Below are 288,358 nucleotides of genomic sequence, written 5' to 3'. Positions count from 1 at the left end.
AGTTCACCCTACCCCGAGTTTAAATTAAATTCTGAGTCATTTTTCAAACATTTTTCCGAATATGAATTTCCAAGATCATCTCAAAAAGAAAAACACGACTTAATCGATTCCACAGACAGAAAACATACTACTCAAAGAAAACCTTCACTGAAAATACTAAAATGTAGACAACGTTTTAAAAAGAGGAAACTTGTGCGTAAAATTTTAGAATCAACTATCATTCATGGTCCAGATTATAGACCATTTGCTAAAATCAAAGTTTTTCATAAAGAATTATTAGGTTTGCTGGATTCAGGGGCAAATGTTTCCGTTTTGGGGAAAAACTGTCTACCCTTCTTAGAAACGAATAAAATTTATTATAGACCATTAAAATCTTTTTTAAAAACAGCAAATGGATCACGACAAGAAGTAATTGGTTCTTGCTTGTTGCCAGTTCTATTCAAAAATGTTACACGCAATATTGAATTCTACTTAGTTCCATCATTAAATCAGGAAGTATATCTAGGCATAAATTTCTGGCGAGAGTTCGCTCTGGCACCCGATATTTTCCCAACAGTTTCTGCCATTGATGCAGAATTGACTGAATCACCTGATTCTAATGCCGACGCTAAATTTCATAAGCTTTCCTCCGAACAACAACTTATTTTAGAAAAGACAATTTTACAATTTCCCTCTTTTGAAAAGCTAGGACTTGGGTGCACGGACTTACTAGAACATAACATCGACACAGGGGATGCAGGCCCCATTAAGTCAAGGCATTACCCACTATCACCTCCACGGCAAGAGGAAGCTTTCAAAGAAATAGAAAGACTTCTTAATATGGGTGTAATAGAAGAATCGAACTCTCCATGGTGTTCACCAGCTGTTTTGGTGCGAAAACCTGGAAAAGTTCGATTATGTATAGATTCGAGAAAACTTAATGCAGTCACAAAAAAGACTCGTATCCATTGCCCCATATAAATGGGCTATTAAGTAGACTCAAGGATACGTATTTTATTAGCGGCATTGACCTTAAGGATGCATTCCTTCAAATAAGGCTAACCGAAACGTCAAAGGAAAAAACAGCCTTTGTAATACCAGGTAAGCCTCTGTATCAATACAAATTTATGCCATTCGGACTATGTAATGGACCACAAACAATGAGCCGACTTATGGACAAAGTGGTACCATCAAAGTTAAGGGAAAATGTGTTCATCTACTTAGATGATTTGTTGGTATGTAGCTCAGACTTTGATTCACACATAAAACTTTTGGCTGAAGTGGCTTCGTGTTTAAAAACAGCAAATCTAACAATAAACGTTAGCAAAAGTAAGTTTTGTCAAACAGAAATTCGATACTTGGGCTACATTGTAGGAAATGGCTGCCTCAAAGTAGATCCCGACAAAGTTAGTTCAATAGTTAAGTTCCCTCTGCCGAAAAGTCCTAAACAAGTCCGTAGATTCATCGGAATGGCGAACTGGTACAGGTCATTTGTAAGTAATTTTTCTGATCTTTCTGCTCCTTTAACTGACTGCCTCAGGAATTCAAAAAAATCTTTTACCTTATCCGAAGAGGCGAAAATATCTTTTGAAAATCTGAAAAAGTCACTTTCCACAGCTCCCGTTTTGGCCCAGCCAGATTTCAAAAGGGAATTTATAATTCAGTGCGACGCCTCAAGAGTTGGCGTTGGTGGAGTACTTTTTCAGTGTGATGATGCTGGTAAGGAACACCCTATTTCATTTGTGTCTCAGAAATTAAACAAGGCTCAAAAGAATTACACAGTCACAGAGCTAGAGTGCATGGCAGCAGTTGTATGTGTAAATAAATTCAGACCCTATATAGAAGGCTTACCCTTTCGTATTCTGACAGATCACTCTTCACTTAAGTGGCTTATGTCTCAGAAAGACTTAAGTGGAAGGCTGGCTCGCTGGAGTCTAAAACTGCAAAGGTATGACTTCACTATAGAGCATAGAAAGGGGTCATTAAACGTTGTTCCTGATTGCTTATCAAGATTTGATACGGACGAGCTATCGCTAACAGATATACCACTCGAAGTAGACCTGAATTCTTCGGAATTTGATAATGAAGAATATCAGAGTCTTAGGAAAACTATTGAGGAAAATAGGAAATCATTGCCTGACATATGTATAAATGATAAATTTGTTTATAAAAGGTTAAAATTTAGATCAGGTTCTATTGAGGAAGAAGAAAACCTATGGCGCCTCTGGGTTCCGAAAATGTTATGCAAAAATATAATAGAATCTGCTCATAGTTCAATAACTGCATGCCATGGCGGATTTCTAAAAACTTTAGCAAGAGTAAGACAAAAATATTTTTGGCCAACTATGGCGAAAGATATTAGACATTTTATTCAGAATTGCGATACATGTAAGATCATCAAGTCTAATAATATGATCTCTAAACCTCCTATGGGTAATCAATATCCTACACAAAGGCGCTTTGAGAGGTTTTATTGTGATTTTTTGGGACCTTACCCTTTTACAAAAGCAAAAAATTCGGTTATTTTCATATGCCTAGACCATTTAACAAAGTTTCTTTTTCTAAAACCCCTTAAATTTGCAACATCTGCAAACGTAATATTATATTTTCAGCAAGAGATTTTCCCAACATTCGGAGTCCCAAGATATATCCATAGTGATAACGCGAAACAATTTGTATCCCATGAAATGAAGGACTTTATGAATGAGTATGGTATTCAACATATCACTACTGGATTTTACGCCCCGCAGGCGAATGCTTCAGAGCGCGCAAATCGCGAGATAATTTCCAAAATTAGATGTTTTCTAGCCGATCATAAAGACCACAGTAATTGGGATAAATATATCCCACAGGTTCTATCTATTTTAAGAAGTGATTATCATTCCTCAATAAAGTGTTCTCCATATTTCGCAACTTTTGGTCAAAATATGATACAGCATGGTAGTTCTTACAATATTTTAGATAAACTTGGTTGTATGCAGGAAGAAGATGTTTGTGTATTAGAAAACTGTGATAAATTGAATAGAATAAGAGAAAAGGTTAGAAGTAATTTGAATGAAGCACATGAGAAATCTAGCAGAAAATATAATTTTAGAACAAGACCAATAAATTTCCATAAGGGACAGATTGTGTACAGAAAAAACCATGCCCTCAGTGATCAATCCAAAAGAATAAACAGAAAATTCATGCCGAAATATGTGAAATGTAAAATACGGGATAAAATAGGTAACACATTATACGATCTAGAAGATTTAAATGGTAAATATATAGGAAAATATCACGCGTCAGATATTAAGTCATAATTTTGCCCGGCTTTCGTGGGTCGTGCCACACTTTTTTTTGCAATGTATAATAATAAAAAAATTGCTTTTTCAGAATATATATAAGCTTATATATATTTCCTTAAAATACATTTTCATAATTTTAATATTCGTCAAATGATTTGAACTTTTAGTAAAATAAATATTTCCTGTTCATTTTTTTTTTTTGTATAAAAATCAGAAGAAAAATGAAGCAGTTTTGTAATGATTTATTTTACTTAATTAAATTTTTATTTATTAAAGTATCAATTATTATTAGTATACATTCCCAAACATATAGCATGCGATATATTTTGTTTAGATAACCTTATCCATATACACTGTGTATTAGTATGTTTGATTGTACATACAATAACCTTTCATGCTCTCAGCTTTTGATATCATTGTCAATCTCGTGTTTATTAATATCTTTTGTCTCCCTTTTGCAAATAGACAAACAATTTATCTTGTAATTATGTGAAAGAATAATTAGTCTATTTCTTTTACATTCATTAATTTTTGCTACATAATTATAACAAGCTTTTCTGAATAACCTAACGCTTTCTATTTGATAATCTTAAAACGATCACTTGCAATTAGGCAGTTGTGAAGTAAAGATAATCGTCAATATTTTAATATTAAATATTAATTGTGGTTAATAGTGGAAAAAACCCAAAATTATTTCATTTAAAATTAAATTAAATTCAAATAAAAGTTGCTTCTTTAATTTTGCAAATCTTTAAACAACAAAAAAAAGACATCAATATTCATTTATACAAGCAAAGGCTTGTTTGTCTCTGACCTGGATTTGAGACTATAAATTTTTGGTTTCGCTGGTTAGAAGAGTCTAACGCTTACATCAAATAAGTGGAATTATTGGCAAAATCACATAATCTAGTGGTCTTCAGATAACTCAGTAATATCGGAGCACGTTTTGGGCCTAACCTCAAATTTTACACCATTCGTGGTAAAATCACGTAATCTAGTCGTCTTCAGATAACATTGTAATATCGGAGCACGTTTTGAGTCTAACCTCAAAATTTACAACACTCGAGTTATAATTCATACTATATAAGACTAAGTATATTACACAGCTATTAAGTCAGATTTTGCTTAAAATTATATTTCTTTTAACAGTTAACATATAATTTCTGTCAAGTGATTAATTAATAAATTTGAATTTTATGATAAATTGTTTTTTTTTTTGAAAATAATTATATTAATTTCTTGTTATTTGAAATTATATCCTTATTATGTATATTTCTTTACAATGTAATACAAATATTTTAATTAAAATTGAATTATATTATCTGAATTTTACTACAAAATCAATTTTTTTTTTTTTTTTTACATAATTTTGATAATAATGCTAATATTCATTTTTTTTTTGAAGAAAAAGTAATTTAAATTTGTAAAATACTTAAACTTTTTTTTAAAAAAAATTGCAAGAAATATTCAAATACACTCAAAGTTGTTCGTATTTACTATTTTCTTATATATTATTACTTAAATTTATATATATCATTCCTATTACCTTTAATTCATTTGTTACTATTCAATTATCTATTATATTTAAAATAAAAAAATGATGTAAAATATTATACTGAACAAAGGTTAGTTATAAATACGTATATATTGTTACATTTTAACTAAATTATTTTTATGAGTTTAATTAGTATCTAGTCTACACTACAATATGAATTATTTACAAAATTTCTAAAACTTCAACAACACAGTCATCACGTCACATATATTCCAGCATTGATGGGCCCACCAATCGGAACAATATAAAACGAAACATCAGTATACAAAAACATAAAATTTTGTAAGTAATATCATTCATAATTTAATTTATATACATATGTAGGTATTCTAATTCAGTCCAGTCCTGTCCGATTCTATTTTGTCCCCTTTCCATTTTCTCATTTGCCTATACAAAATATTTTAATTACTAGTTGTTTAATTTTGTTCATTATCTATTTTAGTAAGCTTTCGGCACTCTATACTTAAATATGTAAACATTTTTGAATTAAATGCATTTTTTTTTCTCCTTATTTTTATTTTCTCTTATTACTTTATTTGTTTTGATCAATAAATTTCTCATTGAGTTTAATTTGTAAATATGAAATCTCACTAGTTTAATTTTTGGGAAATAACAACTACAATGAGTTATTTTGCGTAATGTATTAGGTCATGTATTTTTAGGGACAACTTCAGCAAACTCAGGGTATTTTAGTTGTCAAGGTGTAAGACAAGGGAGGGAACACGTATACCCTACATGGTGCAGATCTTGCCATGACTTATTTATTTGATACCTTGCATCATATTTTATTTTTTTGCCTTCTCTTTGGTAGTTTTTACTTATTGGCATGGGGAGAAGGTTATATGCTTACGCGCAGAATGAAATGGGTTGAGAACCACCACTACTATGTTTAGAGTTAGCCGGACACAGACTTTCATGCCACTGAACCTTTCTTCTTTCATAACTTTTCAATTTTTTTATTATTATAAATGAAACCAGCGCGTAACAATATTTATCTAACCACAGCACCCTGAGGGTAAAGTATTGCAAAAAATCATAAACGATGACTTCAAAAAATATAATTGTTTATCAAGAGTATAGAAAATGTGGTTAGTAAACTAACCACCAAACCGCAAAGAGTTAAGATGGTGAAAGGTTTACACAATCGAACTAAAATTTTCATAAAATAATGATGACAGACTACAATTATCTTATGTTGAAAAAAATGTTAGTTATGTGTGTGTAAGGGTTTTTAGACCACACAGTTAGAGGTGGCATTCCGGAACTAACAATCTCACCTACTTTCGGGCTACCACTAGCCACAGAATTAGTTAGGTGACTTGTTATTTTAACAGAGGATTGTTAAATAACTAGATTCTGAAGTACAATACAAAAAACAAGTTTCAAATGTCCCCATCTCTAGATTATTTAGGAGCAGTAAAGTGACGACTCTCTGCCTTTAAATAAGTGGGAATGTTTAAGTAACGACTGTCCCCACTCTGCATTGCAACGAGTGCATTCGACAATAGTGAAAATTACTGTATTTTATGGGTCGAACTGATGGGGAGTGCTAAAACTTTTCTGTCCTTTGGGTACGTACTAGGTTATTCAATCGATTAACCGTTAATCGGTTAACCGATTAATTTTTTTCGGTTAACTGTTCGAATAATTTAAAATTGACGATTTTCAAATAACATATAAACCGATTAATTTGTGTCGATTAACCGATTAACCGAAATTTCGTTTTTTCTTTGCACATTATATAAAAATTTAGCTCTAAACACACAAATTTTATTTCTTAACTCATGAACATTCCCTTCTAGCAATAGTTTTTTGAAGTATAGAACGAAAATTGAAACTAAGAAATTTGGAAATGACATTTTTTCTAGAATGTTTCTATGATGAACTTCGTCCTAATGAGGTCATGATAACAGACGAAACTCATTACTGAAACGAGCCTTTTATCAGAACTTAATGAAACTATTTAAGTATTCAAAATATAAAAAAATCAAAAAGGACTCCAATGGTATAATGGAGGATTTTATATGCTTATAAAAAAATAGAAAAAAGAACTACAATCAGGGAGAGAGTTTTGTCAAGTCAATTTTTATTAAAACTAAAAAAATCGTTTAAAAGGAAAGCATTTAAGTTATATTCTTTTTTTAAAATATTATTTCAGGAGATTCCTTATTTTTTGTTAATTGTTTTGTTGAATTGTTATGTTTAGTTTGCTTTTTTATGTTTTTGTTCTTTTTATTAACAAAATGCTGTACACAAAATTCGTATTTTTCCTTTCAATATAAAATAAAAATACAAATTAATCGGTTAATCAAATAATTTAAAATTAACCGACTATTAACCGATTAAATCTAAACCCCGATTAACTATTTGCTCGATTAACCGATTAAACCACAAACCCGATTAATTGAATACCCTAGTACGTACGTTTATTTCTTAACAATCCAAGACAAAATTTTCCATTCCTCCATACCATTTCATGTTCAAAAATATATGATAGATATGCGGTTACTACTTTTCACCATCTGAACATCAAAACATCGGAAAAAATTCATTCAGGGATTCCTTTTTCTAAGAAGCTGATTAAAAAACATACATTTCAGAACACATACGGACTCTGGGGTCAGGCATTAATGGGTTAAACCTTGTCAGCAAAAATCCAAAAAGTTCAAAATAAGGTCCAGCCTAATGTAATATATAAATATGTAAGTGTGTATCCGTTTATCTTGTTTCTTTGTAAATTGCACTTGCAGACACACACAACACTTACACATATGCTCGTTTGTATAAATTTCGCATATATTTTTTGTAGCAAAGCAAAAAGGATTCTATTTGTTCCTTTTGTTTTATATTAGTGTCTCTTTTTTTTCTGCATTTTGTTCAACATATAAAGTCAACGCATTTCAAAAAATTTATTACATTTGATTTTCATGTTTTTTAAGTGTATTTCTTTAGTAAAACGCAAAAATAAAATAACACAATGAAAAAGTGAATGAACTAAGAAAAAAAGGCAAATGGAAAAATATAAAATAAAACGCAACATGAATTCTATAGTAAAATTTAAGTTCTGCAGTTTATGGCAAGTAGAGAGTAATGCAAAAGGAACTAAAACAAAACAGTAACAACCATATATTTTATTGCTTGTTTTAGTTTTTATTCTTTTTCTGTTTATGCTTCTCGTTGCTATTAAAAATAGAAACATGTATTATTTCAAATTTAAAAAAAAAAAACTGCTACAGTAACAAAAGCCTGATTACAACAAAATAAAATAATAAACTATTGCTGAAAAACTGTAGCAAAACAGAGGAAAAAACCTTGAAACTAAAGACAAAACAGAAAAGCTGTTTAATAATCCTTTATCCTTATTATAAATAACGACACAAAAGAACAGTTCTTTAAATACCATATAGTTGAGGAAGCGTTGAAGGACAAAATTTAGTTCACAAAAAATGTAAAACAAAAACATCTTGAAAAAAGTCATTGAGTTTATTAAAAAGTTAAATAAAGTAGTTTGCTGTTTCAACTTATAAATCCATACATATTATTGCTTTTCCATTTTACATTTTCTAATACTTTTTTTCATCATTTCATTTATTCCTTAATGCTGGTTACTTTAAATCTGTTGGAATATTTACAATAAGTTTTTGTCTTGAAAATATTTCAAGATTTTATTTAAAGATTACAAAAACTATAAGTACCATTTCATACTTAAATGAACCCAGTTACACACAGATACAGAAAAACCTATACATACACGTACCAAAAACACACTTCCATACACACTTCGAGTTGCTAGAAGTTACTACAAAAAAATAAATAAATTGATGACGATGACCAACAGTTTTGTCTAGACAAATATTAGTTAGTTGGATTAAGATGAGGTCAATAAGTATGATTTTGTCATAGTTCTCTTTTTCCAAAAATTTTCAACATGTCAACAACTTTAAAAGAAACTATTATTTAAAATTAATTTCTGGTAAAACTAAGAGATATCTATAGGAATATTTTTTTATCTATTTTGCAAGAATTTATTGGGTCTATGACTTAAAAATACGGGATTGTACATATCTGTAATTTATTTTCACTTAATTATTGAATATTATAATGTAAACAACAAAGTTTTTTTTGCTTCGAAAATGTCGAATTTCTTGCAAACAACAGTGTTGCTTCCAAATTAAAGAAGTAATTTGGAAAAAGTGATAAACCAATTGCTCACCAAAGCTTATGGTGAATTCGTTCCATCGGTTTCAATGTGCGAGAGATGGTTCGTTAGGTTCAGAAGTGGTGATTTTGACACAGAAGATTGCCCAGGCCAGCCAAAAAAGTTTGAAGACCAAGAATTGAAGGCATTCCTCCATGAAGATTATTGTAAAACCCAACTTGCAAAATCATTGGGTGCTACTGAAGCAGCAATTTCAAAATTTTTGCAAAAGCAGGATTTATCCAAAAGCAGAGAAATTGGGTCCCATACGAATTGCAGCCGAGAAAACTTGAAAGACGATTTGGCATGTCCGAAATAAAGTTTGAACGCTATAAAAGAAAATAAGTTTTGCACCGAATCATTACTAGCGATGAAAAATGGATCCCTTACGATAACTCGAAGTGTAATAGATCATACGTGAAGCCAGGCCAACCACACTCTAATAAATTTTCATGTAAATTTACTCCATTTATAGTAGGTAACTTTTCTCTTACTATAATTAGGGTAAAAATACATGACGACAAAATTTAGACATAATGTATGTAAAAAAATACATGAACAGTGTGTAAATTTACATATTTATATGTTTAAAAAATGTTTAGCAACATATCAAATTTATGTGTGAAAATATATATAATATGTAAAGTTACAGTTAAACTGCTTAAATCTACATACATAATATGAATATTCACGTTTTATTCAAAAGCTGTAAAATCAAGTAATTTATTTTCGAAGGATGTTTTATTAAATGAGAGGAAAAGGACTCAAATACTGTAAACATAAAAAATATGTAAATACATGAAAACAACCAAATGGTCGCGAAAAACATAACTCAATCCAGATATCAGTAAAATTATAATTATATAATAAACTAGCTGATCCGGCAAACGTTGTTCTGCCATACAAATTATTTCTAGTGAATATTTTGGTTGTTAAATAAAAAATAACGAATGTATTCTAAGTGAATTTGGCATTATAGGTATTTTTGATGCCAAATGAAGAGAAATAATACAAACAAAATTTGTTTGCGAAAAATATTTTAAAAATGGGTGGTTAGGGATATCCTAATGTCCTAGCGGTATGAAATATAATATTCTCGTACCTACCAAAAATATGTACAAAATTTCATAAAAATAGGTAAATATTGACAATTGGGTATTGCTCTTAAATATCGGCTAAGAAACGGGTGGATGAGGGTCGGTAGAAGAAAACTTGAGGTTATAGGTATTTTTTAATGTCAAATAAATAAAATGCGAAAAAAAACTTTTGGTCAAAAAATTGTAAAAATAAATTTTGGATAGGGTCACCCTAATGACCTAGCGGTATGAAATATACTTTACGACCTATTCTCATACCTACCAAACATACATACAAAATTTCATAAAAATCGGTCGAGCCGTTTCGGAGGAGTTCAAACACTAACATTGTGACACGAGATTTTTATATATTAGATAGAATATAAACATCATTCTCTCCTCGTTTTTCATTAACATTTTTTTAATTTATTTGATATCCATCATCTGGAAATTAATTCAGAACTTGATTTCCTTTCATCACAGTGGTTTTTTGTTTTATTGCATGCTTGTAATTGTGCAGGAAACATTTAGTGTTAAACATTTTATTGCAATCTGCAAAAGGTCAGAAGAATTGGAAAATATCCTGCAGATATGGTGAATATAATTATTACTCACACTGTGAGAAACGTTATAATATGTACCCTACATGTTGCAGCATTGGATATTCTTTTATTATAGTATCTGTGTATTTTGTGGACCTTTAAAGCAGTTTTGTACATTTTTTAAAATATTTTATTCCTTTTGTAACAATTTTTGTATAAATTTTTCTTTTAAATAATAAAATAAGTAAATATATTTTGACAATGTCAATTGGACGATTACACATTTTGTGTTTAAAACATACATTTTACGATCAATATATGTAATTATAAAGTTCAAATGTTTATTGTATTATAAACATGTTTACCAACACTCAAATTACTATATTTTGAATTTATTTTAGCACACAAAAGTATGTAATTAATTTTCATAAACATATTGTGCATATATTTACACACTTTCTGTAATTTTACATGAAAACTTACTTAATTTATAGTAGTAATTTTACGTGCATTTTTTTAGAGTGCAGACGAATCGATACCAAAGTAAAATATCCATAGCGGTAAGGCAATACCTATTATGAGCTGCTGGAATCTAACGAGACCTTCTGATTCGTTTGAAGCGAGCATTAACCGAAATATTCCATTATGACAACGCTCGGCCACATGTTGCAATACCTGTTAAAAAGTACTTATAATGAAATGGTTTGGAAGTTTTGCATTTCAACTACTATTTGTTTCGATCTATGAAGAACGCTGTCTCTGGGACACACTTCGCTTTGGAATAGAGTATCCAATATTGGCTTGATTCGTTCTTGGCATCAAAAGATGAACAATTCATACGTTACACTCTAATAAATTTTCCTGTAAATTTACTCCATTTATAGTAGGTAACTTTTCTCCTACTATATTTAGGGTAAAACTAAAAAAATATAAACAAAACATGTATATTTACTTATTTTTGTGTTTAAAAAAAGTTTAGCAACATAAAAATTGCATGTAAATTTAGATTTTTTATATATAAAAATACATTGATAATATGTAAAGTTACAGCTAAGCTGCTTAAAACTGCACACAAAATAAGTGCTATATGCACATTTTAAATGTTTCATATTAAACAAACTATACGAGATTTTATTTTTAAAAGATATGTATTTACTTTATTATATTTAGACAAAAAATCGTATGGTATTAACTCTAATTAGAATAATCATAATTTTTTAAAGATTGACAATGCTTTTAATAATTTGTCCAGAGTACTAGGTCTAGGTAATAGAATCCGTGTTTGCCTTACTGTTGACAAAAAAAGAGAATTTGAAAAATTATACTTTTTTGGAGTTATTTTGAGATACGGAGCAAAATGATGGTCTGAACGAGTAATCTGACAATGATTGTGCATTTAGCGAGCCAAAATCAATATAAAGTATTCCTTTTGCCTGATGAATTATTTCTTGTCTCTTATGAAAAAGTCTGTAACGAAAATTACAAATATACATTCATATATTTAGATTCAGTGGTATATATGTACATATTTGGACTATCATAATACATATTTGTACCTTCTTGTATTGCATCTGCCAAATTTGGAAATGTCATAAAGGTTTCTTCTATATGGCGGTTACTGCTCTAAACTTTTTGTTATTTTTATTATTTTTAAGTGAAATACAATCGCTTTCATCTGTTGCTGCTATAAGTATACATATGAATGTAAATCGTAATTTTATTGAAAATGTTTCTTTTAATTGTATTTTTCGTTTTGCAAATATTCTTAAACATGTATCTGAAAATTAAAATAAAATGTCAAATGTTTTATTGTGAAAATTAAATACAAATGTTATTTGTAAAGCTTTTTTACTTACTTTTATTGATTAGAATTTGCTAACACTTTTCGTCGATGACGCGAAAATTGAAAGAGAATAAGTTATTTTTAAAAAAATGCTTTTTAACAAGAATTTTTAATTATTAATTTTTAATAACAACATAATATTTTTTGAAACTTTTATTATTTTTGACTCAACATTTTGACAATATCTACATGACATGTTTTAAGAAAGTACGATTATACTCTTTGTGTGTAAAACTTACATTTACTCTCATTATATGTAATTATAAAGTTAAAATGCTTATTATATTATAAACATGTTTAGAAATATTCATAGTACTATATTTTGTATGTATTTTTGCAGATAAAAATCAGTAAATCATGTTGATAAACATATTGTGCTTAAATTTACGCATTTTCTGTAATTTTACATGAAAACTTACTTAATTTAAAGTAGTAAATTTACATGCATTTTTTAGAATGTACCAAAAAATGAGAAAAGTTCATAGCTAATAATGGCCAATAATTTGAATAAATTTATATTGTACAAATGTTACAAAAAGCTAAACATTTGAAAAATCCCTCATTTTTAAGTCATATACCAAATATTTATTTATTACTGAACATTGTTTTGAGAAATAAAACAAAATAAAGCATAAGCTTATGCAAATTATGTATAACAGAATTCTGTTAAATTAAGTTGTAAAAGAAGATGATATTTTGTATGGCTTCTAATTCAACAACAAATATTTTTTTTTTTTTTTTTTTTTAAAGTTTATTTGACAAAAAAATTTTTATAATGTAGCACCATAAATAAACAAATAGTAGTTAATATAACATAGTATACCCTGTCCCGTGTTCGAGCACTCTAGTATATTTACAATCAAAAAAAAATTTAAGTTCTTTTTAGGAATATTGATAATTTAACTTACAAGTATTAATAATACATATGTACATCGAATTTGCAAGATTTAATGTAGGAAAAACAATTGAAAAAGACCACTTTAGTATTTAGAGTAAATAAAATGAGAATAAGTTAAGGGGTAAAAGAAAAATTTTAGCTACCATATCGGTCTAGCCACCAGTATTTTTTAATATTTAAGTTTGGCAACATGTTTTTATTCCTCAAGTAGAGGGTTGTGTCGTATCTTTTATTATCATCTGTAATTTGTTTGCAGTTTATTGCCTTGACATTGGCTCGTCTATAAATGTGGTATAATACCGGAATACCCAAATTATTTTGAATATATGCTTGTTTATCTAGGTATAAAAATGCTTCCGGTGGCACATACCCGTTTTTTAGAGTTACCTCGATGTATTCATCACTGACATAGTAGGGAGCCATAACAAGGTTATTTAACTTGCATTCGGCGGTTTTTAAAATATGGTTTCTTATTAGATGAATTATGAAATTATCTATTCTACATATTTTTGAAACATCATAAAGCCTCCTGTTAGAGATGTATTTTTTAAAATCACTATCAGGTGACTTGAAAAGTGAAGTGCATGCTCTAAGGCATTTCCGTTCGAAAACTCTCATTTTTTCCATATATGATGGTCCGATATTGTACCAAATTTGGCAGCCATATGTTAGTATTGGTCTAATTAAGGATTTGTATAATATTATTTTAACCGAAGGGTTTATATATTTAGAATAAAATATTTTTCTGTACATAAAAAATGCTTTTCTTGCTTTTGTTATTTGTAAATCTATGTGTTTGTTGTAATATAGAAATTTATCAAGATAAATACCTAAATATTTTACCATTTGTTTATTTACAATGTTAATATTAGAGCCTGTTTTAACCTCAAATTCTTTCCAGTGTTTTCTTATATTATGATTGCACTTTCCAACAGGTGGGCGGAATAAAATAGTCTCGCATTTGTCAATATTTATTTTCATTTTCCAGTTATTGGCATAATTTTCTACTATTCGAAACAAGTCTTGTAACTTTCCATTGATTTTTAAAATTGTATCGTCAGAATGAAAGATTATAATATCATCGGAAAATGCAACAATGTTACTGTTAACTTGTTTCAGAAGATCCAGAATATATAAATTGAAAAGAATTGGAGCGTTTACTGTTCCTTGTTGTAGTCCATTTACAATATTGAATTTTCTTCTATTTATTTGGTTATTATTTGATATATGAAAATTTTTGTTACTAAGCATATTGTGTATTAAAATAACCTGATGAAAAGGCATTCTATATTTCGTAAGTTTATATATTAATCCTGGAATCCATATATTGTCAAAAGCTTTTTCAAAATCTATGAGGCAAGCACCTGTACATAGGGATTTATTCCAATTCCAATGAATATTTGATACTAGATAGTGCGCCGCATGTACAGTGGAATGCTGAAATTTGAACCCGAACTGCCGATCATCAATTAGATTATTATTTTCGCAGAATTTTACTAAATTATTGTATACACACATTTCGAATACTTTACTAATGTTTGGAAGCAGACTTATTGGTCGAAGATTTTTAGGGTTACTAGTATCTTTATTTTTCTTTGGCAAAATTACTGTTAGGGCTGTTTTCCATGCATGAGGAAAGTGTGAGTTGTTTAATATGTTGTTAAATAGTGTACAGTATTCAAATATTATTTCGTTTGGAATGTTCTTAAGTATAAAATTAGGAATATTATCTATACCATAAGACAATTTTTTCCGTAAATTGTTAAATATATACAGGATTGACTTTTTGGATATAAAGTACTGTTCATCTAAATCGTTTGCCTTTCTGGTTGAACTAAATGTAGTAATCGTTGTGTTATTTCTTTCATACACATTTTTATACCCTCCACCACCATAAGTGGTGAATGAGGGTATATATAAGTTTGTCATTCCGTGTGTAACATTGAGAAATATTCATCTGCGACCCAACAAAGTATATATATTATTGATCCTTATGAAATTTTAAGTCGATTTAGCCATGTCCGTCTGTCTGTCCGTCTGTCTGTCTGTCTGTGTAAAACACGCTCACGTCCAAAATAGGCAAACAAAATGGTTAAACTTGCAAGAAAAATGTTTATTATTCTCCTAAGCAGTTTGGTATTGAAAATCAGCAAAATCGGTACAGTGGAACCAAAGTTATGAATGAAAATGTGGGACAACCTCAAAAAAAAATTGATAATTTTCATATATTTTTGGACATTTTTTGTAAATATATTGCAGCTAATATCATAAAATTTTGCACTCGTTACTTTTATGATAAAAGGAGTAACTCTGGTTAAAATTATAAGAATCGGTCCAAGATTTCTCCTAGCCCCCATACAAATTTCTTCCCGAAATATGGTTATATGGTCTATAAATGCCTACAGAATATGAATATCCACATGAAATTCAGCGAAAATAAGTTTCGTGGTAAAAGAAATTATATTACAAAATTTTTCGTGGATCGGCCCATATTTGACCATAGCCCCCATATAAAGTACACTTCCGAAAATCTCTTAAATAAGCATAAATGTCTTATAAATATCGCTATCAAGTTGAAATTCGACACGAATAATCCCCATATATACCAAAATCGCTGTACCTAATTCTATGAAAATCGGCCGATAATTGGTTATAGCTCCCATATAAGGACCACTTCCGAAAAACACAATAACCTACATAAATATCTAAAAAATATCAATATCAAAACAAAATTTCACACACATCCATAGTTTATATTTAGAAATCATACTACTGGATTTTGTGAATATCGGTCCATATTTGACCATAGCTCCCATATAAGGTCCACTTCCAAAAATCAGTTAAGTACTCATAAATCTCTTATAAATTTATCATGCTAAAATTCGACAAAATTTATACTCATATATATAGATATCACTGTACCAAATTTTATGCAGATTGGCCGATAATTGGTCATAGCTCCCCTATAAGGCCCATTTCCGAAAAAAGATATTAACCTTAAAAAGTATTAAAAACATATCGATATCAAAATGAAATTACGCACAGATCCAGTAATTTGAATCCAGTAATCATACTTCTGGATTTTGTGAATATCGGTTCATATTTAACCATAGCTCCCATATAAGGTCCACTCCCGAAAATCACTAATATCCTCATAAATTTCTTACAAATATAGTTATCAGGTTGAAATTCAAAACAAATTTATTCAATATATACAAAAATCGATGTATAAAATTTTATGATGATAGGCCCATAATTGGTCATAACCTCCATATAAGAACTACTTCAGGAAAACACATTACCCTGCACAAATATCCATAAAAATCTACACTCAACCAAAATTTTACACCGATGAGTAATTTGTATCCAATAATCGTACTACAAGATTTTTTAAATATTGGTGCATAATTCGGCATAGCTTCCACATAAGATCCATTCTTGTTAATAGCGTTGTTTATATGAAATTCTACAAAAATAGCCCTTAAATACTTAGGACCATAATAGGTCATAGCATCCATATATTAAATAAAAATAGTATACAGATCAGTAATTTGTATTCAAAAATCATAATACTGAATTTTGTGAATATTGGCCCATAATTGGCACCAGCTCTCATATAAATACATAAAAATCACGTTAAAATATTTTATAACAATCAAACGATAATAGGTCATAGCTAACACATAAGTCCCACAACCAAATATTTTGAAATTTGTCTAAATATATTTGTATACCCTTTTTTATACTCTGTTTCTTCACTTGAGGTTAAAAGGGAAAAATGTTGAGGTCCAGACTTAAACTCGACAACACTTCCCCTTTGCGCATGTGAAATTTCATTAAAATCGGATTAAGGGTTTAGAAGTTACAGATGTATTTCCCTCTTTTTTTCTCATACCACTGTGCGCCACTTTGACACTCAGATATTGTAGATCGTTTAACCCAGTTCCAACAAACTGTTTACGGTTACATATGTAAGAAAATAATAATTTACACGAAGATTTAGAACAATTAAATTTAGACGACAATTTCTCAATTAAAAGACAATAATTAACTGTGTCAAACGTTCTAATAGGAATTTCAGTTATAAATTGCTGAATTAGATACAATTTTTTGTACATTTGAAATAAAATATCTTCTGCGTAAACTGCGTATACCATCATATTTAGGTGGAGGGTATTTAAGATTCGGCACGGCCGAATATAGTACTCTTACTTGTTTTCTTCTAAAAATGTGCGAAAAAATCTATCAACGTCTATGTGAGTAGTATTATCATCTTCAATCTCTTTATGAGAATGAACTGATTCAAAGTAAGTTCCAATTGAGTTAAGTATTTCATCCTGATCCCTAATTATGAGCTTGTTACTATCTATTTCCTTTTCTAATGAACCTATATCTATTCCAGTATATCTAAACCAAGCCTGGTCGTCTTGACTTATTTTCAAGGTATCTATACATAACGATTGTGACACTCTGAATTGTTTTTTAACTTCGTTGAATGTGTTTGAAGGATTGCGGGTGTCCATGTTGGCCAGCCGCACCCGGAAATTGTCAACAACAAATATTTATATAGGGGGATGATTTCATGTCAAGTGAACCAACTTTTGAAATCGATGTCTTCCGATCGGGATGAAATTTGCACCAAAGTTTAACCTATTGGTAAACAAAATTTTTAAAAATTTTAAATCATTGTTCTGAAACTGCCGTTAAAAAAATTAAATTTTTTTGGTCACACTTGCGAATAGGTTAACGGTATCCTACGAAGACAAAAATTCATATACAAGTAAATATGGATATATTTTAAGTAACATTGAGTTTTTATTTAAATATTTCTCGAAATATGTTAATTTTGTTCCTATAGGAATGTAGCGGGTGCAGTGAAATAAGGCCATAGGCAATAAGACCATATGGCTCTATTGCTCAACTAGTTGGGAAATAAGACCATATGGCCTTATTTCCCATGGTAGAAGTGAAATAAAGCCATTATGGCATTATTGCATCTTAGAAAATTTTTTGTTTGCTTAAATGATTTATTTAATTTGACAAAAAAAGAAAGTTCAATAAAAAATTAAAGAAGATCACTCCAAAAAAAAGTATTTTTTAATAATTTATTTACAAGAAAGGCTTTATTTAGCGAAGCCGCCTGCCGCGTTCCATGGAGGAGAAAGTCCCTAAGATCGGCCGAAGGCCGCTATGCAGAAAAGCGTTATTTGCGAAGACAAGTTTTTTGCACTCAGTAGTATGGCTTGCAACTATTCGGTTTCGCAGGAAAGGGTTTTTATATGGGCGGCCTGCGGCCGCTCTTTGGGGCTTTCTCCTACATGGAACGCGGCAGGCGGCTTCGCTAAATGAAGCCTGTCACTATAATAACTATACATATGTATGTATGGAATTATAACAAGCTATGTTGCACACATAGAATTTTTCAGTTCTAACAACAGAAAGTCAGTTGATAAAGAAGAATTTCAGTTGAGGCAACCAAACTTTAGTTGCCCCTTCCAAAATATTGTAGCCACAACTGTAAAATTCGGTCACTAAGACAGAATCATTCGATTGGCAACAAATTCGGTTGTTATCACTTTTTTCAATGGTTTGTTTATGGGCTTTTTCCGTTTTTTCCCAAATTTCTCTAAAACTTGAACTTAAAAGACTTTTTTACTTTCATGGATGTAAACCTAACACTTGTAGTAGAACACCAGCTGAGAACTGTTCCAATCGAATTAAGATTTTAAAAATTGTAGTCAAATAAAAAAGAGGTACCCGAACTTACTCTACACAGAGAAAACAGATTCGTGATAGCAACCGAATTTGTTGCCAATCGAATGATACTATCTTAGTGACCGAATTTTACAGTTGTGGCTACCATATTTTGGAAGGGGTAACTAAAGTTTGGTTGCCTCAACTGAAATTCTTCTTTATCAACTGACTTTTTGTTGTTAGAACTGAAAAATTCTATGTGTGCAACCGAATCATTCGATTGGAAACAAATTCGGTTGCTATCACGAATCTGTTTTCTCTGTGTATGTATACATTTCATGTTCTAGTGACCTGAGACACGTTAGTGTCCTGGGGAATTTTTAATAACTTTAACATTTTTTAACAAATTTCTGTCATTTATGTCTCATTAGAATGATAATTACGTACACATTTCTATTCTTTTAAATTAAATTGAAAAAGTAAATTTTTAATGGTAAAATTTTTACAAAAACGGAAAAAAAAATATTTTTCTCTTGTAAATGCATCTCAAAACTTCAGAGGGCTTGCACTTATTAACCCCAACCGATTTACCTAGAATTTTTTTAGGATGATTTTTTTTACCAAACTTTGGTTTATTAAGGGCCAACCTATTGACCCTTTTAACAATATTTACTGCAATTATGTATATGATTGCTGTAACCATAATATGATTAAGTTACCATTCACATCATTGTAGCAACCATATATGTATATCATTGTAAATATATGTCAATATTGCTAATATTTATAAGTTATTTATGAAGTTTAATGTATTGTTAGACTGTGGTCCTTATATTAGACCTATGACCAATTATGGGCCGATATTCACAAAATTCTTATGGAATTACACCTATCCCTCGATTTACACGATACTGTTTTAAACGATTTCACTTTTACACGATTTTTTTTTGGTTTTCGTGTACATCGAGGGATGTGGAAATGCATCTATCGAGTAAATCGAGGGATTGGTGTATTTACGTAAAAAGTTTAGCTGATAACTTTTTAGATAAAATAATAAAGCTAATGAATCGAAGTTTTTAATTTTTTCTAGAAATTAGTTTCTCATTTAAACAGGCTATAGCTCAGAAAATCGTTCTTGAACAAAGGATATCTCGAAAAAGGTATCCAATTTCCAAAAATCTTAGTTAAATATGAGCCATTGAATTATTAGAAACATATATATAATTCAGAACGGGACCATGAAGTATTCTCAAGATAATTGAATTTCGTTGGTGTAAATTTCTTATAAAATATATATTTTTATATACCCTACAGCACTATAATGAGTAGGGTATATTGGGTTAGTGCTGATGTTTATAACGTGCAAAAATATTAGTCTAAAATCCACCTTAGAGAATACTGATCTCAGAATCACTTTCTGACTCGAATAAGCGATGTCTGACCGTCCGTACGTCCATGGAAATTATTATACTAAACTTCGACTGCACTTTTATTTAATACAAGTTTTCTTTACTTAAATTGTTTGTATACATATTTCTTTTTTATTTTTATAATTTTAAACCACAGCCCTTAAGTTGCGAAAATTTCTTTGAAAGTAATTAACTTTTGCTCATTACTGCAAGAACAATTTTTTTTATTCGTTTTATGTTTAAAAGTCTAATGAAAAAGAGGTGAAAAGTAAAAAAAGAACAACACAAATTCCAATATTTTTTTCTTCATCTTTTAGCTTTACTACATAATTAATACACGAGACAACAAATTGAAAGTTTTTTTTTAAATTTCAAGCCGATAGATCCTTCTTTGATAAAAAGTATGCCATTGATTTTTTCAACTGTTGTTGTATCTGTGATTTTTCACACTGGCATAAAATGAATTTTGTATTGAACTTAAATTATAATTATTCTTAGTTAAAATTTAAAAGCAGAAGTAAATGCTGTTTAAACACTTTTAGAGTCAATTTGCTTATAAAAACTCTCCATAAATAAGAAAAACTGCAAAGAAATTTTTAGACAAATGTATAATTTATTATTTTCATCTATATTATTGGCAATGCATTTACTTTCTACAAAAGTCTTTCACTTGTTTTATAATTTATATATCCGTCATTTAATGCCAGCACTAAAGTGGAAAAGATATTGTTTGAACATTATACAGCATTTTAGCTTGTAGTTATATTGATTGGCAATTCAAAAAGTAAAACGTCATTCAAATTTCATCTTGCATTATCTCCTTATCTATTATCTTTTTCACCCCCTCCCCGGAAAAAATAAACTCTAAACTTGTCAATTTAATCCCTGGGATAATGTTAACTACTATTTAGATTGCTATTTTTAAAAGTATGTCACATTTACATTGGCTGCCTTGAAATATTCTTGAAAACATATTCATACTACTCCTTCAAATATTTAAGTATATGTACTAAAAATGGTACGTATGCACTCTCTGCTTAAAAATATTCATTGACATCGAATAATTTGTCATAGTTAAATCTCTGACGATATAAAATGTAAGCAAAAACTTTCAACTTATTTGCCACAATTACACTGTAGTTAAACTTTATTGAAAGTATCAAGTATAGCGAAAGAGGACATTAATTTAATAGCTGCTCATTTTCTTACAATCTATAATTTATGACAAACACATCGCTAGTACAACTGGTCACATACAGTATATTATAGTTAAACACACGAAATAACTTAATTAGTGTAAGAGATCGTAAAAAAAGAAACTTAAAACAAATTAAAGAATGGCTGTAAAATTTTATGTTGTACCCTATATTTAACTATATGTCAGATAGTCTGTTTTTACTGTATTCAAGCACAAAACACAAAGGGTTTTTAAGCAAGGGCTGTTTTATTGAAATTATACGGTCAGGGATCAAACACAAGATTTTAAGAAAAATGTGAAATTAAATGTGATTTGAATTGGTTAAAAAAGTTATGTAAAATTTATATTATTTAATACATATTCAATTTCTATAGTTTATTTCAAAGTTGGGTACCTTAATATAACCATTCAGCTTAACTACCATCACCTCTAATCTACCGTTACCGAAAAAACTGCAACTATCGTTAAACAGCATTACCTAAGTATATTCTAGAAATAAATGAAAAAAAAAATAAAAAATATTTCTATTTAAATACAAATAAATAATTTAAACAAAATAATAATTTAGAGAAGCAGAATTACAAAATTTTCAAAATAACTCATAAAAGACCCACTTATAACAAACAAGATTCATATATAAGCAAATCGTATGTCTAAATTTAATGACAAATTTTCTACTTTTTATCTATATATATAAAAGAGTAACTGACTGACTGACTGATTCATCATCGCACAGCCCAAACGGCTGAAGCTAGAATCACGAAATTTTAACTGTGGGTTCCTCCCTCCCCAAAACGATCCGATAAGAAGGGATTTTTGGAAATTCGAACGTTTAGGGGGTAAAAAAGGGTAAAAACGGGTAAATTCGGTAACCTTATATCTTCAAAACTAATAAAGATACAAAAAAACTTAAAGTTGCATGTTACTCCATTTGAAAAATAAGCTGACACGTGTTTCGTACTTTTTCGAAATTCGAAACATTTAGGGGAGAAAACGGGTAAAAACTGTATTTTGGTACTTTTTTTGCACCCTATGTATCTTTTAAACCAATAAACATAGAAACAAATTTTAAATCGTATTCTTTAACTAACAAAAAATAAAAAATATAAGTTTGGTACTTTTTGGAAATTCGAACCCTTAAGGGATAAAAATTGTGTTTATTTTTGGTACTTTTTCATAAAATATGTTTTTCTATAATTTGACATAGGCATACGAATATTTTATTATGAGCTCCCACCACGATACAGAAATTTATTTGAATTAAATTTTACCAAAGCAATGGGGATAAAAAAGGTACCAAAAAGGGGATAAAATCGGAAAAATATATTTTATTGAAATTATTAAGCCAATTTTGATAATTTTTTTAACACTGGTTCCTGGATTCATACAAAAATTAACTAACAGGGTGTTATTTGGAACTCGAGTGCCAAGGTGTATATTGGGCCAAATCCGGGTAAACAGTTTGGTACTTTTTTAAAACATATTTTTTCTTGGGCACATTAACACAGATTTTAATATTTTGAGACATGTCTGTAGCATAAACAATTTTGGCAAAATGGAATATTTTTAAAGGTCGAACTTGAGGGGTGTTCGAGGAAGAAAAGGGAAATTGGTACTTTTCTCCTAATGGTACTTTTTTAAAATTTTAAATTATTTCAGTTATCGACATTAAAGTTAGCTGATTTGTATCTGAGTGAAGTTTGTGTTAGGCATAGGGTATAATATTTAGGTACCAAAATGTGTGAACAGAACTATAGGTACTTGTTTGTTCTTCTAATGGTACTTTTTTGAAATTTCTATAACAATGGACTTAGAAACATGAAATTAAATATATATGGTCGTAAGTGAGTGAGAATTCTAGGGGGAGACTTTTTGGTACTTTTTCTTTATTGGAATGGTACTTTTTGTAATTTCTTCACCAATGAACCTAGAAACATAAAATAAAGCATATATAAACCGAGTGAGTAGGAAACCACAAGTGTGTGTTTTTTGGTACTTTTTCTATATTCTAATGGTACTTTTTTGAATTTTCTATAACTATGGACTTAGAAATATGAAATTAAGCATATATGGTCCTAAGTAAGTGAGAATTCTAGGGGGAGACTTTTTGGTACTTTTTCTTTATTCGATTGGTACTTTTTGTAATTTTTTCACCAATGAACCTAGAAACATGAAATAAAGCTTATATGGAACCGAGTGAGTGGGAAACCACAATTGTGGGGTTTTTGGTACTTTTTCTATATTCTAATGGTACTTTTTTGAATTTTCTATAACAATGGACTTAGAGACATGAAATTAAGCATATATGGCCCTAAGTGAGTGCGAATTCTACGGGGAGACTTTTTGTTACTTTTTCTTTATTCGAATGGTACCTTTTGTAATTTCTTCGCCAATGAATCTAAAAACATGAAATTAAGCTTATACGGACCGGAGTGAGTGGGAATCTACAAGTGACTGCTTTTTGGTACTTTTTCTATATTCTAATGGTACTTTTTGAATTTTCTACAATAAAGGACCTAGAAACATGAAATTAAGCGTATATGGTCCTATGTGAGTGAAAATTCAAGCGGATACTTCATGGTACTTTTTTTTATTATAATGGTACTTTTTTTTAATTTTCTATAACAATGGACTTAGAAACATGAATTTTCTATAACAATGATCTTCCACAAAAATTATCCTCATAAAATTCCACCGTATAACTCTGACAATAAAAATTCTCTCAGACATTAACTTACAACATTTTTTTCATTTAGTATCATGCTCCCTTCGACCAAAAAATGAAAACTTTGACCCACTGTAAAAAATTTAGACCAGCGGGACTATAAGTTTATTCTACAAAAAAGATCTACCCAATTCGTCCTTTCAGAATTATAGGGTCGCTATTCTGTTCCAATCAAAAAGTCTCAATTTGTTGGACAGTGTTATTATTTAAATGTTTAAATATTAAACATTTCTGGCCATTAGCAGCAAATTCGTATTAAAAATAAAATTAAAATTATTCTCTTCAGTGTATTTCAAAAATTATAAAATACTAGCTGACCCGGTGCGCTTCGCCACCCCAATTAGAAGAAATAAATAGTACTATCAAGTCTCACTTTGTGAATCTAATTGTAAATGTCTAATTTCATATTTCCATTATTATAGAAAATGCAAAATGTGTTCCTAATTTTAAATTTTTATGTTTATTATTATAAAATATTCAAAAAGTACCATTGCAATAAGGAAATAGTACCATTGATTATCACTTTTAAATTGGCATTCACTAAACCATAACCCGTCAAGCTTGAATTTTAGATTTGTATATCATTTCCTATATTATCAACTAATTTTGTTTCTATAATACTTAAGATTTAATAAATTATCACAAAACCGAAACCGATCGGTTTTTAATTTTTTAAAACCGAAACCGCGGTTTTGAAATTCTTCGATTTTTTGGAAAGTCTAGGTCCATTATTATAGGAAATTCAAAAAAGTACAATTAGAATATATAAAAAGTACCAAAAATCCCCCACTTGTGGTTTCCCACTCACTCGGGTCCATATAAGCTTAAATTCATGGCTTTAGGTTCATTGGTGTAGAAATTACAAAAAGTACCATTCGAATAAAGAAAAAGTACCAAAAAGTCTCCCCTAGAATTCTAACTCACTTAGGACCATGTATGCTTAATTTCATGTTTTTAAGTCCATTGCTATAGAAAATTAAAAAAAAAAGTACCATTAGAATAAACAAAAGGTACCATGAGGTATCCGCTTGAATTTTCAATCACTTAGGACCATATACGCTTAATTTCATATTTCTAGGTCCATTATGTCATAGAAAATTCAAAAAGTACCATTAAAATATAGAAAAAGTACCAAAAAGCACCCACTTGTAGTTGCTCACCCACTCGGGTCCGTATAACCTTTATTTAATGTTTCTAGGTTCATTGGTGAAGAAATTACAAAAAGTACCATTTTAATAAAGAATAAGTACCAAAAATTCTCCCCCTAGACTTCTCACTCACTTAGGACCATATATGTTTAATTTCGCGTTTCTAAGTCCATTGTTATAGAAAATTCAAAAAAGTACCATTATAATATAGAAAAAGTACTAAAAAGTATACACTTGTGGTTTTCCAGTCACTCGGGTTCATATAAGCTTTATTTCATGATTCTAGGTTCATTGGTGAAGAAATTACAAAAAGTACCATTCGAATAAAGAAAAAGTACCAAAAAGTCTCCCCTTAGAATTCTCACTCACTTAGGACCATATATGTTTAATTTCATGTTTCTAAGTCCATTGTTATAGAAAATTCAAAAAAGTACCATTAGAATATAGAAAAAGTACCAAAAAGCAGCCACTTGCGGATTCCCACTCACTCTGGTCCAGATAACCTTTATTTTATATTTCAAGGTTCATTGGTGAAGAAATTAGAAAAAGTACCATTCGAATAAAGAAAAAGTACCAAAAAGTCTCCCCTAGAATTCTAACTCACTTAGGACCATGTATGCTTAATTTCATGTTTTTAAGTCCATTGCTATAGAAAATTAAAAAAAAAGTACCATTAGAATAAACAAAAGGTACCATGAGGTATCCGCTTGAATTTTCAATCACTTAGGACCATATACGCTTAGTTTCATATTTAGGTCCATTATATTATAGAAAATTCAAAAAGTACCATTAGAATATAGAAAAAGTACCAAAAAGCACACACTTGTAGTTTCCCACTCACTCGGTTCCATATAAGCTTTATTTCATGTTTCTAGGTTCATTGGTGAAGAAATTACAAAAAGTACCAATCGAATAAAGAAAAAGTACCACAAAGTCTCCCCATAGAATTCTCACTTACTTAGGACCATATATGCTTAATTTCATGTTTCTAAGTTCATTGTTATAGAAAATTCAAAAAAGTACTATTAGAATAAACAAAAAGTACCAAAAAGTCTCCCCCTAGAATTCTCACTCACTTAGGACCACATATGCTTAAATTCATATTTCTATGTCCATTATTACAGAAAATTCAAAAAGTACCATTCGAATATAGAAAAAGTACCAAAAAGTAGATTCCCACTCACTCCGGTCTTTATTTCATGTTTTTAGGTTCATTGGTGAAGAAATTACAAAAAGTACCATTCGAATAAAGAAAAAGTACCAAAAAGTCTCCCCTAGAATTCTCACTCACTTAGGACCATATATGCTTAATTTCATGTCTCTAATTCCATTGTTATAGAAAATTCAAAAAAGTACCATTAGAATATAGAAAAAGTACCTAAAAACCCACACTTGTGGTTTTCCACTCACTCGGTTTATATATAAGCTTTATTTCATGTTTCTAGGTTCATTGGTGAAGAAATTACAAAAAGTACCATTCCAATAAAGAAAAAGTACCAAAAAGTCTCCCGCTAGAATTCTCACTCACTTAGGACCATATATGTTTAATTTCATGTTTCTAAGTCCATTATTATAGAAATTTCAAAAAAGTACCATTAGATGAACAAAAAAGTACCTATAGTACAGTTCACACATTATGGTACCTAAATATTATCCCCTATTCCTAACACTAACTTCACTCAAATAAATATCAGCTAACTTTAATGTCGATAACTGAAATAATTTAAAATTTTAAAAAAGTACCATTAGGAGAAAAGTACCAATTTCCCTTTTCTTACTTGAACACCCCTCAAGTTTGAAATTTAAAAATATTCCATTTTGCCAAAATTGTTTATGCTATAGGCATGTATCAAAATATTAAAATCTGTGTTAATGTGCCCAAGAATAAATATGTTTTAAAAAAAGTACCAAACTGTTTACCCGGATTTGGCCCAATATACACCTTGGTACTCGAGTTCCAAATAACACGCTGTTAGTTAATTTTTGTATGAATCCAGGAACCAACGTTAAAAAAAATTATCAAAATTGGCTTAATAATTTCAAATATAATGTATTTTCCCGATTTTATCCCCTTTTTGGTACCTTTTTTATCCCCATTGCTTTGGTAAAATTTAATTCAAATAAATTTCTGTATCGTGGTGGGAGCTCATAATAAAATATTCGTATGCCTATGTCAAATTATAGAAAAACATATTTTATGAAAAAGTACCAAAAATAAACACAATTTTTATCCCTTAAGGGTTCGAATTTCCAAAAAGTACCAAACTTATATTTTTTGTTAGTTAAAGAATACGATTTAAAATTTGTTTCTATGTTTATTGGTTTAAAAGATACATAGGGTGCAAAAAAAGTACCAAAATACAGTTTTTACCCGTTTTCTCCCCTAAATGTTTCGAATTTCGAAAAAGTACGAAACACGTGTCAGCTTATTTTTTAAATGGAGTAACATGCAACTTTAAGTTTTTTTGTATCTTTATTAGTTTTGAAGATATAAGGTTACCGAATTTACCCGTTTTTACCCTTTTTTACCCCCTAAACGTTCGAATTTCCAAAAATCCCTTCTTATCGGATCGTTTTGGGGAGGGAGGAACCCACAGTTAAAATTTCGTGATTCTAGCTTCAGCCGTTTGGGCTGTGCGATGATGAATCAGTCAGTCATTCAGTCAGTCAGTCAGTCAGTCAGTAACGTTACTCTTTTATATATATAGATTAAATATAAATTGCTAGAGATTTCTATGAATTGCTCTCATTTTTATTTTAATTATTCAAAAGCTATATTGTAAAGAATTTTTTTTTAACTTTTTAATTACAAACCTAAAAAGTCGATTCGGGGAAATACCCTGGTATACCAAAGAAGCATGTGATTTTTAAATTTAAATTTTAACAGTTTCAATTTTTTTTTAATTAAATGGCCTTCATAAAATATTCCCTAAAAAATACAAAAATATTTATAAATATTTATAATATTTTGTTTTTAAATTCGCTATGAAATAGAGAAATAATCAAATAAATGACCTTGATTCTATTTGTAAAAAATTTCATATTTTTATTTAAATGCAAATAATGATTTAAATGAAATAACGAAATACAAGACCCACTTCAGATTATCAACTTTAACACCAATAAGATTCATATATGTATATGCAAATCTTAAGACTATATTTAATGATGATTGTTGTCTTTTGTAACTTTTTCTACAAATTTCAGTATATTTTAATAATTTAGGAAGATGTTATTTAGTGCATACTTATCATAGAAAGTTAAATTTTTAATACTGGAGTTACGTACAATTTTAATATTTCATTTGACGTCCCTCATATGAATACTATTTATAAATACTGGTACGTATACTTAATATTTAATTCTTCAAAAATCAGATATTATTCATACATACTAAAATCCGGAAATTATGCATATTGTATAGAAATTCAGTTAAAAAAAATATTAAATAGACCAGGGCCCTATTCCACAAAACAGCTTTTCATATTTAGAACATATTCAAGTTTACTTTTCATTTTTCAGTTATTAAATTAGATAATCAGGCTGCCTGCGAGGAAGTTTTAAGACTGGTGTCGGCCCAAAAAACGTGACCCATATCAGGGCAAATGCAAACATAGTAGCAGTTTATTTTCTGCCAACAACAAATTATTGCGCTGTATATTGTGCTCTAATTTTATTAAAAATTTAATCAACTTTGTTTTCTACAATTTCTTATCTTCACTATCGTAGAAGAAAAACATTTTGAAAGCCTCACTAGTTATAACACTATGAATTTGTAAAACGATCGTTTATATTGCACATTTTTTAAAAACTTGTCAAAAAAGAAATTTACAGTTTTTTTTTGGAACGGAACATATTTATTTTTAAAGACTTTGCAAATTACAATTTTCAATATTAACTTTGCACAAGAGAACGTACGTGGAACAGAAAATGCTAAATTTCTATGCATTAGTTCGACGTGAGTTTTTGTTCGACGATATTGAAGACGCGGTTATAACAAGAAATTATAGAGACCAAATCAATTTGTCAGGAGCGCAAAACTTTAATTTTAAAGTTAAATCCAAGTTGATTTAATTTTTCATAAAATTGTCGACAGAAAATCAACTGCTACTGTGCTTGTATTGCACATAGGTCTGGCGAGACACTTTTTTTGGCCAAAACTATAATATTCAATTATATACATAAATTCATAAAAAAGATGCAATTAATAATAAAAAACATAAGTTTTTAATAAATTATTTGTTTTCTTGTTTTTTGCTTCAACTCTGCCAAACTCTGAGTAAATCACAATTTTTGAAGCAAAAGTTTCCTGAAACAAAAGTTGGTTTCTTAAAAATAAGCAAAAACTAACTAAAGTTCAGCAAAGTTTTGTAAAATGTTACGGAGAATATTTTTGTAGAATATGTTAACCCTCTAAATAATCAAGGCATGGGTCTTTTTTGTCCTTCTGTGCAAAAAATACATTACAACAGGGATTTAATGGGTTAAAATGTTCCGCAAAATTATTATCAGTAAAATTTTACTATGAGTCCCATAGTAAGTCAGAAATAAGACACAACAAAATAGAGCTTAGGGTTAAAAATATATTGGTTGATGATAGAATGTCAATAATAGTGAACAATAAGTGACAATAGTTTTTTTTCGATCATGTAATTTGAAGTGCGAAAAAAATTTATATTAATCCTCATAACTCCCCCTGGGGCACATTTTCCAGATACAAGGAATCCATTTGATCTCTTTTACTTATTGACTATTAATAACCTTACAATTATAATTTGGTGAAGATTTTGAAAAAACTTTTGCTTCACATTATATAATAATTATTTAAACCTAACAATACTTATAAGTAAAATATTATACAAAACTATTTAAAAAATATTGTAAATATGTAAATATTAAACGCATTTGAGTGCCCGATTTTGGGACTATATTTGCAAAAAATGTATTTTATTAACTGTTTGTTTATTTGCAGTTTAAGTTAATATTTTTTTTTGATAAATAAACGAAAAAAGAAGGAATACATTTGATATAGAGCAAAATTTTGATAAAATATAGAAAAATTCAGTCACAATTCGTTTAATTTTTTTTTTTGTTAAGTTGTGTGAAATAAACAATAAATATCTAGTTGTATTGTGGATTAAGATATACGTTTATATTTTTAGAGTTTTTGTTTAATTTTATAAATCACAAAGCTGCCCCATCCCTTTGCCGTATTTACCACACGGGCGGGGTGGTTTCGGGGGTTTCAATTCATAATAAATTAAGCCCCCAATTTTTGGGTTTTAATTCATTTGCAGTTTGAGGTCTTTGTTCATTTGGGACTTTGTTCGTACAGTACAAGCTCTAAATGATTAAAATATGTCCGTTCACAACTTTTGATTTTATAAACAAAAGATAAAACAAATAAAATTGCTTCCCATATTTTTGCAAAAAGTCTTCCATAATTTTTTTAATTCTTAAAAATTGTATACATACATTATTGATTTTTTTTTATTTTTTATTTTTCTCAAAAGCTGGGATATATTCCATAGAGATTTACTTGGTCGCTTAATGGGATGCGAGTGGGATATTTATCAAAATAAATATTTCTTTACTCAAGACACTTTTGACTTTTTGTTTGCAAAATCCAAAATTTTTTGATTTTTTTTTTTGCTCAAAGAAAGCCTAGTTCCATTCCTTTAAGACATTTTTTGGTCGCCTACTGGGATGCGATTACGATATAAATCAAAATGAATGTTTTGTTACTTCTTAATTTTTTTTTTTTTTTTTTTGAAAGATTGAAGAAAGAGCTATCTCAACTATTTGGGTCACATTTTGCTAAGAACAGTAGGTAATAAGTTACATCAATGAGAAAAAAAACACATGTCTGGCCAAAATATTAAATTTTGACTACCTCTAACTCAGAGACTTCTTGACCGATCTTTTTGAAAAATTGTCTCTTAATTACTATCTAACCTTGGTGCAAATTTCATCCTGATCAGATAACATTGATTTCAAAAGTTGGTTCACTTGACATTAAATCCTCCATATATATTATGTGTTTGTGAAAGAGTCTGTTAGAATTGCAATTTTATTGCAATTTTCAATAAAAAGTTTCGAAGATAAGTATCTCTCACAAGTGTGTTGAATTCACATAGTACTTGTATGTGAGAAGAGATAAGTTGTTGTTGTAGAAAAAATGAGAACATTCCCTTATTGTTATTCATTGGTCTACTTCTGCTTAAAAATATTGTCTATCAAACAGGAATTATTCTCAGACTTAACTGTCATTTCACTCAAACAACTTTTTAACTTATACCTGGAAGCAATTTCTCTGTGTTTATCTCATTGTTGAAATAGTATAATCCAACTTTTACATTCTGGTTAATTACAATTGGGATGAAACATCCCAAAGCGGACAATAAATTTTATATTATCATAGAAATCAAATTTAGAAGTAGTAATATACGAAAATGTTCGTTTCCTCCCTATAATATAAAATGTTTCATACACATCTTCAATGTCACATCCTGTTCACAGTAAACTATGTAGGTGCATGTGCACTTTCAGGGTGATTGTGTAGAAAACTCTTAAGCTTTTAATGATGAGCTTGTGTTCTGCGTCATACTGTAGAAGTATGCGTGTCTAGTACAAAGATACTTATTTGTGTGTATGAATACAAGTTCAATCGCACGCCAGTACATGTATGTACATATGTCTATGGCTATGTGAGTATTTTTCTTATGCAGCAGTTTAATTTGTTTTAAATTGTGATGGATTTCATTGAGAATTTGTATTCCGACATGCTACAATTGACACCAATGCATACACGCATGCATGGATATTGCAACCGAATACGTTGTTGCACGTATGTGTGAATGGCTGATTATGATTATAGTTGATAAACGTTGATTGGTTGTACGTAAGACTACATGTGCATGTGCAGTTGCATGTGTCATGTATTGAATATTTTAAATTTGTAAATGCCACTTTATTGTCCGTTGCTGCATTGTGTTGAATTTGTTTATGCAAACGTGCATGGATCTGTATACATGCTGTTCCTGTGAGATATTCTGTCCTGAGGTTTCAACATCAGGTAGCAATGACATGGTCGCTATTGTTCTTGCTGTGTTTATCATACTTTTTGATCGGTATTTAACATTTCCACAATGAAATTTATGTTGACATGTGAATCATAATTACATGCGGTTTTGGCTTGCAAAAATTTGATTGTTAAACTAAATATCGTTTGTGCATTCGATATTTATTTATTCATTTGGTCATTCATTCATTCGGTCAGTCAGTTATTCATACGCGAAACCATGAATGCAAATGTTAGCGTATTTGTCTGCATACTATTATCTACATACATATCTGACCTAATATTTTTTATTGTCAATAAAATATTTGAAAAGAACCATACGCACAAACATCATTGAATGAAAATTGATAGTTAAATTCTAATTGCTTATCAATTTACATTCAATAGGGACACCATTCATTAATGGTGGTGACTGGTTGGTGTTATATATTTTACAATTTACTGGAAAATATTTTTATCAAGAACTCAAATGCATATTTTAAGGGGGAGGAAGCAAACATATTCGAAAAGGTATCGGAACTTATCTCTTCAAAATTTATTATATATCTATGGTCATACAAAATTTTAAAGTCTAACTGCTTTGTCTTTTATCGTAGTTAAAATTTAATATCTAGTCCAATTTTTACAATAAAGAGTGAGTCAGAAAAAACGTATACACACTATTCCAGGTTAAACTTATCCTTGGTCCAACAATTTATTATTTTTTAATGACGTTAGCTTTTAAAAATATATCAGATATTATCTTTTCTAAATCATTTATTTTCAACTCTTATTTCGGTGAAAATGTTAACAAATATTTAACACTTTAAGCAAGTAAGAGAGCTATATTCGGCTGAGCGGCATTTTATATACCCTTCACCAAATTATACTTTAAAAACCCAACTTTAAATATTTTTGTAAACAAAATTAAATTTTTTTCCAAATGTTTTTTTGATTTTTTTTTTAAATTTTTGTAAAAAAAAAAACGTATAATGATTTTTTCATTCCGTTTGTAACATATAGAAATATTTGTAGTAAAACCAAAAAAGCGAATACATTCTGGGTCCTCATAAGATTCTAAGACTACCTATCTCCGTCCGTCTGTTGGAAATACGATAGGGCCCAAACGAAAACATGCACGTGGCTGAAATTATCAACAAATACTCTCTGTTGATAAGCATTGTTTGGTATTGAAAATGGAAAATATCGGTACATGTTTTCACCTAGCCCACACACAAATGACCCACCCAACAATCTTGATAAAAGTTTGCACAAATTATTTCTAAGTACTGCAAAGTATGATGAAAATTGGGCAACATTGGGCCCAAGTCCACGTACAAGAATGGTTAGTCCCCTCAAGAAATGACTAGAACATTCACAATTGCGTTATAAAAAATAATTTCGGGGTGAAATTGGACATAAACAAGATTTATATGAACCTAACTTTTGTGAGAATCGGTCATTAATATAACCACTATGTCAGAAAAATATTGTATTGTCAAAAAGTAATCTATGCACAAATATAATAATAATAACATAACTTTCAAGATCTCATTTAAAGTTTTACAAAATTAATATCTCTATCAAATTCTGTTTAATGTCAGTTAGGTTCATTTATTGTTAATCTGATTAGAATGAGTGACGTATTAAAATTATTAAATATTTTCAACAAAACTCAACTTGGTCCTACAAAAAGTTGTCCAAAGAATCAAAGGTCTGCCGTCAAACTAATTCCAATGTTATGAAAGAAAACCTGGTTCAGGTAGAAATAATTGTCCACATAATGCTTCTAAAGCCAATATTTGGAACGAAAAGTTAAAGCCAGTGCAGGTTTAAAAACATACAAGGCTCAAAAAGTTCCAGACATGAACTCTGCCAAAGAGAGAGCACGGAAAATGAAGTCAAATTTTCTAAAAAAAAAAATTTACCTGCAGCATAATGGATGATTGTATATATAAAACTTATTCGGAGCTCAATTTGTCGAGATAAATTTATAAATTAAACATTTATGACCGATAAAGTCCAATTTCGGAAGGACATTTGTATGGAGGCTAGGTGAAATAATGGACCGATTTCAGCCAGTTTCAACAGGCTTGGTCCTTGGGCCGAAAAAGGAAAAAGTACTATGTACCAAATTTTATCGCAACATCTTCAAAATTGCGACCTGTACTCTGCGCACAAGGTTTACATGGACAGCCAGCCAACCAGACGGACGGACATCGTTTAATCGACTCGATAAAATTTGGTACATATAATTTTTTCGACCCAGGGACCAAGCCTATTGAAACTGGCTGAAATCGGTCTATTATTTCACCTAGCCCCATACAAATCTTCCCTCGAAATTGGAATTTATGGGTCATTAATGTTTAATTTATTTATGTAACTACACAAATTTTGCTCCAAATAAGTTTTATATATACAAAATTCATGTCACCAAATTTTGTTACGATCGGTCCATAATTAGTCATAGACCCGCTTCCGAAAATCACTTTAACATGCATAAATCTCTTAAAAATGTTGGTATATACACAAAATTCAACATAAATAACTTTCATATAGACATAAATCACTCGACCTAATTGGTGAGCGGTCCATAATTGGTCATAGCTCCCATATAAGGCCCACTTCCGAAAATCTCTCACGAATATAAATTATTGATATTTTAAAAGAAAAATGTTTTTGCTCATTTACTTGGTGTAGGGTATTATCCGACATGGCATGACCGACCATACTTTCTTACTTGTTATATATATAGATTTAATATTTTTTCGATCTCACACCTTTGAATTGAAAAAAAATTATTTAATTATTGGACATTTTTTTAAAGAAAGACATTTTTATAATTTAAATTATTCATGCAATTTTAATACAGATGTCAGAAAATTTTTATATTCATCAGGATATCGAAGTACAAATTGCACATAAAAGGATTCATGAATAAATATCGCTAAGTTTTCAGACGTATGGACCTGTAAAATATTCTCCTATGGTTGGAAGGTAAATTTTCATAATATGAAAACATCTTATAACTTCCTGTTTTTTTAACGAGTTATAAATTATAATTTAAACGACGAAGTTTATAAGTTTTGATTGTTTATAGTCCATTGCTGTCTACCTAATTGACCGTGATTGAAGATTTTTCTCAACAATTTTTTTAGGTTTCTATACGAAATCATTTAACACACGTGTTTGTCCTTGACTGTGGTGCTTCTCGTAGTAAACGTTTTCATAATGCAATAAATATATTTTCTTGTTACGAAATATTTAGAACAATTTACAAGCAACACATAAACTTTTATTTCGATGGGGCAAAGTAAATGTTCTTTAAATGTATTGAAATATTTATATCTTTCTAAAGGTAATTTTATTGAGAAAAAGTTTTATAGCACAAAAATTGTGTGAAATTTTATTCAATAATTCTTCGTATTTAGACAGCATTGTTTAAAGGTCTAGCTAGCATGTAGACAGAATGATAAACGCACAGACAGCGTTAGCAATATAGAGACAGGGCATGACTGGTATTAAATGAATGTAAGTGTGGTTTAATGGAGTACTTACATGACATCTTGATATTGATTACAGACGCGACGTAACCTACCACAAATTCTATGTCTGCTGTCCAAAATTAAACTTATGAGATAGCGAAATATATTTTATAAATTGATTTTCTAACATACAGACAGGTATGTGCAAATAGTTTTTAGGGAAAAAAGAATCTTAGTTATGATAAAAACATACAATATAAAAAGAAATACAACAGATGATACACTTTAAAAAAATGTTTCTAAACCACTGTGTAACAATTAAAAAAAATTTTTTTTTTTTATAAAATTTCTATCTTTTAAAACAGAAGATTATGAAATTTATATGAATGGTAACTTAAACATATTATGATTACCGCAATCATATACATAAGTACAGTAACCATAATATTGTTAACAAAATTGTAGAAATTTTTAAATGGTTATTGTAAAAATCTACAACTATATTTTTTCTTTGAAAGTTAAAGAAGTTCGTGTTTCAAATTAAAATATTTTTAAAATGTTGATATATATAAAATCATTACCACAATTATTTCCAGGCTATAAAAATGTCGAACGTCTAACGGCTCTAATTAATGTTGCATGGAATCTGTCAGTCGAAAACCTAAAATTTCCAATGCTCTACCGACAAACGAGTATTTCAATGGTTGTTTGCATTTCGAAACACAAAAGAAATACAAGACATTTGAATTCATTTTCAGCCATTCTTCATAATTTTGGATTTTTCTCATATTATTCAATTATCTTCGCCAACATTTGAATGGATGAGAATTTTTGTAAGATTTTTTTTGTGTTGAGTAGGTGGGACTTTAAGCTTTAATATGTATTTTTAATAATAAAAATCGAATTATTAAAAAAAAGTTATGAACTTTTTAAAATACATTTTTGATTTTACCTCTTACTCACAAATTTTTAGACCGATTTCACAATTTTAAACAATTATGGAGAGACATCGAATTAATCATTCATAAATGTCTGAAGATTTCATGAAATTATATAGGTTTTTATAAAAAGTTTATCATTTTTTTATTTTCTTTTGTAAATTTTCAAATTCTACAATAGTTATTTTAATTTTTTTCTATGAAAACCTATTTTCTTTTGCACAATGTTTTAAAGACAAAAATGAGACAATACTTGTTAAAACTGGTTTATATTTGCAAAATTTATTAAACTTTTTCGAAAAATTTACCTCGTAAATTAAAAATTGTACACAATTTTTTTATACTTAGTTTTTTGTTTTTTTATACATACACAGTACAACACATGATTTTGGGACTCAATTCTGACAATTGCACGTGAAAGTAGCCCCAAAAATAAGAACTTCTGCGGCAGCCAACTGGCTGCCGTAATAATTTAATGGCCATACGAATTTTTTTTCCTCAAGGTGGATTTTTATCACTTTTTCTATATTTTAGCACGGTTATATCTCGTATACCGTACGGAATATCTCTTTTGTGGCTGAAGCAAAGTGTAGATGTTGAATAGTAGAAAAAAAGCACGGAACATACCTACCCGAAAAAGGTACATCCAGTACCTTAAAAATCGCAAAAATTACCATTTTTAAATTTTTTTTTTACCAATTTTTCACCTTTTTTGCTCAATAACTGGATTACAAATCCAATTATGGACCGATCACCATGAAATTAGGTCGTATGATTTGCGTCTATATGAAAGTTATTTATCATGAATTTTGTATGTATACCATAATTTTTAACAGATTTATTCACTTTAAAGTGATTTTCGGAAGCGTGTCTTATATGGGAGCTATGACTAATTATTGACCGATCGTATGGTATACGAGATATAACCGTGCTAAAATATAGAAAAAGTGATAAAAATCCACCTTGAGGAAAAAAAATTCGTATGGCCATTAAATTATTACGGCAGCCAACTTAACAAAACTAATGATGCAGACGTTCTTATTTTTGGGGCTACTTTCACGTGCAATTGTCAGAATTGAGTCCCAAAGCAATGAACTGAAAAATGTTGTACTGTGATATGCGCTGAGGGAGAAAATACTATAAAAGGTGTTAGTGAAAAGTTGAATAACTTTTACAATTTTCATCCGGTTAAAAAAATTAAAACACTGTTTTGTTAAAAACTAAATTTGCTTTATACATAATTTGTATAATCTATCATAGCAAAATAAGCTATGAAAAGCAACTAAAGTGAAAAGCAAAAAAGTTGATAATTTTTTTTTCTTAAATTTCTGAGTTGCTCAACATTTTTGCCTGCCATTTGTTTGTAGGCAGCAAAAGACAGCTAATTTTGATATATATTTTAGATAACAAGAAATGCTTTAATTCTATGTTAAAACTTAATCGGCAGCAAACGGCGCAAATAGTTAAAATCCTAGTCAAAAAACATTATATATATTAAATAAATAAACTTCAAATCTGCTAATAACATATACTAAACTCTTTACAAATATAGAATCCGGATAAGATACCCTTTCCAACAAGGTATAACAATTCTGAAAAAAATAATTATAAATATTGAAAATACGCCCTTGAATAAGGTATAAATTTAACTCCCCAAATATTTAAAGTGGAAAGTAGTATATTCTGTCGCCATTTTCAAATACTTCTGTTGGCATAATAACTATATTTTCTGCAAGTAACTATTTCTTGACATCTTAACTTTGCGACACAAGTTGTTTTATGGTTAATTTCAATAATTTGCAAAAATCATTAATGAGATGCATACACATTATATAATCCAATGTGAAGTGGGCCTATATTTGAGCTATAACTAATTGCACTATCCAACAAATGAAGACTTTTGGAAAAACACAAGATCATGACAGTATAGGTTCGACTCTACTACCAAAGGATAGTAAAACCCTATACTCAGTTTGTCCATTTTGGTGACCGATTTTTTTTATGGGCCCCAAAGTTTCTGAAAATCAGTGGGGCTACTAAAGGTGTCATCAGTTTTTGGTTAACAGCTAATTCAGACTTTGTGATACGGCTTAACTTTATATGGCAATAATATAGCTAAGAGTCCACCAAATAAATTTTGTTAAAATTTGTTTCCAAAAAATTGCCTTTTCCTGCACTTTTGTTGAAAAAATATAGGAAGAAACAAGTTTTTTTTTACTTTTTTTAGAATAACTTCCAGGGACTCCTAATTTTTCAATAACAATATTTTGCAGAGTTGTAGCTACGGTAAATCTGAATAACTCTTGTAACCATATCAATGCAATCCGAACATATCTAGGCATTCTAAATAGCTATCAAAAATCACTTTGTAGCTTAAAAATTTTAGTTTTTTACTATTTTTTGACCCTAAAACAAAAATTTTTTGTTAAAAATGTATGTTCTAGTGTATACTTCTCTATTGTGCTAGAATAACGAATAATGGGCAAATCATTATCGGTATGATCCGGGCGGATCACTTTATCCAATCTTGATCACGCAAGACCGGCTTGATGCAAGATATGAAAAAACATCAACATTTTTGAAAGTGGACAAGGTTTGTGGAGCTTCTGAAGAGTAAATATAAGCTTTTTATATAAGTTTTTGATATCGGTGGAAACCTTATGACTTGGAGATTGACATTTTAGTGAAATGAATAAATTTTGTGTTTTTTCGGACGTATTTTACCTTAAAAACTAACCATATTATAAAATGGTGATTTTCCATTTGAACAGTTACAGACATCACAATAAAATTTGGAAGTAATATACATCTAAATGTTCTTAAGTCAATGGCATCACCAATGTTGACATTCTTTGTTTTCAAACATCGAAATTCCTAAAACGGGGAAAATGTGTTCCAAAAACTGAGTTTTTTTTAGAAAATAGCCCACTTTGACGTTATTTACAGCATGATAGTAAAAGCGTTTTTATATATATAAACAATATATAGGGCTATACAAATATGACGAGCTTCTGAGGATCGGTGCTTTGAGTTTTTAGATTTTTTTACTCAAACCTAAAATTTTGTTTCAAAATTAGCAAAGTTTGGATAGGGCTGGGGGGTACAATATCCGCTTAAGTAGGTCAAGTTTTACTTTGTACGTTTTTGCATTAAGTTCTCTTTCAGGTCATAAAAAATGTATATAGCCAAGAAGAAAATTTATTTTTTATAAAGGAAAAAATATGGGGACCTTTTTGGGAAAAAACTTAAAAAACACTCGCATACAAAGTTGAAATATATAAAAAGATGCTTCAACTTTGTATGCGTGTAACTATTTATAGGGACGAAATAATTCTTATCAGGTTTATTTTATTTTCTTTAGAATTTTATCACAAATATACGTCGTATATAAAAATCAAATTTCGACCTTTCGTAGGCCCATCATATATAAAATACAAAAAAAAGATCGAGCAAAATTTAAAAAAAATTAAACTTAAATATCTCTTGAACTAAAAGAGATACCTACAGATAAAAGCACATTTTTGTAGACCTTCTCAAGGACTATCTACATTTTAAATTTCAGCTCATTCGGATCATAAATGGCTTTTTGACGATTTTTTTTTAAATGTGTGACATTGAGGGTCCACTCACTGATCCCCATTCCGAACACCTCAGCCGAGTAAATAATACAGCACAACATAGAAGTGTGGACTTGATCGTACTATTTTAACAAAAAATCTTCGTTTTAGCGTCAAAAAATAGTAAAAACGAAAATTTTTAAGGTACAAAGTGATCTTTATGTGCTATTTAGAGTGACTAGACACGTACAGAATGCATTGATATGTTCTCAAGAGTTGTTCAGCTTTACCGTAGCTACAACTTTGCTAAATATTGTTAGTGAAAAATTAGGAGACCCTGGAAGTTATTCTAAAAAAAGTAAAAAAAAAATTTCTTCCTATATTTTTTCAACAAAAGTGCACGAAAAAGCTATTTTTTGGAAAAAAAATAGTAATAACATTTATTTGGCGGAATCTTAGCTATATTATTGTCATATAATGTTAAGCCGTATCACAAAGTCTGAATTAGCTGTTAACCAAAAATTGATGACACCTTTTTTAGAGGCCCAACTGATTTTCAGAAACTTTGGGGGCCCATAAAAAAAATCGGTCACGAAAATGGACACACTGAGTATAGGGTTTTACTACCCTTTGGTAGTAGAGTCGAACCTATATAGTCAAGATTGTGTATTTTTTTTCACTGTTGCAGTGTGTTATGAACTGATCCTCATAAAATTTGGTGACTTCCGTGACTTCGGTAGGTCTTATTAATATGCATGTATTAAATTTTGTTGAAATATCTTCAAAATTTCGACCTGTTGTTTGCTCACAATGTTTACATGGACAAACACTGAGACAGCCACACAGATGGACATCCTTAAATGGACTCAGAACGTGAGTCGATCAGTATATCTTAAGGTGGATGCTGGATTAATAGTTTTGTCCTTTACAAACAACCCCACTATCATGGCGCATACAACCCCACTCGTGAATGTTGTTATAATAATTTTAAAATCATTAAATAAAATACACAAGGAATATTTATTACAAGTACACACATACATATATTTTAATGCCTTAATCTTCACTCAATTTCGTGATGCATTAAGGTTGCAGTTAATCGGCTAAAGTTGAGATATTTTGCTACGAATAATTACGAAAATATCGATTACATTAACTACTTAAAGGCTTATAAATTCATTAACTGTAAAGAAACAATCATTCAACATGTAAATGCTAATTATTCTGTAATTGTCGGAAATAAATTACACATTATTTTAAAGGTTTAATATTAATTTTGAGAAATACCTTAAGAAAACACGTTTTTATGTATATATTAAATGTCATGAAATGTTTAATATTTACGAATTATAACAACAAAATGATTGAAAGTAATTCTTGGTGATTATTTGAAATTATTATTTGATTAAATAACACTATACAACAAAATCAATTTTTTTCCAAAATTACAAGGTCGAACCAATAAATTCTGATAGAGGAAACAAAAAAAAAAGACACGTGTATCGGCGTTTTGAAAGTTTACATCTGAATTTCATTTGAAGGGCGGTTAAAGTTTCCGAACTCTGGCACATTCTTATTGTTAATCGGCATAAGAAACCATGTGGTCCTTACATTTTAGGTATAAAATGTGTTCAGCAAATTTATGTAAAATCTTACGGAGAACATTTTTGCAGAATATGTTAACCCTCTAAATCCTCAAGGCATGGGTATTTTTTGACCTTATTTTAAAAAATAGCAAAAAACACTAATAAAACAGGGATTTAAGGGGTTAAAATGTTAAGCAAAAGTATTGTCCGTGAAATTTTACTATAAGTCCATGAATTCACAAAAACGGAAAATCAACCGGTAAGTCGGAAATAAAACATAACAAAAGAGAGCCTAGGGTTAATTTCACATTTATTAAGAATTTTATTTTAAAGTATGCTGGACGTTGTATGAGAATGAGGTGGAATTGCCTAGAGCTAAAAAAATGTAATTAATGAATACCTCCTATCCAAATTTGCTATCGAAGGTAAAATAATAGAGATATTAGTGATTTTTAGTTAAATTTTAACTATTTTTTGTTCATGCTAAATTCTTGGGGTACTTTAAAATAAAATTCTTAATAAATGCGCAATTTACCCTAGGCTCTCTTTTGTTGTGTCTTATTTCCGACCTTATGGTTGAATTTTCCGTTTTGGTGTATTTAAGGACTTATAGTAAAATTTCATGGATAATATTTTTGCGGAACATTTTAACCCCTTAAGTGCCTGTTTTAATTGTGTTTTTTGCTCTTGTTTAAAAGAAGGACAACTTTACACAACCCACATATGAAATTCAGATGTAAACTTTAAAAAAGCCGATATACGTGTTATTTTTTATGTCTCCTCTATCAAAATTTATTTTTGGTGTTGTACAGTGTAATTGTTTATTTATGTTTAGAAATTGGGTCATTAAATTTATTTAAATACCTGTGAAATCTCACATGAAATAATTAAGCTTATTGAGAACAATTTATTTATACATTATGAGTTTATGTTTGTGTTTTATCTTTCTATTTAGAATATTTATTATTCTATCAAACTTAAATATCTGTGGGGAACAAATGCAACAGTTTTAATTTGCGCCCAATGATTTGTCAACGTACATGTAGTTAAATAAAATTAACAAATAAATGTGCAATAATGTCTATAAATATAATATAATTTAACTGAAACCTCCATAAATTTCATCAAATGTTTGTTTTTTGTTCTAAAACAAATCAATTTAAAAGCGATATGTGTTAATAAATAATTCCAGTTGCTGTAAAATACTTTTTTAAGGCATTCGTTTAAAATTTAACTTTTATAAATATTTTATCTTTTAAATAAGATTATAAAAAAAGTCTTGTCTTTTATATTTCACTTGTTAACTAATGTATCACATTGCTCTTCCTGTTTACGGAAATAGCATTCAAACGTTTAAAATAGTATAAAAATATAATTAAATAACAAAAAACCAAATGAAAAGGAACAATTATTTTTTTTCACATGCAAGATTCTATATATAGCAGTACGTATACTTAATATCCATTTCTGCACCAAATAACGTATACGTCATTTGATACACCACACAGTGGGGATGATCGCAAGAAAGTGGTAATAATTCTGAATCTTCTAAACTACTGCTGTGATTTGAAAACGATGTATAAACGAATCGTAGAGAAGAACACAAACTCTAAGCAAACGGAATCCTTGACTATGCTGTTGGAATACAAGGAAAATATTGTACAGCTGATTCTTGGACATATTTCAATGAATGAATCTTTGTTATAAGGAAAGTAGGATAGTATACAATCTCCAGTTTATTTCAATAAGTTTCTTATGCAATTTAATATATACTTGAGCTTAAATTTTTGAAATTCTCGTTTTTTACCTTGACTTTATTTTATTTTTGGTACTGGTTTCTATAAATAGCTTTTATTTCTAGGAAATTCCCAAATAATATTGAGTGTATGACGGCTTAACTTTTGAATGCTGATTTTGTTTTTAATAACTTATATGTAATGTTGAAGGGTACATACATATTTGTCTTTTATTCTCACTTAGTTATTAAACAACTGTTTTTTTTTTTTGCTTCGCAAATGTCGAATTATGTACCAACCACATGTGGGAAGTTTTGCTCTACTTCTTTAATTTGCAAAAAAAAGTGGCGCTGAAGCACACCGATTGCTCACCAAAGTTTATGGTAAATGTGTTACAACGGTATCAAGGTGCAAGATATTGTTTGTGTGCTTTAGATGTGGTGATTCAAAACGTTTGCGAGCATCTGGGTAATTACAAATTGAATCCGAGAGACCTTGAAAGACAATTTTGTATGCCTCAAATGCTGCGTGAACACTATAAAAGAAAATCATTTTTGCAAGGAATTATTACTTGTGATGAAAAATGGATCCATTACGATAATCCGAAGCATAAGAGATGGTATGTGAAGCCCGGTTAACCAGCTGAATCGACACCAAAGCCAAATATACATGGCGCACAGTGCTTTGTTTTCATATAGGCAATGGACAAAAATAGAAGGAGTTATTGCAGACGAATAAAAATTAGTGGAATATTACCTTTTTGTAAGATTAAGAAAAAATATAATTCTTGAAAAAATCCGTGAAAGGACACGGGTACCTCCCATATATCCTGAACATATAATTTTGAATAAAATTCACAGTTATACTCCTAACATTTTAAAATGTGGTTATAGTCATTTTAATAAAGTTATTGTTGTTTGTGAAAATTTTTATTACAATCACAGCACGGATTCGGGTGGCTGCCATACATCCTTTTCCTTAAAAAGCCTATAAACCTGTATAAAATTATTAATTTTCAGAAATTATTGTTCTCTTATAATATTAGATGCAAAGTTATGAAAATTGTATCGGAAGGATATTCATAATTCCAAGACATCAAGATTTCAATATCCTGTATAACATCTAATTTTTTTTTTAAAAAATTCGTAAAAATCGTTTCTTATTTTGGAACCAATTTGGTTATAATCATTTTAATAAAGTTATTGTTGTTTGTGAACATTTTTATTACAATCGCAGCAAGGATTCAAGTGGCTGCCCTTTCCTTAAAAACCTTATGAACCTGAATAAAATTATTCATTTTCAGAAATTATTGTTTATTGTTCTCTTATAATATCAGATTAATTTGGTTATTAACATTTCAATTCTAGCAAGGATTTACATAACTGACATATATCCTTTTTTAAAAAAATACTGAAATAATTTATATATTTTCTAAATTCGGAAGGACGGATGGACGGACATTTTCAAATATTGATAGCCTTATGGTTCAGCTGTAATATTAGAAACTGGATGTTAGATTATATTTTAAGTGTTCCTAATATCAGCAGAAGCTTATATTAATATCTCAATCTAAGGATATGTAGGTTATATTCAATTATTGAGTTACTTACATTTATGGTAAAAATGTATTATTTATAGGTGCCATCAAAAACTAATTTTTTTTAAAGTTCTAGTCAAAACGGACAAATATTGATTTCACATTATAATAAATAAGAGATAGGCATTAGATAAAATTAAAGAAAAATTAAAATTGATTAACATGTTTTTTTTTCAAAATTAAATCAAACTTTGGATTTTTTTTTTTTTTGATTTCAGCAAAAAAAACATACAACCTCAAGAACCAAATAAAGACCTATTAATACACTTTATGCCATTAAACTACTTTTCTTAAATAACGCAATATTTCTTAGTTATTTAAAAGAAAAAACGGTATTATTTTATAAAAAACCAAAAATCTGGAGCTATTTCCCCAAACCATCAAATTGAAAATTTACGAAATGGTAATTAATACATTTAAACAAAAACAAAATTTTAATAGTTTTCATACGAAAGGAGAACTAATGATTACATTTTCTTATAGATAATACTTATGGCTATTCTATAGTAAAACATAATCAAAATAGATTAACACGTATTTTACTAATTCCAACAAAGTTTTAGAATTTCAGGCTTACAATAAAAAAAATTTTAATTATTAAAAATTGCGCAGATTAAACTTTTAAACATTTTTTGATAAAAAACAGTAATTTTCCATAATTCCACATTCATATTCTTTCATTTGCAGCCAATCGCGAGTTTATGTCTCTTAAAACGAACTTTTAACAATGATTATAGTTAACCATAAAAAAAATATATTTTTCTCCATAAAATTTATGTTAAAAATGTACTAAGTTTAGCGACCTCTAGTGACGACAAAAAGAGATATTTATAAAAAAGTCTTAACATCAAAGACATGATCTTGTTTTTGATTTTTGTCCATTGAACAAAGCACTGTGTGGCGCTTAGTTAATGCTCTATATTTCCTGGGACCAAAAGGATCCTATATATTATGAGCTGCTGAAATCTTATCAGACCATGACAGACAACTTGATTTGGTTGAAGTGAGTATTGCACAGTGGGTGAGGATCAATATTTTTTGGAAATAAATCTGGCATTTCTAAACGGCTGGACCGATCGGGATAAAAAATACGCCATTTAAAAAATTGCACTATTTCATAATTTAGTATAAAATGTTGTTGAATAAAATATTAAGAAAATTTATAAAAATGTTTGATTATGTTGATTTAGTAAGTGGACGGAGCCTTATTTTTGAATCTAATTGATATATTGACTTGAAATATTTTTGCAAGACCAAAAATTAACTTATCTAACCATAAAAAATTAGTTCGGTATAAATTTGGATTATATTGTTCCCAATATTTGCAATCCTATTAAAATTTTGATTTTAGAAACTTATTTATTAACAAAACTCAATGAAATTTCCAACGTTTATTAAATTCATCATTCTAAATAAGAAAGTGTAAAAAACTTGTCAAAAGATCAAAGGGAATCCCGCAATTCTGAAAAATTTGAACGAAAATCCCAAAAAGAATTTTTAACAATTTTGTCCATAGGGTCCACTAGGGTGGTTTTATAAAATCGAAAGCAGAAAGTAAAAATCTGGGAATCTCAATTTTGGTTTTGACTTGTTGCTTGTAAACGTACTTACAGAGAAATATTAATTTAAAGTTAGTTGTTGCAATATTGGTAAGCAAAGGAGGTGATGAACAACTACTGGGAATCTCCTCTTTAGAGAACAGCACAGGTATCAGTCAGGCAGAAGCTGTTAGCGATAGCCTTTTTGAAGATTTCAGGGCTCTTTCGGCACGGGAAGGCAAAGTCCGATTGAGCTAAAACTTTCACAATCGTATTTTTACACTAAAAGTAACAATTCCAGATGTGAGCACTTAAACATTTTAGGAAAAAAAATTTGCCCTTTCACAAAAACTACTCTAGGGTCCGCATTTCCTTCGGGACTGGGAAAATACATTGGGTATAAATGGGGAACACATCAAGGTTTCCGATGCTGCTTTCGATTTTCTGATCCCAGCTTTGGGATTTTAAAACATGTGACCCAAATATGAATGGCGTAAATTCGAATATTCGAAAAATAGGACATGTTTTTTTATACCAAAATGTTAGCCGTAAAGATACATTATAGAGAAACATAAAATTGTTATATGTTCTTAAAGACAGTTTTTTTTAATAAAAAAAGTTAAGTTACATTTCGCCCAATTAAATAGCAAAAGTCTACTATTTTTGGAATTTTTAAATTAAAACTCGTTTATTTTTGGATTCATATTGCCTTGCAATCTTTTGTGTATTATTGGTAATTTAGTTGCCTAACTAACAAAAAAAATCGAGTCCATTCGGTCAAAAAGTACGCCCTATATTAAAAAAATGGCTATAACTCGAAAATTATAAGACATAAATAGCACATGCAAGCATGAGCTTTCCAAAAATGTAAAAATCCTTGAAGTGTATAAAAATTTTACATGTCGAAGATATCCTAAACATGCCGAAGCTATCATTTACGTAATACGAAGGTATTAAACTCGAATACTCCTTGGCTAAGCCCGTATCGAATGTTATTCCGATCGCACCAGCCTTTTAGAAATGCCAGATTTATTTTCAAAATATTTCGATACTGCCCCACTGTGCAGCGGTATATCACATTTTTCAGTACCTATTAACAACTAATTAGAAAGAAGTAGTAAGAACAGAGTATCCAAAATTGGCTTGATAAGTTCTTGGTCTCAAAATATGACCATTTTTGTTTGTGGCTCAGAATATATATGTAGCCAGAAAGGTGGGAAAATGTCTTAGCTAATAATGATAAATTTCTATTGTACAAATGTTTCAAAATAAATGCTAAAATGCCACATCTTTTTGCTATAAACCACATTGAAAACTTGTAAAAATGTTTAAATATTTACAGTAAACTATATAGTTACAGTACAACTATATGTTTTATTTCCACTTCCTTTCGATAGGTTCCACTGTGCAGTACCATATCTTTGCCATTAATACTACCAGCAAGCACTCTTTTTAATTAAACAAAAGCAACACCCAACAAAACAAAATTATATTTTCGCACTACAAATGCCAACTTTTAATTAATGTTGCTTTCAAACGTCTGCTGCCAACAAGAAGTTGTGAAAAAAGGCAAAAGACAAAATCTATAAAATTTTATTGTTATGACCTTTAGTAATTAAAGTAATTTTTTAATTAAGTTATAATTAACCCAACACACAACATCCTACCAAAACCACTACTATCAAATACAATTCATCATCAGACATACACAGACACAAACTCAAATACACAATCATATACGAGTGTGTATGAACTTAACGTGTAAATTTGTACTGACTGTGTGTTTTGTTTTAAGGATGTGCTCTCTTTTTAACATATTTTATTTTCTCTTTCAGTATTTACATTGTTTTTTTACAATTATCTTAGCTCTTTTAATGTTATTCACATAGTAGTGTTGCCATTTTAAAATGTTTTCTCTTATATTTACTTAGCAAATTTAAAGCATAAATTAATTTAATAAATTATGCTAAATAAGTTTCTGTTGTTTACAAATTGAGGTCAGAACTATTCTATTGTATTATTTCAACAAAATGCATGTTAGAATATAAACTAAATAAAATTTAATCAATATACTTATATCCTTAAATATTTACAATACTTTTGAATCATATCCAAATAAGTGTCTTATAAAAACTCATTCCACGTCGGCCATCTCTTTATTTTATTTTCATTTTTTTAATTCAGAGACCCTTAGTCAGTAAAAAAAGGCACTAATCAATTTTGTTCAGCAAGATTTGAATTTGGAATCATACTTGGTGTCATATATTTCCGTTTCTTTAGAAGCTAATTATATATTTATTAGAGAATCTGGTTGGTTTAGCAAGATAATCATACGTACCAATTGCTAACCTAGTATACAGGTGAACTGCTAAATCGACCCTAACAATTAACCCATATATCTGATTGTTACAATGCATTGCAATGATGTGAATGGTAACTTAAGCATATATTGTTTACGCAATCATACACAATAATTATAGTGACCATAATATTGTTAAAAAAAACTTATAAAAATACTGAAATAGTTATGGTAAACATGTAAAATTATATGCTTTATCTGGGTGTAGTCATAGCCTATCCGCAATCTCTACCAAAGTTGACATTTCAATGCCGATTTTCATGGCCTTAAAGCGGAAGGTATCTGGGTTTTCAAGATTTTGTAGTCGGAAAGTGATATATTAGACATGGCTCATATAGTCTCAGTGAGCTTCTTGTCGCTATTTCCACTGATAATTCTATTTTTGCCTGTAGATCTCCTACAGCTTATAAGACTCTCCTTAAATTTCTCCTGCTTATTTTTCATCCAGGATAGTTGAAAAAATTACTCTACTAGTGTTAGTTCTACTCCACTACTAGTTACTAGCAGTAACTTAGCTGGATATCTCCATCCTTTGCTCGTACAGGTAGAGATTACTATTTGTTTAATAAAATATTAATTGTTTTTATGGTTTGAATCCCAGAAAATTTTCACATCAATAAATTTAATAAAAATTCATAAATTTTAACAAATTTGATTACTAAGTTTTAAAAAGGATTAAAACTAATTGCGTTAACAACTTATGATCACTCAAATTTAAAAAAAACAGGTTGAGACTAACTTAAATCTTGACAATATTTACAGTAATGTGCCTTTCAATATTTTGTTACAGTGTCTTTTAAAATTTTATTTAGTTTACAATAAATTGATATGTCGTGAATATGATTATAAGACAATTTTAAATTTACCATAGTATAATTAAAAAGTATATATATATATAATCATAACTGATGTAAATACGCGTCGTTTGCGCTAGGTATCGATAATGTGCCCGAAGTGCAAACGAAGTAAGACCACCTCCAAAAATTTATAGAAATAACGTGATAGTTTTAAAAATACAAATCTTTGGCGCGTTAGCAATTTAGAACATCGCGTGATAGTAATATTTTTACACAATAAAATTGTTGGCACATGTTACCGAAAAATCTCCAAATCTTAATTTTTGATTTTTTTTAATATTTCGCGACTTAAAGAATGATAAGTAAAAAATGGTCATCTATAAATATTTTTAGTGACTCCAGCTATTACTCAATCTTTATGTGGTAGGTTCATCCAAAGCGCTGAACGAAAATCTATAATAGACAGTGAAGGTACGTCAAACAAAAATATAAATTTTAAAGAACAGTGGTCAGGAATTATTAGAGATATCGTTACGAAATTTCACTTGGTTGGAGATGAGGTGTTTTGTATCTCATGATATGGTGATGCGAGTGGGATAGTGGGATATCTATCAACATCACTTCCCACAAAGCAACAAAAGAGTTCTTAAAGGAAAAGACCTAAGCTTTATTTTGAGCAAAAAATTAAAAAAGGGACCATATTGGAAAAAAAATCCTTTTTGCAAAAAAAAAATAAAAATTATATGTCTTAAGTTACAAAATATTTATTTTCATGGATATCCCACTATCACCCAACTAAGCGACCAAAAATATCTTAAACGATTGGACCTAGGCTTTCTTTTGAGCAAAAATAAAAAAGGTCCCATTTTGAAAAAAGTTAAATTTTGCAAAAAAGTTTGTCAAAAATTGTAAGTATTGAGTTCAAAGTATTTATTTTGTTAGACAGCCCACTTGCGTCCCACTAAGCGGCCAAAAACGTCTTCAAGGAAAATACCTAAGCTTTAGTTTGAGCTAAAAAAAAAATTAAGTTTGCAAAAAAAAGTCAAAAATTTTATTGTTTTGAGTTACAAAATATTTATTTTGATAGATATCCTACTCGCAGCCCACTAAGCGACCAAATAGGTCTTCAAGGAAAATAAGCTAAGCTTTATTTTAAGAAAAAAAGGTCAAAAATGTTTTTGATTTCGGAAAAAAAAATATTTTTTTATCGAAAGATTGAAGAAAGAACTATCTTAACTCTTTGGGACACATTTTTGCTAAGAATAATAGGTAATAAGTTACATGGATACGAAAAAATACATGCATGGCCAAAATGTCAAATTTTGACCCCCTCTAAATCAGGGAGTTCGCGACCGATCTTGTTGAAAAAACCTGGGTGCAAATTTCATCCCGATCGGAGACATCGATTTCAAAAGCTGGTTCACTTTATATGAAATGCCCCATGTATTTCAATTTTTTAAGTTCAAATGTCCTTGTCATTCATTTAGATAGACGTCTTACTTGTCGTCGGTACATAGAAGCCAAGCGGCTCCAAATGAAACTAAAGGCTTCTAATTTACCATCCACCACCAATCGAAATTAAGCCTTAACTGCAAAGTCATCCTGTATAAGACAGTCTTAAAACCAATTTGGACATACGGAATCCAATTATGGGGAACAGCAAGCAATACCAGTATAGATCTTATATAGAGGGCACAATCCAAAATTCTTAGAACCATGATGAGAGCTTCATGGTACATAAGAAATGAAAACATCCACAAAGACTTAGATGTACCCTTGGTTAAGGATGAATTCAGAAAAACTCGTGAAGCTTATTTGTCAAAATTACATCATCATCCGAACCCGCTCGCAAGGCTACTTACAGTAACTCAAGACAGCTCAAGGCTGCGTAGAGCTGATTTACCACTCATCTAATTTTCCAAATATGATATTGTTTAGTTTTAAGATTTAATTACATATTGTAAGGCCTAGAAATTAAAGGCAAAAAAATTTTCAAATGTCCTTCAAAAATTATATCCTTTAATATCCTTGAACTGTTCCCATAATTATTCTAAACTTTTAAGACATTATTATAGATTATAGGTAGCAATAATTACACAGAAAAAACTATTTCTTAAACCGTTTCAATTCAAATATTTGTCACACATTGCACTGGTTTCAATTATTTCATAATTAAACCAAGTATTCATTTGCTCCAAAACAAAATTTCTTGATATATTCTATTGAATTTTGAGTTTTGAATTTGATTATTTTGACAATTTAATATACAATTTTCGTTATTGGTTGAATTTGAAATACAAAAATTATTGAATAGATAATTTTCGTAATTGAAAACACATTTTTGTTATTTTTTGTGTTTCAATTACGAAAATTATCTATTCAATAATTTTTGTATTTGAAATTCAACCAATAATATTCAATTGTCAAAATAATCAAATTCAAAACTCAAAATTCAATAGAAAATATCAAGAAATTTTGTTTTTGAGCAAATGAATACTTGATTTAATTATGAAATAATTGAAACCGGTTCAATATGGGATAAATGTTTGAATTGAAATATAATTTTTCCTGTGTACATTTACATAAACACCAACAAAACAACAAAGGAAATGCCTGTCCAAAAAACTAACAAATTTCCACCACTTTTTGTTGTTTTGACACATTTCGATTTCAAAGGTTTGGCAACATTGGAATATTTGTTTAATTGTGTGATTTACTTACTCTCTTACCTAAAGAGAACTTCTCTTAGAGTTTTAAGAGTATTGTGCAGTTATGTTTGTTTTGCTTCCGCAAAGGAAGTGTGTGTATTTGTGTGTATTTTTGTGGGAAGTAATGATGAGTATTGTAATTTTTAAGAGCTGTTTTACAAATACTACAAAGGCAACAATTGAATCCCGGTGCGTAAGGAATCACAGCAACAACAATATTATGCAGAGTGTGTGTATGTGTGCTTTTAAAGATTATAGTTGTTTTGGAGTTACTCCAGCTCAATGGCAGCCACCAGTAGTAGTACAACTTTTAATGTTACACTTGACGGTTGTGTGAACTTGTACGGTACTCGTTTGCCATTTTGCTTTGGTGTGTAACATTTTTGCTGAATTAAAGTTTTTCGATGGTACAAAAAAAAAAAAAAAACATAATAACATTTACATAAACATCAATAACAAAAAAAAAGTAGACAATCCTTTGTATTTGTCTTATTTGTGGTATTAAAGTGAAACGTTTTAATGCAAGTGGAGCAAAAAGTTTTACTTTTGGCTTAAAGTGTATAAAAAAAATATAAAATTCTGAATATTTTTTTAGAATATTTAAAATTGTGTTTAATGTTTACTAAAGGGTCTTTAGCAACAAAAATGTGCAGCATAGAAAATCTATTGTTATGCCATATATAAGTATATAGAAGTAAATGAGTGAGTTAAAGTGACCTATATTCAAGAAAAATTTAAAAAAAGGGGAATAAGAAAAAAATTTGTAAAGAAATCAAAATACAAATGAAAATTGCAAAAAAAAAATAATATAAAAAATAATGTAGATTTCTATAGATGAGCAGTTAAGTGTAAATTAAAATTTCCATAAAAAAAAATTATTCAGTGTAATAAAATTGAAAGAAAAAAAAAAAATTTAATGCCGCACATCAAATGTCAGACCTCAGCACACTTTTTTCTACTCTCAGCATAGAAAACGATAACAAGCAAAAAAAGCAAATACTTATTACTAATAATAACAACAACTGAATAAAAATAAAAAATATATAAAGGATAAGGCAACAGCATCTGGTTGACTTACTAACGGGGAAAATATAATATATAGTGGTATTACAGTGGTACGAGTATCTGTGTGTCTATAGCTATGTGTATTAGTGGTAGTTGTGTATCCATATTAAGTGTTGCTCGAGTAAAAAGTAACAGCATTAGCAACAACATCAGTTAGTTTATTGTATGGTGTATTATTGGTGCAGCCGTTTGTTGCCATTGTAGTTATGGTTGTTGCTATTATTATTGCTGGGAATACAATATAAACGATAACAACACATAAACATCAGTTTAAAAGCAATGACTGCAACAGCACACAATTTAAAATCCAACACACGTTTCATTTAAAAGTGGCACCTCCAAGCGTTACAGCAACTTCAAAAGGATTTAAATGCAAACAAACAAAAAAAGTTTACAAGGAGTAAACAATTTATAATGGTTAGTATAGAATGATGGTTTGGAATGCCCTATATATTTTATACAACTAGAATAATTTATATAGAAATAAATATTGAAGGCATTATTCATAATCAAGGCAAGTTTTTCAAGCTTCTTGCTTGAAAAATAAACCTGCATATTTTACTTTCAAAGTTTTTTTCTTTCTTTAAAGAATATATTATAATTTCTTTAAAGAATATATTAATTTTAAGTTTTTTTATCCATCAACACGACACATGGAATATTGGTAGTAAAGCCCAAAATTTATCTACAAATTTAGTCTTTGTGAAACTTAAAGACCATGTATGTCCGTCGGGTTTTCTGTCTGTTAATGGCTTTGTTTATTCAAATAATTTTTTTTATAAAATTATTAATTTTATTTTACGAAAATATAAATAAAGTTTATTTCATTTTTAAAACTCGAAAAACTCTTCATTGTACTTTGTAAACTATGTTTTTATTAAAATAAAATAAATTTAACGTTTTACTTTATATATTCACATGTTTTTTTCTGCATTGTTGTGTACATATTTGTTGTTTGAACTTTTCTGATGGCTTATTTTTAATCTTTTGGGTCATATTTAAACCTGTTCATTAAAAAAATTAAATTTATGGAAAGTTTATAATTTGTATGAAAATCATGTTTTATAAACCTTTGAAACTAATTATGTATATGAGTAATTTACAAAAAAAAAAAATATTTTTTTTTATTCATGCACTTTTTTGCGGCAAAATTTCAAATGTTCAACTTTTGCTTTTTTGAAAAAAAAAAAATAGGGTTCATTCCTAACACTTCGACGATATAAATACCAGTTTATATATAAACAGTTGTGAAAGTGTTTTAAATAAAGTTTTCAAGCTGAAGAAAGTAAAAAAAAATTACATTAGCGAAAAAGTGATTTAAAAAAAAAAAAAAATAGTTATAACTAAGATTTTACCAAAGTGGATTACAATACCGGAGGTGTGTACTTAAAAAAAAAACTTAAAATATTTTACTAAATGTTCATATTATGTATAAAATTTCGTGTTTTTATTAGTAATGTTTTTTGTGAAGTTACGAAAAAGTTGTTTGTCTTCTGTAGTAGATATAGAACTTATGTTGCAAAAACATTTGGCCAAGGAATGATACAAATGTGGTTATTTGTGAGAAGGTCAAGCTTCATTCCATACTCAAATTTTTTGCAACTTTCACCCATGCAAATAATTATATTTTTTCTAGAAATATACTAAAAATTTTTGTAACTACTTTTACAATTGCTTATTCAAAATTTACTTATAGCTGAGCCCCAAGATAACGCCAAACAAACGAAGAAATTATATTTGTAGATAGTGCTATAAGAATATAAATTGAATTTTTTTGGAAAATTGTTGGTGAGTTAAGGTACGTTTCCGCACACACCGTAATCGGCACCGAAAACGAAATTCCATACAGAAATCGGCAACGAAAATTGGGAATGAAGCGGCACCGATCAGTAACGAAAAACCTGTCATTTGGGGCCAGAACGAAAACAACTTCAAGTAGGTTGTTTTCGGTGCTGTAGGAACGAAATTATTTTAATTATTTTTTTATTTCAATTTTAAAGAAAATCAAAATGAATAAAAAAATAAATTTTCTTTATTGGAAGAGGAAAAAATAATAGATTTTGTCAAAAATAATGAAATTCTATTTAATGTGCGACATCCAAAATTAAACAAATAATTTCGTTTCTGTTTTATGCCGCAACGCACCCAACTGAAAGGAAAACAATTCATTCGGTAACGAACACCAACTTTTTTCAGATTCAGTTTTCGTTATCGGCGCCGATTACGGTGTATGCGGAAACCCAGCTTTAGTGGGGGTTTTATAAGAAAAGTGATGGGGGTTAAAGGGGGGTTTTAAAATGGTATTTATAGAAAGTGTTATGAGAATATAGATTGAGATCTTTTTGGAAATGTTTGGTGAGTTGGGGGGGGGGGTTTACAGAAAAGGAAGGGGTATTGCCAATTCTTTTGAAAATGCTTATTTTAGCAACATAAGTTTTTTCAAAAAGTTTTATGCTGTTAGATGCCTTGGATATAATTTTTACCGCAATTTTGGCTTTTGGACACATAGTGCATTGAATAAAACATATGTTTTTATTAATTATTTTTTTTTTTGTTTCTCAAATACTCTAGAGGCATTTGGACATTTTCATTTTATTTTATGGAGCGATATGCACAACATCCAGTAGTATGATTACTTGATACAAATTACTGCTCAAATTATTTTGATATCGATATGTTTTAGATATTTATTAAGGTTAATATGTTTTTCGGAAATGGTCCATATATGGGAGCCATGACCAATTATGGTTCAATCTTCATAAAATTCGGTATGGTGATTTCTATATATATGAGTATTATTTGTAATAACATTATAAGGATATTTTTGAGTAGTTAAATGATTTTCAGAAGTGGACCCTATATGGGAGCTATCGACAAATATGGACCGATTGTCACAAAATCCTGAACTTTATATGGGGGCTGTGGTCAAATATGGACCGATCCACAAACAAATTAGTGTTGTGATTTCTTTTAGCACGAAACTTATTTTTACTGAATTTTGTATGGATACTGCAATTCTGTAGGCATTTATAGACTATAGGGAAGAAATATGTATGGGGACTAGGAGAAATCATGGACCCATTCTTACCATTTCAACAGAGTTAGTTCTTTTATCATAAAAATAACGATTGTAAAATTTATGGTATTGTCTGCAATATATTTACACAAATAACAAAAAAAATATGTGAAAATTATTAATTTTTTTTTTGGTTGTCTCACATTTTGGCGGTACAGATTTTGCTGATTTTCAATACCAAACTGCATAGGACAAAAATAAACATATTTTTTGCAAGTTCACCAATTTGGTTGAGCGTGTTTTACACAGACACACACAGACGGATGGACAGACAGACGGACACGGCTCAGTCGGCTTTGAATTTCATAAGGATCAAGAAAATATATACTATGTTTGGTTTCAGATGAATATTGCTCAATATTGCTCACGAAATTACACAACTAAATATACCCTAGTTCACAACTTGTGGTGGTGGAGGTGAACAAAAAGTAAACATATGATGGATTTGGAAGGATCTATTAACCTTATTGCATTATATAAGAAAACAGAAATTTTGTGTTTATTGAAAACAATTAATATTTTTAAGAGGACTCATCGTGCGGATTTGTAAAAACTAATTCAACAAACGTTAAATATATCCAAAAATCGAAAAGCCAGTATTTTTCTTTGTTTGCATTGTGATGAAAGTAGATTATTTCAAATAAAAACAATGATTGAAGGACCGTTTTAGATTATAATATATACCGTTAGAATAAGCTTATCAAAGATTAATAAAAGGATTTTTAATGGAAATTTTGGACTTGTATATGAAAAATACAACTTTGCATGTATTGTGTATTATAAATCAAAATAATTCACAATTTTTGTATCCCTCTTCTAAAAGTTTATCTGAAAATTGTATTTGTATAATGAATGCATATTTTTTTTTTTTTGAAAAAAATATTTTTTTTAATCGTGCTGTCATTCTATATTGAAAATATTTGTGTTGAATTTTTTCTGGTTAGCAACATCTTTAAGAGTTTTATGATCGTAAAAATAATTTTCGGAAGTGAGATTTAAATGGGAGCTATAACCAATTATGGATTTATCCGCACAAAATTCGTAGGTGTGATTAATTTATATATAAAACTTATTTGTGGTAAAATTTGTGTGGATACGTGCATTTATGACCAATAAAGTCCTATTTCGGGAGGATATTTGTATGGGCGTTAGGTGAAATAAGAGACTCAGAAACTGATTCTGAGTCGATAGGTATAGTTTAATGTGGATATTTTTGGACATTACAAACATTAGCACTAACGCCTGATACCCTCCCCACTATGGTGATGGAGGGTACTGTAAATAGTGTTTTTTTAAAAAATTTAAATAAATAAAAATTAAAATGTTCAAAGAACTCCAAAAGGTATATGTTAGCCGAATATGTTAAAAATCAGAAGAACCAAGGACAAAAACTTAGTTCTTTTCCGTCCTCTTTTATATAGTTCATGATATTTTAAACCAAATTATATACAAGACTCTTTGACAACAGTACCTGACTCTTAACATGTGTTAGTGAATAAGTAACAAAAATGTAAATGTGTTGATGTATTTTATATTTTAATTTTATTTTAATTGATTTTCTGTACCACAAATTTAAACTCTGTGCAATAATAAAATTTTAACACAAATAAAATTAAGTGCTAAAAATTAATTAAAAATATTTTAGGTATAAAAATTTGCTGAAAAGTGTTCAAAAATATTGAGTGAAAGTATAACGCGTGGTTCGTCCTTTATTTAGTCGGAAAATCGAAGTTACAATTGCAGGTATTTTGATATGTATAATTCTCTCACAAGGAAGTTGAATTCACATGGTACACGTATATGTGAGTGAGTAGTTTTCAAAAATATAGAGTCGGAATACCTCTTGTACACAGAATAAAGTCCAAACATAAATAGTATGATTTGATTTCATTTATTCCAATTCATAATATTTATAAATAATTTATTAAAAAAGTATCAGCCTAACCACAAAAGTCTTAAAGATAATTTTAAGTCCATAAAGTTAATTTTTGTTAAAGTCTACTTTATTTTAAAATAGAACTTTTGTTTTTATTTGAAAAAAGCTTCAAAACTTTTTCCAACATATACATTCAAATAATTGAAAATATTTTTCAATGAATGTAAACAAAAAGAAGAAATTTCAAAAAATTATGAAAACAAATTGTACATAAAAGTTCAAAACAAAAAGCTTTTTTTTTAAATAATAAAACAACATTTTAAATTATATTTGAAATTTATTTTATGGTACGAAATTTAAAATAATAGTCAACTTTATGGTCTTAAAATCGATGTTAAGGCTTTCGTAGTTAGGCTGTATTATTTTATATATCGTATTATAAGACAAATTTCAAATATAATTTAAAATGTTGTTTTATTATGTTAAAATAAGCTTTTTTTGAAGTGTCATGCACATTTATTTTTTTGAAACTTATTTTGTATAATTTTGTCATTCCGTTTGTAATTGCTACATTTTTCTTTTGCAACCACACAAATTATATACATTCTTGATCGTTATAGATATCGAATGTCCGTTTGTTTGTCCGTCTGTATATATGTTGAAACGGCTCATCCGATCGGGATAAAATTTGACATGGGCGTAGCCAAGGTGCATTTGAATTTAAGTTATTAAAATGGGCTCTAAAAAAATGGGGGCTCAAAGTAGGGTACCTTCGCCATTTAAAATTTTTAAACACGTGCAATGTTTTTGTTTCCCATCCGATTTCAAGCTCTTGGAAAAACATGCTTGTGTGTGATATTTATCTCTTATAATTTTCGAGTTCAAAAATGGTATTTATTACAATTATGCCCATGGGGTCCACATTTCCCTCTGGCCTGAGAAAATACTTTAGAGATAAATAGAGAACACATCAAGGTTTCTAAAACTCCTTCCCGTTTTTTGATTTCGGCTTTGGGATTTTAGAACATGTTGCCCAAAGTTGAATTTTTGATAACAAATATCTCACGTTCCGAAGGGCGTAGGGGCGAGATACTAGAAAAATAGGACATGTTTTTAATACCAAAATGTTCTTCGTAAATAGTTAAGTCACCTTTTCGCCCCAAAAACTGCAAAAATTAACAATTTATTGAATATTTAAATTGGATCCATAATTGATATTGCTCAGAAATCTTTTGTATGCTCGAGTCCATTCGGTCTAAAAGTACGACATATATGCTTAAAATAGCGGACCAAGGTATGTCAAAATTTTAAAATTTCAATTTTGTAATGCTTATAAGTCGCAAATTATAAGATATAAATAGCACACACAAGCATGTTTTTTCAAGACTAGCCGAGCGCTTTCCAAAAATATAAAAATCTTTAAAAAATTTTACATGTCGAAGGCACCCTACTTTGATTTTTAGAGCCCATTTTAATAACTTCAATTCGAATACTCCTTGGCTACGCTCATGTCAAATTTTAGCCAGATTTATTTCCAAAAAATTTTGATTCTGTCCACTGTGCATTGCAACGATGTATATAAGGCTTTTTATTAAATTTTTTGTCATAATTTTTTTTTTTTCAATAAACTTAAAATAAAAAAGTTTTTTAAAATAAAAAACATTTTCGAAAATAAAAAAATAAATTAAAAAACTTTTTTAAAATAAATTAAAAAACAATTTTGAAAAAAAATAACATTTAACTTTTGTATATCTAAAAATATTAAAAAATTTTATTTTAAAGTATAATTTGGTGAAGGGTATATAAGAATCGGTACAGCCGAATATATAAGTATCTAATATAAAGCGAAATGACTAATGTGTCTGCGAGAATTACAGTATTGTATTTTGAACATACTTAATTGATATAAGTAAGCTATTAATTATAGATGAGACTTCAGTAATCACGGTTCCTTTTCCCCTAATGTGTAATTATTTCTAGTAAACAAGAAAGGTTTATAAATTCTGTTTGTGCACATTTATTGTGCTGCTCTATGCACCACTAAACTTTCATGTCTTACAAGAAAACAGCAAATTGAAGCCATTTTGTACTTTTGTATATAGAAAAACCAATAAGGCGAAGCCATTTTACTGCATGTCACGTGTGATGTTAAAGATCATGATGATAATACAATAAACACATCATATTATAATATTAAAAAATTGTTTTATCTTTGAAAAAAAATGTAATGGTTTAAAAGCTCGTAAAATATTTTTGTTAAATAAAAACAAATTAAATTAAAACCATAACTCATATTTGAGATTTTGGTAAGACTTTTAAAGCGTAAATACATATTCCTTAAAGTTGCAGTAAACTAAAAAACTCAACTGTATCTTACCTCAACTTAAAATGCTGAAGGCAATCGTTGCTTATATTCCGATAAACCTCAAAGTGCTTTCATGCTTTTGTAAGTGTATGGATTTTGGCAGTTTAATACGTTACCTTGTTTTAACATCACTAGCAATTTTAATGGAAATGTAGGAAAAAGCAGGAAATAGTGTTTGGGAATAACTAATTGGTATTTTTCTGCACGTATGCAACAGGAAATTCTTCTACGATTGGATTATTCTTTAAACGAATAGCACAATAGGAAACCAAACTTCCGTGTAATATGCGATGTGTGCGTTGAATTGACCGAAGGCTGGCTTTTAGAGCTGGATTTGTTGTCCTGTTTAGTTTACTGCAACAATAGAAATGGTTTAGACATACTGCATGAATGTAACGATTCTATGGGAGAAGTAAGCATTGTAATAAATTTACAAAATGTTGCTGCATTGTAAGAAAATGTTAATGAGAACGAATAAGCAAATCTGTAGATGTGTACATTGAAAAACTTGTAAATTCGACTTAAGTTAAAGTTTGAGTGTTTTTCTATCTAATCTAAAATGGGGACTAGGTGAAATAATGGACCAAGTTCAACCACGTTTGATTGGCTTCATCCTTGTGTGGAAAAAACGTATATATAGTAAATATAAAATTTTTAAAATAGCTGCCTTTACTTTAAAAAAATGTTTGCATAGACAACCAGCCAGTCGTGCGAATAGACTAAATAATCGACTCAAAAGTCGAAGATTCTAAGTCGATCGGTGTACTTTAAACTGGATTTTCAACTAATATTTTTTCTGACGTTACAAACATCAGCACAAGCTTATGTTTTACATGTTGCACAGACTAAAAAGATTTTTTTGCATAGGATTCATTACATGAATATTTATTGAAATACCAAAGATTTTTACAAAAAAAATATTCCTCTATATGAGGAAGAATGCTTCACGATACAATGGAGCATCCTTTTCTTTTCAACACAGTATACTGAACCAAATAATTATCCTTTAACAAAGGATATCTCAAAACAGACATCTTCGATATTTTTTAAAAATTTTTCTGGCTTATAACATTGTATGGTTAAAATTACATAAAAAACAAGTAAGAGAACTACATTCGGATGTGCTGAATCTTATATACCCTTCACCAAATTATTCGGACTATAATTTTTTTCTCGCGATTTTGACCCATTGTAGGTCCGACTTACTATGGCTTCATACACTGACGGACAATATTGTTAAGAAATTGTACTTGAATTCAAATATAACGATTTTACTGATTTAAAAGTTACATAATGCTTTCAAATAGCAGTACCTCTCAAACTGTAGCATATCAGTATGGCAACGCTGTTTGCTGTGACTCGTATATTCGAATTCGAATATTTCGTAAAAGAACATTATAGAAAGTACACCACATATGGCGTATGTATTAGAAAGCTCTACATTGACAGTTAAAAAGCAATCTAGAGTGCAGATGGCAGTGTTATAAATAGTGGCAGAGGTTGCAGTCGTTAGTGAGTTTATCAGAGACGCTATTTGAAGAAATATCAACTGAGTGCCTTAAAGTGTGCTGTATTTAAAAATTAATTCGTTTAAAAATGAATGAAAAGTTTGTCAGTATTTCTGCGAATTTATAAACGTGTATAAAAAAACATTGAGTGACTATTTAATTCTGTGGTTGTTGTACATTTTTAAGTAAATAAAGAGTTGTTAGAATTTTTAAACTATTTTTAAACTATTTAAAGGAAATAAACCAACTATTTGAAAAGGTTAAAACGTAACAATATAAAGAATCACTACATATAAATTCTATTAAAACGGTAAAACTACAAAATCTGATTTCAAAATTTAAAATTTTTAAAAGTCATGCCCTTTTTTAATGGGCTCACAAAGATTTGGGGCCTCGCACAGTGCGGCCAAAGCCACCTTTGTCCGGCCAAAAGTCGAAAAATGTGATGAGAGTGATCTGATGAGAGTTTGTATGTGGAAGTTTTTGGGGTCGCTGATTACGAATCCGTTATCAGAACTAGCAAATTCAAAAAGGACGACCTAATATGGCGTCATTACAAAAAAAAATTAAATGAATTTGCTAATTGTTTAAAAATTTTTGTTTTGATATTATTAGGGTATATAATTGAAAATTTATTAAAAATTAACAAATTTACAATGGTGAAATGCAATATGGTGATGTTAGAGTGCATTTAACAAATACATGCATAAGTATTTGTGAAGCTCTTCCTTAGTTCACGTTTTCGAGAGTTTACTGTATATTTCTATATATAAATGTGGTGTTTATTTTATGTTATTTCATGTAAATTAAAGCTTACCAAATTACAAGCAAAAAAAATGCGCAGTAAACCTTCTAGTAAGTATTTTTGCAAGGTAGTTATCAAAAAAATTAAATTTTTTTTTTGCCTAGACCATTTCTTTAACCAACCCAATGACAAAAAACCCCCAACTAAAAACTTGTTTTTTTGACTTTTGGCCGGGCAAAGGTGCCTTTGGCCGCACTATGCCTCGGTGTAGCCCTTGTCATAAAGAACAAAATTGTTAACATATAAAATCAATCGCAAAAACCTTTAAAAAATTCGAAATAAATTTAAAAATAATTTAAACAAAAAGCTGTCTAAAAGTATGCTTTAGTTTATAATAATTTAATAGTTTATGGCCCAAAATACTTAATTCCTTTTATTTTTTCTTACTAACTTATATTGGTCTATCTAAACGGTGTTAAGAATCATTCCTAGGAAGCTTATATGTTCTAGAAAGTTGTTTATTAAGATCCTAAATACATTTTTGTAGTTGATTGTTTCCTTGAATTCTGAACGGTTTGCTACATATGGAACGAAACAGGTAAAAAATCGAACTTTTTAAAGTTTTTCTGAGATTTTGATCTTGAAGATTAAGTTTTTTGTTCTTTATGAATATGAATATCACTTTTTTGCAAAAATTACACCGAAGTCCAACTCTTTGGGGGCCCATAAAAACAATGCCGGACTTTGGGCAAAACTGGGAGACACAGGTCTTTTATCACATAGTGGTGTCCGTATATGGTTATGTTTTTGCGTGTTCACTGTGATATTAATGCCCATTATGTAAACAAAAAATAATTAAATACTAAATTAAAAAAATAACACATTATTTTGTTAAAACTATGTTTCTATTAAGATGTGAATGCATTAAACATTGGTCAAAAAAATAATTTTATGTTCAAACAGAATTCAGCAAGCAACAGTAAGCTGATTTCATTAAATTTCTCAAATTATAACGATTAGGAATAAAGAATAATTCAAAAAAACTGTGCCCGAAAAATAATTGTGCTTATGTAAATATTGAATATTCTAACTACAATTAACGAAATTGAAGATTGCTCTAAACATTTTGTTTTCTAAAAATATTTTAAAATTTTAATTATTTTCATCATACCCTAAACCACCATAGTGGGAAGGGTATATTGGGTTTATGCAGATGTTTGTAACGAGCAAAAATATTGTCCCAACACCCACCTTAAAGTATACCGATCGACTCAGCGTCACTTTCTGAGTCCATGTAAAACTTGTGCGCAAAGTACAGGTCGCAATTTTGAAGATATTTTTATAAAATTTGCTACATATAATTTTTTTAGCCTGAGGACGAAACTTTCTGAAATCCTTCTTTATTTCACCCAGTCCCCATACAAACGTCCTCCAGAAATTGGACTTTATCGGTCATAAATATTTAATTTATATAGGTATCAACACAAATTTTGCTCCAAATAAGTTTTATATATACGGAATTCATATCACTCAATTTTATTATGATCGGTCCATAATTAGTAGGGCTTTTATCCCGGGAATTCCCGGTACAATTTTCCTGGGAATTTTGCCAATTTTTCACTACCCGATTCCCGGGATTTTTAGTCGGGAATCCCGGGAATTAAAAACTGACGAAAATACATAGCAAACAAGTCAGAACTCTGTGGAAAGTTTTTACAGTTTATTGCTTATATCTTGGCAATAATAGACCGCTTATTATTATTATTTATTTGGGGTTTTTATTTATAGAATTTATATCTTATTGAATCATTAGAATTTCTTTAAATTTCTTCTTCAAATCCATAACAAAATAGCTTCATAAATTTATTAAATTTTTCTTCAATTCAAATCTAGTACAAAAAGGCTTAAGACAATTTTTTCAATTAATTTTGTAAATGATTTGATTTAACAAAAATTTAATCATTCAAAGTTTGAATAAACTCTGTTAACTTCAAAATTAATTCAGTTTAAACAAAGGCTTTGGAATGAATCTAAAAAATTAAATATTAGGAATGGATTTAAGGAATAAAAGGCTGACAGTCTTTAATTACGGATTAAGATTTTAGTGAATTAAGCTCAAATTATATCAATTAATTCGAAGCTCTGATATTTAATAAATTATAACACTAAGTTTTTATATGAAATTTGGCTATAATATTCCTAATATACAGTATCATTATATATTTCGGGAATAGCCGGGTACACGGGAATGTAGAAAAAAATGTCCCGATTCCCGGGAATCAAAAAAGGTCTGGAAATTAAAAACCCTAATAATTAGTCATAGCTCCCATATAAGGCCTGTTTCCGATAATCACTTTAACGAGTATAGATCTCTTAAAAATATTGGTATACACATAAAATTCAATAAAAATAGCTTTAATATAGACTTAAATCACACGACCTAATTTTATGGCAATCGGTCCATAATTAGTCATAGCTCCCATATTTTAAAAAGTTTTGCTCATTTAGTTAGTGTAGGGTATCAAGTGGTCGGGCTTAACATAGACTTAAAAATATCTCTATAGTTATTAAGACGTAATTAGAGCTCTAAAATAAAATATTATTTTGACGAGATTAAGAAAAACTAAATTTTCAAGTTTTATATGTCACATTAAATAAATAACAAACAATTTACTCCATAATGAATAAAAATATGACTAAAATTATAACTACAAATTGTTTAAGAGCATTAATTTCAGCCATTATGTTAAGGTATAAAATTAACAAACACAACCCACATTAAAAATCAACAACAAAATCTTTTTCTCCCTTAAACAGCAACTTTTTTCCAATTTAAAAGTTTTTTGGCATGTTTTAGAATAGATTAAAAAGGTAAGACGAAATGTGTCAACTAAATGACCTTGACCTGACTTAAAGTATTTATGTAAACAAATATACAAACACAACATAATAGAGGTAGGGGTGTTCATCCCTTAAACAATCCAGGTGATTATAAAATTCCAAAATCAAAATAAACAATATTGCTTTGGATTTTTTGTATGTATACACTTCAAAATGGTTTTCCGGTAGTGCCACTTATTTCTGGCATTACCTGTTAAGTCTCATGTTTCCTTTTGCTGCCAAATTTGTTGGCCCCATATCTAATATCATTGACCCATACACCATGCCACAATAGTGTGTAGGGTATAAATATGAAAACCAAACATTTTGAAAAAGATTTTGTTTACTACAACTAGCAAAAAGTGTTACCAACGACACATATATGTATGTATGCTTGAACTCATACATGCTCTCTCATTTCCGCATAAACAAAACTCACATACCCACATACTCACTCCCACAATGTGACAAATAATCTGTACTACCCCAGCAGTTCTAGAACACGGTGCCGAACTAGTGATTTCTCCTATCACCTATTTTAGCACGTCCTAAGCCTTGACCATTTTTGGATTACAATGAGACTCTCTGATAGCTGGTCCAAAGTAGTCAACGCACTGGATTCACATAACAGTTACATAGAGTCAGTTACCTTACTAGATACAAAACTACTTACTAGATTAGGTACAAAACCAATTTACCAAAACCAAAACGTAGGGGTGCTAATTGACCTCAAATTGACAGTCTAATGACTGATTGTTTAGAAATAAACCTTCATTCCGCAACTCTACAATAGATTACTTCTAATGGGTAAAATAACTAGTTTCTAAAGTTCAGTAAAAAAAAACCTTAAAGTTCAGGTTACATAGAGACACTAAAAGACAATTGACTTAACGCTACGCTACATGGTATGTCAAAATACTTAAGCAAATAGAACAGAAACTGCTGGAGAATAATATCACAATTTATAAAAAACGAATTACTCATACAAAATGCAGTATAAAATAACTACATTATAGATTACTTAGTGGCACTAAAGAGACAATTGACTTCACGCTTGGTTAAATGGGATGTATAAAATAACCAATTGACTTCTATCTGCTCTACAAAGAGCACAAACATGTCAAAATATATAAATTGGAATCAGTCAAGTGATCAGACATTAGCGACAATTACTGTCTATAAGGGATACAATGACTACTTGCTAAACTGTTGGGCAGGGTCCGTAGATATAAAAATGTGTCTAAGTATGTGTGTGTGAGTATGTTTATTTTATATACACTGGTAGCCTATTGTTGCATGATTGTATGTTTTGTAAACTTAGTAGTAAAAATTATCAACAGCACAGTAGGCTGTAAGCTTTTCAAATCGTGTATGAGGAAAATTAAAAATCACGAGCAACCGTATTATTTATAAAATAATTTTTTTCTAAAATACTGTGCAATACTGACTTAATTGCGTTTACTTTATATAAGATTCGAAAGAATACATTGTTCATACGCATTGTATGCTTGTTAAAAAAAATGTACAAGAATATTGCATACTTTTTGGTGTAAAATATGTATAATGGTGCAGGAATGCGTATACTTAATACGAAATTAATTATTTTTGGTACTCATTAAAAAATCACATCCTTCACATAATTCTCTATGAATTATCAGCTGGGTTTAAAGTATTTAGTAGGGTATTCATTCGACTAATGATCGTTCGATTAATCGAATAATTTCTTACGAATAATTATTCGAACAATTTAAAAATGGCCATTTTCGAATAACGAATAATTCGAACAATTTTATGTAGAATAATCGAATAAAACGAATAAATGTTCATATATATTTAAATTTATTAAATTGCTTAAATTTTTTCATAATTTCAAATTTAAATGAGTAATAATGACTCACAAAAATTGTATTGTTTCTGAAATTCGAAAAAAACTAAAGACAAAGAGACTTTCGATCACTGTAGATGAATATTACGATAGCTCCTTCTATAAATATATAAATATTACTGCAAGAAGTTACAATTCTAAAAACAAATCTTTCAAAATTTTTAACTTAGGACTTGAACCAATGAAAATAAAAGGTACGGAATAAAATATTTGTTATTTAGCTGGCGAAATATTAGAAGAATCGCAATTAATAATCAAAATATTAACTTATATTAAAGTGGAGTTTAATGTGATGGAGAATGTGATTTTGAAACGGTCGTCGAAAGTGATATTAAGGATGACATTTATAATGATTAGATTGAAATAGATGAAGGCCATTATCTTAAAATATATGTATGTATATAAGTGATGTTATTAACCGCGTACGTAAGTGTTGCAAAATATTTAATAAATCGAATGATAAACACAAATATTGCTAACTAACGTTTTGATGCAAGAGTTCGTCATATACATGATTTTGAACATCTTTGACTGACTTCAAATTAGCCACGTTCACTGACAATGATATCAAACTTTGGATAGATTCCCTTTATTGTGTAATTCCCAAAGACCACTTTATTAAGCAAACGTTTATAGAGTTTGATGTATAATACAATTTGTTATAAATAATTTAGATGAATTGAATAATTAATTTACTAAAGAATTAGTTACTCAATTTAAAACCCGAATTAATGAACGACATAAAAAAGTTCTTAATACATTTATATTGTATTTGAATTCAGGATCATGTCCAACTAGCTCACATTTTTTAAAGCATAGTTACAAAACGGAAACAAACGATTTTGCTATTCAATTGTTTTGTAGATTGTTCGCGAGTTAATCTGATCAGAATATTTTTGTTAAAAATTTAACAATGGACTTTGTTTTCGAATGTTTTTTTAACATTATCAATAATTGAATTGTTAACTTTGACGTTATTTTTTGTTTTTCTTTAACAATAAATTATTAAAAAACCAACATCAAAACTTCATTCTTTACTTTTTTTTAAAAAATTTAAATTATTCGAATAATTCGATTAATTTTAAAAGTGTGATCGAATTATTCGAACAAGTTAAAATCTCTTATTCGAATTATTCGTTTTATTCGAACAAGAGAAAAATGGAATAATTCGAATACCCTAGTATTTAGTCCATATTTCATAATTCTTAAAATAAACTTAAAAGACAAAATTGTAACTTAATTTTGAATGTTTAAAAATGTTTGCATTTCTGAAAAAATTAAGTAAATATAAATATTGGTTAAAAAGTTACATAATTATTTTCCTTCATAATACACAATTAAAAAGCACTCGATTTAAGTTTTTCAAAAGTTAATATCTGATGACGTTTTGTGGGCTTTCCCAAGTTACCGAATTCGACATTTAATTTATTTATTATATTTAATACTCAATGAACTAACAATAAGTATTTGAAATCTTATATATAATAACTATTGTATTATTAATTTATTAAAATAGCATGCCTCCTTCTAATCTTTGAATTAGGTCACTATGTTTCCCCTTCTTAATCGAATGTTGACACTGTGGATTTTTTGTATCCTATAACACCATATTGGTTTTATGTTCGAGTTATAAAGTAGTAGTTTACAATCTTAACGAAGCGTAGAGTATCTGCCAATGAGCCAATTAATTTGAATTGATTTCAATTTCACTTGAGTCAACATTACATCTATATGACTTTTCCATATAAGCCTACGATCGAGATGATTTAACATTCGATTGTTTAATTACACTGTGCAACAAATGAAGACTTTTGGAAAAACTCACGGTCATTTCAGTATTGGCTCGACACTACTACCAAAGTGTAGAAAAACCATATACTCAGTTTGATGATTTTAGTGACAATTTTTTTTATATCCCTCTAAAGATTAAAAAATCAGTGGGCCTTCAAAAAAAATTGTCATCAGTTTTTGGCCAACATTAAAGTTGCAGGTACAGTAAAGCTGAACAACTCTAGAAAACATATCAATCCAATCTGATTATGTCTAGGCACTCTAAATACTCTAACGACATTTACATCTATATTAGTTCAAAATTTTGTTATGATATCTTTAATTCATAAAAGTTTACATTAATTCAGTCACCATATTATAATTTTTTTAGTCTTAAGGTAAATGATTTTTTTAGTCTTTAAGGTAAAATAATAATTTTCAAGTCCTAAAGTTTTCATCAATACCAAATTCTTATATAAAAAGCCAATATTTATTCGCCACAAGTTCTATAAACCTTACCCCATTTCTAAAATGTTAACGTTTTTTTCATATATTGTATCAAGCCGATCTTCCGTGAACAAGATTCGGTAACATAATGAGCCCCTATCATATAGGCAATGATTTGCCCATTCATCGCTATTGCAGCACAATAGAGAAGTGTGCACTTGATCATACATTTTTTAACAAAAAATCTTTGTTTTAGTGTCAAAACTATTTAGAGTGCCTAGACTTTTTGAACTATTTAGAGTGCCTAGACACATTCAGATTGCATTGATATGTTCAAAAGAGTTGTTCAGCTTTACCGTAGTTACAACTTTGCTAAATATAGTTTGTGAAAAATTATGAGTCCCTGAAAGTTATTCTAAAAAAGTGAAAAAAAATTGTCTTCCAAAATTAGTTTGGCCAAATATAGTTAAGCGGTATCACCAAGACTGAATTAGCAGTTGGCCAAAAACTGATAACGAATTTGTTTGGTGGACTCTTAGCTATATTATTGTCATATATAGTAAAGAGGTATCACCAATTATGACTTAGCTGTTGGCCAAAAACTGACGACACCTTTTTTTAAGGGCCCAATGATTTTAGGAATCTTTGAAGGCCTATAAAAATTTGCTCACCAAAATCTCTAAACTTAATATAGGGTCCAACGATATGTGTCACTGATTTTTTTATTTTCAAACATGAATGAATTACAAGCAATTGAGTTTCAATTATTTTCCAAAATTTTAGATTTTCTTCATATAGAATTATTTTTGGTTCTGTTTCTTGGTTCCAATTTAAGATTATGTTTCTAGCCCACTGTGCTCTGTTACAAGTCTATGGTATATTTTTTCTGCTTATATGTCATTGTTTGTATGTATATTAAGGTGGCCCCATATGAAGGAAATACATGGTGTCGGTGTTCACAACTAAAATCAAAATTTAGTTTTTTTTTGAGGAGAAAATTTCAAAAAAATTTTGTCCTGGTGTCAATGTTTGGTGAGATGTATCTAAGAATAAAACATTTGATTTTTTAAGTTTTTAACGGTTACTTTCATCTTAAAATCCTTAAAATAGGCGACCAGCTCGCCATATACATTTTGAGAAACGGTAACTTAAAATGAATTAAACTTTTACTTAAGTTGGGAACATTCACAGCATACTTTTGGGGACCAACCTAATGTATATATATATACATATGTATGTATGCAAGTGTATTTATTTATGTGTGATATGTATATGCTTCTGTATTACTATTATTATTATGATTATGATGTTGCAATATAAACGTTTTTATTTGATGGAGCAAATCACAAAAACAACAATAGCAAGACGTGTACATAACTAAATAGTTGTTGTGTAAGTTTAATATGCCATATACATATTTACCATGTTCATCTGACACATTTGAAAACACAAGTAATCGCACTTACAGTATTACAGCTTTAGTGCAATGAAAATTTCTGTGTAAACATATCATGTCATATTGAATTTATTGAATATTTTTATGTTATCAAAGCACATAAACATTGTGTTTGTGTGGAAGAAAAAACAGAAACTAAAATAAAGCCTTTTTAATTTATTGTAGTTCACATTTTCTCATAAAAAAATCCATTATGACTCTTAACCATATGAAATAAGTATAAATTCTTGAAATAAAAATCTTCAAAGACATTTCAGCCAGGGTATTCCTGACTCTGTAAATGCATGTATCCAATATAAATTTCGTGTTCGTTATTATTACTGTTGAGTTAGGAAAGTATTGAGTATTTCAGTACTTTGCATTTTTCCTAGAACCCAATACCAAAAAACTTTTAATCAATTCTATCAGAGTTGTATTTTTCGGAAAACAAATTGAAATGTATTTTAGAGAAAAAGTACTATTATAGCTATGTTCAAATACATTCCTAGCAAAAGCAGTGCAACAAGAGAAAACTTAAAATTCTTCTAAAGAATAAAAAAAGTTAACAAACGAAATCAAAGCTAATATTGTTTTGTTTACATTATATGGAAAAATAAAAAAATCTTATTCATTTTTTTCCACAATATTATTTTACTATTTCTTTACTAGGAAAATTTGTTCAAGTAGAAAATAGTAAACGATTATTACCAAATGTTACTATTTTTTGTGTAAGCAGAGTTTAAACAAAACGGCAAGTTTAAATATGCACAAAAAATTAAAAATGTGCCGGCAAAAAAATTGAAAATGTTTATCTTTCAAATGCATCTCAAATTAATAAATTCCAACCTCGGCTTCATAAAATACAATTATTTAAAATTACAGCCCATGTAAATTTTTATGATTTAAAAAAAAATTTAATAGCAAATTTTTATACCAACCACCAAAATCAGTGGGGTTTATTGATATTGTCATTCCATTTGTAACATATCGTTAAACTAAAAAGTATATATTCTATATATATTGTGGGTCTGCATAAGATTAAAATTCCATCTAGCTATGTACGTCCGTCTGTCTGTCTGTCTGTCTGTCTGTCTGTCTTTTGAATGAAAGGGGATAGCTGGCAGACAATATCGGTCCATGATTACAATATTGTTTGAGCACTCATAAATATGTTGATTATGCGGAAATTCTGATACAATTTTGCACAAATTCTCTCTTAAATTATACTGTAAATTATGTAGGGTATAAACATGAATGTACGTCTGTAGCATAATTTTTAACTGCAATTTAAAACTGCACTAAATTTTTACTGTAGGTTGCTATATATCTGGCCGGAACAATAAGCTACTTTTTATTTTGAAATTTTTAGAGGGTGTCACTCCCTCCCATACAAAGTAAATAGCTAAAATGGAATATCTGGTGAACTATAATTGGCAAGCTGCAAAACTTCGCTTGGCTGGAAATGGACATGATTGAATAGATGGGCTTTCGAAGTAAATTGTTATTTTAGATCAGGGTGACCACAAGTTCCTTATGGAAGAGTAAACACCAATACATTTAAAGAAAAGCCACTTTTTATTCAATATTTGTTGTTGCTAAAACCAATTCATACAAAGAAAAAAGAAAAAAAAAACTCACTTTCAACACACACATTTTAAAAATATCATACGATAAACAAAAACAAAATCTACATGGATGATCGCAGTCGTCAATGTTTACCAGCAAAGCACACGAAAGTGTTGTTGCTTTCAGCATGCGTGTATTCAGTGAAGAACGACAAAAAAATAATAAGACAAAGTTGTTTGTGTATTTTGTATTGCTAGTGCTGAGTGCTCTAGTGAGTATACAACAGTGATGTTCAAAAATAAAAATGAAGATATCTGCTGAGAGAGCTACCCAGCAAACATAATGTCAAACACTTAAAATAACAACAAAATGAAGAAAGTTTAAATTTAGAATTTTTGTCAAATAAAACCAATTTATTAAATGAATATAATTTAAATTTTAAGGAAATGAAAGAATATACATTATACGGCCGAAATAATCTCAAATTTTTTATTTATTTTTAACTTTGTTTTTTTTGTGTTGAATTGTAATTGAAACGCGTGTGTTTGCTATGCTTCATCCAAAAACCAACCAACAACAATGCTTATTGAATTTCTGAAAAAATGAGACATTTATTACGCTCTTTAAAAGAGCGTAACAAATGTGTTTAAATTTTTTAAACAATTGTTGTATGGGATGAACATCACTGGTATACAAAACACACAGCCTATAGCTAAGAGCAATTACAAAAACAAAAGAGTATCAAGAGTATAGGGCTTGGTCATGACCGTTTTAGAATATCTGCAGAACTGTAATTGTGTCAGTCTTAAAAGTTTATACTAAACAAAAATATGTCGAATCGCAAAAGGGGTGTGGAACGTCCAACTCAAAGTAAATAGTTATTTTCGAATATCTAAAGATCTGTAATCGTAAAAGTATTTAAACTTTGTATTAATCAATTTCTTATCACTGTACGGAGTTTGGCTGAAAATGGGCGGGATTGTGTTAGTGGACATGATTCCTATCATACAAAGTAAATAGTTATTTTTGAGTAATATACATAGTTGTGAATGTCGTCAAACGTTACATGAATTAATTTCATATCACCGCATGAAGTTTAACCAAAAATAGGAAGGATCGGAACGGGGAATGAGTCACCTCCCATACAAAGTAAATAATTATTTCCAAATATCTTGTGAACTAAATTTACATAGTCATTTAATCATACCATACACCACCACAGTGGGGAGGGTATTATGCGTTTGTGCAGATGTGTGTAACGCTCAAAAATTCTGAGTCGATTAAACGATGTCCGTTCGTCTGGCTGGCTGTCCATGTAAACCTTGTGCGCAGAGTACAGGTCGCAATTTTGAAGTTATTTCGATCAAATTTGGTACATATTACTTTTTCGGCCCAAGGACGAAGCCTATTGAAACTGGCTGAAATCTGTCCATTATTTCACCTAGCCCCCATACAAATTTCCTCTCGAAATTGGACTTTATCGGTCATAATTGTTTAATTTATACATGTATCTACACAAATTTCGCTCCCAATAAGTTTTATATATACAAAATTCATGTCACCTAATTTTGTTACGATCCGTCCATAATTAGTCATAGCTCCCATATAGACCCGCTTCCGAAAATCACTTTAACGTGCTTAAATCACTTAAAAATGTTGGTATATACACAAAATTCAACACAAACAACTTTCATATAGACATAAATGACACGACCTAATTTTATGGTGATCGGTCCATAATTGGTCATAGCTCCCATATAAGGCCCACTTCCGAAAATCACTCACGAATATAAATTATTGAAATTTTAAAAGAGAATGAGAATGCTTCACAAGAGTTGGTAGACATACTTAGGTTCATATAAAACTAGTTTACGTCCAATTTCATCACGATATTTATTATAATGAGACAATTATGAATGTCCAAATAATTTTCTTAGGTTGACCTTAGGAAAATATGCAGAAATGTTGACCGATATGCGCCATACTTTACAATATAATTACAAAGTACTTAGAACTAATTTGAAAATTTTATCAATATTGACCCATAATCATATTTATGACTAAGCTGAATCAAATCACTGGAGAAAACATAAGTTCTTGAACGAGATGGTCAATGCTAAACTAGAATTAGCTCTGGCTATACACAGAAAAAAGTTTCAACATAAATATTATGATCTGATTTCATTGATTTCAGTTCATAACATTTATAAATAATTTCCTAAATATTAAGATTTTTTTCATATTTTATGTTTTCAAATTAAATCTAGAAGGCTTGAAAAATATTAAGGGTCCTCATGTAAACGCTTAAAAGCCTCGCAAACTGTGCAATCTGTGCATTTTTACACTCTCGCAAATGAAATGTCAAAAAATGTATGGAAATTCGTTTGCACAACTCCGATAAGTTTGCGCGACAATTTAGACTCGCAAACTTGAATTTATTGTGCATTTGATGAATCAGCTGCTTTTTACTTTTATTTATAAGAAATAAAAATCAAATAAAATATAAAAATTTTGTGCATGTGAAAATTGTGTAACTTTGGAACAGAATGATTGTATTAAATGACATTGTGTATGAAAACATTAACCAACAGCTAGAACATAAACAAAGTCCTCCAAACTATGTATACCACCGTTTGTTCCAAAGATTTAACTTTCATTCAACATTTTAAAATTAAAATTTATACAATTTGAAAAAAAATTATTAAAGCTTTTGTTGAATTTATGTATGTATTTTTATTTGACAAATATAAATTTTCTGTATAAACTTGCACAAAATTGAAAAGGTGGGTTCATGAAACATGTCGCGCAAATTTGCCCATTTGCACAAATGGGAAACTTAAGCGTTTAAATGAGTACCCTTATTATTTCAATTTTCATTTATAATTTTATGTTGTTGAAAAATGTTTGAAATTTTCAGCTACAAAATGAGAAAATATGCGCGAAATTTATTAAATTTGTTTAAGAGGATGATATGCTTAATGTTTATGGATATTTTATTATATTTAATGATATTTCTTAAGTTACAGATATTGTTGATTCGTCTTAAACTATTGGCAAATATATGGCTATTATGCAAATAGTTATGAATTAATTCATTAGATAATGCAATTATAATCCAATTTATTATAAAACATTATTAAATCTATGTAAAAAAAGCTAAAATTTCCGTCATGAACAATTTTATAATATTTATGAACATGTTCTTATTCTGAATGAAAAAGTTTGTGAAAAAAAAGTCATGTTCGATTAATAATATTTATTACAAAATTCATTCCAATTATGAATTTCTTTTTTCTGTGTAAAATGTATTCTAAAATTGTGAAACTGAGTTGTGAAACAATTATATATTTTTCAATAAATATTAACAATTCCTGGCGTTTTAGCTGTTTTGAGAATCAATAATTAAATATTAGTTTAAAAAATTAACATGCAAATTAATAAGAGAATAATATTTTGCAGAAAAATTTGAATTATTATAACAAAATGTGATGTCTGCCAATTTCATGTTTCAGTGTCCTTTATACTGAAAACTTCAAGAATTAAGTAGATATTAATTTATTCCTGCCATACTTATATTTTCTCCCGCTGATCTGATTGTCGCTAAAAAACAATTACATCAATTCCACTAAAATTCTCTTAAAATCCACGTTTCACGAAACAATCACTCATTTTACAGAAAATTCTTACAAAGAAACCAAATGCACAATTACCCTTCTCAATAAAATAATTTTAATTCCAAAAACAGAAATCTTCCATGAACAATATTATAGTTTCCAGTAAATGAAGCATTCTCAACAAAAAAATGCTTTCGACTTTTGACCACATTTGATTGTGTAATTAAAAAAAATAATATTTTGTTAATATACATACATATGCATATTAGGGTGGCCCTTATTGCACTATCTAGATTCTCGAATGCCACAAGATCGAAAATTGTTTTCCGTCATCTAAAAACCAAATGCTGAAAATTTCAACATCGCAACATGTTTAGAGGTTACACGCTTCATTTGAAGTATAAACAAAACAATAAATTCTTACGTTTTACCTTTTAAAAACGGTGGTTTATTTCTTCTAAATAAACCGCATTCTCTTTATTGCAAATAAAAGCGATCAGTAGTATACAAGTTTTAACAACTCTTTATTTAATTAATTTAACACAGCAATTTTAAATAGTCACTCTCTTTTAATACACACACTTAAAACCAGACTTTATGATGTTTACTTAACAGATCCTACGATATACCGACTCACCCACAACTCGCTGATAGTATTTATATACACAGCATCATCTTCTAGAAGTCTCATAAGTAATCTAACGGAAATACTAGAATGATTTTAAAGATTATTTATAGTTAATAAATAATGTTAATAACAGCGTGTTATCAATACTGTTGATAAGTAGATGAACGTTGCAAGCAGCCATTGCAGATATTGCAATTTCGTAACGATATATATAGAGGATTTCATGTCAAATGAACCAACTTTTGAAAGGTTTTGGATAATAATTCAAAAACACTTTGTCAACAAAATAGGTCAAGAATTCTTTGATTTAGATGGCGTCCAGGTAATTTTAAATATAGTCTGAAAGTTTTCCTAAAATCGAAAACGTTAACCCTTAAATCGTGAAGGTCAAATATTTGGAATTTCTAATGGTAAGATAGCGAAATGTTATATATTTTCGGGGTGATTTTGATGAAACTTATGAAAAATATAGCATGAAGTCTAGTATTTACAATAACAGTACAAAAATGGAAATTAACCCTTAAGAGCACTTGGGGTCAAAATGACTGTGCTATTAAGGGTTAATTTCCATTTTTGTACTGTTATTGTAAATAGTAGACTTCATGTTATATTTTTCTTAAGTTTTATCAAAATCGGCCAAAAAATAAATAACATTCGCTATATTTCCATTAGAAATTCGAAATATTGAAAATTTTGACATTTGACCTTCACGATTTAAGGGTTAACGTTTGCCGATTTTAGGAAAACTTTCAGACTATATTTCAAATTACCTGGACTATAATATTCTGAATAGCTTTTACTTAAAAATCATAACAACAAGGAAATTCGGCTCATTCGCCAAAATATGACCAGTTTTTCTCGAAAATCGTAAAATTTAAGTCGCAGATATGGAAAAACTATAGGGGGTATTGACATACTTTTTCCACATTTTTATTCCCTATTTTGTTGTAAATAAATCCCTATGTGAAGTTCAAAAAATTCTTAAAATTCAAAATTCTTAAAAATTTGAAATTTGAAAAAAAATATTTTTTTTTTAGTTATACTTGCGAATAGGTTAACTGTATCCTATGAAGGTAAAAACTCATATGCAAGTAAATATGGATATATTTTAAGTAAGAATAAACTTTTGTTTTAATATTACTCAAAATATGTTAATTTTGTTCCTACATTTCTTGTTCTAGTGGCCTGAGTTAATGGCCTGGCGATTTTTTAATAACTTTAACACTTTTCAACCAATTTTTGTCTTTTATATCTCATTAGAATGACAACTACGTGCACATTCGATTCTTTTAAATTAAATTGCAAAAGTAATTATATAATAGAAAAATTTTTACAAAAACTGAAAAATTTCATTTTTCCCCTTGTAAATGAATCTCAAAACTAAATCGAAAGTCGGCCCTTCTTAGAACAAGCTAAACAATTTTTTGGTGGTATTTGTGATCATTACGAAAGTTTTCAGCGGGTGCAGTGTCAACATTAAAAAAAAATCAATTCTAAGGGACACTCTAATACATATATTTATTTAAAACTAGTTGACTGGCCCCGGCTTCGCCCGGTAGCATTTATTAATGTTAGTTCTTCAAGTTTCTCTAACCCACATACACCTGCCTGTTCTTTTTTATTTGCAAATACAATATCTAAATTTGTACTGCATACTTTAGGTAGCTTTTTCATTACAGTTGACTGGACTCAAAAAAAATCCACGTTTTACCCGAAATTTTTGATTTTTTTTTCTTTACAAACCATCTCCTGAAAATTTCGAATCGAATAAAAAAAATCAGCCAAATCGCTCCAGCTGTTCTGACGTTCCCGGCAAACGATGTTCTGCCACACAAAGTATGAAGACCCCTACTATAATAGTACTCCAGATATACAATAATAAATTGTAACTTTGTATAGGAGGTGCCATGCCCATTGTTCCTATATAGGTCAATTGTGAATCTAAACCATCCAGGGACCCACTCAAGCACACACAACAAATTTCATCGAAATCGGCCCAGCCGTTAAGGAGGAGTTCAGTTACTAACACACGTACCGAAGAATTATATATATAAAGATGTTTATTAATGAAATGTATTCTTCTTAAATTTTTTTTAAATAAGTGTCAAAAGCTAAGGATCTCTTAACTAATATTTCCATTAAAATATAGTTAATTGTGAATCCCTTCCCCTTAACCTCTACTCCTATTGTTGCAATATTTTAACTTTAATAAATACACAAAATTAATAAAAGGCATGCCATTTACCGTCATATCAATTTATTTGATTACTATCACGTTGCACGAGCACAAACCCACAAATATCCAGGCATATGTCTATTTTAATAAATATGAAAATAAATGTAAAATGTATGTATGAATGTATGTATATAGCTTTAAATTACAATTTATAATCAAATACTTTTCACTTTAAATTGAAACTGGCAAACCAAAAAATGTCATTAGTTGCGTGAAATTCACGGAAATGGCACAAGTTGTTTCCAGCCATATTGTTCATTTTAAACATGAATTTTGGAATATGCTTCAATGAACACAATAATACTGTTTCCTTTTAATATACATTCAGACACCACCCCATATACGTTCACTCAAACCCTGAGAAATACTTAGGTTTGTATGTCAGTTGAGAAGCAGCAGAAAAAGATTCTTTTGACAACCTATCTACTCAAGAATGTCCAAAGAAAATTCTAGTCTCTTTTTGTATGGCCTTGTGAAACTTGGCATAAAATGCCTAGAGCTTTAATAACTTCCCTAAGAAAATGTTGGAAATTAAGCACCATTAAGACAGTTGTATAATTTGAATTGTCTTTTAGTAGTCAAAGCTACAAATTATCAAGAGTAAATAAAATTTAAATAAAGAAAGAAAAATTAGTTGAATTTAAAATAAAGTCACTGAAAGTAAATAAAATTCCAAAACGTAGAAAGCTATGTAGAGCTCGTAACTTGTTTCATTCAATTAGCAGAATCAAATATATCTTTGTAAATTTGTGTCATTAACTTCCATAGCTACTTGCTAAATACACCACTTTATTTCTAATTAAATAATGTCTAACCAGCAATGAATGCAATTTCTAGACAATAATTTCCTGTAAATCTCTAATCTTCATGGTTTAAATGCCACCAATTTCAATGATCTGTATCACATCGAATGACTGCATCGCCACCACCCACATACTTTACACTCTGTCAAACACCTTGAGGTGAACTTTACTTTGTTTACAGCAGCGAGTAGTATTTGAGCAGAATACATATTAAAACAAATCTAAATATCATTGTGGTTAAATGTATCGTATAATGTTATACAATCCACAAATATGTGGCAAAATGGCTTCAAACATTCGTTAGATTGTTCCATATACAATGCACGAGCAGTTTTTTTGTTTAAAATATATAAAAGAAATGAAAATATACATATGTATGTAGAAATGTATATATTTTGTGTGGTAAAGAATTTGAAAATAAAGAACAAATAACTGCATGAGATTATGGTTAAAATTAAAAATCTTTAACAAAAAGGAAACCAAGAAAATGTATGTTTGCAGTTAACTTTTTCTATTGCAGCAATTTGTGTTTTCAAAGAGCAGTGTGTGGTTTTAGATGATTTTTATAGGTTGCAGAGAATTTAAATTTATAAAAGAAAATATGCAAAATTCTTAGACAAAGTTGCAGTTCTTGTGGAACTATTTTAAAGAATATATAGTAGTTATTACATAAACTTTATCTGTGTCATTGATATCATTAGTTTTTCTAAAGTATTTTTTTTTAATTTGTTGTTTATTAAATGTTATACATATTTTGTTGGGATTATATTTAAAGTTATCGTAAATAGTTAAAGTTAAATCTACAGAAAATTAAGTATATCAAAAATAGGTTTTTCTTGTTGCACAATAATCCATGATTTACGTTATTTAATATCATATATAATATAGATAGCTAAAATTTAATGTGAATTAAAGATCGAACAAAAAAATCAGTTTGTTACATCACGTCTCACATAAACTCATGCTACTTGAATACAATAAGACCACCTAATTTTACCTGAAATGAAAATGAAAAATCATCCAAATTATTAAGAAAAATATAAGAGAATGAAACGAACGTGTAAATAGATAAATAATAATGAATTTTATCATTAAATAATGAAAATTATAAAATTTTGTGTCAAATAATGATAGATATGTTGTAATTGATAAATTCATGAATACATTCTAAAAAACGAATGGACCAAAGTAGGTCGTTTCTTAAACTCCAGCTGTTTATTGTGACGACTTCTGCAAAAATGATTGTAGGATAGTCAAAGAATTCTAGGATGTATCATATGTATTTCCAAATCATAGCGTTTATGCCGTTTGCAGTAAGAGAGTGGTGGACCACAGAAGTAGTAAACCTCGTATTTATAATAATGTATGTATTCGTGCACAATATCTCAGTATCCACTCACCCATTTAAGTGATATTGTTAAATAATATGCCATAATCGTCATTATCAAAAGTGCTAGGTAAGACATCAATAGACCTACGAACTCCATGCATAACTATGGGTTTAACAAAAATCTCAAATATCTTATTGCCTTCCTTATTAACTACATTTAATCCCAACATGACTTTTTGTTTCAAGCCAACTGTTTGCCCAGATGGTATTTAGCAAAGTTAAGGATATTTATATTTATAATATCCTGGGAATAGCAGATTAACATTTTGCGGTTTAGTGGTCACTTTACCAACCAACTTTTCTATAGTCTTTAAAACATAATTTAATGGCATCTCTTGGCATTTTTATAAACAATTATATTTTTTGAAGTCGTCGTTTATGTTTTTTTGCAAAACTTTGCCATCAGGGTGATCTGGTTAGATAAATACATTAATTTTAAAATATTGTTAACTGCAGTTTTTTAAGAGACTATCACGCATTCAATAAAAAAATCACAGAGTATTTGTTTGGTCAGCAAATGTTGTAAAATTTATACGAAACGAAAATATTTATCATAAGTATTTTTAATGCCAACATGGGTAGTATTTATACACTACACCACCATAGTGGGGAGGGTATTATGCGTTTGTGCAGATGTTTGTAACGCCCAAAAATATTAGTCTAACACCCACCTTAAAGTATACCGATCGACTTAGAATGACTTTCTGAGTCGATTAAACGATGTCTGTCTGTCCGTCCGTCTGGTCGGCTGGCTGGCTGTCCATGTAAACCTTGTGCGCAGAGTACAGGTCGCAATTTTGAAGATATTTCGATGAAATTTGATACATATTATTTTTTCGGCTAAAGGACCAAGTCTGTTGAAACTGGCTGAAATCGGTTCATTATGTCACCTAGCCCCCATACAAATGTCCACCCGAAATTGGACTTTATCGGTCATAAATGTTTAATTTATATATGTATCTCCACAAATTCCGCTCTAAAAAAGTTTTATATACACAAAATTCATGTCACCAAATTTTGTTACGATCGGTTCATAATTAGTCATAGCTCCCATATAGACCCACTTCCGAAAATCGCTTTAACGTGCATAAATCGCTTAAAAATGTTGGTATACACACAAAATTCAACATAGTAAACTTTAATATAGACATAAATCACACAACCTAATTTCATGGTGATCGGTCCATAATTGGTCATAGCCCCCATATAAGGCCCACTTCCGAAAATCACTCAAAAATATAAATTATTAAAATTTTAAAAGAAAAATGTTTTTGCTCTTTTACTTAGTGTAGGGTATTATATGGTCGGGCTTGACCGACCATACTTCCTTACTTGTTTTATGTTTTGATTTATTTTTTCTTACTCCTACTTATAATAAACTAACCATCATTAAAGTAATGCATCAGAGCTACAGTCACATCGCGTACCAAATCGTTTTGTGGTCTAAGGAATCCCATTTCTTTCTTCCAGATTCCGCTGAAATGCTGTTTATTACTCGACATTGTGAAGTACATATAAAAGACCTCATATGCTAGCTAGTAGGGTATTCAATTAATCGAGCAAATACATTAATTTTATAATGTAGATTTAATCAGTTAATAATAGGTTAATTTTAAATTATTCAATTAACCGAATAATATATATTTTATTTTGAAAAGAAAGAAACACGAATTTTGTGGACTTATATAAGCATTTTGTTAATCAAAAGAACAAAAACATAAAAAACAATAAATAAATATAAACTCATATGAGGTTTTTAGAGTTTTAGGGAGATCTTCTACAATAATCTTTAAAAACAAGTATATAATTTAGATGCTTTGCTTTTAAACGGTTGTTTTTTAGTTTTAATAAAACTTGACTTGAAAAAACTCTCTCAATGATTGTAGGAGTTGGAAAATCATCAATTTTAAATTATTCGAACAGTTAACCGACCAAAATTAATCGTTTAACCGATTATCGGTTAATCATTCCATTTGTTAATCGGTTAATCATTCCATTTGTAACATATAGAAATATTGAACGTAGAACCAAAAAGTATAATATTCTGGGTCCTCAAAAAATTCTGAGAAGAGCTAGTTCCGTCTGTCTGTCTATTGAAAACACGATAGGGCCTAAAAAAAGCTCGTTTTCTGTGACATTTTCCATAAAATCTCCGTTTCCATGGATAGTAGTTCAGACACAATGTTTCAACAAAATCGGTTATGAAATCTCTGAGTTAGTTTTTTCTTATCCATGTAATTCATTATTTATTGTTCTTACCAAAATGCGTTTCAAATACAAAGCGGCGAAATTTTTGAGGCCTTCAGCTATAAGGCCTTCTGTAAGACCTTCATAGAACATTTTTTAGATCCAGTACTCATGCTCGCTTGCCTTCTCAGGAAGACCTTATGGAAGGCCTACCTGCTCCCTTCTTTTTGTTGCTACAAACGTAGTACAAGCAGAAAATACCGTTAAAAACTCACATTCCAAAGACAAAACTACAAATACAAAAAAATACAAAAGTGAAGAGAAAAAAAGAAGTAAACTTAAAATAGTTTTGCTTAAATTCTTGGACAAGGCGGTTGTTCGCATTTGTTACTTGTCATTATTGGTTTTTATTATAAAAAAATTAAAATAAATAATTAGGCCGGGTAAGTTATTAAATTTTAGTCATAGTTTAGGCTTAATCAAAGATACAATTTATTTAAAAAAGGCCTCAAAACAAGCCTGTTGAAGAAGTCCTACTATCAGGCCTGTTAAAGAAGGTAAAGCAGAAGGCCTTGGCTGGCTAGGACATCGTGTGCAAAAAATGTATGAGTATGGAATGGGGCAATAAGTCCTTGTGTCTGCTAAATAAGGCCTTCCATAAGGCCAGCTTACTACTTCTTTTCGCCGCTGGGTAGTTAAGATAGATATTTTTTCAATATTTCGAAAAAAAATGTTTGTCAATGTGGCATACAGTAACCGACTTAGAAATTGCCATCTATGCAAAACAAAACTTATTTATAAGTTTAAAATGTCTTACTGCACTGTGTGCCACAAAAAAAACTACAAATGTTCTTCTGCATAATTCTAGAATCATATGCGTGATTCTCAAAATTCAAACAAATATTTTTATATCAAATTTCTAAAAGCAAAAGAAATGATATGAAATTTCTACAAAGTAAAAATTTTATTATTAAATTTAGCTTTCTGTATTCCGATTATCTGCATTCAGTGAAAAATATACATATAAACTTACACAAACTCATGCAACAATGGTCATCACATCATAATGGGATTTCAATCGATAGGTGCATGAATCTCTAACAGAAATTATCAAAAAAAAATATAAAGTTACACAGAAAACAAAACGAAACTAGTTCTATTTCACAGTTTCTGACTACAAAACACACTTGCACTAAACTTGTCTTAAACGTGCCACAGTAATATTTAGTACACAGCGTAACAAACAATAACACAGATACGAATATTCAACAAAAAAAAAACATTCGTATGTATCTGTTACTTCTATACATTTGTATGTAGATACAAACAAATAAATAAACAAACGAAAAACTATGTTTTTATTGCATAAATACCCAAAGTATGGGTATTAAAACACCAGTTTATGTACTACGAAAGAGTATGAGCACCATTATTAATAATATATGGGGAATTATGTATGAATATTATGGTTGCTAAACTGTTTGTAGACCAATTTTTGCAAAATCTCGCGAATTATTTTAGTACAAATATTAACAAGTAAGAGTGCTATATTCGGCTGTGTCGAATCTTATATCACCTAATTTAATAGATATCAAACTCACATCCCACTAAGCGACCAGAAAGGTCTTCAAGGAAAATATCTAGACTTTCGTTTGAGAAAAAAGGGCTCATTTTGAAAAAAATTCAAAAAAGTTTTTGATTTCGGAAAAAAATTATATTTTTTTTAATTTTTTTTTTTCCAAATATTGAAGAAATAGCTTTTTAAAGTATTTGAGACATATTTTGCTAAGAACAATAGCTTACATGGATGTGAAAAACACCTGCATGGCCAAAATGTCAAATTCTGACACCTCTAACTCAGAGAGTTCACCACTTATCATGTTGAAAAATTGTGTCTGAAATACTATCCAATAGAACTAACCTTAGTGCAAAATTCATCCCAATCGGAAGACATCGATTTCAAAAGTTGGTTCACTTGGCATGAAATCACCCATATACTTATATTTAGGCAAATAAATTTACGCTAAACAAATACAAATTCATGGGTTAAGGAAACAGTGCGTATGAGTACTATTTTAACAATTATACGTAAAGTTGTACATAATGATATGAATTTTGTTTGTAATGAACACTAAATAAAGAGAATCAAATGGTTTCGCGAGAGCAATCAAAAATGATATTGTATATGTAAACCTGAATCAAATTTTGAGATACGGCTTGTTAGAAAACTCTTACTCCTATTTTTGGCAGCCCTAATTCATATACATACCTACGAAATTGTATGTTAAATTGTATACTACATTTAAACACAATTACAAACAACCACTCGACATGGATGATTGTACTACACTCTCTATGAAAATGCAATCATACACATACTTATTGTACGAAATGAATACAGTGATGGATAAAATTTGGTTTCTAAAAATACATTTTTTAGCTATTTCCTTCTTAATGTTTGGAATAAAAGTTAAACTAAAATAAACATATTTATATAGAATTAAATATAATAAAATGAAAGCTTCTTCGCCAAAAATTTTTAAGTTATATTTTAGAATTTTTTTTGCTGATTTATGGTAAGACTCTTTAAAATTTCAAATGCAGAAAAACTAGAAGGCAGTTACAAATTAGTGTTAAATTTTGATCTTTACAGTTTACATTCACATTTTTTGTATGATTGTGTGTTTGCTTCATGTGTTTAAATTTCTATCTATTCATGCATTCAATGCTCCAACATTCAGATTTACGAACAAACATTGCTCATATACACATATATATTAGGGTGGCCTTTATTTTCGGTATATAAAAACTAAGTGCAGAAAATTTAATCAAAAATTAATGTTATTTGAAAACGTTCACCACAAATTGGTTTTCTTATAGCTTTTATTCAAATTACTGACCAGACAGACGTTGTCCCGTCCAAATTAAAAAATAATTCAATTTTGATTTGTGAATTTAAATGTGGAAAAATAGTTTGAATGATAATTTTTATCCATACAGTTTTGGATTAAAATATACATGGAAGCGTTACTGAGAGACAAAAATCGTATTTAAGTCTGTTGTCAAAAACCCAAGTCTTGCATCAACAAAATATATGTTAATCAATGTATTTTGTTGTTGTGTCAGCCATAAAATTTGGGAGAGAGTAATTATTTGAACTCTCAGCTAACTTTCAGTTGCGCCTCTAGTTCTACCCTATGCTTATGGTGTTTGATTGAAATATCGAACCAATTGAAATAAAGAAATACTTTTTTCGATTACCTTGCTGTGATATCTTCATTTTGTTCACTGGAATGCTCTATGATACATCACATTTTCCGTCTTATTGTCTGGCGCGTAAACAAATAATGCTGATGGTATTCCGACACGGGTTCCGACACGAGAACAGGCGACATACAATTTACCATACGAGATGCAGCCGATCGAAATATCAACTGGGATTTTGCCAATGTCCAGCAATTCTTTGGAAAATACTTCTCCAATGATGTTTGCCAAAAATCAACTGCCAACAGCAACGTTTTGTCAAATGCCTACAAAGACATTTTATGCGCGATCAGTTTGCTTTGCTGAAATCTTTGGCCATCGCACTGTACTTGGAAATTGAGCATGTTGGATTTCAATTGATTTGCATATTCAATGGTAACTTGTGAGTGCGACCGCCTACCAACAATGTTGACGCCATATAATTTTTCTACATCTCTAACAAGAGTGATTTATTCATTTTGTAATGACTTATAAATGTCAGAAAATGTATTTATCTTATGTTTTAATATGAATTAAATATTTTTTAAACTCGAAAATTCAGATAAAATGTGCAACATATAAACATTATCCTATTTTGCTCAAATTTTTGTTTTTATTTTTTTTATATGACAGACATTAAATAGATCTTGGAGACATTCAAAATCCAAAAATTGCAAAGTAAGGGCCACCGTAATATACAGACATACATAGATGTATAAACGTTTTTATGTAGATGTAAACATGTACTCAAACAAATGTATAAACTTATAAACATACACATATATATTACGGTGGGCACTATTGTATGGAAGGAAAATAAGGTGTCGATGTTCCCAACTAAAATGAAAGTTTAGTTTGCTTGCTATTGTGTTCCTCTCGTCTGCATTGGGTGACTGGATCAATGAATAAAAAGGTCCAGCAAATCGGAATAAAAATAGATTTACAAAAATTCAAATGAAGTTCGAACTAGATTCAATTTCCATAAAAACGGAAAAACTCTTTTAGGTGATATTGTATGGGGAATAGAACTTATTAATTTAAACTAATTATTTTAAATTATTATATGTATATGTAATTAAAAAAATTTTAATTTTTTTATTAAAAAAAAACGAAAAGTAACTGGAAAAACTTTTTGGAAATGGTATCGAAAAATTATTATTTTATTTTGGAAATATTCACAACTTTTTTTGGGGCCACCCTAATATATTTGTATGCAATTTGTTTAAATGTGAGTGTGGAACATATGTATGTATTTCAGATTACAGTGTGCATTTGAATGTACATTTGTTTTAAAACAAAACGTGTTATTTTCAAGCATACTTATCTAACCGTAAACTAACACGTACAATTCCGTCCATCCGAACACACTGTTACAAAAGATTTGATTTCGTTTTGTACTCTTTATTTGCACATTTTGTTTTTCATGTTCGCATTTTTTTCTCATTTTAGCAGTTCGTTTCAGAATTAATGTTTTCAAAAGAGTAGCAGCTAGCAGAACAGTCTATCTTTGTGTTCAAAAACGTTTTCCACTTTTTGTGTTTTTTTTTCTCGTTTTTGGTTTCGAATTCTATGACCCTTGCAAATCTCAAATTGAGATAACAATATTCTTTATTACACTTTCAGAAAACAACATGTTTTATTCTTTTTATATCAAAATTAACTTCGCCCAGCATTAGAGTAACAAAAGTTTTTTACTTATTCCTTTTTTGGAAAAAGTTTTCTCTTAACGCTCTTAAGATTTCCTAAGAATAATAAAAAATATATAAACTATCTAAGATTTTAGCAAAAAGTTTTTGCTCACACACTAAACTAAGAAAAAGTTGAGTGATTTGTTATTCTACACTAGAATTCGGACTGTGTGCAGTGTTTGCAAATAACAGATTTATGTTTAATACTTGTATTTACCTTTGTCAATCGATTGCTGGACATGTATTGTAGATGTAACAGAAATAAATCTGTGTAAATCACCTTGCCCTAAATAATGTCACGGAATTGTTGTAAATATACGAAATTAACAAAAAAAAATATAGAAATTGTTTAATTAATTTATTACATTTTTGTTATTATGACAATATCGCTGAAATATGATAATATTATTGTCCTTCAGTGTTGCAATAACTCTCTAAACAAATACAAATCCGTGATCAAAAAGTAACATTGCGTATGAGTAATATTTTATAAATTATACGTAAACAAATTTGAAGTAGAGATGAGATTTATTTACATACCTGTGATTTAATCACAGTTAAGTCGTTCTTTAATATTTTCCAATATACTGTTAAGCTCGTTATTTTATATTTTTTAACATTCGCTCGTATCGTTTTTAAAAAATCACTGGATCAACTGGAGTAAGTAACAAGTACTTTAATGTCGTTCTTTCAAAATTTCCAACATACTGCTATATGTTGTTCTTTTCTATTTTTCAACGTTCACTAGGGACGAACAAGACACGTGTTGAAATCAGCAAACCACGTTCACTGAAAACAACAAAACAAAATTTTTTAATTTACTTACTAGCTGAACACAAGCCGCGTTGCTGGTCCTTATATATTAGCTTGGTTTATATGTTTAAGGCATCGCAATACGCAATAGATTTCTTTAATTTGAACTTAATTTCTAAAATCCTCATCTATGATATAAATACTTCGCTTCGAGTATATAGACTTCGAGTATATAGACCAAACTATAGACGAGAGTATAGAAAATAATATAGACGAGACTATAGACAAGATTATAGAAGAGTCTTTAGACAAGGCTTTGACGAGACTATTAGCAAGACGATAGGCACGATTATAAACGAGACTATAGACGAGACGATATTTCAGACTATAGATGATAGTATAGACCAAACTATAGACGAGAGTATAGAAAATAATATAGACGAGACTATAGACGAGATTATAGAAGAGTCTTTAGACAAGGCTATTGACGAGACTACAGACGAGACTGTAGACAACAGAGGAGGCTATAGAGGAGACGATAGAGGAGACGATAGACTACACAATAGACTACACGATAGACCAGACCATAGAAGATATTATAGCCGAGACTATAGATGTTACTATAGACGCTGACGTAGACGAAGTTATAGATGCGACTATGGACGAGAAGAATGGCAAGATAATAGGCAAACCTGTAGACGAGACTATAGATAAACCTATAGACTAGTACACGATAGGTGAGACTTCAGACATGAATATAGCCGAGACAATATATATAAGAATATAGACGTGAATATATTAATTTATAGACGGTATTATAGACGACTATTTAGACGAGACTATGGAAGAGATTATAGACGAGACTATAGACACGAGATGATAGATGATACTGTAGATAATACTATAGCCTAGTCTATAGCAGAAATTATTTACAGAACAGAGAACTTATTTGTGATGATTGTGCACAATATAAACATGGATATAGATGACGCAATAGATAAGACAATAGACGAGACTATCGACGAGACTCTAGACTATACTATAGAGAGCACTATAGACGAGACTACATACGGTACCATGATAAAAATATAGAAGGTAGTTTCAATCAAATTTTGTTTTTTAAAATAAGGTTTTTTGAAGTTTCCTTATTTTGTGAGAATTATAAAAAGCGTTGCCACATTCCTAAAAATGATTCTGATTATCGAGACATTTATTACAGAAAATGTGTAATTTATAATTTAGTATTTAAATAAAAATGTATTATGTTGTGTTGGAAGTTATTGATTCAATTTCTAACGTGCGCTTACTTATAATTGAAACACGTTGACTATTTTTATAGGTCTTTTTCGTATGCATTTTTCCATTTATGGTATTATTATGCAAATATTTTATATTTTAATTATAGGAGACAGCACACGCATGAATATATTTTCAAGATCTATCCGAGCACTTTCAGAAAATATAAAAAGTCTTTGAAATCTGATGGAAAACAAAAAATTACACGCGTTTAAAAAATTTGCATGTCGAAGGTGCCCTACTTTGAGTTTTAGATATAGCCAGCCGCTGTTGTCGTATGTTGGGTAATGTAGAGACTTTAAAAAAATCATGTTTGAATGTTTGCAAAAATATTTGGTATTTTTGCAGTTGGGGAAAATAAACTCATTTTTATGTTTTTTAATATTTTTCAAATTAATGTAATTTAAATATACCCAAAGAATGAAAGGGAAAATTTAAAATTAATATGGCATTACTATTTTTATGAAAACGTCACAATCCTTAAGCATGTCAGATATAGAATTTGAAAAAATAAAGAGAGAATAAAACTACCTTCTATTTTTCTACTATGTACGGTACTATAGGCAAGTTTATAGTTAGAACTATAGACGAGTTTATAGACAAAACTATACGAGACTATAGACAAAACTATAGACGAGACTATAGACAAAACTATAGACGAGACTATAAATCGGACTATAAATGAGACTATAGAACACTATAGATGATACTATAGATGAGACTACAGACGAGAGCTTAATACTATGTTCACATTTGCAGAGTTAATCATCTCAAACGTGATTAAGCTCTAATCACTTCAAAATCAAGATACATTTAAATGATTTGTTAATCACTTCAAATTGACATGATTAAATCTTAATCATTTCATTAATCACGTAGAATCAACTGAACATACCTCAAACTGATGATGATGTAGCATCGGCCACAAGGAATATACCTATCAGATGTACTACCGATAAATAAATTTTTCATAAACAACTATATATAATCCATCAATTCTCACAATTCTTTCATTAATAAGTAAAAATAATCTGCTGATAACTCTATTAAAGTATTTCTTTCCATTTTGAATGCTTTAAAGAAATATAAATTTGTTTGTTGTTTTTTTATTTGTCAACTTAATCACTTTACTGTCAACTTAATCATCTCAAATGTAATGTGAACGGCTTTGATTAACTTAATCAACCTTTATTCTTAAACGCGCTTAAACCCCCAAGTGTGAACATAGCATAAGACAACACTACATACAAGAATTCAGACGAGAAATGTATGCCAATTCTTTAAAAGTTTGTGTTATTAGATTTTACCTACTTGAGCCCCGACAACAAAGAGATATACTTAAGAGTGTAGCAAAAAACAACAACATTGTTCTTCAAGTTCTACTTTTCTACAGACCTGTCTAGTATCTTTGGAATATGTTTGTTAGCAGTCGAAGCTTCTAACGAGATAAACGATTCGTCTCTTGGTCGGCTAACGACTAATTATTTTTAAATATAGTTATGGATGCATAAATTCTTTAGCTCTCATCTGCTGACTGCAACTTATTGGGTAATTCTGGCTAATGAGTACAATAAGACGAGATAAATGCTTCGGCTCTCGTTTGGATAACGACTAATTATTGGTAAATGCAATGTAATCAGAGGAGATCAGTTATTTAGCTCTCATCGGCTAACTACAACTTTTTGGCTATGACTAGCTAATAAGTACAATCCAACGAGATAAATAATTCAGCTCCCGGTTGGCTAACTGCGGTATTAGTACGAAGTAAGAACTATGGCCTCTTCTACTTATACATTGTTACTCAAGTTCATGTTTTTCTTAGATGTCTTATATTAAAATTCACATAAACTATTTGAGAATTATTGTTTTTGTATTTGAGTATATTGTTGTTAATGGATTGACTTTTATAACTGCACGTTACAAGTTTAAGAGTTGCAACCCAAAGTTTGGTCCTAAAATTATAACTGCTGATTTGCCACAATGAGTTTTTCAACTTTTCTTAAAAATGTTTAACTTTCCTCATATAAGGTTTTAATTATTTCTAGTCTATTGCCATTCGTAACTCTAACACATTTTTTGCTTAAGTGTAGAAAGATGCACTTAAACACAACATTATAATAAAAAGTAATAAAAACAATGACACAAAAATAACAGCATCATCAAAAAATAAAATTAAACCTTATAACATATGAGTTTGAAATATTGTCTAATGACCAATATTTATTGCTGTTGATGGGCCATTAAAGAGATTTTTAAATATTCTATTCTAAACCGAATAAAATTGGGTAGGTAAATGACCTTTTTTGTAGGTTTTATATGTAAACTTTAATTGAGGCACAGTACATTTAAAAACAAATTTATCTATCTGTTGCGCTGCAAATACACATGTGGTATAAAACTTAAATTATTTTGGGATATACAATGTATATATAGAGATAGAGGCAACGTATGGCTAGAGATCAAATGTGTTTTGTTTTTTAATTTTAGTTCAAATATAAATATTATTTTGTTTAAAGCTATCTTAGGCAATTTTAATTTCCGTTTGCTTAATACATATACAGATTTTGATATCATTTTTAATTTAAACTGCTTTTTTGTGCACTTTTAATTAAACTTAATATTTACGACGAAAAGCAGGAAAAACATTTCCGATTTTTTTTTTGGCGTTAATATTATTGTATTTATTAACTTTTGAAAAGTAATCATAACAAATAACACTATAATTTGCTTTTTTTACCCTATACCGCAAAAATAGGTGGATACAGATTTATCGTTCTGACTGTAAAACAATTGCCTCGTGAAAAGCATTTGGCATGCTAATTTAAAATATCTAGTCGGTTTATAGCTGTAGCATATACAAAATTCAACACTATCATACACAATCTAACTTACTTTGTTTTATATTTTCGCTACCAGCTTATAGAACAAATTAAATATTTCATTTATGTTTATACTACTTAAAATAAAAACTATACGAAATTATAAAAAACAAAATAAAATAAATATTTGGCCACAAAAAAACTCTACATTCATTAACAAAAGTGGGATGGAAATAATAACGTAAAGTTTTTATAGTTTTCAATTTATTTTAACAATAATTTTAAGCTTAAAACAATGACAGTATTAAATTTACAAAAAAACGGGTTGATGTTAATAAATGCATTGAATATATTTAAATATATTAAAATATATTTTTTAATTCTGAATGTAAGAGCTAATTATAGTCCGATCATTACAAAAAATATAATTAACATAACACTAGGTAGTGCATATAAAACTGGTTTAATTAAATTTTCGTTAGTATTTCTTATATAGTACCTACGGACATTTACGGAATGATCATCTGAGAATTTTATAGAAATAAAGTATAATTTACAGAACTTATATGTTCTGATTTCTTTCAAAGCCACCACACTTCATATTTAAGCCATCAAGCCCGATTGTATCCTGTTCAATAGCATTTACATTTGGTAAAATGTTCTTCAAAATGACATCTCTATATCAAAACATTATCAAGAAATCAACACCTTGGCGCATCCTAAATTTGGAATCCAATTTAATATAAACCATCCTAATTCTATTTTAGATTGGTAGATTAATCCAGGAGCATGTATTCCTGTGATCCTCGGTAGACGAGTTTATAGGCGAGACTATAGAAACGGATATAGGCAAGGTTATAGATGCAGCTACGAATGAGATGGTAGGCGAAACGATAATATAATTTATAGAAAATACTATAGACGAGACGATAGATGGGACTATAGACGGAACAATAGACGAGACTATAGACCATAATATAGACAAGACTATAGACGAGACTATAGACGGAACTATAGACGAGACTATAGACGAGACTATAGATGGGACAATAGACGAGACTATAGATGAGACTATAGACGAGATTATAGACGAGACTATAGAAGAGACTATAGAAGAGACTATAGAAGAGACTATAGAAGAGACTATAGAAGAGACTATAGAAGAGACTATAGAAGAAACTATAGACGGAACTATATTTAGACGATACCATAGCCGATAATATAGACGAGACTATAGACGATACCATAGGCGAGAATATAAACGGGTCTATAGGCGAGACTATAGGCGAGAATATAGACGAGACTATAGGCGAGAATATAGGCGAGAATATAGACGAGACTATAGGCGAGAATATAGACGAGACTATAGGCGAGAATATAGACGAGACTATAGGCGAGAATATTGACGAGACTATAGGCGAGAATATTGACGAGACTATAGGCGAGAATATAGACGAGACTATAGGCGAGAATATAGACGAGACTATAGGCGAGAATATAGACGAGACTATAGGCGAGAATATAGACGAGACTATAGGCGAGAATATAGACGAGACTATAGGCGAGAATATAGAATATATCGTATACGCAGAGAAAAAATATAGTTGGGCATGGTTACTGTAACCATTTCAATATTGTTACAAGTTGTGGTAACCATAATATGGTTAATTTACGATTCACATGATTATATCAACCATATATATGGTTACAGTAAACAAATATATGTTTGTGACAACCATTCATATGATGAAGGACTTATCATATTATGGTGCTCTCGGCTTAAGGCTTATCATAATCTGAGAACAACATATTATGATAAAATTATTCATCATAAATATGGTTGCCACAAACATATATTTGTTTACTGTAACCATATATATGGTTGATACAAACATGTGAATCGTAAATTAATCCTATTATGGTTACCACAATCATGTAAATGGTTACTGTGACTATAATATTGTTAAAAATCTTGTAACACTATTTAAATGGTTACAGTAACCATGTCCAATTATATTTATTCTCTGCGTGTATATAGAGACTATAAACGAGACTATAGGCAAGACTATAGACCAGACTATAGACGAAACTATAGACGAAACTATAGACGAGACTATATACGAGACTATAGAAGAGACTTAAATTTTTGGACAAATAGAAATTTTCGATTTTATCAACAGAAAGTTAGTTGACAAAGAAGAATTTCTGTTAAAGCAACTAGACATTTGATACCCTTTTTAAAATGTTGTAGCCACAACTGTAAAAATCGGTCACTAAGATAGGATCATTCTTTTGGCAAAAAATTCGGTTGCTATCGCGAATATGTTTTCTCTGTGTAGTGATTGGTGTAAATAAACTCAGCACAAGAAGTTGGAAAAATATGAATATGATTAATGATAAAGTTGAACAGGTATTGCTCAAACTGTTGAAACCAAAAATCAGTCTTCTGTGCTTCAGAATTTAGTTCCTTGAAACCTAAAATAAATCTGTAAAATGAGTCTGGAGCAAAAATTATGTGAATTTTGGCAATGACAATAAGTTACTACATTAATTACTTTGTAAAGAATGGACTATAACCAGCACATTATATTATTTACTTAATAGAGTATTTACTTAATTTTATACAGGTTGGTAATGAATACAGCTTTCAAGTGTATCTCAGCAGCTGAAACCAATAATTTGTATACCCATCATCAAAAAAGATGGGGGTATATTGATTTGGTCATTTCGTTTGTAATACATCGAAATGGTCATCGCAAACCCACAAAAGTATATATATATTCTGGGACCTTTTTAAATTCTAAGACGATCTTGATATGTCCGTCCGTATGTCTGTGTGTTGAAAATACGAAAATTGACCCTGCGCCCCATATAAACCCTATATCATAAAAATATGTTATTGCTGCATAGTGAGGGTGGGTATATAAGATTAGTCGATTATATCAATCTTACTTGTTTTCAAATCCATATTTTATAGCCAACGGTAAGTACATTTGTAAGCGAGACCAATGAATTTATAATATTACTTGTTGGCTTACTAGCTAAGTAAAAGTTTTGCTGGTTTATAGTACTGTCCTTCAGCATTTCATGGAAAAAATTTAAATTTTATTAATAACATTTTGTTTATAAATAAAAATCCCACCAAAAGAAAATATATTTTTAAATAACACTAAAATTTCTTAGAATATATTAAATTCTCTAGGGATACAGTTTACTATGTATTTCCTTGAATTCGTTTAAACTTTAAATTTGAAAAATGTCAACATTAAGGTCATCAGACAATCACCTACAGAAGCATGAATCGTTCATAGTAATAAAACATCAAATATCCTTTCAATATTTAAAATTCTTACATCTATTCAGTAAATGTCAGAATAAAACACAGCAATCAATATCATTTAAATGTGACTTTAAAGATTCAATCATTCTTTAATATTATTCTCTTCGCATTGTTATTGCTTTGACATTAGGCAAATGAAAACGAAATTTCAAGGAAAAAACCTACACTGGCATAGAATAATAATAGAAATAAAAAAGTAAATTCAAGTAAAGTAATGGTAAAAAAATATCTACGTACTATTTTGTAAATATTTAGGGGATTACTTTGTTGTTTATTTGTTTGTTTTGCTAAGTCGAGATATTTCTGTTGAATTGTATAAAAGAAATATTTAATGGCGCCAAACTCATCATTCAAATGGAATTCTATGGGTATTTGTTAAAGTCTTAAAAAACTAAACGGAAATGTTTGGTAACTAAAATGAGCTTAATGATGAAAACAAAAAATCTTGAATAATTAATAATTAAGTGGGCAAATTAAACTATGGAAGTCGTACAAATATGTAATTAAATTTAAAAGTTTTTGTTTAAGTAATTAATAGTTAAAGCTATCCACAACATATAATATGCTGTCATCGATAGCGATAATGAGGGTTAAAACTATCAATCATATTCTAATGTATTTAATATATGTTAATTATATCTCTGCATATATCAATCAATTAATTCATTGTATTATTTCTGATTTACTAATTTAGTATTTACGGCTAGTTTTGCCCACACTCCAGCCTGCTTTAATTGTATGTAATCAACAAATTGTATGGTAGATGTTATCGTTAAATTTAAGCTGCAATTTAACAAATGCGATTTAACACTTGAATTTCCCCAAAAAACAAATAAAATAAATAAAAAATACATTAAATTTTTAATGTTGGTTTTCCATTTCCGGTTAATTTTTTTTTCCTTTTATCTGAAAAAGGACATCAAAAACAATCGCCACATGCAATCGCGCACAAAATTAAATTTACTGTATTTCAGCCATTATCCTTTGCCAATGTAAACAGTTTTAAAGTACTTGTCAAACATTTGCTGCGTAATGTTTTCAGTTTTATTTTCGCGCTTAATGCATTAATTCCTTTTAATTTATTTTTAATGAATGACGAAAGAGAAATCTAGATAAATGTGTTGGTGGTTTGTGTTGCTGAAATAAAATAAGTTGATTTTATGGTTTAAATTAAAAGTCTGCTTTACTTACACTTTAAAGTGAGGAGTTGGCAAGTAGATTATAAAGTTTGGTTTAATTTTTAAATGAATATCTAGATAACTATAATTGTGAAAGTCCTCAAATTTCATATAATTAAATTTTTATCAGTGCATTAATTTTAACCTAAAATGGGATAAATTGTTATTTATATCTATCTTGACAACTTTAGTTATGGTATTATTAAAACTCTGAACAGTTCTTTAATAATTTCACATAGTTTAGCTGTATTGTATTTGTGGGCGTCTTAATTTCGAATATCTGAAGAACTATAATGGTAAATCTATTTAAATGCTTCTATTTGAGCGCTGATTAGGGTTTGGGGTTTCCCGGATAATTTAATTTCCCAGAAAACGGGAATGAAAAATCCCGGGAATGGTTTTTTAACTAGGAAATAAGTAAAGAAGAAAATTATTTTATAAAATTGTGTCATATTACTAAAAAAAAAAGAAAAACAATATATTACAATTCAATTGTACCCACATAAAACCAAAATATGTTTGTTAAAATATTTGGAGATCACTTGTTACTATAAAATTAAATATTAGCGGTATTCATGATATAGTAGAGTAAAAGAGCAATTAAGTGTCACAAAATCTTATAAATTGGGAACGTATCTTTTTAATTCGAGTACTCTACATTATGAATACCGATATTATATCATAAAAATAATGTTATATGTCCGTCATAGAACTATTATTTTAAAAAATTGATTTGTCAAAATTACTAATGCAAATAAGTCATTCGACAAGAAAACTCTTTCGCTTTAAACATGTGTTGGCTTTATCGTTATTAAAGCATATAAAGACAATCAAAATGTATTCTCCGATTGTTACTTGCTTCAAATAAATCTAATTCCCGCTTAAAACTTTCAGCATTTGATTTTAAATGTTTAGGGCTTTCCTTTTCAATATTGATTGAATATTCTAATTGGTTTTTAAAATTTGTATTTCGGAAACCTCATCATCAACGCTTTGAACAGATGAGGAAACGTTGTGGTCAAATAGACGTTCATACATTTGCTGTTCATAAAATTTTAACATTGTGTTTTTATGTTATAATTTATCTTATAATGTTGAAGTTTTTAGGTTTAATTTAATTGAATGAACCGTTGTTTGAGAAATCGTAGAATTTTTAGAAAACTGCTGTTCATAAAGTGTGTTCATTATAGCATCACCTATCAGAAAAATGGTTTCATTTCGGCTTAATGCTTCTACTGTATCCTTAATGGTGTCTAAAACCTCCACTAATATTTGGAACAAGCCATTCATCAAGCAGAGATGTCATATTTAAATATATTAAAGTATTTTTAATTAATTTTAAATTTCCCGTTTTTCCCGGGAAAAATTTAAATTTCCCGGGAATTCCCGACAATAATTTTACGGGAAAACCCTGGATTTCCAGGACCCCAAACACTAGCGCTGATAGAAGGCCTACTTAAGAATGCATATTAGAAGATCTTCGGTTGAAGGCCTGTAAGGAGATCTGTCGCTTAAAAGGCCTGAAAATCAATGTCTAATTAAAGTTCTACTAAAGCAATAACAATTTTCTTAAGACATTGATAAGGAAAAATAATTTTGGCATATGATTTGATGTCTGCGAATAAAAATATATTAATAAAGCTGAAATAAAGGAAACATCCACTGCTGACAGATTTTCAGCATTAGAGTACTTTGAAATTCAAAGAAAAACTTACAGTTAGTCCAGTTTTTATTCAAAATGTATTTATTCAATATTTTTGTAAGTAGATGAATAAAAAAGCCAACCAAAATATTATTCAAATTAATGTTTTCTTCAAAATTTATAAAGTATACTGAATGAAGAGTTTGGCATCAAACATCCAGTTTGTAAAACCTGCAGATAGAGCTTCTGAATATAAGGACTCGATATGTTTTATTTAAACAGTGTGAAAATAGTAATTGTTTTTAAAAACAAGTGAAAAAACTTAATATTTTGTAACACAAATAGAAAGTGCCCCAAGTGGCTCAACAGCTATATTATATTTTTAAAGCTTTATATACAATTATTTTAACAAATTTATTCTTCCTTGCTAACTAGGTTTTCAGGAAAACACAGCAGTTAGTCTGTATTTTTTCATACCTCTTCCAATGAAACAAAATTCAATAGAAAGGCTCATGCAACAAATTAAACATTGTTACATTTTTTCTGTATCATGCTAATATACAAAACTGCATTTTTCTGTTGTAAAAAAATCTGCAAAATAACAGGAAATTTGTTTTAAATATGAAACTGGTTTTGTTGCAGCAAAAATATATAAACAAGCAAAAGGTTTAAAAAATTAGTAGTAATACTTTAATATTTTATAGGCTTCAACTATATTAATATTAACTTTAACATGTTTAAATTTTACATACATGTGTATCCACTTTAGAAATCACAATAAATTTTTCTCCTTATTCATAGTTAGTTATATCTATTTCCCATTTTAAAAACCAAAAAAACTTAACTCCTCTTGTTTGGGCCCTATCGTGCTTTCGACAGACAGACATTTTCAATACCAAAAAAAACTTATCAACACAGAGTAATTTCAGCCAGCTACCTCCATTTATTTGAATCTTATGGGTTTTCAACAGACGGACTGTCATTGCTAAATCGTCTTAGAATTTCATGGGAACCCACAATAAATATACTTTTTGGGTCTGCGATGAATATTTCGATCTTTTTTGATAGGGGGTAAAAAAAAACGAAAAAAACTGATTACATATTAAAACAAATCTACATATAACACTTAGCTGCAAATTGTCATAATCTGCATTAAAATAAAATATGTATTGCTATTGCAATAACAAACTCGGAAATTAAATGATAATTGTTTAGTAGGAAAACCAAATTCAAATAATTTTTATTATGAATTTTTAAAGTAATAACGATTTGGTAAACTTTACCCTTAATTCTATGAAGTAAATAAAATCTTTTTATTTTAATTAACACATGTAATAACATGTTCATGTGTAATCCACACAGTTTGCATAAACGATATTAAGTATACGCCTACTGTACACTTTACACAAAAACGTATGATAAACAAAATGTAGCATATTTTTAGGATTTTAAAATGTCACTAGCAGATTTGTATGCATGTAATTTACTACATATCACCGTTTGAATGAGCAGCCATATCATGTAAATGTGAATCTTTTTATCAAGTTTTAACAGGAAAAAAATTATTTTTCAATACTCAGTATTAATAAAAAAAATTTCAATTTGTGAAAACTTTATAAAACATATTTTCCATGGAAAAATAATTTTGTAAAGCTTTAATAAATTCGTATTTTATAAATAAGGACTATTCAAACTGTTCGCGGTTTTCATAATGAATATATTGTTTGGAATTATTTTCGAGAAAGAACTCTAGTAAACATGATAATTTTGTTTTATTTAGTATAAACAATTTCAAAATATCACAAAGAAAAATTTTTGCATGTTGTTTCATTTCATACATTTTGGGACATGCAATATTATGCTTCTTTATTTTAGAAAATTGGCAATGACCTGGTGCATTGTTTTCAGAAATTTTTTCTAATGAGCTGAAAAAATCTGTTGTTGATTTTTCATTCTACTTGATTTTTATGACTTCATTCTAAAATATAGTACAAAATAAAAATTTTAAGGGACTTCAAATTAGATTACTTAGAAACATGTAGCATGTAACTGAAATGTGTTTTTACACTGGTGTTGGATGTTGTTCTACGTCTACTAAAGTAGCTAGCACGCAACTAGTTTCCGGCTTCTATCTCGTCGGCAATCGGGAGGATTCGTTGCTACTTTAAGTAGAGTAAGCGTTGACATGCACAAAATTATTTTTGTGCGTGCTAAATTTCTTTAGAAAAGGAACAGTAACAGATAACAAAGAGAGACAAATATAAAAGAAAACGGAAACGAACATTAAACATATTGAACTGCACTGTGTGTTGATGGTAACACAGTATTATTCCCCTCCCAACCATGATCATACAAGGAAAAGCGTCAAAAATTTAGTATGATCCCAAAGATATTTACCCTAACCAGATCAGTTCACCAGGAACCAATTAAAAACAGCTTAGAACTGCATTTTTAAATTCATGATATTTATTAACAAAAATGTATCCTTAAACATATTGTTAAAATAAGCAAATAAAATCAACTAATATTGAACATATTAAAAATTAAAGAAAAAAATTATCGCGTGTTTTAAATATTATTGCAAAAATCAATATAAATTTATAAAAAAAATGTTTTTCATGCAAAAAAAAAATAAAAAAAAATAGCAAAAAAAATTCTGTTTCTACCGGGATTTGAACTCGGGTTTAAAAAAATAAATAAAAAAAAATATTTGGCTTCACCGGGATTTGAACCTGGGCTTAATGAGTGGTAGATTATGACTCATACCAATAGGCTATGGTGAGTTTTCAAAAATTACCGGTTAATTATTTAATTAAATATTCATGTAATATTGGACAAAATAAAATGTTAAAACTCAATATTACATGTTATTACATGAAATTTTGTTTATGGATTTCTTTTTTTTTCCAGTTAGTTATTTTCAACATAATAAAATAATTAAATTGTTTTATTTAAATAATTTCATTATTTTATTAATAAATATAATTAAATTACCCCTTATTTTGAAGGATTTTAAATTTAAAATTCGAATATTTAATTGAATTTGAACAAAACATAAAACATTACATACACTGATGTCTGCTCATTTTAGCAGTTTTACTCATGTTAACAATATTTAACAGACATATTTTGCTGTAAGAATCAGTGAGTGTTATATGTTTATGTTAATATTTTTGTTTGTATAAAAAAATTAAAATAAGATAAAAATAAATAAAGGTTTTGACTTACATTAACAGGATCCCACGTCGAAAGATCTTTCGGCTGCTTCCTGTAGCTGTATATATGGAATTTTTAGAAATTGCTGAGTTTATGTTTCTGTAACATTTTATGTTATTAACATTTTTACTCAAATAATTATTCTGTGTTGACTTTTAATAATGTTTACAAATATTTTTGGTTCTTTTTGACACTTGTTTTAAAAGATTTTTACATTTTTATTGTTAACTTTTCACCAAAAAAAGGAATAAAAAGTGAATTTAAGCAAAAAAAAATTAATTTTTAAATTTTTAAAAGAAATTATAAATTGTATATATATATTAATAAAAGAAAATTTTAAATAAATTTATTTTTGATTAAATCATTGTTTCTTTTGTCTAATTTTTTTTTCCACTTGTTCTTGTTGTTTGGTTTTTTTTTTTTCCTTTTAGGTTTTGTGATTTTTTTTACTTTTTTCTAGAAATTAAATGTTTTTGATTTTATATTTTTTTTGAAAATTAAAACATTTTTTAAATTTTCGCACAGATTTTAATATTTTAGTTCAATAAATCGATAATTGTTTTAAAATTTCAATTGGGATTTTAAAAACCTGACATTTTCCCCGCACTTTTCACACTTTTCCTCACTTTTTCCTCGATTTTTACACTTTTCACGGAGGAGACGAGGCTTTCCGTGAAAGTGACGAAGGCACGAATTTGGACGAAGCCTTCCCAGGCAACGTTTTTGTGCCTGGTGATTTTTCTTTTCTCTTGGAAGCTTATGTAGAAAGAAAATGATGTAGGTGTGTGTGAGCTGTAAAGATATTTTGATTTTTGGTTACGTTAGTTTGTGTGTGTGTGTTTGGTTTCTTTTTTATTTTGTATTTATTACCTTTTTGATATGAAACAAACGATTTTTGATCACTTTTTGCTGCTGCCGGGAGTGTAACAAAAACGTAATCTGCCTAATTTTTATTAGAAATTGTTCAAATTTACGTTACTGTATATAAAAAAAGAAATATCAAGAAAAGAAATATTGAAATTTCTGATTTGATTTTTTTTATTAGTTTTATTTTAGAAAACAAAACTTACATTTCTTTATTAGATTGTTGTAGGTAAATGGTGGATATTAAATCCAAAAAACGCTCTTTTTCAAATTGAATTACAGCAAAATTTCTTTAATAAAAACAAAATTTAAAAAAAACAAACGTTAATAATAAAAACAAAGATATTTTAAATCAATTTAACACTGATTTTTTTTTTGAATTTTGTTCAAAGTTTTAAAAAAAAATTACTTACAATTTCAGTTTAAAAAAACTTATTTTTTTTTCGGCAGAGTAACGACGTATTTTAAGAAAAACTTGTAGGCAGGGGTATGCAAAAAGGAACGATTTTAGCCAATGGCCGCCTTTTTATACCCAATATTCGAGAGAAAATTTTGGAAAATTTTGGAAAACTAATGTTTTTTCAGCATAAACTAACACACACAAAATAAGAAAAACCAAAAATCGAAAATGTCTTCCGTTTATCTTTTGACAAAAGCACTGCATTATCATTAAATACAGGCTGTCAAAAAAAATTTAAATGTCAAAAAAAAAAGTCTCCAAAAACCGTTAAATTTAAACAAAACTCTTCTGAAACAAAAAGTTGTTTAAAAATAAATAAAATTTTGAGTAAATAAGAAGAAATAATAAAAATCATAGATTTTGACTACAAGCGCCCCTACAAACACTAAAGTGAAAACTGAATTCACGACAAATTTTCTGGGATGTATAAAGTAAGCAATTGACTTCCTATTGTACTGCGAATTGGATATCTTAATTGGCAAGCAGTTGTTTCCCTTTTGAGATGATAACCTCTTCACAAACTTTAATATGATTTAGATATGTTTTTTCGTTTCGGTTTTAAACTAAAAAACTTCATGCCCAAAAAATTTCCTTTTTTAGGTATTTATTATGGATCAATGATCAATATTTTAGTTAAATGTTTATTTGATATTTAGCTAATGTAACTCGTTTCTTTTTTTTTCTTTTCAGGTATGTAACACTGCTTCATAACCAAACGAAATTAAATCTGTAAGAAATGAAAACAAATATTCAAAAACTAAATGGTTTTAAGGTAAAATTTAAGTCGATTCGAAAAAGTAAAAAAATTGTTAATTTTATTTAAGAGAGTTATTATAAATACGAAATGGTATGCACATTTAAATTTGTTTCCCATTTTAATGAAAATATATCAAAAATGACCCACAAAAGAATCGATATATTTGGCCCTTAGCGCCAATTTATCGTAAGCGACATTTTCTAAATTTTTTTTATTGCAAAAATTAAAATTTTATGGACCGACAGATGTTTTAGCGTTCTCAGAATATCAAAATTGTTAATAACTTCAAAATTATAGGGGGTAAGATTTTATCGTAAGTCAATGTTTACATTTTACAATAAACGAATTTTATCGTATGCGACACATAGTGGTATAGAAAAAAAGAGAGAAATAAATCTGTAACTTCTAAACAGGGACGTAACAATTATAAGCTAAACGACAAAAAAATCATTTTTAACCATTTATATTGATGAATTTATAAAATGGTTATAACTAACCATTTTTATAAGATATATTTTATTTTGGTTATCGTAACCAATTAAATTAAGAAATATTTTTTTTTTGGTATAAGTAACCATTATATCAACCAAAAAGATTTTTTACTTTCAAATAACCATTATAACAAACAAAAAGTTTTTTTGGTTAGAAATAACCATTACAACAAATTTATTATTTGTTTTTGGTTATCATGTATGAAATCGATATATATAAAAATGGATGTTTGTATGTATGTGGGTATGTTCCGAATGAACTCAACAACGACTGCACCGATTTTGATGAAATTTTCAGGGTATCTTCAGAAAATCCCAGCGGTTAACACTATAAGGTCAGATTTTTGGTATTCGGTCTGTGGGCGGAGGGGTGTGTAAAAATCAAATTTTTACATTATACCGTTAATATATATAAAAATTGATGTTTGTATGTATGTATGTTAGAGTGTCGCAAAAAAATTTTTTTTTGAAATTTCGGAACGCATACCCTCTAATTTTTTTATATATATAAAACTATAGTTAAATATGATATTTTGTCTTTCTATCATGATTGCAACCCGTGCCGACTTGCGATTTAGTATTGTGGTGCATTTACAAGGGGAAAAAATGCAATTTTTTCAGTTTTTGTAAAAATGTTGCCATTAAATAATTACTTTTGCAATTTAATTTAAAAGAATCGATATGTGTACGTAATTGTCGTTCTAATAAGACATAAAGCACATAAATTGGTTAAAAAATGTTAAAGTTATTCAAAAATCGCCAGGCCATTAACGTGTCTCAGGCCACTAGAACAAGAAACGTAGGAACAAAATAAACATATTTTGAGAAATATTAAAATAAGAGCTTATTTTTACTTAAAATATATCCATATTTACTTGTATATGAGTTTTTGTCTTCGTAGGATACCGTTAACCTATTCGCAGTTATGACCAAAAAAAATATTTTTTTTAATGGCAGTTTCAAAACTCCAATTTCAATTTCAGAATTTGTTGATCATCACTTGGGGATTTATTGTCAACATAATAGGGAATAAAAGTGTGAAAAAAATTATGTTAATATCTCCTATAGTTTTTCCGTACCTGCGATTTTCGAGAAAAACTATTTTTTTGGCCATATTTTGGCGAATGAGTCGAATTTCCTTACTGTTATGATTTTTAAGTAAAAGCTATTCAGAATATTATAGTCCATGTAATTTTAAATATAGTGTGAAAGTTTTAATAAAATCGGAAAACGTCAACCATTAAATCGAGAAGGTCAAAGGTAAAATTTTTCAATATTTGGAATTTCTCATGGAAAAATTGCGAAATGTTATATATTTTTGAGCCGATTTTGATGGAACTTAAGAAAAATATAACATGAAGTCTATTATTTATAATAACAGCGCAAAAATTAAAATTAACCCTTAATAGCACTTGGGGTTAAAATTACGCCAAACTTCTAAAACCATTAAAAAATAATCAATTTCAATAGTGCTGATGAAAACTTGATTTTTATAGGAATCAAACTTTAAAATATTGTGTTGTGTATTAGAAAATAGTATTATGAAGCCATTTTGAAAAATGTTCACAATTTTGTTAAAATTTTGACAACATATTTTTCAAACGGCAAAATATTGTATTTATACCTGGCGATTTTTTAATAACTTTAACATTTTTTAACCAATTTTTGTGTTTTATATCTTATTAGAACGACAATTACGTACACATATCGATTCTTTTAAATTAAATTGCAAAAGTAATTATTTAATGGCAAAATTTTTACAAAAACTGAAAAAATGGCATTTTTTCCCCTTGTAAATGCACCACAAAACTAAATCGCAAGTCGGCACGGTTTGCATCATGATAGAAAGACAAAATTTCATATTTAACTATAGTTTTATATATATAAAAAAATTAGAGGGTATGCGTTCCGAAATTCCAAAACACTCTAGTATGTATGTTCCGAGTGAACTCAAAAACGGCTGGACGAAGTACAGCTAGTTGATAATAAAAAATTAATTCATAAATGTTAAATAGGGATTTCTAAATCCATTAAAAACTTTATTAAAACTGCAATTGACTGTATGTAACCTTTATTAGGTCTATTATATGGCCTGAGGAAGCTTATTGAAACTGGCTGAAATTGGTTCATTATTTCACCTAGCTTTAAATTTCTCAACAACTGCTGAACCGATTTGTATTACGTTAAAACTGAAAATTCAAGAATATCTCCACAAATGTATAATAATAAATAAAACAATCGAAAATATATTAAAAACCATTATTTGACTCATAATACAATAATTAAGCAGTGGTGTAGTCAGCACAACAGTTGACTAGCAGCCGGAAGGTTGTTAGTTCAAACCGCAGCCACGAACTTCCATTTTTTGTAAATATGTACATAATTCTAAACAAATAACTCTTTAAAAGAATATATGTAGATGATTACTTTTGGGACATCTCGAACAAAAATAAGTACTTTATTTAATTGTGAAATTCCCCTTATTTTTCGGCTTATTTAATATTTATGAATTAATTTTTTATTATTATAACCAAAAAAAAAATAATTTTTTTTTGTAATGGTTATTTCTAACCAAAAAATTTTTTTGGTTGATATAATGGTTACTTATAACCAAAAAAAATATTTCTTACTTTAATTGGTTACGATAACCAAAAAAAAATATTTCTTTCTTTAATTGGTTACGATAACCAAAATAATATGTATGCAATGATAATGGTTAAAAATTCACAATATTAAATAAAACGAATTTCCACGTAACCTTTTTATCTGAAATAAAAAAATAACAGTTATATTCCGTCCCTGCTTCTAAATGGTTAGATTGATTTGAATGAAGTTTCACATGCAAAAAGAAAAAGTGTTCTCGAGTTTAAGTACTGAACGTGAACCTCATGGGAATACCAAGGGCGTGACCAAGGGTCCTCAAAGTAGGACAACTCGGGTATGTTACATCTTTAAAACGATCATATTTCTACGTTTGTGTTCCGATTTCAAAAAAATTACACATGTAAAATCTTTTCATGAAGTCGTGGCTATCAATTATATCTTATAGCTTAGGAAATATTCGCATTTGAAAATTAAATTTTCAACATTTTTACCTAACCTACTTTTTTTTGATAACAGAGTATCCAAATATTTTCCGATTTTCTCCAGTTTTCCATCATTGGACTAATTACACATGTATTTGTCAAATGTAAAAAGAACTGTAATGGCTAAGTCCAAAGTTATATGCATTTGAATTTAAAAAGACGATTTTTTGCTAATTTTTTTGGAAAAAAGAACTTTTTTCTTTTTAAGTTATCGGAAAAAAATTCTAAGAAAATGTATAAAGAATTTATACTTTCTGAAAGCTAAGTTTTCATAAAACGTTTTAAATGAAAACAGAAATTAAAACAGTTTGTTACCGAGGGGACCGGTCCATACAAAAAACAACTATTTTTTATGAAAAATTAAACTTTTGTTCAAAAATTCTCAAATCGCATATTCGATATAAAAATACAGTAACCGATTTTAGATGGCCCAATATGCTTTTAATTATCTTGTAAAAGGTTCCGATGTCTCTGCCCCTGGTATGGATATTATATCCAAAAAACTAAAAATTTCCATTTTTGGGATTTTTCAACACTTTTTTGGGAATTGCGGGATTGCCGATAATAAATTGCAAAATTCGTTTTTATTTTTCCATTTTAAATACAAAATTTTACATAAGTGTGAAATTTCATTAAAAACTATTCATAAATAAATATTTTATTTCAATTCGGAAAATTTCTATCTATGCAAAAATTCATTAAAAATAATTTTTTGTCATATTTTTCAATAAAGTATTCCATGAAAATTGCCAAAGTTATAAATATTTTTGAAAAATAGTCAAATAGCTTGAACGAAATTATATTATATCGCATCATAACATTTTTAATTCTATGTATAAATTTTAAAATAATCGAAAAAACCTTCTCCTGTAAAATTTGTGTTTTGTCGCTTACGATAATTTGGCGCTAAGGGCTCGATATATTCTGAGTGAGCCGTTATAAAGTTCTAAAGCGATCTGGCTATATCCGCCTGCCTGTGTGTTAAAAACACACTTGGGACCAACACAAATACATTCTGTTGATAATGTTTTTTGGTCGGTCAATACAGCTACATGATTTCACTTAGCCTCCATACAAATGTCCCCTAAACATTTCTTCCAACTTTTGTGAGGATCGCATCATAATTGACCCTAGCCCACAAATAACTCCTATATCAGAAAAATATTGTATTGTAAAAATTCGGCACAGCCAAAGATACTTAAGTATGCTTTATCACTTAAATAATAAAAAAAAAACAAGAAAGAAAGTATAGTCGGCCAAGCCCGACCACTAAGTAAATGTGAAAAACATTTTACTTCTAAAATTTCAATAATTAATAATCGTGAGTGATTTTCGGAAGTGGGCCTTATGTACATGGGAGCTATTACCAATCATAAGCCGATCATCATGAAATTAGTAATTGGAACTTTTTTTCTGTTAAATTTGCATGCCAACATTTGTAAGAGACTTATGCTACCACTACTTTAACAAATTTTCCTTTTAACTACTACCACTTCTTATCCATTTCAATAATATGATCCACATTCCCTAACAAATATTTGGGCAGCCATTTGTCAATTTTATTGTAGGGATAAATTGGCCAACGCAAAAAACATTGTTATTCAATATTAAATGCATTTAACATTTCATTTAAGTTTTTATGTATGTGTAAATGAATTTTTACAGTTTTTTTGTCCTCCATTGAATAATTTTCCCATTCGATTTGGGCATTAAAACCAGCAACACATGCAACCGCACATGAAATTAAATTCACTGCACTCCGTCAACATTCATGGTTAAAAACAAATAAATAAATTTATTGAAAATGGTTCTACATTTTACACACAAAATAAATGCATTAATTTTTGTGTATTTTATGGCGTCGAAATTTTTTGCTCCAAATGAATATATATAAATAATACTTAATGCTGGCTTCTTTTCAGTTGCTATCGTTTGCTGAGTGCGAGAGTAGAGATTTTTGGCCTTAACACTTAATGTTTTAAAGAATAGCAAATACAAAATATTTTAATTTATTTATATAGATAAAGTAAACAGGATTTATGTTGAGATTACAAAGATGTTACATTAATTATGTAAATTAAATACAATATTCATTTGTTTTATTATCCTTGTTAAATATTCCTAAGAACTTTATATAAGTTAATAGGAAGGATGAAATTGCAATCAGTTTATTTATCTGGTTATAAATACACTTAGCAAACAGACTTCAAAAACGTACATCAGAATTCATTCATTGTTTCTCCAATGCAGGTTATTGTTACAAATTACTCTTTAGTAGATACATACAATTTGCTGTCAAATCTCTAAAATATTTCTAGAACACTTAAGCACTTATCATCATTTTCAGCTTTTGTATTGGTCAGTTGATAGTTGGTTAAATAACTTAATTATTGCAACATACATAAATATGTTTTATCTACTTGTCTATTGTCTTCCTATTAATATTTTAATCAGCCATTGTTACCGAGAAAACGATAAGTATGTGTGGATATTTTGTAAAATGTTGAATCATTTTCCATTAGTCTAGCTGTGATGCTGTCAAACAGCATTTTTGGAATAGAATAGCGACTCACTGAAAAAAATTTTGTAAATTAATGTCTGAGAGAATTAATATTGTCAGAGTTATATTGTGGAATTTCACGGGGATCATTTTTGTAGAAGATCTTAACCCTCTATCTTCACTCCTTAGGGGTCGATTTGACCCTTTTTTCGAGAAAATCAAAACAAATCCTATCAAAAAGGACATTTTAGGACTAAAATATTCCACGAAAATATTTGTCAGAAAATTAAGCGTAAAGAGCTTGTAAATAAAGCTCTTTACGCTTAATTATCAAAATTATACGCCACCTCTGGTCTCAGAGTTTAAAAAAAATAATCGCCAAAAACAAAAATATGTTTCGATGACCTAAAATTTAAAATATAAACAGTCCTTAAGGAGATCTACAAAAAACATGCACACATATGTAAGATATCTATTTTAGTTCAAGAGATATTTAGGTTTATTTATTTATTTATTTGTTTTTTTAATTCTGCTTGTTCTTTTTTGGGTTTTTTAGATATGTCGGGCCTACGGAGGTTCGAAATTTTTTTTTGAAAATATCATCTATATTTATGCCATAAAATTTCCATACAATAAAAACAACTTGCTAACAGTTATTTCTTCCCTATAAAATGTTACACGCAATCCAAAGTTGGAACATGTAAAACTGGCTGTATTTTTAAAGTTTTTTCTGAAACACATTTTTCATGAAATATATAAAAAGTAGTTAAATTTTGTAAAATGGGAGCTAGGTTTGTGGAGTTCCTGATGAATAAATATAAGCATTATGTATAAGTAGTTGATATTAATGAAAATCTTAAGACTTGAAGATTAATAGTTTAGTAAAATGAAATACTGTTTTGAATTTTCCGACTTTGAATTAATTTACAGTTTTAACGGTTAATGATATTATAACAAAATTTGAAAATAATGTAGATCCAAATATCCTTAAATCAATGGCTTTATAATTTTTGAAATTTTTTATTTCCAAATACCAAAATTTCTAAAAAAAATTTCAAAATGTTCCAAAATATGAGTTTTTTTATAAAAGTGCATACTGTGACGTTATTTACCGTTCGATAGTTTTTCGAATTTTATACTCAAACCGAAATTTTTTTTAAATTGGCCAAGTTTTTGTAGGTCTAGGGTGGTGGTATATCCGCTTAAGTGAGACAAATCTTTCTTTACACGCTTTTGCATTAAGTCATCCTTCTGGATCATATACAAATTCCATATAGTCCAGAAGAAAATTTTTTTCTACAAATTTGGATGCGTATAACTTTTTATAGGGAAGAGATAACAGATAGTCAAATCCAAAGTTTGAAAAAATTTGGAGCAAGGATTCGTGTCCTTCCCATATATCCTGAAAATTGAAATACTAACAAATTAAAAAAAAATAAATCAAAATTTTGCACAATATTTTTCTGGAACATTTTTAACGTTATGAACAAATTTGGATGAATTCGGAGCAAGGACACTACAGGATCCAAAACGTCTTTTTTCAAAAATTAAAAAAGAATTACAAAAACTTAAATTTTCATAACGTAGTTTTGTAATGTTTCTTATAACATCCCAATATGTCAATAAAATATTGTTGCCGAATGGGAGGAAGGATATACCCATACTTATTATTAACATAAATGGATTAACATCCTTATAAAATAAGGTTTTTTACGGTAATAGCCTACGGAATAATTTTTTTTAGCTTCTAAAATTAAGTAATAAGACGGGAATAAATATATCTCCATACTTTTCACATCATATTATATTGCCTAACAGAGAGATCCATGTCTATATATAGAGCTAATGCTTGTTCCACCGATAACTTGTTAACTGTTTGTGCATCTGATATTTTTTTTGCTACTTTAGCTATAGCATCGACTGAAGTTGATGCAATAAGTTCATCGACTCGCCTTCTTTTCGTGCGCTTTGATGCTTCTTCATAACTTAATTTGGGTCGACCTTTGCAATTGTTTGTATTTGGAACCTATACCAAACGCTTACTCAAACTGAATTTGTGTAAGTTAAATTAAAATAACTCACAGCACAAAATTCTTCACTAAATAAATCAGCATCTAGCCAATCACTCGACTCAGCTTCAAATCTGCTTCTTCTACGCTAGTGTTTCTTCCCATATTTGTTGAATTTTAAAAGTGTAAAAATTATTTTCTGCTCCTCAGAATACAATATATAATTCCCTTTGGAAACGATTTGCTATATATTGTTTAATTCATTAATCACAGTACTTGTTTTATTTTGTTTTAGCTCTACACAGAGATTGAAAATATCAGTAATTTTTTTAGCGACCGTCAGAAAAAAATAAAATTTTACTATCATAACCAAATTTAGAAATTCCATGCTATTCTTTAAAATCACTATTTTGAATACAAACTATAACTTTGAGCCGCTATAATTTCAAAACTACTAAACAGTTTTCATTAAAATTTTGAATATAATCTACTAGAAGTCGTTTCTGTTTAAATATTAAAAAAAATAATTAAATTCCTACTTAACCATTCCTACATTAACCATTTTTGGCCAAGCTCAAAATATATAAAAACCCATAAAATGATCGAGCAAAATTAAAAAAAAAATAAATCAATTAACCTAAACTAAACTAATAGAAATAATCTATACTTGTATGCGCATTTTTGTAAACCTTCTCAAGGACTTTTTATATTTAAAATTTCAGTTCATTCGGATCATAAATGGATTTTTGGCGATTGTTTTTTAAAAAAATTGATATCCGAGGTGACCAAATTTGAGGTGCTATGCACTGGCCCCCATTAGCACTAGGAAGCTGAGCAAACGTAAATTAACTCGAAAACACCTCAGCTCAAACCATATAAAATGTAATAACAATATCTATAATAGTTCTCAAGATATTTCCAAAAAAAAACACCTCAGCTCAAACCATATGAAATGTCATAACAATATCTATAATAGTTCTCAAGATATTTCCAAAAAAAAGTTTCTAAACCACTGTGCGGAGATAGATGGACTACCTGTTCGCACAAAGTGACAGAAAGCCTTAATTTACCTTAATTTAAGGGTTTCCGTTAAAGGTTTATAAATTCGTCACTATTGATTAGAACTATAAAAATAATATTCTTTTTAAATTGTAATAATAATTTCAATCAAATAAAAAAAATCCAAAAAAAAGATTTTTTCGATTTCAGTCCTTATGTGTGTATTGTGTATGTTTCTTTTAAAAATACTTTTGAAAAGTTACTTCAATAATTTATTTAATAATGATTACTTTATTGCTAGATCATTATGCAAACAAAAAAACATATTTTTATATACATAATATAGAATAGAACATTTCGTAAATGCCAAATTCCCTTTTAAATACTGCTATTATTATAGAAATTATACAAACATTTTCAACAAAAGAGAAAGTTGTTTATTTATTTATTTCTCATTAAAATTCCAATGAAAAAGAAAATAAACAAATAAAGCTCGCAATGCACCAATAGCAGGGGCTGTGTTCTTTTAGAAAAGTAAAAGTTTTCGTTAAAGAATATAATTTTAAAACATACATAAATACTTCTCTTTATTTCTTGGCAAAATACGATATAATAATATTAAAAAATTGTTAACAAAAATAGCAAAGTTTTTTAATAAGTAACTTTTTTGTTGTTGTTTTCTTCATGACCTTCTCGAACAAATCATGCAGAAAAATAAACGGATTAAATGCAAGATTTTAGTCTTGTTACAAAAATTCAAAATTTGTAATAATAAAAAGCTGAAAATCTAGATAGATATAAATAAATACACAGCAAATATCAAAAAACAATTTGATACCAATTCATTCATTCATTTATTCATAGATTTAACCAACCAACCAGCCAACTATTCATCCATCCTTCCATCCATTTATCCAACGAACCAATCAAACTTTCATTTTCAACCAATTACATTTGATTAGCTGTTTGTTGTGTGTGTATCTATGTTGATCTCATGAACATGTGTGTATGTATATGTTCTTTCGTAATCAATGTGAAAATTCTTTTTTAAAACCATCATCAGACAGTTGAGATAAGTGGCGATTTTACCAAGTAGAATGCTCAATTTGTCAGAGCATATGTAGTAAACAGTGAGACATATCAAAAAAATGTTCATGAATGAACTAGTTCTTTTCTCTTCATAAATGTTTCATCTCTGATTGGAGTACAGTACTGAAACAGAAACTTTGAGCTCGATTATTGTACTTCATCCATAGTTCATTTTAATAATTACACAGTGCAACACGAAAAAATATAACCATATACGGGCACCACTATGTGACAAAAGACCCGCGTCTCCCAGTATTGCCCAAAGTCATGCGCTTTTTTTATGTGCCCCCAAAGATTTGGGGCCGCGGTGTAATTTTTGCAAAAAAGTAATAATTTTCTCAGGTTCATGTCTTGCAAACCGTTCGGAATTTTGATTTACCCTCTGAGGCAAAGTTGTAGCTCTTGTCATAAAGTTGTAGCTCTTGTCAATATCAAAATCCTGGAGAGCAATCTCCATCTTAGTGATCGAAACTAAAAATAACTCCACTAACCATCTACCTTATAAATACCTTAATTCAAACAAAAAAAACTACCCCAGCAAAATACTGCAATCACCTTTGTCATATTTGTCTTCATTACACATTTCATTGTATGTCATTCCTCTATTTTTCTCGTTAAATTTCAAAAGTGAACAATTGATTTCATTATTGCTGTTTGCTGAACTTTCAGCTGCTGATGGCCTGTGAATGTGCACGGTGACTGGGTCATTGTGCATACATCATTCCTGGTCATCACAAAGATTATAATTTTTATTTTTATTGTTGTTGACATTGATGTAAGCATACGAGCATACTAATGGCACAACATCACTCAAAGTTACAAGGGCCAAAAAAAAATTACCAAAGTTACTTCCCATAAAACCACTTTTCAAGTTATTAAATTAACTTTCCCAATATTCAACAAAATCCATTTAAATCTCTGTTAAGCTCTTTTTTGTTCACACAGAGCCAGAGAGACACAAGGACTACAGTAACTTAACATAGGTTTAAATACTGCTGTGAGTGAAGAGTGTTTGGCCATGGCCAAGTAGGTTTTAATTAAAGTCAACCATATGGTGACCTAAGTTATTTTTACAGAATATATACTTGAAAAAAAATGTTGTCCGTTGAAACAAACTGTTGTAATAAACTTTTTGATATATAAATTTTTTGCTAATCAAACATAATGTGGAATTATCACCAAAATGAGAACACGTGAATTTGATTCTGACTGTTTTTTTTTTTGCTATTATCACCTTGTTTATAGAAACCGAATATATATTTTTTAATTTTTGAACACATATGTATGTATATATGTTTACAGAATATATATTGTTTTACTCTAAGAGAAACATCTGTCGCGTACGTTATGTCACATACGATATTAAATTTTATTTCTTATAAAATCATCCAAAGATAATTTTCATTTAATTATGATGGATTGTAGAGAAAAATATGTGGTTTAGTTTAAGAAATTAAAAGAAAAAATAACTCTTTTCACGATTTTTAAATTTTAGCATATTTTTACATGTACTCTTATTTCGCTCGATATTTTGGGCAAAAATGATTTGAAAGTACTTATTATTTTTTTTAAATGTAGAACCCTCTGAATAGAACATAAATCCCAAATTATTTTTCAGATACTCTTATTTTTGCAAAATCTATTCCACTCTATAGGCGTACAAATGTCACGTACGATGACATGGAATTGCATTTTGAAGGTTACATATCTGTTATTTATTCTCACTTAGTTGTTAAACCACAAAGTATTTTTTTGCTTCGAAAATGTCGAACTTTGTGCCAACAAAACGTCATATGCAGGAAGTTTTGCTTTACTTGTTTAATTTGAAAAAAAAAAAATGTGCCGCTGAAGCACTCCGATTTCATAACAAAGCTTATGGTGAATGTATGCGAGATATTTTTATGCGGTTCAGACATGGCAGACAAATATCGACATGGCCAAAAAAGATTGAAGACCGAGGAGGCATTTCTCCATGAATATTGTTATCAAACTCAACAAGAGCATGCAAAATCATTAGGATCTACTCAAGCAGCAATTTTAAAACGTTTGCAGCAGGGTTCATCCAAAACGAGTGAAATTGGGTACCAAGAGTCCTTCAAAGATGATTTTGAAATGATGCTTGAACGCTATAAAGTAAAATCATTTTTGCATTACTTACGATGAAAAATGGATCCATTACGATAAGCATATGAGATCTAATGAAACCAAAGACACATATTCATGGCGCTAATGTAATGTTCTATATTTTTGGGACAAAAGGGTCCGATTTATTATAAAATCTGGGATACGCTTCACTTTAGAACAGAGTACACGATATTTACTTGATTCGTTTTCGGCCTCAAAAGTTGAGCAGTTATTTTGGCTTGGAATCCATATATTTCCAGAAAGATGCGAAAACCTCATAGCTAAGAATTTCCAATAATTTTAATAAATTTATGAATATAATGTTTCAAAATAAAATTTAAAAAACTTGTCAAAATATCAAACGGAATTCCGCAATAACTAAAAATTGGAGCAAAAATCCCAAAAATTATATTTTTTAGAATTCTCCCCGTAGCACAGTGTGGTAGATCGCAAATCTAACTGGACAAAATTAATAAATCACGTTGGGTTCACTTCTCACTTATGAATCATATAAAAAATGAGTTCAAATATATAAACGATTATAAAAAACCAACTTTTTTTTCGCAATGTATTTTGGGAGTTTTTACCCATTCTTCAAAAATTTTCTTTCGTGAAAAAGTAGAAGTCATACAGGAAAAGTGAAAAAATTTATGGCGGTCGCAAGAATGCGCAAGATGTTTTTGATTTACCTTGAAGTGAACACTTGAAAGATTAACTCAAATATAGTTTTACACCGAAACAATCCGAAATAAACAGCTTTAACTCTACTTGAAAAAAGGAAATATTTTATTTTTTCTTTGTGTAGTTCATACTGGAAAAGTGAAAAAAAATGTATGGCGGTCGCAAAAATGCACAACATGTTTTGGATTTACCTTAAAGTGAACACTTGACAGATTAACCCAAATATAGTTTTACAGCGGAACTATGCGGAATAAACAGCTTTAACTCTACTTGAAAAAAGGAAATATTTTATTTTTTCCAATTTCTGATCTTCTCACAAAAAATAGTTTTTTTTAATAGTTGCAATGAAAGTAATTAAATGAAAATTATTGCATATTTCCTTGAAATAGAGCTTAATAAAAATATAAAAAATGGAATTAGTGACTGTAAAGTAAAAACTGACCCCTTATCTAATGAAACCTTTAATTAACCACATATTCTTTACCGCCATAAAGTAAGTTGGAATTGACCTTTTAGAGGTAACATGTATACATGCTTTTGATGGCATATTACCAACTAACATACTTACATATAATTTTTATTTCCCTTAATTTTTCCGTGTTTTCTTTTCTCTTCTGTTCTGGTGGGTTTATTGCGAAACCGTTATGCTGATGATAAACTCTCAACTCATCATGTTGTACGTTACAATATACGTTGTATTTTACTGTGTTTTTTTTTCAAATTATTTTCTTACTGCTATTTTTTCCGGGTATATGTGCAAAGTTGTTACAACAAGGTTAATGAATATTCTATACTAGAAGCAATTTCCAACGAGCCATGGCTAATATACAGATAGTAGTAGTAGCAGTACATTTATATTGTAACATGGCAATTCATATACACTAACAAATATAACATAAATAGCAATGTAGATGTATTACATACATTCATATACATATGTATGTATGTATGTATAAAATACAATACAAAGCTACGACCGCATCATCATGATTTTAGCCGAAAGCCATAGAGGCTGGAATAATGAACATTGTTATTTAGTCCAGTCCAGTACGCATTAGGGCGACCCATATTTTACACTTTAAAGGTTTTCGATGCTACAAAGGTCTAAAATTATTCTTCATCATCTAAAAACCAAATGCTGAAAAGTGCAAACAAATAATCTGATACTCAATATTCGAAACCATCAGTGACAACGTATATGAGTTTTTTCACTCCGTTTGTAATTTCCAATATTTTTCATTTTCAACCCCATAATGTATATATTCTGGATCGTTATAGATTTCTGAGTCAATATAGCCGTTTGTCAGTCTGTATGTTGAAATCGACTTTCCATCAAATAACTTACATACAGGATTGATACATCAATACATCCGCTATAGTACAATTTAGAAATGTATAAACAAATAACCACCATTTTACCAACCGCCACATATAACGGGTCTTTTAAGACTTTTTGTTGCTGGCCATAATGAGTAATCCGATTGCGGGGTTGCGTCCAGGCTTTCTAAATATTTATCCAATGATTCCATTTTTCGAAATTCCAAGAGCTTTTTAAGTCTTTTTATACAATCTTTAAGCTTCGATTTTAGTTGGAGGGATCTGTGCAATTACCACTCTCTGCGAAATCTTCTTTTTTCATTTAAGATCCGTTCGACATCTGCAGAATTAATTCTATTATATCTGATTTGTTGGGGGGTTTGGGTAGCATGTTGAGCAGTCAGTTTGAGATTTTTATCGAAATTGATAAGAGAGTGATCGACTGAGGTATTTTTGATATTTGAGCCAATTTATTCTTGTGCCTGCCATCGCTAAATTACAAGTCGGGGATACAATTTCTAGGGGGCTCAATAAAGTAAAAATAGTGCGTGAGTGATCTGAAGATAGTTCCAGCGAGGATTCAATTTGAATCATTTCTCTAGGGATATTTTTCATCACGCTAAAATCTATAACATCCGGTATTTTTCGTAGGTCAGTAGGCCAGTAAGTAGGCTGGCCGCTCAAAAGCACATTCAAATCTATTTTAGAAATTGTATCGAACAAAACACGAGTTTTAGGGGTAATCAGTCGTGATCCCCAGAATGTGTGCTTAGCATTATAATCTCCAGCAGCCAGGAAACGGGGACCTAGTGATTTAAAAAATCTATTATATTGACTTTCTGTAATTGAAAATCTATGGGGTGAGTATATCGATGAAATCACTAAGTTTCGATGAAAATCTTCAAGACAGATTGTAGTAGCTTGAAGATAATCTTCGCAAAAAAAAACACATTAAGTAGTGTTTAATTCGAGCTTTTATTAAAATTGCCGAGACTCCGCATGCTCTACCTCTGGGATCTTTGATGTCAGTTCGGACTACATAATTTTGGAAGGGGCAACCGAATCACTCGATTGGAAACAAATTCGTTTGCTATCACGAATCTCTTTTATCTGTGCATACAAATTTTAAAGTTCTATAGGTTCGAAGATATAGATAAACACATAATTTTATAAAATATCAGATTTCATAATTTTTGATCTCTTTAGATTTTAAAGTTTTTTCTAGAAATCCGTTTTTCACCACAACATTATATAGCTACACAGAGAAAACAGATTCGTAGTAACAACTGAATTTGTTGCCAATCGAATGATTCTCCCTTGGTGACCGAATTTTACAGTTGTGGCTATAAAATTTTAGAACAAAAGGTTGGTTGCTTCAACCGAAATTCTTCCTTATTAACTGAGTTGCTAAAACCGAAAAATTCTACGTGTGCATTCGAATCATTCGATTGGCAACAAATTCGGTTGCCATTACGAATCTGTTTTCTCTGTGTAAAAAATCGTCCTCGAACAAAGAATATATCAAAAAAGCCATCTTCTATTTTCCAAAGATTATACTTATATATTAGCCATTGCACCATTATATATATTTGAAATTTCGGGATATATTTGAAAAAAAAAAAATTGCGTTTTCAGGGATATATAATTTAAAATATTCTTGCTTAAAGGTTGCTGTTTAAATCTTCGGAAAAAGCTTTGAAAAAATTTGAAAACTATTGGGTGTACGCTTAAAAATGCGGTACTTTTAAAATGGTTAAGCTTTTATTTTGAAACATATGTACAACATGTGGTCGAGCAATGTCATGATGTAATATTTTGGTTTCATGTCTAGTCGCATATTCTGGGCGTTTTTAGGCCAATGCTCCTTTCAAACGTGTCAGTTGTGATCGGTACAGGTTCCTTGTGATGTTCTGACCATATTTCAGTAGCTCATAATAGAGACGACCCTTTTAATCATACCAAATACAGAACATTACCTTACCGCCATGGATATGATTTTCTTTTATAGCTTTCAAGCAGTATTTCGGACCTGGCTTCAACTAGTATAAGTAGCTCCAAATGATTTTGCAAGCACTTGTTAAGTTTAACAACAATTTTCATGGAGTAATGCCTGCAATTCTTGGCCTTCAAACTTTTTTGGAATACATTCACCATATGCTTTGTTGAGCAATTGGTGTGCTTTTTTCAAATTAAAGAAGTAAAGCAAAACTTCCCGCATATGACGCTTTGTTGGCACAAAATTTTACATTTTTATGTAATGTTCAATAACTAAGTGGGAAGATTTCTTTTGTTCAAGGACAATTTGTGGGTTAAATTTACTGTCTAAAATATATTTTGAACCTTAATAAAGTAAATTAAAAATTGATTAACAAGGTCAAGAACCTAGGTACCTAGTTTTAATAAATTTGTAACATTTTATTTTTGGATTTTGAGCTATGTTAGAAATCTTTAATATTTTATATTTAATTAAATAAATAACAATTTTTAATTGGAAATTTTTCAATTTCAACCTATACAATTGATCCAAAGCTCGAATTGACCCAAAGCTTGGTTTTTAGTGAACGGAGAATAATTTGAAACTTTAGGAGCATTCAAAATTCAAAAATTTTAAAATAAGGGTACCCCTATTACGCATAGATTCACTTTGTTTGAACGCTAATACGAGGGTCACTTTGGAAAACCTTATAAATAAAAAAGAAGGTAATTTAAGTTTTCAAACTTCCTTTACCTACTGTTAGACAAATTTTGGGATTATTCCGCACGAACATTGGAACTTCAACAAATTTTTCGAAGATTCAAAATGAACTGCTAATGACAGCATGTTAACGTTACTTCAATAAGGGTAAAAGGTTAAATGGTGGTCACAACATCAACCAAAATTTCATATTTGTACTCCATTCATTACGTACTTTAAATCGTGCAACCTGCTCATATGTCAAGTACAAAAGAGTTAAGAAATTTTACTATTTATTAAAAAATAATAAAAAAAAAACTACTTTAAGATTTTGATTTATAGAGCTAAAGCAAATGCACTATAGCTAAATCGAAATAATACTTAAGTTGATACAATATTTTGAAAGGACTGCTTACTCGGCCCTCCTAATTTATAGGAAAATAAAGCACAATAACATTAACAATGAGTAGTAGCTGCTTTTGCTGTTGTATTGGCTGTAGTATACCTAGTCATCGTCGTCATCGTCATGGTAGAGTAGAATAAGTAGCATTATTATACCAGTCATACCCATTAATGGTTTGCTACAGTTGTAGCACAAACAACAACAGCAATAATAACAACAATACCAGCAACACCAAATCGTTAAATAAAAATTTCCCATCTTTTATAGCATTGACGGCGAACAACAACAACAAGTATGAACATAAAAAAAAGAAGAAAATGGGGAAACAAATGCAGAGGAACATGTTTTAATAGAAAAAGTTATAAGCGGATATGCTCGTTCATATACAAAAAGGAACAACAAACCCAATATGCCAGTAACCAAACAAACAAACCAACGCCAATATAGACACAGATATGCTACATTCTATCATCCAGACAAACACACCAACACAGATATTCGCAACAAAAAACAACCAAACAAAAAAAATATAAACAAGCCAACAACACCAGCCAGTATTAAACAACAATGTACATATTGACCTTCTTATATTTATTGTTGTTGTTCTCCATATTTTAATTTACACCCTCACAGCAACACAATCAGCCATATTAAACACAAAAAGTCATCCTTATAATGTACACACATACAACTATTTATATTTAAAACAATCGCACTCACAAACAAACAAATGCTCTTTCGTGCTCTTAGAGCAACATTCATACAACTACTACCTATTTATGCACTTATTTACCTCATACAAGTAAAAGTATAACAATAACAAAAACACACTGTTTAATGTGTCACAATTTCAAGTAAAGGACACTCAATATCGTTGTTATGCTGGGGACCAAACCGACAGCAACACCAACAATTGCCTCACCAGAGATAACAATAACAACAACGCCACAACGAACAAAAATTAATTAACAGTTGTTGTAGTTGTACTGGCATATATGTAAGAGAGATGTCTGAGAATTCATAATTTTTAGATATTGGGGTGCCGCTTATATTATACTTTTTCGATCTTAGGTACACCCAAAGTCTAGAATTGTTCACCTTTATCTAACAACCAAATGCTGAAAATTTGAGCACCATCGGAAAACATTTAGATGTTCCAACATTTGTAACATTTTATCACTTGTTCTAATGCATTCTAATAGTGCCAAACATGCCTTATTTTCAGAGTTACAATATAGTTAGCCGTTTTAACTCTGTAGTAAATTCGCTCATAATCAATGTTTTCAGCTGCAGATCAGCGAAAAAAGGAGATGAAATTTTTGGAAAAAAAATTAAACCATTTTGATCACTGATTGGAATTTTTACACCATTGTGATGACTGACCCAAAAAATGTAATTTTGTTTTATTTATTAATTAAATCTACCCTTCTTCACAGGTCGAACAATAAGTATTCATATAACATAACTAAAATTAAAACTAAATGCACCATCCCGCATTTAGATCTCGAAGCATTGATCATGTTTGGCTCTGTGCGAGAAGTCTTGCATGTTGGGTTTGGGTGGTTTTGTAATATTATAATGTATTTTTCACGGACATTATAGAACTCATCCTTAAGTAACGGTACCTGTAAGTTCCTATGGATGTTATCATTTCTTATGTACCATGATACCTCCGCCATGGTCCTAAGAATTTTCGATTATTACCCTCTGTATAAGTTCAATAGTGGAATTACTGGCCGTTCACCGAAACTGGATTCCATATGTCCAAATTGTTTTAAAAATACTATTACAGGAATACTATATATTAATTATAAACTCGATAGAACTTGACAATAAAGAAAACCATAAAATATCATGCTTTTCTCAAATTATACATTAAAAAAAATAAATTAGAAAAAAGTTTCACCTAAAAATGTGAAACTTTTTAAAAAATATTTCATAGCCTGTTACCTAATATTTAATATCAGATTGGTTTTTGGGTTGGTTGCTGTTAATTTATACCTGCACACAGAAAACAGATTCGTGTTCACAACCGAATTTGGCGCCAATCGAATTTTGTCGGTTGCATGTACTATCGTTCTGTTCGGTTGGAATTACTTAATATATTAGTATATACAATATTCTTTTGCTGAATTAATGGTACTCACAACTGTTTTAAAAAAATAATTCGGTGAAGGGCACCAATATTGGAAGTTGGAGTAATTAACTACAATTTTTGTTTTTTTAATAATATTCTATTCAACAAGATACATATACATATTTATTTCATTTTATTTAGCAAGGAAAATGATACATAACAAAATAGAAAGATCAAATACATATGTCTTGAATCTGAAATTAGTCCTGCATGTACACTTAGGTGGTGGGAGAAAAAATGTTGGCTTGACTCGAAAAACTGGAGATATATGTTTAATCATATCAGGCAGCACATCATATATATGTTAAGCTTATCAAGGATTCTTGTATTTGTCTAACAGTTATTACAAATATGTTCATTCTAATAGTGGATGAGAACTAGAATTGCTACTGAGACACCTACATATAAATACACATATTTAAAAATATCTTTAGTGCAAACATTTTTGAATGGATGTTACTTACATATTCTTACAAGTGACGCCATCAAATATCCAATTGTCCAAAGCACTACTACCGTTTAATGTCCATTACCCAACATCTTGTCTGTAGATTGTGTATGTTCTTTGAAATATTTTTTATTATTTTGAATTTATTTTTTTTGAAAAATGTCAAAAAATCTAAACTTTCTATTGATTGTGAACACCGAATTGAAATTATTTTCTATTTAAATAACCAATTATCAATTACTATATCTGAAAACCTTAAGTGAAAGGTAGTAAAGACACAAACCGCATCAATTAATAACTTTTACGGTTGTTGGAACCTCAGTTCGATTGTTATTGAGGTTTTATTATTCTAACCATTAGAAATCGTTTAAGTATATAGAATTTTAATAATTACAATCGAATTTCTGTCATGCTTATTACTTATTTATAATTACAACTGATTTCCGATCGATCTTTTTTCTGTGTGTGGGATCAAAATTGTGTAATAAAGCAAAGTTTAACATCTAGACCAATGTTGCCCTTTTCATTGTGCTTTCGCACTAACTAACAACACACATATTCTTATTCTCATTTGTTTAGTAGTAACTAGGACAGCGGCGAATACACATGCTAAGCGGGTGTATTGCTATTTTTAAATTTTTGTTCATGATCAATGAAAGAAATATTTGGATTGTTTAATATATTTCGAAATTTAAAAAATCATTCAAGTGTTGTCTCGTTTCAGATTTGAAATGATTTTAATCAGAACAACGCAATAAAACATGCAGAACAAATTTTCCGAAAATTATTAATATCGAACTATCAATTAATGAGCTACGATAATATGTCGCAGACAATTTTATTAAGGTTGTTGACATGATCATTGATAACAAATAAGGTCTTAAAAATATTGAAATTTCTTCGCTCTCCAACATAGTTTTAGCTTCTGACATCCATGCTCACTTTGGAACCCTTTCTGTTACAAGTATTTGTGTATGTCTTGAGAATGCGGGATTTAAAATAGATGACGTATCTTTTGAACACGGTTTTTGGTTTTTAATAACTTATATGTAATTTTGAAGGATTAGTTATAGTAAACAACAAAGTTTTTTTGCATCGAAAATTTCAAATCTTGTGCCAATAAAGCGTCAATGCGGGAAGTTTGGCTTTACATAATAAATTTTAAATTTAATTTCACCAAAGCTTATGGTGAATGTCTTTCATCGGTTTCAACGAGCGAGAGATGGATTGTGCGGTTCAGAAGTGGTGATTTTGACACGGAAGCCCAAAAAAACTTGAAGACAAAGTATTGGAGGCAGTACTTCAAAAAGACTGTTGTAAAACTCAAAAAGATGTTGCCAAATCATTAAGAGCTATTCAATCAGCAATTTCAAAACGTTTGCGAGCAGCAAGATTCATCCAAATGTTGGGAAATAGAGTACCATACGAATTGCAGCAGCGAGACATTGAAAGACGATTTTTCATGTCCGAAATGATGCTTGAACGCTACTAAAGAAAATCATTTTTGCAAAGAATCATTAGTTGCGATGAAAAAAGTGTAAGAGATCGTATGTGGCCGGTCGCCAACCAGCCGAATCGACATGCCAATTATCCACGGCTCTAAGATATGTCTCTGTATTTTGGTTATGAGCTGCAAAAATCAGACCAGACTATCACAAGCAGTACTCAATGCAACTGATATGAGGCCAGACATGACACCGAAATATCCCATCATGACAATGCTCGGCCATATGTTGCAATACCTCTTAAAAAGTATTTAGAATGATGTGGCTGCGAAGTTTTGCTCACCCACTTTATTGTACAGTCCACCTACAATTTGTTACTATCGATACGATAAAAGCTAAAAATAAAAATATTATGCAGATCTTTACCCATAGTATCCAGAACTATAAAAAAGCTATAAATTTTATAAAATTATGTTAATATGGCCAAAATAAAATACATGTAATTTTATTTTAGTATTTTGCGTCAGCATATTTATTGATTTTAACAAATATTAAATTTTTTCATGGAGTATTTGTTTGTACTTTAAAGAGTTAAATTCCGAAAAAAAAATATTATAAATCCACTAATTTCTGAAGTAATCTTACAGAATTGTTTCTCGTAAATTGTTCGTGATCGCTCATTATATATATGAATATAAATATAAACCATTGCCCAGCTTTACTAGCTTCACGGGATAAACTTCTTGTTACCAAAAGCTTTCTAAAAGTTCACGAAGTTTAGGTAAAGAGTTGTCTCAATCATTCTCAAACTGTTGACTTGCTCGACAAAAGATTTTATGTACAGATTTTTAGTGAATCTAGGATGAATTTTAGTGGAAACATATGATGATATATCTAGTCTCGAAATTCTATGCAACTCTTGACATAAGTTTTTCATATCCTTTTATCATATTTGACACACAAATTGTATCTATAAGATACTGTTTTTTCGACTGCCCTCGTTTATTTTTGTTGATATTACGCCTGATGTCGTCATTGTTGTCTGCATGATTTTACTGCTCATGTTTTTGGCATTTTATATTCATACCTTGTTATTCATCCTTTTTATTTGTCTTTCAGTTGGTTTTTTCATTTGTTTTGTTTTAATTTTAATATATCCAGTTTCCCCTGCTTATCATCATCGTTTGTAGTGGAAAAATAAAAAATAAACATAAAGTGGCAAATTTTTACTCTTCCCTGCCTTTACCCTACAGCAAATTGTTTGTTGTTTGTCAAATGCGGTTGATGTTTGTAACACCCCAAAGGACTTAGAAACGTGAGAATTTAATTTAAAAGTTGGTTTAATATGAAAGTGTTTTCATGAACCCCAAAATGACACTGTGAACCACAGTGAAGTGAATAAGGCCAGCTTGTTTTTCGTTTTTCCTATGGTGTTTTTCTTTACCATAATTTGTGTCATTTGGACAAAGATTTAAAGGAATATGGAATTGGGTCGAACTAAGTAAACAAACGTATATTAGATAAGGCAAAGGGTAGGGAACCTCAACATGGACATGATGTTTGTAAATTCATTTAAGGATATATTAAATAAGTTTATTTTTATACAGAAAAGATTTCAAAGGATAATCAAGACAGATTTACTTTAGAAGACATTTGTAGGTTTTCAAAACATTTACATTTAAATCAACATGTTTCTAATTAAGAACCTTTTTAAATTATATTTTGTGCTATTAATCAGTTAAACACAAATCAATCAAAGTTCACATTCTCTCAAATATCTGTCTCCCAAAATGTTGTTGACAAAATCATGGCAGCGTTAAAAACTTTCAGCTATAGTGTAATTAAAAGGCATTATAATGCCTCCTTCTCTTACATCTCTAAATTTAAAATTTCGAATAGTTATAGCAACATAATTACAGTTTTACTACATTTAAATATTATCTATGCTTAAAAATGGAAGAGGAAAAACACATAAAAAGTGCCTGAGGATGTTGAGCCAAAAGTATGAAGTAATACCCACCATTTTGATTTTGTTTTCTTAATTATTGTAATGTGTTTTTCTTTTGCTTGTAACAGCATGAACTACTTAGGAGAGACTTAATCTTAATTTAACTACGTTTCAGTAGATTAATTAATATGTTTTTAACAATGCTTTCGTAAAGCCAAGAATTCATAAGTAGTTTACTCTGTATAGATTCTGGCAGGTTACTATTCTTACTTAACACTACAAAGACCAGCATAACTAAACCAACTCTACTTATACAGCGTCTTTTTCCAAAAAAAAAACTTTTCTTAAAGATAGTCAATAAAGTCATTACACTCACGCAATGAGTCAGTTAATGAGTCTAGCACAAGCGAATTATAAAGTTAATAATGAAAGAAAAAACCAAGTTTCAAACAAAAAGTGTTAAAAAGCTAACATTCATTAACATAAATAATTTGTTTGTAAATAGCTATTGGGCACAACTAACTAAGAAGTTGGGAAAGAAATATTTGAAAGTCCTTTTCGTTGGTATTGTTTAAAACTAAAAGTTAATACGAGTACAAATTGTATTGTATTACAACAAATATGTAATACGTTGAATAAAATTATGTAATGGAACCAAACCGCATGACTTTCCATAAACGACTTAAAATTAGGACACACTTATTCATATGAATTGTTAAGAAAAGTAGAAGTCTTAGAAGTCGATGCGAGGAATCTGAGACATCTCATATGTTGAGATCAATATAATCCATTAACTTTAAACTAAAACTCAGAACTATGATTAAATTTTACTTATAAGAGAGGGTACACGCAGAGAAAAAATATAGTTGGGCATGGTTACTGTAACCATTTCAATATTGTTACAAGTTTTTTAACTATATTATAGTCACAGTAACCATTTACATGATTGTGGTAACCATAATATGGTTAATTTACGATTCACATGATTGTCTCAACCATATATATAGTTACAGTAAACATATATATGTTTGTGACAACCATTTATATGATGAGGGACTTATCATATTATGGTGCTCTTGGCTTAAGGCTTATCATAATCTGAGAACAACATATTATGATAAAATTATTCATCATAAATATGGTTGCCACAAACATATATATGTTTACTGTAACCATATATATGGTTGAGACAATCATGTGAATCGTAAGTTAACCATATTATGGTTACCACAATCATGTAAATGGTTACTGTGACTATAATATAGTTAAAAAACTTGTAACACTATATAAATGGTTACAGTAACCATGCCCAATTATATTTGTTCTCTGCGTGTATGTGCCATTTGTAATGCCCAAAAATATTAGTCTAACTTCAATCTTAAAGTATACCAAAATACCGATAAAATAACGACGGAACGACCTAAAGGCATACAATTTTGTCCAAATATACTCTCTTAATCAGAAGTTATTCAAAATAAAAGAGGGACAATATTGGTTTACCGAAAACATTTTAAAATAACATGAGTTCGAAACACTTGTACAATGTAAATTTACTCAAAGTATGCTATGACCTTTTCCCATCTTTAAGGCAACACATGGATTCCGAGCCAAAATAACTGCTCATCTTTTAATGCTAATAACGAATTAAGCCAATGTCGGATAATCTATACCAAAGTTAAGCGGGACACGGTCTATCTGGATTACTCAGCGTGTTGTCGTATTACGGTTTAATATCTGCCCACATATTCTGGGCGTTTCTCGGCCAATTGTAGATTCCAACGAATCAGTTGCATTCGGTACAGGTTCCCTGTGATGGTCTGTTCAGATTGCAACACCTCATAATAGATGGAACCCACCACATACAGGAAATTACCTTAGCGCCATGGATATTTGGCTTTGGTGTCGATTCGGCTGGTTGGTCGAGCTTCACATACGACCTCTTATGCTTTGCGGTATCGCAATGGGCCCATGTTTCATCGCAAGTAATGATATTCTTTTATAGCGTTCAACCATCATTTCGGACATGAAAAATCAATTCATATGGTTCAAAATTTTCTTGCTTTTGGATGAATTCTGCGCGCTCGCAAACGCTTTGAAATTGCTGCTTGAGCTACTAGCTCCCAATGGTTTTGAAAGCTTTTGTTGAGCTTGACAAAAATCTTCATGGAGTAGTGCCTCCAATTCTTGGCTGGTCTGGACTATCTTTGTATTAGATGCAAAATCTATACTTCTGAACCGAATAAATCATCTCTCGTATGTTGAAACCATCCCTCTGAAGCACACCGAATGCTTGCAAATTTAGGATTAAGGATTAGTTTAGAATTCATTATGGTTTTCGTTAATGTTGCCTTATCTGAAGCCTTTCGTGGTGGGTCTATAATAATCGGAACAGCCAAATATAACATGTTTTATTGTTAATGAGCAGGGAAATCAAAATATGCAAATGCATGTTTTTTCTGGTGAGTCTAATGAGCACATGGATAAGATATTTACACGTTTCAGAACTATTTAAGAATTTTGGCATCGATTTGTTAGTGCATATTTTTGCATATTTTACCCTTAAATACATATTTTTGAATATATTTGTTTTAAGAGCATATTTATGTCATATTTTGCGTTTTTAGAGCATATTTTACTGTTTAATAGCATATTTTGAGTTTATCAAAAACAAATTTTGTCAAAAATAACAATTCGAAAAAATTTTTTATCCAAAAAATGTTCACCTAAAAAAAAAACTTTTTTTACAAAAAATTAAAAAACTGAAAAAAAATGTTTGTTCACCTAAAAATATTTAAATTAATTAGGTGAAGGGTATATAAGATTCGGCACAGCCGAATATAGCTCTCTTACTTGTTTTAATATAAAATAAGCACTATTTTAATAATAGCTCCATCTAAATATCAAATTTTAGTTCTAATTCAAACTTAACCGTTCTAAGTTGATGTCGAAAGAACATTTTCTATGTATAAAAATGTTTTCAGATCCAATAGACAACGATTTTTATTTGAAAATTTAAGTAAATTTTTTTTGGTTAAAAATTATGTAAAAGTTTGTTTTTTTAAGAGCATATTTTTTAAATTTTAAGAGCATATTTTAAAGTTTTTACTGCATATTTAAAGCGCCTAAAACGTTTTTTAGAGCATATTTCCGGTTTCCCTGTTAATGAGTATTTTTATATTCAATATACTAGATTATACTCAAGTATACTTGATGTAATTAATCAATATTACACATACGCCCTGACGATCTATACAAAAACTTATGAATTTTTAAATTTTTTATTTGAACTTTAAAATTTGTGAATCTCATTCACAGTTTTAATCGAATGTGATCAATCACATTCACAATCACAACTATTTGTGTAAGAAAATATATAGATATTATACATCAACGTTTAGGAAATTATATCCTCTTTTAAAAAATGTACAACATTTTTAACCCAGCTGTTAGGTTAAAAAAAACTTACGAATCTTAGGTAAGGGACCATTTTGGCCCACTTTGTATTTTTCATAAGTAATTTTGCATAAAACTCTTTGACCAGACATTTTAAATATTTATAAACGTGGATATATAAATGTGGATAACAGAAAATTAACCAAATGTTAACGGTGCTATTGCTGAAATTCTAAATGAAAGTGACTCAGATATTTCGATTTCTTCCATAAAATATTGAAAGTATGAAGTCATATTGGTGAATGTGAAATGGACAATGGTGAAGAAAATGAAGCAGATTATGGTGTAGATGCATTATATATTGCGAAAAGCAAAATGCAATGGATTGCAATTCCTTTACCAAGTCACGAGCTTCCGCAGAGAATATATCATTTCTACCAAATCCAACATGCTTTGCGTGAAAGCAAATGGAAAGATATAGAAAATTCTAATTTGGGGGCATGTATTGGTGTTCTTTCTCTTGCTGGGGTTTATTGGTATATAGAATATTTTTGATCTTGTGTATACGTAAAGTGGTTATCAATATTCCGGTCTATTAAGAGCTAGGATAATTTTCAAATGATAACAAGTGCTCTCCGCTTGGATGATGTTGTCAACAGAAGACAAAAAAAGTAGTGACAAGTTTGAGTTATGGGACAATTTGGAAACTCTTCTTTAGTCTCAATACCTTGTACAGAAAGTTAAGAGAGTCAAATATGTTGGTCCACTAGAAACTGTCCAAAGGTTTTTTATCCGGAGGTGATAGAATTTTGCACCATGTATCTTACGTTGTCTTCCAACATAATTTTCCTTAGCATTTCTATATTCTTAGCTGATGTAGGGTATCATATAGTTGGGCATTCCAGACAATACATTATTATTTGTTTTTTTATTTTAGTTTGGCTGTGATATGAATGCCTAAGCATCAACTATATTTAACAAATCTCCCCTATGTTTTCTAATTTAATATATAAACTTACAATATTTAATTGTTAAATATAGATAGTAATAGATAGTAAGTAGTCTTCATAATAAACACGTGCCTTAAAAAATACGGAAATGTATGTAAGCAAGACAAACCTCATAATCTCATTTCAACAAGACCATTATAATAAATTTCATTTATTTTCCTCTACTTAAAATATAAAAATGAAATAATCTCCGTATACGTGAATATTGCAAATTCAAACCATTTTAATAAATAACGACGAAACCTTGTAATTTTCTTTATGATCACACCCAATTTTATGAGATGTGAAGCCGGAATGTGTCACTCACTGATTACAAGTAGTTGTCACAGTTGTAATGAAGGTATCAACAAAAGTCTATCATCATGCATTGTAATTTAATTCATTATTATCTTATTTTTTCACTGATATTTATACTTAAAAACATTTTTCCGGAATTCTAAACATGGGCGTTTTAATAAGAATGAGACTGTCAGGCAGGATGAAAGTCGCAAAAATGAAACAATATAAAAATGTTGAGTACAATTGGCGGGACGGACGAAAAGAAAGACAACAAGACAGACATTTAAAATGGAATAAGTTCAAAAAAATCCACTTACCATACTCGAGCTCTGTCTCTTTATCAGCTACCAATTTAGCAATTTATTGTACAGAATACAGCAAAAAACAACAACAAAAACACAAAAGTATCAAGCGAATAAGTAGTTGCTGTAGGAGTCATTTCAGTTATTGAAGTTGTGCTTGCGCTGATATTATTAGCGTGGCAGTCAGTGGTGATGGGAAATCTCAAATGAAAAAGCTTGTAGAAAAATGAAATTAATGAAAGATTGTTGTTGCTTTCCTTTTACTTTTTTCCAGACATTTTGGTTCTTTGCATTGTTTCGTTGGGAGAAAACACCATAAAAACCTCAAATGTAATTCGCATTAAACAGTATCACCGGCAGGATAAAACCAAACTGGAAAAAAGGAAAACAAAACAATACAAAACAATTCAGAAAGTTTAAACAGTCGGGCAGGAACGACATGTTAGTGCTTTATACAAGTTCACGTTTATATTATGAAATAATTTATATGGTTTTGTTTTGAATTTTATTATTATTCCTCATAGATACTTTAAGTTAGCTAAAACCAGAGTCAATGGATATATTTCAGATAAGCTGATATCAAGTTATTCGGCCGTGCCGAATCTTAAATACCCTCCATCTAAATATGATGGTATAACAACTAAAATAATATAACAATTGTTAGAAAGACTAGTTTACGCAAAAGATATTGTAAAGCACTTACAACGAATTTGTTTACACGAAAAAAGAAAAGACCGGTCGGTTTGATGGTTTCTAGAGAACTTAAACTTTATTTACAAATTTTACTTACTTATATAATATTTGATTTTCTTACAAACTAAACTAAAAATACTTATCAACTATTAAACAATGCGTGAGGAAATTCTAATCAGAAAACATTCTGGCAATAAATTATGTATTTTATTGCAGTCATAAAAGCACACAATCCCAAAATACGAAATGCATCTTCATGCAACAGTCGATGACCTGATCGTTTACATTAACATGAACAATCATATGTCACACATAAACTTTACATTAATAGATTAATTTATATTTAACAAACATAAACATTAAGTTTTATAGCATTTTTAAACTACATATTTAATCTTACAATAGACTTTCTATTCCTCATGCATTGTTTTATATTTTAATCTAAAAATAAGTTCAGTATGATTGAACATTCTGCCGGCCCTGAAAGCTCCTAGTCTTTCAGAACAAAATATAAAATTTTAATACTAAAACTTGAATTACAATGATATACATATAAATTGTTTTAAATAATTTTTATAAAAATCATGTTTTCTTTTAAATTCAAAACAAATTCGTTTCTAACCAAAATTAATTTTATTTATATAAAATGCAAGAATTATTAACTTATCTTTACCCTATGCTAGACGAGGTAATGCAACGGTTGCTGGCAAATATGTAGTTGAAATCTTGCACGTTCTCTTAAGTATCCACAACAAGGCAATAATGATGACCATGATGATGACGAAAGTTACAAAACTGATACTGTAGTGATTTAGATGGTGGCCCTCTACTAATGTTGGGAAACCAAGAATTGTTGTTTCTTTCGGGATGTCTGGAATCTTGTATATTTCAATTTCGCTGCTTAGCTTCAAATGATTTATTTTTGGAATTAGTGTGGATATGTTCATAGCTGGAAATACGTAATTGATGTCGGTTGTATATGCATCATACGCCCACAAATGAAGATCTGCCGCTTCCAAATGACAATCAGCTTCCATCGTTAATATGCCCGAACCTTGAAGAGTAAGGTGTTGTATATTTTCATGACATGTTACCTCTGCTGGAGTGTCTTCATACACTGAGAAAATCCAAGTATTTGGTGCATGTGTTTGACGCCAATAGTTGTGAAGTTGTTTGATTTCTATTTCACAACTGTCAGGTATCTTCTTCGATCTTAGGAATAGCTGTACTTCGCAGCTATTTACAGCTCTTGTGCTAAACAATGGGTGCACCTGATGACATATAGTTAAGTCTCTCATTCTTTGACAGTGCTCAAAATTGTCGTTGTCCAAGATGTAATATAACGTCTTTCTTTTATCGATGAGAAAGTATCTGCTTCTGATGTGGATATTTATTGAGAATCCGTCATGTGTTGTAGGATACTGGTAAACCTCATACGCGTGGAATACTTCGTTATTTATTAACGGCAGTTGAATGCTGAAGAGTACGAAATCATTTGTTGTTCTCGTAGATACTCTAGATACCTTAGCTAGTTCTACAGCATCTTCTGTTGGTAAACGTAAATTTTTGTTGAGATTTGCCTTAATAAGTTCAATTTGTTTTCTAAACTTTTTTAAAGGTAGAATTCCATTAAGGAAATTTCCTTTGGCATTAAATATAGCTCCGATTATATCATCTTGAATTCTCTCCAAGACTTCTAGCGACGTTAGAATATTTGATATGGCTGCAATCCGAGTAGCTTCATCTTTGGTGTCATGAACTTCTTTTCCCAACGTGTTTATGGCTCCGCTTAGCGATTGAATGCTTTTAAAAACTGCTTTGTTTTGTTTCCGTATAACTTCCATTGTCATGTCTTGAGCTGAAGATAAATTCCTGACAATGTTCAGCAAATATTCGTCATTCATTTTGTTTTCCTTTAGCTTTTGAACAACATCTTCCGCATGTTCCTCGTCCATCAGCCCAAAAAGAGAATGGAATACGCCACCCACAAACGGCAATAGTGACCGTTTTTGTCTTTTTGGTGTGGAAGACATAATCATCTCATGTCTATTCTCGATTCTTTCATATATCGACTGCAAATTTTGATATGATGACGACTGGTATACTGCTTCCTTGGTTTCCAGCTTTCCAAGGGACATCATAGCTTCGTCTAAGGATTTCATGGCTGTTCTATATTCGCTTATGTTGATATGTACCGTGATGCTCCATGATGTCTTCGTTAATCCAACCGTTGCTATCCTGTCGAAGAATATCCCTGCCTCATTCTTAAATTTGTTAACTTTTATTTGTGACCTAACTGGACTTATAATGGCCAACATGGCTAAAAATGTATATAACATATTTTTATTTTTTACATTGTTTTTATGTTTATTAATATTTTTTGTTATTAAAACTTTATTGTTAATTTTAGATGGGTTATTCTCATCTTCTTTGTTTATAGATGGATTGTTCATCCTTTTATCATTTGCAGAATTTGATAAGTTTATGGATGGTTTGTCCATACTTTCATTTTCATTACAATTAGTGGGAAAAGGACAAACATTGTGGATTGACCTTTTAGTCTCCCCATTGCTGGTCCTTACGTCCACCATTCTGCATAATCCATCCGAACCCAATATAGTTCGGATGACCCTCCCCCGCCTCCAGCAAATGGGAGGAGTGTTGTCATCTTTTAGCAACACTAATGTACCTGGTTTAATATTGCTATTTGGAGTATTCCACTTGTATCTTTTTTGTAACTCGGACAAATACTCCACGGACCAACGTTTCCAAAATTCTTCCGTATTTTTTTGTACGGACTTCCAGTGTTCACGTATTCCGTTATAACTTTTGTTACCAACTGAATCAACAAATGTAGAAAAAGATTCTCCAATCAGAAAGTGTCCTGGCGTTAGAACTTCAAAATCATTCGGATTATCGGACAATGGTGTCAATGGTCGTGAATTTAAAACTTTTTCAATTTCTGTCATCAGTGTATATAGTTCTTCAAATGTCATTGTCCCATCAGTTACTCTATAAAAATGTTTTTTAACAGATTTCACGCATGCTTCCCATAATCCACCCACATGCGGAGATCTTGCAGGTATATTTAACCATTCAATGTTTCTTTGAGCGCAGAATTCGCTGATGTTTGCCTGATGTTGTTCACTAGCGAACATCTGGTAAACTTCTTTCAGGCTGTTTGCAGCGCCGACAAAATTTGTAGCATTGTCCGAATAGATTTTAAGAGGACAACTTCTTCTCGCTACAAATCTTTTTAGTGCACCAATGAATGATGCAGACGTTAAATCTGACACCACTTCCAAGTGCACTGCTTTTGTTGAAAAGCAAACAAATACACAGACATACGCTTTATCTGTTCTTTTGCCTCTTATTTTGTGGTGTATTATAATGGGCCCTAGAAAATCTATCCCTACATTTAAAAATGGACGAGTCCTAATTACTCTATCTTTGGGTAATTCACCCATTAACTGGTGTATTTTTCTAGGCTCTATTCTAAAACACCTATAGCATTTATTTACGACTTTTTTTTACTAACTGCCGCCCGCGTAGTGGCCAAAATTCTTGCCTGACAATTGCTAACAACCCTTGCGGACCTACATGTAGATGTCGACGATGTAAATCTTCAACTAATAATTCTACAATTATTTCTTTGAATGGAAGCAGAATTGGATGTTTTGCTTCAAAAGTCAAATCACTTTTTTCTAACCTTCCTCCTACACGTATAATATCATGCTGGTCTAATTTTGGACATAAAGAAATGAAATGCGATGATTTTCCTAATCTTTTGCTCGACTTTAATATTTTAATTTCTTCGCAAAAGTGCTCATTTTGAATATCCTTAATCAAGAGCATTAATGCTTCTTTTCGATATTCTACAAATGATTTGTTATCTTTTTTTACTTTGTTTTTAAATTTTAGAACATATGCTATAACATTTTGAAGGAATCCGAACCTGTTTCTATGGTTAATATTTCTCCACCATAGTTGTTTTTCTTGTGCTAAAAGTACCTTGCTGCTTTTCTTTAGATCAGGTACGTCAGTAACTAAATTAAGTGCTGGTTCTCGGATTACTTTTTCCCTGAGATATAATGGTCCCTCAAACCAAAAACTATTATTGATAATCTCTTTACCTAATAAACCTCTAGATATGAGATCTGCCGGGTTATCTTCTGACCTAACGTGTCTCCAATTTATTACTTCACTGTTTGTTTGTATCATACTAAACCTATTTGATACAAACACTTGTAGTTTAGCTGGATCTATTTTTATCCAGCTCAGAACAATAGAAGAGTCTGAATAATAAAATTTCTTACATTCTACTATCTTTAAACTATCACTGACTACTTTCATTAGCTCTGTCAGCAATACTCCAGCACAAAGTTCTAACCTTGGAAGTGTTATTATTTTGATTGGAGCCACTCTTGATTTCGATGCAGCTAAATAACTATAAACCGTTCCACAGCTATCCACCGACCTTACGTAGACAACTGCGCCATATGCTTTCATAGATGCATCACAGAATCCATGAAGTTCTATCTGTGTTGGTTTGATACAAATAATATGCCTTGGAACGTTGACATCATTCAGATATTTAAAATTTTCTTTAATTTTAACCCAATTTTCAGCAATTTCTTCAGGGATTTTATCGTCCCACTCCAGATTTAATTTCCATAACTCTTGGAGTAACATTTTTGTTTTTACTGTTACAGGTCCAATTAATCCAAGTGGATCGAACAACCTTGCAACTTCACTCAAAATAGTTCGTTTTGATGTTTTGTTTGCCGGATCCCAATTACATTTTATACTCAACTTGTCTGCCTTTGGATTCCAAATTACACCCAAAGTTTTCACAGACTCTAATTTGTTTGAATCTATATTTAAATCACTTTCTATGTGCTTGGAATCTATACCATCAAGCAACGACTTTTCATTTGCACACCATTTTCGTAATGGCATACCAAACCCAAGCAATATGTTATCTATATTTTGTCTTACTTTCTTAATTGACTCTAGACAATCTCCACCTGTCATCAAGTCGTCCATATAAAAATCGTTCCTTATTGCTTGAGATTCGATTGGAAATTTATTTTCGTTATTATCAGCAATCTTTTGCAAACATTTTACTGCTAGATATGGAGCCGATGCTGTACCATATGTAACGGTTTTTAACGCATATGTTTTTAGATTTTCATTTGGATTCCATCGCCAGTATATCAACTGATATTTTCTGTCCGCTTCAGAAACCCAAATCTGCCTATACATTTTTTCTATGTCCGCAGAAAATACATACCGATGTTTCCTAAATCTTAGCAAAATATTAAACAGATCCTCTTGAATACGAGGACCTGTATGCAGAATCTCATTTAAAGAAATGTTAGTGGTAGTTTTGCACGATGCATCAAATACTACTCGTAACTTTGTTGTTGTGCTTTCTGGTCTTAGCACGCAATGATGTGGTAAGTAGTACCCATTGTTTATTAACGAATTATTTCTAATTAGCTCCATATGACCCATTTCTAGATACTTTTTAAGAAATTCACTATATTCTATTTTAAGCTGTTGATTTTTCTCTAACTTTCTTTCAAGAGCGAAAAATCTTCTCTTAGCTATTACACTTGAATTTCCTAATCTATTTGGATCATTCTTGAATGGAAGTTTAACTTGAAATTTCCCATCTGTAATGATTTTTAAATTTTCTTCGAAATGTTTCTCACATTGCTTTTCAGCAACTGTTAATTTATTTATTTGAGGAATCTCTTCTACTTCCCAGAACTTTTGCAACAATTCATCACATGTAGTGGTAATAGCTGTGACTACGCTTGGTTCTGGTTTGGAACCATTCGCCGTCATAAGTCCATATGCTACCCAACCTAACTTCGTGTTGCGTAGCTTAGTATTAGTTTTATGATCTTTTATTTGCCCGTCGCAAATCAGATCAAACACAAATTGATTTGATAATAACAAATCCACACCTTGTGGAATATTATATTTAGGATCTGCTAACTTTATATGAGGTGGAAAGTATCCTAACATCATATTTGTTCCAGGTACGTTTGACACAAATTTATCCATAACAACCGCGTTAAGGAACGTTTTGTAATTTGTCACTTTTGACCTGAGATTAATCCCAATTTTTTCATCTGTGGAAGATTTTTTCCTATCTAAACCTTCCAACTCTTTTGTTATTTGACACCCTTTAATATTTAGCTTATTTCTAAACTCTTTAGAAATTATATTTACTTGGGCCCCACCGTCTAACAAAACGCGACAACGTATCCATTTTCCGTTTCCATCCTTGACTTCTACGACTGCTGTTGAAAGCACTGCTTCGTCATCTTCATCACCGTTTACTAAAACTGTCTTCGCAGGAACCCTTTCCCTGTGAAGAAGTATGTGATGATCGCCGTTGCAGATTCTACATATAAAGTTGTTTGGACACTTATTTTGAAGGTGACCATAATCTAAACATTTTACACATATTTTATTTTCTCGTACCTTATCCCATCTTTCATTTATAGATAAATTCCTAAATTTCAAACATCTATATAATGCATGTCCGACTGCACAATTCAGTGGACATTTTATTTTTAATGTATTTTTTGGAGGATTTGTCCTTTGACTTATCCCCTTAGTTTGCACAAACTGTCTCGAAGGATTTACCACATTTTGGCCTGCCTCCAAGACATTTTATTCACTCCTAAAGGATTTACCAGTCTTTTATCACCCTTTGTGAAATCCTGGCTTGCCTCTAAAGAATAATGAATTTGTTTAAGGAATTCAACTAGACTATCTACTTTTGGAAGGTCTTTTGATTTTCCTAAATGTTGTTCAAATTGGATTCTTAAATAATCATCCAATTTGCGTTGAAGCACGAAACAAAAAAATGCCTTTTGCATTTCTTCGGGGCTTAATTTCATTGCTTCTAACGCCTGCAAACTTTCATTTACTGTATTTAAAAACATATTAACGCTTCTTGCGTTATATGTCACGAAAGGGGCTTCAAGTATACTTTTAAAATATACTGATGTTATTGCCCTTTTGTCGGAGTAGTATTCGTTGAGAATACTCCATGCAGTTTCAAAGTTCTCATCCTTTGATGGTAACTTTGAAATTTTCTTAGCAGCTTCACCCGACAATTTCGCTTTCAACATACACATTTTTTGAGTGTTTGACACAGGTTGATCGATTATCAGCTGCTCAAACAACTCCCTAAAAGTGTCCCATTCCGTAGCCTTTCCACTAAAAGTTGGTATGTCTATAGTGGGCAGCTGAAATGGTAACGTTTTGGCATAGCTTTCTATGCCTGGGATATTTAGGTACTCGTCCCTAAGGTTATAAAAAATATCAGTCAACTCGTCATCTGGAAACTCTCCCATATAATTAATAAACTGATTTTCAGCCATTTTAAATTTTTCTTTAAGGATTTCAATCGTGACTTCCTTATTTTTAAATTTATTTAATTTTGATTCTAGGTCGTCTAGAATATATTGGAACTGCCGAATCAGTCCACTAGTTTTATTTCGTACAGAGGATTTATACGCATTTCCTCTGTCCGATTTTACCATATCTTGTTCTTTTTGGAACAAAGGTACCGTAGGCTCCTTTGGGTACACTGGATCAAGACGATCCCTTTGTAGCACTGGAGCCGTAGGTTCACTTTGCCTTTCTTTTGCATCATCTCCGTCCTTCTGACAGGATGATAACAAAAATTGTTCCTCTTCAATAAATTTATTTTTTAATTGCCCATATAGAGCATTAAAATTATTTACTGAAGTTCTCACTTCGTCTACGAATTTACCTTTAAAATAGGCATTTCTTTCCATCGTAGATGAAGGAGGGCGAAGTTCCCTATCATTTTGGTCAAACTTTTCAACCAAATCCCTAAACCTTTGTCTCAATGCTAAAACTTTATTTTTAGCTTCCTCGCTAGGAAGATTACTTTGAGCAACGCTGCTCAAAAAGTTGTAGCATGAGACAATATCTTTCCCTAAACTTTCCTGTTCTTTTATTAAATTTATAGGGTCCATTATTTGAAAAAAGTTTTATATAAAATTATATATGTATGTAATAAAAATTTAATAATCTATAAAATTTAACACGCACTTTCCGAATATTTTTTAATCAATTCCTGATTTCAATTTGTTGTTGCCTTTTCGGTAAAAGGCAAACTTCAAAAAATAATTATTATTAAATTTTCTTTAATAATAATTATTTTCAGTATTCAACAAATTTTTGTCAATCAGTCGTGATATTTTTTTATATTAGACATAAAAAAATATACTAAACGATTAAAAAATATATATTTTTTTTTTTTTACAACGACCGAATTATATCTTTAACACATAAAAAATTAATATAAAAGACTTACCTTTAATCAGCTACTTCTTATTAATTTTATTAATTTATTTTTATTTATTTTTATATATTTTGTTTTCGCGCCCGAGTTTGTTTTTATATTAAATTTATTATTATTTTATTTTTTGCACAATTTTTATTTATATCAATTTAATTTTTTTAATTATAACTTTTCACTTCACTTCATTTTTTTTTTTTTTTTTTAATTTTATTTAATATAATTTTTTATATAATTTTAATTTATTTCTTTTCTATAATTTATTTTTTTTTATTATTATTATTATGAGGACGTATTCCTCTCACTGGGGTCACCAAAATGTAAAGCACTTACAACGAATTTGTTTACACGAAAAAAGAAAAGACCGGTCGGTTTGATGGTTTCTAGAGAACTTAAACTTTATTTACAAATTTTACTTACTTATATAATATTTGATTTTCTTACAAACTAAACTAAAAATACTTATCAACTATTAAACAATGCGTGAGGAAATTCTAATCAGAAAACATTCTGGCAATAAATTATGTATTTTATTGCAGTCATAAAAGCACACAATCCCAAAATACGAAATGCATCTTCATGCAACAGTCGATGACCTGATCGTTTACATTAACATGAACAATCATATGTCACACATAAACTTTACATTAATAGATTAATTTATATTTAACAAACATAAACATTAAGTTTTATAGCATTTTTAAACTACATATTTAATCTTACAATAGACTTTCTATTCCTCATGCATTGTTTTATATTTTAATCTAAAAATAAGTTCAGTATGATTGAACAGATATTTTATTTCAAATGTACAAAAAATTGTATCTAATTCAGCAATTTATAACTGAAATTCCTATTAGAACGTATGAAATTTAACTATTTATGTACTTAATAATTAGATACTACGTTTGGATCAACATATTTCCCTTTTAACCTCAAGTGAAGATTTTTTAAGGTGAATATCTTTTTCGGCAATGTGCCTTATAGAGGAGCTATGACCAATTATCGGCCTGATAACTGATTTTTGAAAGTGGACCTTATATGGGAGCTATGGTCAAATATGGAGCGATATTCACAAAAGCCTGTAGTATGATTTCTAAATATAAATTTGTGTGAAATTTTGTTTTGATATTGATATTTATGTAGGTTATTGTGTTTTTCGGAAGTGGTCCTTATATGGGAGCTATAACCAATTATCGGCCGATCTTCATAGAATTAGGAACAGCGATTTTGTTGTATATGGGGATTATTTATATCGAATTTCAACTTGATAGCGACATTTATAAGACATTTATGCTTATTTAAGAGATTTTCGGAAGTGTACTTTATATGGGGGCTATGGTCAAATATGGGCCTATCCACTAAAAATTTTTTAATATAATTTCTTTTACTACGAAACTTCTTTTTCCTGAATTTTCTATGGATATTCCTATTCTGTAGGCATTTATAGACCACAGAACCATATTTCGGGATGAAATTTGTATAGGGGCTAGGAAAAATCATGGACCGATACTTATAGTTTTCACCAGAGTTACTCCATTTATCATAGAAGTAACGAGTGCAACATTTTATGATGTTAGCTTTTACAAAAATGACCAAAAATATGTGAAAATTATCAATTTTTTTTGTGGTTGTCCCACATTTTAATTCATAACTTTGGTTCCACTACCGATTTCGCTGATTTTCAATACCAAACTGCTTAGGACAATAATAAACATTTTTCTTGTAACTCTACTAAGTTTGTTTGCGTCGTTTGGACGTGAGCGTGTTTTACACAGACGGACAGACAGACGGACATGGCTCAATCGACTTAGAATTTCATAAGGATCAGTAATATACATATATACTTTGTTGGGTCTCAGATGAAAATTTCTCAATGTTACACACGGAATGACAAACTTATATATACCCTCAATCACCACTTATGGTGGTGGAGGGTATAAAAATTATCTATTCAATAATTTTTGAATTTAAAATTCAACCAATAATGAAAATTGTATCAATTGTCAAAATTATCAAATTCAAAACTCAAAATTCAATAGAAAATATCAGAAAATTTTGTTTTTGAGCACATGAATACTTGATTGAATTATGAAATAATTGAAACCAGTTCAATATGTGATAATTGTTTGAATTGAAATATAGTTTTTTCTGTGTACATATAAAAAATTAAAAGTGGGGCCATGAGGACATTTCGAAATATTAAACATTTAGTAAAAATATCCTAATACTTAGAAGAATAAACAAAAAACTTCAAATAAATTGTCTGGCATATATTTTTATTTAGTTGTTATCACCAAAAACAATTTTCCGAACAATTCTAATAAATTTGAAGCAAGGTTAATTTAAAATACATATTACTAAAATGTATGCATTATTATTTTCATAATAAAACATAATTTTAGGTTTATGATTTAAAAATGCGGGATTTTTTCAAATTATTGGCTTTAATTTTGAAATGTACTATTCAATGCAGAAATCCTGGGAAATTGTTCGCGAATTCCCGGGAATTATTTTCTTTAGTTTTATATGTTGTGTTTTGAACATTACTTTCTCTAAAAGATGAGTATCCCAGGGAGAGCGTTCTGCATCGATCGATGATGGAGTGTTACGGTTTCATGTCTTGTCGCATATATTCGGCCAATGCTCGCTTCAAACGAATCAGTTGCCTTCGGTATAGGTTCCCTGTGATAGGTTTAGGTTAGGTTAAAAAGGCAGCTGGTATCAACCAGCTCATTTGGGTCCATGAATTGGTTCCTTTGGGATCATGCTAAGGACCTCAAGAGGTCCTTCACATGTCAGAGCTGGGTTCAATGCCGAACCAACCTGACGCACGAATGAACGAATCCATCTTCCTGATATTCAGAGTAGATAGATCCGCCAGGCTGTGTAGAAATGGGCTACTTATTGTCGCAGTCCTTACCCCTGATAGAGCAGGGCAGAGACAGAGGAGATGTTCAACCGTCTCATCCTCGTCTTCATCATGGCAACTCCTACAGAAGTCATTGTATGGAGTATTCAGCCTCGTAGCATGCGCACCAATCAAGCAGTGCCCCGTAAGCACTGATATCAGAGCTCTTAACCAAGTCCGTGGTAGCCCCGTAAGGGATATTGACCTGTGATGGTCAAAAACAGGCCAAGTGAGTCTCGATATCGAGCAGTTTGTCAAATTAGACCATCTGAGCTGAACAGACTCAAATAATTTACGCTGTATGATTGAATTACAGCAAAATAGCGGTGAACCGACCAAATGATCGATCTCATCAATTTGTAAACCTGAGCCTCTTTTGGCCAGTTCATCCGCAATAACATTACCAGGTACACCAGAGTGACCAGGCACCCTGAATAACTCCAGGTTAGAATGTCTCGCCATCTCATTAAGAGATACCCGGCATTCATGTACCAATCTGGATGTCGAGTAGACGCCAGATAGAGATTTGATAGCAGGCATACTGTCGGTACAGATTCGGATATTCACACCAAATAGCCTATAGTACTTTATCCAGTGAATTGCCCTTTTAATCGCTGAGATCTCAGCTTAAATTACACTAAATTGATCCTGTAGCCTGAAGCACACCCTCTTCTGAAAATGGGGAATATAAGAGCCACGACCCACCACAGCATATGGAGCAATCTGAGTCGCTCCGATCGATGACAGCTCGAACAAGATGACCTTTGGTCACCTCGCTGAAGGATCTGTCAAACGATCGTTGAGGCTTCGGACGTTTCGTCTCGGGCTGCTGACTCTGCGTTTGCGTCTCAGATGCGTCTAAGACGCAGGAGGAGGATTCAGCAGGTCAGCTAAGATGGATTTTGCCCAGCTGAGTGATGATAAATCGTCGGACGATTCGGCAGGTTTATTACCTAGTCGATCCAAAAACTTCTCGGCGACTCGCCGTCTCAAAAAGGCCCTTCTGGCTGGTGTTACGTGCCTGGTAAGGTTTTTGTCGCCCTGTTGGGTACAGCTTGGGAACCCTAAGAATTGTTCGCAGTTCCTTTGATGGCAGGTAGAGGTGAAGCTTGAGTACCCGAAATCTTGTTCGCAGTACTCTTGCTCACAATCAGCAATGGGTTGACTGTAGCCTGAGTTTTCAAGCTAGCAGCTCCCAAAACAGGGGTTTTTACCGATCCTCTGTCAGTACGGGCCAAGGCAGCTTTCGACGTGCTTGGGTTGAAGTCCAGAGGCACCTCGCTGCTTTTCTTCTTGCATCCTTTCTTGGAGGATGCACTCTGTGCGCATTCGGATGTTTTAGGTTTCCCCAAAGCAATAGCATGCAGATTAGCTCGACCCAGTGTCTCCACCAAACTACCCTGGATCTCAGTAGCTGTCGATTCACCGGATACATGGGGCTCTGTTTGTTGGCTTTCATTGCCGGACGGACCGACGTGAGAATTGCATTTTGTACCTATCTGCCAGGTTTTTAAAACTGCCGCCCCACTGGGGTCAAACAGACCACCAAGCCGCCCAATATGGGAACAGACGCTGGTGGATTTCGGACTCTGTAAGGGACAGAGGACCCAAGGGGTCCAGAAAGCGAAAACCTTCTGACAGACACGTCAGATAGCCGACCCATAGGGGATATACAAACGCTACCTGACAAAGGGAAGGGTAGTTCTTGGTTCGTGCTCACCACGAACCTACATGGTTCCTTACACTTAAGCCTCTGCATCGCGTCAAGATGGCTACCCATCGCAGAGGTGATGGTCTGGTCAGATTTCAGCAGCTCCTATTATATAAGGCACTTTTCCTTCCACCAAATACAGAGAATTACCTTAGTATCGATTCGGCGCGTGTCCGGTTATTGTAATTGATCCATTGTCTTTTTTTCAAGTATCATTTCGGGCATACAAAATCGTTTTTGAAGGTCTCTCAGCTTCAAATCTCTGCTTTAGTATGAAATTTATGCTTTAGTTAGAGTTCTACAACAATCTTTATGGATTAATGCCTCCAATTCTTAGTCTTCAAACTTTTTTGTCTTCCGTGCCAAATTCACCACTAAAGAACTGCACAAACCATCTCTCGATGGAACACATTCTCCATAGCTTTGGTGACCAATCGGTGTGCTTGAGTGGCACTTTTTCAAATATGTTAATTTCGGAAGGCCTAGGCACAGCCCTATTAGCACATTTTAAGAGTTTTTTTATTGTATAACTATTTTCGTTGGGATACCTTTCAAACAAATATAAAACAATTACAAGTTCCTTAAGAAACTTTTTTTCTATAAATTTTTTCTCCAAAAAATACGAAACTAAAATAATTTCTTAATTTTCAAATTCAAAATCAATTATATATGGACTCGTAAGAGATATTGCTTCACAACTTTTATCAATATAGTTTTTTAAAAAAAAAAACTGGACTAAGATATAGGGAAATTTTTAAAGTCGAATTTTCAAACACGTATAACTCGATAACTGCCAGAGATAAAATGCACACACTACTTAATTTTTTGTAGGCATAATCAACGCTTTAAGAATGTATTAAATTCTTTCAATTTAGGCAAAATTTGTCAACTTGTATTAATTCGCCTTGGGAAATAGCAATTCCAACTAAATTTTTAGACCATTATTTTTGTATACCACACACTACAATGTAGGGTATTAAAACCAAAAAGAAAAACAACAATAACAGTAATTTAAAGAAGAAAGAGCAACAAACCAGAAACAAACCTGTCAACTGCATCAAGCTTAATTTTCAGAAAATTAAAATTACAGCAGCAACAACAATAAAAACAACATCCATGGTGAAATTGTATGAGTGTGTGAGTGTGTTTTTAGCAAAAGATTCTTTTGAACTTAATTATGCGTTATAGTACGTACAATACTGGTGTGGATACTGATGAGTATTGCCTTCACTGATATTGCCTGCCAGTGGCAAAAACTTTGCTTAAATTATATTATTTATTCTCTATTTCGTGTATTCTTTGCGTTTTTATGCTTTTTGTTTTCCTTTTTTTTTTGTTTTCCATTTATCCCGAGTTTAATGGTTTTCCCTATATCCTTCCTTTTTTGTTGTTGTTGCCTTTTGAGTCATCCAGTTTTTTTTCATATTTCGCTGTTGTTTTTATACATAAACATTATTATTAAATTATAATAAAATTTATGGCCCATTTCACCATGTCCATAAGTAAAAGCGTTATAAGGAATGGTAGAGCGAACAAATGGTCTTCGGAATAAATTGAATGAATATTGTAATTCTTCAAGCTAAAATTTAATTTCATTTGATTTTTTTCGTTTTTCACTAAAAAGGAAGTTGTGGCTAAATGATAGTAGGCACAAAATGAAGTACCCTTCATTAGAACAATGGTCACATGGAACAAAATGGAGTACCCTACGTTAGCACAATGGTGCCATGGTCGTTCAGCTTTCCAATTTATTTCGAAAACCTATAATATTATGTTTTTTAGGAACATCTATATATTAAGTTGCTTCAAATAACTTAATGTAACTTAATAAAATTAAATAAAATCCAACTAAGATTTTGCGGCGTTGAATAAGCTGGATCATTTCCTGAACTTCTGCTTAAATTAGTCAATTATTTGACCAAATATGTGGCATCTTCTTAAATAGCAATATCCCGAATGAGATTTGGTATCAGTCTGAGGGAAAACGAAGAATAGACTTGAAAATTCACAATCCCACGATGCATCCACCTTAAAAACATTTGTTTCATCCACATTAGTCGCATTGTAATATCTATCGATTCAGCACCCCCTAAACAGTAATATGTCCTTGGCTAAACCTCTCAGCTGCACAAAAGAATGCATTTATCCTACTGAAAACAATCCTTAAAATAACCTTTCTTGAACAGACAGGCATCTAACGTCGCAAATCTCAGATCCGCCGGTATCCTTCTCTTACTCATTATGACATCATCTTCAGAAATAGTAGATTTAATATTCTGGCATTTAATCCTAACAAGCAGTGGCCGCAACTAAATGCAAATGGTAGAGCAATTGCTAGACGCCAATTAAATTGCTTGACGTCAGAATTATACATTTACAACATCGAAACAGTACCACAATAAAACTATCAATTTCCATATCTAAGCGTGAAGCCCCCTCTTTGCAAGAGTATCCATGTGATTACCTGGTACCAGATTGTACCAAATTGAATTAGGTATAGACACCCCTGATAAATTTCAGGCTTGCATGTCTATCGGTATCGATCCGAATATTAACCCCTTATATTTAACATAATCTTAACCAGTTTCACATAATAGTGCAAAAGCATCGTATTTGGATTTATTTACCTCATTAAATTACTAGCACTTTACTGCTAAATACTAACTGTGGCAAAAATGGTATCCGTAAGGTGTCTATTGAAATGCAGATTTTCCATCTATTATGGTACGATAGCGAATGCGACTGACTATAATATTACGCGCAAATCATATCTACGCGCATCTATGCAGTATAAAATCGATGCAAAGAGACCACGTGACTTATTGTAGATACAATGAAAAGTCTATGAAAACTGCTTTTTCGAAAAATATTCAGTATTCAAAAAACCCTGGAAATAATGAGATTTTTATAATCTACACAACAATAGTGGCTAGGGTATTAATTAACCGCTTAATTTATATAGGTATCTACGTAAACTTCGCTGCAAATAAGTTTTATATTTACGCAAGTCGTCTCATGTAATTTTATGATGATCGGTACCTAATTAGTCATAGTTCCCATATAAGGCTCGCTTCCGAAAATCACTTTAACGAGCATAAATAACATAAAAATGTTGGTATCCACATAAAATTCAACACAAATTAGTTTCATACATACATAGTTAAATCACACGATCTAATTTCATGACGATCAGTCCATAATTAGTCATATCTCCCGAAAATAAATTATTGAAATTAAAAAAAAAGGTTTTTGCTCATTTACTAATTGTAGGGTATTATTTGGACGGGTTTGACCCACCATACTTTCTTACATGTTTTTATTTCTCAAGAATGAATAAAGATAGGAAATTAGGAACCCTAGTCCTCACATTTCAACATTACACATTTGTTACTATACGTATGACCTATATGCAAATTTCCTTAAAAAATATCGATCATACGTCACATATGATAAAACCTTACATAAAACAATTTTGCATATGTGACGTATAATTGATATAAAATTTATATAATTCAATAGTAAGCTCACAATAGCGCTGATCTCAAATAAAAGTGTGATAAACATATATCTCAAATTAAACTGTAACTAGTATATGGGCACTAGAGTGCTCCAAAAAAATAAAATTGCGAATTTTGACTGTCCCCCCCCTCTAGAATTGTTCTATGTATTGTAGAAATACGTTGTGTAAAATCTTAGAATGATAGGATAACGTTAACTGGTGCCGCAAAGACGCTGAAGTTTTGAGGTGCATTTACAAGGGGAAAAAATGCCATTTTTTCAGTTTTTGTAAAAATTTTGGCATTAAATAATTACTTTTGCAATTTAATTTAAAAGAATCGATATGTGTACGTAATTGTCGTTCTAATAAGATATAAAAGACAAAAATTAGTTAAAAAATGTTAAAGTTATTATAAAATCGCCCGGCCATTAACGTGTCTCAGGCCACTAGAACAGGAAATGTTGAAACAAAATTAACATATTTTGAGAATTATTAAAATAAAAGCACATTTTTACTTAAAATGTATCCAAATTTACTTGTATTTGTCTTCGTAGGATATTAACCTATTCGCAGGTATGACCAAAAAAATTTAATTTTTTTAACGACAGTTTCAAAACTCCAATTTCAAATTTTTAAAAATTTTGTTAAACAAATTTCAAAATTTTTTGATCATCACATTGGGATTTATTGAGAACATAATAGGGAATAAAAATTTGAAAAAAGTATGAAAATACCTCCTATAGTTTTTCCGTACCTGCGATTTAAATTTTGAGATTTTCGAGAAAAACAATTTTTTTGGCCATATTTTGGCGAATGAGCCGAATTTCCTTACTGTTATGATTTTTAAGCCAAAGCTATTCAGAATATTATATTTCAGGTAATTCTAAATATAGTCTGAAAGTTTTACTAAAATCGGAAAACGCTAACCCTTAAATCGTGAAGGTCAAAGGTAAATTTTTTCAATATTTGGAATTTCTCATGGAAAGATAGCGAAATGTTATATATAAAAACATCTGAAAAATTAAAATTAACCACTAATAGCACTTGGGGTTAAAATGACCCCAAACTCCTAAAACCATACAAAAATTGTCAATTTCAATAGTGCTGATTAAAAATAACATTTTATAGGAAACCGACTTAAAAATATTGTATTGTGTATTAGAGAATAGTATAATTAAGCCATTTTGAAAAATGTTCACATTTATGTTAAATTTTTCAAACGGAAAAATATTGTTTTTATACCTGATTTTTGCTTTAATAACGTATTTAATATTTTATTGAGGATTTTTGAATAATAAAATTGATTTTAACCCTTTAGAGTACATTTGATTTATTAGGTTTAAAAAATAACTCGAATGATTCAGTTTATTTAATTCTGAAAAACATTAAAGTTAGCACCATTCATATTGACTGTGTTTTTCGTGATTTTAAAAGTTGAGGTTAATTTTAACCCCAAGTGCTATTAAGGGTTAATTTTAATTTTTGTGATGTTATTATACATAAGGGACCTCATGTTATATTTTTCTTCAGTTTCATCAAAATCGGCCGGAAAATATATAACATTTCGCTATCTTTCCATGAGAAATTCCAAATATTGAAAAAATTGAGCTTTGACCTTCACGATTTAAGGGTTCACGTTTTTCGATTTTAGTCCACGGAAAAGCCCATCTTGACAATACATAATTTCCTTCCGATTTGCATAGTTGCCATTTGGTTTTAGTCATGTTTTTTTTAAATTTGAAATAAAATTTTCGGTTACATATTTGCTTCCATAAGAGCAATGATTCAAATACTCTCTTAACACATAATATTTGGTATAGCTGTGATTAACTCTAAGCACAGAGAAACTTTAAAAAAGTTTATATTCAATTAGGTTATTGACTCATAAGTACATAAAGGTAAGAAAAATCGATTTTTCAACATAACTCAAGATTTAGCAGGTGTTTGGAACATTTCAAAAACAGAGTATTGTTATACTCGAAACTCCTACCAGAAAAATATTATCACTTCCCTATTTTTATCGCATGTGTAATTTATAGAAAGACATATTTTAAGAAAATAAATTAAATTATTGCCAAATATTGATTAATATTGATCTCAATAAATAGATGGTGGCATTCGCCGTATTGCACATAGTCATCCTTTTTAAAACATATCTCGTCCTGATCAATGTCATCCATATTTTTAAGCAAAAACTCATTGATCATGGTGGTATCAAACGATACAGTTTTATACCCATCATTCGGTTTGTAACGCATCAAAACTTTTGTCGGAGAACCACATAAGTATATATGTATATTAGAGTGTAACTTAGAATTAATTTTTTTGAAATATTGGAACGGCACCCCCTGAAAACTTTCGAAATAACCTAAAATACCACCAAACAAAATTTTAGCTTGTTCTAAGAAGGGCAACCCGTGCCGACTTTCGATTTAGTTTTGAGGTGCATTTACAAGGGGATAAAATGCATTTTGCAATTTCTCAAAATATGTTAATTTTGTTCCTACATTCCTGGCGATTTTTTAATAACTTTAAAATTTTTTAATCCATTTTTGTCTTTTATATGCCATTAGAACGATAATTGCGTACACATTTCGATTATTTTAAATTAAAAAAAAACCAAAAAAAATAATTTTTTCCCCTTGTAAATGCACCTCAAAACTAAATCGAAATTCGCACGGGTTGCCCTTCTTAACAAGATAAAATTTTGTTTGGTGGTATTTTAAGTCATTACGAAAGTTTTCAGGGGGTACCGTGTCAACATTTCAAAACATTTAATTCTAAGGGACACTCTAATATATATTCTTAGTCCTCATAATATTCTAAGGTATCTAGCTTCGCCCGCAATTCTGACCGTCTACCAATCAGGTGAAAACAAGATAGGGCCCAAACAAAAGGATCTAGTGGCTGAAATACTGTCTGTTGATAAGGTTTGTTAGGTATTGAAACTGGGCAATATCAGTAAATGATTTCACCTAGCCCTCATACAAATGTTGATTATGCGGCAGTCCTGATAAAATTTTACACGAACTAGTTCTAAATATTTTGAAACTATACTGTAAAGTATGTAGAAAATCGGGCAACATTTGTACCTTGTCCCTATACAAGGTCCCCCTCAGAAAATGTTATGAACATTCAAAATTGTCTTATAATAGTTAATATCGTGATGAAATTGCACATTAACAAGTTTTATATGAACCTTAAGATTTCTACCAACATTTGTGAGGATCAGTCCATAACTAAAAATACCCGTCATGTAACGCCTATATCAGAAAAATATTTTATTGTCACATATTGACGGTGGATATATGCGATTAAGGTACAGATGTAATGGAGTCTGTTGTGGATTATTCTCACTCCATATGCGGTAGTTTTGTTTATTAACAAATCCGTTAAGCCAAAAATGAGCCTCAACGCTGTACACAATTTTGCGATAAAATAGTCGTCTATAAGTTACGCGAATCAATACCTGATTTTCGAAGTAAGTTTGGATAATTTATTTCAATCTATTAATAATGAGTTTCCATAGTATTCTGATCAAAAATGTCAAAAAGTGCTTAAAAACACAACCAAATTTGGGGGTATGAATTTCAAAAAAGTACCAAACGTAATTTGTTTGTTAGTTTTAAGTAAGCTGAGAATACGATTTAAAATATACTTATATTATTATTAGCATAAAAGGTACCAAAATAGTATAAAGAAGTACCAAAATTCAATTTAAAAATTTGTTCTATCTGTGCAAGTTTAAATAATATAAGTTAACAAGTTAGTAGCATTACTCTTTTATATATATATTGTTACGAAATTGTACTTGAATTCAAATATAACGATTTTAAGGGTTGATTTAAAAGTAGCATAATGCTTTCAAATAACAGTGCTGTAATAGCAAACTGTAACATATCTGTAGGCATTATTATATAAAGGCTTTCAGTTGATTTGATCGTAAGTTGGCAACGCTATATTCGAATTTGAATATTCAGTTAAAGAACATTATAGAAAATACACCACAGATGGCGTATGTATTAGTAAGATCTAGAATATTCGAATTTTGACAGTTAAAGAGCAATCTAGAATGCAGATGGCAGTGTTATAAATAGTGGCAGAGGCTGCAGTAGTGAGGGAGTTGATCAGAGACGCTTTTCGAATAAACATCAACTGAGTGCCTTAAAGTGTGTTGTGTTTTTCAAGTAAATTCGTGTATATTTTAAATTGTGTCTGTATTTCTGAGAATTTATAAACGTGTATAAAAAACATTGAGTTGCCATTTAATTTTGTGGTTGTTGTACATTTTGAATAAATAAAGTGTTGTTACAATTTTTAAACTACTAAACGGCTTTTACTTGCAATCAAAAATATCCGCTTTATTTAAAGGAAATAAACCAAACGTTTTGAAAAGGTTAAAACGTAACAATATATAGGTATTGTATATTTTATATCGCAATTAATTCCTTGGATTTTTATTACCGCCATCATAAATTGTTCACAGCAATATTTCTTAGTGACGAACACTAAACTCCATTAAAAAATTCTCCAATTTTTCACATTTTTTTAAGCTTTTCACCACACTGACCATTTAGACAATAAAAACTTTAAATCTAGATATAAAACCCACCAATAACTATTTCGGTTAGCAACAAACAAAATAATAAACTCAATATACCGACCTCCTACTGAGTCGAGAATAAAAAGAAATGGCTTTTGCTACCGAATCTATGTATGAAAATATTTTTTTTGGGGATTTTTTATTAAACAGTCTTAACACGAATGAAGAAAAAAATACGCAGAAAATGTCTGTAAAAAGTAACAAAATTTCTTTTATATGTAGATTTTGAATTTTTCGCATTAAAACCTCAACGTAAATTCACTTCGTACTTTGGTTGAAAAAAAATTCAATTAGAAATATACAAGATGATGGTGAAAAAACAAGCAACGCACTTTAATCGTATAATCGCCTGGTTATAAAATCTTCTTGTTGAAACTGCTAAATAATACAGGCGAAAGAAAGAAAAAAATAAAACCTGCCGGAAAATTCAATCAGAATTTTACTCAACAGCCAACCTCGACGACCTCACGCTGTCATATGTGGTTAATGAAGACATCGAAAACAAAGTGAAAACTTTGCACTAAATTAAAAACACTGAAAAAAAAACTTGTGAAACGAATGCCAAAAGAAAGCACATGATTCGTGGATTTTTATATAATTAATAAATATGTATGAGTTGAGTTGTATGAATGAATATCTTTGTACAACACCAACCAACATGTATCCAGTGCAATGTAGTGCTCGAGGAATTCACAGAGTATGTGAGATCTTTTAGATGAATTGTTATGGATACGTGTTTTATTTCAGTGTTAAATTTTCGTCCTCATATCTATACAATATATGTGGATGGGGAAGTATCTGTGTGAGTATGTGAGCTGTCAATAGTGTTTGTCATTCATTTCTATGTGAATGTCATATGAATGTAAATGAAGCACTATGATGATTATCATAATAGCGTTGATAGAATCATCTGTTAGTTGTTCACATAACACAAACTCCTGGGGAAACTCTAACAATATTTACTCCTATTATATGACAAATTCTATATGACAAATTCTCTCGTGGTTATGCTATTGTATTTATACTAAAAATTTTTAAAATTAGTACGTTTTTAGAATAGAAATTGAGTATGATTTATAAATACTTAAAAATAACTAGGAATTATTCGGAGTGATAAAATAAAGCAAATATTTTACTAAGGTGAGAACATTAAAGAGGCATTGAAGAGTAAATTACTTTATAAATTAATAAGTATGAAAATACTTAATATATATACAAGATTATTTTTTAGCATAACTAGTAGACTTGGATATGAGTTTGTGAACATGTTCAAATGAGGAAATCGTGTTGCTTAATTAACCTCGTACTGATATTTTCATATCATTTATTACTAGTTTTCTATGATGGTTATCTGGTTTAGTGGTTGAGAACGAGACACCATGACAAATTTCTACAAAGTTTACATTTAAATTTGTGTGACATACAAGGCTTTCTGTGTTAGACTGGTCCAGTCTGTGACCAAGTATATCCAGGGAAATGATTCTCTCAACATCGTCCTGAAAACCAGCTAGAGTGAGAATAGTACCAGCCATGTACCAACTCTACATGGTTGGTCTACATCTCGACGTATCAGAAAAATATGCAAATGTATGTATTTTCAATAAATCTTATGTTTTGATGAGTTTTTTATGTAAATAAATAAATTAAGTATATCTAATATTTAGTCTGATTTCAAACCTAAACTGCTAATATACAATATAAAGCTCTTTAGATTGATGATGACGATGAGATAACTTGAAAACTATATCAGAATCAATTACACATAATTAAACTATTAAAAATTAAAATTTAATTCCGCATAATTCTAGAAGTTAAGGCTAAATCTTACTAATGATTCATTAAATACTTAGTGATGATTTTACCATAGGTTAAATTGAATCAATTTTTTTGAAATGCTGAAACGGAACCCGCTGAAAACTTTAGTAATGACCAGTGTTGCCAGGAGCTGGCGAAAAAAGAAGCTATATTGGCTTCAAAAAAAGGCCAGAAAAAGCTAAACCGCTTTAGAAAAAAAGCCAAAAAAAAGCTAAAATATTATAAATTAAGAATTTTGGTTTATATTTATTTTTAAATAAAAAATTAGAAAATATGTTCATAAAATTCATCTGATTTACTTAAAGGAAGTACTAAAAAGTTAAATACTAGATTAACCATGTCAGAAAATGGACATTGTTGGTTCTATATTTATCCATTTGTAGTTTAATATATTCTGCCCCTGAGCCTTAAGCTTCGTAATTTTATTAGCACTTTAATTTTTCACTATCAATATGACATAATATATTTTTTTTGGTTTTACTACTTTATTATCAACGGGAAAAAATTGATTTTGCGTAGAGTTTTCATATGGTAATCTCTGTCGCAATTGCTCAATTAGTTTAGTTTGTCGTATTATTTTTGTCATAATCTTCACTAATTAAAACGTTCTTTATTTTATCTCTCATTCATCAAACTAGTATGAAAAATGTGTCAAAAACATTAAACAATTTTCAATTGGCGACGATAATGGATCAAATTCCTTGAATTTTAAATCAGAAAACAGCAAATGATTTAATTATTTTTTGTACTTTGTGCAATACTGGTTTTAAGAAAAGATGGTACGCCAAATTATAATCAGTGTATTAATTACTTAAAAGTTTGGCTTTTTAGAATTGCTGGTTTGACGAAATTAAAACAAAATGGGTTTTAACTCGAAGCATAGATCCACAAGACGTTTAACGGCTATTGATCGCCATCGAGTATCACAAGCCTTCAAGAGTTTGTGGGGCTCTTGTCCATTATATAATGATGAATATAATGTGTAATAACAATTTTGTCTTGAAAGAGAATTTGCTAGACATTTAAGCTTTCAGATATATATATATACTCTATTTCATTTTGAACCACTTGATATTGGCAATTGTTATTTGTTCTTTTAATACTGCACAATTCTTGAGTATGTTGAAAAGCTAAATGAAAATCAGTAATGAATTAAAATGAAAATGGTTCACAAATATAAATTTAGCCTTTTTATTTACTCTTTAGTCTCGAAATTTTTAGCCTTTTTTAATTTCAAAAGGCTATTTTGAAATTAAGAAAAGGCTAGAAAAAAGCCACGAAGCTAAAACCAAAATTTCGAGGCTAAAGAGTAAATAAAAAGGCTAAATTTAGCCTCAAAAAAGCTAAACTGGCAACACTGGTAATGACCTAAAATACCACCAAAAAAAATGTTTACATTGTTCAAAGAAGGGCAACCCGTGCCGACTTTCAGTTTAATTTTGAGGTGCAATTACAAGGGGGAAAATGCATTTTCTTAGAACAAGCTAAACATTTTTAAGGTCTAGATATATTTTAGGTCATTACGAATGTTTTCAGCAGTTACCGTTTCAACATTTCAAAAAATTTAATTCTAAGGGACACTCTAATGTACATACATATTTTTCATGTACATACCTTCTTTAAATAATATTGACCTCATTAGAGTGTTTGTTCTTAAAAATTTATTTTGCTAATCATTTGGTTAGGTTAGTGAACAAACGTGCTAATTTACTTTTACTCATAAATATTACATGAGTGAAAAAAAACGTTGTAAAATCCTTGAGTTTAAATATTTTTAAATCTGTTAAAGCAATTTTAATACTTATTTGGTATGATTTATAATGACAAATAATCACAGTCGATAAGAATCTTATAAGTCCTTTTTGGGACTTGGACATTTTCTGTTTCATATCAGAAAGTCAAGGTGATAATAAGTTTCAAAGTTATCAAATATTTAATTAAAGAATTTATGATTTACATTTTTCGGTTGAAATTTAATGAAACCACTGATAAGTATAACAAGTATTATACACCAGAGAAAAAACAACTTAAAATCAATAAAAACTATACTGAATCAAAAGGAAACATTAACGAAATGTTTAAAATTTTTTATTTCAATGTGCAACAATATTAATTTAAAGTTATTATTGAAAATTTTAAAGCATTATTTGATATTTTATATTTTCTACATATGTATAAAATGTACAGTTTAAACTTTTAAAATAATTCCGGTTAAATGAGAGAATTAGCAATCATACAGCATAACTAAAGAAAAAAAGGTCTCTATAATGCAGCCATAGGTAAATAAATAAAAGCAGTAAGTAAGAAAATTCTGCTCATTCGCTAAAATATGAAAATTTAAATCGCAGGTACGGAAAAACTATAGCAGATTTTGTCATACTTTTTTCATATTTTTATTTCCTATTATATTCTTAATAAATCCCAATGTGATGATCAACAAATTCTGAAATTTGTTTAACAAAATTTTTAAAAATTTGAAATTGGAGTTTTGAAGCTGCCGTTAAAAAAATTTAATTTTTTTGGTTATACCTGCGAATAGGTTAACGGTATCCTAGGAAGACATAAACTCATACACAAGTAAATGTGGATATATTCTAAGTAAAAATAAACTTTTATTTTAATATTTCTCAAAATATGTTAATATTGTTCCTACATTTCTTGTTCTTGTGGCCTGAGACACGTTAATGGCCTGGCGATTTATTAATAACTTTTACAAAAACTGAAAAAAATGCATTTTTTCCCCCTTGTAAATGCACCTCAAAACTAAATCGCTAAGTCGGCACGGGTCACAGTACTTTGTTTTAATATAGGCAATGGACAAAAATAGAAGGAGTTATTGCAGACGAATAAAAATTAGTAGAATATTACCTTTTGGTAAGATTAAAAAAAAGTATAATTCTTGAAAAAATCCGTGCAAGGACATATATATCCTGAACATATAATTTTGAATAAAGTTCACAGTTATACTCCTAACATTTTAAAATTTGGTTATAATCAATTTTATAAAGTTATTGTTGTTTGTGAAAATTTGTATTACAATCGCAGCAAGCATTCATCCTTTTCCTTAAAAACCCTATAAACCTGAATAAAATTATTAATTTTCTGAAATTATTGTTCTCTTATAATAGTAGACGCAAAATTATGAAAATTTCATCGGAAGGATATTCATAATTCCAAGACATCAAGATTTCAATATCATGTATAACATCTAATTTTTTTTTTAAAAAAATTCGTAAAAATTCGTTTTTTTTATTTTGGAACCCAGCATTAATTTAGTTATTAATATTTCAATTCCAGCAAGGATTTACATACCTGCAAGGATTTACATCTTTTTAAAAAAATATTGAAATGTTGTATGTATTTTCTAAATTCGGATGGACGGACATTTTAAATGTTCATAGACTTATGGTTCAGCTGTAATATTAGAAACTGGATGTTGGATTATACTTTAAGTGTTCGTAATATCAGCGGAAGCTCATATTACTATCTCAACCTAAGGATATGTAGGTTATATTCAATTATTGAGTTACTTACATTTACTGTAAAAACGTATTATTTATGGGTGCCATCAAAAGCAATTTTTTTTTTAAAGTTCTAGTCAAAACGGACAAATAATGACTACACATTATAATAAATAGGAGATAGGCATTAGATAAAATTAAAGAAAAATTAAAATTGATAAACATGTTTTTTTCAAAATTAAATCAAACTTTGGCAATTTTTTGGATTTCAGCTAAAAAACATACAACGTCAAGAACCAAATAAAGACCTATTAATACACTTTATGCCATTAAACTACTTTTGTTAAATAACGAAATATTTCTTAGTTATTTAAAAGAAAAAACTGTATTATTTTATAAAAAACCAAAAATCAGCAAATTGAAAATTTACAAAATGTGAATTTATACACTTAAACAAAAACAAAATTTTAATAGTTTTTATACGAAAGGACAACTAATGATTACATTTTCTTATAGATAATACTTAAGACTATTTTACAGTAAAACACAATCAAAATAGATTAAAATATATTTTACTAATATTCCAAAAAAAATTTAGAAATTCAGGCTTACAATAAAAAAAATGTTAATTATTAAAAATTGCGCAGATTAAACAGTTAAACTTTTTTGATAAAAGCAGTAATTTCTCATAATACTACATTCATATTCTTTCATTTGCCATCAATCGCAAGTTTATGTCTTTTAAAACGAACTTTTAACAATTATTTTAGTTAACCATAAAAAAAATATATTTTTCTCCATAAAATTTATGTTGAAAATATAATAACTTTAGCAACCTCTAGTGACGACAAAAAAATATATTTATAAAAAATCATTTTTGCACGAATGTGTTATTTAGTTGTCTATTCAAAAATATAAATTTCATTAACATCAATGACATGATCTTGTTTTTGAATTTTGTCCATTGAACAAAGCACTGTGCGAGTTGCCCTTCTTAGAACAAGCTAAAAGTTTTTTTTGGTGGCTTTTTAGGTCAATACGAAAGTTTTCAGAGGGTATGCGTCAAAAAATAAACGATATCGAAAAATAAGGGACAGCCTAATGTGTATTAGGTTGGTTTCGAATGTAATTAAGTCAAACTTCGAATATATGAAGACTGGCGGGTCTTTCGATAACATTATACATTAAGTCTGTTCCTCCTTCCCGACCTCAACTGCTTTTGTTGCCAGTGTCTGGTTTTCAGAGAAGATTCCAACTGTATGATGTTGAATTTTGGATGACTAATTCAGACTCTTTGACGGGAATCGAAACCGCAATTTGGATTGTTACTCCAGTGCACTATCGTCTATTCTATCGGAGCACCTATAATGACGCAAACAAAGAGAATATACTGAAGCAGCGTAAATTTCTTATAGGAAACTAACATGCCCCAATTCATTTAGCTCAACTTACTTCTAAAACTAAAACATTGAGAAATTATATCTAACAATGAAGTAAAATTTAATTTTTGTGGGCAACATTTGATTTTTTAGGACCACCCTAAGTATGAGTTAATACTTAGTAAAAATTTAAAAAATTTAAAAGCTGATACGACCTTACGTTGTTGTGAAAATAATAAGTATGTATGTCATCACGATTATAAGTATATGCAATTCTGTCTTTCCGTATTATTAATCACACACACATTAAGTTCATTACCATAAGATTTAAGAGGAAATCCTTAAATAATTATTTGTTCTTTAGTCATCTTGTGCATTCATATATGTGTTTTTTGTTAACATTTATGTCCACATAAATGTAAACAGCAAGTGAAACAAATTATAATTCATTAAACTACTGACTCTTTACACGAACAAGAAATACAAACGCTCTTTCAATACGATTTGTTAATAACAACACACAGGGGGGTCGATCAAAAAAAAGTGATTATAAACCTAAGTCTTATACGCTACTGGTTGCAAAATAATGTATGAATTGTGGAATACCAGGAGCGGAAAACTTTGTATAGCTTTAAACTTGTACAAATGGGATAGATTAGTCAGTGGGAAGGTAAATGAGTGGGAAGTATTTTGTGCTCTTCAAAAGAGTCGTTCGACTTATTTTGCCTTACCAATATCTGTTAGACCACTTTTTTATCCTGAACCAGGTTTCTTTTCAATGTTCAAGTCTTTATTATACTGTTTAGTGACTCTTGGAATATTAATTATGACAATGAACCTTCAAATCATTTACTTTTCTTTGAAAGTTCATATTGGATTTATTCAGGCCAAAAGAAGTAGGTAATCATCGATCTTTAGCACTCACCGTTGACGTTGAAGGCTTGGACAACGTCATTCTCAAATAAATATGGGTAACACGCCGCCAGCCGATAATCCACACCAGACAGTGAGTTTTTCGGGATGCATTTAACGCTCTTGGATGTCATGGGGATTGATATCGATCCAAATTCGACAGTTTTGTTTCATCTAGAAATGGGCCTCATCGCTGAAGATAATTTTTTGATCGTCTTTGAGAATACAAGTCGTTTTGATGAACGCTATATCATCCACTGTAATTTGGCAAAATAAACTGAATAATTGACAGCCAATTCGAGAGATGTAGATTTAACAGTATGGCCGCTATCAACTGTGAAAGTTCGGAAGTCCCTATTGGAAGACCCTTTAGTTTATCCCTCTCATCGTGAACGGCAATGCTTTTAAATTTGTTTCGCTTTTAATTGTGGTATTGGTCACAATAAATAATACCACACACAAAGAAAACAAATAATTCATATTGTCACTTTAACTTCAAACAAAACAATACTCAAACATAAGTTAAAATAAAATTTCATTTGTTTTCCAATTTGTTACAAATTAAGTGACAAATTCAATATACTCACACTCAAATTTCTATTGGACGCATTGGGAGACTCACATTTTTTTATTTTATTTCAAAGAAAACACAAGTGGTATTTTTGTGCTATTTTCATTGCTCTTTTATAAAAAATATATACGAAAAAATAAATACACATTTTGTTTTGTAAAATAATAAGACAATAAAATTTGCAAAGATTTTATTTATATTTTGCTTTGTAGTAAAATAAAATTTATCTTGCAAAACGTCTGGGAATGCTTATTTTAAGTTGTTATACAAAACACAATTAAATAGAATAAACACAATAACCAGGAATACAATTTAAATGTTTAATAGCAAATCCTAAACAACTTTTACTAGCAATAGAAAACGAAATTAACCCATTTAAAAATCAGAGCTGTAATTAGACATGCAAATGAAGTGGAATTTAAAAGTAAATTAAAATTTGCATGTCTAGAGGATTTAAGAAGACAATCATAGAATACATAAACATCTAAACATACAAACAAGATTTTGTTAATTACAAAAATTACATGAAATAAGTTTTAGAAAAAAACTGAAGTTGCAGTTATTCGAAGGCTGGATGGTCACACTGAGTCTAAATTTACAGATTCCGATATCAATACCCGACACAATTTGAGATACAAGCATCAATGAGATCCATTAAGAAAGACTGTCAGACATTAGCTTTCCCATTCTGCTTACTCCTGCAAAAATTGCTAAACAGATTTTTAGCCTATTAAAAATGTACAATTGACTATAAATACCCAATACAATAGTAAAATCAAAACATACATATCCTTAAATAGTCAAACAGATGAGATTTTTTTATGTGGTGAGACGTTTACTAATAGAAAATGAAAACTAATTAGGTTTTCTTATTTAGTTCAAATATAAAATTGATAGGAATTTATAAAAATACAAAGTAATTGTAAAAATAACAATTTTACTTATATTTTTTTAGAAATTTAATAACGACACAAATATGTATTTTCATTCATTAAAAATCTACAAAAATATTTATGCTAAAAATAAAACCAAAAGAAAAAATTATTTATTTTATTTAATAAGAATTTTATAGTAGACATTGCTGCTGTGGCTACAAATTCAAACACACATTTCAACCTTAATAATAAATATTAAAATAATGGTACAAACACACAGATACAAACATTGCTTCTGAATATATTTGTGATTGTTTTTAAAATTGTATGTGATTATGACACATGTTTCCTTTTTTTTGTTTGTTGTATTTCTATAAAACACACTTCCTTTAATGAAAATTATGTAAATTTCATTTGTTTAATTTTTTTCCTTCACCTGTCAAGGAAATATTCTGGCAGAATTTTTTTTAGTTTGTCAATTAGAATATATTAATGGAAACACACAGTTTTGGATCAAAGTAGCAATATTTTCCAAAAAAAATACGCATAAATCAGTGAATAATTTTTACGTTTTTGAATAAGAGTTATTCAGAATATTTATTTTTTTTCATTGCTGATAACTTTTATTTTCAATTTATATTTTTCTACGTTGCTTAATAACGTTTATTCTCAAGAATATTTTTTTTCGTTGCTCATAACTCAAAAGAAATTCTTTCGTCGCCTTTCGTCACATACATTGTCTTTTACCTTTAAAGTTGTAAAAATTACTCTAAGTATGAGATAGTTAGTTTTTATTATGTGTTTTTTATTTACGAAGAATTTAGTTTCACAAACAATGTTTTGGCAATAGCATTGTCCGTAAAGTTGCTCCTTTTATAAGTCAACAAAAGACGCACTGCATGAACAATATGAAACAATTTACGTAAAATTATTCCCAATATTGCAACAAATCTGCTTCTACATTCAGGCTCACAAGCTTAAAGCTATCTATTTCAGATACAGCAGCTAATAACACTCGTTATATATTGTCTTCCTCATCTTCTGAAGATAAATCCATCTTCATCTTCTGAAGATAAATCCAAGATCTCTAATTGATGTTGTGCGCATCGATGACGTATTTAGATTCGTCGATTCGTCAACCATAAAATATGATATTGGTTGAACTGGAGATACTTCAGGAGAAGTTACCGAAATATTTTTTCCATCAAAAGAAATTTGAAATTAAACAAAGTTTGTTTACTTTGCACTTTGTTGATTTGGTCTACAGATGTACTTACATTCACCCCAGAAATATGTAGCTTAAGAAAAACAAAATAAAAAAAATTGCTTGTGTGAGAATCGAACCGACATGCAAACATATAAATTATTATAATATGAACAAAAAATTAATGGATAAAAAATGCGAGATTTTTTCAAGTTTTTAGCATTTATTTTTAAAATATTTGTACACTAGAAATTTATTAAAATTTTCCCATCTTTCTGGCAACATATGGATACCGAGCAAAAAGAACTCCTCATCTTTTGAGGCCAAAAAAGCGTATCCCAGAGGGAGTGTTCTGCATCGATCGAAATAGTAGTCGGAAATAGTTACGGTTTCGATAAATGCTCACTTTAAACCAGTCAGATGCATTCGGAACAGGTTCCACGTGATGGTCTGGTCAGATTTCAGCAGCTCGTAATAGATGACTCCCTTTTGCTACCACCAAATACAGAGCCATTAACTTAGCACCATGGATATTTGACTTTGGTGCTGATTTGGCAGATTGACCGGGTTTTACGTAAGATCTTTTGGGCTTCGAGTTATCGTAATGAATTCATTTTTCATCGCAAGGAATCGTATGGTACCCAATTTCCCAGCTTTTGGATGAATCCTGCTGCTCCCAAGTATTTTAAAATAGCTGATTGAGTAGCTCCCAATGATTTTGCAAGCTCTTGTTGAGTTTGAAAACAATCCACAATTAAATGTCTTCAAACTTGTTTGGCTGTCCTGTGTGATTTGTCTTCCGAATCAAACATCACAACTTCAGAAAAGCAAAAACCATCTCTAGCACCGTGTGTGCTTCAGCGGCACTTTTATTCAAATTAAAGAAGTAAAGCAAAACTCCCCCGCACTTTAATGTTTAACAGCTAAGTGAGAATAAATGACATATATGTACCCTTCAAAATGATATATAAGTTATTAATGAAAAAAACGCGTTTCAAAGATACGCATTCTGTTGTGAATCTAGCATTTTTAAATAACTCAGTTCTCAGAAACCTAAGTGTCGAGAATGTGTTAGTAAAAAAACTTTATTTTTAGAGTAGCATTTTGGTTTGCATTTTTATCTACACATAAGTAGATATTTCTTTGTGATATTAATGTTACGATTTTATATTTGCATGAATACAAAAATTTTAAAATATCTGCAAAACTTTGGTTTCTATTAATAAATTGTAGTACAAAGTCTTAATAAATAACACAATTTTCATTAAAGCTAAAGTGGTCATAAAATTTCTAAAAATATAAAACCTAATTAACCACAATGAAGACGCCTGCTCTCAAAACTAAAAACCTCAGCATCATCAAGTTAATCTTAATCATATTCCACAATATTTCTTATATTCTGATCATCACATTAGGATTCACAAAAAAAAGCAAAAAAATGTCTTAAATAATTTAATAATTTTTCATGTTTTAGTTTTTGTAAAATTTCAAGCAACAACGCAACACCAACAACGACTGTTATTCACAGTTAAAATTATCAACATATTTTATGCAAAATTCCAGATGCTTACTCTTGTCTCCGGCTAAAAAGCCAGTATAAATATATTTGTTGCTATGTTTCACACAAACTCTCTAACAGCCATAGATACAAACAAAGACACATATTCGCACAGTTACTTTAGACATCAACACACAAACATACATTAAATAATTTTATTGCCTAAAACTCAAATGCTAATTAAATTTTCGAAAATTTGTGACATAAATTCGCTAATGTCCTTAAAGACAATGGTGGATGGAAATGGTGACAATAAGGATTATAATTTATGCATATGAGTATGTAGTATAAACACAGATATCCACAAATACACACACAGATAGTATACGACGACGCACTCATACATAAATAATATCTATAATGAAAATACGATAATTGATAAATGTTTATTGAAAAAGAAAGCAATAACGACAACAACAACGGCGTCAACAAAATGAACAATGTTAACAACAACAAATGCGACTACAACAACACTAATATGAAAGACAAATAAATATTGTTGAATTTAAATAAAGAAAATGACTAAACAAAATATTAGTATTTATAAGTAAACATGTGAGAAAGTTTGTATACATAAGTCCATATACATACATACGTAGATATATTAAGAATACAGGTTTATTTTTGTATTGGATATATTAGGGAGCCACTTAAAGCTAGCATAATATCCAATATCATAATATAAAGGGTCTTCCAATATTGACTTCCGAACTTTGACAGTTGATAGCGGCCATAATGTTGAAGCTACATCTATCTGTAGCTTCAAAAGTATGGCGTCTACTTCTAGGACTATTCTTCTCAAGGACTATTTGTATTTAAAATTTCAGCTCATTTGGATCATAAATGGATTTTTTTAAAAATATGAGGGCGTAAGGAAGCTCAAAAATCGTAGATCAACTCGAAAATAACTAAGCTCCAACAACGTGACATTTCGTAATTTTACGACACCGAATTATTTCCCAAAAAACTTTTCTAAGCCACGTGGTGTTGTGGATAAATTTGAGTCCACTGATTCACTTAACAATGAACCAACATCCGTATGATGACGTAACGCAACATCTGCCGAAAACATTGCTAATGTCCTTGAGAGTATGCAGGAGAGTCCGAGGCAGTCGATTTCAATTTTTGAGTCTTGACTTGGGCCTTCACCCGTACAAAATTCAACTGTGCTGAAGGTAAACGACCATAGACAGAACCATTTGCAAACTGGATGTTTTCTGGATGAATGGGTACGTCAGAAAACAAAATTGTCCACATGACACTGATAACACATACTGGGTTTCCCAAAATAGCTGCTTGTTTTTGTAATTGTAATTCATCCGCTACTTCTTTGCTGCCTGTACTCTTCGTAGGATAAAGCCATATTGTACAACTTTTTGTATTATTCATTGGATCGACGTTGTATAAATGGTACGTCAGACTATACTATCCTTTTTTTCTTCCCGCCTTTGAGTTAGTTAGGCAATTTCCTTAGAATCCAAGTTTAGAATAAAAAACGTCTTCTCTACCAAATCCTTCGTCATTTTTGTTGCGAAGTGTCCATGATGTTAATAAAATAAAAGCTAGATTTTAATAAAATCCGAAGCTTTTTTATACCCACCTTAAAAATAATCTTTATTTTCGGTCCCTGCTTAAAGTTCACAAAAAAGGTACAACAATGTAAGTAATCGTTACAGATGTAGGGTATCGTATAGTAAATTTTTTCTTACTTGTTTTAACATTAAGGATTTAGCTGCAAATAAGCAAATACAGGAAACAGGAAATTAATAAGAAACCTAATAGGAAATGCATTTTTAAAACTTCCATTTTATTGTCAAAAGAAATTATAATATAAATCAATCAACAAAGAGTATAAAAATATAAAACAATAATATTCTACCCACTAAGTACCACCTTAAGGCACAGAAATACTCTTACGTACATCGTCTTACGATTTTACTTACATATATTAATATTTTAACGCATTAATAACCATTCGAAGAGCACAAATTATGTACAATTTAATGGTATAAATAATAAAAACGCTGTTAAAGAGGAGTAAAACCACTCAATGGGATCAGCAGAAGCAGCAGAGGAAGGAAATGCCAGCAGTAGACAATGACAACGTAGACGTCGAACTTAAAAAATTATGTATATGCACAAATTCACATTTATATATATCTACCTGCAAATACATACATATTTCGTATATAAGCTATAAATTTTCTGACTTATTTGTTGAGCATAAATAAATGGTTGTTTTCTTTTCATTATTATTGTTTTCCTTTAAACGTAAAAGTCGTCTTGTAGTATTAAATACATACATACAGATATTCGTACGTATGTGGTGGTACAACTACACATCCAAACATATATGAGGAAAATCAAAAATTTTAAAAAATTTAAAAATTTTGCATAAATTTTAATAAGTGGATAAAACTTTTATATTTTTTTTTGCAAATTTTCAACTATCCGACTGGTATGGTGATAGATTAGTATTCTTTTGGTTTACCCTTTTTAATTTCAAACTCAAAAACAATATAAGCTATCTGAATTATGCCTTTCAACTAGAGTTTCCAAAAATACTAAGAATTTCAAAAGCGCGGTTTCGGTTTTAAAAAATTGAAAACCGATCAGTTTCGGTTTTGCGATAATTTGTTAAATATTAATTTTATAAAAACTAAATCAGTTAATAATATAGGAAATGCTATACAAATTTCAAATTCAAGAGGATAAAGGACTCTTTCTTTTAATGGTACTTTTTTAATATGTATTATTAATTAGTTAGCTTATATACATTTACGTTGGCTAATAGCTTCTCAGTAATGAAACAATCAAGAATTGGGGGCTCAATGGAATTATGATTTCAAAACAGGAGAACTAAACCAAACCAAGGAGTACTTTTTCGTTCTTAAAATGATACTTTTTGAATGTTCGATAATATTGAACCTAGAATCAGGAAATTACTTTGAATTCAAACTTGATGGGGGTTCAAGTAAAATTGTTAAGCACACATGATTCTGAATGTGTTAAAAATCACCAAATGTGACTTAAGTGGTACCTTTCTTTAGAATTATCTGTAATAGTGGACCCAGAATCATGATACTGAGTGAGAATACAAAATGTGGATATTTATGGTACTTTTTGTATTTTAATAATACGTTTCAAATAAGATAGAATTCACTTTAAAATGAATCAATTAACATGAAACTACACACAAAACAAGTAAGAAAGTATGGTCGGTCAAGCCCGACCATATAATAGCCTACACTAAGTAAAAGAGCAAAAACATTTTACTTTTAAAATTTCAATAATTTATATTTTTGAGTGATTTTCGGAAGTGTGAATTATATGGGAGCTATGATCAATTATGGACCGATCATCATGAAATTAGGTCGTGTGATTTATGTCTACATTAAAGTTAACTATGTTGAATTTTATGTATATAACAATATTTTTAAGCGATTTATGCACGTTAAACTGATCTTCGGAAGCTGGTCTATATGGGAGCTATGACTTATTATGGACCGATCGTAACAAAATTTGGTGACATGGATTTTGTATATATAAAACTTATTTGGAGCGGAATTTGTGGAGATACATGTATAAATTAAACATTTATGACCGATAAAGTCCAATTTCGGAAGGGCATTTGAATGGGGGCTAGGTTAAATAATGGACCGATTTCAGCCAGTAGGCTTGGTGCTTGGCCGAAAAAATAATATGCACCAAATTTGATCGAAATATCTTCAAAATTTCGACCTGTACTCTGCGCACAATGTTTTATCGACTTAGAATTACTTTCGGTATACATCGGTATACTTTAAGGTGGGTGTATTTTACAGTAACTGACTGCAGTAAAAATTACTGAAAATGTATTTATTTTTATAAATAAATTATTTTTTAACTTTTTATGCACGTTGTTCAAAAAACAAACTACACGAAAAAATAGTTTTTCTGTACAGTTAATATTTACGGTCATTTATTTTCAATTTCATTCTAAAAACATAAATAGTTTTTCAGTATAAGCTTTTCGTTTGCTGTCACAAAAACTAAAGAAAAATCAGTTATTTTTACGTAACTTGTTAGTTATGGAAACAACATAATAAACAAAATAAATGAAAAATTCCTTTGATTCAAATGAAATGTTATATTTTTGAATAAATGTACAATTAATTTTCTGTTGTTTTCCTAAATTAGTATTAATTCACAAAGTGAGCCGGATATTTGAAAATAACTAAGTCTTTTTTACAAAAATTTTTTTATTTATATTATTGTTTTTAAATTAAATAAATAATCATTTGAAGTTTAATTGTCAGGAAAACTAGTATGATAAATTTTTCAAATAAGTTAGTGTCATTCTTTATTAATAGGTTTGCTTGCCTAGCCTGCGAAAGGTAGCCTGCAACATCATCTGCAGCAATTATTTTAACAATTTAAAAAATTTAAAGAAATCTTAAGATATTTTAACTGATTTGTTTTTAGAGAAATTATTCTAAGTTTTGCATTTTTTTACTGAAAATAAATTAAAAGTGAAAACCAAAGAATAATTGTCGATTTGATTCTTCAAAATTTTTGATTTTTCTCATATATCACTATGTGGAAGTGTATTTATATTACCTGTTCATTCATGTTTACTTACGTTTGATTTTATTCTCACATCTTACATCGTTTTTCTACATCTTTATGTGTGTGTTTTATTTCTTTACAGATCCAGCAGATACCGATACAGATAAAAATAAACAGCAATAAATAAAATAATAATAAGTACGAAAAATTCTCAAAAGAATAATGTTGATAATGATAATCACCATATGTTTGCAGTTTTTAAAAACGAATGTAATGCCAATCAAGTAATGGAATTTTTAACGGTAAGTCATTTTTCAAAAAAATCAAAAAAAAACTGGGAGGAAAAATCGAAAATCAACAAATAAGAAATTGATAAGAGGATAGAAGTGATGAAATGTTGATCAACACAACAATTCTTATTTAAGACTTGAAATTGAATTGTACTATGCATATACACTCATACTTACACTTGGTTATACAGATATTAAGTACCCGGCAGTTTCAAAAGTAAAAATTACACAGGCCAACAATGATTTTGTTGCCGCCAAAAACAAAACTGATTTTAAATAAAAATTCATACCCTTTTAACTGTATACTTATTTCTGCAACGCTACGTGTGGAAATTGCAATGATACAAAAAGAAAATGAATGATTATATTTTTATTCTACAGGTTAGAATCTTCTTTTTATATTTTAAGAAACACCCGTGTTATACTCCAACAGCAATCTGCCACCATATTTTCAGCCCAGCGATCTCGGTATCCATCTTCCAGCACTTTTAAGTCTTGATGGAAACGTTATCCTTGTTTTTCTCTTTTTTTCGGTAAACTAGTCTAACTTATTATGGGGATAGTACACTTTTAAATGTTGTTTTTCTGTACGCAAACCTTAAAATAAAACCAAAAGATTGAGTTTTATCTAATGCTTTCACATACTGCTACACAAGTCCCAATTAGATGTGTAATGGATGTAAAATATATGGAAAGCAAAGCAACGTTTATAACATTTGATTTTCATACTGTCATGTTTTCTCTCAGAGGCCAGTCTTCCTTGATCATGTTTTGTTCTGCTGTCCGAAGACCATCACTTTTTTCGGTTCTGTTAAAATGATAGTTATACCAAACTTCAAGTGACTACATTTAGCGCTTGTGACTACGTTTAGCACTTTTCCACTGTCTTAGATAATCACTACACACTTTACACACAATGTTTAGAACCCACTGCTTATTCATGGCCTTAATATTCATCTTAAAGTATTTGAAATTCGTGTTTCTCATTAGTCTGTAAAAGGGATTCTAAACTTTTTGACTGAGTATTAACAAAACACACTTCGGTCATTGTGACAAATTTTTGGTGATGAGGACATAATATTAAAATTAATTTATGTTTAGAAATGTACATATAAGATTATGAAACGGACACATGAATTTAATTATGACAAGTAGATTACTTTGTGTCAACATATTCTTCAACCTGAATCGTTCCTAGAATTGCAGGGTATGTATAGTAAATTTATTTCGATACAAACACAAGCAAATATTTTGTGGATTTCTATAGTCTGTGGTCAGAATGATAAGAACTAAGACCCCTTTCACACTAGGCAATTTAGTTGCGCAAATCTCTTGCCCAACAACAAAACAGCATGTAAATTTTTCTTCTCCTTAACCCGACATTACCTCTGGCATCTACAAACACAAGAGACTTGCGCAACTAAATTGCCTAGTATGAAAGGGGTCTAACTTTAATAATTTAAAGACTGTTTAATTCTAGCATAAAATATATGAAATAACCTATTGTAATATAAGACAAGATTTACATTTACAGAAAACAGGACATCTTAAATTATCCTCATTTACTGGTATGATTTGTAATGATTCTCCACATGAACTCAATCGATTTTTTTATATTTTAGCAATGAAACTATGCTGAGCCATCTTCATTCAGTGTTTTTCTTAATTAAGTGGTTGGTAGTCATAGTACAATCCTCCAAAATTCGGTTGATGTGCCAGTTTTGTGCATAATGGATTATTACAACATCGTCCAATTGAGGTATGCTTGGGCAAGGGTTCCGAAAAGCTAATTTGAAATTCAATTTTTAAAAATAAAATTTGTTCTCTTAATCATTTTATAGGTAACTATTGCTTATAATTGATTTATAATAATTAATACCGTGAAGAAACATGAAACACTTTTGTGAGGATCGTTCCGTAACTGAAAAATAGTTTATTGTCAGTAAATAAAAAATACCCACACTTTATGTTTGCGATTATGATTAGAATTAAATGAAGCGTTAAATTGAGATTACGATTAAAACCAATTTACAAATCCTAGTTAGGACTATGGCCCGAGATGCATGGAGCTTCTCTAAAAATTAAGTCTGGAGTAAGCTACATCGACTTAGAATTTCGTTAAAAATTTTTAATAGTCATTTTGTCTATGTGTGTTTCTCGGAGATATTAACATTGCTGTCATACAATTATGTAAAATAATCAAAATTGGACTATAAAATCCTTAAAATCTTCAAAAAATATTGTTGAAATCAAAAAATATTGTTGGAAATCGGGAAAACTAATAAAATTTTTGGTAGAGTTTTTCGGTTTAATTTTTGGTAGAATTTTTCGGTTTTATTAGAAAAAACTAACAATCCAATAAAGAATTAATGTTGTTAAACATGTGTTAAATAATTTTTATTATTTAATATTTCATCAAGATTCTAAGAAATTCGGACCGACAATGGGTGAATTTGGAGAAAAATAAATTGCCATAATGTAACATTCTACATTAATTTGATTAAAGGTATAAGAAATCTTTCAAGTCATTATTTGTGTAAACAATTTCAATGAATATTGATGACATTCCGATCAAATCTGGTACATACAATTTGTTCTGCCCAAGGAAGCCTTTTGGAACTGGCTGAAATCGGTCCATTATTTAACCTAGCCACCATACAAATGTCGGTCATATATGTTTAATTTATATATGTATCTCCACAAATCTCTCCCCAAATAAGTTTTATATATACGAAATTCATGTCAACAAATTTTATTACGATCGGTCCATAATTAGTCATAGCTCCCATATAGACCCGCTTCAAAAAATCAATTTAACGTGCATAAATCTCTTAAAAATGTTGGTATACACACAAAATTCAACATAAATAACTTTCATATAGACCTAAATCACAAGACCAAATTTAATGGTGATCCGTCTATAATTGGTCATAGCTCCCATATAAGGACCTCTTCCGAAAATCACTCACGAATATAAATTATTGATATTTTAATAGAAAAATGTTTTTTCATTTACTTGGTTTGGGTATTATATGATTATATGAAATCCTTGATGTAAACTAAGAATTTTTATAAAATCGTAATTTTGAGAATAAGTAAACAAGTTTTTTTTAAACATACACAAAATGCGATGCTTTTTACTTGTCCTAAGATTATAGCCCAGTACACTCTAGCCTAGTCTGTTGGTTGGCAAATAGCGAAATTTAATTAGTGTGTGTATGGTAAAAAATTAAATATCCGCAACAACATCAAGGAACGAAATGAAATATCTGTATTTTTACGCTATATTACGCTCTATTGTTTACATTCGGGATGTGTTCATGAAAATTGACGAAAATCTTCCAATTTTCATAATACAGTATACTTTGCCGCATAATCAACTTATTTATGACAGCTCAAACAGTATTCCGAGGGGCATTTGAGTATTTCGGGGGGCTAGGTGAAATAATGGAACGATATTTCCTATTTTCACTACCAAAAAAACCTTATCAACATAGAGTATTTGAGGAAAATTTCAGACAGCTAGATTCATTCGTTTGCGTCCTCTCGTATCTTTATTAGACATATGGATGAACGTAGCTAAATCGTCTTAAAATCTCAAAAGGATGAATATTTCGATGTGTTTGAAACGGAATGACAAAATCAATATACCCCCATCTTTTTTGAAGGTGGGTAAAAAATAGCCAAAATGCTGAATGATTAATCGGTAAATCTGGCAACAGTATTGAATTTCCACCTTCAATGCACGAGTAATTAGTTGTGGTCTTATTGGCATACTTTAAACAGCACCATAAAATCAAATCTAAGGATGTTAATTCTAATCACCGAAACGAGAGAATAATTTACTGGTTTAACGAAGTGTATCATTAAACTTCTCTATCATCCAATTTAGCACCAGTAACAGCCACTGCCTGAGCAGCCTAATTTTCAAAGAAGTATGGTTCAGTGATGCCTCCAGGAAAAAAACCGTATTAAAGAGTGAAACGTTGTAGATGCATTTGACAATTTTGAAGATGAACAAAGCTTAGATATTGTTAAACAATGCAAATGCGTTGTTTTCTCGCGTAATGCTCCATTTTTACTAATACTAAACTGTTAGATGTCAAACTAATTTTTGTTGTTGCACAAATTAATTCAACTTTTTTTTAAAACCTCTTATCCAATTCAATTATCTAAATCTAATGTATTTAGCTAGTGAAAGCATCAATTAACAAATTAAATTCTTATAAATAATTTAGCGGATAAATTATCCACTTTCTTCATCAAGCAAACACCTGCTTAGGCATAATCTGGGCAGATACTGTTCATAACAAAGTGTTTCTAAAATACCATAAATTTCAATCATATCCAAGACAAACAGCCAGCCAGCAAGCAAGCAGTAACATCGATAAAAACTTTGACGGAAGTAGTGAAAACTTAAAATGGCAGTAATGATTGAAATATTTCATTGGCAACACAATCATCAATAACAAGAACAGAACCAACAAGTACTACATACAAATATTTGAACAAGAATTTGAGAGCAGCATTTTTATTTCCCTTTTCTATTTTTCATTATTTTTGATTAATCGCAAATCATGTAACTCATACTTCTCATTGCTTGCTTCTACTTATTGACTTGAAATACACAGATACTTATAGAATTTTACACACGCACATACAATTTTTAAATGTTTCTTAATGTAAAAACCGAAAAACAACTAATTTTGTGGCTTTTGAAATGCTTTTACTCATTTTTTTAAGATTTTTTATTTTCTGAGGTGGACCTTTTGTGGTTTGTTTTAAAATCATTAGGGTATATGGAGAAAACAACCATTAAGTTGATGCTACAGTGGGTTGAAGTTATATGCCAAAAATAATATATTTTTAGTTAAACTACTATGGGATTTTGTACTTACTTTAAATTATTGTAATAATAGCAATTTATATTGTCTGCTTGCTAATACATGAACCATCCATCATTCTGCTATAAATAATCATTCTTCAGACAGTTTTAAATACCGCATCAACTGTTGAAAATTTCCCCCAAAAAAAATCAACATCAATTTCACCACTGTCTCGAATTATTGAACATCCAAAAACAAAATTAATGAGTTTTTCATTACAAAGCAAAATTACAGAAAGATATAAACTTTAGGAAATTAAATACAACAGCATCAACTAGAAACAACTACATCCATCAGCACAATCTCTCTAAAGAGCAGACCCGAACATTTGTTTGACTGTGATTCCTTTTTGCTTATTACTCGTATCTTGGCCTTTCGGTAATAAAATGTTTTATATTTTGAACCCCTTTCCCATTATTTTGGTTAACAATCCTTTAACAATCCGTAACAAATGAAGAAAAACAATCAAAATTGTGTAATCCTTGTTTATGTGGTTTGAGTAACTTTTGACCAAAAATAGAAGAAATACGAAAACCTGGCACTGGAAAGATGAAAGTAGAAAATACTACCAGCCATCCAGTCAACCATTCAGCAAACCTGTCAGCAAAGAACAATCTTCAGTACCATCATCATCGTCAACATCATCAACATAATCATCATTTATTAACCTAAAACCCACTCATAACAATTAGAAAAGAAATTGTTGTCTTTATTCCAGTTTGTATTGCTGTAAGTGTTGTTGTAAAGTTAAATAAATAGAATAAAATGAAATAAACTTAAGACAAGTCAACGACAGCAGACAATGAAATGCGACCCCTTTTTATAGCAGTACCAGCAATAACAACATAAAGAAAGAAAGTACAACTTTTGCAACTCAGACCTTTAGTATTTCAAATTCATTTTATAAGAAACAAATTTCTTTGTTTTATTTTACTTTAAAATTTAAATTAAATTCTTTGCCTCACTCACACACCGCAAATACGTTGTGTGACATTGAGAATTTTGTATTAATTCATTTATCTGTCTATCAACGTTGAATCTTTAATTAGAAATCGAGTAAATAGTTCAAAGAAGCCATTGTGCGTTAAAAAGAGCTATATAAATATTTAAGGAATATAATTAAAATAACATGTTAATGTGATATATTCGGCTGTGCGGTATATAGAACGTAATTCATATGAAAAATTCCCAATTAGGAGATAAATTCTAAATAAAAAAATGGAATACTGTGGGAGCGAAATAATAAATACACATTTTAAAATGATAACACTTGCTCTAAATATATGAGCAAGTACATTTCACATTTAGCGTTTTGTTGCTTTTTCAATTCAACTAAATACACACTAACACTTAGGGGTATATCACCAATAAAAATTTATAAATACACATACGAATAGAACCACAAAAATTCTCAGAAAGGTGAGAAACCTTTGTTAATTTCATAAATGCTCTGCTACGTTTTTTTACCCATCACCATGTGTGATAAGGGTATATATAAGTGTGTCATTCCATTTGACAATTCTAGAGTAAGTTCGGGTAATATGGTATACCTATTTTTTATTTGACTATAATTTTTAGAATCTTAATTCGATTGGAACAGTTTTCAGCTGGTGTTTTACTACAAGTGTTAGATTTACATCCATGAAAGTAAAAAAGTCTTTTAAGTTCAAGTTTCAGAGAAATTTAGGAAAAAGAGAAAACACCCATAAACAAGCCATTGAAAAAATTGGCGGGTAATGTGGTACACCATGTTCTTTTAATATTGTATACCAAACCGCATAACCGATACATAGTATTTTAATTTGTAAATCGCTTCGTAGGAGACATTGAATGACTGATGTGAAACAAATTTTCATTTGTCAAGTTTGTCCAAAACTTGTATCAATGTTTTTTCACATTCTTCACGATTTCTGTCACCAATTAATATATCGTCGAAGTATATGTGCTTATTTGAAATGTTTTTTAAAATTTCTTCTATAATTGAGGTAAATATTTAATTTACATGTATTTGCCGGATAATAACAGACAAAATTGGAGACACTAGTGAAAAGAGTTTTTATCAGATCTATCTTAATTATTAAAATTATTTAAAATCTAAAAAAAATACTAAAATGGTATAGTGGATTATTTTATATGCTTAGAAAAAAACTTTACCATGCTGTACTTTTGATTACTCCAACATCTACAATCAGCGAGAAAGTTTTTTCCAAGTCGAGTTTTATTAAAACTAAAGAATTCTTATGTTTTGTTTATTTTTTATATTTTTGTTCTTTTTATTAATAAAATTTTTAAATAAGTACATAAAATTCGTGGTTTTATTTTCAGTTTAAAATTTAAATAGAAATTATTGCAAAATTAACCGATTATTAACCGTTTAAATCTAAACCCAGATTGATTATTTGCTCGATTAACCGATTAAATCAGAAACCCGATTAATTGAATAACCTAATTGAGGATATCTAATGATCGATATTTCTAAGACTTTTTAACGACGTATATAACACCATATAAATACTGACAGGCCAAAATCGGGAAGTTTTTTTCACCAAAAAATATTTTTTCACCCAATTAAATAGGGGAATTAAGGAGGACCTTATTTTTTTATTTTTGATTTTTCAAAAACGAAGGGCAGTTTTGTGTGAAAAGTTTACCACAATTAACGAGGGTTAAAGTTCATGAGAACGAAATTGGGAGAAAATGGATAGAAAAAGGCTCGTATCTACTCAAGACAACAACGGCGATTACGAGCGATTACTGAAATTAATACCTTAGCAACTGGTAAGTATTCAATATTGTAGAACACGATCAATTATTAATTATTATTTACAGTGCAATTCATATCATCTCCCGAATCGAAGAAAAGGAAATGTAACTAGAAAAAGAAGAAAAAACTGGATAAGAAGATGATGATTGCGATACCTCCAATGGCTCTAAAGACGTTGAAGGTTCTATCAGAAGCAACAAATTTGTGGTTAATTTTTCAGAAGTAAATGAGCAATTTTTGTCGAATGATTTCAGCGCTTTCTTAACTGTGAAAACTAGAAACTTTGTTCAGCTCTTGAACGTGACCCTGAAAATTTTCGAAGAAAATTCACGAAGTTTGTTCCAGAGATTTATAGAGACAAAAATATTGGGGTTGCTCCTGAGTAGTTACGAACCTTTTTCAATCCATTTTCCCCAATAAGAATGTGCCAGAGTTGGGAAACCTTAACCCCCTCTCAAATGAAATTTAACACTTTTCAAAATTATTTGAAATGAGTAAGAGTGTTGTTACGGCAGTGTCGAATCTTATATACCATGTTGTGCGATTTTGTACCCTACACCACCTTAATGGGTGTTTAATTTTGGTTACGTGTTAAGTCCTTTTGATAAAAATCTCACTTCATAGTAAAGTTAAATGTGGATTACCTTACTGTTTAAATCATTTTATAATGTTGTTGGTCCAATATCGATATGTATTGCTCACCTACCTATTAAACTAAATATTTTATTTTACAGCACCAAGATCCAATAGCTTTTTTGTACTGCATTAAAAATGGTTTAAATCATGTTAGGCTGTTGTTGGTTGTAGTGTAAAATCGTGTTCGCATTTAATGTATTTATGTAAATTTTTGAGAAATTAGTATTAAAAAACATATTTAAAAAGTATTTAAATGTGTCTTCACATTTATGTATAGCCTCTCACTCCCCTCCAAAACAAGCAGACATACTTTCCAACAAAAACCCATTAAAACTGGGCAGAGTTAAGGGACTAAAGACAGACAATGAGGGAAGTAAGTTACAAACAAAACAGACTGAGTTCAGTAGTCCGGACACAAAGGAATACAATAGCAATGACTGAATTATACATAACTTTAAAATTGTTCCTCTAATTAAGGTGTATCCTTTACAGCAAATTTTTATTTTTATTTTAATTTTTATTATATTTTTTTATTTTGCTTTAATTTCTATTCCTATGTCTTGGTTTTTATTTATGTATGTAACACAAACATGACAATAATTCTCCTCTGTTAACATTTGGATTTGTTGGCGGAGATTTTTTCCTTTATATTCATATTTATTATTACTCTACTTAAAAAGGAAAACACGCAAAAAATTACTAGAATAAATTCTGCAGAAAAAAAATATATAAAATTGTTGTGGAGAAAGTAAGTTTGAGAAGTTGGACATGAAACAAGCAAAAAAAAGAAATTGTTATTCTTTATTGCTTGCCATTTTTCTATTTTGTAGTACATTTATTGTCATTCTCTGGTGTATTTTGTTGAGGGGAGAATAAAAATTATATAAAAATAATAGATGACAAAGTCTACGAGAAATTTGTAGGCTGCATTATACTTAAAAAGAAACGGCAACAACAACTGAAACTGTTAGAACTTTTTTTAAATACCATAATGGAAAATGTCATGCAGGTATGACCAATCTGAAAAAAGTTTGTTTTGAAACAAAAGTGTATTTAATATTTATTAAATCACTTGGATTTAATTAAAATTATTTGTTAGTAGGTAATAAAAAATCGCTTAAACTTTATATTTGACATAATTTCAAAATTGCTGGTCCACAAGGAGCAGACTATTAGATGGTAAGAAACAACAAGAGCTCTTTCTGGAATGATGTTCAAATTATACTAGTTTACAAGGATGTTCTTTTTTTTGTCTCCCCCACGACATTCGAACTATAGTCTCTAGCAAATGCTGATCCCAGAAACTTTTACAATTCCGTTAAAATCTGGCACATAACGGTCGACTGAAAGAAAAGTGGTAATAAATCTCTCTCTTATAAACAACTGGCCCGATTGCAAAATTATGTACAACGAAATTGTACAGAAGGATATATCGCACTTGATCAACAAGAGGGTATTAACTCAAAATTTTGTAAATTTCACTTTTTTCAAGAAATCAACTAACAACATCAATATCTATCTACTGTAAAAATTTCAACGTACCATTTTCTTGATAATATAGTGACTTCTTTTATACAACAAAAAGATATTATTTCAAGTTAATACAAAAGTTGAAATTGAAATGCATCGTATATTTTCATAAAAAAGGTATTATTTTGAGTTGAGCGTTTATTCAAGTTAAAAATGATCAAAGTTTTTTATTTATATTTGGTTGTATTTTGAGTTGATAAAATTGGTTTTATTTTATAATTTTAATTCGAAATGTGACTCTTTTTATAATAAAATTGTTTACATTTTGTCAGAAAAATGGTATTAACTCAATAAATTTATTTTTTTTGCAATAATTGGAAAAAATTTAAAAGAAAAACAAAGTAATTATTTTTTTAAATGGAATTTACATACAATGATGTATTCAGATTATCAAATTATCTTATAATGTAACCACAAACAGTTTTTATCCTCTACTGAAAATTTTAAAATTTTGAGTTAATACCCTGTTGTTGATCAAGTGCGATATGCTTTCAGAAAATGAAATATGTGAAGACCCTTTTAGAACACAAGTGAGATACAGGGAGTCAAAGTTGGACATCTTTACTTTGCAAACCTATATTGAGCTCAGAACTTATAACAAATACGGATAGATGACACCGTACAACTATATTTTTAACTCTTTAAAATTTTAATTTAATCAAGGTTAGTTTATTATAAAAATGAAAAGAAAAACAAAATCAAAACATAAAAAAACCACCCGATTCCAAGGTTTTTTTGTGGCCGTGCCGGTTGGCATTCAAAATAATTATGATAAAAATTTTCGTTTTGTATAAATTTTTTTGACATCGAATATTTTTGACTAAATTTTCTGATCAAACAACCGAAATAGCAAAGTAACACTGAATTAGATGAACAATAAACACTCTGTGCTTTTTTATTGCATGCGTGAAAGTCTCTTAAGAAAACAGATTTTTACAATATTTTCCAATTAATATATTTATCTAACCAGAGCACTCTGACGGCAAAGTTTTGAAAAAAAACAAAAACGGTGACTTCAAAAAATATAATTGTTTAGCAAAATCCCAATAGATTTCAATAAACTATGTTTTAAAAACTATAGAAAAGATGGTTAGTAAAGTGACCACTAAACCGCGAAGAGTTAGCAGATGAACCACACCATATACATATGAAACCACTGGACATATGTGGTAGAACTAAAGTACCAGCTTGAATTCTCTTAACAAAATCATATTAAACTTAAAAAAAAAAAACTTTTTGATTTTGCTTACAAAAAACAAAACGCGTACTAGTCAATCAAAATTAAATATGCATTAAAAAATTATTTGATGCGTAAAAGAAACTGACAAAATCTTTCACGCTTTATTACTTCGCTTTTTCTCTGAAAAACATTTTTGTATAATTGTATGACTATTGTTGACAAAAAAAAACAGAATCAAATATTTTGCATAAAATAAATAATTTTGATTTTTATTGTTTGTGAGTGGAACTAAATATAGAAAAACCAATTTTAAATGAATCTTGGTTGAGAAATGTCAAGTTAATGTAGATATAGCTATATGGCCTAAAATAAAAATCTTTCAATATTTTTAACTAAAATTTCATGTGAAAATCCATGTCAAAGCGGACAGCAGGTGGATTTACCATCTCCGTCATACACCGTAATACATACGTAATATATCCAATATGTTTCTCATATCAGTGAACTTTTCAATGAAAATTAATTCCGATGTAAAAATATCGTGATTAGAAAATTGAAAAATTTGTTAAAATTGTCTAAAATTATATACACATAATTGCCCATAACTTCGAAGCTACTCAAAGTCCAACATAATTTTTGATTCCATTTTAAAGGCAAAGATATCGTCCTTAAAATGGTATGAATAAAATTGTTTAATTTCAAAAGGTTAAAGGTCAATTTTCAGAGTATATATTTCAAGGTAAAAAATATCAAAGATCGCGGTGTTAAAAATTCAAAAAGAAAATGGTATGAGGACACCTAAACACTCTACTATATTCGTGCAAAAAAATGTCGATGGAGACTCGATTAGTTCAGGAGTTATAAATAAAAACGTTATTAAAAATACGTTTTTTCATATAAATTCATATAAAAATGTAAGCAAATAGAAAACAGAACTCAGTTGAATCAAATAAATTTATGTGGTAAAACACAGGTGCTTAAATTTTTATATGTGAAAAAACGTACTTTTAATAACTTTTTTCTTTATAACTCCTGAACATATCGAGTCTCCATCGAATTTTTTTTGGCAAAAATATACTAGAGAGTTTAGGTGTCCTCATACCATTTTCTTTTTGAATTTTAAACACCACGATCTTTGATATTTTTTACATTGAAATATATGTAGGAACTGGAGAAAGTTAGATGAGACGATCACCGGGGTTTGCAAGACAGGGACGATAATATACATTTGAGAGTTGGGCCAGGACGAATAGGGACAGGACGGAATAGGAACAGTGGGTATAAAAGACTGACTTTTTCGGACTGAGGACAGACTAAATCTATGTGTTAATGAGAGTAGATGATGCGGATCGCCTTTGTTTTTTTATTTTCTTAATATTATGTTGTTTTTTGAATTAATTTAAGTTTTTTTAATAAGTACGAATATAAGGTAAACAGTAGTGATAAAACTACATATATACTCTGAAAATTGACCTTTAACCTTTTGAAAGTAAACAATTTTGTTAGCACATTTTTTAAGGACAATAACTTTGCCTTTGAAATGGAATCAAAAATTATGTTGAACTTTGAGTAGCTTCAAAGTTATGGGCAATTATGTGTATGTAATTTTAGACAATTGTAAACAATTTTTCAATTTTCAAATCGCGATATTTTTCAAATGGAAAGGTTTTCTCATGAAATAGTCATAGACTGGTAAAATTCATTAAAATCGAAGATGTCAAATCGGAAAATAGCTGTTTTCTGTCCGTTTTGATATGGATTCTCCCTCATTTCTCTCAAATTCTATTTCACAGCATTTCAATCTTTAAAAATTTATTTTTTGGCTGGGTATTTAAACTTTACGTATGAGTAATTTTAGTATAATTTATAATAAATATTACTCATACGTATAATTTATATTCAATTAGCTTCGATGAATAAAATACACAGTGCAAAAAACACACGATCATGACAGTATAAATTCGACTCTAACCACAGCGTTAAAAAATAGTAAAAAACGCAAAATGTTAAGGTACAAAGTGATCTTTGTGAGCTACTTAGAGTGTCTAGATGTGTTCAGATTGCATTGATATGTTTTCAAGAGTTATTCAGATTTGCCGTAGTTACAACTTTGGCAAATATTGTTAGTGAAAAATTAGGAGTCCCTGGAAATTATTCTAAAAAAAGTTAAAAAAAATCTTTCTTCCTATATTTTTTCCAAAAAACTACATGAAAAAGCTATTTTTGGGGAAAAAGTGTTAACAAAATTTGTCTGGCGGACTCTTAGCTTTATTATTGCAATATCAAGTTAAGCGGTATCACCAAGTCTAAATTAGCTGTTGGCCAAAAACTGATGACACCATTTTTTGAGGGCCCAGTAATTTTTAGAATCTTTGGGGGCCCATAAAAAAAAATTGTTCACCAAAATGAACAAACTGAGTATGGGGTTTTACTACCCTTTGGTAGTAGAATCGAACCTATACTGTCATGATCGTGTGTTTTTCCAAAAGTCTTCATTTATTGCATAGTGATATAGTAATATTAAAATTGGATTTATTTTATTGATTGGTTTATGATTAAATAACATTGTGCGACAGACCGTTTTCTTTTTAATTCAATAAAGATAATATGAATATTTTGGATCTTCTATAGATCCAAATTTAAACGATTTTTAATATAAAAATTCAAAACGTTTTTTCAAGACCATTCAGATCGCTTTTCAAAAATATAAAAATATTTGTAATCGGATGGAAAAATAGAATTTCATGTGTTTAAAGATGTTGTATGTCAAAGGTACCCTAATTTGAGCCCCTTAGCGCCGCCCCAGAAACATTTATGGGGACCATTTTATATAACTTTAACTCGACTACTCTTTGGCTACGCCTACGTCAAATTCTATCTCGATCGGACTAGCCGTTTTAAAATGACAGATTTATTTCTAAAACATTTTGATTCTGCCCCACTGTGCGTTGTTGATGACATTTAAAACATGAACTATTGTCAAATTTATATAAATAAAAAATCAAAATTTACAAATTACTCTCTTAAATTCTCAAAAATAGTAAAAAGTAAATGAACGCTTTTCCAGTAACAATTGTTTTATACATAAAATTTTCTTATTTTATTCCTTTTAAAATGTAAAATACTCACATTTTCTTCAATTTAAATTTTTAAATTCTTTTTTTTACATTTTTTCATATATTTCAATAAATAAATAAATAATAACACAAAACATATGAAATATAAGCTGCTAACAATTACGAGTTCAAAATAGGACTTGTAATAGTTTGCAACGAGAGAACAGTTTCTAAAATTTATACGCTCTTGATTTTTGCTCTACTTGAAATATTTTTTGAGTTAATGAACGCTTTTCCAGTAACAATTGTTACTAACTAGTAACAACTTTTAGTTATATACACGCTATATACACATTTTTTGTTCCCATTTATTTCATTGAAAATGTATTACAAAAACCAAACTGTAAATCAAATTATAATTCAATAACAAAAAGGCGTCAAAGGATTCACAAAACAATTCATGCTGACAATAAGCTAGCAAGGAAGTATTATTAAAAACACTACAGGTGGTCAAATTGTTTACTTAATAATATTACGATCATTTTTCTCAAATAGCAATGATGTAGCATATTATTTTTTGTTTGGAATCTAGCGTCTTTTTCATCTTGAGTTATGCTCCAGTTGTTTCAAATGATTGTTTACATGACACAGCACGATTAAGGAGTTATAGTTATTTAAGGCAGGTTAGGGGAAAATTACTGCAAAAATATAACATAATAAAAAAAGTATATTTCTTCGACTAACAATAAAGTATTTCACTTTGGTGAACTATATTTGAATATGAAACATTATAAGAGCAAGAGCTTTGATTCTAAATTTTGTGAAACTTTTTTGGAGGTTGCCTGACATTTTGGTCCGTAACTCTGGTTCTATTTGACCAATTTTTGCCAGTTTCAATACCAATCATTTCCGATTAAACATAGATTATTTGGAAATTTCATTCCCCTATGTCCTTTCTTCAAGAATCAAAATTATCAAAAACCTTGTGCAAAAAAATTAAACCACAAGTTAATTTCATTTAATTTCATTTCTATCCAACTGTTAACAATTATTTTCTTTATTTCTTAAATACCTAAAGAAAAATGTCAATAAGTCCTTGTGTTGATATTTAATCTAATAAATGAAATCCTTGCCACATAATTTACTACACGCAACATTAATTCGCACCAGGTTTCGTACACATACATATTTATATTTATTTAAATTAATTTCTAATTGTTCTGTACTCAAGTATATGTATTTAATTTATATTCAAAACTCTAGCAAACCCTAATTGACATTGTAATTAATTTTCTACCCGAAACCATTGCTTTTTATGCCTCATTGTACTGGCAAACAACAGAAAAAAGAAAAAAACAACATTTCAAGAATGAAAAAAGAAAGTATTTATATTAATACGCATGTTTTCGTAAATTATAAAGTCTTAAAATATTAGGGGATAAATTATATAAGGCTCTAGGGAAGCTGCTCCTTCCATGAGCTTGACGAAGAAGAAAAAAATCAGAAATAAATAAATAAATACAAGTCAGAATATTTAGCTTGTACAAGTGAGTTCAAGGAGTTTTTCACTTTTTGCTTTCGTTTTACAAGTTTTTATACGTAGGGGACGAATTCTATTTACCCTACAGCAGGACTTCTAGTTTTTTGTTTTCCTTCCAACAGCAATATTTGATAAATGTTGCACAAGGGAAATGTATAAAAGAAACCTAATGGGATGGGAAGAAGTTTAGAGCTGGAGTTGATTTAAACTATTAAAAAATGTATAATGTTTCTTTAAAATAGAACAACAAAATACTGCTTTATAAACTTTACGATTTAAGAAAACATAACGGAATATAATACAGACTTTAATATATTTTAATTAATTAGAAATATTATATTTTATCTTAATTTTTGTGATCGGGAGTTTAGTAGTTGAAGCAATATCACTCCATATTTAATGAATATCACTCCTTAGAAAAATAAAAAAAATTTTTAAATATATGTTTCTTTAATTTAATTTACAAATTCCTTATATAACCCTACCCTACTTGTTTTCTGTTACCAATCAAAGGCAAACATTAATTTATCTTAAAAATATATAAAGGATTTCTATTCATCCTTCCTGCTTGTTAATTTTTGACATACAACAGTCGTTACTAATTGTGACACTCAATGCTATGGAAAATATTTGATTAATAAGACACAATTTTGTTTAATTGGTGTGAGTAAAATTGACAACTCATGTTTAGAAATTACATTAAGGGAGTAAGCGGTTTAGGATAAGAATTCTAAATCAACATTTTATATTTTTTTTGTTTCGAAAAGACACATCGTTAGCATAGATTAAAATTAAATAATAAAATATTTCCTTATTGAAATATTTAAAATACCTAACAATTTGTAGTTCATAGTTCATATTTTATATGAATTCTTTTTTACTACGCGTACTTCAAATTCACTCACAAATTCTTAAAAATATGAAAAGAAAAGCCTTTATCCTTTAAATATCAATAATAAGGTGGCTCTTAGGATTTCCAAGTGATGAAAATTGTATCAAATCGTATGCATATTTTTTAAGTTTCGAGTCTTGGGTCAAAGAGTACATATTTTCCAAAAAAAAAAAACTAAAAAACTTTTAAATCCGTCTGTCTATCCTTCTGCCTACAGTGTACCTCTTATTTTTCACTTTTTGGATTTTCGCTGCCTCTCCATCATCTAACTACCAAATGATGAAAATATGAACAAAATCGTATAACGTTTAGAGGTTGCATTTTTATTTAAAGTTCGAGTTTTGGACCAAATAAACTATATCTTTAAAAAAATTAAAAAAAATATTAAAACACAATTAAAAACTGTTTCTATACCCTGCACCACCAAAATCGTTATAAAATTCCAGGTCGATTAAGTTATGTCAGTCTATCTGTCCGTACGTCTGTGCAAAACACTCACACGTCCAAACTGCACAAACAAATTCAATCGAACTCCTTAGCAGTTTCATATTGAAAATCAGTAAAACTGGTCTATTAGAGTTATGAACCAAAATATGAGACAGCATCCATAAAGCTGAAATTTTTCCAAAATATTTTACGATTTTCCCGAGACCAGAAAATTAAAAGTTTTGTTTTATCATATTTTCATAGGAAAACAATAAAATTTAAATAATGTAAAGAAATTTTACAGAAATTCGAATGCAAAGTCGCTCAAGGGCAACTTTTCTCATTTAAATATGGGGGATTTCACGTCAAGTGAAGCAACTTTTAAAATCGATGTATTCCGATCGGGATGAAATTTACACCAAGGTTAGACTTATTGGCTAGTAATTCAGACACAATTTTTCCAAAAAATTTTTCAATGTTAAAACCAAATAAATGTTTTAACACAAAAATTGTATGTCTTGAGTTACAAAATATTTATTTTGATAGATATCCCACTCGCATCCCAATAAGTGACTAAATAGGTCTTCAAGGAAAATACCTGAGCTTTCTGTTGTGCAAAAAAAAAATAAAAGAGGGTCCATTTCGAAAAAGAAAGTCAACAAAGTTTTTGATTTTGCAAAAATGTCAAAAATTGCTCGAACACGCATCCCACTAAGCGACCAAATAGGTCCTCAAGGATAATACATATAAACTTTTAAAAAAAAAATCAAAAAAGTTTTTGATTTCGGAAAAAAATATTAAAATTTTTTTATTTTTTTTTTAAATATTTTTTTCGAAAGAAATAGCTATCTAAACTATTTGGGACACATTTTGCTAAGAACAATAGGTAATAAGTTACATGGATGAGAAAAATCACATGTTTGGCCAAAATGTCAAATATTGTCCCCCTCTAACTCCGAGAATTCTTGACCAATCTTGTTGAAAAATTGTGTCTGAATTCAATAGGTCTAACCTTGGTGCAAATTTCATCCCGATCGGAAGACATCGATTTTAAAAGTTGATTCACTTGACGTGAAATCCCCCATATTTATAATGCACGTTCTGTTTCATATAATTTCTTAAAGAAAGACATTATGCATTGGCTTTTAATATCTAAAATCTTTCTGAGGGTACAAAGAGTCAAAAAAGAATCCATAAGAAACTACGCGATTGCAAATAACTGTAAGGTTTTGCTCGTTTCATGTTTAGGTAAATACGAGTCTTATACGAGCCTAAACCACTAGACGAATCCTCTTGATATTTTTACTCTATGTTGCTCTACATCTGTAGATGATAATACGATACGATAATTTTTATACCCTTCACCTTCGTGAGAAGGGTATATATAAGTTTGTCATTCCGTTTGTAATTTCTACATTTTTCATTTCCGACCCTATAAAGTATATATATTCTGGATCCTTATAGATAGCGGAGTCGATTAAGCCATGTCCGTCTGTCTGTTGAAATCAATTTTCTGAAGACCCCAGATATCTTCGGGATCCAAATCTTCAATAATTCTGTCAGACATGCTTTCGAGAATTTTGCTATTTAAAATCAGCAAAATCGGTCCACAAATGGCTGAGATATGAGGAAAAAACCAAGACAACCTCTATTTTTGACCTATTTTTGACCTATATCTGGATTACTAAGACATTAATATAGACAATATGGATATCTACTGATAGATATTTCGAAGACATTTGCAACGACGTATATAAGACCATAGTAAGATGGACCTACAATGGTTCAAAATCGGAAAAAAATTTTTAACACGAATTTTTTTTTCACAAAAAAAATTTAAAAAACAAAAAAAAAATTAAATTTAACAAGTGCTAAATTCGGCTGTGTCGAATCTTATATACCCTTCACCAAATTATACTTCAAAATAAAATTTTTAAATATTTTTAGGTAAACAAAATTTATTTTTTTTCCAAAGTTGTTTTTTTAATTATTTTGAAAAAAAAAATTTCTAAATTTTTTTTTTTTTAAATTTAAAATTTTTTTTTTTAAATTTTAAAATTTTTATTTTGTTTTTTCAATTTTTCTTTTTGATGAAAAAAAAAATTCGGGTTCAAAATTTTTTCCCGATTTTGACCCATTGTAGGTCCAACCTACTATGGTCTTATATACGTCGTTGCAAATATCTTCGAAATATGTATCATTAGATATCCATATTGTCTATGTTAATGTCGTAGTAATCCAGATATAGGTAAAAAATAGGTCAAAAATCGAGGTTGTCCTGGTTTTTCCTCATATCTCAGCCATTTGTGAACCGATTTTGCTGATTTTAAATAGCAAACTTTTCGAAAGCATGTCTGACAGAATTATTGAAGATTTAGATCCCGAAGATATCTGAGGTCTTCAGAAAATTGATTTCAACAGACAGACGGACATGGCTTAATCGACTCCGCTATCTATAAGGATCCAGAATATATATACTTTATAGGGTCGGAAATGAAAAATGTAGAAATTATATAAAAAAAATTTTAAAATTTAAAAAAAAAAATTTAAAATAACAATCGAAAAATTTTTTTCCAAAAAATTAAAAAAACAACTGGAAAAAAAATTTAATTTTGTTTACCTAAAAATATTTAAAATTTTGAAGTATAATTTGGTGAAGGGTATATAAGATTTGGCACAGCCGAATATAGCACTCTTACTTGTTATTTTTAAATTTGTAAATACATAGTTATTATAGAATATCTGGCGAACTATAATTGTGAAAGCCGCAAAACTTCGCGGAATTTACTTAGGTACCATTGAGCGCATCGTGTATAAAAATTTACGGAATTAAATAAATGGGCGTGGCAATACCAATACCAAGTAAATAATTATTTTGGAATATCTGCAGAACTATAATTGTAACAGTCTTCAAACTTTATACGAATCAATTTCGTACCAATGCATAAAATTTAACCTAAAAGGGCTTTCAAAAAGTACCTTTCTAGAAATGTAATTTTATATATCAAATGATTTCGATTATGAAAAATTGATTTAAAAAAAGAAAATATACAAAATTAATTTATATTAGTAAACATTAATTTTCATAAATAGTACTTTTTCCAAAAAGGTATTTTATAAAAAAGTACTTTTTTAAAAAGTACTTTCTTGAAATTAGTTAAGAATGTTTAGTACTTCTTCAAAAAGTTTTTTTTTCTGCGTTTTCCTTTGTGTGCCATAAAAATTACATTACAAATGTTTTTTAAGTTTTTTTTTTGTTTTATTTGGAGCATATTAAAAAATATCTCTCTTTATTTTTCTTTGTGCAAGCGTATGATTGATATTATTTATATGAAAAAATCCAATATAAATCATACGCTTCATTGTTGTTTAAAATTTTAACTTTTCATAGTAATTCTCTTGAATTTCTAGTTTAATTCAAACTAAATTTGATTTAGCAAACATATTCATTTATAAAATTTAGATTATGCTTAAACAAATTCACAAAATTCAAGTACATTTTTCTTTGGCTTTCGCCACTAATCAACTATGTTACATAGTTTGGCTGAAAATATGCGGTATTGTATTAGTTAATTACACAATGTAAATGGCTAATTTCGAATATCTGAATAACTATAATAGTAAAAGTATTTAAACTTGAATAAATTTCTGATGCGTTGTATCTATCATACAAATTAAATAGTTATTTTCGAATATCTGGAGTAAGGTAAGGTATGGTTTCCAGCTCACGTGGGTCCAAGCAATAGGTTCCTTTGTGTTACCTGAAAGTAGAAAGTCAGAACAAGAGGGACAGATAGAAATGAAAAGAGAGAGTCCGAAGAAGGAGAGATGGAGGAAATTTTTTAAATTTAGAACCAATGAGTTGGCGGTTATTAGGTCACTCTAAGCAGATCTCCATGTATGGTCTTTTTACCCTTATAAAGACATTTATGCCTTCTAGCCTCATATTCGAGAGCTCAGAAATACTATTTAGGAGAAGTTACTAATGTGAAGCTTGCATTTGGAAATCCTATGTCACCGTCAGGTAGCATGGCGCCTTTTTTCGCCAAATGATCAGCAAACCAGTTGCCTAGGGTATTCAATTAATCAGGTTACTGGTTTAATCGGTTAATCGAGCAGATAATTAATCTGGGTTTAGATTTAATCGGTTAATTTTAAATTATTCGATTAACCGAATAATTTATATTTAAATTGCATAAAGAAAATAAAACCACGAATTTTGTGTATTTATTTAAGTATTTTATTAATAAAAAGAACAAAAACATAAAAATAAACACAACATAAAAATTCAGCCAAAAAATAAATAATTTTCCTGAGTTTTAATAAAACTTGACTTGGAAAAAACTCTCTCGCTGATTGTAGATGTTGGAGAAATCGAAAATAAGGCATGATAAAGAATATCCAACAGTAATTGGATCAGTAATTTGTTTATGTTTTTCTAAGCATACAAAATATTCCTTTACACCACTGAAGTCCTTTTTGAATTTTGATATTTGTAAAAATAAATTAAACTGCAAAAAAAAGGAATTTCGTTTAATCGGTTATTGACACAAATTAATCGGTTTATTTGTTATTTGAAAATCGTCAATTTTGAATTATTCGAACAGTTAACCGACCAAAATTAATCGGTTAATCGATTGAATACCCTACAGTTGCCCATAGTGTCTCCGCGTTTCCGTACCCTCATGAGTATGACTGTTCTCGCCATCCTATTTTAGCATGCCCAGTATTCCTGGACCAAATTAGATGTTGTGTATACACCGGTTTTTTTATCTGGAGTACTATAATTACGAAAATCTTCACACTTTATATGAATAAATTTTCTTAGTAGGAATGACTCCCATCATATAAAGCATATAGTTATATGTATCCAGAGAATAATAACAGTTAATTAAACTAAAGCTTTACAGCTTTTTTATATTGTTACGATAGGGGTAGCGAACCGGATTAAGCCAGTTTATTAAATAATTAAGATGTTGTTGAACTATTGGAAACAGATTATGACAAACATTGGTCAAGCATTTCATATATTATACAAAGAAATTAATAGACCAGTAAGGTTAAAGTGCTAATGAAGCATACGATGCACTGTGGCTCATATCTCAATTTCATCGGCCAAAAGTCCAACTTTTTGTTAACTTTGATTTCAAAAATATTAATACCATTCAATAGCAAACAAAAAAGTATTTTTTTTATTTTGTTTGATTATAAAGTATGTACCAAACAACAATAATGACATCATATGAAATGAGTTGTAGAGGTGCATATAGATAAATATATACAAACTACACAGCCATAATCCCCTGAGCCAAATCTTGCTTTCAAAATCGCATTCTGATTTAAGCCTCTTTACCTAATTTATTATTTATAACAAGACACAATACTAGAAATCAAGTTAAACAAATTTCATGTAACAAATCTGACGTGACTTACGATATAATAAAAACATACGCCATAAAATGTGAAGGTTGAACAATAAAATTGCGTTCACTTAAAAATCATAGACATTTTTACGATATAACTAAATCTTTTCAAAACACGTCTCAAACATTTATTAAAATCCTAAGAAGATCTTTAAAGTAAACACCTCAATATGTTTGAAGCAATCATTAGATTAAACCTTTTTATAACGCAATCATGCAGATATTCAAGCACATACAGACATAAACTTACTCTCTAGGCTTGAAAATTGATGTCGTAGTTATTTACTTATAAAACCTTAACAAATTCTCATTTCTAATTTAAGTCCCGCCGGTATTAGGGTTATAGCACAACACAGCCCAGTACGGCACAATACAATTTGCATGGAACCAAGCAAGTGATGGTTGGGTAGAGTGTATAAGAGCAACTTTTTGTTACACAAGTGCTGTGTAAAAATACTCAGTCTTAAGCATGGTCGATGACGTTTAGAATGCGACTCCTGGGATCTAATGACAAATTGCCTACCACTGTGTCAGTTTTTTTCCTTTTTTTCTGTTTGTTCTTCTCTTTATATTTTTTCCAGTCTTTCGTCTTGCATGTTGTATTTTATATTTATTTTTTACTGTTTAGATGGGTTCCCTTCACTCATATGAAATGTAAGAGCAGTGTATAACAAAATTGGTTAGGGAGGAAACGACTTCAAAAATAAAAATTCATCTAAAACAATTATTCAACCTAAAAATAAAAGTTCGAATGAAACTCTTAAAAAAGCATTAAATAGCCGTCATGAAAAACCAAATTTGTGGAGTTTTATTTTTTCCGTCAGAAAATAAAACTCATTTGAGGAGTTTTATTTATTTCGTTAGAAAATAAAATCCTCAAATGACTTTTATTTTCTGACTGGAAAAATAAAACTCATAAAATGACTTTTATTTTATGACGAAAAAATATAACTCCTCAAATGAATTTTTTGTCTGAAGGGAAAAATAAAACTCCCCAAATGGTTCTATTTAAAACTCTTTTTTTAAGAGTTTCATGCGAACTCTTATTTTTACGTTTTGTTAGCAAAAAATGTTTGGTTTGCAATTTATATTAAGAAACAACTTCAAAACTGTCTTTGTAATCAGATAAATTTCAATTTAAACATTTTCGAAATTTAGTCAAATTATTTTGTCTGCCACTGTCTGTGTTTCGTTGCGTGTGTGTGTGTTTAAATTCTGGTATTTTTTATTTTCCCTACATTTACCAGTCATCTTAAATCACAACTTTTCTTTTTTACGAGTTTATTTACTGTTGTAGAAAAAATTAAAAAAAAACTTTTTGTTTCCACTCGCCTTTTTTTCATCGTTTTTGTTGCTGTTCTTTATTTAAAAATACGCAAATTGCAAATCGTATCAAACGATGGGTAAATTTTTAAATAAGGCATTTTGTTATTGTTTGTTTTCATGTTTTTTAAGAAAAAATAAGACTCCCCTCTTTTCAAGTCTTAAACATTTTTCCCTTTTTGTTGAGTTTTTTTATGTTATTTTTGCTATTTTAGAAATGTTGTGCCCTTTCGGGGTTTTAACATAAAGAAACAGTTTATTTACACGATAAGTAAGTAATTCTGATACATGCTTATAAACAACCACAAGTACTTCCATACATGTGTATATTAGGGTGGCAGTTATATTGCATTCGATGCCTCTAAGGTATAAAAACCAAATGCAGGAAATTTGAGCCAAATTTGTTAACATTAAGATTTTCTGGTATCAGTTTGCTTTATTGATTTAGATTTAGATAGATTTGATTCTAGATATTAAGAGATAATGAAGTCCTAAAAATTTCCAAATTAAATAATAGAATTTTAACAAATTTGTGATCAAATTTTCTCTCAATTTGTCAAATAAATATCGGTCCCACGTTAACCCATATCAGGTACAGTTATCACTTTTTAATCCTCACGTAGCACATAGGTCTGGAGTATAGTTTTTTTGCCAAAACCATATACTTTCTTTTTTACGTTTAAAATTAATTGAATACTAATAAGTGAGATGTTTAAATAAGTTTTAGCACTTTTTAACCCTTTTGTGACCAATAAAATTTTTTAAAAAAAAATGTTTGAATTAAATAATGTGCTTATATTTCACACTCAACACTTTTCAAGATTTTGTGTTTCATATTTTAAGTCTGTATTAAAAAAATTTAATAACTTAAAATATGAATTTTTGAGGTAATAATTAGCTTAAATAATGTAAATTTTACATTAAACGGACGAGTTATGGTAAAATAAATTGACCGCAAATATTTTCAAACATACTGGATTAATTTCGGTTTTTAAAATTTTTCTCAACACTTTCAACATTTCGTTTTATTTTTAATTAAAGTCTGTATTAAAAATTAGAACCAAAAAATGTTTATGACCAAAAAAAAAATATATTTTTTGAGTAATAATTTGCTTATACATTTTTAATTTTTCATAAAACTGGCAAGTTATGGTAAAGTAAATTGATAGTAAATATTTTACACCATATTGCTCTAATTTCGGGTTTATATACTTTTCTCAACACTTTTAATCATTTTGTTTTATCTTTGTTTAAATATTCAAACTATATTTTTAGTGCAATTTTAACAAAAAGGGCAATGCATGATAAAATAAATTGATTGCAATATTTTCTTACATATTGGTCTAATTTTGGGTTTTGTTATTTTTATCAACACTTTCAATGATTTTATTTTATACTCATTTCTGTATAAATATTCAAACTATATTTTTTAGAAAAAGTTAGCCATTATAAAAAGTGCATTTTTTATCAAAACGGACAAGCTATGATAAAATAAATTTATTGCAAATAATTTCTAACATATTGATCTAATTTCATTTTTTATATTTTTCTCAACACTATTAACCATTTTGTTTTATTCTTATTTAAATTCTATATAAAAAATCCAAACAAATATTTTAAGTAAAAATTAGCATTAATGTACATTATTAACAAAACGGGCAAGTCATGATAAAATAATTTCATTGCTAAAATTTTCCAACATATTTGCCTAATTTCGAGTTTTTATATTTTTTTTCGACACTTTTAAATATTTTGTTTTATTCTTAATTAAAGTGGAAGTTTTAATGAAAATAAATAAAATTTTTGAAAAAAAACTAAATTTTTGAAGCAAAAAGAATCTTAAGAAATTGCTATTTTTAACGAAACGGCAAGTTATGATATATTGATTGCAAATAATTCCTAACATGTTGGTCTAAGTTCGCTGTTTGATAATTTTTTCAACACTTGTAAATATTTTGTTTTATTCTTAACTGAAGTCTGTTTAAAAATAAAAAAAAATAAAAATAATGAATAAAATATATCTAATATATTCTGCACATCAGCAAATTTCTCTGAGATTTAACTGTTGACATATAAAATATATATCATAAACTATAATCTAAATAAGAAGTATTTTATTATTTTCTTTATTTAACTAAAAAATCTGTTGGATAAGCATAGTTCCAACATGATATGATATTTTTTTTTTTTTAATTTACAAAAAATTTTTTATTTTTGTTTCATCGCGGGTAACATGTATTAGGTTTTTAAAAAAACAGAAGTCCAAATAAGTATATTGCAAGTGTTTACATTGCAGTACCAAAAATGTCATCGCAAGATTTGAGTTTTGGCCATAAATTGTGTATTTCTAGACCTACGCGTAGCACACTGTGGTAAATCACAAATCTAGCTGGACAAAATTAAAAAATAAATGTCTGGCAACATTCCTTCTGATCATTTAATGAGCTTCTCAATACAATAGGAAACTGTAATTTATGTTTTGTTTTTTCGGTTTTTAGCTCCGATTAGGAAAATCTAAGCTTTAAAGTCAGTTGTTGTCAACAGGTACATTAAGATTTCAAAGAGAAGTGTATGTTATTATTAAGCTCTATTTCAAGGAAATATGCAACAATTTTCATTTATATATTTCCATTGTAACTATTAAAAAAAACTATTTTTTGTGAGAAGATCAGAAATTGGAAAAAATAAAATATTTCCTTTTTTCAAGTAGAGTTAAAGCTGTTTATTCCGCATAGTTCCGGTGTAAAACTATACTTGGGTTAATCTGTCAAGTGTTCACTTTAAGGTAAATTAAAAACATCTTGCGCATTTTTGCGACCGCCATACATTTTTTTCACTTTTCCACAAAGAAAAAATAAAATATTTCCTTTTTTCAAGTAGAGTTAAAGCTGTTTATTCCGCATAGTTCCGGTGTAAAACTATACTTGGGTTAATCTGTCAAGTGTTCACTTTAAGGTAAATCAAAAACATCTTGCGCATTTTTGCGACCGCCATACATTTTTTTCACTTTTCCAGTATGAAGAATGGGTAAAAACTCCAAAAATACATTGCGAAAAGTTGGTTTTCTATAATCGTTTATATATTTGAACTCATTTTTTATATGAATCATAAGTAAGACGTGAACCCAACGTGATTTATTAATTTTGTCCAGTTAGATTTGCGATCTACCACACTGTGCGTAGGTTTCATTAGCATCAAAAACAATTTATTTAATTTTTGATAATATAAAATTTGGGATTTGTAATATGCATGCAATTTTATGATAATTTTTGTTAATTTTGATCTCACAAAACGTTTATATTATATATGTATTTGAACATCTATAGTTAAACAAATAATAAAACTATTTTCAATTGGATTTTTTTTTCACCATTTATATTTTTGGAAATTATTTCTAATCGAAAATTCAAATGTAATTATTTGATTCTGCTCAAATTTTCAGCATTTTGTTTCTAGATCATTTAGAATAATTTCGGAGCTTGAGAGCATCGAAAATAAAAAAAAAATCTCAAAATATGGGCCACCTTAACACACGTGCTTACCCCTAAACACACTTGTGAAAATTCCGACAGGCTCGTTGTCGTTGTATTTCTATATTCAAGAATTCATATTTTATTGTAAACGAGTTTATTGTATGTATGAGTTTGTGTTTGTAACCCAGCAAACAAGAACTCTTTATTAACCAAATACTAAAAGTCTAGTCAGTAAAATATTTTGTGTGCATATTCTGTTTGTTATGTTTGTTACTAGGTATGAACAATTTAATCCAATTAATTTTAAATTTAGCTTAAAACTGAACAAAATTATATTCAGACAAATTTATAGCTCTTATTGGAGTAATCCTGTGTAAAGACTTTTTATTTCATTATATATTGTACTAGCAGAAGTGTTTAAGAGTTTTTTTTATTTCGACATGACAATGACAGTACTAATTCTAGCACAACACTGAACATAAAATTGGGTTATAAATATGTTACTTCTAAACTACCGTACATACAAATAGAAGGGAATATGAAAATTGTAGGGGAGAACCTAGTATGTCTGGCCATAAATAATTGGACATCTTCATCCATCTACATACCAAAAGTAGTGAAACTCCGTACTCAGTTTTTCATTTTCAGATCTTTTTAAAGGATTTTTCAATTATCAAAGGATTTACCAAAGGATTTAAAACTTGACTTTTAAATATAAATATCAATATCTGTATCGAATGTAGTGTATAAAATATTCTAGAATTGATAAAGAAATTTCTGTAAGATTTTCTGATAAAACAAAAATATTTTTTGAATATTAAAATTAACTATTAAGAATTTACTCCAGAACATTTATTTGAATTTTTTGTACGAATGACACATAAATGTATTGTGTATATGACTTAAAGATACGGGATTTCTTCAAATTTTTAACTTTTATTTTGAAACATTTGTACAAAATAAATTTATTCAAAGTACTGGCCATTGTTAGCAATGACCATTTCCCATATTTCTGGCAATATATGGATTCCGAACCAAAAAAAATGTTCACCTTTTGAGGCCAAGAACGAATCCCAGAGAGAGAGCGTTCTGCATGGATGGAAACAAATAGTACTTAGTAGTAAGGGACACGGTTTGGACTATAAAGCGGGTGAGGCAAAACTTCCCAACCACTTCATTTTAAATTATTTTTAAAAGGTATTGCAACATGTGGCCGAGCGTTTTCATGATGCAATATTATGGTTTCATGTCTAGGCGTTTTTACGCAGATGCTGTTGCATTAGGTACCATCATTTCCTGTGATGGTCTGATCAGATTTTAGCGGCACATAGATAGGAACTTTTTGGTCCCACCAAATATAGAGCATTATATTAGCGCCATGCATATTTGGCTTTGGTGTCGATTCGCCTTGTTGACTGGGCTTCACATATCATCTTTTACACATCTGGTTGTCGTAATGGATACATTTTTCATCGCAAGTAATGATTCTGTCCAAAAATTATTTATAAAAGATCGTCAGACATCTTTCAAGGTCCCTTAGCTTCAGTTCGTATGGTATCCAATTTCCTTGCTTTTGGATGAATCCAGCTGCTTCCAAATGAAATTTCTGCTTGAGTATCTCCCAATGATTTTGCAAGCTTTTTTTGAGTTTGACAACATTATTCATGGAGCTATACCTCCAATTCTCAGTCTTCAAATTTGTTTGTCTGACCTGGGCGATTTTTATCTTCCGTGTCAAAATCACCACTTCTGAACCGCACAAACCATCTCTTGCAATTTTAAAATGATAAGCTTCGATGAGCAATCGATGTGCTTCAGCGGGACTTTTTTCAAATTAAAGAAGTAAAGCAAAACAGCATGGATCTCAAAGCACATTTTGTATTCATGCAATTACCGCGATGTATGAATACTATAAAAATTAGTGTCGAATGAAAGCTTCCATTTCGCTGGCAACCAAAATCCTGATGGCGTTAAAATATGTTTAAGGACTTTTAATTTTTTAAACCACATCAGATATCATTTAATATTTCATACTGCATTTCAAATTTTAAAGTATTGAATATTATTGTCTCCTCCATAAAAATAATATTTAACCCAAAAACAAATTTTAAAATCAGCAAAATATAATTTTTTGAAAAACTCAAACTGTGTTTTTTATGTAATGTGAAGAAAAATTGTTTAAACAAAATAGGCCCGTAATTTCAACAAATATATTTATATCTACATTTTAAAAAGTATCTTGATATTAATTTCAAACCAATATCTGCGGTTAAAAAGCATTGATAGATATCTATTTGTTAACGAATTCGTGGAAAAAATTAAATTAAAATTTTCCCTTTTCAGTGTATATTAAAAACTATTAAATATAAAACAAATATTTTACCACACGCTGATAGTTTTTGGAGTGTTCTATGAATTTGAATAATTTTAATTTCAATTAAGCAAAAGCTGTATCTGTATACATATATACAACTACAAAATTGCTTTAAAGTTATAAGATATACAGTTTTAAAAATATTTTTAGACAAATTCTCCAAATATTTTTGATGCAGGTTATAAAAATTCATTGTAGTAAATAAATTTGTTTTAGTCAAATACCCAAAAACTATTTTCATTTAAGAGAAAGCCACATGATAAAAATTTTAACAAAATGCATCAAAACAATGTATCTTAAAGCTTATATTTTTCATTTACTTAAATTTTTTATTCATACAAACTAATGAAACATGTTTGTTTCAATTCTAGAAATGAGTCGCCATCATTTAGTACACGCAATGCACATAGGTCTGGCGAACCACTTTTTTTGGCCAAAACTAAAATATTCACTTATATACATGAATTGAAGCAAACGATTCAATTAATAACAAAAAAACATAAGTTTTATTAAATTTTTAATAATTTAATTTTTTTCTTGTTTTTGACTTCCACTCTGCTAAACTCTAAGTAAATCATAATTTTTGAAGCAAAAGTTTCCTGAAACAAAAATTGATTTCTTCAAAATAAGCAAAAACTAGCAGAAAGTTAGTGATGATTCGTAAGCACAAAATATCACTGTAATTTTGTGCGTTTTTGGTTCGTTGAAATCGGTTGAAATTATGTAAGTTATATACTATATTTTATTTTATAAAAAGTTAAAATCACTGATTTTTAGCTTATGAAAGTTTTTATGTAATTTCTTATTACCATAATTTTTATTGAATATTTCACTATTAAAAATTTAAATACTTACCATCGTCATTAATATCCATAACTAACTGATTCAAAAAGTTTTTTTTATTTTCGTGTAACTTGTGACTCAAAGAAAACCAAAAATTACACCACGTGTTTCAGTTTACCACTGCACTTAAAACATTGAACTTTCTCGCTTCATAGAATAACGGTTAATTGAATTTTGCAAAAACTATTTATTTTCTTTGTTTATCTGAAGTGTTTGCTACAATATCCCAACAACAAATATAGGAAAAAAAGTTTTGAGTTTTGGCCAAAAAAATGGGTCTTGGAGACCTATGTGCAATGGTAGCAAAGAAATATTTTCAAACCAACATGTTGCAACAGTGCGTATGATTATAATATATATTAATCATACGCCACATATAACGTACTAAAGACCTGCACAAGCTGCATTGTTTAACACGAAGACAATTGCCACATGATGCTTTTGTCATGTCATGTTATGTTCTTTTACCTACTTAACAGCAACACGCAAAGGCAATGTATATCAAAACAAAAAACAAACGCAACATCATTTTAACAACATCATAACACACACAACATTAAAAAAATTAACAGATGCATGGATGACATGGAAAATAATTTCAAGTCATTTAAATCATGTATGAGGCCTTTTTTGTATGAGATGATTTCAATTCACTTGTAGTATTTATTGTGTGCAATAAGAAAAAATCTATATTAATATATAAATGTCTTTGTAAGTTTGTTGGTTTGTTTATTTGTTTGAGCATCACGCCTAAACGGCTGAACCGATTTTATTGAAATTTGGAACGTAGATAGATCCTTACTGGGAAGCGTCAATAGGCTATATATTTTTTTACTACGACAGGGCTAGCGAAGCGCACCGAGTCAAGCTAGTTGACTATAAAAATACAACTGAAATTTATATTTATATTATATAGTAGGTCAAAATAAAAATACGAAAGTACACCAATGGGTTTTTCAATGTTGTTTTGGAAAATTTTACAACATTTAGTAATATTACCTGTTATATTATTACTTTAAAAGGAATACGTGGAATATAAGCCATAAAATGCCAATAATTTTCATGGAATTAAAAATGTAATGTGTTTCACATAGGTACAACCGCTCGAATATTATTAACGGGACATTTAATAATTACATTGCTAAATAAAATAAAACTTCATGAACAAAGCCAATTGGCCTATTAGACGGTGTTTAATTAAAGAAAATTAAATTAATGTATACATCCTTAACGGTGAAGTTTATAATATATTTAATGTTTAAATTTAATGAAGTGTCTCTGAATCGTTCGCGGCATAATTTCTACAAAAATCTACGAAAATGATCCAATGGAACAAAAGCAACTGCCCAACGATTTGAAGAAAAAGTGTAGGGCATTTATTGCGTAACTTCACAGAATTTTTTTCCCTATTTTTTGTTTTCAAATAAAATCTAGAAGGCTTGAACAAAATTATTTAAATTTTCTAGTATATTTTTATGTTATTCAAAAATGTTTGAAATTTTTCTTGGAAAATATTTAATTTTTTTATGATTTTCAGCTATACAATGAGAAAATATGTATACGTTTCAGACTTTTCTATACATTTAGAAATATTGGCCAATATTGGGATATTATACAAAAATATTTGAACTACATAATGCAATTTATTATAAAATAGCAACAAATTTGTGTAAAAAATTAAAAATTTCCTTCATGTACAAATTAATAATATTTATGAACATGTTCTTATTCTGAATGAAAAAAGTTTGGAAAAAATTCATGTTCGATTAATAATATTTATTAAAAAATTCATTCCAATTATGAATTTCTTTTTCCTGTGTTACACTTTATTATTTATATTTTTTAAAAATCCTTATATTATTTGTTCTAAATATTTAAAAAAAAATATATAATGCTAAATAATAATAGTTCTCAGATTTTCACAGTTCAGCAGTTATGTACAATTTCATTCTGCTATGCAATTTTATTCTGCCTAACAATGCGACACTTGTTAACATCAATTCAATTCAAGCTACCACACATAACAACAGCATCATCAATAGTTATAGACATGACATGGCACAACACGGGTTTCGCGGCGCGATGACATGGTACAACATGGTTTTTGCGGCGCGATGACATTGAACAACATGATGTGCGCGTCGACACAACAAAACAAAGCATCAAATTTTGAAGTAAGACATTTTTCTACAAAATGTTGTCTTGTGCAGGCCTTTATAACGTACCTTAGTTTTTCATATATTTTTATGCCAAAATTTCCTAGAATTTCGTTTGAAAATTATAAAATTTGTTTAATAAATTCGAAAACAAAATTTGTTACAATTCCGGTTATCGCAATGAATTCATTTTTCATCGCAAGTAATGATTCGCTTTAATTCGTAAGGTACCCAATTTCCCATAAAAATGGTTGTCACAAAAATATAATTGTTTACTGCAAACATATTTTTTTTATTTTTTTATTGGACCAGCACACAGGGGATGACCCCTACTCATGCAAAGCATTGTGTTGGAACTAGGAAAATAGGTTATGGGAGGGAGGATAGAGGGAGTAGTGTTTGTGGACATTTGGTTTGAATTTTCCTATATTGAAAGTGACAGTAAAGACTTCAGAAGGAAGCTTGTTCTACATACGGACAGTACGGCTAAAGAACGAATTTTTTCTGTAATTTGTTGCGTAATGTTCCAGTGAGTCAATAGAGCTGGATAACCTACTGTCACCGATAAGCATCTTCGCCCTCTCCTGTACGTGATCGAGTAACTCCAAAATAGACTTCGAAGCACCGGCCTACACATAAGAGTTGTATTAAAGTTTAGGTCGGATATAAGTGGTGTAAATAGTAAGGAGATCAGATGGAGTGAAGTATTTCTTACACCGTTTTAGAAAACCAAGCCACTTGAATGTTTCTTTCGACACTCGAAAAATGTGTTTTGTCCAGCGGACATCGCACTGAATACTCATGCCTAGAACATCAAGAGCTTCTGATTCCTTAATATTTACTCCACCCATAAAAACAGATGGAGCAACATGATCTGCTGTGCGTTTGTGAGTTAACATACAACATTGAGTCTTGCGTACATTGGAATCTACTCTATTCGCACAACCCCATTCAGAGATTGTCACAACGTCTTGGTTGAGCGTATCATTCATGTTTTGCCTCATTACCCCAATCTCCGACAGGCTTAGAAGGTCGTTTATAAAGATAAGAAATAGTGTAGGAGAAAGAATGGAGCCTTGCGGTACCCCTGAATTGATCTTGAACACGTTTGATGAAATTCCATCTATAACAACTCTGAGAAAGCTCTGAGAAAAATCGAGAGAAGTTATTACCGACACCAAAATCAATAAGTTTTGCAAAAGGCACACCAATCCATACTCTATCAAACGCTTTAGAAATATCTAGAGCCACTGCTTTACTTTCGCCAAAACGGTGTATGGAACGACACCATTTTTCCGATAGAAAGGCTAGTAAGTCTCCCGTAGAGCGTTGTACTCTGAAAAGGTTAGCTAATGGAGGAGCTAGCGTCGAAGAACACTGCTTCAAGACCAGTGCTGGTATACCATCAGGCCCAGAAGACTTATTTATGTTGAGATCCGCTAAAACCCTTTTAACTGCGCGAGCGAGAAAGAACATATCCGGCATAGTAACTAATACTCTATCGAGCTCGGGTAGTGGTTGATTGCTTTTCGGTAAGTTCGAATTATTTGCAAATAATTCAGCAAAAAGGTTAGCCTTATCAACCGGCTCATGCTTCCTCTCTAGATCTGATTGCAATGTTGCACTTCTGATTAAACCAGGATTTTTCCATAGTTTACATCGAAATTTTCTTTGATGGAATGAACAAAAAAAATTTCAATCTACGTGTCATCCTTGAACAAAAGTGATCACTTTTTTCCTTAAAAAAAAAACAAACACAAACTGCGAAGCATTTTGTTGTCTGCAGAAACACCCAAAGAATATCTGGCAGTAATCGAATCCGCAACCATTGGATTGATATTCCAGCACACTATCGTCTAGTCTATCTGAGCACTACTCAGGCCATAATTGGTAGAGACTTTTCAATAATTTATTAATATAACAATATTTTTACAATACATGTCAGCTTAACGTAATCCCTTGTAATAATACTGCTTATTTCACATCATAAACGAAATTCTTTGAACAATACCCACAATTTTAATACTTTTCTTAAAAATTCATCTTAAATTTCCTGTTCTTAAAATTTTATTTACAATTTGCCTATTTGTAAGTTGTTCTTATGTCATACAAGCACTTCAAATTTATTTATCCCAGCAATAAACCAGAAAAAAAGAAAAGAAATACTACTTTTCCTATTAAATACAAGGGTAAATATCCTTTTACTTATTTTCCCATACACTTGTTTCTCCTTCTGGCTTTAAGATGTTGATATTTGTAAAATTTGTATTACTCTGAATATGTGTGTGATTGTGATGAATGCTTGATTGCCATTGCCTATCAAGTGTTTGAATGTGTGTTGGTGTGTTTGTATGTTAAGGACGTTTCTTACTCGTTTGACATATTGCAGCAAACAGTAAATAAATACAAACGTATAAAAAAAATAACTGAAACAAAAAAGGAATGTAAAAAAAAACGTCGTAAGAAAGCAATAATAAACACTTACATATATACAGTCATTCATTCATTCTCCTCACAGCCATCCATCTACATTCAAGTAAATATCGATACATTGTAAATGTATCTTCGTATACAAATGTATGCCAACAGTGAGTGACAATACAATTGAAAATATCAATCAGATTGTAGTGAAATTAAATATATGTATGTACAGATTTGAAGTTGAACAATAAAAAAATTCGTGGATAGAAATTGTAGGTAACACTGTGCTACAAAATAGCAAAATGGTTTATTAACCCATTATCGGCCACTACCAGAATCCGACGGAGCTTACTAAAGGCAGGGTTTAAAAGCTCCAATTAAGAAAAAAAAATTAAAATTTTTTGCCCCAGGGTTGCCATTTTCCTAGTATGGCTTGGTCGAAAAATCGACCATTGGCCGAAAACGATATAATTTAAGAAATATAAATATTTGCAAAGAAAATCTTTAGTTTGAAGGAAAATATTAAAGTAATGCGGTTTAATTTAAAATAATTATTATTTCTGAATACGTGACATTTAAAAATGTATGGTATTCATCAAAACATTAGATGTGTAGATAAATATTGCGCTACTTACATGTAAATAAAGTGTGCTTCTTGCATAGCTTACACCGACTAAGTTTATTCTTTTTGATACGGCGTGTACTTTCTCATTGATTCGTGGATTGTTCGTGAGATATTTCAGGTTCTCATTTTCAGACTCATTATCCTTTTCGTATGTCAATAGTTTACTTGTGACTTCAGAATGAAAATCAAGTTGCGATAATGGTTTGTTGTTTTGAAGTTTTTCTATTCTTTTATCACTTTCGGCTATGGAATTGTTATGGTTTTCTTCTGCTTGCGACAATATCTTTTTGCATTGACCAGTGGTTCAACTGTGGAGTTATTGTTATAACATTACTGTTGACTATCAACTAAAGAACAAATTCTCCTCGCAACCTTTCTTTAGATTTTGCAACGGAACATTTTCCATTCTGTTTTCACGTATAGTTCCAATTGCATAAAATTTTGGCTCAAAAAGACACTGATAAGAAGAACACAAAATTGTCAAAGGAAACAGTATGAAACTCCGGATCAGGTACGTTAGCAAGCAAATTTAAAACTTTTTGGGCACCAGGACATATGCTCTTACTATAAGATGTGGCTGAACCACTGTATAAAATACTATAAAATAAATAGCCCTTTTCTGAACATAAGCACCACGACATAAAGCCGAATCGAATTGGCTTTTATTTTATAAACATCTTACATGAGTGCAACAAAACGATCTGATATATCCCAATTAGTATTATCGGCATGATGCAAATACCTGTTTCAACATTGATAATGCCATATCGGAGACCACCAATAATGATCGATATGTGGTTAAGTATGATAACTAGACAAATATAAAATTCCAATGAACCGACGCAATTCTATTGGTAAAGGTTAGCAGTAGCATTATTTTCACTCTCATAGACATTTGTAAAAGCGACCATTTCCGCAATAATGGAATTATCCAAATATAGTGCATAAATATCAAAAGGAGATTTAGGTCTCACAAAACAAAATGATATGCATTTATCACATAAAAATTACCCAAGGGTAAAAATAAAACATATGTTATGATTTTGAAGCATTTTACTATAACAAGAAAAGAAAATAATTAAATTAGTATGCATGACGCTATATGATGGGTTTCGGCCATTGGTCGAATTTTCGACCACTAAAAATTACGGCCTCTCAAAAATAAGAGTTTTATCATTTTGAATTTGATTTCTTTTTTTTCTTATAATTTGGTATTTTGTCTTCACGGAAAAGTAATAAAAATTAATTACTTTTTTATTTTTTGAATTTTTTTAACATTTTAGAAAAGTGACTAAAAATTGCATTTTTTGCTCCATCAAGAAAAAATTCTGGTTTTACTTAAAGACAAAAAATAAATATATCAAAGATGTTAAAAAAATATAAAACTTAATTTCTGTTAAAACATATTTAAACAAATATGGTCAGCTTCTTAGATATTCACTTACAAAGTTGCTGGTCGAAAATTCGACCACCAGCCGAAAATGGGTTAAATATATGTATGTACAGATTTGAAGTTGAACAATAAAAAAATTCCTGGATAGAAATTGTAGATAACACTGTGCTACAAAATAGTGGTTTATTAATATTGACATAAAATGTTTTATTTGAAAGATATTTTATATTTTTAAAGTACAACTAGACTTTATTAAAACCCCAAGAAAATTACAAAGGTTTCTAAAGTTGATCGTATCTTAAAATGATCACATTTCTACTCCAACGTTCTTTTCAGAGATTTTATTTTGAAACATTTGTACAATATAAATTAATTCAAAGTATTGTCCATTGTTTGCCATGACCTTTTCCCATCAACAACTGCTCATCTTTTGAGGTCAAAAAAAAATCAAGCCATTATCCGATACTCTGATCCAAAGTGAAGCGTATCCCAGATAGAGCGTTCTGCATCAATTGAAACAAATAGTAGTCTGACAGGTATTGTAACATGTGGTCGAGTATATTCTGGACATTTTTCGGAAAATGCTCGCGAAAGCTAGTTAGTTAGCACACAATTTATCATTTTGAATAGTTTTGTAAAACATGGCGTCAAGCATGAACGTAGAAATGTAATAAATCGTAAAATAAAATAGTCTTACATAAGTTTGTAGCCAAAAATATTAAATGAACAAATCCAACTTTGAAAGATTTAATAAACTCTTCGTAATCGTAAAAAAAATATGAAAGTGGCGGTGTCAATGAGCAATGCGGACAAAAGGTACCTGATTAAATGGCATAGAAGCACAATGAAATCGGTTTGATTTCAAATCCATTTATTAGTGCAGAATTACTACAAATAGAGCAATATTTGTCAATTATAGAAATAAATTAAACTAAAACAGGAATGTCCCTGTCAACTAAATAAGAGTTGAAAGCCACGTGGAATTTGATGTGTAAGAAGTTCAAGAACCAAAGATTTACCATTTATGTTAATATTTATCAGTGAAGGCAAAAATTTATGACCAATACGTGCCATATAACAACAGGGGTCATATTTGTTTTAACAGAAATATTTGGAAAATAAATTGTGAAATAAATTTACCAGATCTATTTGCACTAGTCACAATCTTGACAAAATGTTTTTGAAAGAGCAACAGAAAATTTATTTATATTTACAAAATTATATATGCCAAATATGAACAAAATCCTCAGAGCAAATGTTAAAAATTGTGTGTATATTTCTGTGTTAATAGGTGAAATTCATGATATAGCAGAACATGACTTCCCCGACAATTTTTTTTTTTTAAATTTAAAAATCCATATATTGGGATCTAAACAAAATTTTCAAAAATATAATATTAAAATTTTATTTAAAAAAAATATCAAAAAAATACAAAAATTCATATTATGATTATATTACTTAAATATATTTTAAAAAATAAAACAAAAACGTTTTTTGTTATTTTGTCGGAATTTATAGGTAATAATAATTGAAATGTATCCCAGGAGTTCATATTATTAATTATTAACGTTCAATGATTAACAGTTTTTAAAACACTCAGTAAATCGTTCTTAATATAAAACTGCTAAAAAACCGAATTAGTAGTGAAAACCTAAAAGTGGAAATATCCCGAAAACTGACAATACGATTATAAAATTTTTGGCACACCAAAATTATATTATTGTTTGGCCGTTAGGTGTTATATTACAATATTTTAAAATAAAAAAGCTCACAAACCAAAGATTAACGTATATAAATAAAATCGGAAGATCCAAAGTTTAAAAATTTGATACAAAAAATTACAAAAAAAGTGTATTAAGTTTTATAACTTCCCCGCCAATTTCGTTTATTTTAACTTTAAAAATCCATAACTTGTGTTTTAAGCAAAATTTTTAGAATTTTTAATTTGATTATGAATATTCACAAGTGCTACTATTTTTTAAGAATGAAAATATATTCTTTCAAAGTTATTTTTTTTTAAAATTTAAAAAAATATCAAAAATTTTATTATGTTGTTTTCAACATATTTTTTGGACTGATTGTGATCTTTTAAAAAAAATCAAATTTAATTTTTTTTAACTTTTTCTGTATTTTGAACACCAATGATTTATTAAAAGTATTTTATAACTTCCCCGCCAATTTTGATTATTTTAACTTTGAAAATCCATAACTTGTGTTTTAAGCAAAATTTTTAGAATTTTTATTTTGACTAGGATCGCCTGGTGGTCAAAATTCGACCACTAATAACGAAAATATACAGTTACTTTTGACTATACACAAAAATATTTTTCACGTTTGTGTACAAATACACGTGTATTTAGATGTGTATAAACATGTTGTTGTTGTTTTTCAAGCAAATTTAAAACGCTTTTTACCACTTTTATGAAAAGAATTTAAAAAAAAAAATTATATTGTGCACATCTAAAGAAAATAACCTTTTAAACCATATAAGTTTCATCAATATCGGTGGACAATAACATACTTAAAAGTGTACCACAAAAAAACGTGTGGCCTATTTATATATAAGATTATGAATATTCACAAGTGCTACTATTTTTTTAGAATGAAAATATATACTTTCAAAATAATATTTTTTTTTAAAAATGTTATCAAAAATTTTATTATATTTTTTTTAACATATTTTTTGAACTAATTATGACATCTTTTAAAAAAAATCAAATTTTATTTTTTTTTAACTTTTTCTGTATTTTGAACACCAATGATTTGTTAAATGCATTTTATAACTTCCCCGCCAATTTTGATTATTTGAACTTTGAAAATCCATAACTTGTGATTTAAGCAAAATCTTTAGAATTTTTATTTTGATTATGAATATTCACAAGTGCTACTATTTTTTAAAAATGAAAAAATATTCTTTCAAAATTATTTTTTTTTAAAAAAATTTTAACAAAAATTTAAAAAAAAAATCGAAAATTTTATTATGTTGTTTTTAACATATTTTTTGAACTGATTATGACATCTTTTAAAAAAAATCAAATTTAATTTTTTTTAACTTTTTCTGTATTTTGAACACCAATGATTTATTAAATTTATTTAATAACGAAAATATGCCAATTTCGTTTATTTTAAATTTATCCCTAACTTGTGTTTTAAGCAAAATTTTTTAAGAATGAAAATATATTCTTTGAAAATAATTTTTTAATTTTTTTTTTTAAAAATTTACTAAAAAATTAAAAAAAAATATCAAAATTGTATTATGTTGTTTTCAATACATTTTTTGAACTAATAACTTTTAAAAAAATATTTTTTTTCTTTTTGGAGTTTTGCGCTATATTAAATGTATTTTGCATATTTTTTTCAAAAATATATATTTAGCCATTTTCTTAAACACTTTTCTCTCACACTATAATAAGCTTACACTACTTATAACAATGATTGTATGCTGCCGACAGCAATCATATATTTACATTTTCACTCTACATTTACATTCACAATAAGATGATGATTTATCAAAAACAGTCTGTATCTTTAAAACCCATTTCATTACGCCGTTGAAGAGTTCATGTAAAAAAAAGAAAACATATTATCTTAACAAAACATGTGTGAGTGTATAAATGTATGCGTAATTTTATATCAAAAATATACACATAAATTTATTTATTTATTTTTCAATTTTATTTCAAAATATTGTTGTTTATACTTATACAGAAATAAACGGGAACATCCGTACTTACATAAATACATTAAAAAATATGTTTATATATTCGCACACATTTTAACGTATATTAAGTACACAGACAAAAGAACATATAAAAATAAATACTTTAACATTCTAACGCATCCTTTCATAACCACACATGCACAAACATGCTCCTACATATAAATATTTGTACATTTTTTAAGTATATATCAATACATCAATATAAAACTTATTTCATATATAAGCTTTAAAATGATGATTGAACTAATGAACTGAAATTTCCTTTATGATTTTATTGAAACGATATTTCCATTTCTAAACGAACCAATAAAACATGTGCATATTAGCAGGGCTTCAATTTTCAGAAATATTGCCAACATACTGGTTTGAATTTTATTACAAATAAATTATTAAGAAATTGTCTCAAAATCAATCCACTCTTTAACTTTATTTTGAAAAATCCACAAGAAATTTTAGATTTTTAAAGCCTCCTTAATAAACAACTGTTCCCTTATATTTTTTTCATATTCGAGTATATATGTATTAGGGTGGGTAAATTTTTTTGACTACTAAGCGTATAGCAAATTCCTAATCTACGGAAAATTCTAAGAACTTTTCCAGAAGAAACCATGGTTCTAAAATCAAAATCGAGCTTCCGGTTTTTTACGAGAAGATTTGGAACTCAAGACCTCTTTTGCTAGGAGACCTCGGGTATGTTCAATTTTAAAAATAATAATATTTCTTCGTTTCTGTTCCGATTTCAAAAAATTACATATATATAGAATCTTCTCGTCGAGTACTACATATAACATCTCGTAGCTATCAATTATCTCTTATAGCGTAAGAGATATTGGCATTTGAATAATACATTTTTAACATTTTTACCCACCCTACTCCAGTTTTTTGATGACCGCGGTTTCAAATATTTTCCGATTTTCTCTATTTTTAATTTATAGGACTAACAAGAAATGTATATATAACATAAAGAAAAAATTGATTAAAAATAATGACTAAGTCCAAAGTTATGCTTAAATTTCAAAAAATTAAAAAAGGATTTTTCGTTATTTTTTTGGGAAAAAGGTGCTTTTATTCTTTTTAAGTTATCTAAAAAAATTTCTAAGAAGATATATAAATAATATATAGCTACGAGATGTTATATGTAGTACTCGACGAGAAGATTCTATATATATGTAATTTTTTGAAATCGGAACACAAACGAAGAAATATTATTATTTTTAAAATTGAACATACCCGAGGTCTCCTAGCAAAAGAGGTCTTGAGCTCCAAATCTTCTCGTAAAAAACCGGAAGATCGATTTTGATTTTAGAACCATGGTTTCTTCTGAAGAAGTTCATAGAATTTTCCGTAGATTATGGATTTGCTATACGCTTTACCACGTTTTTTGGTATGTACAAACATCCAAACATATATGTATTATTTATTACTATATTTTTATTAACGTCATAACTTACACATGTAACTCAACACTTTAAAAGAGAACAAAACATTTGCACTCATATGTCATGTACATCATATTGGTATTTTATTAGGGTTTTATTTATTAAAAATAAACATGTACTTACATATATAAATATTATATCGTTTTCTTCATTTACTCATTCACAACACAGTCTATGTTTAATATCATTAAATATGAGAAACAGATTTAGAAATTTTTCAAACCAGAATTTTTTTGACAACTCTTATGTTTGCTAACACATTTTGTTCACTTTATTTACTTTTCTTTTTGCTACAAATTCACAGTGGCTGAACGAATTAATTGAGACACAGTGTAATTTAGTTTTCGAATATAATTTATGCGCTTTGGAATATAATTGATTAGCACAATGGTCAAAGAGATAGATGGTTTGTAGTCTATGAAGATATACAAAAAATAAGCAAAAGAAAACTTGGGAAAATCTTCAAGAAGATTAAGTGCAGAGGCTGCAGATAGGCATGAGTAATTAGAAAGGTTAGCAACACATGTCTCAATCTGGAAATAATATATTGTCTAGAAGAGCCATTGAGAGTAATTGGAATAAAAAAAAAGTATTTATGTACACTGGTGCATATTCCTATAAACGCACACTACAAATTTGTTTATTAAATTAGTTAAGACTTCAGTTAAAATATTGTTTACAAAAAAATTCATTTGTACCTTATTTATTTTTTTACTTAATTTTCGAGATTGACAGGCAGTTTTAAGGGTATTTTCGTATAAACGCACTTTAATTTATTAATAATGTGTGGATGATCCTTTGTTATGGATTGTTTCAAAAATACGGTCTGGCATTGATTCCACTAATTTTTTAAGCAGATTGGAATCAATGTCCTCCCAGACTTGTTTAATTCTTAGTTTCACCTCTGTCACAGTCATTATGCTTTCATTCTGGGAATTATTTGGATAAACTTTACGGGCCATGTAACCCCACAAGTTCTCCATTATGTTTAAGTCCGGACTACAAGCCGGCCAGTCAAACAGAGGAAGGCTGTGTTCATTTAACCAAGATTTCGATTGCTTAGAAACATGGATTGCAGCATTATCTTGTTAGAATATGCAAATTTAAACCATTTTTCATCCATAAATGAGGCGTCTTCCAACAGTTCGTTATAAATCGCACTATTCATTTTTGTCGGAACAAAACATATTTTCGACTTGCCAACTGCAGAAAATGCTGCCCAAACCATAACACTGCCACCACCGAAATTACGTTTTGACATCCGAACATCGTTTGATCTCAAATCGTGCCAATAGCACGAGTATGAGTCAGGACCGACTAAATAAAATTTTTTTTCGTCAGAGAAAATTACTTTTTTCCACTCATCTTCAAATTTCATATATTTTCTTGCGAATTTTAGACGATTTTCTTTATGGTGCTTTTTTTGCATTGGTTTACATTTCGGCTTTTTCGTAAAATGTGTGCAACGTGTTTGGAAGTCACGGGAAGATTCAATTTATTCTTTATTTGTGTGGAATTCAATTTGTTGCGGCTTGCTTCTTTTATTATTAGATTAAGTTGTCTTCTTGTTAGTTTTGTATTTCCCTTTGTAAGTTTGCGAACTCCTTAATTTTGACCTTTCTTCAAGAAATTTCGCACCACACTTTCCGAATGATCTATTTTATTTCCCATTTCTCTTTTGGAACATTCTTGATCGTGAACAAATTTTATTTGAATCTTTTCTTGATCGGACAAAAATGTTCCCTTGGGCATCTTTAAAAGTGATGAAATTTATTGATTCAAATAGAAAAAGTTGCAGTAAATTGAGATTTTACTATTATAATCGTACCTTTGGTTGAAAAAAAAAAACTAAAATTGATAATATTTTATTTTTGGTAACTTTTTTGAAAATAAAATTTACACAAAGGCCACCAAAAAAAAACAGGCATTGGTAAAACACAACCAAATCACGGTAGATCAGGGAAAGAAGAGGAGCTAAAGCAGCTGCGGAACGCCAAACCCATCCCCAGGAAAATCGGGAAAGGGCATCTACATCTAGAGTCGTAGCAACTGTAAGAGAACGCGAATCATGGATTCAGCAAATGCGTCACAGTGCATCTTCACCTAGAGCTGTAAGACTTCCCAATAGCATATCGATAGACTAGAAGTCAATCGCTCCCGAATGGCTCAATCAAGAGCATGTCATTACAATAAAATGATGACTACAGAAAGCGTAAGGACATCTGACTGTCGTAATAAACAAACTTAGCTTACATTGAAGCGCTTTTAAGTTCCCAAAGGAATCCTCGGACATGTGCTGTTTGAACGGTAAAGTTGTTCTGCCACCAATTATTGAGCCGCCTGAACCGCTTCTAACGTACATTTCCGACGCCACTTCGATTTCCAAGTACTTACTTCAAATTATCCGAAAGTAGAACTCATACTTTCAAATGACTTCCTACGGAGCAACTAATATCGTAAACATCATCGGCGTCGTGCCGACCTTTAAACTTCAATACCAAATGTACCACCGAATTGGATCATTGCTCCCACTTCCCAAGGATGATGCGAAGTTCCTTCCAATTTATTTCACTGGAAATGAATCGAAAGAAGCCAAACGCTATCGATTTTTCTGCCAAAACATTCTCAAAACAATTATTGGACATCGGAAATGGAAAAATTCCAATTGATCCCGCCACAAATGAGATTTCGTTCCCTCAAATGGATACCCAAGCCGTTGTCGACAAGGTATTCCCAAAAATTCGGATTGAAAACGTGTAATTTTTGAACCAAAAAATTATGATGTCAACAAGCTCAATGAGCCAATTCAATTGAATCTCGATTGAGACAGTAATGAACCAAGAACATGCCGTCAATTACACGGTGCTACGACGGAAAAAAAACTTGGAAAACGACCTAGCGTGGAAAAATCCGTTTTCAGTGATGTTCGTCAACTTATCGATTTGTAACTCAGTCAGTCTCTGTCCGACTTTAAATTTTTAAACGGGGTTGGAAACTGAATGCGCTTGCAAATGACGTGCATTATTTGATACATTTGTAAGTCATAAGTATTGTTTTTGTTAAGAATATCTAAAAGAAAAACAAATTTTATCAACTTTTCTGATTTTAGTCGCTTTTCATTGCTTATTTTGATATGGAAGCTTATAAAAGTGTATACCAATATATAAAGGAAATTTAGTTCTTAACAAACAGTCGTTTTAATTATTCAAATCGGATGAAAATTGTAAAAGTCATTCAACTTTTCATTAACACCTTCTTTAGTATTTTCTCCCCCAGCCCATATGAATAAAAAAAAAACAAAAAACTGTACAAAAAATAATTTTGTACAATTTTTAATTTACAGGTTAAATTTTGTGGACATTTTTTCGAAAAAGTTTAATAACTTTTGCAAGTATAAACCGATTTTAATAAGTAATGTCTCATTTTTGTCTATATAAAATTGTCTTTAAAAAGTTTTGCAATGAAAAATAGGTTTTCATAATAAAAAATTAAAATAACTATTGTTGAATTTGAAAAATTACGAAAAAAAATAAAAAAGAAAGCGAAACTATTTATAAAAACTGACACAATTTCTAGGAATATAGATTTTGTACATACATTTGATGAAACCTTAATTCTTTACCTAACTTTAATTGTTTAAAATTTTGAGATCGGTCTAAAAATGTGAAGTTATAGGGCCTAAAGTACTACGACCTACTCTAGAACAGTTTTTTCAAAATATCTCAAAATTTTGAGGGTGTTTCAAAATCTTTGAAAGCGGTTTTAGTATGTCTTCACCTAGGCCTACAAACTCCATTAGGTGGTTTTTCAAGTTCTGACAAAAAGTCTTATTTTGTAGCAGAGTGTTATCATACTGAATACCACAACATTTATTAATATTGAAGGTTTGATTATGATACGGAACAAAATTGGCAACAATCTTCCGATGATTTCTAACGACCTACCATTTGAAATTATGCGGCTCCAGTTCCTATTTCGTCTTGCCTTTACTGTAACTATTAACAAAGCACAATGCCGATCGTTGACTATTGCCGTCTTACATTTGAAAAATTCATGTTTTTCACAATTGTCAATTGTATATTTTTTCAACGATGTCATATGACCAACACATCCGCCGTCATCTGGCTACAGACAATAAGTGTTTCGGGTGCGAAGTCAGGTCGGGGGAATCCGTGCTTTAGTTTTTTCCAACACTGTATAACAAGATCTAGATCGAGATGCTATATAAAACAGATGTTTTCTAAGGACCAGCGACGCGGACCGGTTTCAGCTAGTTCAAATACATTTGCCACGTTGAGTCTACCTTTAGTCTATATAAATGTCAATGACTTAGGCCCAATGAAAACTACTAAACATAGACTAACCATCACGTTCCAAATAACAATGACAAAATTATAAAAAAATGGTTTTAATAACAATGTTCAAACAAAACAAGTCAAATGTTTCCTTTTGCTATAATTTTGTCATTGTCATGAAGTTTAAAATACGAGTGTAGGTAAAATGCTATGACTGTGGCTCATTGTAAACTAAATAAACCTTAAATTGAGCCTAGACTTGCCTAGACTTAAGATAGGGTCACACATGGGAAATATTTGACGAAACAGATGTAACCACTAAATAAAATATATTTTAATTCTTTTAGTTATGTCAAATGCTCTTTTTATCTAGTACAATTTAAAACAAATATTTTGCTCTATTTAATTTGATAATGCCTGATCTTACAAAACACTTGTTAGATTCAACAACGTCAAACAAATTTGTGATAAAAAAGTTGCTACGCTTTTGTGACCCTACCTTTAGACTCTGCACTTTTATTAAATTATTAAATTCCATTGCATAACATTTTGCTTGCATCAATATCTTTTTTTATTATCACAAAAGACTAGTTCAATGATTAGTTTTACATTTAATTGTCTAACAAAACTTTTTTATTTACTGTATATTTTAATGCGATTAAACAGCTGTTACAGTTAATTAACAAAATATACCATATAGTTCAAAGAATTAAATTTTAATACATTTTAATCTTAATTAATTATTTCATTTTTCTAGAGTATTACACAAAATTATAAATATTAATTACAAGTCTAAACTTACATTCAAAAAATAATAACAGCAAAAAAAATATAAAATAAATAAATCAATAATATTGATAACAAGCTCAATCCTTGCAGAATAATTATGAATTTAATGTTTATAGTTATTAAAATTATAAATGGCTTGTTATATTAAAATGGATAAAATCCTGCACATGATTGTTGAATGCACATGTTGATGATTATCATTTTATTTTAATTTAATGATAATGACTATTTACAAGTAATATTATTTATGGCAAAGTTTGCTGTAATCAATCAATAATAAAGCACCAAAATCCAAAGCTGTTAATAGAGTAGAAGGGGATATTCAATTACAATATTCAAATCTGTTATTATTAAAATTTATTTCTTTTAATACTAAATATTTCTCTTCTATTTTTGAGGATTTTCAATGTAAAACTTTTATGAGCAGTCAGTTATTTTAAAAACACAAATGGATTTTTAGATAATGGAACAATAATAGAAAATGTTATTTGAGTTATTGTTGACCATGGACCAATGGACCATGATTGTTTTTGAATTTTTTCATAGAATGTGTGGCATTTTAGTATAGAATTTAGCCTTTAAAATTCATATATTGACTTAATTTGTGGCATTTTATTATGAAATGTATATCAAAAAATATCATTAAATCATTAAAATTACTTATTAAACTCCATTTATAAATTGAACACCAATCAATCGGAAACAATTTATTGACATAAGGTTTAATAAAATTGTTGCAATACTTACATATTCCACTAAAAAGGCTCTTTAAAAGAGTCCATTAAATAAATTCCAAATAAATATGTATGTAAATCAAAATTCAATTTAATTAAATTTAAGCTATAAAATCATGTATGCATAAATTAATAAAAATAAATATGTATCTACTGTTTGCCATAAATTTCAATCAATTGTCAAGACACAATACAAGATGGCATCGACAAAAAACAACAATAGCAAAATGGAGCAAAACATTTTTGGCAACAAAATAAATCTATTTTGGTTGATTGTTTAGCAAGAACGACATAGACATGGAAATAATTTTCCATGTACAGACAGATGGACATCTTTGTTTAGTAATTTCGATAGTATATGGCGGTTTGGATGAAAAGTTCTTTAGGTTTTGTAAATTTTCCGGATCGGTGTAAAAGTGTAATACTTTCTAACGCTGACCTCGTATTAAATATATACAACAGAATTTTTATATCAGTATCTGAAAGTGTTTTTAGTAAAACGTTTTTCCATTCAACAAATTGTGTACATTTCAATCAATTAAATTGTTCTAATTATCTAAAATAATGCATACATTATAAATATAGTTATAACCAGGGAAACCAAAATATGCAAATGCATGTTTTTTCTGGTGAGTCTAATGAGCACATGGATAAGATATTTACACGTTTCAGAACTATTTAAGAATTTTGGCATCGATTTGTTAGTGCATATTTTTGCATATTTTACCCTTAAATACATATTTTTGCATATATTTGTTTTAAGAGCATATTTATGTCATATTTTGTGTTTTTAGAGCATATTTTACTGTTTAATAGCATATTTTGACTTTATCAAAAACAAATTTTGTCTTACTTATTTTTCGCTGTTGTGTTACAGGTTTTTACTTCCTTTGTTTAAAATTCAAAATTGAAAAATAGATGGCTTTTCACCAAAAAAAAAAAAATTAAAAACAGAAATTTTTTTTAAAATTTAAAATAACAATTCGAAAAATTTTTTTATCCAAAAAATTAAAAAACTGAAAAAAAATTTTTGTTCACCTAAAAATATTTAAATTTTTTTATTTTGAAGTATAATTAGGTGAAGGGTATATAAGATTCGGCACAGCCGAATATAGCTCTCTTACTTGTTTTAATATAAAATAACCGTTCTAAGTGTTAAAGAAATATTGTCTTTTAAATTTGCTCCTGTAACATCAGTTGATGTCGAAAGAACATTTTCTATATTTAAAAATGTTTTCAGATCCAATAGACAACGATTTTTATTTGAAAATTTAAGTAAATTTTTTTGTTTAAAAATTATGTAAAAATTTGTTTTTTTAAGAGCATATTTCTTAAATTTTAAGAGCATATTTTAAAGTTTTTACTGCATATTTAAAGCGCCTAAAACGCTTTTTTTAGAGCATATTTCCGGTTTCCCTGGTTATAACAATATAAAATCTAATATTTTTCTAATTTCCTCTTTCTTTCTCACTCTCTCTCTATAATTTAGATATGGAATCAAAAACAATTTGGATATTTGCCATTGTTAATTCAGCAAGCCAGCATTTTGTATCCTGTTCAGCACCCTGTAAGTATATTTATTTATGTTTCAACAAACACAAAACTTCAACTAAGGAGTGAGATCGAAAAATTCTTAACATACATATATGTTTATAAAAAAGAAACCACTAAACTTACAGCTTTAATTTTTTTTTTATTTGATTGAAATTATTATTACAATTTACAAAAAAAATTATTTTTATAGTTTTAATCACTAGTGATGAAATTTTGAACCTTTTTCGGAAACCCTTCCATTAACGTTTTTATAGTGCTTTCTGTCACTTTGCTCGAACATGTAGTCCATCTCCGTTTAAAATCTACCACACTTTTGGACACCTTTTTTGTACTCTTCAATTCTCTTTTAACAAGAGCCCAATATCTCTCCACTGGCCTTAGCTCCGGGCAGTTTGGAGGATTTGCCTCTCTTGGTACAAATACCACATTATTGTTCTTGTACCACTCAAGGGCTTGTTTGCCATAGTGACAGGATGCCAAGTCAGGCCAAAAATAAGTGGACACATTATGAAGTCTTATGAATGGAAGCAGCCTTTTTTGTAAACATTCCTTGATGTAAATTTCGGTATTTATAGAGCCCGTTGTAACAAATGAGTGGCTTCTTTTGCCGCAACTGCATATTGCTTGCCATACCAAGAACTTTCTGGGAAATTTTGTCTGCTTTTGGGTCCTAAACTTTTCTTCAACATTCCCTCGAGCATCAGCAACATAAAATTTTTGACCTGGAAGTTGCGAAAAATCTGCCAGAACATACGTTTCGTCATCCATTATGCAGCAAGAATATTTTTTTATAAAACTTGACTTCAATTTCCGTGCTCTGTTTTTGGCCTCTAAATTTTTAGTAGCGTTCCTGTCAGGAACTTTTTGAGCCTTGTATGTTTTTAAACCTGCATTAGCTTTAACTTTTCGTACCAAATAGTCCGAGCACTGAGCTAACCGGGCTGCTTTCCTACCGGATGTGTTGGGAGCTCTTTTGAAAATGCGTTCTATTTTTTTGGCTTTAGAAACATCATGTGGACCATTCCTTCTACCTGAACCAGGTTTTCTATCAACTGACAAGTTCTCCCGGTACTGTTTAATAACATTGGAAACAGTTTGACGGCAGACCTTTGTATGCTTGGCCAACTTTTTGTAAGACCAAGTTGGGTTTTGTTGAAAATATTTAATAATTTCAGTACGCACTTTTTTCTGGTCACTCATTTTAATCAGATTAACAAAAAAATTAATATAATTGACATTACACATAATAACTGACATGTTTTTCAAAGGTAACTTGATCAAAAAAAAATTCAAATAATACTTGGGTTAAAAAATGTAATGAAAAACGTGTGTTAAGAATTTTTCGATCTCACTCCTTATTAAATTGTGTGTGGTTACGTGAATGTTTCGCAAGTTTTGATAGTGATAGAGTTAGCCTTTTAGTTGCTACTTTTTCTTTACGTCAAGTAACCTAATTTTAGATGAGATGACAAATTGTTGGATGATGGCAGCGTTTCACTGTTCTATCGGTACTTCATTGGAATTTTATTTGTTGAAATTAGTTAACTTGTTTCCGATATCCTTCCCGCTGAAGTGTTTCCTGTCATTTTCAATGTAGGAAAGTTCAAATCCCATGTCCACAAACTCTACTTCCTCTTCCCTCCCTCTCATAACAAATTTTCCTAGATGCAAGACAATGCTCTGCATGAGTAGAGGTCATCCCCTGAGTGCTGGTCCAAGAATCTTTAGTTCAGATAAAGTACCTAAAACTGCAGGGCTGTTATTTGCTTGTGTTCATGTAGGAATAAATAAGAAAATTGTGTGAGTTGATGAATAACTTAAACAAACTTGAATATGCCATTTAATTTTAATTAATAATTTCAATTTAATTAAAGTTTAATACTTATATTAAATTTTAAAATTTCATTTACTCTTTATTTATTTTAATTCCATTCTAGTGAAACGACCACGGGCTGGAGATCCTTTTGATACATTTCCGAAGAACTTTTGGCAAGAAATCTCATCATCCATTGCAGACACACCGGAAGATATAACGGAAACAACCACACATGAACCATTTCCCTTCTTTGCCGATCCATTTACAACAGTAAATGTGAGCACACAACTGGGAGCAAATGTTTACCTGCATTGTCGCGTCAATGATTTGCAAGGCAAAACAGTAAGTCTTTTATTTATTTCAATTGTTATAGGGAATTTTTTTAAAACAACGAAGAAAGCAAAAGCGGAGCATATGTAAGTGAATATACTGGTTAAAAATGTGTCCATTTTTTTTAATATAAGAAGTAACTAAGGCAATATAATATTTCCCAGCAATCCAGCTTGCATCCTTCACTCTACCGAACAATACCCTTTTAACTACTTATCCTACCATAGTTCCTAGAATTTTATTAAAACGAAAGAAATCGTTTTGTTAATCTTTTTTATTGTACATACATACACATGTCTGCCAATCCAATATCCACGTCACTTTCCACGTATTCACCCATTACCATTTAATACAATATCATTCATCTCCATTTTAAACGAACAATGATAAATAGACATCTGTTTGAGGCAACAAAAAATTTTATAAGAAGAATAGAAAAATGAAATTGATAGAAATAATAGTAGTTGTATGGTTTGGAAGGATGCTACTTATACTCGATATCAATTTGCCTTTTAACATTGTTTTGTTCTATAAGAAATAACACCAATCGCATGATGTAACATGTTTTTGTAAGATTAAACACTCTTTTGGCAAATGTAGACAAAATATCAAACAGAAAAAAACATTTAGGAAAATTGATATGATTTGATTTGATGTTTTACTTTCGTTCTTAGAAAATTATAAGGAAAGTTTAAAAAGGATTATTTACTGTTTATTATGAGTAAAACTAAATTTAGTTTATGTATGTTAAGAGATACATGTGTTAAAGTCAAATTGCTGAGTATTCTGACCCAATTATTATTTTATTTGGAAGAGATCACTCAATTAGATTTGATTTTTAATAATAATACTAAGAAAAATTAAACAATTATTTATGATATAACAGCTACTGTACATAATATTATGTATTTGATGAATTATGGTTGTTTACATTCCAGCTTCTACATACTTTTTCTTTAATCATTTTGGCTTATCTCCTAAAACTCCCAGAGGCTTTGACGGAAATTGTGTCCGCAATCATCATACCGTTATTCCAGCACAGTGTCATCTACACTATGTGGCACCCAAAGATGGGGCCATTGTTCCTTGTACTGCACCAGTTTACCAAGAATTGAACGGCATGTGGGAGAACGTCATCCTCGTCGCAGGGTTCATATAATAATTGTATTATCAAGGTTGGTAAACCTTCCCTCAAGCGCTGCAATATTCAAATTTTCCGAACTCAACGTGAATGGAAGAAAAATAATATATTTCCTGACCAAAATACATTTTTAACATTAAATTCGAGGGTTGGAGAAAGGAACCCATTATTTCTTGTCCAGAATTCACGAAGTTTACTATTTATAAGCCAGAGTTCTTGGATTGCTGCCAATATAATATGCTTCTTCAAGAAATATACCAAGTAATGCGTTGAGGCCTCGGAGTTCTGTATTTTAATATGCATCACTCTCAGGTCATTTGGATTAACGATTCATCGCTGCATTTCTCTGGGGTCATATTTATTTGAATTTAATTTATCACGTACTTTATCACTCCTTGAGAGGAACATAGATGAAGAGATTATGAACCAATTCTGAACTAATTCTGATACAGAGAACTTCTCATTAATCATTGCCAAGTTCCTTGTTCTGACATTTTATTAGCGTTAATATAGCTTCATCCCCCAGAGTAGGTGGAACGATTTCCACATTGAATTTGTCACAGAGTTAAGGAACTCCTCAGATGCAGTTTGCGAAGAAACCGAAGGCCTTTTCATGACCACACCGATGACCCTGACACCCTTCAGATATTTTGCACCATCGTATGCAGTGAAGTAACCACTATATGTGAGTTCATAAGTTAACGTCCCATCAGCAGTCTTCGCCATTTTGCCTAAGACACATCATTGCCGCTTAATACTCGGTATGCTTGCAAAAGCTTTGGTAGCTTTTGCAGTAACTCGAGTAGAGGAAGATGTAAGCAGCTCTCAATACTTTGTCCACACTAGCTATTATAGGTTCCAAAATGGACTTGAATGAAGGAAACGGTTTCTATCGTAGATTTGGGCCATAGTTCGCCAACTCCTCAGATGCAGTTTGTGAGGAAACCTAAGGCCTTATCTTTACCATATCCAATGACTTTTACACCCTTCAAAGTGGAACCATCATCACTGCATGTAAGTTTGTCAATCATCGTCAGCAAGATCTTCCAAGGAAGCCATCTTTCCGTCGTCATTTTATTTCAGGTTGACTACCATCAATGGCTACTTGTATCTAAGCTAGTGATGACATGCTAGTGAAGGTTTCAATAGCTCATCCTCAGACTCATGCGTTTCACTCTATTGTAGCCGCTTGATACTCGGTAAGCTTGCAGAACCGTTGGTAGCGGTTGCGAAAACAATAATAGAGGGAGATGATAAAAGTTCTTTTTGTAGATTGATCTCAGACTTCGTCCTGCTGCATTGAACATCTTTAATACCTATATGATCTCTTTAAAGTTGGATTGTGTTCGGTAAATAGCTGGTACGTAGTTAGCCGTGTTAATTTTCTTGCTCTGTTTTGTTCAAAGACGCTGGTATTTATTTTCTTTCTTCCACAACAGTATTATTGAGCATAGGCCCATACTTCTAAATGCGTTAGACATATTTACACTTCAATCTCTTTTATCGTAGTCAAAGTCGTCGCATCTCTTAATTCTAAAGACCTGTAGTACAACAGAGAGTGCTTGTAGCCCGAAACCCTCTTCCGTTCACCCTGTTGTTGTTTAGGGTTGTCTAACTAGCTCAAAACCATTGAAAAAGCCGAGCAAGATATCGTCAGTCGATTGATTTATACTGCGTATCATGGCGTTCCTGACGGTCAGTACATCATAAAGAAGACAAATCAGTACGGCTCGTAATGAAAACAATGTATGAACTTCTAAATAAGATTTGCCTTCAAATTCAGATTGGAACTACCATCATACTTTTATAGAGTGACTTGTAATCTTGATTTCCTGTCGAATAACTACAGAACGTTTCAGTTTACGTTAACATCTAGTGGACACGGAAAGAAATTTTTAGCTGTTTAAGCAGAGTTCACACGATTGAAGCAGCAATTTCCAGCAACTTTTGAACAACTTGGTGTTGTGGAAGTCCAGATGACCAATTCGCCACCTCTGACTACCATTAATCGTTTGAGAATTTGATACTAGATGTATTGTATACCCGTTTAATATAGTCTTCGGCTGGAGTTCTGATTATATTGTTTCAAAGATAAAACTATCATATACTGAATCAAATGATTTCACAACATCTAGGAACGCTTTATGACAAAAATAATATTTTTGATGATCTTCACTAAGCAGTAGGTTTTCATTGAAACCATAAATATGTCGGTATCGCTATTTAATTCAGAAGAAAGTAGGAACATTTTTTAAAACCTCTTCAAACGGAATAAGAACATATTTGGTCGCAGTGTTCATAACACACATCCGGAAATCTGTTATTATTTTTAAGTAGATACTTTTGATAAAAATGTTAATGAGCTTCTCATTAAATTTTGAATTTTAATAAAATTGAACAAAATAATCTACAAATAGTTCAAGGTGTTAACAGTTAAATGACAAAGTAAAAATATTTACCTTTACTAGTAGAACAAAATCAATGTACCTACCCATCATGATTTTTGTTTTATCGCACTAAAGAGCAAATGTTTTCCTAAAAGTAAAAGTGATTTAGTTATTTAAAGATTAAAAAGTTATTGGTCACGTTACAAATGTGTGTGTATTGATTACAGAAACCTTCTTAAGGTGTGTTGTTCATATGTATAAGTACCCTGCAGACTTAAAGGTATCTTTTACTCAGAAACTAACTACTAATAGTTCAATAAGTTAGAACTGATGCTAACTTAATGCACAATTAGTAGTTACTTTCTAAATGTAAAATTATTGAGCAACGTTCACCAGATAAAATTTCTAGATTTTCATATATGTACATTAAATGGGTGAAATCAAACCGCTGATATTAATCTGTGAATATATTACATTGTAAGCCTACAAAGTAGGTTGCTAACACTTATCTAAGAGAAACTAGTTTCCTAGTTTGCAGAGTACATTCGGGTAAAATATTTACACACATAAAACCTAAAGCTATTTACATATAAAATACCTATAGAGATATACTTACACTCATGAATTTATACCCACACAATAGACCAAATTAATATGGATATTTTCGATGTGTTTGAGTGAGTGTATTAGGGTGGTCCTTATTTTGCACTTTTTGGCTTTATGATGCTCCTAAGATCTAAAATTGTTTTTATTGGTTTGAGTCAAAGTATCAATATTTTCCAAAAAAAATATATATTGAAGTGTTTAATGAAGTAACTCTGTAAGCAACTCTATTTCAAAAATAGATTTCATGCGTTACTCTAAAAAGATTTCTAACATCTATATATATATAAAAGAGAGAGAAAGAGATGTGTCTGACCGATTCAACATATTCCAGTCCAAAATCCAAAAGGTAGAGACATGAAATTTCGACTATAGGTTCCCCTCTCCCTATGCAGATATCCTAAATCAACCAACCAGTAAATAAATTTTATATCGTATTATTTACTTATCAAAGAATTCAAGGGTGGGTCAAATAGTTTGTGTTTGACAGCTATGGACTGTGTTTGACAGCTATGGGAGCTCTGCACCATCAACTTCAATGGTAAAAGATATGGTTTACTGAATATCGCTGTGGTCATACAGGCACGGAAAATGTCTAACGTTCCGGACTCCCAGTTGATGTCTCTATACACGAAACAATTGCAAGACATCGCGGTGGAGTGTTGGTCGATCGGAGATTGAAAGTGCGAGAGAAGCCATAGGCATCTCATATGATATGAGAAAGCTTTCCGCAAGATGGCTGCAGCGTTAGCTCACAATCGGGAGCACAAAGGGTACACACATGTGTTTACATTGCGAAAATCCACGAATTATACTATGAAATTTTCTTTTTCAGAGTCTCTGGCTGGAATCGAACTCTCAGATTAATAGTTCAGCACACTATCGACTGGTCTATCGGGACACCCTTTTTTTCCACGCAAATCTTTTTTGGAGTTGATAAAAAAATTGGAGAAACTTTGTATAAAGAGCCTAGAGCTCAAAAGAGACTATGTTGGAAAATAACTCACTTTTGACCCACCCTCAGCACTTTTGGGAAAATCAAACCTAGTTAGCCAATATTTATAAAAATTTCAAAATTTGTTCGTTCCTATAGAAATGCAAATGTTAAAATATATTTTGTCGTCAAAAATTACCGAAATGGAATATTTAGATATTTCAAGAGGGAAATGTGAAGCTTTGTACAAGATTTTACTTTTCGAATCTATTTTTTAATAATAAATTCCAGATTGTTTCCTTTGGTATCAACTTGACGTGTTCGGGTTCTATGATATTATTAAAACTTTTATATCTGGTATATTTAACATATTGACTGCCAAGGCACTTTCAGCAAATAAGATGCTGGGGGCCACAGAATTTCCTTGGCGTAATCTCTTTCAAAACGTCAATATTGGAATTTAGGCTACTGTCAGTAATATTTACTGCTTAGAAACAGTTTTCTTTTTATAAATAAGAGGGTCTTACGAAATGGCGAAAAGGAATTTTTTATGGGATACTGAGTTGGAAAAAATACTCAGTACAAGTTCAGAAAATGATGAAGAATGTTAAGATTACAGTTTTGATGAGGAACTTCCAGACAACATCGAAAAAATTCTTAAAATCCAGCACTATTGTCTGACATGGCTAGAGAGAATAAAAATCGTATCGAACATATGTGTCCGACGTGGCAGTCAATGTGTTAAGGGCATTGTCATCACACTTGGAGGTGATGTGTACTGGCCACCGAGATCTTACGATTTGACCATCCAGGCGAAGCCGGTGCGTACATTTTCATTATGTTATATTCCATACATAATGTCATCGATAGGCCTTTCAAACGAATAAAAAATGTCGATGATATCTGACTATGTTTTATTTAAATTTAAAGATAGGAAGGGCATAATGAAAGATGCTTTAGGTAATTTTAGACCTTGGGATTATCTAAAATCTAAAACCATCGAAATAGGGGCCACCCTAGTGTGCTTGTGTATACGTTTATAAGGATAAAGGTGGATGTGTAGATATGCCGTATATTTCCAAATCATTACATAACATATTCTAAGATTTTAATATTGTTACAATTATTGCAAATCATTTAACACAATAGACTCTTTACGATTATTAGGTAAGGGAATTTAAACCGATAAAGAGTTAGATTATAGTTTGATATACTAGAACATTTTATAATGTTATAGATTGTATTCTAGTTTCTCTGTTGAATAGCAATACGATTTTCAGAACTATAGCAAATCAATGATACGAATAGCATGTGAAAATAAGGGCTGCATAGAACTAAGCCCATAGAGAATCAGAATCTTTTTTATAATTTAGTGTCTCTATGTCTTTTATTTCAGGTTCTCTAAGGCGTTTTACCCTTAGCAGGATATCTAAAACAAGTGACATAATACTTATATCTCTATCTGATATTTACTCCATCAAAATATATCATTCACTTAAAATCTTTTAAACCATAATAGACATTAAATAATCACATTTTAATCACCACAAATTTAAATTTAGCTAAACAACCTAATGAAGAGATTAAATCGCTTCGCTAATCATTCCACAAATAAAATAAATTTTTAATTGTTTAGAATTCTTGTGTTTATCTTTTTTTAATATTTTTTTTGTTGTTATTCAGCTGAGTCAGCAACAATTCTTAAGGAAACAAACATCAAAAATTTCTCTAATGAAAACTCAAATTTGTAGAAAACAATCTCAGTAGAATTATCTAAAGCATGTACATTAGACTTGTGTCCTTTTAAAGGAGAAACAAAAATTATTGATTTTTCCATCAAATACAGAATAAGGTTTTTTTTCATCAAATAAAAATTCGGTTCAGAATTGGTGATTCTGACACGGAATACAAAACCAAAAAAATTAGAAGACCAACAACTGGAGGCATTACTCAATGAAGATTGTCATAAAACTCAACAAGAGCTTCCAAAATCATTGGAAGCAGAAGATTCATCAGAAAGCTGGGAAATGGGGTTCAAAGACGTTCAATCCGAAAATCATTTTTGCACCAAATCGTTAAATGGATCTATTACGATAACCCGAAGCATTAGCAATCGTACGTGAAGCTTGTAATTGCTCAATGTATGGCAGTTAATAACTGTTCAATACTGCATTTATTGCATTCACTCTCAGTAAAAATATGAAAGAGGTAAATGCTTTCCTTCATATTCCAGCTTTGAGTTTAAATTTTGGGCCATATTAATGTTTATAAAAAAACCTTTATTTGAGTGTGTTTACTCATAAAATGTTTAAGTGTAGGTTGTGTTTCTATGTAATATTTTGCTGTTATTCTTACTTGTATATAAATATTTCTATGTAGCTTTAGCTGTAGTTGTAAGTTGCACGTGTTTAGATATTTTAGGGAACATGTAGTGGCACTTATACTCATGTACATACAATTTACCATGTAGTTAACAACAATAACAAGAAAACACAAACAAATAAACAAACAAACGACAGCAGCAACATCATAACTTTGTTTTGCAACAGTTTTGTAACATGTTACATCTGAAATGTACAATCAAGCTGTTTCTAAGCAACTTTGAACTTTAAAATATCATAAAAACAATGGAAAATAAACTGAAAAATCAAAATCTTCGCCATTTGCTGAGGGCTTAAAAACTTAATTAAAGCTTATGAATTTTTATTTTTTTAAGGCACTAAACTTTAGCAATTGTTTGAATTTGAGTTTTAGCTGGCGGGATTAAAGAAAGAAGAAATTTCAAACAAATCATAATTGACTGCGAAATTTATGTAAAAAGAACTTAGTTTAATTGTTATAAATATTATTTCATTAATTTAAAAATAAAAACAGTTTAAATTAAGTTAAAAAGTTATTATTTACTCGTTTAAACAAATAATTTTGCAAGAAATTTATTTTCACTTTGAAAATGATGTCGCTCCATTAAGAAAAATATATTTTTTGGAACAACTTTGCAAATCGAAAATCAAATGAAGATTTATCAATTGTCATTGCAAATACTAAGCAAATAGGAAACTGCAATCGATTAAAATCAAATGACATTTCCGAAGTTATAATTCCCAGTTATAAAGGTCGCTCCGATTAGACTGACACACATTGCCTTTTATAAATATAAGGGTTTCAAATGTACACAAATTTTAACATTTACTTAATATTGTTGGTAGTCCGCGCACTTCTGTACTAGAAATTAATATGGATAGCTGCTATAGCTTTCCCTCTGTGGCTTCTACTCCAATTTTGGCCTCATATATTTATACAAATGGTGGTATTGCTCATGCAAAATTTGAGGACTATAGCTTTTATAGTTTCCAAAATATTTGATATTTAAAATTAACTTTGTATGGGAGGTACCACGCCCACTTGAAAATTCAAAACAAAAAGTATTCTATTTTCAATATACAGTCAAAATTTCAAGCAAATCTGGTTAGCCGTTTAGCCGTCTATAGACTTCAAACCAATAAATATACATACATATAAACCAGCGAGCTGCAGTGAGCTCTCAAATGAGCTCTCTTGTTTTTATTTTCACATATTGTATAAAAACAGTCAGTCTCGCATGAGCATTGATAGAAGCAGGTTGTGTTACGCTTTTATGTTTATTTATTTCATTATTTCAACTATTTGTTTTTGTTTTTGCCAGAGAATAATTCTCAACTCATACAACTACAATATCTAAAAACTGTAGTGGTGTGAGTTTGCATTTCGCTGATATAAACACACATTCACTTCTATATATATAGACTTATAACTCATATTTGACAGTACGTATGAGAGATATTTATTACAATATTAAGTATACGTGTACCTATGTACATCGAATTTTCGATAGCATTTGGCATGAAGAAAAAAATTTCCGCTACGACAAAAAAAATATTTTCGACGCTGAAAAAGTCAAAAATTTTAAATAAAAATTTTTTGACATATTTTTTCCAAAATCAAAAACTTTTTTGACTTTTTTTTAAAAAATTATCACTTTTTTCTCATAAGAAAGCTTAGGTCTATTCCCTTAAGATTTTTTTTTGTCGCTTTGTGCGTTGCGAATGGGATATTCAAAAGAGACCATTTCAAAAAAAAAAAAAAAAGTTTTTGATTTTGCAAAAAAAAAAAGCTTTACTTTGTGAAAAAAGTGCTCATTTCTTAAAAAAAAATTCAAAAAAGTTTTTGGATTTGGAAAAAAAATTTAAAAATGTTACATATTTTTTTTTATATTTGTGATAAGTAATAGGTAATAAGCTACATGGTAATAAGTTACATGAATGGGAAAAACACCTGTTTGTATGACCAACTGTAACTCAGAGAGTTCTTAGCCGATCTTATTGAAGAATTGTGTCTGAAATACTATCCAACAGAGCTGTAAATCAATCATGAATTTTTGAATTAATTCGCGAATCATTCACACAAAAAAATTAATTGAATGAAATTTGAGTCAATTCAAATGAATTGCAATTCATTTGCAATTCATTTGAATTGAATTGATTTTGAATAAATCAAAACGAATTAGAAAAAAGAATTAGCAATTCATTTCTAACTCATTTGTATTGATTTTGTAAGTCAATCGTTTTGTCATTTTTTTATTCAACTAATTTTTTATGTAAAAACAGCAGGCATTAATCTCGTTTTGTTTATAACCTAATATAGCCCAAAGACAAAAAATTCTTAGATTTAAACTTTAACAATCATGTTTTGTTTAAATAATCTCATATTTGTATATTGTGGAAAATTTTTTTTTGAACAATTTGTCTCAAATGGTGATGAGTCGATGGATCCTACATATTCTGTTCCACAAATAACGTGAAAACGATTTTTGATGATATAATTGAAGACGGACCATCTTCCTTTAAAATCTCGCGCGTTTTTCTTGCAGACCTGACGGATAGCAGCACACTATTGAAATCAACATCGTCAGAATCTACTAAATGCTCGAATAGGAGTTTGCTTTTTGAACAATTTGTGTACATTTTGGTAGGAGAAATTTGTCATTCCCCCTAGAGATCTGCTCTTGAATTTGATTGATTGCAACTCATTCTTGATTTCATTTATTTGAATTGCTAATTCTTTTTGCTAATTCATCTGAGTTAATTCAAAATCAATTCAATTCAAATGAATTGTAAATGAACTGCAATTCATTTCTGCCTAATTCGTTTCAATTGATTAAAATTTCGTTCAATTTATTTTTGTTGTAAATTGAATTAAATCAAAATTTAGCTAATTCATAATGGATTAAAACCAAAAAAGAATGATTCATTAACGGCTCCACTATAGGACTAACCTTGGTGCAAACCCCTTTTATACCCTACACTACCATAGGCGGAAAAGTATATTGCGTATGTGGTGATATTTTTAACGGTCAAACATATTATTCTAACCCCCACCTTAACAACTCATAATCACTTTTGATGATTTAACGATGTCCTTGCGTACTTCTGGCAGTCTATGTAAACCCTGTACAGGTCGACACTTTTAATCTGTTTCGATATGATTTGATACATTCGTTTACGTCGGTCCAAAGACGAAGTCTATTGAAACAGTTTTAAATCCATCCATTATATCACCTAGCCTCCATACAAATATCCTCTAATACCAAATATTTAATTTATCAACCACTAACTTTTCTCATTTAAAATCAATTTTGTACTCCAGCTTTGATAGTTTGCATATAAAACCAAACAAAGAATACCTCAATCTACATTATTTTCATTCAATAAACATTCTGTACTCACTTCAATCAAAGTACAGGATAATGAAATGCCAGCATCAGCGAAATTATTCCGTGATTGTACAAACTCCATTAACAACATTTTGCCTTTAAGATATGGGAACGGGAAAACACATGGAAAATCTGTTGAGCAATGGCAGACACCTGTTCAATTTATTTTTAAGGAACATTTCAACCAAGGAAAAATAATTAAAAAAAATAATGTAGAAAAAAGCAAATTTTTACATTGGTCAATGAGTTTGATACATTTTTAATCAATAACCCTGTTGATCTTTGGTTTTTTTATGATTTTTTTCAAACATTTATTTTTACAAGTTGTACAGCTGCTGATTTATTTACAAAATTTAAATATGTTAGCATAAGTAGCCAGCGGGGAAAATGTTAGGGCTTCACTTTGTAGGCCTTTTAAGAGACCTGCCTTCTCTCAGAAGTTGTTCTAGAAAAACTTAGCTTTTCCTTCTTAAAATGCTGAAGTGCATTGCAAAACTAAGTCTAACAAACATTTATTCAAACAAGAATGGTTTCGCAATTCTTCCTCACTATAATTAAATTTTCTTTATTATAAAAATTGTCTAAAAAAATTTAATCTTTTATAAAATGTTATGTTTTGAAGTTCACCTGAAGTAGTTTTTTATATAAGGGGCTTCCAATAAGGACTTTCCAACTTTGACAGTTGATACCATCAATATTGTTGAAACCACATCTGTCTAATTCGCTGACCATCACTGTCATCGGCGAACGCTATAAATATATGATTACCAAATTATTTTGGCCAGAATTGGATGATATGATATTAAAAAGATTATGGAATGCGGCTGAGGGTCCTTGTGTCAGCAAAATAAGGCCCTTAGGAAATCCTTTTTACTGTATCATTTTCCCGCTGGGTACATATGTAAATAAGTATGTATTAGTTTGTTGTAGTCTATGAAATAGAGTGGTAATACTGTTTATATTGATGCATGTTGCTAGCTGCAACACTGATGGTTATTGATGTTTCTGCTACTATTGCTACTCATACAACACGGTACTACATCGTCAACATCAGCCACATCAAATACAACTCCATACTTGCAAGAACAAGAACATCATCATTATAACGTTTGTTTGACTGGAATGATCCAAAATCACATGCTGTTTTCAATGTTTTTTGTGTTGAAACGTGTACGGAATTGCTGACAGTTTCTATATTCGTGAGTGGAATACACATATAAAATTTATTTTGCTGAAAAAAATCTTATAAACTCTAACATCCACTTATATATACTTATAGAAATAGAATATTTTCTAACATACGTAAATTAGAGTGACCCTGTAATTTTTTTATATATACAAAACTATAGTTAAATATGAAATTTTGTCTTTCTATCATGATTGCAACTATTAAGGGTTAATTTTAATTTTTGTGCTGCTATTATAAATACTAGACATCATGTTATACTTTTCTTGAGTTTCATCAAAATCGGACCAAAAATATATAACATTTCGCTATTTTTCCTTGAGAAATTCCAAATATTGAAAATTTTTACCTTTGACCTTTTTCGATTTTAGTAAAACTTTCAGACTATATTTAAAATTACATGGACTATAATATTCTGAATAGCTTTTACTTAAAAATCATAACAGTAAGGAAATTCGGCTCATTCGCCAAAATATGGCCAAAAAATTAGTTTTTCTCGAAAATCGCAAAATTTAAATCGCAGGTACGGAAAAACTATAGGAGGTATTGACATAATTTTTTCACATTTCTATTCCCCATTATGTTGGCAATAAATCCCCAAGTGATGATCAACAAATTCTGAAATTTGTTTAACAAAATTTTTAAAAATTTTAAATTGGAGTTTTGAAACTGCCGTTAAAACAAATAATTTTTTTTGGTCATACCTCCGAATTTATACAAAAACTGAAAAAATTGCATTTTTTCCCCTTGTAAATGCACCACAAAACTAAATAGCAAGTCGGCACGGGTTGCAATCATGATAGAAAGACAAAATTTCATATTTAACTATAGTTTTATATATATACAAAAATTAGAGGGTATGCGTTCCGAAATTCCAAAAAAAAAACAATTTTTGGGACACTCTAACGTACATAGATAGTACCATACCTGAAAGGTATCTACTGGATTTAGAGTGTTACACAGAATAATTCGTACCTAAAATAATTCCAAAAATTTTAAATGTAAAAATATAATTTTTTTTAATTCTTTTGGATTTTGAAGAAACAAAATTGAAGTTCCTTATTATAGGCCACACAGATGATATTTGATAATATTTATTAAGAGCAAAATATGCGACTTCATGAAAAAATATGTTTACCAAGAAATTTAAAAAATAAATTAATTTTGGGACGAAACGAGAAACTAAATTAATTTTTGAACCTTTGTTAGCTTTTATATATATACTAGCTTAAACCGGTGTGCTTCGATACCAATGTAGTAGTAAAAAAATGTGAAAGAATTTTGTTAGTTTTTAATTGTATGCCTTGGTTTTGCCATTGAAAATATACAAAATATCTTATAATTTAAAAAATGGTTGATACTTTTCTTAAGACTTTCGTTCCGCTATAATTTCGTATGTTTTTACAGTATAGAAGTTACGATTCAGTCTTTTTTATTTAAACTACTTACAATGAAAGGAAAGTAATTTATAAAAAGTAAGAAGATTCCAGCTACAACAGTTCTTTAGATTTTAGAAAACAAATTTGTATTTACTTTGTATATTCAGATACCACCCATTTGCGTTTAGTTGTTCTCAACTACGTACAATAGTAACACAATAACTCACCGATATGTTAGTAATCTCACTATTACAGAAATAATAGATACAATTTTGGAAATAATAGATAAAAGTTTGGAACGAATGAGTTTTGCAACAAAATTTCGAAACAAACGAGGTTTGCTACAAACCATATATCATCGAATGAGTTTTACAGCCCCCAATGAATTTTTATTATTCTACTTTTTTATATTTTGATATTTACTTTAAATTATTAAAGTTATGGTAGCAGTAGTAAAACAGTAATTAAAGTACATTTTTAAAAGTTTTAGAAAAGAAATATACCTACGAATTTTTAAACTTATAAGGTGAAATCTTGAATTCACCATATTCTTCATTAATTTTCTCCATATCATTGTCAATGTTATTTCTATTATCCATAACATAGCACAAAATTGCAGGACATTATTGCTTATCCTACTTGTCCTAAAGTGGTTTGATAAAAGGGTTTAACATCTTTTTTCTTTTAATTTGTAATTTCCACACTGATGGGAAGCAGTACTGGATCAGTTTTATTAATTGTCTTTTCCAGAAAGGTTTAAGGGTGCTGTAATGAATTAAGCGAGGTTTGGTATTTGGTGTTTGATTAATAAATCAGACTTTATTTAAATTTTCTATTGCTTATATACTAACAATGAAAATATAGCTTAGCCTAGAATTGAGTAACTTTGTAAAGTCACTCAATTGTTTAAACTTACAAATATTCTTAAAAATGTACATATTTCTATTTAGCCCTTTGACACTTGTAACAGGTTCTCAGAATTTTTGGAAAGTCCTATTAAAAAGTAAAATTAAATTCCGCATATTTAGGCTAAATCTTACTAATGATTTATTAAAAACTTATTGATGATCTTACCAAATGTTAAATTGAATTCGAATATACCTTCCTTCAATAAATTTGACTTCATTAGTGTGTTTTGTTCTTAAAATTTTAATTTATTAATCATTTCGTTAGCTTTTCAGAATTATTACAGAAGAGACAAAACACGTTTTCAAAACCATTATTTGAAATAGTTATGCAATCCGATAGTGGAGTTTTTTTATAATAACAAATAATCACAGCTAAGAGGAAGTGCGTTTACATCTTATACGTCCTTTTTTGGGACTTGGAACATTTTCTCTTTCATATCAGAAAGTAGTGGTGAAAATAAATTTCAAAGTTATCAAATATTAAACTCAAAACGTGGTTTACTTTTTTTTGTTTGAAGTTTAATGAATAAACCAATAATTAAAACAAGTATTATATATTTAGTAACATATTTATACTCAATTCCATTTGACTCAGATAATAATTTTGCAATTTTTACAAAATAAATGGACTTAAACCTTTTGTATATTTATAGTTATTCAATATTAACCATTCCTGACTACTAAAAATTACAAAATTTAAAGCAGTTTATATTTTATTGGACATTTTATGTTTTCTACATATATATGACGGTTAACCGATTTTTGCGATGTCGGTTAACCGAAAAACCGGTTTTTTAAAAAAGGCTAATTTTCGGTTAACCGACAAACCGGTTTATTAAAAAGTACGTTTTTTATAAACACTATTCCAATCATATATATGAACCTCGCCCAGTAGGAAAACTACAGTAATTAAAATCTTAATAATTTTGAGATTAGCATACCTCAAATCAATTTACCTTTTGCAAATTTTTTTTCATTATCAGTACATTGCCAGATCTGACAACATCATAGGATCTAACAACTGCTTATTATTGTATGGAGATTAAAAAATGAGATTCGTTGGGTCCTAAAGTAACGGTAGTTTTCCTATAACCAAAATTTTCAATGAAAAGTCCTATCTGTTCCAAATAGGGTAAAAGTTGCAATAAATCAACTATACGTCACGCGAAATATTGCAGGTACAAATCCAATCTGGGTCAAAATAAAATGACTTGACCCAGTATATTTTACAAATTTGTTTTATAAACTAACGGTTACACTATGCACTGAATTTTGTATTATATATGTGTGAACACTTACCTATACACCATACGTATATAAATATACATTTATATGTACATGGAAAGTTAACCTGTTTTTGTGGCTTACCACACTTTGTCACGCATCACTTCATAAGTTGAAGTAGATTTGAAAAGTTAGTTTACATTGTTTTGGTAGCTGTATAAATATATATAGATATCTATACATACATACCAAAATATCTAAACACAGATATATACGTATGTACATTCTCACCACTGATATTTTTTTGTTATTTTTATTTGTGTATGAGTTTGCACTGTGGTTATTTACAACAAATATTGGCTATGCTAACCCAAAGTTTATGCACACATACATTTGTAATACAACAACAATACTCACACTCATACATATATGAATTTGATTATCCTTGTATTAAATATACTAATACATACATCTATGAGGGCAGACTGAGAAGTACTATTATTAAAGCAACTAGTACAGATTTACAAAATATAACAATTTCTGTAGCAAAATTTGATACACTGCAGTTCCTCTTACTTTTAAATTTGACATATTTTCATAACGTATGTTGAAAGCTTGATTTCTCTTTTACGTATACTTTAAATTTCATACTCAACAGACTCTTTATCATCTAAAGATGTGCAAAATTCCGTTTATTCATATCTGCAAATTTAACACTAGTCTATTAACATAATTTCTGAAACAAATTTTCCAATTGCCCTCATAAATTTTTCATCATCTAGAAAATACAATAATACCATAACCAATAATTTACAAGTTATATTCGTATGTAGATATAAATTTTTGGTTAAATTGGTTGCAAAAACAGCACAACAACAAAAAAAGCTTGTTATTGTCTTCACCTGTTACCTTTCGCAAACAACCAACATTGTGGTCTGAATCATTTTACCCACACTTCATATGGCCGTATCATGTATATACTAGACACATCTTCACATCACGCAGATCGTCATCAAGAGGAAGTATTTATATTTATACGAACATACACATGCACGTACGTACCGCATAAATAGCCAGCAGTTAATGTAACCCTTATAGACAATAATTTTCACTAATGTTCTATCACTTGGGTGACTCCAATTTATATACTTGGGTCATTTGACACGTATGTGCTCTTTGTAGTGCAGAGAGAATACAATTGGTTACTTTATACATCCCAGGTAATCTTGCGTGAATACAATTGTCACTTAAGTGTTTGTATAAATTGTGTTGATATAATTCTCATACAGTTTATTGTTATTTAAGCTTAAGTATACTCATATACCATGTAACATAGCGTGAAGTAAATAGTAATTTTAGTGTCTCTGAGTAACCTATAGTGAAGTCACTTTAAACGTTTATTTTGTACTGTAGTTTAGATAGTAGTGCAATCTAGTGGAGAGTTGTTGGAGGAAGGATTGTTTACAAGCTATCGCTTATTGGACTGTCTGTGATATGTTTTTTTAGATGACTTGTGGTCAATTAGCACCCGTACATGTTAAAATAACTAGTTATATAGTTGATGAAGTAATCAGTCAGGTAGCTAGTAAAGTGACTGATGCTATGTAACCGGTATGTGAATCCAATGGGTTGACTTCTTTGGACCAGCTATGGGCCAGTCTCATTGTAATCAATGAGACTGTCAACTGACCCCCTGCTTAGGACATGCCTATGTTAAAATAATCACGTCGCTATTGAAGTAACTGTCTCCTAGAACTGTTGGGATGTTCTTGCATACAGATAAACACACTCACGTATATATGTATTTATCGTGTTGAATATGTTTGCATATAAAAATTAATTAAATTATCAGTAATAAAAACTATATGTAGTGTGTGCGATTATATAATTGTAATCTTACATATAATTAACTTGTGTATATAAGTGATTGTCTGTCTATATACCTGGATATGTAGGAACATACATATTAGCACATACATATATGTAGTTGTATTTTATTGTTGTGAAAACATATACCAAATGGCCAGAAAAAGTTTTTTCAATAGTTATTTCATTAGAATTATATTCAGCTCACACCACTTTTGCTACATTACTTTGTTATATTCTGCTCTGTGTTAAAACGATTTTTTCAGCTCCATCTGCTTTTGAATACCAAAAGGTAGCCACCCTACTTTTGTATTCGGATTGGTAATGTAAGGGCTCTAAGTAACACCAGAATAGCAGTCCTTTACCTAAATAATCGCTTGTTATCTGTACTTCAAGATCGTTCGAACAAAGTGACGGACAATTTTTAATTAAATCAAATTTGGATATATTTTAACTAAAAACGGTTACTGCATATTTCATTTCGAATTTCAAAGTATGTAGCGTTCGTTATAAAAAATATATTTTTATAAAATAGTAAATTATATTAATTTAGTGCACCAAAAAATGAATCACATCCTTGCATTTTTTTTTTTTTTGGAAATTTGAAGGATTTTATCTACACGTATTTAAAATAACATTGTTCGCATTTATTGGAGTTCATATTTGATGGATTTATTTTAATTAAAAAAAAATCTACAAAAAAAAATCAAGTAAGAGTACTATATTCCAGGGTTGAAAATTAGTTAAATGTTTTTTACATTTGACTACCGACTGCTCAATAAATATGAATCGTTTTCATATTAATGTGCACAAATACTGAAAATATACAAACTATAAACCAATGCCATATATGCACAAGCATCATGGTAGAAATATTTGCCTTACACAATATTTTACGTTGCAGCTAGAAGACAAAATGAAATTTTTTAATTTTTAAAACATTTTCTGCCTAAATATATGTATATTTTTGGTTAGCAAAAACAATTGAAATTGCTTGTGTATAATATACAAAAAATTTACTACAAAAACATCATACATGCAAACAAATTGCAGCATGAAACCCATAAACGGCAAACGATATGCGCAGTGAAAAATTCAAACAATGAAAATATCTAAGATGCTAAAGGTACCATACGAAGTTGAAAAATACGAAATTGTGCGAAGATCAAAATGTTTAAAGCGAAAATGTTTATTTTTAAAATATTTCCGCCACATATGTATATGGTTTTGTTTTGCCGCATATAGTCATTGAGTAGAAAAATGTGAAAAAAACTATGAAGTTGATTTGGGTGTACAAAATAAAAAATTGTATTGAAATGTGTGTTAATAAAGAATTTTAGTGCAATAAAATAGAAGTTTTATTTTTTGAGGTATTTAATTGTATGTATGTATTGTGAAAGATAGCAATGCAATGAAAATACATTAAATAAGATTCTGGAAAAAGGTTATGTTACGATTTGTTATTTTTTTCGAACAATTTTGTTTGTTTGTTGACAATTCGTAATTGCTGTTTGGGATTCATTCCCCCCACAAAATTATATAATTTCAAGTTCAAGGCAAAATCTTGACACTCAATTCTGTTGTACATAAAAAACCTTTACTATGAGAAAGAACAAAAAATTAAAACATTCTTAGTCTCTTATTTGCATTGATCATCGTGAAGAGTGACACATTTTACACACAACTCTCTTTATTTTGAATATGCTATTTTTTTTTCTTTTCATTTTTTGTCTTTTTATCTGGACATACAGAGAGTTTGGACAGTTCTTTGTGGTTGTTGCTGCATTTTTTTTATATAGAAGAGAATGTATGTCTGATTCATTTCTCTATTGCTTTTGGGTTTTTGTTGTAAGAGCAAATAAAAAGTTCTTTTGTGGTCAGAGATGGTTAGAGGAGAATTGGAAACATTAATTTACTACGATGAATTGTATTGTAATTTTCTGAAATATATTATAATATATTGCAATAAGTTTGTTCAGATACAATCATGTTAGTAAATAATTTATATCGCTTACTTGTTTATTGGAGGAAAATTATAGCAACATAACTAATATTTGGTACAAATATAGTTATTTTCTTACAAAATACATTGAGGAAAATTTTATGGGTATTCAATTTCCCATCCCTGTTTGCTTAGTTTGATTTATAAACCAAAAAATTGTTCCAACTCCAGTCTGTTCCTATTCAAGTTATGGATTTTTTTTTTATTTTAACGGGACTTTACTTTTTACATTTTAAGAAGTCATGTTACTAGATTGAGGATTTTGCGTATATCAAATCATTTGCAAAGTGTATTTAGTATAGAACACTAGGAAAGCGGTACAAGTTTTTTTTAATACCATACATAATTAAAACGTGGTTTTGCGCAAAACAAATACAGGATTATTTGTAATATAACTCAATATAATTTATAATAAAGTGAAAGGTAAGACAAAGAAAAGAAAAATTCACTAGTGGTGTTATCCTTTTTATCAAAATTTCCATTGTTAGGACGGAACAGTAAATTTCTGATGAACGGTGACTTTCTGGACTCCACATGTAAGATCAGCACACAAGGTATAATCCTCTGACAGATTGTCCCAACATATATAACTTTAGTGCGTCCACGTGATACCACAAAACCACGTTTCAAACCAGGAATTGAAGGTAACCCTCGTGGCTATTGTAATATAAAAATTTTATTGAATCCAACATTACACAGTTCCATACACTAAATCGGATTTCATGAGTTTCCAACCCGGAATTGAAGGTAACCCACGTGGTTCTTTACTTATTGAATCCAATATTATACAATTGCTTTAATCGGAAAATTCCACATACACTAAATCGGACTTCATAACCCACGTGTTTCTTATTGAATCCAAGATACTACAATTGATGAAAATTCCGCACACACTTAATTAGTTTGTTACCGAAATCTTATATACAGTCAGCGTCTAAAGAAAGTGTACAACTTGTTTCTACATTTAAAACATTTTATTTACATATTAAAAAACTATTTGTTCTCCAGTTCTAGTATATTTAACAAAACATTTAATTGTTCTCTTGCAATATATAAACAAAAAACTAAACTAGTTCAACTGCAACAAAAACAGTAACAAAAAAACCAAAAATACTCCATTTTTAACGCGTCAAAAGAAAGTGTACAGTTTAGGGAAATTAGAAGAAAAAACGTGTTTAGTATTTTATTTGACATCTTTTGGGTTTTAAAACAGTTTCAAGCCTCCTTGGCATTGTTTCTACCAATTTTGATGTCACCGATGTTGGGATGTTGAACCACTCTTCCTGCAGGATTTCGTTTAGAGGGTCATTGCTGGTAATATTTCATTTTCTGATCTGTCTGTCCAAATGCTACCACAGATGTTCAATGGGATTAATGTTCGGTGACTGTGGGGGTTGTTCCAGTTGTTTCGGTGTATGATACAACAACCATTCTTTAACAAGTTAAGAAGTATGCTTCGGATAGTTGTCCTGTTGGAAGATCCAGGTTCGGTCTAGATTTAATTTTCTAATGATGGGTTCCATATTTTCTATAAGAATGTTTAGGTAATCGGTTTTTCTCATCAAACTATCAATAAATATGAGTTTTACCATGCCGCCATACACCCCCACACCATCACCTAACCACCACCATGCTTTACGGTGGATAGTACATTTTTTGGTCGAACTCTTGATTTTTGCTTCTCCAAATTTTACTCCTTTTTTACTTCCGAAAATCTCAAACTTGCTTTCGTCCGTAAACAGCACATTATTCCAAAACAATTTTCTTGGTTTTTATACCTGTTTGCGAATTCTCGAAGTCGCTCTTTATTTCGTTTGGAAATGTGGGGTTATTCTCTCGGAACTCCACCATATAGAGCATTTGGGTGTAGCGCTCGGCGAACCGTACTGTTACTAACTCTCACTCCAGACGAATCTGTTAATTCTTCGCATAATTTTACTGCACTTACTGTGAATACTTTCTTCACTGCTCTCACAATCGATCGTATTTCAAGGTTGTTAAGGCGTTTTGGTGTTCCGGCACGTTGCTGATCTTCTAAAATTCTAAATTTTTTTGTTTGTCTATAATTTTTTTTACAGTATTATGGCTTCTTCCTATTATAGAGGAGATTTCACGTGACGATTTGCCTTCATTTTTAAATTTTATGACTTACTTTCTTGTTTCAATTGCAGTTTGTTTTCCCATTTTGGTTTTAAAGTTCTAGCGATCAAACAAGAAAAGCTACTATCTTAAAATCTCATGAGACTAGCAGCAAGATCCACAAAAAATTATAATCTAGGCAAAAATAAAGAATAACAATATATTTTTTATGTAGCTAGAAAAATCTTATTGCAATTCTAAATGTGTACACTTTTTTCTGACGCGTTAAAAATGGAGTATTTTTGGTTTTGTTGTTACTGTTTTTGTTGCAGTTGAAATAGTTTAGTTTTTTGTTTATATATTGCAAGAGAACAATTAAGTGTTTTGTTAAATATACTAGAACTGGAGAAAAAATTGTTTTTTAATATGTAAATAAAACGTTTTAAATGTAAAAACAAGTTGTACACTTTCTTTTGACGCTGACTGTATATTTACCCTCCAATTTTTATGCACCAAATAAATTATATTATTTTTGTTTTGTATTAAAACTAACATGCTATTTTAAATAATTTAATAAGGGGAATGATAACTATCATAAAATATGAAAAGTAAAATATTTTAGATCGTGTCTATAAAAGGGACAGGTATAACAAATCATGGGTACTTTCCTGTCAAGACGTCTGACATTAAGTCAGTGGGAGGGAAGCATTGTACCCCTACGTGGCACACCAACTTGCCATTGTTTGGTTTTCTCTAATTGACAATATAAAGTTTCATTATTTTTGTATTTTGGCATACTATAGGTACAGTAAGGCATGGATAGTATGCTATATGATTACGCGCAGTAATATGAGTTAAGAATCATCATAGCCTCAAATTATAGCTAGCTGGGACATCTTTCGACATGCCACTTAATCTCATTTTATTAGTTTTTGGGTTTCAATTGAATTTGAACTCGTACAACAATTTTTATTATTCATATGAGCCTGACGCGTAACAGTTAGCGGAGGATATTTTTGTATATTTTGATTGATTGATTGTTTGATTTTTTAATACGAATTCAAATGTATTCATGCTGGTGATAATAGGAGTCCAGAAAAATGAGTAAGAAAAAAAAATAATTTTTGTATTAAAGCGGTTAAAAAAGGATAGATAATGCAACAACAAAATGTGACAACAACATATATTAATAAATAACAGGATCTAAAAAAAAATAAATTTTATGAATGAAATATATCATATAAAGTATTGTACATTCAAATGTATGCAATTAAAATAAAAAAATAAAATTTTATGCAATTGGAACTATACGTGAAAACAGAATGGAAAATGTTCCGTTGCAAAATCTAAAGAAAGGTTGCGAGGAGAATTTGTTCCTTTAGTTGATAGTCAACAGTAATGTTATAACAATACCTCCACAGTTGAACCACTGGTCAATGCAAAAAGATATTGTCGCAAGCAGAAAAAAACCATAACAATTCCATAGCCGAAAGTGATAAAAGAATAGAAAACTTCAAAACACCAAACCATTATCGCAACTTGATTTTCCTTCTGAAGTCACAAGTAAACTATTGACATACGAAAAGGATAATGAGTCTGAAATTGAGAACCTAAAATATCCCACGAACAATCCTCGAATCAATGAGAAAGTACACGCCGTATCAAAAAGCGCATAGGATAAACATAGTCGGTATAAGCTATGCGAGAAGCACACTTTATTTTCATGTAAGAAGTGCAATATTTATCTACACATCAAATGTTTTGAAGAATACCATACATTTTGTATTCAGAAATAATAATTATTTTAAATTAAACCACATTACTTTAATATTTTCCTTCAAACTAGAGATTTTCTTTTATTAATTGCAAATATTTATATTTCTTAAATTATATCGTTTTCGGCCAATGGTCGATTTTCCGACCAAGCCATACTAGAAAAATGGGGCAAAAAATTTTAATTTTTTTTTTCTTAATTGGAGCTTTTAAACCATGCCTTTAGAAGGAATTTAATAAGCTCCGTCGGATTCTAGTAGTGGCCGATAATGGGTTAAAATCAAAAAATATTTTAAGGTAGAAAATGAAACGGACAAAACTTAAGCACCCCTTCAAGGATATACTATAAAAAAAAAATTTTAGTTAATTTTTTGTTGCAAATCCTTTGTTTTGGATGGCACAAGAACATCTCTTGCCATAGAAGATATGTTTAATATGTTTTTATGGCGTTTTTCGATATTCCTTTCCAGGCTATTTTAACGGCATGAAATAAATCGTGAAAATTTCCGATCCTTATTTCAACAATTTTCACGATTTATTTTCATATTAACAATGTGCCACAAGTTCTCAATAGCATTGAGATCGGGAGATTGACCAAGGCCAATGAAGAACTTGAATCTTATTGCTGTGCAGCCAAGTCTTACAAAGTTTGGAGGGGTGCTTAGGATCGTTATCCTGTTGGAAGCTCCCTATAATTGGCATCTCTTCACTGGCATAAGGCAACATTAAAGCTTTCAATACATCACGGTACATGAACCGATCCATAATCCCATAAATTTTATGATTTGGCCCAAATCCTTGACCAGAAAAGCAACCCCAGACCATTACATTGCCTCCTCCATGTTTAATTGTTCCTTTGCAATACTTAGGATTCAGTCTTCCTCCTTTTGGTCTGCGTACACGCCTTATTCCAGCTGAACTTTTTAAGTTGTATTTGGATTCGGCAGGGAACAGCACTGTCTTTAATTTTTGGACACTCCAGTCGATGTGGGCTTTGGAAAATTTCTGTCTAGCTTTCTTGTTCTTAGCTGATAGAAATTTTTTTTGGCTGGTCGTCAGCTGAATAATCGGGCTTCTACTACTCTTCTACGGATTGTTCTTTCGCTAACACATAATCTTAAACTTGTTCGTACTTGAATAGCTGATGTTGTAGGATCTTTTTGTATTGCTCTTTTGATCAAGGAATCATAATATCGTGTTTTTTTCGCGAACGACCTCCAGAATGCACTGGAGATTTTCGACCTGTCTTAAAAATTTTTGAAACGAGCCTGGAAATAACTGATTGAATATTTTTTACTAAATTCATGTAGTGATAAGCCCGTCTTCCACTCTTCAATAACTTTAATTTTAAATTTACTGGAGTACTTGTTCCTTGTCATTGTTTTTCCGTACCTGCGATTTAAATTTAGCGATTTTCGAGAAAAACTATTTTTTTGGCCATATTTTGGCGAATGAGCCGAATTTCCTTACTGTTATGATTTTTAAGTAAAAGCTATTCAGAATATTATAGTCCATGTAATTTTAAATATAGTGTGAAAGTTTTACTAAAATCGGAAAACGTCAACCCTTAAATCGAGAAGGTCAAAGGTCAAATTTTCCAATATTTGGAATTTCTCATGGAAAAATAGCGAAATGTTATATATTTTTGGTCCGATTTTGATGAAACTCAGGAAAAATATAACATGAAGTCTAGTATTTATAATAACAGCACAAAAATTAAAATTCATCATTTTTGGGACACTCTAGTCTACATACACACAACTAAACTTTAGTTTTCTTTTTTTATGCTATTATATACATATGTACATGATTTCATGAAACACTAACAAAATACATGGTTTTTGGGGTTTTTGCTTATATCTCGGCCATTTGTGGACCAATTTTCTCGATTTTAAATAGCAACTGAGCCGGAAGAATTCCGGAGATTTTGATGTATCAATCATGTTTGTAAGTTATTTAGGGGATTTGGAAAGTTGATTTCAACACACAGACGGACATGGCTATATCGACTCCGGTATCTATAACGATCCAGAATATATATACTTTATGGGGTCGCAAATGAAAAATGTAGAAATTACAAACGGAATGACAAACTTATATATACCCTTGCCACTCATGGTGAAGGGTATAAAAAGGGTATACACATGTATTTAGAGAAATTTCAAAATATTGGGTTGTGGGACTTATATGGCAGTGAATTCCATTTATTTTAATTTCATTTGTACGATAGTTTTATGGTTATTATAGTTATTATCGCAAGTGGAACTTATATGGGATCTGTGGCCAATTATGGTCCGATTGTCAAAAAATTCTGATTTTTGAATACAAATTACTGACCTGTTTAAAATTTTGGTTTGATATTCATTTTTTTTTTTTGAAAGTTATGCATGTTAATGTGTTTTTCGGAAGTGGTCCTTATATGGGAGCTATAACCATTTATGGGACGAATATTTATGACGAGTGTCAACTTAATAGCGATATTTATAAGATATTTATGTTTATTTAAGTTATTTTCTGAATTTAGTACTGTGATATATTTTAGCACAAAATTTATTTTTGCTGAATTTTGTATGGATAATGCAATTCTGTAGGCACTTATAAACCATAGAACCATATTTCGGGAAGAAATTTTTATGAGAGCTACGAAAAATCATGGACCGATTATTATAATTTTCAACAGAGTTGCTCTTTATATCATAAAAATAACGTGCGTAAAGTTTTATGGAATTATCTACAATATATTTACAAAAAAAAACCAAAAATATGTGAACATTATTACTTTTTTTTAGGTAGTCTCAGATTTTGTTTCATAGCTCTGGTTCCAATGAACCAATTTTAGCTTGATTTCAATTCCAAACTGCATAGGACAATGATAAACTTATTTTGCAAGTTTACCAATTTTGTTTGTCTATTTTGGACGTGAGTGTGTTTTACATAGACGGACAGACGGAAGGACATGGCTTAATCGACTTAGAATTTCATAAGGATCAATAATGTATACACTTTGTTGAATCTTAGATGATTATTTCTCAATGTTACACACGGACTGACACTCTTATATATACCCTCATTCACCACTTATGGTAGCGATTTCAAATAGCCCCATACAAATGTCCCCCGGAATACATATGTTGATTATTCGGTAATCCACCTAAATTCACAAATTAGTTCTAAGTACTTTGAAATTACACTGTAAAGTATGGCGAAAAACGGTCAACATCTCCCTATTCCCCATACAAGTTTACCGTCACAAAAAGACTTGAACATTCATAATTGTTTTATAACAATTATGAATACCGCGATGAAATTGGACATATGAACCTAAATAGAAATAAATTATATATCAGGTTATTATAATACATATTTCACTCTCTTTTTATGCTTATCACTGGTCTACAAGTATTTAATAAACAAATAGTATATTCTCACCTGTACTAAATAATAACAACAAGAACAAGTTGAATAAATATTTTTCATACAACAACCATAATCATAGCCACACTATTCTGGTGTCAAGTAGTTCTACATTATTTACTGCCGAAACCATTTATTGTCGTTATGTATGTGTAGGTTTAAGGTTTGCGTATATAATTTTATTAAAGTGCTTAGTGTAGGTGGATTTTTATGTATTAATCCCTTTTAATTGTACAAGATTATTTTTAAATGCCAAGATAAAATACATAGTAAATTAAATCGTAATAGTGGAAAATTAACTTATGGCAATTTAATATCTACCTTAATATATTCAATTAACTATGTATGTACCTTTAGCTATCGCGGCAAAAATAAATATGTAATAGGTATTAAATGAAATGTAGGAAGTCATTAAGATTTAGTTTGATCATTTTTTGAATCTAAAGTTTAGGTTATGTTGTACTTTTCTTGCGTCAGTAGTTGTGAATTGTATGTTCAGCAACCATTAAATTTAATGGGCAATTAAAATTTGAAATTTAATGGGAAATTTTAAAATTTAATTGCCGAAATTTGAGAATTCCAAAAAAATTGTTTCGTTGAAGTGCGCCGCCGCCGCCGTGAAGCAGAAATAATTATATAAAATAATCATATATAATAATCAATGCCTGTCGACAAATTCGGTCATTACTATAAACAAAAATATAATACAGAGTTAATAAAGAAAGATGTTTCGAAAACTTTGGGTATTATTGTCGATGAAAATAATAACCTTGATATCCAAGATAAAAAAATCAAAAATGTCCCGCCCCCAACAGAAGACGCAGATGCAGTCAACCAAAAGTATCTTCATTCGAAAATCAAACACTTTCAAGAAATTATAAGAAAAGAGTTAAATCTAGAATTTACTGCAGTGGCAAACAAAATTAAGGATTTGAATAAATTGATATTCGAAATCTATAAAGTAATAGCTGATCAAAGAAATAAACAATGGAGAAAAGATCAATAGTAAACGAGCTTCATTCACAAGCACGGAAAAATTTTGTACGAAGAAGAGTTATTATGAAGGGTATTGATGATTTATGGCAAGCAGATTTGGTGGAAATGGGAAAATATTCTAAATATAATAATGGATATAGATTTCTACTCACCGTTATTGATACTTTTTCTAAACATGGCTGGGCTGTAGCAATTAAAAATAAAAAAGCTAAAGATGTATCAGAAGCATTTCATAAAATAATAAAATTGGGACGCATTCCAAAAAATCTACATACTGACGATGGAAAGGAATTTTTTAATAAAGAATTTAAAAATCTTATGAAAGACTATTCAATTAATCATTATTCCACATACAGTGTAATGAAAGCTTCAATTGTAGAACGTTTTAATAGAACATTTAAGGGTATGATGTGGAAGGAATTTAGTAATAATGGCAACTATAAGTGGATACATATTTACAAAAACTTATTAAAAATATATAATAAAAAAACGCATCGCACAATAAAAATGGCACCTATCAATGTAACATCTTCTAATGAAAAATCTTTACTAAATACTGTGTACAACCACCTTAAGATATACAAACCATCCCATTTACATGTTGGAGATCATGTACGTATCAGTAAATATAAAAATATATTCGAAAAAGGATATACTCCCAACTGGACTACAGAAATATTTACGATACGTTCTATACAAAACACCAATCCTCCAACATATATATTAGAGGACTATGAATGAAATCCAATAAAAGGAGGATTTTACAAGGAGGAAATTTTACGCACAAGTTATCCTAATTCATATCTGATTGAAAAAGTCTTGAAAACCAAGGCCAACAAAGTTTATGTAAAATGGTTGGGCTTTTCAAATCAACATAATTCATGGATAAATAAAAATGATTTATTGTAAATTTATTATATAAAAATAAAAAATATATGAATAAAAATATATAAAACAACGTTATATTATGTTTTTCATTTATTTAGTTATTGACATTAACCATGTTAACATTGAGCGGTAAAACATCAATATATTCTCCGCCTATAGAATTGGGGGATGATGATTATGAATGTTGTTTGGTTGACTTTCAATCATATAATTCAATTCCGAATGCAGACTACGACAACAATTTATTTCATATTGGTGATAAGATAACACAGTACAACACATGATTTTGGGACTCAATTCTGACAATTGCACGTGAAAGTAGCCCCAAAAATAAGAACTTCTGCATCATTAGTTTTGTCAAGTTGGCTGCCGTAATAATTTAATGACCATACGAATTTTTTTTCCTCAAGGTGGATTTTTATCACTTTTTCTATATTTTAGCACGGTTATATCTCGTATACCGTACGGAATATCTCTTTTGTGGCTGAAGCAAAGTTGTAGATATTGAATAGTAGGAAAAAAGTACGGAACATACCTACCCGAAAAAGGTGCACCCAGTGCCTTAAAAATCGCAAAAATGCCCATTTTTTAACCAATTTTCCACCTTTTTTGCTCAATAACTGGATTACAAATCCAATTATGGACCGATCACCATGAAATTAGGTCATGTGATTTGTAACTATATGAAAGTTATTAATCATGAATTTTGTATGTATACCATCATTTTTAACAGATTTATTCACTTTAAAGTGATTTTCGGAAGCGGGTCTTATATGGGAGCTATGAATAATTATTGACCGATCATAATAAAATTTTTTGACATGAATTTTATATATATAAAACGTATTTTGAGCGAAATTTGTGTAGATACATATATAAATTAAACATTTATGACCGATAAAGTCCAATTTCGGGAGGGCATTTGTATGGGGGCTAAGTGAAATAATGAACCGATTTCAGCCAATTTCAACAGGCTTCATCCTTGTGCCGAACAAATTATATGTACCAAATTCTTTTATGATCGGTCCATAATTTGTCATAGCTCCCATATAAGACCCGCTTCCGAAAATCACTTTAAAGTGAATAAATCTGTTAAAAATGATGGTAAACATACAAAAGTCATGATAAATAACTTTCATATAGACACAAATCACACGACCTAATTTCATGGTGATCGGTTCATAATTGGATTTGTAATCCAGTTATTGAGCAAAAAAGGTGAAAAATTGGTTAAAAAATGGGCATTTTTGCGATTTTTAAGGCACTGGGTGCACCTTTTTTGGGTCGGTATGTTCCGTACTTTTTTTCTACTATTCAATATCTACAACTTTGCTTCAGCCACAAAAGAGATATTCCGTACGGTATACGAGATATAACCGTGCTAAAATATAGAAAAAGTGATAAAAATCCACCTTGAGGAAAAAAAATTCGTATGGTCATTAAATTATTATGGCAGCCAACTTGACAAAACTAATGACGCAGAAGTTCTTATTCTTGGGGCTACTTTCACGTGCAATTGTCAGAATTGAGTCCCAAAGCAATGAACTGAAAAATGTTGTACTGTGTAATAGAAATTCCTATTGGATCTTATGAATTACAAGATATTGCTGATTATATTAAAGATGAATACAAAACTAAAAATTCTAACAAGTCTATTGAAATAGAAGCTAATAATAACACATTGCAAATTGAGATAATTTCATCACATGAAAAAATATTTTTTAATCAAAATCGATCTATTAAGACATTATTCGGTTTCAATGAAATGGTTTAAGAGCCAAATAAAAAGCATATATCAAATTTACCAGTAAATATTTTAAAAGTCAATGTTCTACAATTACATTGTAATATCATAACAGGATCTTTTATGAATAACTCACCAGCACATATTCTTCATGAATTTGCTCTGGATGTTCCTCCAGGCTATAAATTAACTGAAAGACCCAGAAACCTTATTTATTTGCCAGTGAACGTTAAGCAAATCAGTTGTCTTGAGATACGGATCGTAGATCAGGAAGGACGTTTAATAAATTTTAGAGGAGAAGAAATTACACTTCGACTTGATCTCAGATCGAGAAAAAAATGATAATTTATAATAAATATAAAACTAAAAAAAATAATCTCACCACTCTCCATCAACCCTTCAAACCACCAAGACCTCTATTAACAGAAGAAAATAAGACTTTCTTGAAGCTACTTAATTTAAAAATAAAAAATAATGTCTGAAATGTTAAATATTGCTGAGGAACCAATATCCGATGAGGATGTTGTTAAACGAGATTATCATAGCTATGTACCCTATATACAGTCTTTTAAAAATAATGATGAAATTAGAATAACAATTCAAAATCAAGATTTATATATTTTACCTTCTGAAAGCTACTTATATATAGAGGGAAATTTAAAAACAGCAAAAGGTGAAAATGCTCCTAACGCTAAACTAAGGAATAACTGCGTAGGACATATGTTTGACGAAATACGTTATGAGATTAATGGTATAGAAATTGATCGAACGCGGTATCTTGGTATATCAACCGAAGCTAAAAATTACATTTCCCTAAATTCGTTTGAAAGCAATATGATGAGTAATGCTGGATGGAGTACTGAGGGTGATATTCCGAGGTCATCATTTAATTTTTGTGTTCCACTTAACCGTTTGCTTGGATTTGCTGAGGATTTTAATAAAGTAATTTGTAACAGCAAGCATGACTTAATTCTTTTAAGAAGTTCAAAAGATACAAATGCTTGTTACTCAACTGATGCGAATGAAGAAATCAGTGTATCAATTACAAGCATTGTATGGAAAGTTCAACACATTCATTTGTCAGACTACAAGAAAATTCAATTTATGAAAACCATTAAAGATGGAAAATCGTGGTCTTTCTCTGTTTGTAGAAAGTTTAACGTTCCAGCTGCGCTTCATTCCGCCCGGAAATGTGGGATTATAGTAACAATCCCAACTACGAAATGCTATCGGCAAAGATTTTCCATCTCGAAATTACATACACACAAACACTTGACTTTTTTCCCACGATCACACACACGCACTAATGTAAACACATGCGGCGGCGGCGGCGCACTTCAACGAAACAATTTTTTTGAAATTCTCAAATTTCGGCAATTAAATTTCAAATTTTAATTGCCCATTAAATTTAATGGTTGCTGAACATACAATTCACAACTACTTGCGTCTTATTATTAGTTTGACCCACTTCTTTACACGTGAATTTCTCTACAGAATTTTAACATAATAAGCCAGACATTTTACTACCGGTTTTCTGTAAATATATACTGCCGTCATTTGATACCTTTTTGTTTTTTTATATACCTTTGTAGACTCTTTCTGTGCTAGTGTCTTTTGTGTCACATTTCCCATTGTCTAAATCACTGTAATGTCTTTTGACAGACTCACGTAGATTTCTACTTCTTCCATATTGTCTCTCTCTCTTTATTGCTGATTTTTTTCCTTTCTATGTTTCATTATTTTCATTTTATTGGGTCATCTTAATTATCCACTACTTTTTTGATGTTTTAATTTCAGTTGTGTCTAGAACTTACCCAGTATGCAAAATGATTCGAAGTTATGTCGAAAATGAATCATTTTTTCGTAAAATTTTATCGATATCGACTTCGATATAATGTCGAGAATGTGCGTGTTTTCCTAAGTAGAGTGCAGAGCGATAAAGAGTCGAAAATTATTTATTATTCTGATTCTAATTTTTATCGATATACTATACCTTTTTCGGTATTAAAAATGTTCTAAATTGATTCGATTTCGATTAAATATATGAACAATTTCGTATACTTTATACCATCGAGCAATTTCTTCTTGAAATAATGCATATTCAATACCTTTATTATTATCCAATAATGTTGCGTTAGATGTGTTTTCATTTTCAAATGAAATAAGCTCTGCACATATTTCTGATGTTTGCTGATTATGAGATTCGAATTGTCAAAAAACAACATCAATAATTGGCTGCGCTTTTCATTTAAGACGTCTTTGATCCATTTTTCGTGTTAAACTATATTTTTATGAATATGTTATTGATAGGATAAGAAATAAAATTTTATTTTCTCACAAATTGACAAAAGAATAATATGTATGTATATGCATTTGTCCATTTTGTGCAAAAATAAAATTTGGCATTAAAAAAAAACTCGAACATTATTCGCCATTTCTATAAAATATTAAAATACGATATTCTAAAAAATGTAGATTGGATAGAGCATCATAATAAATTCATATTTTCGATTTTAATTCGAAATAAGTTCGATAAAAAGAACTGACTCGAAATGTTGCATACTGGGTAATGTGAAGGAAACATTTGTGTTTCTTTATTTTCTGTTTATTTTTTGTTCTTTGTAGGTTTCTGTGATTTAAAGTGAAGTGCATAGTTTCGAATTCCATTGGTGTTAATTTGCCAGTCTATTAATTTTTCTTCTGGTATACCGCTTTCAGATACTGTGTGTGATGCTTAAAGTTTTTGCCAGACAGTTTTAGAAAACATTCAAAAGAGCATTGTTTTCCAGTTTTTGCTGGGATATAGCTTAAATTTTTAAATTTGTTTACCAAAAGAAATTAATATTTGGAACCTTTTCCCTTGCAATCTCTTTGCTTTCTTTATATATATTTACAATGCAAGTCGCTATTATGCAAAGTTTTTAATTAATTTAATTAAAATTTAATTATTAAATTGAAAAGCAATTTCTTTTTGCCCGAAGTGCATCTGAAATCCATCTCATAACCCTTATTAACAAATGCCACAGCATTGGCTACACATTGCTTGGCTATGAACATCAATTTATCAGCAAAAAAAACAACCTCAGATTCACAAGCCACTTTTAAGAATCAAAATAAAAACACAGAAAAGAAAAACTCATTAAGAAATTCAAATGCTTAGACAACACCAGACAACAACTGTATTACCTTAAACAATTTATCTGTAATTAATTAATCCTTTTTGGATTTAAATAAATTACACTTAAAATAAATACATACTTATATTCTATATATAAGTAATACAAAAATAAGGTTAAGGGCATGCTTAGTTTTGAGTTTTATTAGCATGGAATAAATTATTTTTCACACTTAGCTATACATATTGTTTTTTAATATTAATCCAAGGCCAATTCTGTGGGTTCTGGCTTGATTGCCAGAGTAAAACATCTTCGCATTTTGAGTATAAGTTCCTAAAAAACTCTCATCATACTGACTTCGTAATTTCCAGGTTCCGATATTGAGTTTGTGTTTATCTTTCCCTCTGAGGATTCTTAGCACCCTCGTATTCCCGGAGAACGAGGACCACGTATTATTGTCAGGTTTACAAGGTATATTACTGCACTGGTTACCTGTTGCCTTCTATGGGGTTTATAGTTTTCAATATATGTGATTAACTGCTCCTTTTGGAGTACCGATGCAGTTTGCTATCGCTAAATTTAAGATAGATGCTGATACTTGTTGGTCCGCGAGATTTATTTCATTTTCGTTCCATCCTTCAGGTTCTCCTGAAGGATGATAAGTTATATTGAATTGCAAACAGCCTGTATTATATCTCACTACATCAATTCGGGAAGAAAATAGGTTTCTAAAAAATTCAAATAAAATTCGGATAAAATATCCGCTAAGAACTATTTAAAATTAAGTGTTTGGGAAGTTTTCCCTTACCAGTTTTATATACCAGACCTTGCTCCGTCCTATTACTATTTGTTTCGATCAATGCAGAAAACTGTCTCTGATATACACTTCTTGACTTGTTTCGTTCTTGGCCTCGAAGGATGAGCATTTCTTTTAGCGCGGCCATAACTAACAATGTTTCAGAATAAAAGCTAAAAATTCTAACAAAATTCTAATTTACCTAATACTTAAAATTTGTACCACAAATTATAAAACTTCGAATATTTTTGGACTATCACTAGAATTGAATTGAAAGCAACTTTCAAACACTTTCACATGATACCAATATTTCAGATGATCCCTTTGTGAGAAATATGAAAAAAATATTGAGAAATTGTCTCCTTAAACAAGCTAAATTTTCACTTTAGTAGGGAACAACGACACTTTATTTTTCCTCCATACAAACAAGTCCATCATAATGTATATGTGTAGGTATAACTAGAAAATGGAATATCTTTATATTTCTGATGCAAAAACCCACAGAACCAACCAGCAGTTAAATCACACAACATGATGGGTTCGTAACAATTCTTGTGTAACGTCTTTGAATGAAGCTGATGAAGATGCGTATAAATGTTTACACAGACTGACGAAGAAAAACAATTGTTTGATGTCTAATATAATTACGTAGTATGTTGGGGAAGTAAATGCCCTTATAGATTTACAATATACCAAACCCTACTATAAAAATAATTAGTATGATTAAGTAAGCATTGATAACACAAAAAATAAAAAGTAAACTAGTGTCTAGAAGCACTAAAAACACTCATTTTAATATAGGATGTTATACTTGTTCATAATATTTAAAATGCAGTAGTTAGTTTTTGCTCGAATATTTACACAAAGGTATGTTTGCAAATTAAAGCACAGTGTCTAGAAGCACTTATCTTTTGCTATTTTGTTTTCTGTAAAAAAAAAAATAATTGTAAATTATGTATGTTTTACCATAAACACTCTTCAACATATCTGTTGAACAACATTTGTAGTCATTAATCTTAAGTCATACCTTTGGTAGATAGATTGATGCCATAAGGCAGGATGAGAATGCCACACCCAAAATGATGTTTTCTAAAATGTTTAATGACACAAATATGTGACAGTAATATTAAAATGACTTTTAACAGTGTACTTATGTTTGTAAAATGAACTGCTATAAATATCTTAAACAAAATAAACTTCGTTGGGAAATACAATTTCGAAAAAAATGTAAAGTCTTAACATTATAGCTATGTTCAATAACTAAAAGTTGATACTAGTTAGTAACAATTGTTACTGGAAAAGCGTTCATTAACTCAAAAACTTGCAAGTAGAGAAAAAAGCAAGAGCATATAAATTTTAGAGAGTGTTCTCTCGTTGCAAACTATTACAAGTTATATTTTGAACTCGTAATAGTTAGCAGCTTATATTTTATATGTTTTGTGTTATTGTTTATTTATTTAAAATTTTATTTTTGTGGTGAAAAAATGTCAAACCAAAATAATTTTCAATAAAATTAAAGAAAATGTGAGTATTTATACATTTTAAAAGGAATAAAATAAGAAAATTGTGTGTATAAAACAATTGTTACTGGAAGAGCGTTCATTTACTTTTACTATTTTTGAGAAATTAAGAGAGTAATTTTTTAAATTTTGATTTTATTCTCTCGTTGCAAGTATTTACTGGGAAAGTAAATGAACAGACCTTATGTTACAGCGAAAAAACAATCGCTGTACAAACCTGACTGACTGCTCCAAAATTATTATTATACCCTACACCACCATAGTGGGGACCTCCCGAAATTGGACTCTATCGGTCATAAATGTTTAATTTATATATGTATTTCCACAAATTCCGCTCCAAATAAGTTTTATATACACAAAATTCATGTCAACAAATTTTGTTACGATCGGTCCATAATTAGTCATAGCTCCCACCGCTTCCGAAAATCACTTTAACGTGCATAAATAAAAATCACACGACCTAATTTCATGGTGATCGGTCCGTAATTGGTCATAGCCCCCATATAAGGCCCACTTCCGAAAATCACTCAAAAATATAAATTATTGATATTTTAAAAGAAAAATGTTTTTGCTCTTTTACTTAGTGTAGGGTAATATATGGTCGGGCTTGACCGATCATACTTCCTTTCTTGTTATTACATGTGTTTGATTGCAGTATAAATTATATTAATTGACCTTCTCAAATTCTGTGTCGAATTCTATGAAATTCGGAAAGCTATTATCGTGTCTACAAACTTTATTTTGACGAATACTAAATACACGAACTTTTCTCTTTGGAAAAAAGTCCGTTGAGAAAAGCCGGTGTTAATTGGGCAAGAAATGCTAAGGACAAAGCATTAATTTTTGTCGAGCATCTGAGTAACGTGTTCAAGCCAAACCCATCCAACAATGATTTTGTACTGGATGATCCTCGTGTTTATGAGACAGAGTATAATCAAATAAGAGTGAGTCCTGAAGACGTTCGAAAGGTCATCAAGAATAACATAAATACAAACAAATCTCCAGGTTATGACAAAATTAAACCATCCATGATTAAAAATCTTCCTAATATAGCTATAATCGTGATACCTGTACTGTTTTCTGCGATCATAAGACTAGTCGTCTTCCCAACAAATTGGAAAATTGCTCAGATTTTAATATTACCTAAGCCAAGAAAAGATTTAACAATGCCATCTTCGTACAGAGCTATAAGTCTACTGCCCTGCTTATCAAAGTTATTTGAGAAAGTATTACAATGTAAAATTGTACCATACCTAAATTATACCAGTTCATCAATTTGGTTTGGCAAGTAAATCGATTGACTGGAGAGATAAGAAAGTCTTTTGAAAATAAAAAATACTGCAGTGCTATCTTTTTGGACATCGCCCAGGCCTTTGATATGGTATAGCATAAGGCAAAATTAACAAAATTAAATGTCTACTGCCACCAAGTACCCATGGATTGCTGGAGTCATACTTATCAGATCGAGTTTTTAGAGTTCAATATTACGATTATGTAACAGGAAATTATGCAGTTAAAGCTGGTGTTCCACATATATACATCTGATTTGCCTGTGTGCGATAGACTTACCATATCGACATTCGCTGATGATACGGCAATACTTAGCTCCCACTCAGATCCACAGGTAGCTTTTATGAAATTTACCAATTATTTAGGACTCGTGGAGATATGTTTCAACAACTGGAGAATACGAGTAAATGAACTCAAGAGCAAACACATCACATTTACACTCAGAAGGGGTGATTGTCCACCTATCACACTAAATAATATAAACATTCCACAGACAGATACTGTTACATACCTTGGTATTCACTTGGATAGACGACTCACTTGGCGTCGTCATATAGAGCCAAAAGACTTAACATGAAGTTAAGATCCTCTATCCTTCACTGGTTAATCAATGACCAATCAAAATTAAGCCTTGACGATAAAGTCATCCTGTATAAAAGTGTTTTAAAACCAATTTGGACATATGGAATCCAATTTTGGTAACGGCCAGTGATTCCAGTATTGAACTTATACAGATGGCGTAATCGAAAATTCTTAGGACCATGACGGGTGCTCCATGGTACATAAGAAATGAGAATATCCACAGGGACTTGGAAGTGCCACTAGTGAAGGATGAGTTTAAGAAAGTACGTGATAAATATATACTGAAACTACAATGCCACCCGAATCCGCTTGCTCGGCTTCTCACATAAGGAGTGAGATCGAAAAATTCTTAACATACATATATGTTTATAAAAAAGAAACCACTAAACTTACAGCTTTAATTTTTTTTTTATTTGATTGAAATTATTATTACAATTTACAAAAAAAATTATTTTTATAGTTTTAATCACTAGTGATGAAATTTTGAACCTTTTTCGGAAACCCTTCCATTAACGTTTTTATAGTGCTTTCTGTCACTTTGCTCGAACATGTAGTCCATCTCCGTTTAAAATCTACCACACTTTTGGACACCTTTTTTGTACTCTTCAATTCTCTTTTAACAAGAGCCCAATATCTCTCCACTGGCCTTAGCTCCGGGCAGTTTGGAGGATTTGCCTCTCTTGGTACAAATACCACATTATTGTTCTTGTACCACTCAAGGGCTTGTTTGCCATAGTGACAGGATGCCAAGTCAGGCCAAAAATAAGTGGACACATTATGAAGTCTTATGAATGGAAGCAGCCTTTTTTGTAAACATTCCTTGATGTAAATTTCGGTATTTATAGAGCCCGTTGTAACAAATGAGTGGCTTCTTTTGCCGCAACTGCATATTGCTTGCCATACCAAGAACTTTCTGGGAAATTTTGTCTGCTTTTGGGTCCTAAACTTTTCTTCAACATTCCCTCGAGCATCAGCAACATAAAATTTTTGACCTGGAAGTTGCGAAAAATCTGCCAGAACATACGTTTCGTCATCCATTATGCAGCAAGAATATTTTTTTATAAAACTTGACTTCAATTTCCGTGCTCTGTTTTTGGCCTCTAAATTTTTAGTAGCGTTCCTGTCAGGAACTTTTTGAGCCTTGTATGTTTTTAAACCTGCATTAGCTTTAACTTTTCGTACCAAATAGTCCGAGCACTGAGCTAACCGGGCTGCTTTCCTACCGGATGTGTTGGGAGCTCTTTTGAAAATGCGTTCTATTTTTTTGGCTTTAGAAACATCATGTGGACCATTCCTTCTACCTGAACCAGGTTTTCTATCAACTGACAAGTTCTCCCGGTACTGTTTAATAACATTGGAAACAGTTTGACGGCAGACCTTTGTATGCTTGGCCAACTTTTTGTAAGACCAAGTTGGGTTTTGTTGAAAATATTTAATAATTTCAGTACGCACTTTTTTCTGGTCACTCATTTTAATCAGATTAACAAAAAAATTAATATAATTGACATTACACATAATAACTGACATGTTTTTCAAAGGTAACTTGATCAAAAAAAAATTCAAATAATACTTGGGTTAAAAAATGTAATGAAAAACGTGTGTTAAGAATTTTTCGATCTCACTCCTTAGACCCAAACCAGATCAAGGCTTTGTAGAGGAGATCTACCACCCCGATAAGATGAGGTCCATTTATCTTTAAATGCTCTCGTCGGAGAGCAATTAGTTTTAATTTTAGTTATAAGATTTAACAACTTATTGTAAGGCCTAATGATATAGGCAGATTCAATAAATAAATATAAAGTTAAAAAAAAAAATTGTTTTTACATATTTTTTAAATCTACTCATATTTGTAAAAGTTACAAGTTTCGAAATGATTTTCACACCCAAATTGGTCAACTTTAAACATACGTGCATTTGCACAACCAGAGAAAAAATATATGTGTTTGATCACAGCCATTTTTTAACATGATTACAAATTTATTATTTATATGATTGCGGCAACCAAAATATGCTAAAGTTACTATTCACACTACTGCTGCATTCATTTATATACATATTTTTTGTAATTATGTATGTGTTTGTGACAAAAATTTCTATGTTGCTTTTGATTACCATTATCTTAGATGCTTTCCAAACTTTTTGTTTATATTAAATCCTGAACTTAAAAAATTTACTTTAAAATTATTGGCCCATAATCATAGTCAAACATTAAAGTCGGTTCTTTTTAAAAACAACTTTAAATTAAAAACCTGCTTTATATTATTTCCCAACTATAGTCAAAATTAAAGTATGTTTTAAATTGAACCGACTTTAACTGGGTGCCACCTCAAATGTAGAAAATATTTGCTGTCATGAACAATTTTTATTTTCAAAACATTCCGTTTCACCCCAGTTACGATATTATTTCAACCTGAGCCTTATGACATATTCTACACAGACGGACAGAAGGGCATAGCTTAATCGACTAACCCCCATTAACACCAAGTCTGGTTATGCCTTAACTAATAGTTATACTAACGGTTAAAATTATTTCTATATGAAAACTGTCAGTATAACTATTAGTTAAAACATAATCAGACTTCGTGTTACTGGGGGTTAGAATTTAATAAGGATCAATAAAATGTATACTTCGTTGGGTCTCAGATGAATATTTCTCAATGCTACACACGGAATACCAAACTTACGTAAACTCTCTTTCACCACTTTTGGTGGTGAAGGTTATGAAAAGTTCGAAAAATTGGACTAAAAACTTTTTGTCAAATTATCCAACATTTTTTAATATAGTCTTATACTGTTTACTTAAATTAAATTTAACTTTTGGTCGAAAATAAAAATCCAGCTCTAAGAGAATTTGGTTAGTTTTTATTAACAAGCCTGAAACTTTTAAAACAGTCTCTGTAAAAATATTAAACACCCCTCTGCATTTTTAAAATAAGATAAATTATTATGGAAACACATCAAAAAAATAAATATGTATAAACATATTTAAATAAAATAACAAGAATCAAACACTTACTGTGAGGTCTGCTGCGACGCTTCATGTTGCTGTTTTGACATTTAAATGTACAAAACGCAACCACAATTTTACCACATGCTCTGCTCCGGTTTTGCTTTCTCAGTTTTCGGTTGGGCTGCTGCTATTGCTGCAGCTGGATTTAGTCAAGTTGCCGGCACAAGCACGTACTTACCGAGAAATATTTAATATTAAGTACTCAGTTTTGTTCAATTTATTCATTCGTTCATTTATTTATTATTCTTATGCTGATTTGTTTTTTTCTCTCTTTCTTTTCCGCACTCTTGCTTCAACGAACGAAAACAAAAAATACAACTATAACAACAACAACTACAATAAATGAAACAATAAAAGGTATCATGGATGCGTCGAAGAGGCGACGAACTGGCACTTATTACATTTGGTCGTCATACATATAGCGGTGATCTCAGATACTCGTTAGAGTTTGAAGAACCAAACGATTGAAAACTTTTAATCCAATATGCCAAGGAACGTGACAAGTGTATTTATGAGTGTAAAGATTCATCACATCCGCCTTTAGTGTTGTTAGTCTACTTAACTGTAATTGGTAAGTTTCCTTTGGATAACATACACTCATACATACATGTACATTAGGGTGTCACTTTTTAGATTATCGATTCGAAAATTTGTGTCCGTCATCTAGAAACCATATGTTGAAATTCAGTGTTGAGCAAAAATCCAATAATCAATATACTGCTAGTATATCAAACCAAAATATTGATTGTAGCCGCACTTAATCTTTCATTCCTGCATACATATACATGTACGTAGGTATTAGTGTGTTTGTATACATGTGGTCGTATTATTGTCCACAATCAATCATGTTGATATGTTGCCAACGTATCACACCTACTTTTCATTCTGTTCATCATCGTCACATTCTCAACGTTCTCGTACTCCTTTCTAAATATTTCAAGTTAAAACGGAAATAAAAACAGTCCACTGTTGTGATTTCACTTCAAGATTATACGGTACGTGTATTTTACTGATGGACCTAAATGACAAGTGCTTTCACATAGCTACAAGGGAAGACTGAAAACTCATTGCAAAGCAATAAGTAACACATATGTTATGTTCATTTGTTTACGCAGTTTAGTCAAAATAATGTAAAATTATTTGTTACCGTTTCGTTCTGCAGGTTTGTTAGTAAAAAGTTAAAATTTTTTTAGAATTACGTTTTTTTGTATAATTTTGTGGATTTAAAATTTGGGGATTCTACAAAATTTATTGGGAATTTATTTTTTTTAACTTAGGCCCTAATTTTGTAAATCACGTCACCAAAGTGATATTTATATGGAAAACAAAAACAAAATTTCAAAAATTTTAAAAATTTGTTTTTGTTTTATATACAAAATTTTCAAATTATGAAAGGCACTTGAATTGAACGCTTGAATTTTGGTGCGTTTGTTCTGTTAAGAATTTGTATATAAAACAAAAACAAATTTTTAAAATTTATGAAATTTTGTTTTTGCTTTCCATATAAATATCACTTTGTGCCGTGATTTACAAAATTAGGGCCTTAGTTTTTCTGAAATTTATTGAAATAATATTTGGAATATAATTTATGCAACAAATTAAAATATTTTGTTTTGGAAATTTTTGTGATTCTTATTTCTGCATTGTCTTCCCATTAATTTTAAAATTAAAGAACTTCTCAGTTTGCCCTCCTAATTTCTTCTTCTGCCTTTCCTTCATTTTTGACATGTAGTGGTTCAGTGCATGAACTACTGTTTAAATAGTATATTATGCGATCGGATACATGAAATCAGTGCTAGTAACGCAGGCACCCACCCTGCTTGCATTACGTTTATTTTTTTTCTGTTTCCCCATCAAATTATAAATTAATTTTTGGGAAATTCCTATGGAAAATCTGACACAAATTTTTTGATGTATCATCATGTTCAAGCATTTGCTGAGTGACTGGCTGATGGAGACTATAATGAAGTGTTGAAGATGTTTGACTTGACATGTGGACAAAAGAATGTATAACCAAAGTAAGCTAGCCATGGTAGCCCTTACCAAAAATGAATGATGATGTTTGTAATTTAACTATAAACATAACATAGGGATGCTTAGATTTTACTTTACTTTTTTGATGTACTGTAAAAATTATTTACATTTATTTGAATTAAAGACAGAAACAGCTTTAATTGCATAAAATATTTTATACTTATAATAAAAATATTACAAGTCGTATTTTTGTTACAGCAAACTTCATTAAAAAATTTGTGAAGAGATTTTTTAAAATTTTTATATGACAAAATTTAATTATTGCGTATACATTATATTTTCATATACATTTTACTTGACTTAAATATTCCTCATACGCATTAAGTTCTATCAACCATGTAGCTATACAAAATTGCATACTTTAGGGATGAAATACATATAATGTATGTGATACACGTGTACGTATACTTATTATTTAATTACACAATGTATATAGGAAAAAACATGAACAAAATTCACGATTAATCAACCGCTGCATCAGGTTTTGCCATATGTGTTTAGTATTGTTGAAAAGAAAGTTTCTTCTAGATTAAGAATATGTACGTGATCATGTTGTCACCTCTGAAAATTATGGAAAAAACTTTGAACAAATAAACCAAAAAATATTTTTTTTATAATTTCTGAAAATAAATACATTTTATATATTGTTATTACTTGCTATAGTTCTCGTGTAGTTTTATCATTTAACTTCATAGATAAAACTATGTAAAAATATTATAATACTTGCAATAGACAAGTTTTTCTTGTCAATTTATTTATTCGTATAGGTGGTGAAGAACTTAGAAAAAATCAGCGCTTCTTGTTAGGGTCTGTATGATTTTATTGCTTCTCAGCAGCTCTAAAATCTATGTGCACAATTGTTTGCACACATTTAATTCGCTTTAAAATTAACCTGATAATTTTAAAGCTGTGAAATATGCTTATTTTGGATTCCTTATACAGAGCCTCTACGCGAGGAATCCCATATAAAAATCATGTAATCTTTCATGCGAACTGGTAGCAGTATACTAGTGCTCTCTGCCTTACAAACCTGCTTCCGAGGAAGCACCATTTTTGGCTGGGTCAGGTTTGAAATAGAAGAAAAAGTCGGGGTTATCCGGGGAATAGGAAGGATGAAGCAGTAGTTCGTACCCTAACTCATGGATTTTTGTTTTCTTAAAATTCCCAATATTCGCCATTGATTGTTTTACCCCTTTGAAGTCAATGTGAATTATACCACGTGCATCTCAAAAAAAGGTCGCCATGACCTTATTGGTTGACGAACCCAACTTGGTCATCCTTTTCGCTGATTCACCCCAAAAAACCTACTGGTTTGACAGCTGCATGGTCTGTTTGTATTGTGTTGGATCCATGTTTCGTTCACGGTTAGGAAACGGCCCCAAAATTCACCCATATTGCTGTTGAACAACGCCAAACACTCCAAACTATTTCATACCGAAGTGTTCATTCAAAATTTAAGCCATGTAAAATACCTATGGCTTCCATAATCACTCGTACTTTAAATTTCCGATCCGTCAACACCATATCATCTTGCGAAAAACTATTTCATACCGAAGTGTTCATTCAAAATTGAAGCATTGTGAAATACCTATGGCTTCCATAATCACTCGCACTTTCAATTTCCGATTAGTCAACACCATATCATGAATTTTTCAAATTGTTTCGGGTGCAGAGATCTCAACTGGGCGTAAAGAACGTTCGGCCTCTTCCGCGTTTGTACGGCCACAACAAAATTCAATAATCCACTTTTTTACCAATCACATTGATAGTGTAGAGTTTCTACAGTATTTATCAAGCTTAGTCTTGGCAAAAATATTGCCTAATGAGCAGACGAAATTCCATTTTATAGTCAAACAGAAACTAAATGACGCATCAAATTCTAACAGAATCTACTGACTAATGCCTGTTGATAGGAGAAGTTAAGAGGCGAGACATTAAAAATTTACGGACCTATTAACCCGCCATAGCAATAGAGTAAACATAATTTATTAAAATTCGTTAATTTATAAATTATTTGCCAGAATAAGTCAGTTTTAGTGATGTGAAAATATTTGGGTTATTTAGCCATATTTGGTTTACTTTTTTTGTGAAATAAAAAAGGTCTGAAAGGTTTTTCAACCCTGTTCAACTATATGTTTAAAGTTATTTCTGTAATGACTTTCAATTTAACAGATTTATTACCTTTAATTTATCAACTGGCTGCACTAAGCTGCACTTGACCATTCGAAATTCAGAGTAATGTGTGCAGCAAGACTGTCTTTATTGTCAGTGAAATGTAAACCATACAATTTCCAAACAATACAATTAAGCGAGTATGTTTCTAATTGATGATTTGCTCTAGAATTTTCCGTAGGCCACAACCCACACTTTTGCTTGTTAATGAATCCATCAATCTGTGAAAAGTATGAATGTTCTTGAAAAATTTCTCTACAAATACAACTGACATTCAAGAGCCAATGTTCATCAAAAAAGAATGTAGAAGAAATAGAAAATGCTTTAGAACTCTTTAACATAAATTTGATAATTTAAGTACAATTCAAGTTATATCTAGAGAAACAGCTGAAATATTAGTAAGATTTTTTTGTCCCAGTTATATATATTATTTGGATAAAATCATTGCAATTTATTGTTAGGGGATAAGCAAGTTCCTATGTACATTTCACAAACATTATATTTACCACAAATCATAACCACAATGTTCCAAATTCAAATACACCAACACAAAATTCAAAGCATTTCATGCTGCATATTAGCTTTACACCCTATCAATTGAACATTAACAAAGATAAGCTTACGAAATTAAATTTGCCTTATTTTTTTTTTTATTTTCATCTCTAACTATAAAACTCCTACAACTATTTTCATTTCCTTTCTTTGCCAAAATTTGTTTTGAACGAATACATTAAAAAACAAGTAAGAAAGTATCGTCGGTCAAGCCCGACCATATAATACCCTACACTAAGTAAAAGAGCAAACACATTTTTCTTTTAAAATTTCAATAATTTATTTTCGCGAATGATTTTCGGAAGTGGGCCTTATATGGGGGCTATGACCAATTATGGACCGATCACCATGAAATTAGGTCGTGTGATTTACGTCTATATGAAAGTTTACTATGTTGAATTTTGTGAGTATACCAAAATTTTTAAGCAATTTATGCACGTTAAAGTGATTTTTGGAAGCGGGTCTATATGGGAGCTATAACTAATTATGGACCGATCGTAACAAAATTAGGTTGTTACTAAATAATAAAACTTATTTGGAGATACATTTATAAATTAAACATTTATGACCGATAAAGTCCAATTTCGGAAGGATATGAAATAATGGACCGATTTCAACAGGCTTGGTTCTTGGGCCGACAAAATAATATGTACCAAATTTTATCGAAATATCTTCAAAATTGCGACTTGTACTCTGCGCACATGGTTTACATGGACAGCCAGCCAGCCAGATGGACGGACGGACGGACATCGTTTAATTGACTCAGAAAGTGATTCTAAGTCGATCGGTATACTTTAATGTGGGCGTTAGACTAATATTTTTGGGCGTTACAAACATCTGCACAAACGCATAATACCCTCCCCACTATGGTGATGTAGGGTATAAAAATATAGAAAATAGTACAAATACTCGTACATACATATATTTTTAAATATTCCTTTGAAAATATACCCTTTGGCCATTTAAATTCAAACTAATAACATTTATTTTCAACCTTCTCTGCCCAAAATCAAAATATCTTTACACATTTTCCTATTCCTTTGTACAATTGTTTATGGTTTTTATGTGTTCAAGTGTTGTATGTGTTTATGTATCCGTATGTTTCACTATTTTTACTCCACACTGCCGATGATGATGACGTTAATGTTACATGTCGATACTGCTGAGATATGTACATTAGAGTGACAATCAGTTGTATGGAAAAAATTTTTTGTTAAAATTTTGAAGAGTGCCGGGTGGAATATTGTGACACTAGGCCTAAAAGTTAAGAACTGAAAATTTGAGCCAAATCGGTCAACGATTTCTGGACGCGCATCGAGGTCAAAGTTCAGATTTATGCAAAATTTTACTATTTATATGGAAAAAATAGGTGAAACTCGTTAAATTTGCATTGTTTTCTAGAAATGTATAGATTTATTTATATTAATGAATATTACATTAAAAAAAATTTTTTGGAAGTTAACCCTGCATCTCCTTTGGGTCAAAATTACCCAAAAACTGTATTATCGCCAAAATTCGGAAAAAATGCAAATTTTTCAGATATTTTAAAAATGTTGCTATTAAATAAATACTTTTGCAATTGAATGCAAAAGAATCGAAATGTGTACGTAATTATCGTTGTAATGAGATATAAATGACAAAATTTGGTTAAAAAATGTTAAAGTTATTACAAATTCGCCAGACCATTAACGTGTTTCAGGCCACTTGAACAAAAAATTTAGGAAAAAAATTAAGATATTTCGAGAAAAATTAAAATAAAAGCTAAAAAATATATCCGTATTTACTTGTGTATGAGTTTTTGTCTTCGTAGGATACCGTTAACCTATTCGAAGGTATGGCCAAAAAAAAATATTTTTTTTAACGGCTGTTTCAAATCTTCATTTTCAAATTTTTAAAAATTTTGTTAAACAAATTTCAGACTTTTTTGATCATCACATTGGGATTTATTGAGATCAAAATAGGGAATAAAAATATGAAAAAATTATGTAAATACCTCTTACAGTTTTTCCGTACCTGCGATTTAAATTTTGCGATTTTCAAGAAAAAAGGCATTCATTTCAAATTATTTTTAGTACATACTTTTATAGTCTACGTTTATGCTCATAGACAGACAAAGACATTTAGATACATATTCAAGTATATTTAACATGATTGTACAGTTAAAGGAATTTTTTCCAAGGCAATAACTATTACAGATTTGTTTATTTAGATAATTTCAGATTGTACAATGAAATTGTTGCCTTTATTTCTTTCTGCCATTCTGCCGAAAATTATAGTGCTTCCACGAGATTAACTGATGCTGAAATTTAGTAATTATTTTCTTATAATAAAATTAATATTCTTCAGATTTTCCCATTTATATATTTATCAAAACCAGGATCGCCTGGTGGTCGAAATTTGACCACTTTTAAGAAAAGATATCATTAAATATTTTTTTATATTGTGCACATCTAGAGAAAAAAACCTTTTAAACCATATATATTTCATCAATATTGGTGGACACACTTAAAAGTGTACCACAAAAAAGAAACGTGTGGCCTATTTATATATAAGATGTTATAAAAAATGTATAATTCTTTGCAATTGAAAAATATCTATATATATAAAAATTAAATGGTCCATGTATGTAATGTTATCACGTGAGAACGGCTGGAGCGATTTGGCTGATTTTTTTTATTCGATTCGACATTCTCAGGAGATGGTTTGTAAAGAAAAAAAATCAAAAATTCCAGGTAAAGGAATTTCTTTTTTTGTGAGTCCAGTCAACTGTAATAAATAAGCTCCCTAAAGTATGCAGTACAAATGTAGATATTTTATTTGCAAATAAATAAGAACAGGCTGGTGTGCGTGGGTTGGAGAAACTTGAAAAAATAAAATTAGTAAATGCTACCGGGCGAAGCCGATCAACTAGTTTTAAATATTTTTCGGATTCCTTATCTCCAGAATTAACAAAATTAATCATATTTTATTGTGTATCAATTGTTGGTCTAAAAGTTCATATTAGTTGTTCAATAAGACAATAATTAAATAAAATATCAAACAAACGCACAATTTTAAACATTTATCCAGATTTTAATTCAGCAGCCCTTTCAAACAAAGATATTTATACAGTGGTGTTATTAGCCACTACTTCAATAATATTTTGACTTTTGACCTTTAATATCTCAAACGTTTTTAGCACAACTTCTTAAACAGGGCATCTTTGTTAAATAACAACTCTTAATACAAAAACTTTGTAAATAAACGCACAAAAAACAAACCGTTCCACAGCCCATATCATACAATCCAATTTAAAGAAATGAAATCAGATGATATATTCAAATACACCTCAAGATATAAGACTCCAAAAAAGGAAATATACATAGATATACACTTTCAAGTAAATCAACAGCCTTCATTTAAGGACTTATATACACAGAAAAATCTATTTCTTAAACCGTTTCAATTCAAATATTTGTCACATATTGAACTGGTTTCAATTATTTCATAATTAAATCAAGTATTCATTTGCTCAAAAACAAAATTTCTTGATATTTTCTATTGAATTTTGAGTTTTGAATTTGATTATTTTGACAATTGAATATACAATTTTCGTTATTGGTTGAATTTCAAATACAAAAATTATTGAATAGATAATTTTCGTAATTGAAAACATATTTTTGTACTTTTTTGTGTTACAATTACGAAAATTATCTATTCAATAATTTTTGTATTTGAAATTCAACCAATAACGAAAATTGTATATTCAATTGTCAAAATAATCAAATTCAAAACTCAAAATTCAATAGAAAATATCATGATGTAATAAGTAACGTGAGAGCGTTTCGACAACAAACACAACAAACACAATATTTCTTGTTGACAAGAGCATGGGTTTTGTCAAAATTAAATTTTTCGAATAAAAAATAAACAAATTTTATTTTTGCATATTAACTAAAAAACGGCCCTTAAATTTAAATTATTTTTGAAAAAGAACAACGGTTTAAATTTCATTATATGAAATCTTTTTATTCACATTTTCATTCATGTTTTTTGATTTAAAATTTTTTTTCTTTGAAAATAAAATTTATTATTTTTTCAAAATAAATTCAACCGCACATTTACACTGGCATACAATTATGCTCATTATTTACAAGTCCACACAAATGCTCACACATAGATAAACATTCAACTTCACCATGTTTAAACTAATTTCTTATATATGGCTGTGTTACTTGTATTTACAGTTCAGTTCCTCATGTGGAAATACTTGATGAATATGGTTCAACTATACCGGAGAAATATTATAGGGCTGGCAGTACCATTGAACTACAATGTGTCATATTGAAAAGTCCTCAACCACCATCGTATATACGTATGTAACTTGGTGTCATAGTTTAGTAAGCGCGTAACTAAACTATGACACCAATCGCGGTGTCATTAGGTAAGTACAAATATACTCACGTTCTCACAATCGCAATAACATTACCTAACCCGCACTTTACTGCGGCTACAATTACTGAATATATGTATGTACAGTGAACTGAACACATACACAAATACTTTATACTTACGCACCTTTATACATTCACATTTCGGAATACATACATACATATATAGTAAAGAGTAATATTGTTAAGATGTATGAGATAGAGAAACTACACCATCAATACACCTGTCAAAATGGCAAATTAAGTTTAAAATTTAAAATGGCTTAATCCTCCGAAAAATTGTCAACACACTAATACACTAATACATAGATAGATACATGCAACCGCATTTGAACACATTCACACATTGACACAAAAAGTGAAATACGAGTTTGTATTAGAAATAGAAATAGTATTTACAAAAATGAATCAAATGAATACACACACACAAAAACTTTAAATAAGATGACACGTTTGTATTAAATGTAGACACGAGAACAATATGTAGAGATGATTCATGAATATAAGAGATGCTGACATGCATTAAGTTGATTGATTTGCAAATTGTTATTTCTGGTTACATAATGTTTAATAACTAAGTGAGAACAAATTACAGAAATACATAGAGTAACTTCGGGTAATGTGGACTACCGTTTTGTTTTTTCTAAATTTTGGCCACAATATATATGGATATTAAAAGAGTTGTGAAGCAATAAATTAGCTAATGTATTCTCTAATGGTTTTTGCAGTTGAATATTTTTTCCGTTAAAGGATAAAAAATTTATGTGAAAATATTGTAAGGAACCCAAAAATCAGCATTAAAAAAATTGGACGGTAATATGGACCACTATATGAGGGTAATGTGGACTAGTATTTAATACATAAAATTCATGAACCAGCTAATCATGAATGATTAAAAAATTTAATTTCAATATATTTTTATTAATACAAACTAAAAAGTCGCGTTCTTGGCTTAGACAGATTGCTTACAAAGTACATAGTTATTGTCGGGTAATATGGACCAGTAGTACATAATCAAGTAATTTAAGTGGTCCACATTACACGAACTTGGGTTACAGTGGTAAAAAGTTATTTTTACCTAATAATCTAAATGTGCTTAAATTCTTACCAAATATATCCAAAACTACGTGTCCACTTTAACTATATAAAACAACCAAACATTAAATTCTACCAAGTAACTGTACCAAATTTTGTTTCTTACTTGAGCCGAAAAAAATGTTGAGCAGGCGCATTAATTTCAATACAAGAATAAAAAGTCAACATATCAATAACTCATGAAAGCAAATGTGCAATTGTCGTTTCAAACAAATTGTAAAATGTACGACAAATCAGTTTTATCATACCTTCAATAGTTTCTGAAAAAAGACACTGGTCCACATTAGACGCATAGTCCACAATACCCGAAGTTACTCTACAAGTGATTAAAAATTAAAACCGCATTCAAAAGATGCGCCATCTATTGTAAATCCCGTATAAAATGAAGAATTTGAATAATAGATTTTAATTTATTCCAATATTTCGATTACATATGTGAAATTAATCAAATTAGTCGAATAATTAAATTTAATTTTAATAAAGTAGAGATGTATATACATAAAACCGTATTATATTCGTCTGTGTCGAATCCCATTTATCAACCACCAATATAATACTAACACCGAATGTTCTGCATTTTATACAAAACATATATCTGGTTCACCTGATTTTGTTGTTTTATATTTTCTATTACTAGAAAATATCAGTAGTAAATTTTACCTTGCGAGATTCATGTATTTAATTAAATGTTACCGGGACACTGTGGTTCCAAATCAAAATCTAGGTGGACAAAATTATTTGGCGCTCTTTTTATATAGAATTTGTATCTCCGATTCCAAAAAAAATGTTTAAAAGATCAATATAAACTTTTTTCAAGTTACAGTAGGGTATAGATATACATATAAAAATCATTAATAAAAAATTAAAAAAAATACGTTTTCATGTGTTTCTGAAACTAGATTTTTAAAAAGATCTGTATTTACTATATTTCAAGTTACAGTAGGGTCTAGATATATACAAATCATTAATAAATATAGAAATATTTCTAAAAATTAAATTCCGTAAAATTAAAAAAAAAGTATTTCGGCGGATGCTGGCGGCTACAATTTTTTTACAAAGACATTCCCCAGAAGTTTCTTTAAATAATGTATATAGTCATTGGGCGGGCTTCGACGGTCTTTTTTTTGGCAAACTATATAACATTCTTAGAAAAAAAAAATATATATGTATATTTGAGACCCAAGTTTAAAGGACTACAACAGGAAAATGAAGAGTCCCATAAATATAAGATATACACTTAATAAAAGCCTATATCAATGTTTATCTATGTTTTGAAGTATGAATTCCTATAGGCTAAAACAATTGAGATATATGTAATTTAGTAAAGCAGTAAAATATTAAAAATAATTAACGAAAATATGATGCAAAATTTGTTGAACTTTTGCCGCTTCTGTCGAGGATACGAAATGTCGAATTGAAAAACCCATTTGTATTGGAGTAGAGCAGATTGTCAGCTTCAGAAAAAACTTCGTTTTTCCAAATTCTGAGGATACCAATTTTCATAATTTTGTCCACCTAGATTTTGATTTGGAACCACAGTGCGGGATCAAAGTATTTATTGTGGTAAGTCCGAACAAGGTGTTTAATATATTTTAAATTAAAATTGGCTACCGATTCAAAACGGCAAATAATTAACGGTAACGCTAACTTTTATTATTTCGGTAAAGTTCTCTTAGCGATAACGGTATTTTGGCTTATTTCGGTTTATTTATTGCTGTTATTTCGGAAAGGTATTTTAATAATAATGGTTGTTTCATCCTGAATTAAATTATTAATAAAATTAACAAAAATTAAAAATAAGTTGACAAAGTTGGTATTTAATACTTAAAATTTTATGGATTTCAATAAATTTGGTGTCAACGATAGTTGAGCTGAATAGGCATTTTTGGATTAACGGTACCTAAGCAGTAACGGTAGTAAACCTTGATTTTAATCCAAAAGTTTTTGACAATTCAATCTATAGCTATTAGTAATTTTTGCATTTTTTTCTTTACCACCTCAAACTTGTTCTCATGTTCTATAAAGTTTTACAAATACATACATATATACTTGAAAATTTTTTTTACCACATTTCATGTTTGTTTTTTCTGTCTTCTTTTTGCAGGTGAAATACCGGCAGCTGTGCAACATAATAATGCTGCAGCTGTTATTACACCATAACTATAAGAGAATTGATACAATTGTATTGGATTTACGTTGCAGCTGTTGTGAACTATGTAATGCCGTGACATAAGCAGCAATGTCGGTGCGCTGGCATAAAAATAATAAAATATGTAATAAGCTAAAGGAAGAAGTAAAATAAAATCCACTTTTCTTTGATTAACAACAGTCAAGAGCCAACTAACACCACCAGTAACTCAGCCATATATAAACAGTGGCAAATCCAGCCAAAGGATCATGTTCTGTTTTGCTTGGATTTACCCCAAGACTTCTTTCCGTTGCCTAGTTGTCGATCAACCCTAAAGAAGTGAACATAATATCACTAATCACATTCGGAAACAATCCTGATACAAGCATCACAACATCGACGGTATAAGCGACAACTTTTATCCCTTTTCTGTCCAGATCAATGGTAATCGAGTCAATAGCGATAAGCCATAACAGTGGAGAGATTACCCCGCCACCGTGGAGAGATCAATATATTGCTAAACTTGAAAATGTATCCAAATTGGTCATGTTTAAACATTTGGTTTTTAGATGACGATTAACCATATTAAATTTTGCAAATATTGAAAGTTCAAATAAAGCTAAATAAGAAACACTCAATACACACCCACATACGATCACATTTACACACTGTGACAAGCGCATATAAAAGTAATTTAATTTAAATCTGATTCATTCACTAAATTCACCAACACTTCAACAATAACATAGTCATAATTTACACAAACACATTTACATAAATTAACATACAAATACATATAAATTTATGCATATTGAATAAAATATATTATGCAATGATAAATAAATAAATGAACAAAAAAAACATGTTTCGTTCTAAATCAAACATTTATTTTTGACTTTAATTTTGAATGGTATGTACATTAGAGTGGATCAATTTGTATGGAGCCAAAAATTTGTTTTTATTTTCTTTTTTCGAAAAAAAAAAAATTGGGAAAAAAATACTTTTTCAAATTGTTTTAATTTCAGTGCACTAACTTTTGACTTGGTATCGATTTTGAATATAATACTAACAAATTTGTTGTAAATTAAAAAACATATGTTTAAAAAAATAATTATAGTAATATGTTTTGTAGCTTTCTTCTTGTAGATTCTACACATGTACAAATCTTTCAAATCGGATAGAGAACAAAAATTTGACATCATTTTTAATTTTTAATATACCCGATACACCCCAATTTGGGGCCTTGAGGCTCCGCCCGACCTTAGTGTTGAAAGTCCGAATATAAAACTTAAGCTCAGAAACAACTCCTCCATAGGCCTGAGAAATTTTATTAAAATCCAATTATCGGTTTGGAACTTACAAATTTATTTGCACCTTTTTTATTTATCATTTCCCCCACTGTGTCCCAAAAGATCGGTTTTAGGTTCTCGCACAACCACAATATGAGACTTTGTAACCATCCTCGGGTGAAGTTTATTGTTAGTCTTCTCCATTTGCAAAGATTCATCTTTTTTGCCTTTCTTTCCTTTTGAAAAAGCTTAAACATAGTCAAGTTTCTTAAAAGGCTCAATAAAATGTTATCATATTTAAACAAAAATATAAAATACGAAAAGAAAATTTTCGAGTTAAAAATGGGAAGCTCCATTTCGATTTTAGACCCATGGTTTCTTCGGTAAAACTTCTTAGAATTCATCGTAGATTACGATTTTGGTAACCGCTTTGCCGAGAAAAAAATTGACCCACTCTAATTAACATATATTGGATTTCGATGCTTCTCTTGGCTCCTGAAAAATGTGCCAATTTAGGAAAAGTGCACTAATATTGGCAGCTATAACTAAACTTGGTAAATAAAACCCAGCGGAAAAAAAATATTAGTTCTACACTTTGAATACCTTATAAAAGACAAAGATATTCAACACACTTTCAAAATTGTATTACAAAATTGTATTTCGCTCCAAATAAGTTTCATATATACGAAATTCATGTCACCACATTTTGTTACGATCAGTCTATAATTAGTCGTAGCTCCCATATAGACCCGCTTCCGAAAATATTTTTAACGAGCTTAATTCTCTTGATATACACACAAAATTCTTAACTCCACATACACATAAATCACACGACCTAATTTCATGGTGATCGGTCCATAATTGATCATAGCTTCCATATAAGGCCCACTTCCGAAAAACAATCACGAATATAAATTATTGATATTTTAAAGGAAAAATGTTTTTGCACATTTACTTGGTGTAGGGTATACTATGGTCGGCTTGACTTAAAATATAGCAAACATTCTAGTGTTTTGATATGTGAAAAAAAATAAAAAGAAAAAAACTTATGCTGTTTACAATTTAATTATAAATTAAATTAATTTAAATGATTCAAAACAAGATTTGGCTTTGTTAAAGCAAAAGGTACAAACTTTTTTTAAAAATTCATCGTTAAGGTGGCACAAGGCTCGTGGAGAAATGAACGACTTTTTAAAGCAAGATTTTGTACGCCATTTCGTTAGCCCCCTTGCATATTTTAATAGTGCTCAATTTCGAAAAAATGTATCGAGATATTCAGTTTTTACTTTTTTTTCATATGGTGGCAACCATCAAAATATTCAATATTACAAAAATCGAAAAACCCAGCTATGAAAAATTTCCATAATTTTGGCTGAAATTAATAATAGCCTAAAAAGTAGCTCAAATTACCCACTGTTAAACGGTATGATGGAGAATTTTATATACTTAGAAAAAACTAAAAAAAGAACTGAGAAATTGGATATTCTTTGTCATGTCTTACATTCGATTTCTCCAACATCTGCAATCAGTGAGAGAGTTTTTTAAGACTAAAAACAAAATAGTTTCAATGAAAAGCATTTAAATTTTATTATTATTTTTTTAAAAGATTACTTCTAAATGGCTTGCTTTAGTACTCTTTGCTATGTTAGGTGATATATACAGTTGAGAGACTTGATTGCTGCATATAGTCCACGTTGATAGCAATTGATAACTAAAGATTGAATTCATATATAATTTTTCGATTGTGAAACAGTGTAGAGAGAATATGCCTGAACCAGTGCTTATTTGATATCATATTATAATAATATCGAAGGACAGAATTGGCCACGCAGTCTTTTATGGTGAATATTTTCATCTTTAAGTTTTATTAATCCCGTCTTCTCTGGTAGGTATTCTCATCTTAAACGTTTTTTTCCATATTTGGTGTGGATAATACATAATTAAGTTCAAGATCCAATCATGCGGTACCTATGTTATTTGGTAGGATGGTACCATGTTCAGTACATATATGTTTTAGTTCGACTGATACTTAGAACTGACATTTCAGAAGTGTTTCTGAGGAAAATATCACTTCTAGTGATCACATGACAGGCTAGTCTCTGCAGTATGTATAGAGTAGAGAGATGTATTTCGGTTTTGACTAAATTATGTAATACTTAACCCTTTAATGCATATTGTTGGCAATTGTCTACATTGAAGTTCCATTTGATACTTTATAGAAAAATAAAAGTAAAAATCATGCATTTAAGGGTTAACGATAGTTTTAATGATATATATGAAATTTTAAATGTTTTGAGACGCCAGATTATCCCTAAGGATTACATAGAAGTGCAAAAGGCACAAATGGCCTATAGGGCATCAGGGTAAGGACATATTTACACAACAACATATTTCTCTAAATGGGCAAAGTAACTAAGAGTCAGCATCACCATCATCAGCTGGGCAGCACAACAACTTTTAAGTTTCAAGGTATATGCCGTCCCCTCACTAGAATTGTTCGATACATTGTGCAAACATTTTTGAGCTGTCGTTCTAAATGCTCGACTTTATGTTTTTTTTATTCTCAAGTTTCATTAAAATCGGTTCAAAAATATATAGCTTTTCGCTATCTTTCCATTTAAAATTTTAAATGTTTTCCGATTTTAGTAAAACTTTCGGAGTGTATTTATAATTATCTGGGCTATACTATTATGAATAGCTTTAACATAAAATTCATAACAATAAGGAAATTGAGCTCATTCTCCAAAATATGGCCAAATAATTTGATTTTCTCGAAAACTGCTAAATTTATAACTCATATACTCATATTAGATGTCTATTAATCTTTAAGGCGACATCAAATTTTTATTTGGCATTGATTACGTTTAACATTTACGCTCAGAGATAGCGATTGTTGCCGTTGAAGTCTGAGTGTTCTTTTCTTTAATAAGAGACTCAATGTTTCTAGGACATTTTGAATGTCTGTAATTTTCCTTGGTGACTGGAGGCGTAGACACTTTTACAGCGGTTGTTAAAATAACTGAAAATATATCTAGTCCTAAGGTTTTCAATAATGACAAATTATATAATTTGTTGTGTCTCAGGTTTTAAGTCCATCTGTCCGTCTGTCTGTATGCTGAAAACACGAAATGAGGTAGCTGGAAAATACAGATTGAAGAAAGATTGAAGAAACTGATATCTTAACTATTTGGGACACATTTTGCTAAGAGCAATAGGAAATAAGTTACATGGATAAAAAACATCAGTTTTGCCAAAATGTCAAATTTTGACCCTTTCTAACTCAAAGAGTTCTTGACCGATCTTGTTGAAAAATTGTGTCAGAATTACTATCCCATAGGACTAACCTTCATCTCGATCGGAAGACATCGATTTCGAAAGTTGGTTCACTTGACATAAAATCCTCATTATATATTTTAAAACATATTGGGTATTAAAAAGGTTTGAAAGATTTAGAAAATACCTAACCTTCATCTTGATCGGAAGACATCGATTTCGAAAGTTAGTTCATTTGACACGAAATCCCCTATATATTTTGGAACATACTGGTTATTAATAAGGCTTGAAAGATTTAGAAAATACCGATATTTTAATCGAAAGCATTAAATGTTAACTTTAGAAGGGAACGTTTACTAATTTTGCGTGTTCTAAAGAAAAGAAGCCACCCTAATTTGCATATGAATGATCAATGTATGGTCCTTATTAATTGTGTACGTTTTTTGTTTATTTATTGTCCCTAATTTAAACAAGTAATCGGCTGTGTCGAATCTTATTTACCCGCCACCATATTTGGTACAAAAACATTTATTTTTATCAGATTTTGCACATTTGCAATACAAAATTATGAACTTGATAGCGTTGTTTATAAAATATTTGTATGCGTATTTGAGTGATTTTCGAAAGTGGTCCTTATGTAAGAACTATTACCTATTATAGGCCGATCGCCATAGAAGTTTTAACCTGAAAGTCATATTTATATGAGATTTATGCGTTATTAAGTGATTCTAAAGAATGATTTTATATGGGAACTAAACAAAACAAAATATAATTATATGATTTCATTTTACGTAGAACTTATTTTTGCTGAATTTTGTGTGGAATACTCTATAGGAAAAAATGTCTATAGATGTAAGCAGAAATCATGAACCGATTCTTACCATTTTTAATAGAAAATGCTCTTTTAAAACGTGTATAAAATTTCAATAATTTTATCAGCAATGCATTTGAAGAAAATTGCAAAAAAAAAATATCCTCTTTTTTTGAGGTTGTCTGACATCTTGGTCCATGACTCTGGATCTCCTGGACCGATTCTGCCCATTTTTAACACCAGATATTTCTGATCAACAAAAAACTGTTATTCCCCTAAGTCCTTCCTAAAGCCCTATTGTGCCCTCAACACACAGACAGGCAGTCAGACGGACAGATGGACGGACATAGCTATATCGGTTTTTGTGGATTTATGACAAGGTGTTACATACGAAATGACAAAATCAATATATCCCCAATATTTTTGGTAGTGGGTATAAAAAGTCTCCCCATTGGAATGTGTAATAAACATGTAAAATTCACATTTTTTTTTTAATTACGAAAATCATTTGATAGAAACGGAATTTATCATTAGAATGACTCCTTTAATTTTTATTTTTTTTATTTTTTCATACATAGTTTCTTATATTTCACATAAAAATATTTTTTTTTCATTTGAATTCGAAAACAAATACCAGCAATGAAATAAAACTGCACATAATGACCCCTCCAGTATTAAATCATATAAAATCCTTTTGTACTGGAATAAACAATAACACTAGGATTCTTGAAATAAAAACAAAAAAAGGAAAATACAAACAAAATTATATACATATAAACGGAAAAAAACTACATGTAGACGTAAAAAAAAAAATAAAAAAAAAAAAACGTAAATGGAATCGAGCAGAAGGATCCCAGTTATAACAACAAATGCAATGTGCATTTAGAATCGTAAATTTTATGTGTTCTACTCATACAATTCTAAAGAATAAAAATAACAAAACATACACACTTACAAACACAAACAAAATTAAAACGAAGGAGCAAAAAATGAAAAAAAATGAAATAAATAAAATGAATGATGAACTGAGTAAAGGATAAAAAATAACCATCAAGCTTACAAACAAACAAATCTACACAACCACATACACAAGTACATGTATACAAAAAATAATACAAAACATAAACTTCCATTGACTTTTACAACAGTTTAGCTAGTTAACACCAGACTTATTATTTGCACGACACAACATAATACAATCACACAAACAAACAGACATTCAACGCTACAAAACATCCGCATACTCTTACACACACTGACATATTGACACAGACACATGCATTTATGCTCTTCTCTGACACACACAGTTTGCTAATGACTGCAGGCTTAATAAGCAGTTAACAGAAAATAATACGACTTGTTATATGTAGCATATATTTTGGCGTATGCGGCTGCAAATTCTTGTCTGTAGAAGTGTGCATGTTGGTGTCAGTGTGTGAACAAAAAATGTGAGAGTAAAAGTAAAAATGTTAAAATCTTAAATAATAAGAGAGCAGGCAGAGAGGACATGCGTTGTTTTGTTTTTGGAGAGTTTCGCATTCAACAGACAAATGATTAAAAATCATAGAAGATGTCAAAATGACATTATAGAGCATTAATGAGGGAACACTATTTAAAAAAATAGGAAATGAGAAATAAAGAATACAACTAAGAATATAGTTTTTGCAAATAATGGCTACAAGCATTGAATGAGTGCATAAGTAATGCAGGTGTAGGGGAAGAAATATATTTCTTGATCGGTTTAATGAAAATATTTTTAAAATGGAAATAAAATAGTTAAAAGGTTATTCGGGAATACAAAATTAATATTTTAGTAAAATTATTTTTATGCTAAATTCTCAATAATTTTGAAATATCCATATGATTAACTTTAACTCTTTGCGGTTGGGTGGTTTACTAACCACATTTGCTATAGTCTTTAAAACATTATTTATTGGCATATATTGCCATTTTGCCAAACAATTATATTTTTCGAAGTCATCGTTTATGATTTTTTGCAAAAATTTGCCGTCAGGCAATAATTTGAAAATATTGTAAAAATCTGTTTATTTAAGAGACTTTCACTCATTCAGTAAAATAAAGCACAGAGTGTTTATTGTTCATCGAATTCAGTGTTACTTTGATATTTCGGTTGTTTGGTGAGACAATTTAGTCAAAAATATTCGATTTCAATAAAATTTATACGAAACAAAAATTTGTATCATAGTTATTTTGAATGCCAACCGCCACGGTGGTTAGTAAACTAACCACTTCACTCCATAAAAAACCTTGGAATGGGGTGGTTTTTTCATGTTTTGATTAATTTTTTCTTAATTTTTTTATAATAAACTAACCTTGATTAAAGTAAAAATGCAATTGTTTGGATTTTAAACTTATACACAAAAAAGTGTGGCTAATAGAGTTAAACAATGCGAGTATTTCAATCGTAAGCTCAGTGCCACATTTTTTCAATCTCTGAGCAAATCAATACTTTGTAGTTCTTTTAATACATCAAGAAATAGTTTGTAAGCTAAAGTTCCTTAACTTTGTGAAAAACGCCAAACTTTAGGACTTCACAGAGTTAAACTTGGCCAAATTGAAATTTGTTATTCTAAAATTACCTTTTGTATGGACGAATCATGCCAATTTCTGAAAAAATAGTAGTCGGGCGGGGAAAAATCTTGATTATATTACGGGTGAGGCCAGTGCTTGCTTTAAACAAATCATTTGCATTCGGTTCAGGTTCCCTGTGATGGTCTGACCAGATTTCAGCAGTCCATAATTATTAAAACCCTTTTAGTCCCACCAAATACAGAGCATTACCTTAGCCTTGGTGTCGATTCGGCTGGTTGGCCGGGCTTCACATACGGTCTCTATCCCAAGTAATGATTCAGTGCAAAAATGATATTCTTTTTGCATTTCAGACATGCAAAATCGTCTTTCAAGGTCTCTCAGCTTCAATACGTATGGTACCAAATTTCCCTGCAAGAATCCTGCTACTCTCAAACGTTATAAAATTACTGATTGACTAGCTCCCAATGATTTTGCAAACTCTTGTTGAGTTTCACAACAATCTTTATGGAGTAATTCTTTTAATTTTAGATCATCAAACTTTTTTGGCTGACCTGGACGATTTTTGAGGAGAAATTGAAAAAAAAATTTATTTCGTGTACTCATTAAGCATTATTTTTTGCGGAAAACCATCACTTCCACCAAGGTTAAGCTTGATAAATAATATTTTGACACTGCACCATCAATTTCATTGGTAAAAAGTGGTTTATAGAATTTTGCTAATGTTGTACAAGCACGTAAGTTGCCGAACATTCTGGAGACCAGAAATAATTGAAAAAATTCATGATGTGGTGAGAGATTGTGGAAGCCCTAGGTATCTCATATTAAGTATAATTAAAGTTTAATAAAAATAATGTTTAGAATTCTGTTTAATCTTTGATTCAATCTCTATGGTATCTTTCGTGGACATGTTCAGATTCCAAATATTTTTATTAATATTTCATTTAATGACTTAATTGTTGTAATTATTGAAATGTTTGTTGTTTTCAATTCTCGAGATTTTAGAATTTCTACTAAATTAATAATTAATTTTGATCATTATTAGGCCACTTGGTGTGTGGCGTTATTAGTAGCAGGGACTTCCGAACTTTGGCAGTTGACAGCTGTCATATTGTTGAAGCTACATCTGTCGAACTATTCAGATTGTTTTGGCAATGCAACATGGACGGATATAGCGTTTATAGCACATGCAAATGATAAAATCGTTTTATCAAAGTGTTTGAGCAGCGTTCCTAGCTCTTCATCCATTTCACGATAAGTCCAATTTCTGGATGTTCAACAATCAAAATTGTCGAACTCGGGACTAAATTAATAAAATGTCACTGTTTTGTGTTTATTTTGGGATGGCGGCGTCATTGGTGCATATTTCTTTGTCAATGACAACGACTACCAACCTTTTTTGGCCTGAATTGGATGATATAGATACCAGCGATATGTTATTTCAACATGATGACGCTACATGCCACACAGCTCATGTCACATTCAACATTCTGCACGAGCGATATTAGGGCATGATCATCTCACGTGGAGGTGATGTGAACTGCCCTCCAATGTCATGCGATTTGACCCCGTTGACTTTCTCTTGTATAATTTTCTCAAGTCGCAGGTTTATGTGAGTGAGCCTTCAAATCGATGTGGACCTCAAAGCCAAAATAACCCATGCCATCTGTCAAATTAAGGCTGATTTATACGCCAGACTCATTGAAAATTGGACACTTTGGATGCGCTTCATCTAGCGAAGTCTCCGCGGATATTTGCACGATATTTTGTGAAATACTGTCAAGGATGGCATAATCATGCTATTATGAAGAGTATAGCAAGGGTATGATTAGAAATCATGGACCAATTTCAATATGCTTGAGTTGAATGTAATTTTATAGAAATATTTGCAGGGATATCTACCCAATCAGATTGGCGGATGTAAGGGCAGATGTACTTCGTTAAATCGACTCATGGATTGATCTATCGCCTCGAACTATTGCCAGTATTTGAAACGTTCTCAATCCAACTATTGTAGGTTCTTCAGGCGATGGCTCAAATCGCACCACGACAACCTGACAAGCATTCGGCCAAGCATGCCAAATACATATTAAAATATTGAGAACGAAATTACAATATTATACGTTATGCAATAGAATGGAAACCGCAAGGCAACATTAAACTAGTTAAATCTCTAACCATTAACACAAAGCCTGGTTATGCCTTAAGTAATAGTTATACTGTCGGTTAAAATTATTTTTGTATGAAAACTGTCAGTATAACTATTAGTTAACACACAACCAGCCTTCGTGTTACTGGGGGTTACTCAAATTAATATTTATTAACGAAAGAATAAGAAATAAATACATATATTTCAAATAACTAAAAAAAACACACAAAACCTAACTTCTTGAGAAATTATTTTAAATATTTTTAATTATCCTCATTTTCATCTTTGAATTAGCTATTGTATAATGAAATAGTAAAAAGTTACCTTACATAAATTGTACAATTTATAACAATGATGCTGCAACACTTTAACATTATTAATGCTAATTATGAGTTAAATTGTATTTAACACAGCTTCTCCCTATTACGCTGAAAAAATAATGTTATAAAGGATATCTTTAATTCTGCCAAAGCATTATGAAATAAATCGTATAAATACCGAGAAAAAAAACGCTTTTGTTACTACTATAAAACCATTCATAATCGTTAAATACAAAGTTTTAACTATGTATTTCAATATTTCTATGGCAATAAAAGTTTTTCGGAAACTATAACATAAATTTTGAAGTTTAACAGCTTTTCAAATGTTTATGGAATAGAATAAACCTATAGAACGGAAGGATAGAGGAATAACAATGGAAAAAATTACTCTCTTTTCACACATACGACTGATACAACAACAAGATACATGACAATACATTCTCATGAATTAGGTTTTTGACAACAGACTTAGGTTTATGGATTCAGAGTCCACAATAAAGAGAAACAAGGATTTTGTATTTCTAGATTTGTTAAATTATACTTCTCTTTGAATTTTACATTTTAAGAGATTTTCAAAAGAGTATTTATTTACTTTTGAAACTGACATCTCCTGCAATTCAACTAATGCTCAAAGCAAAATCAAATAATTGTTTACATCAAACTGTGGCAGCATCAACAGCGCTGAAAAACAGCAACAAAAGCACAATTTTTAAACAAAAATCCAACAGTTTCAAACATCTTAAGTGGCAACTGCCAGTCGTTAACTTTCGTTAAGGCAACCACTATTGCCAGCGGGAAAAACGCAGAAAAAGAAAAAAAAACAAACATTTTTCATGAAAATTCTTGTTTGTGCCACAACGTTTTAATGAAACTGTGTTGTTGCAATTCTAACGTCACCTAAACTGACCTACATACAGCGCAGTGAAAAACACACGCACGCACAGAGTAAAATAAAATAGAAGAAAAAAAGAAATAAAAAGTTT

At 29.8% G+C, this 288,358-nt stretch overlaps 1 pseudogene; it reads left to right on the top strand.

The window, feature by feature from the left end:
• Positions 1-54,356: 54,356 nt before the first annotated feature.
• On the top strand, positions 54,357-277,326 carry LOC135958504 (uncharacterized; annotated as a pseudogene).
• Positions 277,327-288,358: the final 11,032 nt, after the last annotated feature.

Source organism: Calliphora vicina, chromosome 4 (assembly GCF_958450345.1).
Source record: "Calliphora vicina chromosome 4, idCalVici1.1, whole genome shotgun sequence".
Lineage (NCBI taxonomy): Eukaryota > Metazoa > Arthropoda > Insecta > Diptera > Calliphoridae > Calliphora > Calliphora vicina.
This window is presented reverse-complemented; position numbering and strand designations above follow the sequence as displayed.